The sequence below is a fragment of the Salvelinus alpinus genome, chromosome 8, assembly GCF_045679555.1.
Source record: "Salvelinus alpinus chromosome 8, SLU_Salpinus.1, whole genome shotgun sequence".
NCBI lineage: Eukaryota > Metazoa > Chordata > Actinopteri > Salmoniformes > Salmonidae > Salvelinus > Salvelinus alpinus.
This window is the reverse complement of record NC_092093.1, coordinates 73,756,387-74,017,329: the sequence shown is the minus strand read 5'-3', so window position 1 is coordinate 74,017,329 and position 260,943 is coordinate 73,756,387. Positions and strand designations below refer to the sequence as shown.

Here is a 260,943-nt window from a genome sequence, read left to right as displayed (position 1 = left end):
ACAGGGTCCTTAGCATAGGGATTAGCTTTGTGGGCACTATTGTGTTGAACGCTGAGCTGTAGTGAATTAACAGTATTCTCACATAGGTGTTCCTTTTGTCCAGGTGGAAAAGGGCAGTGGATCTGTTGGGGCGGTATGCAAATTGGAGTGGGTCTAGGGTATCCGGGATGATGCTGTTGATGTGAGATATGACCAGCCTTTCAAAGCACTTCATGGCTACCGACGTGAGTGCTATGGGGAGGTAATCATTTAGCCAGGTTACCTTCTCTTCCTTGGGTACAGGGACTATGGTGGTCTGCTTGAAACATGTGGGTATTACAGACTCGGTCAGGGAGAGTTTGAAAATGTCAATGAAGACACTTGCCAGTTGGCCCGCGCATGCTTGGAGCACACGTCCTGGCAATCCGTCTGGCCCCGTGGCCTTGTGAATGTTGACCTGTTTAAAGGTCTTGCTCACATCGGCTACCGAGAGCGTTATCACACAGTCATCCGGAACAGCTGGTGCTCTCATGCATGCTTCAGTGTTGCTTCCTCAATGTGAGCATAAAAGGCATTTAGCTAATCTGGTACGCTCGCGTCACTGGGTAGCTCGCGGCTGGGTTTCCCTTTGTAGTCCGTAATAGTTTTCAAGCCCTGCTACATTTGACGAGTGTCAGAGCCGGTGTAGTACGATTCAATCTTAATCTTGTATTGACGCTTTGCCTGTTTGATGGTTCGTCTGAGGGGGTGTAGCAGGATTTTTTGTAAGCGTCCAGATTAGTGTCCTGCTTCTTGAAAGTGGCTTCTGGTTGGGATATGTACGTATTGTCACTGTAGGGACGAAGTCGTCGACGCACTTATTGATGAAGCCAATGACTGAGGTGATATACTCCTCAATGCCATTGGATGAATCCTGGGAACATATTCCAGTCTGTGCTAGCAAAACAGTCCTGTAGCGTAGTATCCGCGTCATCTGAACACTTCAGTATTGAGAGAGTCACTGCTACTTCCTGCTTTAGTTTTTGCATGTAAGCAGGAATCATGAGGATATAATTATGGTCAGATTTGCCAAATGGAGGGCGAGGGAGAGCTTTATATGTGTCTCTGTGTGTGGAGTAAAGATGGTCTAGTGTTTTTTTTCCTCTGGTTGCATCTAGAAATGAGGTAAAACGGATTTAAGTTTGCCTGCATTAAATGCCCCGGCCACTAGGAGCGCCACTTCTGGATGAGCATTTTCTTGTTTGCTTATGGTCTTCTACAGCTAGTTGAGTGCGGTCTTACTGCCAGCATTAGTTTGTGGTGGTAAATAGACGGCTATGAATAATATAGATGAGTACATTATCTACTCTCTTAGTAGATAGTGTGGTCTACAGCTTTTCATAAGGTACTCTACCTCAGGCGAGCAATACCTCGAGACTTCTTTAATATTAGACATTATTAATAATAATATTAGACACACACCCACGCCCCTCGTCTTTCTCCGTCTTTTCTTCACGCAAATTACGGGGATTGGGCCGGTTCCTTGAGAAAGCAGTATATCCTTCGCTTCGGACTCATTAAAGAAAATAATCTTTGTCCAGTTTGAGGAGAGTAATCGCTGTTCTGATGTCCAGAAGTTCATTTTGGTATTAAGAGACGGTAGCATTAACATGAAGTACAAAATAAGTTCAAAATAAATTACAAACAATGTGAAAAAACAAACAAAATAGCACAATAGCACAGGCACACATAAAACGTCAGGCATCCCCTCCGGCGCCATTATACAATATTCCCCACAATATTTTAAGGTAAGTGATACGCTGTTTAGCCTTAAAAAAAAGTGTACAAATCTTTAACCAATTTGACGTGAACACTTAGTGCTGAACTTGTACAATATAACTCCCCGTGGGATTTCACCTCACAACCTCTGGATTTGGGATACGCTGATCTTCCTGCTGCATCACAAAGTCAATAGCATTCTCAGAAGTTCTCTCCACATTCAGTACCTATAATACATCTCTGCACTTAGCAAAAGAGTGACATCTGCACTGCTATTTTAGTTCTCAGTTAATCTGACTATTCTCTCATCATTGATTTAATTGACTTATTTCAGCAATTTGAGTGTTTTCTGTATAATTGTCAAATGGTGGAGAATATTATCATGTTTTATCCGAGAATGACTTTGAAGTTCAAAGTGTAGGAATGCATGTGAAATGAGTTATTGACCCAGAAATGGTGGTGTAGCAGGAAGATCGGAATGCTGTCAACCAAGAGGTTGAGAGTTCAAATCCCATTTTAAAAACCTCTTCACATATTGAATAATAAATAATGTAAAAATGAACATACTCAATGTAACCAAATATGTAAGTTGAAAACTGTGTGATGTTTCAAGGACATCCTAATGACTGATTTTTGTTTGCAGGGCATCACCTGTGAAATCTCATGTGAAAAATATACACTTGATATCATCACATTTGAAGTGTTCCAAAACCACATGGTTTCACATGATTTCACATGTCAAATCAAATTAACTCTGTACCGAGTCAGTGTGCGGGGGTACAGGCTAGTTGAGGTCATCTGTACATGTAGGTGGGGCTGATGTGAAAGGTTATGTGATCACAAGTGAAAATCCACATGTGAAACTTCATATAAAATATCATCATGTGAAGTGTTCGAAAACCACATGGTTTCACATGATTTCACGTGAAATTTTGCATGTCAAATACAATTTTACATGTGCAAAACATGTGGTAATTTAACACGTGAAATCATGTGATTTTCCACATGTGAAATTATGTGGGTTTTCCGTAAGGGTAAAATGTTTTTGAATCGGCCAGTAAATGTTGGACACGCCGCCCACAACTACACCTACAGTCATTGTTAACACAAACTGTTAACTGCTAACTGATCTGCTTTCACCAATAATCTTGTTATACCAGTTGAGGAATTTTACATATAAACTCTTGTTCACAGAGTGCAGTACTCAACACCACATCCACACATCGTTCACACTAACTACAGCCCTGGGAGCCTCAGGCAGATATAAAATGTATCCATGGCAACCAGCTGAACCCTCTCCAACTCACTCTTCTAGCTCTAATCTAAAGATAGGTCCTGCACATAGCTAGCTCCTCTCACAAGCTATCACTACAGAGAAGAAATGATCCTAGTAAAAATCCTAGTAGAAATGCTTATTGGATTTACTCTTGATGGTGTGTTACAATAAGTAAGCAATATATTATTATGTAATAGTAAGCATTTTGTGTCCTAAGGTGAGAAACCCAGAAGTGTAGTTTGTATCCAATACAAAATCTTCAATAATTGAACACAAAAGTTTCAACAAGTCAGTGTGTGAGTTCAAGAGATGTTGTTGACTAAGGATGGATGACAGTGTCCGCATACTCTCTGATGATGTCACTCTCTAGGAGGAGGTCGTTGCTGATCTAGCTCTCACCAGAGCCACACATGCCTGAGGGCCTTAGCTAAGAGGGACAGAATGCACTAACAGGTTGCAGGCTGGTCACCACCACCCCCACACACACAGATGAGGGAGAGGACACATTGCTGAGGGCAGACAGGCAGTCAGGGAGAGAGACAGCCAAAGAGACAGCAAGGTAGGGAGAAAGGGCAGACATTCAGGAAGGCAGAGAGACAGGTAGTAAGTGTAACAACAGGGAGAGAGACAGGCAGGCAGATGGAGACCGGCAAGCAGAGAGGGAAGCAGACAGGCAGACAGACAACTAGAAAGGGGGAAAGTGTGGGACATTCCACCACTACATTCGCCTCCGAACACGCCACCCTCGTCAACACGACATATTCCCCATTCACTCTATTATGACTAGAAATACATGCACAATCTGTGGTCGGGATCTGACTAGAGTTCTGTCTTTTCCCTGGACGGATCACCAGCAGCACATTTGGGTCTCCCACACACAGTCTGTCGTGGGGAGCCATGAAATAAACAAATTCACCCTGGATACAACTCAACCAATCAGTTGTGTTCGAAGGAGGAACTGACATTGTTTCCTGTTTGAAGATGGAAAACAAAACACAAATGGAAAAGTCTTGTTAAGGAACGAAATGTAGAAATGTCACGCAGCTGTGTTCTAATACATTGCCAGTGTTTTGTTACGTGGTTGTTTGCCTTCCACCTGTTACAGGCCTTACCCACATCATCCTTTTGCCTTGCTGTGGTTTGGACAGCTTCTCAATGAGATAGCATTTTGCACTGCCTTCAATGACATTGATTGCGAGTAAGCACCAGCTGATATAAATAACTGTCATGTAATGCATTCAGTCTCTGCTAATACCTTCTTGCTATAAAGAGAATAATGAGTTCGCTGCCAAGCCCTTTGGCCTGTCAATGCGCAGGTGCATGTGGCTAGTAAAATGGAAAAATACATAAGACTCTTAGACACTTTCATGGCTGACAAAAAGAGAGAGGGAGGGAGAGAGATCAACAGAGACAGCAATAAACTGAAAGACAGACAGACAAAAAGATAAAGGAGAACAAATGCTAGGCATTGAGAGAGACATACGTAGAGAGAGAGATTGGCGGATGGAGAGCACACTGGTCATCTGTTCTGTTGTCTGCTGCTCCCTCGGGAGAAAGACATCTCACATGGGAGGAGAGCAGGACAGCTGAACACTGACAACCACACCACACACAGCCAAGTCACACTGGAGAGAGAGCCAGGGGAACTAATGTCCCTCTATCCTTCTCTTTCCCTCCTTCCTCTCTACGCCCCTCTCTTTTACAATCAACCACATCATATACAGCCAAGTCTCAGTGGAGAGACAGCCAGGGGACCAGATATAATTAATAATAATAATACGTTATACAATTCCTATAGCGCTTTTCATAGCAATCACAAAGCGCTTCAAAAGCAGAAAACAAACAACCAATACATCATCATGAGTATCCTAGCTATAGTAAAGGTCAACCAAAAGAGGTCAAGTCTTTTGAGTTCATGCGTCCTCCAAAGATGGAGGGAGACAGTTCATGGCTTGATCAGGTGGTCAGGGAGATGGTTGATGAAGAGTCTGGTGGCGATCATTTAGTGGGCTACTCTGGGAAACAGCCCGAGTCATGTAGCTACTGTCACTAGATCTATCACTCTCTCATTTTCTTTATCTCCTTGACCTCTTCATCCCGTGTGGATAAAAACTGATGGCTGAATATTAACAGATATGAATTCACATGTACATCGGTTCTTCTGTATTACGGTTTCTGGTGGATTACCGTATTTTAAAAGCTCAACCGCTTTCTTTGCCATCCCCTAAACACGAAAGCACTCAGCCACTCACACACATTCCCAGTCATGCCCGCCCACATACACCCCCAACTCCACACACTTACAGCGGAATAGTACTTTCTCAGTTGATGTGCAAGAGAGAGGAATGGGGGATGGGCGAGTGCACTCCAGAGCTCTCCAGCCCCTACTGCTGGTTTGTTTTCCAGCATCTCAGAGACAAAGACACGTCAAAGCACCCTGGTGCCACAGAGAGCGAGACCTAGGGGAATAGACAGATCAACAGTGCCCACTATGGGCTGTTGTCAATAGTCATGGATCCAGAGTCACAATAGTCTAGTCAATTATAGTCCTGGATCCTTAGTCACATTAGTCTGGTCAATTATAATCCTGGATCCAGAGTCACAATAGTCTGGTCAATTATAGTCCTGGATCCAGTCACAATAGTCCAGTCAATTACAGTCCTGGATCCTTAGTCACATTAGTCTGGTCAATTATAATCCTGGATCCAGAGTCACAATAGTCTGGTCAAGCAGACTGACCGCTGCGCTCACATCATATGTGCTATCGGGGGATCTGTCTCTGCTAGAGTCAATGCTTGAGTCTCCTTGCAGGCTTGCAAAAGGGTTCTTCTGCATATTCAATACGAGGCAATAACTCAATACATAAAAAATATAACATTTTCACATTATCTTCATTGTCACACTTACCTGGTTTACTAGTGTCCTGTCCAAGGTGAGTACTTGTATATCGAGCTGCGTCACGCTACAGAAACAGGAGTTAGTCTCCTGCCCTACGGGCTGTTCTGGCTTGGAAAAGGATTACTTACCTGGGTGACACAATGTGGTGTTGGTCAGTCAGTGATGTGTTTGACTGGTCAGGCGTTCCTGGACCGCCATTCTCATTATACACTGGCTGTGTAGTTATGAGTGAGCTCACCTGACCTACTTAAAGAAGAATGCAGTACAGCCTCCAGTATCTCTCTAGTGTAGTCTTCCACAGCCCACTGTAGGGGAAGGCAGTGGAAAGGATGAAGATATTATCATTGTGCACATGCGTGCATGCATGTGTGTGGAAGCGTTTGAAGGACTATTGAGCAGCAACGTATTGACAAGGTATGTACAATATGTACAACAATGTATTGTACTTGATATGCTGTCGGACACTCCCTCTCATCCCTCTGAGGTCAGCGACGGAATACAGTGACAGAATCAGGCCATCCATCTCTTTTTTTGAGTACAGAGGCATTCCACATTCTAGTCCTGGGGTATTGTTTGGGGATGCCACTATTATCTAGCCTACTGTTGGTGACCAGTGATATGAGAGAAATGTGAATGGAGCCCCATCTCGCCGACAGACGGACCGAAAGACGGACAGACAGACGGACGGACAGACAAACGGACAGAAGGACAGTTGATGGACGGACAGATTGTCAAATGGACAGACAGACAAACGGACAGAAGGACAGACGGACGGTAGTTAGACAGACGGACGGACGGACGGATGAACGAACGGTTGACGGGCGGACGTTTGATGGACAGCCGGACAGACAGACCGCACTCTCTGTGAGTGATGCATTAGAGGGCCCTGTACTGCGTTTGGATCACAGGGAATAGCCTATTAATCAGAGCAATACACCCAGGAGAGGTTAAATACGTTATACTGCTTTATAAGGCGTTATAATGGCTATTTCAGTGTTTATGTTAACCAATACTAAAGCTGGATCAAGTCATCAGATGTGCTATGCTAAAAGGTACCATGCTGTTGCCATGGCACCCAAGGTAAACCACCATACAATGGGAGAGTGTGAATAGAAGGGGAGGGTTGCCTTTCTCCTTTTCCTCTGTCGGACATTCTTTCCTAGATTTGTCTGATGGGTTTCTGTGGCGCCACTCTGTATCCCAAATAGCACCCTGTTACCTTTAAAGTGCACTACTTTAGTATGGGAATCTGATCAAAAGTAGTGCACTCTGTACGGAATAGGGTACCATTCGATTTCTTTATCTACTCAATTTTTTTCGTGTGCCGAAGCCAAATATTTATAATGTAAAATAATATGTTCTTCTCTGATAATAAGAGTTAAATCTTAATTTATACCCACAATCCTGTCATAAAAAAGAAAAAAAGGGAAGAAGAAAACCTTTTATTACATCTTGGAAATTCAATACACTTGTGGAAAATCTAAACTATCAGACTATTAGGTGACTTAGATATTGTAATGTATCTATATCATCATCATATCATTCAATAAAAATGTAATCTTCTCTTTGAGCCCTCTTTAATCACAGGGGCTTTATTTAACTCTGTGTCTGTCTGCTCTGGGCTTTGGGGAGAGGAGGGAGGGGTGTGTGTGGCACAGGAGGTTGGGGGCATCTTATTTGGGGAGGTCGGGCTCGTGGTAATGACTGGAGTGGAATCAGTGGAATGGTGTTAAAAACATCATAAACATGATTTGATGCCATTCCATTTTCTCCGTTCCAGCCATTATTATGAGCCGTTCTCCCCTCAGCAGCCTGGGAGAGGGGGGGGGGGGGGGGGGCTTTGGAGAGGCATGGAGACAGGATTCCAACGCTAGTTGCATTACAAACTCATTGTGATGTGCGCTGGCAGTGGAGTGAATGAGTGACCACAGGGGGGAAATTACCTGGCAACCCACCCAATCTGGCAATCCCACTAAAGGATTCTTTGGGCCTGATATGTGGTCTGCATTCCTTTACTTTGAAAGAAAGTCTCGCAAATCGTGGCTTCTGTTTGCACTTAAAATTACATAACATTGATTGCGGATATCATCAATGTTAGCATAAAGCTGCTAATGTACATAGGCTCAATACAAGTAATTAAAATAAAAATCTCAAAAACATAATCAACTTCATGTTGACTTGAATATTCCTAGAACCGTTCCAACCAATGATAAGAATTCATGGGGCTTGTTTCTAAAGCATCAGCAGTGCATCATTTCAGGACTGATACAATATAACCAACAGATGGCAGTATATCCAAAAGGATACAGTCAGAGCCTCTGATCTGATGTAAACAGTTTACAGTGAGGGAGGAAAGGAGAGAAGAGGGGAGGAGCGGAGAAGAGGGGAGGGAAGGGGAGGAGAGGAGAGGAGATACGAGCAGAAGAGAGGAGAGGGGACAGGAGGGGAGGGGAGGACAGGAGAGGTAAGGGGAGAAGAGGAGAGGAGAGTAGAGTAGAGGAGAGGAGAGGAGAGGAGAGGAGAGGAGAGGAGAGGAGAGGAGAGGAGAGGAGAGGAGAGGAGAGGAGAGGAGAGGAGAGGTAAGGTAAGGAAAGGAAAGGAGAGGTAAGGAAAGGAAAGGAGAGGAGTGGAGAGGAGAGCTACAGTATGGAGGCTGCAGTTTTTCACACACTGATGAATTCATCTCTCCTCTCATCTCTTCCACCCCTCTCCTGTCCTCTCTCCTCTCCTCTCTCCTCTCCCCTCTCCCACCTCTCTCATCTCCTCTCACCTCTCCTCTCTCCTCTTCTCTCTACCATCTCTCTCATCTCCTCTCTTCCACCTCTCTCCTCTCCTCTTTTCCACCTCTCTCCTCTCATCTCTCCCAACTCTCTCCTCTCCTCTTTTCCACCTCTCTCCTCTCCTCTCTCCCACCTCTCTCCTCTCTCCCACCTTTCTCCTCATCTATCTCCCACCTCTGCTTTCTTGTCTCACGCACCTCTCACAGACTAAACCCCAAATGACAGAGAGTGTCGGAACAACAAGTGAGGTCGAACTCGTGTCAAAGCAATTTTACCCTGAACAGTCTGCTAGATGGGTGTAGTCAGGAGACTTGACAGGCTTTGTCAGTGGCAGCAGAAATGCATTTGTTTCAGCCATCTCACACAAACAAAAGGGCTGTTGTGTTGTGTGCTAATTGGAGAAAGGTTTGCTCTACAGAAGAAATGTCAGGTGCACACTGCTGCAACAGAGTGGGTTTGTTTAGTGCAGAATAAATGTCAGGTGACATACTACTGTGAAGAGGAGAGAGAGAGAGAGAGAGAGAGAGAGAGAGAGAGAGAGAGAGAGAGAGAGAGAGAGAGAGAGAGAGAGAGAGAGAGAGAGAGAGAGAGAGAGAGAGAGAGAGAGAGAGAGAGAGAGAGAGAGAGAGAGAGAGAGAGAGAGAGAGAGTGGAGTGGGAGAACTGGATAGAGAACTGGAAGGATGACATAGAATAATATGAGAAAGAGAGAAAATGGGAGAGCGAGAGGCAGAGAGAAATGGAGAGAGAGAGGCAGAGAGAGAAATGGAGAGAGGAAATGGGAGAGAGAGGCAGAGAGAGAAAGGGAGAGAGGGAATGCGAGAGAGAGAAGCAGAGAGAGAAAGGGAGAGAGGAAATGGGATAGATAGTGGCAGAGAGAGAAAGGGAGAGAGGGAATGGGAGATGGAGGGAGAGACAGAGACAAAGTCAGGGGTGAGAGAGAGAAAGAGAGAGGGTGAATGGGAGATGGAGGGAGAGACAGAGACAAAGTCAGGGGTGAGAGAGAGAAAGAGAGAGGGTGAATGCGGTCAGGCTCACTGAAGTGTGACAGGTCCAGTCAGATTTGGAATCCACTCCCCTCCTCTCCTCCCCCCTTCTGTCCTGTCCTCTCATCCAATCCCATCTCGTGCCATCTCATCTCCGGCCTGTTGGTGCTGAGTCAGATAGAGAGCTCTGGCACAGTCTCCCTGCTACAGCCAACACAATTAATTAGGGACCTGTGTGTCTGTTTGTGTGTGTTAGTTTGTCTGCACGTGCGTGAGTGTTCATATTCAAAACAAATTTGAGGAAAACGTTACCAAAGTTCTATCAACATATTAACTGTAGTACTCGCGCTGCTAAAACACTCGACCACTGCCACGGCCTACAAGGCCCTCCCCCGCCTTCCCTTCCATTTTGCTCCTCCCTTCCTGTAGGCAGAAATTCAAACGGGAAGTACCCGTGCTAAGGACTATTCAATGGTGGTCTGACCAATCAGAATCCACGCTTCAAGATTGTTTTGATCACGCGGACTGGGAAATGTTCCAGGTAGCCTCCGAGAATAACAGTGACGAATATACTGATACAGTGACTGAGTTTATAAGGAAGTGTATAGGAGATGTTGTACCCACTGTGTACCCACGTGGTCCACTACTAAGGGCTGTAGGCTCTCCTTCTCTGTAGGCTCTCCGACATGAGTGAGACATTTAAGTGTGTTAACCCTCACAAGGCTGCCGGCCCAGACGGCATCCCTGCCCGCGTACTCAGAGCATGCTCAGACCAGCTGGCTGGTGTGTTTACGGACATATTCAATCTCTCCCTATCCCAGTCTGCTGTCCCCACATGCTTCAAGATGACCACCATTGTTCCTGTACCCAAGAAAGCTAAGGTAACTGAACTAAATGACTATCGCACCATAGCACTCACTTCTGTCATCATGAAATGCTTTGAGAGACTAGTCAATGATCATATCACCTCTATCTTACCTGACACCCTAGACCCAGTTCAATTTACTTACCGCCCCAATAGAACCACAGACGATGCCGTCGCCATCGCACTGCACACTGCCTTATCCCATCTGGACAAGAGGAATACCTATGTACGAATGCTGTTCATTGACTACAGCTCAGCTGTAACGCTCGTCGTTGGAATGAGAAGAGGAGGACCAATGCGCAGCGTGGTAAGTATCCATTTTAATAAGAATACTTGAACAATGAACAAAAACAATAAACTGACAAACGGCCCGAGACAGTTCCGTATGGTGAAACACAGACACAGAAAATAACCACCCACAAAACACAAAGAAAAACAGGCTACCTAAATATGGCTCCCAATCAGAGACAACGACTGACACCTGCCTCTGATTGGGAACCATACTAGGCCAAACACAGAAACAGACAACCTAGACATACAACATAGAATGCCCCCCCACATCACACCCTGACCAAACAAAACATAGAAACATACAAAGTAATCTATGGTCAGGGCGTGACAGTACCCCCCCCCCCAAAAGGTGCGGACTCCGGCCGCAAAACCTGAACCTATAGGGGAGGGTCTGGGTGGGCATCTGTCCGCGGTGGCGGCTCTGACGCGGGACATGGACCCCACTCCACCATTGTCTTAGCCCGCTTAAGTGGCGTCATTGGCGCGGCGACCCTTGCCACCGACCTTGGACTGGGGACCCTAATAAAGGGCACCACTGGACTGAGGGGCGCCTCTGGACTGAGGGGCGCCTCTGGACTGAGGGGCGCCTCTGGACTGAGGGGCAGCTCCGGACTGAGGGGCAGCTCCGGACTGAGGGGCAGCTCCGGACTGAGGGGCAGCTCCGGACTGAGGGGCAGCCCCGGACTGAAGGGCGGCTCAGGCGCCTCTGGACTGAAGGGCGACTCAGGCGCCTCTGGACTGAAGGGCGGCTCAGGCGCCTCTGGACTGACGGGCGGTTCAGGCGCCTCTGGACTGAAGGGCGGCTCAGGCGGCCCCTGACTGACGGGCGGCTCAGGCGGCTCAGGACAGACGGGTGGCTCAGGCGGCTCAGGACAGACGGGCGGCTCAGGCGGCTCAGGACAGACGGGCGGCTTAGGCGGCTCAGGACAGACGGGCGGCTCAGGCGGCGCTTGACAGGAGGGCGGCTCAGGCGGCGCTGGACAGGAGGGCGGCTCAGGCGGCGCTGGACAGGAGGGCGGCTCAGGCGGCGCTGGACAGGAGGGCGGCTCAGGTGGCGCTGGACAGGAGGGCGGCTCAGGCGGCGCTGGACAGGAGGGCGGCTCAGGTGGCGCTGGACAGGAGGGAGACTCTGACAGCGCTGGACAGACGGGAGCACCTGGAGGAAAGAGACGGAGAGACAGCCTGGTGCGTGGGGCTGCCACCGGAGGCCTGGTACGTGGAGGAGGCACCGGATAGACCGGAACGTGGAGGCGCACTGGAGGTCTCGAGCACCGAGCCTGCACAATCCTACCTGGCTGGATACTCCCCGTAGCCAGGCCAGTGCGGCGAGGTGGAATAGACCGCACTGGAGACCAGATGCGCTGAGCCGGCTTCATGGCACCTGGCTCGATGCCCACTCTAGCCCGGCCGATATGAGGCGCTGCGATGTAACGCACCGGGCTAAGCCTGCGCACCGGGGACACCGTGCGCCTCACGGCATAACACGGTGCCTGCCCGGTCCACCTCTCTCCACGGTAAGCACGGGGAGTTGGCGCAGGTCTCCTACCTGGCTTAGCCACACTCCCCGTGTGCCCACCCCCCAAGACATTTTTGGGGCTGCCTCTCGTCCCGGCCGCGCTGCCGTGCTAGCTCCTCATAATGCCGCCTCTCGGCTTTCGCTGCCTCCAGCTCTGCCTTGGGGCGGCGATATTCTCCCGGCTGTACCCAGGGTCCCTTGCCATCCAAGATCTCCTCCCAAGTCCAGGAGTCTTGAACCCTCTGCTCCTGGGTACCACGCTGCTTGGTCCGGTTGTGGTGGATGGTTCTGTAACGCTCGTCGTTGGAATGAGAAGAGGAGGACCAATGCGCAGCGTGGTAAGTATCCATTTTAATAAGAATACTTGAACAATGAACAAAAACAATAAACTGACAAACGACCGAGACAGTTCCGTATGGTGAAACACAGACACAGAAAATAACCACCCACAAAACACAAAGAAAAACAGGCTACCTAAATATGGCTCCCAATCAGAGACAACTACTGACACCTGCCTCTGATTGGGAACCATACTAGGCCAAACACAGAAACAGACAACGTAGACATACAACATAGAATGCCCACCTACATCACACCCTGACCAAACAAAACATAGAAACATACAAAGCAATCTATGGTCAGGGCGTGACATCAGCATTCAACACCATAGTACCCTCCAAGCTCATCATTAAGCTCAAGACCCTGGGTCTCAACCCCGCCCTGTGCAACTGGGTCCTGGACTTCCTGACGGGCCGCCCCCAGGGGGTGAAGGTAGGAAACAACACCTCCACTTCGCTGATCCACAACTATAAGGGTGCGTGCTCAGCCCCCTTCTGTACTCCCTGTTCACTCATGACTGCGTGGCCACGCATGCCTCCAACTCAATCATCAAGTTGGTTGAGAGAATGCCAAGCGTGTGCAAAGCTGTCATCAAGGCAAAGGGTGGCTACTTTGAAGAATCTAAAATCTAAAATCTATTTTGATTTGTTCAACACTTTTATGCTTACTACATGATTCCACATGTGTTATTTCGTAGTTTTGATGTCTTCACTATTATTCTACAATGTAGAAAATAGTAAAAATAAAGAAAACCCCTTGATTAAGTAGGTGTGTCCAAACGTTTTGGTACTGTATGTGTGTGTGTATGGTGTGTGTGGCGTGTGTGTGTGCATGTGTGTGTTTGGTTGTGAGGGTGTGTGTGTATGTATGTGTGTGTGCGGTGTGTGTGTGTGTACACATGTGTGTGCGTGTGTGTGGTTGTGTGCATGTGTATGTGTGTGTTGTGTGTGTGCATGTCTGTGTGCACGTGTGTGCGCGTGTGTGTGTGGTTGTGTGTCTGCGTGCTTGTGTGTGTGTTTGGCTGTAGGAGGAGCAGGTTGTAGGTAAAGCAGAGCTGACAGTTGCACTTAGCATATCTTATGGCGTTTTTTTCTCTCTCTCTCTCTCTCTCTCTAATAAACAAAATTGAAATAAGCAATAAACATTACTCGCTCTATCACTCCTCTCTCTCAATTCACACGGTCGCATACACGCACACACACACACACACACACGCACGCACACACGCACGCACGCACGCACGCACGCACACACACACACACACACACACACACACACACACACACACACACACACACACACACACACACACCTATTGTACTAAAAGTTTACATGTTCAATGAATAGGAATATATATAACAGAAAAAAATGTAAGCTGTTATCCTGTTTATCTCACTCTTAACAACTTAATAGTTAGTAGTTACTGTTTTTCTGACTGCTATTCTTTCTTTTGCAACATGAAATCACTATCAGTTAGCATGTGGAACATTCAGGGCCTAAACTCATCAACCTTTGGACTGAAGAGTTTAGCACTGGAGTTCAACAAAAACCTTAAAGATGTTGACGTCATCATTCTGCAGGAGACATGGTATAAGGCTGACATTGTCACTCACTGTCCCACAGGCTACAGAGAGGTAATTGTGCCATCACAGAAACACAGCTCTGTCAATAGAGGCAGATACTCTGGAGGCCTGAACATTTGGTACAAATCCGAACTACAAAATCTAATTGATCCCCTCAAAATTGGTAAATATCACATTTGGTTAAAACTGAAAAAAACTTGAAAGAAAAAAAACTTGTACTGCCAGAAAAAGATGTGTTCCTTTGCCCAATATATATCCCTCCCTCAGAATCCCCATATTACTCAGGAGATCTTCCCCACCCTTGAGGAAGAGACGTGCCATTTCCAGGCCCAGGGAAATGTGCTCATCTGTGGGGACACAAATGCGGCACAGGAACACTACCTGATCTAACGAGCACACGAGGGGACAGCTTTATTACAGGCCATACTGTTTCTAACCGTCTTAATCTCCCCCATAGAAACAACAGTGACAGCACCATCAACAAAAACGGAAGGGATCTGTTGCAGCTCTGTAGAAGTCTGGGTCTGTACTTTGTCAATGATATGTTACGGGGGGACTCTTTGGGGAGATTCACCTATTGCTCACCTCTTGGCCACAAGAGTAAGCAGGGAGCTGTGGGTTGGCAGCGCACTACATTGCTGCCTGCCATAAGATGAGGGACAGTGTCTGACAGACCAATCAACCTGCACATATCCTCTATTGTATGCCTATTGTTATTGTTCAATGTATGGTTATTTTGACCCTTGGTTATTGTTGTTACTGTGGTCCCATTGACAATTTTGATTCTTATTATCTTAATATTGTAAATATCCAAAGTAAGTAAATATCCAAAGTAAGTAATCCAAAGTAAGCTTTGGCAATATGTACATTGTTACGTGATGACCTCTCTCTCTCTGTCGCTGTCTCTCGCTCGCTCGCTCTCTCTGTCTCTCTCTCTGTCTCTCTCTCTCTCTCTCTCTCTCTCTCTCTCTCTCTCTCTCTCTCTCTCTCTCTCTCTCTCTCTCTCTCTCTCTCTCTCTCTCTCTCTCTCTCTCTCTCTCTCTCTCTCTCCGTCTGTCTGTCTGTCTGTCTGTCTGTCTGTCTGTCTGTCTGTCTGTCTGTCTGTCTGTCTGTCTGTCTGTCTGTCTGTCTGTCTGTCTGTCTGTCTGTCTGTCTGTCTGTCTGTCTGTCTGTCTGTCTGTCTGTCTGTATGTATGTATGTCTCTCTCTCTCTTTCCTTTTCCTTCTGGGTTGATTTAAATGTCACTCCATGCTAATTTATTGACAGGAAGACCATAAACGCCTCTATCGACTGTTATAAATGTCATTGTGACTGTGTCCCAAATGACACCCTATTCCTGAATAGTGCACTACTTTTGACTAGAGCCCTATAATGCAGGTCTGGGCAAAAGTAATGCACTTTAGAGGGAATAGGGTGCCATTTAGGACACGTCCAGTGCCTCCCTGCATGACTAGAGTGACCATCACAGCAGTGATGAGATGTTGTGTGTCCTGGCTGATCTTCCTTGGTTATGGCCAGAGTAAAACATGAAGTGAGACCAGGCAGGAAAGGTCACCATGGATCACCTGTCATAGAGGATAGAACAACATACCTCTTCCACCACATAGTGTGTGTGTGTGAGTATAGTTTGTCTGTATGTACAGTGTGTGTGTGCGTGTGTGTGTGTATCCGTGTTTGTTCCTGCGTGTGTGCTCACAGTGTGAGTAAGGTAACTAGCAATTGTTTGTGAGAACTCATCTCTGAGATTGTGTGTGCATGATACCCGCAGTACTCAAGTGAGATAGCGTGTCTGTGCCTGCATGTCTATTCTGTTGCCTGCCTGTGTGGTTTCATTGGCATTGACTGTGATTTCCACGATCCCTAATGTGGAAACATCTAGAGCCATGATGTGATCTGACAGGTCTGGAAGTTCACTCAACTGTGACTTCAACGACGAGGAATCTCTCTGGTCTATTCAGCCAATCAAATTTCTCTGTAGATGCGGTTCAATCCACCCCTCTTCTCTATCCAATAAAACATTTATTTGATACAACCGATCTTAGATAACATATAGCACAATTGTGGGGAGGGGTCAAACCACCACTACAGTAAATATGCATATGTCCTCCTCTTGGCCCTCTCTCCATAAAACCCTCTTCCATCGCTCTCCTTCCACCTATAAACATTGATTCTGGGTGTGATTCTCCAAAATGCTTAGACATCATTCCTGCAAGGCTGTCCCTAGGGAAAAGAAGTTAGCTGAGGCATCTGTTTCTGAAGGCCTGATTTGTGTTCCAAATGGTACCCTATTTCATATATAGTGCACTACTTTTAACCAGATCCCTATGGGCCCTGGTCAAAAGTAGTGCACCAAATGTGGAATAGGGTGCCATTTGAGACGTAGCTCTTGTTCCGAGGCATCTGTTACTGAGGGACTGGTTCTATTTTTTGGGCCAACAGCAGGTATGCTAACGTTCCATATATTAGCTATGGTGACAGAGGATCCACAATAATATTACGTTTATGAGTAGAAGTTCCGATTTAGGATCAGTTTAACCTTTTAGATCATGAAGAATAAAATCACATGGACAGATGGCCCTGAGCCGAGATCAGTAAACCTACTTTAAGATGCTTTAAGAATACGGGCCCTGATGTTTTAAGCTATCAGGATTTAGAATCATGTGGAAACTTGTCCTGTGGCATCAACAACTGTGGCCTATGGTGACCTGGAGGTCCTTCCCATGATAAAAGCACATCCTCATCTTCATAAAGCCTGTGGTTACAGACTATTTTAGGTGGCTGTGATGTGTGTGGGATCTAATCTAACATGACGTCACGCATACCCTAACCTTGAACAAACCCACTGATTCATGACATATTCATGCATGTCTAGAAATCGGGATTAGTCATTAGAATACATGAGTTATGCAATGGGAAACCATACTTTACATGTGAATACAGAAGTCAGGTGCTGAATATATAAAATACACTATGACATTTGTACACTATTGTGTATGTTGAGAAACTGGTTATTTTGGTTGCAATGCTGGTTGCCAGTGAAAATGGGATTGAGACGCAACCTGAGGCGCTAGTGGTCCCTGGGGTGACGTGTGTATATTCCACTCATTCATAATAAACTCATCCTCATACTGCTCTCCCATTGGCTGACCTAGTTTTTAGGGAACTGATTGACTTGCGTTGGCAGTGGATTTGGATTTCTTTCAGCCACATGAACATGGCCCAGTTTTCATGAACAAAAGTCCACGACCTTTACGGCTTTCTGAAGCTTAACAGGCCACACAAGAATCATTCTTGAACAATTCAGCTCAGGTTGGACTGCCAGATATGTGGCATGGGAATTCTGGACACTGATGTTTTTGTAGTTCCTTTGTGTTAAAACATGTTAGCTTTAACCCTAAGTCAAGGAGAGCGTGGCATGAGGGTCATTCCACCAATTCAGTGCCTTTTGAGAAGGGTAACTTTGTAATAAAAAATATGATTTCACCTGATTTTAGCATTCTGTCATGAATTGAACATGTTTATATAAATTTTAAAAAACATGTTTTCCTATCTCAAGCGGTTTAAAAAAATAATAATAGTAAGTGCCTATTTAATAACAAATAAACTAACAGGGTTGACTGTAACATGGTTGAATGTAACAGGGTTGACGATTTCATCTTAAAACAACCATATATCTGGACGCTTGTTGTGTGCAACAGAGAGTGGCAAGGTTCACAAAAAAAAGTTTAATTGTAAAAAAATGTCTAACCTGTCTATTTATGGGTAACAGGGTTGACGTGTTATGCTCAAGTTTCCCACCCCAAAACACCAGAATTTGACAAATGTTTTGAAAGGAATAGTTTCACCATATTAAATCGAGAGTTCAGTTCACATAACAGGGTTGACCTTGATGTTTTAAATGAATTGCTCATGATTACCATAGTTTGCTCTCACCCACAGAAAGAATTTAAATAGGCAATTGCATGATTCTTCTATAGTTTTAATGATGTTTAGATTATTTTATTGTATTGTCCTGTTGTTCCCCAGAAGAGCATGGGAGAATGTGTTTGTATGGTGGCATGTATTCTAGTGGTTATAGTGTTGGACCAGTAACCGAAAGGTTGCTAGATTAAATTGACAAGGTAAAAATCTGACAAGGTAAAAATCTGTCATTCTGCCCCTGAACAAGGCAGTTAACTCACTGTTCCTTGGCCGTCATTGTAAATAAGAATTTGTTCTTAACTGACTTGCCTAGTTAAATTTAAAAAATGGTGGATTGTCAGCATGTAGCCATGCAGTACAGCCTTCAGTACAGTAGCTGAGGGGGTGTTGGGGGGTAGTTAACTGAAAGAGATATCCTCCAGCATGACTGACGGTTTGCAATTAGCACAATCTCTCCCTCTCTTCTCTTCTAAGTGGGCTTATCCTCTAGCAGCGTTTATTTGCCTTTGAAGGTGTTGGTCACAAAAGTAAGACACATTTAGCTACTGTATCGCCCAGAGGAGTGAGGAAGAAAGAGATTCTGCAGTTGCTTTGGTTCATTAAACTAAATCACATTTTTGGGTTCATGTCTATTATAAGGACAGCTCTAAATAGGCCTATCCTCAAGGTTAGATGCCTATTCAGTATAAGCTACAGTGCATTCGGAAAGTATTCAGACCCCTTGACTTTTTCAAAAAAAAAATACTTTAAAACCTTATTCTAAAATTGATTAAATCCCCCCCCCCCCCCCCCCCCCCCATCAATCTACACACAATACCCCATAATGACAAAGCAAAAACAGGTTTTTAGACATTTTTGCTAATTTATAAAAAATATAAAACTGAAATATTACATTTACATAAGTATTCAGACCATTTACTCTGTACTTTATTGAAGCACCTTTGGCAGCGATTACAGCCTTGAGTATTCTTGGGTATGACGCTACAAGCTTGGCACACCTGTATTTGGGAGTTTCTCCCATTCTTCTCAGCAGATCCTCTCAAGCTCTGTCAGGTTGGATGGGGAGCTTTGCTGCACAGCTATTTCCAGGTCTCTCCAGAAATGCTCGATCGGGTTCAAGTCCTGGCTCTGGCTGGCCACTCAGAGACTTGTACCAAAGCCACTCCTGCATTGTCTTGGCTGTGTGCTTAGGGTCTTTGTCCTGTTGGAAGGTGAACCTACGACCCAGTCTGAGGTCCTGAGCGCTCTGGAGCAGATTTTCATCAAGGATCACTCTGTACTTTGCTCCGTTCATCTTTGCCTCGATCCTGACTTGTCTCCCAGTCCCTGTCACTGAAAAACATCCCCACATCATGATGCTGCCACCTCCATGCTTCCCCATAGGGATGGTGCCAGGGTTCCTCCAGACTTGACGCTTGGCATTCAGGCCAAAGAGTTCAATCTTGGTTTCATCAGACCAGAGAATCTTTGTGGTCTGAGAGTCCTTTGGGTGTCTGTTGGCAAACTCCAAGGGGGCTGTCATATGCCTTTTACTGAGGAGTGGCTTCTGTCTGGCCACTCTACCATAAAAGGCCTGATTGATGGAGTGCTGCAGAGATGCTTGTCCTTCTGGAAGGTTCTTCCATTTCCACAGAGGGACTCTGGAGCTCTATCAGAGTGACCATCGGTTTCTTGGTCACCTCCCTGCTCAGTTTGGCCAGGTGGCCAGCTCTAGGAAGAGTCTTGGTGGTTCCAAACTTCTTCTATTTCAGAATGGTGGAGGCCACTGTGTTCTTGGGGACCTTCAATGCTGCAGACATTTTTTGGTACCCTTCCCCTGTGCCTCGACACAGTCCTGTCTCAGTGCTCTACGGACAATTCCTTTGACCTGATGGCTTATTTTTTGCACTGACATTTTTTTAAATTTTTTTTAATTTTATTTTTTAATTTTATTTAACCTTTATTTAACCAGGTAGGCAAATTGAGAACACGTTCTCATTTACAATTGCGACCTGGCCAAGATAAAGCAAAGCAGTTCGACACATACAACAACACATAGTTACACATGGAGTAAGACAAACATATAGTCAATAATACAGTGAAAAAAATAAGTCTATATACAATGAGAGCAAGTGAGGTGAGATAAGGGAGGTGAAGGCAAACAAATATATGTATAAATAAATAAAAATATAAAAAGGCCATGGAGGCGAAGTGAATACAACACAGCAAGTAAAATAAAAACTAAAAAACACTGGAATGGTTGGTTTGCAGTGGAAGAAAGTGCAAAGTAGAGACAGAGATGATGGGGTGCAAAGGAGCAAAATAAATTAATAAATAAATACAGTAGGTAAAGAGGTAGTTGTTTGGGCTAAATTGTAGATGGGTTATGTACAGGTGCAGTAATCTATGAGCTTCTCTGACAGCTGGTGCTTAAAGCTAGTGAGGGAGATAAGTGTTTCCAGTTTCAGAGATTTTTGTAGTTCGTTCCAGTCATTGGCAGCAGAGAACTGGAAGGAGAGGCGTCCAAAGGAAGAATTGGTTTTGGGGGTGACTAGAGAGATATACCTGCTGGAGCGCGTGCTACAGGTAGGTGCTGCTATGGTGACCAGCGAGCTGAGATAAGGGGGGATTTTACCTAGCAGGGTCTTGTAGATGACCTGGAACCAGTGGGTTTGGCGACGAGTATGAAGCGAGGGCCAGCCAACGAGAGTGTACAGGTCGCAGTGGTGGGTAGTATATGGGGCTTTGGTGACAAAACGGATGGCACTGTGATAGACTGCATCCAATTTATTGAGTAGGGTTTTGGAGGCTATTTTGTAAATGACATCACCGAAGTCGAGGATTGGTAGGATGGTCAGTTTTACAAGGGTATGTTTGGCAGCATGAGTAAAGGATGCTTTGTTGCGGAATAGGAAGCCAATTCTAGATTTGACTTTGGATTGGAGATGTTTGATGTGAGTCTGGAAGGAGAGTTTACAGTCTAACCAGACACCTAGGTATTTGTAGTTGTCCACATATTCTAAGTCAGAGCCGTCCAAAGTAGTGATGTTGGACAGGCGGGCAGGAGCAGGCAGCGATCGGTTGAAGAGCATGCATTTAGTTTTACTTGTATTTAAGAGCAGTTGGAGGCCACGGAAGGAGAGTTGTATGGCATTGAAGCTCGCCTGGAGGGTTGTTAACACAGTGTCAAAAGAAGGGCCAGAAGTATACAGAATAGTGTCGTCTGCGTAGAGGTGGATCAGAGAATCACCAGCAGCAAGAGCGACATCATTGATGTATACAGAGAAGAGAGTCGGTCCAAGAATTGAACCCTGTGGCACCCCCATAGAGACTGCCAGAGGCCCGGACAACAGACCCTCCGATTTGACACACTGAACTCGATCAGAGAAGTAGTTGGTGAACCAGGCGAGGCAATCATTAGAGAAACCAAGGCTGTCGAGTCTGCCGATGAGGATGTGGTGATTGACAGAGTCAAAAGCCTTGGCCAGGTCAATGAATACGGCTGCACAGTATTGTTTCCTATCGATGGCGGTTACGATATCGTTTATGACCTTGAGCGTGGCTGAGGTGCACCCATGACCAGCTCTGAAACCAGATTGCATAGCGGAGAAGGTGTGGTGGGATTCGAAATGGTCGGTAATCTGTTTGTTGACTTGGCTTTCGAAGACCTTAGAAAGGCAGGGTAGGATAGATATAGGTCTGTAGCAGTTAGGGTCAAGAGTGTCCCCCCCTTTGAAGAGGGGGATAACCGCAGCTGCTTTCCAATCTTTGGGGATCTCAGACGACACGAAAGAGAGGTTGAAGAGGCTAGTAATAGGGGTGGCAACAATTTCAGCAGATAGTTTTAGAAAGAAAGGGTCCAGATTATCTAGCCCGGCTGATTTGTAAGGGTCCAGATTTTGCAGCTCATTTAGAACATCAGCTGACTGTATTTGGGAGAAAGAGAAATGGGGAAGGCTTGGGCGAGTAGCAGAGGGGAGGGCAGTGCTGTTGTCCGGGGTAGGGGTAGCCAGGTGGAAAGCATGGCCAGCCGTAGAAAAATGCTTATTGAAATTCTCAATTATAGTGGATTTGTCGGTGGTGACAGTGTTTCCTATCTTCAGAGCGGTTGGAAGCTGGGAGGAGGTGTTCTTATTCTCCATGGACTTTACGGTGTCCCAGAACTTTTTTGAATTTGTGTTGCAGGAAGCAAATTTCTGCTTGAAAAAGCTAGCCTTGGCTGTTCTAACTGCCTGTGTATAATGGTTTCTGGCTTCCCTGAAAAGTTGCATATCACGGGGGCTGTTCGATGCTAATGCAGAACGCCATAGGATGTTTTTCTGTTGGTTAAGGGCAGTCAGGTCAGGAGAGAACCAAGGGCTATATCTGTTCCTGGTTCTAAATTTCTTGAATGGGGCATGCTTATTCAAGATGGTGAGGAAGGCATTTAAAAAAAATGACCAGGCATCCTCTACTGACGGGATGAGATCAATATCCTTCCAGGATACCCCGGCCAGGTCGATTAGAAAGGCCTGCTCGCTGAAGTGTTTCAGGGAGCGTTTGACAGTGATGAGTGGAGGTCGTTTGACCGCTGACCCATTACGGATGCAGGCAATGAGGCAGTGATCGCTGAGATCTTGGTTGAAAACAGCAGAGGTGTATTTGGAGGGCAAGTTTGTTAGGATGATATCTATGAGGGTACCCGTGTTTACGGAATTGGGGTGGTACCTGGTAGGTTCATTGATAATTTGTGTGAGATTGAGGGCATCAAGCTTAGATTGTAGGGTGGCTGGGGTGTTGAGCATGTTCAAATTTAGGTCGCCTAGCAGCACGAGCTCTGAAGATAGATGGGGGGCAATCAGTTCACATATAGTGTCCAGAGCACAGCTGGGGGCAGAGGGTGGTCTATAGCAGGCGGCAACGGTGAGAGACTTGTTTTTAGAGAGGTGGATTTTTAAAAGTAGAAGTTCAAATTGTTTGGGAACAGACCTGGATAGTAAAACAGAACTCTGCAGGCAGTCTTTGCAGTAGATTGCAACACCGCCCCCTTTGGCCGTTCTATCTTGTCTGAAAATCTTGTAATTGGGGATGAAAATGTCTGAATTTTTGGTGGTCTTTCTAAGCCAGGATTCAGACACGGCTAAAACATCCGGGTTGGCAGAGTGTGCTAAAGCAGTGAACAAAACAAACTTAGGGAGGAGGCTTCTAATGTTAACATGCATGAAGCCAAGGCTATTACGGTTACAGAAGTCATCAAAAGAGAGCGCCTGGGGAATAGGAGTGGAGCTAGGTACTGCAGGGCCTGGATTCACCTCTACATCACCAGAGGAACAGAGGAGGAGTAGGATAAGGGTACGGCTAAAAGCTATGAGAATTGGTCGCCTAGAGCTACTAGAGCAGAGAGTAAAAGGAAGTTTCTGGGGGCGATAAAATAGTTTAAAGGAATAATGTACAGACAAAGGTATGGTAGGATGTGAATACAGTGGAGGTAAACCTAGGTATTGAGTGATGATGAGAGAGATATTGTCTCTAGAAGCATCATTGAAACCAGGTGATGTCATCGCATATGTGGGTGGTGGAACTGAGAGGTTGGATATGGTATAGTGAGCAGGGCTAGAATCTCTACAGTGAAATAAGCCAATAAACACTAACCAGAACAGCAATGGACAAGGCATATTTACATTAAGGAGAGGCATGCTTAATCGAGTGATCAATAAGGGTCCAGTGAGTAGAGGTTGGTTGGGGTCGTGGCGATCCAGACAGCTGGCCGGGTATATGGCTATCGGTAGCAGCATAGGATGGAGGTCTGTTTGTAGATACCTCGTGCGTTTCCGTCGGTAGGTTAGTGGGGTTCCGTGTGGTAGAGGGGATCAATCCAAATTGGCAAAATAGATATAGTGACCCAAGGAAAAAAATAAAATAAATAAATAATAATAATAATAATAGTTGTCCGATATACTTATTCAGATAGCAGCCGATAAGACAGCTAACGATTAGCGGGCCCCAGATGAGCGTTCAGGTAACGTCGGGACGGAGGTGCCAGCTGGATAAATCCCTCGGGCAGATAACGTCGGCAGTCAGTCGCGGCAGTCAGTCGTGAAGGCCCGGAGGGGCTCCGTATCTGCAGCAACAACAAAAGAAACGGGTCCGGATAGGTGACTGTACCCAGGAATGGCTGATGGAACTCCTCAGCTGGCTAGCTCCAGAATGATTTGAGTTTGCTCCGGGGTCGACGTAAGCCAATAGTCACACGGTTTGCAGCTAGCTAGCTGCGAGATCAAGGTGCAAGTGTCCAGAGCCTGCGGCTGGAATCCGGGGAAACTGAGAGAAAAAAAAAAGTCCCGGAATGCTCCGGTCCGAGTCGCGTTGCACAAAAGTGCCGGTAGATTATCGAGCTAAAGGAATAGCTGATGACCACAAAACGTGGGCAGCTGAAACACCAACGCTAGCCAGCAAACCGGCTAATTTCGGGGCAGCTACAGATTAGCTTCTGGCTAGCTATCGGAGTAGCTTCTGGTTAGCTTTCAGGCTAGCTTCTGAATTAGCCCCTGGCTAGCTTCCACGATGGATTTTCAGATTGAGGTAAATAATACTTTTTTGTAATTGGTGGAGCGGGTTGCAGGAAAGCTTTTGCAGGAAAGCTTTTGTAGTTGAGTTCTTGGATAATAAAATAAATAAAAGATATGCGAAGAAAGGTGTAAATATATATATATACAGGACACGACAATACGGAACAGAAAAAGACGTCTGAACTGCTAAGCCACCTTGGGACCAAGATGTACTGTCAACTGTGGGGCCTTATATAGACAGGTGTGTATCTTTCCAAATCAACTCAAATCAAGTTGTATAAACATTTAAAGGATGATCAATGGAAACAGGATGCACCTGAGCTCAATTTCGAGTGTCATTTCTTTAAACTTTTATTTATCTAGGCAAGTCAGAACACATTCTTATTTTCAATGACAGCCTAGGAACAGTGGGTTAACTGCCTTGTTCAGGGGCAGAACGACAGATTTTTACTTTGTCAGCTCGGGGAATCGATCTTGCAACCTTTTGGTTACGCTCTAACCGCTAGGCTAACCTGCCACCCCCATAGCAAACGGTCTGAATTTCTGGGTTGTTTTTTATAAATGAATGTGCAACATTTTCAAAAAAAACTGTTTGCTTTCTCATTATGGGGTATTGTGTGTAAATTGATGAGGAAAAATGTATTTAATCCATTTTAGAATAAGGTTGTAATGTAACAAAATGTGGAAAAGGGAAGCGGTCTGAATACTTTCCAAAAGCACTGTATATGAATTGGGATACAATAAAAGCCTTAACTAAAAAAAAATCTACGCTGTAGTAATTGCAATATTGAGGTCAGCTTCATATTAAAACTCTGAAGATAATTTCTTCAAATGTTCCGTGTCATTGTCACATTTCCCAAGGTCAGGGAGCTGAATATAATCTGTAATCCAGCCCCAAAAAAGGTAAATTCAGTCAGGGAGCTGAATATAATCTGCGATTCAGCCTAGCGATCCTCAAGGTTGTTCAGGGAGCTGAATATAATCTGCGATTCAGCCTAGCGATCCTCAAGGTTGTTCAGGGAGCTGAATATAATCTACGATCCAGCCTAGCGATCCTCAAGGTTGTTCAGGGAGCTGAATATAATCTGCGATTCAGGCTAGCGATCCTCAAGGTTGTTCAGGGAGCTGAATATAATCTGCGATCCAGCCTAGCGATCCTCAAGGTTGTTCAGGGAGCTGAATATAATCTACGATCCAGCCCAGCGATCCATAAAGTTGGTCAGGGAGCTGAATATAACCTGCGATCCAGCCTAGCGATCCTCAAGGTTGTTCAGGGAGCTGAATATAATCTGCGATCCAGCCTAGCGATCCTCAAGGTTGTTCAGGGAGCTGAATATAATCTGCGATCCAGCCCAGCGATCCTCAAGGTTGTTCAGGGAGCTGAATATAATCTGCGATCCAGCCCAGCGATCCATAAAGTTGGTCAGGGAGCTGAATATAATCTGCGATCCAGCCCAGCGATCCATAAAGTTGGTCAGGGAGCTGAATATAATCTGCGATCCAGCCCAGCGATCCATAAAGTTGGTCAGGGAGCTGAATATAATGTGCGATCCAGCCCAGCGATCCATAAAGTTGGTCAGGGAGATAAATATAATCTGCGATCCAGCCCAGCGATCCATAAAGTTGGTCAGGGAGATGAATATAATCTGTGATCCATCCCAGAAATCATCAAAGCTTCTGTAGACAGTTTCTTCACACAGTTGTGGCAGCTCCCCAGTTTCTATAGTTACAGTGCATCACTGGACTTTTAAAACGTTTTTGTGAGAAGATAATGGTGATGATTAAAAAAGAACACAATGATTTTCATTGTGTTCTAGATTAGAACACTTGTGTTTCCACTATCCTATTTGAATCAAAGAGAGGCTCTGTCTTATAAAGCTTTTCAGTGTCTTATAAAAACAACATTGACAATTTGCCTGAAGATTTGAATCTGTAGAACAAACACCCATAAGCATATATGTTGACCAGAAAACACAAAGCTACTATAATAAAACAGTAGGTAATCTACCTGGGCCCCCATGCTTTGCTCTCTGTCCATTCTAATCAGGCTGATCCTAGCCACCCCAGTGGGCCTGCAGGAACCCTCCATGATTATCTATGTCTATTATATAATCACTGTCCCTCAAGGCCAAACATTGTGGCATGTCTGTGCTTGTGCTTCTCTTCTACGTCATCCTTTGCATCTGTTTAGCCTTGGAGAAATCTCTTTTAGATTCAGAGCATGTAAGCAGACAATTCTAACGATGGGGGAAATTGTTAAATAGGCTAAGTCCACAGAGTATCATTGCAACAAACATACAGTTCACTGGACACACTCAAAGACTCTTCAAATGCCTCAGTACTGCTGCTTCTGTGCCACAAAGCCTCTCAATACAATGGCCAGAAGTGTGATGATATAAATTATGTGTAGAGCATATCCTCTCTGAAAACATTTGCGCTTTTGTGAAATTAGCCTGCACTGATGTGTACATAAAGCAGGCTAGGCTACAGTCAGTGCCTAGGACTCCAGAGAGAGACCTTCAAGTCCAACACACTGTGAAGAAGCCATCTGTGACTGCAGCACTGTGGGACTGACCTGGTACCCTTGGAGCATGACAAATTGGCTTCACTGGTGGAGCATAGGACAACCAATTACATTCCACCATCATTGGCACACCATTTTCCTTGACTCCTCCACTGTTGACCGGTCCATTTAGCGCAGAGACTCTAGATGTTCTTGGGATGCAAATTGTGCTTTAACCTTTAACCGCTGACAGCAGCCATAGGCAGTTTTGTGGTAAAATAATTAGTCCAAAATAAGATGAGTTGTAAGTAGTATGACATTATACAGAGATGGCGACACAGTGTAATCAGATGCATCCATTTAATGGCTCAATAAGGTCATTTGATAAGGTTGATGTAAATCCCGTCAGCAAATGTTGCACTTGTGTTGCGTTGTTATGGAAGTAAATTAGGAGGTCTATTAAATAATTCGGTTCCAAAGAGATTCTATCATTCCTAGTACCTTCAGAAGAGGTTGCGTGAAGCATATTCTTTATGTCTGCATAAATCTGTAATCAAATCAAAACACATTTTATTTGTCACACATACACATGGTTAGCAGATGTTAATGCGAGTGTAGCGAAATTCTTTGCTTCTAGTTCCGACAATGCAGTAATAACCAACGAGTAATCTAACCTAACAATTTCACAACAGCTACCTTATACACACAAGTGTAAAGGGATGAAGAATATGTACATAAAGATATATGAATGAGTGATGGTACAGAACAGCATAGGCAAGATGCAGTAGATGGTATCGAGTACAGTATATACATATGAGATGAGTAATGTAGGTGATGTAAACATTATATTAAGTGGCATTGTTTAAAGTGGCTAGTGATACATGTATTACATAAAGATGGAAAGATGCAGTAGGTGGTATAGAGTACAGTATATACATATGAGATGAGTAATGTAGGGTATGTAACATTATATTAAGTGGCATTGTTATAAGTGGCTAGTGATACATGTATTACAAGTATGGCAGCAGCCACTCAATGTTAGTGGTGGCTGTTTAACAGTCTGATGGCCTTGAGATAGAAGCTGTTTTTCAGTCTCTCGGTCCCTGCTTTGATGCACCTGTACTGACCTCACCATCTGAACGATAGCGGGGTGAACAGGCAGTGGCTCGGGTGGTTGTTGTCCTTGATGATCTTTATGGCCTTCCTGTGACATTGGGTGGTGTAGGTGTCCTGGAGGGCAGGTAGTTTGCCCCCGGTGATGCGTTGTGCAGACCTCACTACCCTCTGGAGAGCCTTACGGTTGTGGGCGGAGCAGTTGCCGTACCAGGCGGTGATACAGCCCGACAGGATGCTCTCGATTGTGCATCTGTAAAAGTTTGTGAGTGCTTTTGGTGACAAGCCGAATTTCTTCAGCCTCCTGAGGTTGAAGAGGCGCTGTTGCGCCTTCTTCACCACGCTGTCTGTGTGGGTGGACCAATTCAGTTTGTCCGTGATGTGTACGCCAAGGAACTTAAACCTTTCTACCCTCTCCACTACTGTCCCGTCGATGTGGATAGGGGGGTGCTCCCTCTGCTGTTTCCTGAAGTCCAGGATCATCTCCTTTGTTTTGTTGACGTTGAGTGTGAGGTTATTTTCCTGACACCACACTCCGAGGGCCCTCACCTCCTCCCTGTAGGCCGTCTCATCGTTGTTGGTAATCAAGCCTACCACTGTAGTGTCGTCTGCAAACTTGATGATTGAGTTGGAGGCGTCGTAGGTGAACAGTCGTGGGTGAACAGGGAGTCCAGGAGAGGGCTCAGAACGCACCCTTGTGGGGCCCCAGTGTTGAGGATCAGCGGGGTGGAGATGTTGTTACCTACCCTCACCACCTGGGGGCGGCCCGTCAGGAAGTCCAGTACCCAGTTGCACAGGGCGGGGTCGAGACCCAGGGTCTCGAGCTTGATGACGAGTTTGGAGGCAACTATGGTGTTAAATGCTGAGCTGTAGTCGATGAACTACTGTAAGATGGTTCAGCAGAGCCAAAACCTGCCGTCCAAGTTTAGTCTGATAAGAGCAATGTCCTAATACTTAATTCTATCAAAGTAGTTAAAATATATTTTATTGAATAGTTCCTCAGAAATATACATATTTGAATAAGACATCAAACAGCTTCCCAAACTAGACTTATCTTGATGGCAAGTGAACAGTAAATTATTCAAAGAGCTACGATTCATAATTTAAAAGTACACATTCTAAATATCAACTATCTCATTCATAAAGATGCAGGGTTTGCCAAATTATTTAAGAGTGCATTACTTCCTGGCCTATATTGCGTCCAGAGAGTGGGTGGGTGAACTTGGCTGTGTGGCGCTTTGTAAGAAGCTGCCATACTGGGTACTATCAGACCATTAACCAAAACCAAAATAATAGCTTATTTCTAAGGCTTTGTGTCTTTGTAAAGCGGACTGTGAAACGGCACAAATACAGTACATTGGATTACTGACCAAAGAACTACCACAAACACATCTACGCAGCACTTGCATGGTCAAGGGTTAGGGTTGTCTTTCAGAGGAAACCCTGCTCCTGTTTCATTCTAACCCAACACACAGGGATCCTCTTTCCACTTACCATGAATGACCATGACAGCATGCCCAAGGTATAGAGGACATTGCATGGCAGGCTGTTTTTACATAATCAACTAGTGACACAATCCTCAGCATTGGATAACACATTTACGACCGTCTGTGTGTGTGTGTGTGTGTGTGTGTGTGTGTGTGTGTGTGTGTGTGTGTGTGTGTGTGTGCGTGCGTGCGTGCGTGCGTGCGTGCGTGCGTGCGTGCGTGCGTGTGTGTGTATATATGTGTATGTGTTTAACTATACTTGTGGGGACCAGATATCCCCACAAGAACAGTAAACAAACAAAAATATTTTTGTCAGTCGCAACAAGTTAAAATGCTTCTTCTAGGCAGTTTAGGGTTACGGTAGAATAGTGTTAGAATTAGGTTGAAGGTTAGGGTTAGTTTTAGGGTTAGGAGTTAGGTTTAGGGTTAAGGTTAGGTTTTGGGGTTAGGGTAAGGATTAGGGTTGGGGGATAGGGAAATTAGTGTTTTGAATTGTTAGAAATTAAGGTTACATAAATAATATGGTGTGTGTGTGTCCCTTACATAAAAACAACATGATTTTCATGTGAAATCATGTGGTTTTGGAGCACTTCACATGTGATCATATTTCACATTTAGTTTCACATGTGGATTTTCACATGTAAAACAATGTGGTTTTAGAATTTTCAAATTTAACACATGATGCCTGGCAAACAAAAATCTGTCATCCGGATGTCCCCAGAAGAGCCTCTGTGTTTTCAACTTACATATTTGATTACATTGTGTATGTCCATTTATACAGTAACTATTATTCAACATGTCTTCACCTGGTATTTGAACTAACAACCTCTTGGTTCATGGCAATCAGATGTTCCTGCTATGCCACCATGTTTGCAGCAATGACTGATTTCACCTGTATTCCTACACTTTGGACTGAAGTAAAGTAAATATTGTTAAAAAATACACTCACGAAAAACTATTATATTTATCATAATGATTAATGAGTAACATTAAAACTAAATAATATGTCCCTCCAACATTAGACAACTATCCTGAAATCCCTCAAATTGCTTAACTAGGTAAATTAAATTACATTAAATTGTATTTGTCACATGCTTCGTAAACAACAGGTGTAGACTAACAGTGAAACGCTTTTTTACGGGCTCTTCAACCACAATGCAGAGAGAAAAATAGAAAAATCATAGAAAAAATGATAACAAATATACAATGAGTAATGATAACTTGGCTATATACCATTTTGACACATGTAATCACTTTAACTTCACATAAACTCACATGTGATCACATAAGATCATGTAAGGGTTGTGTGTGTGTGTGTGCCTGTGCGTGTGTCCAAACCCAGTTCACATGTGCGTGGTTGTATTGCAGCCATACAGGTTTTTACACGAAGCCTCTCTTCTTCTTGAGATCATTCCATTTCTTTCTCCAAGATAAGATTTCCCTGAGAGCGTTCTCCTTTAATGTAGGTCAATTCAGTGACCTACATTGGACTCAATAATGATAATTACACATGGCAATGCTAACCAGGCCTGCTTCTCCTATACACTCTGTGAGATTCCCGTGTGTATGAGAGACAAAGAGAGAGATGAGGAGAGAGAGAAAGAGATGGACAGAGAGAAATAAAGAGCATGTGACAGAGAGATAGTGTGCCGTGAGCGCGAGTGAGAGTAGCTAAGATAATATTTTTCTTCTTTGCCGATCTGCCTTCAAATAAGTGGGAAATGAATGCTAGTTTACTGAAGTTTAATAAAACGTTTTGTGGGTATGAATGGCTTTGGTGTTTGTCTCCCCTGCTATCCAATACAGGAGCAGAAAGGAGAGGAGATCTATGTCTCAAATGACACTCTATTCCCTACACTACTTTTGGCCGGGGCCCATACGGTTCTGGTCAAAAGTGGCACACTACATAGGGAATAGAGTGTGCCATTTGGCACACAACCGAGATCTGTCTGTTATCTGACCTAGGTAATCCTGAGTCTTTCAGGAAGAGGCACAAAGCAGGTCTTTGATAACACTGAATGCTCTGATAAAACATCACCACCACTAACTCCTCCAGGCAGTGAAGAAGCCAGAGGTTTGTCATCAAGAGCTGCCACCTAAAGAATCTGACATGTTTAGCAGTAGAAGCTCCATGCTCTACAATGAGACAACATAACTGCAGGAAAGCACTAGACCAGTGATATGCAACTCACAAGATGTACTTTGGGTTATAACTTGCATCAATATTGCACTTCAAAACAGAGGAGCAGGAATGCTGGGTTCTCTATAGCAAACATTTATTCCAATATTGAGACATCACACTATTGCCATCTACCCTGATACATGTGCACTGAATGTTCAGAAGGATTTGTGGAGATAAACCAGCCAAGGACATCCCAGAAAGCATGCAGAAATCATTCATTCTCAATTTGCACCAGTTTTATCTAAATATCTTCTCTTTGACCACAGTGTAATAATAACAGCACACTTTTTAGATACCAAACATTGCCTACAATTTCATACATTGATTGAGAACCAGTTCTCATTTTCAGTTACAACCTATCAAATTAAAAAACAACCTGAAAAATAGGGACCTGATATGATAATATGCTGTATATTTCGTTAAAAAGATTGTCAATCAACTTATTTTTTTTTTTATACGAACAATTGGATAAAGGCATTATTTACAATAATACTCTATGTTCTACAGCATCTCAAAATGACCATGCAGAGGGATACAGAGCTTAAATGAGTCATGTAGAATAGGCTTGATATATAAATACGTTCCGTTAAAGATAGCCTTTGGCACAAATAGTTCATTATTCAAAAGTAATAAAAGGAAAGAAAAGCAGTCTAAAAATACCTCATAGATCACAGTCTCATAACATTAGGTCAAATCCTTCTCATTGTAACTATGAATAAAACCTCAATTAGATATTACTGATATGCACAGTTTAATAATTCATACAGTATTAAGGTTCTTGCAATGGAAAATTCTCTGAAATATAAAATGGAATTGTAACCCAAGATAAAGCTTAAGTCAAAAGCAGAAGAAAAAGCCTGGAGTAAAAGTACACTCTTGTCATCAATAGATAACATGTACAAGTATCACCCCTTTACCTTTACTGTGTCTACTCAACTGTAAAATATACAAGGAGTGAACAGAATACCTCTGTCCTCTGCTACAGTGTAACTTATATCACAGAGAAGCACAGTGCTTTACAGAGACAGTTTCAGTCATGATACCCAAAGCCTACGAGTCAAATGCTACTAAGAAAGATGTGTAAAGAAATTAGAAAGAGCATTTTAAACCGGACAAAAAACTGCATGACAGTTTACACACACACACACACACACACACACACACACACACACACACACACACACACACACACACAGAGATTTTTGAGTCCCATATGGCACCCTATTCCCTACATAGTGCACTAAGTAGTGCACTAATCAGGAATAGGGTGCCATTTCAGCCTAGCCTCAAAGACTAGACGTAACATACTGTAGTAAACATAAACCTGTGACAGTCAAATTAGTATGACATGTTACGTTTGGTATGGTTACATAAGAGATAAGGTTCCTTAAGCCAAAAACCAATGGACAGAGGTTGGTTCGGGTGGATGGCTCGGCATGTAGGGCAAACGCCTAGCAACTCAAAGGTTGCATGTTTGAGTCACATATTGACCATTTTAGCATTTTCGCTAATTAGCAACTTTGCAAATACTTCATTTTTTTGAGCTACTTTGCAACTACTTAGCATGTTAGCTAACCCTTCCACCTAACACTAACTCCTAACCTTAACCCTAACATTAACCCCTAACTCCTAGCCTAGCTAACGTTAGCCACCTAGCCAGCTAACTAGCTAATGTTAGCCACAACAAATTGCAATTCGTAACATATCATACGAAATGGATGACGGACATACACAAATGAATACATACCATACAAAATGTAAAGCATCATACCAAATGGAGGGAGACAGATTTGAATGTACTATGTCTACCCCTGAGTCTAAGTTGGCCATTTGGGATGTAGACACCATGAAAAATCATGTACAGTATGTTGGTAGAATAAATCCAAACAGTGTTATTGTGATAGAATAAACACAACCTGGTCATTGAATATAAAGGTGTAGGAAACACAGTTTTTGTGCAGTTCACAGCATATTTAATTTAGCTACAGTAGGAATGCTAAGCACTTATGGTCATCAACACAGTTTTCTCTAGGGAACGTGGCATCTATACAGCAAATAATACAAAAAGTAGTTCTCTAACTATATCAAGTTCCAAATTTTCTCTCTATTTATTTGTACTCTATGCACAGTATTTCATCTAAATCCGGGGTGTCAAACATACGGCCCCACGAGGGGGTCCAATCCGGCCTGCGGGTGGTCTGAGTAAGAACTCAATATACTTTAAATTACTAAAACTAAATCAAAACTGTGTAGAAATGATAAAGGACCTACATTCATACCGTTTCTTGACTGTGTCCAGCTTGCTAATAATCCCCAAAATGAAAGCCAGACAGTCAGGGAGCATGGAAAATTCCAAAATTGATGGATATGTCTTGCAAATTTTGATGGCGTGGAAATATAACACATTTTTGAAGACCGAATGTGGCCCCTGGGGCAAAATCCTTTTGACACCACTGATCTAAATAGTGTGGGTGGTTTAGCACACAGTTCAAAACGATTTACGATGCAGACAATTAAAGGATTATCGTTTCCACCGTTATGGTACATAACTTTGCAATATCCCACTAAAGCATTACACAGGGGGTAGTATTGAACTTTGTGGGAAAAAAGGAAAACAAAAACTTTGATAACCCACTTTTGAAAATATTTCAAATTGGACACAATTCCAGTGCTATTATATGTCTATTAGAGTACATAAGAACATAGTAAACCGCTCTACAACACCAAAAAGGTTGTGCTTTTGTGGGAACAATTACAAATATCATGCTGAATAAAGCCTGCTTTGTGACTAATAAAATGTATCTGGATAAAACGTTTGGCGATGGATTGGCTCTTATCACAGATGCAGTGGAAGAGGTCAACATCCCCAAGAGTGCAACAATCCCTCCCACTGACTGTTCCTTTCTTGAAAATTCTGTGAACATCCAAGTGAACAAGGGCAGTATCCCAAATGGCATCCTCTTTCCTATATAGTGTACAACTTTTGACCAGAGCCCTATGGGTCCTGGTCAAAAGCAGGTACTATATAAGGAATACAGTTCCATTTGGGACACAGCCAAGTGACAACGATCTTCCTCTACAAACCAGGTGTTGACGAAGTCCCCTTGTAGAAAACGTTCCTGGTGTTATCCGGGCTGTTTCCTCGCTCTGGGATCAGGATGATGTTCCCTTTCCCTTTCCTCCGGAGTGTGGAGTCCCGGCTGGAGGCCACAGAGTGGGGCTCTGAGGGGACCTCACCCCCCTCTACTGGGGTCACTCTGATGGTGGTGAGCCCCTGCTGCTGTTGGAGGGAGTGCTCCCCGCCACCTGCGTTTTGTGTATTGGAGGCAGCAGTGGGATTTGCATGTCTCCTCCTGTCTATGGAGCCAATGGAGCCGTCCCTCATGGACAGGGACTCGCAGCTCTCTGAATCTCTATTCAGGTCATTCAGCTCGAATGACTGGCCCTGGCTGCATCCACCGATACCACCACCCCCACACTGGTCCTGGGACCTCCAGGTCTTCCAGGAACCCCCACTGCTAATATCCGTCGAAGGGGCGTGAACCATGGGGCGGTTGTTGTTGTTCTCAGGATGGGCGTCCACCCTCACGATGGCTCCAGTGCTGCCTGAGATGCTGCCCACGGAGCTGCCCAACGTGCTGCAAGTCGTGCCCATGGGATTTGGTTCATTCAGGGCTCTGTAGCGGAGGGACCCTCCGGTGTAGCCGTCCATGCAGCCCTCGTCCATGCTCTTGGAGTGAGTCTGGAGCAGACCCTGCTGTTTGGACATGGCAATCACCTGCATGATCCGTGGCTGCTGGCTGCCATTCATAGTCCTACATGGGGCAGTTGCCTTCTCAGCAGCCTTCACCCAGTTTACATGAGCTCCACTATTGCATATATCACCGCCGTCTACATCTCCCGCAACCATCTTGGGCGAGGGGTTGTTGAAGTTCTCATGGGTCTCCTCTGGGATATGGACCAGCTGTGAGGAACCAGGTCGAGACTGCATAGAGACTCTGGCCCCTCCTGTTATGCCGCTGCAGTCTCTGGGTAGTGTGGTGCTGGCCCCGGTAGCTAGCTTCACATACTGCGTTGGCAGATCGACCCCGTTGATCCCCACGGCTGAGGGCTCAGAGCTGTACCTCATGGAGTCCATGCTCCCCCGGTGGTGGGGTGACTGGGCCGCCGCCTCACCCTCCATCACCTAATAATAATAAGAAAAATAAGAAGACAAAAACATATTTATTTACTTTCATTGCTTTTTTAATTTCAGAAATACGCGTTTCAATGTGTTTAAACATTAGAAGAAACAAGCATTATAAAAGCATATCATTAGTAGGCTACAACAATTGTAAATTGTATAAATTGTTTAACCTGCAGGGAGTGCTTTCGGCTCTCTTGATTCTTGCTCTTCCACTGAGAGAGGAGCTGTTTGGAGCGGGAGGAGTCCATGGAGGCATGGTGACTGTGGTGGATGGTGGCGTTGCGGCGTGTGCCATCATCCATCGCTGGCGTGTGGACACGCGGGAGGGTGTGGCTGAACGTCACCTAAGGACAGCAATTTCTAACTTTATTGATTCAAAATCATTTTTTAAATGATGTCACGGCAAAATGTTTTTAATAACTATTTTTAGGAACCTGTAAAAATACTGAAAGACCAATAGAGTAAAGTAAAGTATGTTGAATATCTGCATACTAATTAAATAAAATCAACAAAGTCACCATGCTCTCCTTTCCCATGGGGCTGCGGGGCGAGGTGATGACCTCCACGTCAGCGCTGGACCTCTTCAGGTTGGTGAGGGAGCCAGAGGAGGGATCTCGGTGGTGGGGGTTATGGTGGAGGATGCCCTCGGAGTGGGAGGTAGAGAGCCCGTCCATATTGCCGCTGCAGCTCTTCACCTGTAAATGGCGCATTGCCTCCTGGCTGATGTGGGGTAAAGGACAGGGATCGCGGGGCTGGGGAGGACGGCAGCTGCAGCTATCCTCACTGGGCTGGAAGTTCCCCACTGCGTAAAGACCCTGGAGATAGAAGAGACACGGAGCTTTACAATATTATCTCTCATACACACAATCTCTTTAGTCCAAATCCTTTTAAACAAACAAGTACCGTAGCAACTGTACATCAAATGATGATTATTCATCAGTAAAAGTGTTATCTGTAACAGTCTTTCTACCGAAAAACACTAATAATAAGTAGTATCTCTAAGAAAGTATCAGCAGAACATACTAAGTAGACAGCGATTCCCCCGCCCAGCAGAAAGCCCAGGTAGACATCAATAGCATGGTTCTTGTACTGGATGATCCGGGTCAGCCCACAAATGATGGCACAGATGACGAAGGAGAAGACCAGCAGAGGCTTCAGTAGTTTAGAAGACTCAGTAAGCGTGCTGTTGAAGTACATCTACAGACAGACCAAGGACACAAAGGCATTGTCATCATCAATAGCATCATTATCATTATCGTCGTTCATGTCCTTATCATCATCATCAGCAACCTCGTTGTCGTCGTTGAGGTCGTCATCATCATCCTCATCATCATCATCATCAACAATTGCAATTGACTCAGCCACATTAGCTTGTGGCTGAAATCCTTATGGAACAATCCACATTTGTCTGCAAGATTCCAAACCACAACTAGGCCTACATGAATGAATAACATTGCCACGTCTTTCCATTTAAACATTTCAACTAAGCACATTAAATAACACAGCTCCATACAAATACATTCATTTAGCTCTAGATGTTGCTGCATGTCTTCTCCCCCTATGAGAAGGAACTGTGTGCGTCCCAAATGGGATCCTATTTCCTATAATTGTGCACTACGTTTGACCATGGCCCATAGAGCTCTGATCAAAAGTAGTGCACTACGTAGGGAATATGGTGCCATTTGGGACATATTCTGTAAATTTGTATAGTATGGTCGTGTTCCAGAGCTGTGAGTCAGCATCCAGCATCCTCCCCCTCAGAGCGACTTTATTACAGCAGATTTATTACTGCCAGACCCTACTGTGGACACAGCCAGCGCTCGATACTGTTCAGACCTGGGTTCAAATAGTATTTTTGTTCAAATATTTTCAGCGTTTGATATAGTCTTCCTGGAGTGTCAGATGTTATTTATATATTTTTTGCACTTTTGGGACTATTCCTTTGGTTTCGAATGCACCAGGTAAGCTTGATCAAGTGTAGCTAAAGTTGTCGAAACACAACAAATACTATTTGAACCCAGGTATGCTACTGTCTCTCCTGTGAGTCGTGGCTAATGCAGCCTAGCGGCATGCATCATCTACCCTCAGGCACCTGAGGCTTTGAGTTCTTTAGTGCCTGTCAGCGTTTACAGACTCATCTACTATAGTGGTGCAGGAAAAAAAAAATGTTAGTCTAACCTTGAGGATTATGGGAGACTTTTATAGTTATTTGGTCTGACAGTGTGATGTATTGGATGTGCTGTATGTGAAAACTAAAATACTATATAGACTACATAGCGAACCTAGAGTGCCTTCAGAAAGTATTCACACCACCTGACTTTTTCCACATTTTGTTGTGTTACAGCCTGAATTTAAAATTGATTCAATTGAGATTTTGTGTCATTGATTTTCACACAATATCCCATAATGTCAAAGTGGAATTATGTTTTAGAAATGTTTACAAATGAATTGTGACTTGTTTCAGGAAACTAGGCATATGTCGCACGTCAATACCTCATAGGAGAGCCATTTTAATGTAAACTTTTATTTATTTATCATAAAGCGTTTTTTTTTGCAGAAATGCCTTCTGGAACATGTGAACTTTCATGTGCCTTAATATCAAATTATGCCATCTGTAAATATGAAAACAATTGTTAAATTATTAGCCTAGTTAGCCTAGCCTAGTAGCCACGGAAAAAGAGGGGGACCTTCCCGTTAGCCATGATTGGCTGAGATAATGAGGGGGCTGGACATGCCACGCTTCTGTCTATAACATGAGCTGGTCAGAATGTGTAGGTAATCCTTTCTAATGCGGCTTTTTTGAAAGATTTCATGTAGTAGAACTGCATAAGTGTTGCTCTCCACACTCTGGAGGACCGGATTACATCTTCAAACTAAGGGCAACCATTGCATCCGTGACAGAGGGGGTGAAGCGTCCCTCCATGTATATGGACGAGTAAGAGAGTCTAGCTAGCTAGTTTTTCAGTGTAGTAATATTATTCGTCTCTCAGAGCCATTTGTAATGCTATTGACAGTCTAATGTTAGCTAGCTAACATTGAATCTGGTTTGTTAGCTACCTGCAGATTAATGCAGAGTAGTAACGTTATGAGTTAGGATTATGGTTCATTGTTTAACTAGCTAACTACATTTCTAAATAAAAGACTCCACTATGCAAGTAACCATTTCAATAGAATGTTCATGATGTCACTGCGACAACTGTCGATAGACGTAGCTGGTAAATTCGCTCTGGCTATCTACTCTGATTTCAGAGCACTCTCGTCTGAGTGCTCTGAATAATTTGTCAGAATAACTGACAAATTTACAAATGCTCAACACCCGTTGAATATAGCCGGTGTCAGTAAACGTTGGCAAAAAATCAGAATTAAATTGTTGCCAGCAGCACAGTTGCAGTCACCAACGCTCTGGATAACATAAAAACTGCCTAACCAGCTCTGCTAGGGTGAGTAAAATGATCAGAGTGAACTGTTCTCTCATTTGTGTCTGGAAGTAGCTAGCAAGTTAGCCAACATTAGCCAGTTAGCTTGGGTGCCTGACAGCTGTTGTTAGGTCAGAACGCTCGAATCAACTCTACTCCTGGGCCAGAGCGTCCAGTGTGCGCTCTGAACGCTCCGAGAGTGAAACACTCTGAATTTATGAATGGACAATCTGACAACGCTATGAGTTTACAAACGCCCAGAAAACACTCTTGCACTCCAGATAAAATTTACAAACACACCCGTAGTATAAACCAGCCTTTAGTCTTGAAATCTTTGGTTGTTTAGTACATGGCCCACATGTGAATCCTTAAAGAGATGGGTGGGGCTAAAGCTTAAGAGGGTGTAAACGATGCTGAATGGGTGTACACAAAGAATAGCTCTCCAGCATGTGTACCAAAACATTTAAGGGCCATTTTCTCAAAAGTGATTTTACAAGTTTATCAACTTTGAAAGCAGAATGACTTTCCCATTGTTCCTCAACTCTAGTGTATGATATACTATTTTCTAGCTCTGAGTCTCTACTTTTATCCAAAGTAAAAAACACATTTTCAAATGTTGCTACATAAGGCCAAATCTAGCCGGTCGTTCACATTTTAAAAATCAAAAGCTGAAATGTCTTGAGTCAATAATTATTCAACCCTTTTGTTATGGCAAGCCTAAATAAGTTCAGGAGTAAGAATGTGCTTAACACGTCACATAATAAGTTGCATGGACTCACTCTGTGTGCAATAATAGTGTTAATGGCTGTCATAGGAGATAACTGAGGATGGATTAACAACATTGTAGTAACTCCACAATACTAACATAAATGAAGGAAGCTTGCACAGGATAAAGTAATAATGCAAAAAATGTGGCAAAACATTTTACTTTTTGTCCTGAAAACAAAGTGTTATGTTTGGGACAAATCAAACACATCACTGAGTACTACTCTTCATATTTTCAAGCATGGGGGTGGCTGCATCATTTTATGCGTATGCTTGTCATCTGCAAGGACTAGGTAGTTTTTTAAGATAAAAATAAACGGAATAGAGCTAAGCACAGGTAAACTCCTAGAGGAAATCTTGGTTCAGTCTGCTTTCCAGCAGACACTGGGAGATAAATTCACCTTTCAGCAGAACAATTACCAAATATTCACTGCTTTCCAAGATTTTGTTGCTTACCAAGATGACATATAATTTTTTTGAGTGACCTAGATACAGTCAAATTAAATCGGGCTTGAAAATCTATGGCAAGACTTTAAAATGGCTGTCTAGCAATGATCAACAACGAACTTGACAGAGATTGAAGAATTTTTAAAAGGATAATGGGCAAATAATTAACAATCCAGGTGAGCAAAGCTTTTCGAGACTTACCCAGAAAGACAAAGTTGTAATTGCTGCCAAAAGTGATTCTAACATGTATTGACTCAGGGGGTTGAAAACTTATCTAATCAAGATACACCAAACAAAAATATAAACGCAACATGCAACAATTTGAAAGATTTTACTGAGTTAACAGTTCATTTAAGGAAATCAGTCAATTGAAATAAATTCATTAGGCCCCAATATATGGATTTAACATGACCGAAAATACAGATATGCATCTGTTGGTCTCAAACATGCTCAATGGGTGACATATCTAGTGAGTTTGCAAGCCATGGAAGAACTGGTACATTTTCAGCATCCAAGAATTGCATTATCATGTTGAAACATGAGGTGATGGCAGAGGATAAATGGCATGACATTGGGCCTCAGGATCTCGTCATCTCGTCGTCTCTGTGCATTCAAATTCAAATCAAAATTATTTGTCAAATCAAATCAAATTTTATTTGTCACATACACATGGTTAGCAGATGTTAATGCGAGTGTAGCGAAATGCTTGTTGCCATCGGTAAAATGCTATTGTGTTTGTTGTCTGTAGCTTATGCCTGCCCATACCATAACCTCACCGCCAACATGGGGCACTCTGTTCACAACATTGACATAAGACAATCGCTCGTCACACAATGCCATACATGATGTCTGCCATCTGCTCGGTACCGTTGAAACCGGGATTCATCCGTGAAGAGCACACTTCTCCAGTGTGCCTGTGGCCATCGAAGGTGAGCATTTGCACACTGAAGTCGGTTACAACGCCAAACTGCAGTCAGGTCAAGACCCTGGTGAGGACAATGAGCACGCAGATGAGCTTCCCTGAGACGGTTTCTGACAGTTTGTGCAGAAATTCTTCGGTTGTGCAAACCCATCAGCTGTCCGGGTGACTGAACTTAGACAATCCTGCAAGTGAAGAAGCCAAATGTGGAGGTCCTGGGCTGGCATGGCTACATGTGGTCTGCGGTTGTGAGGCAGGTTGGACGTACTGCAAAATTCTCAAAAACAATGTTGGAGGCGGCTTATGGTAGAGAAATGAACATTAAATTCTCTGGCAAGAGTTTTGGTGGACATTCCTGCAGTCAGCATGCCAATTGCATAATCCCTCAAAACTTGAGACATCTGTGGCATTGTGTTGTGTGACAAAACTGTATATTTTAGAGTGGCCTTTTATTGTCCCCAATATAAGGTGCATCTGTGTGATCATCATGCTGTTTATTCAGCTCCTTGATATGCCACATTTGTCAGATGGATGGATTATCTTGGCAAAGGAGAAATGCTCACTAACAGGGATGTAAACAAATTTGTGCATAAAATTTGAGAGAAATATGCTTTGTGTATGCATGGAAAATGTCTGGAAGCCTAAATCATATGTAGGTTCTTCACCACGACCCCAACCCACCCCTCTCAAATATATATAACAGTGCATTCGGAAAGTATTCAGACCCCTTGACTTTTTCTACATTTTGTTAAGTTACAGCCTTATTCTAAAATGTATTAAAAAGTGTTTTCCCTCATCAATCTACACACAATATCTGATAATGGCAAAGGAAAAACAGATTTTTAGAAATTTTTGCAAATGTATTCAGAATAAAAAACAGAAATACCTAATTTATTGAAAATGTAATTATTGACAATGAAAAAGTGGGACTGTTGTTCCCTTGTCATATAATTGGTACATTGACTATCAATATAGCATTAAACATAGTTTTCCAGATTGTATTTGGACAACAAATACAAAATTGCGATATGAATATTGGATCAAGGACTGAGACAACCTGGTTAAATTTGGGTCCTGAGGCAATACCAGTTGAGAACCACTGCTGTAGAGTGTTTGTGTGAGTGTGATGGTTACTCACAGAGATGTAGACGGCGGCAAAGGAAGCCAGTGTGGCATGCTGAGACGGAAAAGACTTTCTGGAAAGGAACAAGGAAAGAGGGGAAGAGGAGAGGATGGACAGAAATAGATAGTTTAGTGTTTGAGCCAACATGGACTGTACAAATCAGTGGAGGACACAGTTTTATGCCACGACCATCAAACAAACTCACAAAATAGGTACGTACAATCTGTGTTCTCTACAAATGTTGTTCATGATTGATTTTTTTTTAACCTACACACTGAAGAAGGCTGTTACACCGAAACGTCTGTGTATGCTATCCTGATGCAGTAAAAAATAAAAAATAAATGGAAAATGAATGAAGCTTTGTGTGACATAACTTTGAGTGCAGACCCATCAAACTTCATTAGTTATCTGAATTCACGGGTTTTACACACCAACCGAACATCTGGGAGAGCGCAATGGTACTTTCTTTATTTACAATCTCAAAAATATATTATATCTTATGGCATGTTTGTACAGTAGGTTAGAGAATTCTATTGAGCTGAAACATTCCTAAATGCTGCAGTACATCATATACAGTACCAGTCAAAGGTTTGGACACACCTACTCATTCAAGGGTTTTTCTTTATTTTTACTATTTTCTACATTGTAGAATAATAGTAAAGACATCATAAACTATGAAATAACACATATGGAATCATGTAGTAACCAAAAAAGTTTGCCTTGATGACAGCCTTGCACACTCCGTTAACCATTTGGAAAACACAATCCAGTAACATAACTACAAAACATATACTTTCATAGGTGCACATGAGCTTCTTTCAACATAAAAAACCCACTTTTTGACTGGTGTAACTCATTGAAAAGCACAGGTTAATCCATTGTATACAGTCCCTTCAGAAAGTATTCACACCCCTTGACTCTTTCCACATTTTGTGTTACAGACTAAATTGAAAATGTATTAAATTGAGATTCATTGTCATTGGCCTACACACAATACCCCATCATGTCAAAGTGGACTTATGACTTAAGACATTTTTACAAATTAATTACAAATAAAAATATGAGATGTCATGAGTCAATAACTATTCAACCCTTTTGTTATGGCAAGCCTAAATAAGGTCAATTTTTTAACAATGACTACCTCATCTCTGTACCTCATTATGTATTGTGTGTAGATGGGTGAGAAAAATAAATATTTTTGATCCATTTTTAATTCAGGCTGTAACAGAACAAAATGTGGAATATTTCAAGGGGTATCAAATCAAATCAATACTTATTGTTCGCCTACACATATTTAGCAGATGTTATTGCGGGTGAAGCGAAATGCTTATATTCCTAGCTCCAACAGTGCAGTAATATCTAACAATTCACAACAATACACACAAATCTAAATGAGAAATAATTGACTTAAGAAATACATAAATATTAGGAGTACGGATAATATATATACATATATATATATGTGTGTGTGTGTGTGTGTGTGTGTGTGTGTGTGTGTGTGTGTGTGTGTGTGTGTGTGTGTGTGTGTGTGTGTGTGTGTGTGTGTGTGTGTGTGTGTGTGTGATGGGATGTATAGACATTATGGACAGTATGTGGATAGAATATTTAGTATATCTGTAGCACAGGAGGTTGGTGCCACCTTAATTGGGAAGACGCGCTCGGGATAATGGCTGGGGGGGGAATACGTAGTATGGTATCAAATACATCAAACACATGGCCATTCCATTTACTCCGTTCCAGACATTATTATGAGCCTTCCTCCCATCAGCAGCCTCCACTGATCTGTAGAATACTTAGGATAGAATAGTATATGTACAGCAATACCTGAATAGGATGGCAGTAACTAGAATACAGTACATAGGGTATATGTCTATGTGCATAGGGTAGCATCCTTTAAGGTGCAGGTTTGAGTGATCGGGTGGTAGCCAGCTATTGACAGTGACTAAGTTCAGGGCAGGGTAGTGGGTGATGGCCGGTTAATGATGGCTATTTAACAGTCTGATGGCCTTGAGATAGAAGCTGTTTTTCAGTCACTTGGTCCCAGCTTTGATGCACCTGTACTGACCTCATCTTCTGAATGATAGCGGAGTGAACAGGCCGTGGCTCGGGTGGCTGAGGTCCTTGATGATCTTCTTGGCTTTCCTGTGACATCGGGTGCTGTAGATGTCCTGGAAGGCAGGCAGTGTGCCCCCAGTGATGCATTGGGCAGACCGCACCATCATCTAGAAAGCCCTGCGGTTGCGGGCAGTGCAGTTGCCATACCAGGCGGTGATACAGCCCGACAGGATGCTCTCAATTGTGCATCTGTATAAGTTTGTGTGGGTTTTACAGGCCGAGCCAAATTTCTTCAGCTTCAGCTTTTGCACCCTCTTCACCACCCTGTCTGTGTTGGTGGATCATTTCAAATTGTCAGTGATGCTTTCGCCGAGGAACTTTAAGCTTTTTACCTTCTCCACTGAGGCCCCATCGATGGGGGCGTGCTCCCTTTGCTGTCTCCTGAAGTCCATGATAAGTTCCTTAATTTTGTTGACGTTGAGGGAGAGGTTATTTTTGGGGCCCTCACATCCTCTCTGTAGGCTGTCCCATCACTGTTGGTAATCAGGCCTACTACTGTTGTGTCGTCTGCAAACTTGATGATTGAGTTGGAGGCGTGCGTGGCCACACAGTCATAGGCGAACAGAGACTACAGGAGGGGGCTGAGCAGGCACCCTTGTGGGGACCCTTGTGTTGTTTCCTACATTCACGACATGGGGGGCGGCCCGTCAGGATGTCCACGAACTAGTTGTGCAGGGAGGGGTTCAGGGCCCCGAGTTTATTGATGAGCTTGGAGGGTACTTTGCTGTTGAAGGAGGACGTGTAGTCAATAAACAGCATTCTTACATAGCTATTCCTCTTGTCCAGATAGGATTGGGCAGTGTGCAGTGCGATGGCAATTGCATCGTCTGTGGATCTATTGGGGAAGTATGCAAATTGAAGTGGGTCGAGGGTGTCAGGTAGGGTGGAGGTGATATGATCCTTAACTAGCCTCTCAAAGCACTTCATGATGACAGAAGTGAGTGCTACGGGCCGATAGTCATTTAGTTCAGTTGCCTTTACTTTCTTGGGTACATCATCAATGGTGGACATCTTGAAGCAAGTGGGGACAGCAGACTGGAATAGGCAGAGATTGAATATGTCCGTAAACAGCTGGTCTGCACATGCTGTGAGGACGCGGCTAGGGATGCCGTCTGGGCCAGCAGCCTTTCGAGGGTTAACATGATTAATTAAATGTCTTACTCACATCGGCCATAGAGAATGAAAGCCCACAGTCCCCGGGAGCGGCCTGCGTTGTTGGCACTGTGTTATCCTCAAAACGGGTGAAGAAGGTGTTTAGCTTGTTTGGGAACAAGACGTCGGTGTCTGCGAAGTGGCTGTTTTCCCCTTTGTAATTCGGGATTGTCTGGAGTCCCTGCCACATATGTCTTGTGTCTGAGCCATTGAGTTGCAACTCCACTTTGTCTCTGTACTGACGTTTTGCCTATTTGATTGCCTTACGGAGGGCATAACTGCACTGTTTGTATTCGATAAGTTCAATTACCTTGGGGGGTACGAACAAAGGATCCAATTCAGGAAGTCTTATTTCTGGTTGGAGCTACCGCTGCTTTGATATCCAAAAGTTATTTCCGGCTGTATGTAATAACACGTAAAACGTTCTAGGCTAATAATATAAGAAATAACACAATTTTTTTTTTAAATACTGCAAAATTGCTTAGGAGCTAGAAGCAGAGCTGCCATGTCTATCGGCGCCATCTTCAGATCTTCAGATGAATACTAAAGAGGAGAAAAACATTGAACTGTTGTACCAATCTCTTCTAGGGGTCTTTATATAGTTCATTAGAGTTAGACTGTTAGACAGTGGGCTAGGATGTCACAGAGAGGAACAGAGACTGTTTATGCCCTGAGCTACTGTCAGTTTTGAGCTTTTAATGGTGCAGGCTGAATTTAATGGTCCGTTTCATCTGTCTGTTCACAGGATGAATAAGACCATAAAGGCTATACATTAGTCTTAGAATGACTAAGAGGGGCACGACAATATTAGACACAGATACACAGATTAATCTTTCATGGGTAATGGCACTGTCTGTCTTCAGCTCTACAGGAGAATGGGATTACTTTTTAGATAAACCTCGATAATTCAATTCAGGGGAGACAGTAGCGAGAAACAATTGAACACAACACATCCCTTTTGAATGATAGTATCTCAAATGTTATGGTTTTACGTCTGCCGCTCTGGATGGAAAGCTATCTATCCAGGAAAAGGCTAAAGGTTTTCATTAATTTATTTTTGGACAGTAATTATTTACACTGTGGTGTTCCTCAAGACACCTGCCTAGGGCCACTCCTCTACTCTATCTTGACTAATGATTTACCCTCAGTAATGAATAAAGCAAGAGTGGTTATGTATGCTGATGACTCCATAATGTAAAGCGCTGCATGAACACACTGTATAATGAGCTAACAGTACTGAGCAAAGAACTAAGAACTGTGTTTGAGTGGGTTAACATGAATACATTTCTTAAACAAAATGCATTGTATTTGGTCGAAGATATATGCTTGCCTCATGACCTTCAATTACACTTGTAAATGGATGTGTTCCCTGTAGAACAAGTAAAAAATACCAAATTACTTGGTGTCACATTGGACACAGCTCTATCCTGGTCTGAACATATGTGACCCCTTTCAAGAAGTTAGGCGTATGTCACACGTCACTACTTTACAGGAGAGGCATTTGAACATCATTTAATTTTTTTTTAATCAAAATGTGTTTTTGGCCAGAAATGGAACATGTGAACTTTCATGTGCCATAATAACAAACTTGTATTCCATTTGTAAATACAAATAAAACATTTACATTACAAGCCTAGTTGGTTTAGCCACAGAAAAAGACAGGAACCTGGCTGAGATAATGGATAGGCTGGACTTGATGAGAGATGGGTTCGGATTGGTCTGCCATGTAGCATGCTTCTGTCTATAACATGAGCTGCTCAGTATGTGTAGATAATCCTTACTACTGCAGCTTTTTTGAAAGACATAACTTTAACCCTGGAGAACTGCAAAAGTGTTGCTACTACTCTCAAAAACATTGCTGGCCATAATTTAGCAGACACTATTGACAAAGATCAGTGAGACAGACCAAACAAGCTGTATCTAACTACAAACCAAATGGAAAAGATACGCTGCCATGAAGCATTCATCCATGTATACGGGTAACAGTCTAGCTACATTTTCTGATATTATACGTTTCTAATTTTGCCAAAGTCATTTTCATTGCAAGTTAAAGTGTACTGTTAGCTAGCTAGCGAGCATTAACTTGATGGCTTGCTAGTTAACATTATGTGTATGATCTGTGTAGTAATATAATTTATATCTCAGAAAGTCATTTGTATTGCTAGTTATAGCCTACTGTTAGCTAGCTAGCTAACACCTAGTTGGTTAGCTTTAGCTCCATGCAGATTCATACTCCAGCATTTCATGCATGTTTGCTAGCTATGACAATACGTTTGTATTGTAGCTATGGGTTGGGATTATGGTTTATTGTTAAACTAGCTAGCTACGTGTCTAAACAAAAGACTCCACTTCGCCAGATGATTACACGATCCAACAAGTTAGCCAGGTGTGTCTGGGGGTGATTACGGCCATATATTGTATTTCATGAACATGTGTACATGTCTAGTACACAAGTGTGACACATCCACTTACTTTAGCTAGATGTGGCTGGAGGGTGGTTATAGAATTTATTTCACATGGCCCATCAATTTAGACAAGTGTCTCTGGGTAAGGATCCTCTTAATCATTTTACCACTTTTAGTATTGAAATCTTTGGTTGTTTACAACACTACTTTTTCACTCTGTTTAGGACATGGCCTTTCATGTGAATCCTTAAAGAGATGGGTGGGGCTTAAGAGGGTGTGAATGATGCTGAATAGGTGTAGACAAAGAAGAGCTCTCCAGTAAGTGTACCAAAATATTCAAGGGCCATTTTCTCAAAAGTGGGGTTACAAGTGTATCAACTTTTAAAGCAGAATTACTTTCCTATTGTTCCTGCAATGATATACGATTTTGTAGCTCCGAGTCTCTACTTGTATCCAATATAAAAAACACAATTTCACATTTTGCTACATGAGACCAAATAGAGGCATATAGATATATAAATATAGATCACATTGTAATTATAACGGATAAGAGCATTGCTATAACACGAAAATGTTCTGAGTATGTAACATCCAGCACTCTGAATCAGGTGATTCAATCTTTGATTCTATCACACCTAGATTACTGTCCTGTCATGTGGTCATCTGCAGCAAAAAAGAAACAAAAAAGCTCCAACTTGCTCAAAACAGGGCTGCCATTGTTTTAACTGTATGAATGTCAACTGAATGCATCAGAATCTCTCATGCCGCCAAATTGAAAGCAAATTACTATACAGTCTTCTGATTTTCATTAGGAATGTAACATTTTCAACAAACCACAGTCTTTTTCAGACCAATTAGTGTATACTAGCAACAAACATAACCACCAAACCAGACAGGAAGTTCAGATGATCTGATACCCCCGAGGACAAACAGTTATATTTATGATTTTTTATTTATTTCACCTTTATTTAACCAGGTAAGCTAGTTGAGAACAAGTTCTCATTTACAACTGCGACCTGGCCAAGATAAAGCAAAGCAGTGCGACACAAACAACAACACAGAGTTACACATGGAACATAAACAAGCGTACAGTCAATAACACAATAGAAAAAAAGAAAGTCTATATACAGTGTGTGCAAATGGCGTGAGGAGGTAGGCAATAAATAGGCCATAGTAGCAAAGTAATTACAATTTAGCAGATTAACACTGGAGTGATACATGAGCAGATGATGATGTGCAAGTAGAGATACTGGTGTGCAAAAGAGCAGAAAGTAAATAAAAACAATATGGGGATGAGGTAGGTAGATTGGGTGGGCTATTTACAGATGGACTATGTACAGCTGCAGTGATCGGTTAGCTGCTCATATACAGAGCCATCACTGAATAGAATTATTTACCAATTTCTCAGGCAAAAGGTAAATCCACCTTCAAGAAAGCAATAAAAGAACATCTAATGCGATCGACCATATGACTGCACAGATACTAATGCAGCATCTCCTGAATGTTAAATGTATTACCTGTCAGGTATTTTAATTGTCTGTAATGTCTACTTGTTAAAAGTTTGTAACGTCTTAATGTAAATTGTAATTGTTTGTAATGTCTTTTTAGTTTTGTGTTGGACCCCAGGAAGATTAGCTGACATTAAGGCGTCAGCTAATGGGGATCCTAATAATACTTTTAATTCAAATCTCACCATGTGCTTTGCCTTAACCACTCACTCCAGATGAAAACTCCATACATCTATTTTTCCTGAATCCACACAAGCTATTTGCTGATGTGCAAAAGAGTCCCTTTCCCAACCTCATTAGCGAGAACATCAAAAGGTTCTCTTTACTCTACAGCCATGATAACCATAATTAGAAACCAAAATAGCTTTGCTGCTACTTGTCTTGTCTGGGTCCTTGTGTTTATACATCCAAACAGAACTGAACAACTCAAACTCTGCGTAATCCCCGGAAAAATAACCCATTGAACTGTGCTAATGACTCAAGTCTGCTGCTACTGAATAATTGGAGGTATTAGATTAACTCACACATCAATACAACTTGCAGACAAAATGTGCTTTGATTGACAGTGTAGATATTTGAATAATATAACTCTAGGATCATAATATCGTCAGAAAAATGCAGAAACCTCTGAATGAGCTTTAGCTCTGTTTTGCATAGATTACAATGAAGCACTAACCCTAACATTTCAGTCGACGCTCTTATCGAGAGCGACTTAAAGTAGTTAGTACGTACATTTTCATACTGGTACCCCATGGTAATCAAACCCACAACCCTGGCATTACAAGCACCATGCTCTACCAAGTGAACCACTCTACCAAGTAACCCACTCATGCTTAATGCTTCTATAGCCCGGTTCAATGCTAACCCTAGCCTCAACCCTATCTCTAACCTAAGAATAATGTACACACCCTGGCTCAACCCTAACCCTCAACCCTAACCCAAGCTGCATGTCCACATCCCGGTTCAACTCTAACCCTAGCCTCAACCACAACTCTATCCTTAACCGTAACCCTAGCTTTATGTCCTCATCCTGGATCAACCCTAACCATAGCCATAATCCTGACCCCTTTGCATCAGGTTGGTGGAGCAGAAACACATTGAGAGCTCTTTAGAGGTTAAAGGTGAAAGGTGAATGTGACAAACCTGCCCTGGTTGATGGCTGCGGTTTCGGACCCGGAGCAGATATCCTGCAGGATGTAGGTGTTCTCGTCGCAGGTTGTGTTGAGCGTGGTGTAGTTGGGTTTACACACAGTCAGAAAGTAAGGTGCATGGTAGCCCGTCGCTAGCTGGAGGATGTCCGTGATGAGAGCTGTGGCACACAGGCCAAACACATGGACGCCTGGTTGGCAGAGACACACACATGCACGCATGACACATGGGCACACACACACACACAAACACACACACACACACACACACACACACACACACACACACACACACACACACACACACACACACACACACACACACACACACACACACACACACACACACACACACACACACACACACACACACACACACACACACATACACACACACACATACACACACACACATGCACACACACCCAGTTAGCATATATTTATTTTTATACTTGGGCCTTGTCATGTCATTTTTTCATTATTCATAAAAATACATACTTAAGGGGCTGAGACAAAAAATTACCAATAAATCTGACAGCTCTGCGGATGAAGGAGTTAAAGCTACAGCCTGCTGCATTGATGTCTGCCTCTGCCCTGACACCCTTCCTTTTTCTGGACAGACAGCAGAACAGGATCCCCTCTCCGATCATTATCTGTGGACAGAGACACGGTCATCACTGTGGACACATACACTTACAGCACACACACACACACACACACACACACACACACACACACACACACACACACACACACACACACACACACACACACACACACACACACACACACACACACACACACACACACACACACACACACAGTAGGATTAAGAGATCACCTTTCCCATGAACTCTGTCTACCTCTGTTTCAAATGACTGCCTTTCCTCTCAGCGCTCTGTTTTCGGGATAAAGTAAAGCTCTCTGTCTTTGGCCCCAGACGAAAGGTTAGGGAAAGGCCAAGGCACACTTTCCCTGTAGTATGGAGTGCAGTATGGCCTACCATTCCAATGTACAACTCTCAGCACTAACCAGCTGTGGTAATAATGATTTTATAACCCACAAACACCTGACTGACCAATATCACAATACCTTCCAACTAGGCTTGGAGCGACATACCGTTTACAGGGGTATTTCGAAATACCAACGGTATGATTTTCAATACCGTAAAAAAATATATTATAATAATAATTAGCCCTTGCGTAGGCTGAGGAGGTGAGCGCTACACCACTGCTTACCATAAGTTAAGTATAACTATAAGAAATCTAAGATGTGTCAAATAAATGATATCCAGCTTGGAGCTCCAGCGATGCATTTGGTTTGCTAACTTGCTAGCTAAGTGGGTAGATGTCAAGATCAAGCTTCTCGTTTACAGCAGAGACATTCATTTTTTTTTTTTTAAATAGCGCCCCTTGTGTGCACATTCGGTAATACCATATACCCTGATATGGTACAGAAACGGTATGACGCCCAACCCTACTTCCAATATAGAACATGAATAACTTCAGCCCCCTAGGTGTACAGTAAGTCTCTCCCTTGTCTCTGGAACTTTGACAAACAGGACCACAGGACACCTGGCTGTCATCTGTGTCTGAATAAACCCCTCACACTGACCTTCAAAACACAATCCAATCCCCTCTGCTCTGTTCAGAGGAGCTGAAACAATAAACACACACACACATCACCACACCTGTCAATCAATCAGAATCTTTCTCTGTTACCCGATCCATAATCTCAGAACTCAGAACCAAATATTGTGGGCCAGCCAGCTACCACAAGAGACTACCCACGCCATGACAACTTGAATAAAGCATGAATCCCAATGGTACATCCTCTCCCACAGCTCTGATACAGTCATTACTAGTCTATAATAACCCCTCTTCTGTTTGTCAGTGTAAATGCATGAGGAGTGTATATCTCAGTGGGGCTGTGTGTTTGATGTCAGCAGTGATCCACACCCTGTCCTGTCTGGCACAGGCAGGGTGTTGTGAGAAGTAAGGGCTAAACCCCAGGGTGTTGTGGGTACTGGAGTATGGTCTAACTAAGCCTTTGGCGTCGGGTCTGCTGTCACACTGTGACGTGAATGAGGGGCCAGGTATCATGCAGCTATCACCATGGCAGCACACTCTGCCCATCTGACAGGTTGAGAGTGTGAGTGTGTCTCTATGCGTGTATGTGTGTGTGTGTGTGTGTGTGTGTGTGTGTGTGTGTGTGTGTGTGTGTGTGTGTGTGTGTGTGTGTGTGTGTGTGTGTGTGTGCGTGCGTGCGTGCGTGCGTGCGTGCGTGCGTGCGTGCGTGCGTGCGTGTGCATCCGCGCGTGTGTGTGCGTGAGAGAGAGAGAGAGAGAGAGAGAGCAACAGAACACTGAGCTATGACAACTGGCCGAACCACAGGACCCTGCACTACCTGCCGGTACTTCCTTTCTAATGATACATGTGCTCTATAATAAACCAATACACAGCGCTCCGATAGAGATGGTGAAAACGGCTAGGTCATCTGAACTAATAGAATGTTGTAGCATTATCGTACTTACAGTAGACAAGTGTATTGTTGTTTGATGAGGTATTGAACTGTTCTATCATTTCACATGTTGTTATTGTGGCACGCTAGACTAGGACTATACCTATACGTACACATATTTCACAGCATTAGCTGATGTTTGGGAACTGCATCTGAATGGATTGCAGACGGAATATAGACGGATTTACAATGTTAGCATTCTGAACATTAAACATACTGTACACTCCCATATGCCCTGAGATATATTTCTGTCTCAGTGCCGTGATGTTTATTATTTATTAATCCCAATCAGTATTTATTATCAGCTAGTACATCTCACTAAATGTAACTGATTTGAACAGTGCTGCTAATGAACTGGAATTTTATTTGGTACTGTATGTACATGTCCGAAAGCACCAGACCAGTAGTAAACATGGACAGGAGAAATTGAGTCATCTTTACCTTTCAGAAAAGGGTGAGGGGTACAGTAGTTAAGTATGTGCTCTGACATGCAGTCACAGTCAAACATGGTCCAAACCTCATGTCTTTATCATAATCCGTTCCGAACTTATTTCAGTTTTTACCATTGTAGGATGGTCAAAATTAGGGTGACTAAATCAATGGAGGCCAGAGAAAAAAGTGGTAAAGAATCTGAAAAATTTAAAAAGGTTACCTGACAGGCTTACCATTGAACTCGTCATCTTTCTTCTCAAATCCAGAGGACATAAAACAATATGGAGGTAAGATAGATATTGATTTTGAGACATGACATGTAGTATTTTCATATTTTAGTATATGCTTTTCATATTAATGTGAAATTCCTGTTCTTTTTTAAAAGACTTCTCACAAAAACAAGCGTATCTCTGTGAAATGTCAAGGGAGCACTGAGCATACCGCAAGATTTTTTATTTTCAAAGCCTTTTACATTTAATTCAACTTGTGTCACGCTGATTTTGCTATTTGCGACCCACAACTTGGAAGACGACAACCACAAAATGTAAAAACCTCAACAGTTTTGGTGAGAAAGCTGTCCCGCTCTGTCAACATACCTCGGTGCTTATTATTGGATGTATTAGGTTAAGAAATCTCACTTTTTGGATATCATGTTCATGTGTTAATGATGTGTTAAAGAAAGACCCCACTGAACAATTCAGAACATGAACAATCATTTTTTGACTTGGTAAAAAAAAAAGTATAACATAAGGAAGTGAAATGTCATCACCAAAGTGCTTTTTCACCTACTCTGGGCAGAGTGGGTAGACACCTTACAGTCAGTCTGAGAAGATGCTTAGAAAAGCACCTTAGTCAACACCATTGTGAGGGGACGTTCTAAAGAAGAGAGAGAATAGTTCACACTTCAGAACAGTTTAGTCTTCTTGTCATTTTTCAAACACAGCAACATGCCTCCAGGACTCCCAGGAAGTCGAGTGTGAACTAATCAACGCGTTTCTGCATGAGCAGCCTGCTTGAAAACACAACAAAACACTGCAAGACCCACTCATTCATAACACCCACTTAAACCACAGAACAAAAAAAGAGGACCCCAAACTGTAGTTTCAAACTGTCAGTTCACCTGGGGACCTTTAGATAGCGATAACTCCATAGCCAGTGACAAAAACACATTGACTGAGTCAGGAGAAGTCTGGAAGAGAGTGCTAGCTACAGAGACTACTCTGGGGTGGCTGGCAGTCAAATGGTGGCTGACAGTAGCAGCCACAGTGTACGCACCTGTGAGAACAGTCAGCCACACTGTATTCACCTGAGAGAGAGTCTGACAGAGGACTGGAAAAAGATCTGCTTGCTACAGTACCGAGCGTTGCTAGGAGATCTCTCTGAAGTAATGCGTCATCAGACAACTAAAGTCAGTAGAATTCCACTGATGCCAGATACAATACATTACCAAATGTATGTGGACACCTGCTCGTCAAAAATCTCCATTAATATGGAGTTGGTCCCCCCTTTGCTGCTGTAATATCCTCCGCTCTTCTGGGAAGGCTTTCCACTAGTTGTTGGAACATTGCTGCAAGGACTTACTTTCATTCAGCTACAAGAGTATTAGTGAGGTCTAGCACTGATGTTGGGCGATTAGGCCTGGCTCGCAGTCGGTGTTCCAATTCATCCCAAAGGTGTTCGAGGGGTTTGAGGTCGGGGCTCTGTGCAGGCCAGTCAAGATCTTCCACACTGATCTCAACAAACCATTTATATATGGACCTTGCTTTGTGCACGTGGGCATTTCTATGCTGAAACAGGAAAGGGCCTTCCCCAAACTGTTGCCACAAAGTTGGAACCACAGAATCATATAGAATGTCATTGTATGCTGTAGCGTTAACCTTTTGTCAATAGGGGGAGCTGTTAGCACTATTTATTTTTTTACATTTCCAAATTAAACTGCCTCGTACTCAATTCTTGCTCGTACAATATGCATATTATTATTACTATTGGATAGAAAACAATCTCTAGTTTCTAAAACCGTTTGAATTATGTCTGTGGGTGAACCAGAACTCTTTCTACAGCGAAAGTCATGACAGGACATGCGAAGGTCTGAAAAATAGTCTCTGATCTCGGATCAGTTTAAAACTCTGTGTGTGCCCTATGGATCGAAATGAACTGCACCCGCCTTCCCCTGGATGTCAGTAACCAATGAGAAGTGGAATGGTGTCTCTACGTGTTTCTCAGAGTTTATAAAAGGCAATGGAGTGAGATGTCCCTTCTTTTCGACGCTCGCCTAGGCGCAAGAGAGGACATCAGAATGGCATGCTCAAAAGCTCTCGTTATTGACCAAAGATATATCCGTCTGTGATTTAATTCGATATAGGTGTTAGAAACATCATAACGAAGTTATTTGAAACCGATTTATATCAGTTTATGCGAGTATATTGCTATTCTTCGGAATTTCCTTAGTATTGCGTTTGAGGATTTGGACATGTGTGTGCCGTGTAGCTATCGTTAGCTGCTAGTTCCGAAGTTGAAGAGGTCGTTTTACAACAAAGCAACGATTCTTTTGGACAAAGGACACATTGCCCAAGATACTGATGGAAGCTCGTCCAAAAGTAAGAGCTATTTATGATTTTATTCCGTATTTATGTGGAAAAATGTAAACGCAGTTGTCGGCCATTTTTTGAAGCACTAGTCTGGCTGTAACTCACAATGTATGTCTAGTAACGTAAATTTAAAAAATCTAAATCAGCGGTTGCATTAATAACCAATGCATCTTTCATTAGCTGTCCAACCTGTATTTTTTTAGTCAATCTAATCGATAAATAATCGTAAACTTAGGTGCCTTTCCAAGATGGCGCCGGCCAGAATGCATGCCATGTTTTGACAGATTACATTGCATAACCACGATTTGTGATGCTAAATATGCACATTTTCGAACAAACTCTATATGCATTGTGTAATATGATGTTACAGGACTGTCATCTGAAGAATTCTGAGAAGGTTAGTGAAAAAATTAATATATTTTGGTGGCGATAACGTTATCGCCCCTTTTGCCTTGATTCAATGCTGGGGTGATGTTAGCTCATGTGGTATGCTAATATAACGATATATTGTGTTTTCGCTGTAAAACACTAAGAAAATCTGAAATATTGTCTGGATTCACAAGATCTGTGTCTTTCAATTGCTGTAGGCTGTGTATTTTTCAGAAATGTTTTAGGATGAGTATTTTGGTAATTGACGTCGGTCTCTGTAATTATTCCGGCTGCTTCCAACGCTATTTCAGATTGCAGCTGCAATGTAGAACTGTGATTTATACCTGAAAAATGCACATTTTTCGAAAAAAACATATGCTATACCATAAATATGTTATCAGACTGTCATCTTATGAAGTTGTTTCTTGGTTAGTGGCTATATATATCTTTATTTAGTCGAATTAGTGATAGCTACTGATGGAGTAAAAAACTGGTGGAGTAAAAAAAGTGGTGTCTTTTGCTAACGTGGTTAGCTAATAGATTTACATATTGTGTCTTCCCTGTAAAACATTTAAAAAATCAGAAATTATGGCTGGATTCACAAGATCTGTATCTTTCATCTGGTGTCTTGGACTTGTGATTTAATGATATTTAGATGCTAGTATTTACTTGTGACACTATGCTAGGCTATGCTAGTCAGCTTTTTTTACTGTGGGGGGTGCTCCCGGATCCGGGATGAGTACCAAGTAAAAGTTAAGAATTCCCTTCACCGCTGGGAGACCCATGAGGCGGTGCACAACTGGCTCAGCATCGTCCGAGTTAGGGGAGGTTTTGGCCGGCCGGGATGTCCTTGTCCCATCGCGCTCTAGCGGCTCCTGTTGTCCTTGTCAAAATGCTCGCTGACACGGTCGCCAGGTGTACGGTGTTTCCTCCGACACTTTGGTGCCGCTGGCTTCTGGGTTAAGCGAGCATTGTGTCAAGAAGCAGTGCGGCTTGGCGGGTCGTGTTTCGGAGGACGCACGGCTCTCGACCTTCGCCTCTCCCGAGTCCGTACGGGAGTTGCAGCGATGGGACAAGACTGTAACTACCAATTGGATATCATGAAATTGGGGAGAAAAATGGGTAAAAAAAGTTTTATTAATTAAAAAGAAGAGGCCTAGCCTGAACCATGAAAAACAGCCCGAGACCATTATTCCTCCTCCACCAAAATGTTAAGTTGGCACTATGCATTCGGGCAGGTAGCGTTCTCCTGGCATCCGCCAAACCCAGATTCGTCCGTCGGACTGTCAGATCGTGAAGTGTGATTCATCACTCCAGAGAAGGCGTTTCCAGTGCTCCAGACTCCAATGGGGGTGAGCTTTACACCATTCCAGCCGATGCTTGGCATTGTGCATGGCGATCTTAGACTTGTGTACGGCTGCTTGTGCTGACATTGCTTCCAGAAGTAGTTTGGAACTCGGTAGTGAGTGTTGCAACCGAGGACAGATGATTTTTACGAGCTACGCGCTTCAGCACTCGGTTGTCCCGTTCTGTGAGCTTGTGTGGCCTACCACTTTGGGGCTAAGCTGTTGTTGTTTCTAGAAGTTACCACTTCACAATAATAGGGGGCAGCTCTAGCAGGGCAGAAATTTGACGAACTGACTTGTTGGAAAGGTGGCATCCTATGACGGTGCCACGTTGAAAGTCACTGAGCTCTTCAGTAAGACCATTCTACTGCCAATGTTTTTGTCTATGGAGATTGCATGGCTGTGTGCTCGGTTTTATACACCTGTCAGCAATGGGTGTGGCTGAAATAAAATCCACTAATTTTAAGGTAGTTTTGTAATTACAGTGCCTTCGGAAAGTACTCAGACCTCTTGACTTTTTCCTCAATTTGTTATGTTACAGCCTTATTCTAAAATGGATTAAAGAAATCAAATATCTCAGCAATCTACACACAATACCTCATAATGACAAACCAAAAACAGGTTTTTAGAATTTTTTGCTAATTTATATTTATAAAAAAACAGAAATACCTTATTTACATAAGTAATCAGACCCATTGCTATAAGACTTGATAATCAGCTCAGGTGCATCCTGTTTCCATTGATCATCCTTGAGATGTATCTACAAATTGATTGGAGTCCACCTGTGGAAAATTCAATTGATTGGACATTAATTGGAAAGACCCACAATGCATGTCAGAGCAAAAGCCATGAGGTTGAAGGAATTGTCCGTTGAGCTCCGAGACAGGATTGCGTCGAGGCACAGATCGGTGAAAGGGTACAAAAAAATGTCTGCAGCATTGACGGTCCACAATCCACAGTTGCCTCCATCTTCCTAGAGCTGGCCGCCCGGCCAAACTGAACAATTGGGGGAGAAGGGCCTTACTCAGGGAGTTGACCAAGAACCCGATGGTCTCTCTAATAGAGCTCTAGAGTTCCTCTGTGGAGATGGGAGAACCTTCCAAATGGACAACCATCTCTGCAGCACTCTACCAAAGGCCTTTTATGGTAGAGTTGCCAGACGGAAGCCACTCCTCAGTAAAAGGTACATGACAGCCTGCTTGGTGTTCACCAAAAGGCACCTAAAGACTCTCAGACCATGAGAAACAAGATTCTCTGGTCTGATGAAACCAAGATTGAACTATTTGGCCTGAATGCCAAGCGTCACGTCTGGAGGAAATCTGGCATCATCCCTACTTCAAAGCATGGTGGTTGCAGCATCATGCTGTGTGGATATTTTTCAGCGGCAGGGACTGGGAGACTAGTCAGGATCGAAGGAAAGATGAACGGAGCAAAGTACAGAGCGATCCTCGATGAAAACCTGCTCCAGAGCACTCAGGACCTCAGACTGGAGCGAAGGTTCACCTTCCAACAGGACAACGACCTTAAGCACACAGCCAAGACAATGCAGTAGTGGCTTCAGGACAAGTCTCTGAGTGTCCTTGAGTGGCCCAGCCAGAGCCCGGACTTGAACCCGATCGAACATCTCTGGAGAGACCTGAAAATACCTGTGCAGCAACACTCCCCATCCAACCTGACAGAGCTTGAGAGGATATATAGAGAGGAATGGGAGAAACTCCCCAAATACAGGTGTGTCAAGCTTGTAGCGTCATACCCAAAAATAATCGAGGCTGTTATCGCTGCCAAAGGTGCGACAACAAAGTACTGAGTAAAGGGTCTTAATACTTATGTAAATGTAACATTTCAGTATATTTTTTTATACATTTGCAAAAATGTCCAAAAACCTGTTTTTGCTTTGTCATTATGGGGTATTGTGTGTAGATCATTGAGGGAAAAAAATATTTAATCCATTTTAGAATAAGGCTGTAATGTAACAAAATGTTCAAAAAGTCAAGGGGTCTGAAAACTTTCCGATTGCACTGTATAGTGCAGTTGAAGATGCTATTTGTGATAAGTGCCTTTTCTTTTTATAAGTGTCTCAGATCAATACAGGAGGATTCTGGTGGATAGAGAAAATATTTTGATGAGAGTTAGAGTTTTGTTTCGACAAGTCAAACTTCTCAAACACATCATTAGTCATACTTCGGACAACATCTTCAAAATCCTTAGCAGACGGTAATCTCAGTCTTTTAGCTAGTGGGGAAGAGGCATCAACAGTGATACCAGATGAAATTGAATGTCAGATCACTGTACCCTTCATCTTAGCATGTAAAGACCTCCAGCTTTGGGTCAACTTAGTGTTATACTGACCTAAACTCTCTTCCTCCTAAGAGGCCAATCTTACACTAGGATCTTCAGACATAACACCATATCTAAAAACATGGCCTGCCTATTTCTGCTGGAAGAATAACCAAGTAGGCCTACAGGCAGCCCTCAAATAAAATGCAGAGTGTGACAAGTCAGGATGACATAATGTCACTGGCATGTGTGACTATGTGTGCACATGAGCGAATGTGTGCATGTGTGTGTGCGCGTGTGGGCGTGCGAGCATGCCTGTGTGTGTGTTTGTGCACATGCATGCGTGCCTGCCTGCGTTTGTGTGTGTGTGTGTGTGTGTGTTACTGACCGTGATGGCGGGTCCAGCAAAGGCCAGGCTGAGCAGCATGAGCAGGGGGATAATCTCATGAGTGGACTCTATGTAGGGCAGGCTGAGGCTGCGGTCGTGGCAGCTGTACCCCGAGCGGACCGGCTTGAACACGTCTGTCAGCTCCAGAAAGTACAGACTCACCACCGACGACACCAGGATGGGGAGCTGCCCACGGGTAAACAAACAAACAAACAAACAGATAAACAGAGGCAAAACAACAAACATGATATGTCAGAATCATTGCGTGGTTCGATTCACTCATTACTCTGATTCCACTGGAGACGATGTATTCTGAGTCAATATCTCAGTTTTAGTGACCTGATGAAGGGGAAGTTGTCAAATCGTAACTATGGTATGTCCACCACCTTTCATCACAATGAAAGTGCAAAAAACACTACATTCATGTTAACGAATCCTAGTTAGAAAGCTAATAATCTGGGATTATCTGGGAAATCTGGGATTTCAGAGACTAGTTGGTTCTAGGAACTACTGGAGCAAAATTGGCACCAGTAGAACATGCATTAAAAGAGCTAGCTCTTCTATGTGATGTAGTCTTGTAAGCTAAGATAGGAATCATCACTGAACTGATTTCACATCGACCTGTCACAGTTCAGTTCTGTCCCTTGTCTTCATCCAAGTAATTATGTCTTAAGTGCTCAGGGAGGATGGGTTCCCAAAGAGGAAAGACACGTTTTTTTTTTTACAGGATATTACATTCCACACCATCTCCTAAAGCAGAAAGGAAAGAGGTTTGCCACACACTAGGAGAAAATCTCATTAGGAAAAGGGGTCACCTGATAAAGCCAAATAAATGATGATGATAAATCCAATTGGGATTTAATAGTGTACCCACAGAGATTTTGATATTGATATTAGCCTCGTACAAACCATCCTGATCTCCCAAGCTTACATTCTGCTTTGCTAACAAGAATGCAGCAGTCAGGATGGTCTTGGAACAGGCTAGGTTGCTATACCTAGTTGGTAGTACTGCAGTGTAATGTTGGGTAAACACTGGGGATCCAACACAATTAATATACAGAGTGAGACATGAATGACTGAAAAAACAAATGTAATTTTAGCATGCAAATGTCAATGTTTTGTAGCTTACTGAACATGTCAATGTGTACCATTGAAAGTCTGTACGACTTACAGTCCAGTAAATAAGTCACACGTGAAGCCAAATACATGTGTAATTAAATGTAAAATCGGTAGCTCTCTGGGATGCAGTGCTGTACAGCATGTGGTCTGTGTTTGGCCTTGGGCATCCATCCTGATGCAGTAATTACACATTCAGCTCTTAAAAAGCCAGCTAGCATTAAAAGGAGGCTGTGACAGAGTACTCCACTGCTAGAGGAACAGAAGGACATCTTATTGATGCCAGAGTGTTAAAGTGACTCCACTCTTTCTTTCTTTCTATCTATCTATCTTGATCTATCTACCTATTGATGCCCTCTTATACAATTCCTTTGGAAGATTCAGACCCCTTTACTTTTTTTTAATTGTGTTTTTTTCCCCTCATCAACTACACACAGTACACTATAATAATCATTTTTGCTAATTTATTACAAATAAAAAACTGAAATACACTTTTACATAAATATTCAGACCCTTTACTCAGTATTTTACTGAAGCACCTTTGGCAGCGATTACAGACTTGACTCTTCTTGTGTATGACGCTACAAGCTTGGCACACCTGTATTTGGGGAGTTTCTCCCATTCTTCTCTGCAGATCCTCTCAAGCACTGTCAGGTTGGATGGGGAGCGTTGCTGCACAGCTATTTTCAGGTCTCTCCAGAGATGCTCGATCAGGCTTTGGCTACGCCACTCAAGGACATTCAGAGAATTGTCCTGAAGCCACTCCTGCGTTGTCTTGCCTGTGTGATTAGGGTCGTTGTCCTGTTGGAAGGTGAACTTTCGCCCCAGTCTGAGGTCCTGAGTGCTCTTGAGCAGGTTTTCATCCAGGATCTCTCTGTACTTTGCTCCGTTCATCTTTCCCTCGATCCTGACTAGTCATAGTCCATGTCGCTGAAAAACATCCCCACAGCATGATGCTGCCACCACCATGCGTTACCGTAGGGATGATGCCAGGTTTCCTCCAGACGTGACGTTTGGCATTCAGGCAAAAGAGTTCAATCTTGGTTTCATCACACCAGAGAATCTTGTTTCTCATGGTCTGAGAGTCCTTTAGGTGCCTTTTAGCAAACTCCAAGTGGGCTGTCATGTGACTTTTACTGAGAAGTGGCTTCCGTCTGGCCACTCTACCATAAAGGCCTGATTGGTGGAGCGCTGCAGAGATGGTTGTCCTTTTGAAAGGTTCTCCCATCTCCACAGAGGAACTCTAGAGCTCTGTCAGAGTGACCATCATGTTCTTGGTCACCTCCCCGAGTAAGGCCCTTCTCCCCCAATTGCTCAGTTTGGCCGGGTAACCAGCTCTAGGAAGAGTCTTGGTGGTTCCAAACTTCTTCCATTTAACAATGATGGAGGCCACTGTGTTCTTGGGGACTTTCAATGCTGCATAAATGTTTTGGTACCCTTCCCCAGATCTGTGTCTCGACACAATCCTGTCACAGAGCGCTACGGACAATTCCTTTGACCCCATGGCTTGGTTTTTGGTCAACTGTGGGACCTTATACAGACCGGTGTGTGCCTTTCCAAATCATGTCCAATCAATTGAATTTACCACAGGTGGACTCCAATCAAGTTGCAGAATATCTCAAGGATAATCAATGGAAACAGGATGCACCTGAGCTCTATTTTGAGTCTCATAGCAAAGGGTCTGAATACTTATGTAAATAAGGTATGTCTGTTTTTTATATTTAATAAATGTGCAAACATTTCTAAAAACCTGTTTTTGCTTCGTCATTATTGGTTATTGTGTGTAGATTGCTGAGGAAATGGTTTTATTTAATCCAGTTTAGAATAAGGCTGTATCGTAACAAAATGTGGAAAAAAGTCAAGGGGTCTGAATACTTTCCGAAGGCACTGTATATCACATCTGCAGTGCTTTCCATACATCAAAAACTGTCCAGCCAGCATTTTTCACTCGACCAGCAATCTTTAAATATTTATGTTAGGGATATGTAATGACTGAGCTTGTTAGCCCATTACAAAACATTGATAGGGACGGAAATATTTGAACCATTTTAATTGGAAAACATGAGTTTGAATAAGGGAACTGGAGGTATGATGACCTCAGCATAGTCAACCCTGGCCAAACACACATTCATGCACGTATGCACACACACACACACACACACACACACACACACACACACACACACACACACACACACACACACACACACACACACACACACACACACACACACACACACACACACACACACACACACACACACACACACACACACACACACACTGCCATGTTCAGCTAGGATAAATATAGGTCAGTGGTACTGTGCCACCTTTCTCTCTAGAAGATAAACCACGCAGAATCTGTCAGGAGGCGGAAGCTCACTTCAATTCATCTCTATCCATTGCCAGGTTGATACTTACTGTACTAAGGTGAATCCCGGAAGGCACTGTATTCCCTATAACGTGCACTACTTTTGACCAGGGCCCATAGGGCAATTTACACAGAGGACATACAGTTGAAGTCGGAAGTTTACATACACTTAGGTTGGAGTCATTAAAACTCGTTTTTCAACCACTCCACAAATTTCTTGTTAACAAACTATAGTTTTGGCAAGTCGGTTAGGACATCTACTTTGTGCATGACACAAGTATTTTTTCCAATAATTGTTTACAGACAGGTTATTTCACTTATAATTAACTGTATCACAATTCCAGTAGGTCAGAAGTTTACATACACTAAGTGCCTTTAAACAGCTTGGAAAATTCCAGAAAATTATGTCATGGCTTTAGAAGCTTCTGATAGGCTAATTGACATAATTTTAGTCAATTAGAGGTGTACCTGTGGATGTATTTCAAGGCCTACCTTCAAACTCAGTGCCTCTTTGCTTGACATCATGGGAAAATCAAAATAAATCAGCCAAGACCTCAGAAAACAAGTCTGGCTCATCCTTGGGAGCAATTTCCAAACGCCTGAAGGTACCACGTTCATCTGTACCAAAAATAGTACGCAAGTACAAACACCATAGGACGACACAGCCGTCATACCGCTCAGGAAGGAAACGCGTTCTGTCTCCTAGAGATGAACATACTTTGGTGCGAAAAGTGCAAATCAATCCCAGAACAACAGCAAAGGACCGTGTGAAGATGCTGGAGGAAACAGGTACAAAAGTATCTATATACACAGTAAAACGAGTCCTATATCGACATAACTTGAAAGGCACCTCAGCAAGGAAGAAGCCACTGCTCCAAAACCGCCATTAAAAAGCCAGACTACGGTCTGGAGGCTTGCAAGCCGAAGAACACCATCCCAACCGTGAAGCACGGGGGTGGCAGCATCATGTTGTGGGGGTGCTTTGCTGCAGGAGGGACTGGTGCACTTCGCAAAATAGATGGCATCATGAGGCAGGAAAATTATGTGGATATATTGAAGCAACATCTTAAGACATCAGTCAGGAAGTTAAAGCTTGGTCGCAAATGGGTCTTCCAAATGGACAATGACCCCAAGAATACTTACAAAGTTGTACTTACAAAGGACAACAAAGTCAAGGTATTGGAGTGGCCATCACAAAGCCCTGACCTCAATCCTATAGAAAATTTGTGGGCAGAACTGAAAAACGTGTGCGAGCAAGGAGGCCTACAAACCTGACTCAGTTACACCAGCTCTGTCAGGAGGAATGGGCCAAAATTCCCCCAACTTATTGTGGGAAGCTTGTGGAAGGGTACCCAAAACGTTTGACCCAAGTTAAACAATTTAAAAGCAATGCTACCAAATACTAATTGAGTGTATGTAAACTTCTGACCCACTGGGAATGTGATGAAGGAAATAAAAGCTGAAATAAATCATTCTCTCTACTATTATTCTGACATTTTACATTTTTTAAATCAAGTGGTGATGCTAACTGACCTAAGACAGGGAATTTTTACTCTGATTAAATGTCAGGAATTGTGAAAAACTGAGTTTAACCTTGGCTAAGGTGTATGTACACTTCCGACATCAACTGTAAGTAAATTGTAAGAAAAGTGTGTAATATAAATTTACCAATTTACAATTTCACAAGCTTTATCATCTAGCTAATCATCTAGCTAGCTACATTAGCCAGAATCTTTGCATTGGTTCCCAGGTTTGCATCGGTTCCCATTTTACTAGATCTAGCTGACTATCATGTAGAGTGTATGCCTACACTTCCTCTACCAATTATAATCTGGGGAGGTCAAAATAATGAAAAACGATCTAACAAATATTTTCATTTTAAAATGTTGATTACTTCTCCTTTCCATTATCATATCACCTGATGATGAGACAAGATGTGAATCATAATTATTTTGCTAACATACTTTGGGTTGCCGGTTTGCCTGGGAGGGGGTCCCTGGTGTAGAAGCGTATGCTATCTAGCGTTGCTGACTAGCGTCGCTAGCATGACTAGCATGCTTTAATGACGATACCAGTTAGTCGTGGATGCGCAAAATCAAGCTAATGCTACTGAACTCATGACAAAATCATGTTTTTACATTGTAGTGGCTATTGATGTTTTGGTTGTTTGTTTTTTGCTTAATGACCTTGCAAATATCATCTGTTTGCATTTCACTATGTGGCTAATCTGGTTTTAGCATGACAAAAATGACTGAAGTCCCAAATTCCTGTGAGATACTGCGAGAATGCAGACTCAGATCCTTAGAACTAAAAGATCTGGTCCTGGATTAGGAGCCTCTCCCTAATCTAAACCAGCAACGTAGTACACCTTTAGTAGGAAGCCCTAAAGGAGAACCCTCGAAAACTCTCACATGGGATGTATTCATGTACATTAGTCTTTCTAAAAACATACATAATTAGACTGCAACATTTACAATTTCTAAACCCCAGGTGCATGCAGTCTAATGAACATGAATATGCTGGTAACACAAACAGTCCTATTTCTGTCCCCTATCTTGCCACTGCCAGACAAGACTGTACCTCTAATCTCACTCTGCTTTAACTCAGATCCAGTGATTACAGAAATGAAAGGCAGGGAAGTGACAGATGAAGTTAAATAATGGATGGCTAGAAATGGAAAGTGGACTGGTTGGTCGGTGTGGGCTATTTATAGCATGTAACAGCAGGGGTTGGAACCAAAATTGTTTCGTTCTGAACAGAACCATTGATTCTATTGTTCCACTGTTCCGACCTGAAAAATATAGTTCTGAACCGGTTCGAACCAAAAAGAGTACTGATTTATATCGTTCCTTTCTGTTCCTTTTAAACCTCTGAAATCAATTCATATTTTGTACATTTATCTTGACATTAAATTACTTCACCAGTCAGTGGGGCTAGAGCCGCTCTAGACCGGGCAAGCTATAGTTGTTTACATGCGTGATGGACAGAAGTGTAGGGAGCGAGATGCAACTGAAATTTTGTGGGTGGGGAAAGAGCGAGAGAGGATGGAGGAGGAGGCTTGGCTTAAAGTGCTGGGTATATTGTTATGACATGCATTATACTGAATTAGGCCCACATAATTATACCTATGGAGGAGTTGCTTCTATGGAGGAATTTTGAATGTCTTTGAACTTCCGAGAGTTGGCTTAACGTCGGACCACAGCTAGCTAGCTAAAAAGCTTGTATGTGCAGAACGGCACTTCAGTAGGCTACAGTAGCCTATGCTTTGGAGGGGGAGACGCAGCACACACACGCACTGGAAAAATATTTTCATTTGGCAGGCTGACACAGGAATAATTTTCTGAGTGACTGAGTCAGGGTTTTTCATAGGCGCTTTGTTGGATTTTTTGAGGACTGAAAAAAAATCCTGGAAAAGAAAATAACATTATTAACTGGTTCCCATGCTTTTAAAATAACGGTTCTGTTCCGGAACAGTACAGATCACGTTCATTCCTGGTTCTGATTCTGTTCCTTCAAGAATTTCGCTATTTTCCGGTTTTTGGTTCTGTTCCCTGAACCGGTTCCAAACCCTGTGTTGCAGCACTGACTAAAGGTATCATCTCACAAGGCAGCAAAGGTGTCCTTCTGAGGATGATGGAGGTTTGATGAGTGTCTTACTGTACACAACAGTACGTACAGACCTATAAGACTGTAATTAAACCAAGCATGGGTGTCTTGCACACACACATTTAAGTCTTACAGCCCTATACGCATGTCATTACAGCCCTATAAGACTGTCATTATAAAAATAATAATAATAATCAAACCATAGGAACCAGTTGAGAGGAAACAAGTGTTCTGTTCCAAAAAAACAAATAAGCATAGCACTCATAATGTATATCCAATCCATGACTTCATACTGAGTGGTATGGTGTGTATGTTCATGTGGACATTGGAAACAGCCAGTGGATCAGAGACATGATGTGGTCAATATTGCCTGCAGTTGAGATGTGTGTTGTGGAGCAGCCATGTGGTTTCTCCTTCTCCAGCAGTGCTGTAAAGGTAGCTGTCAGGAGCAGTGGGATGGTTTTCCACATGCTCTTTAAGGTGAGAGGGGCATTTACCAAAAATAAGATCTTATGAATTGATGAATTAACAAACAGATGAACAAATGAATAAGATAATGAATAAATATGACACTTCTTTGCAACTCCTTCTGTGTATACATTGCAACATCTACATGTAGCCTAGGTATGCCTAATGCTCTGCTTATGCTCTATATTTCAAGAGCTATGTATTCCCCAGCATAAGCCCCACTGGCTCCATTCTGCACTGTATGGGGTGATGCCCTTGTTTCCTGCTAGACCAAAGGGGAGAACTAAACTGGCTTTCCAGTCAGAGAACAGGTTCCAAAAGATGGCAGATTTGTACTACAGTACATACAGTACAAAACATAACAGTGCAGTACAAAACAGAACATTGCAATACAGTACAGTGCAGAACAGTGCAGTACAGTGCAGTACAGTACACTCCATGTGTTTGATCCATTCTTTGAACATAAAGTTTCCCCCTGTTTAATCTAAAACCGGTTTTCACTACACTGTGTGCTAAATTGGTTCCACTAGAGACACAAGCCTCAGGCAAGACAAACTCTACAAGGCCACTATAACTCAGAATCTTAATAGAATCAATAAGCAAGGTTCTTTAAAAGTGAAGCCATGGTTAAGATACTAGACGCTCCTCAAAATAACTACTCCCTTAAAATGGACTATTCGCCGTTCTGGCTCGGACAAGGGTTACTTGCTGCACCTGACATGGTGATATAGGTTGTGTAGTTTAAATATCCAGAGACATCACAGGAAATGTGCATGTCCCATTGGTGTGGAGAAGGGATGCTGAACTGCGATGAAAGGCTGTGTTAAAAAATCCTAGATCTACAGTAATATATGGTATTTGGCAGCCACGCTTCATAGGAGACATGAATCGGTTAAATAGAGCTGAGCTGACTTCTGAGTCCTGAATGTTCAGTGTCTGATAGAGTCATATATGCTACTTACTGCCTACCACAGAGGTCCAGATTTCCACACACATAAATGCACACACACACACACAAACACACGCACACACTAGAGTGCACACGCACACACACACAAACACACATGCACACAGTAAATGTGCATGCTTGTGAGTGATATCTCTGTTTGATCATCTTGTGCATAGTGAATCGTTTGATGCATAGTGAATCGTTTGATGTATAGTGAATCGTTTGGTGCATAGTGAATCGCTTGATGCATAGTGAATCGTTTGATGCATAGTGAATCGTTTGATGCATAGTGAATCGTTTGGTGCTTGCATCCAGAGAACATCAACAACATGTGTTCGATCATGTGTATTGAAACCAAACATCAATACCAATCAATATATGTAATTCATACACATCATGTACATAATTTGAAATTGAACTGCTGGCATTTATTGTTCCATGACTGCAATAGCCTATTATCATTATTCATCTCATTTACCTATTTCTTTGTTTCTTGTTTTTTGATATTTCGTTGCAGCCCTCCTATTCATGCAACATTATTGTTTTTGTTTTTTCGAATGAAATGAGGTGTATTTTTTTATTATGTTTTCATAGTCATGATTAATGTAACTATCCTGTTATTCTCCGAGTCAGCCCAGACAGTCTTCAAAAAGAGAGAATCAACCTACCTCAACGAAATAGAAGCAGGGCAGCAAGCTGACGCTGTCTTTCGTCATATTTCCTTTTTGTCTTTCTCTTGAAGACATGATTGGTCCCCCGATACTCGATAAAATGATGAAATAATAGCGGTAACCTGCTGTAAGATGGTAAAATGTCCAATACTACTGTCACACCTGGGTGCCAATATCATACGCGCACGACTGCCCCTCGCTTCATTCCGAAGTATACCGTGGATGAAGAGTGCGGGTTGCAACCACAGTCGGCATGCACCTCACAAGACTCTCTTAAAAAGACACAGAATCTCCTAACCTGATTTTGAGAAAGTATCCTCGTTGCTAATATCAAAAGCAGATCATTTGCATCTCTTGATAAAGACTTGGCATACACTTGGGCCGCACGAGCAGTCACCGAGTAAAGTCCTTGGAAAGCTGCTATGACATCAGCAGTGCTCTCCTGTTTTACACTCTGGCGCTTGAGGGAAAGGCGCAGGCGCACTCCGGAACGCATGCACTCCGGAACGCATGCATTCATAAACATGAACTGACAGCATTTTAATTAGCTCAGCAGTAAAACAGTCACAGTATACAGTAGATTTCGACCTGTCTGTTTATTAGGCTTATGTGTCCAGTAGCTTCCAAATGACAACATGAATCAATCAATTTCTACTGCAAATGTCTTCTAGCAATACCTATCAACAGGGCCATTGCTAGCCTTTTGGGGGCCCTAAGCGAGATTTGGTTGCCCCCCATTTTAAATTCAGAGAGAATAAATTACGTTTTAAAGTGACATTTCTGCAATTCTATACATTATGCTATGGGGCGGGGAGACATTTAGCAATTTTATGGCAAATTCCATGTAATTCAATTTTTTTTGCAATGCAAGAAATGTGCAGAGACACATTTCTTGCAGTTTTACAGCTAACTTCCAGCAATTCTGCATATTTTGCTATGTCTATGCCATGATATGTGAGCGTGAGAGTGACTAACACAATCAAAGGAGCCAAGTTCAGGGCCTCTGGGCACATGCTCTGCGTGCCTGGTTGGTATTTGGCCATGATAACTATACGTTCAGATAGCTGGCTAGACTAATTTATCAATCTAAAAAAAAAAAATGACAAGGCTAATTGAGTGACTGTCACTAACTAGGTTTCCATCCAATTGGCGCTAGATTTCCATGTGACTATAAAAAATTCTGCATAAAGAAAATATGCTTTTCATCGCATTTTCAACTCTACCGATAGTTTTGTCACAAAAACTGTTGCATAAAATAACAAATGTTCCTACTCTGGTCATGGCACGTGCGCTCTAGCCAACAGCTCACAGATACAGTGCAGATAGGCTAGTGTACACGATGAGACTATTATGGATAAGAGTGAGAATATTTTTTATTTGTCAAATGGCACCCAAGCATCGATCATCATGTCACCAGAATCAGACCCTCAATATTTATTGGAAAGGAGCATCAAGATCACCGTGCACTTTTTTTCTAAATTCCCCCCTCAAAGACAGCATGTGAAGACCCTGTGAAGTTTACCATAAGTTTTCATCTATAGCCTAATAAACTGAATGGTTTCCCGAGTCGTAGTGGGAGGATCACACACCATATTATCGTGTGACTGCAAGTTTACTTCGATATGATGGTTATTATATCAATATTTGCGCATAAAGTCGTTTACACCGCTATTTCTCACATAATGAATTTTACGGACAGAAAATAATCCCACCATGTCGAACAGACAAATTATTTGTCGGCATTTATACAATTGTACCGAAACGTCCTGATTCCATCACAGCAGTCGTCTTTGGTTTTTCATACGTAATGACTTTACTCACATAAAAACTGTGGATGGAAACATGGTTAGTGACTAACATAACAAGAAACAAATAATAGCTGAAGCACAACCAAATTTCAAACTTGTACCTACTGAATTCCACTATTCTAATTCTCAACAGTAAATTGAGACCCCGACTGAGTTCCAAAAGATAAAAATGGGGTTTAGGGCCCCTAAGCAGTCACTTATGTTGCTTATGCCTGGAGCTGGCCCTGCCTATTGATCTTGGCTGGATAGATGGCTGATTGATGTGACTGTGGTTCAAGTGTAGCAATATTGTGCAGCACAAATGGTGTAAAAACTTGATAGTCTCATTAAAGATATAGGCTATCTATTACTGGCATTGATACAGAGTGGGTGTAATTAATGGACTCCCATAATGATTGTTCTCTCCTCAGGGAGGAGAGGACAATCATAATTAATTAACTCAATCTTCCTCTTTTCAACTATCTTCAGACCATTTTCACATCCTCTGATTTCTTTTTTCATTTTTCAAATATCTATTAATTGGGCCCACGGTCAGAAGATAAGAATGATCCAAATCTGTTAAATATGCCTACATTTAGAAAACAAGACACTTGCGGTAATTCAGCACCATTAATGTTAATTCAGAACCACAATACAGTTGACAGCGACCGTCTAAGGTGCAGAGACTCCCCATTATTACAGCATATGTTTAAATATTAGCCACTCTAAATGTAGGCTACCTGGAAGTTTATGTCACTATAGTATCTGACTAGCAAACGGACACCATGCCTAGTGTGTGACCTATATTCCTGAATACAGTGGCAAGAAAAAGTATGTGAACCCTTTGGAATTACCGATTTCTGCATAAATTATCAATTTCTACATAAATTTGTCCTAAAATTTGATCAGATCTTCATCTAAGCCACAACAATAGACAAACACAGTCTGCCTAAATTAACAACACACAAACAATTATAATTGTTCATGTCTTTACTGAACACACCGTGTAAACATTCACAGTGCAGAGCAGAAAAAGTATGTGAACCCGTATTTGTTGATCAGTCCTGCACAACAGTCAGGAGGAATTTTGGACCATTCCTCTGTACAAAACTATATCAGTTCAGCAATATTCTTGGGATGTCTGGTGTCAACCGCTCTCTTGAGCTCATGCCACAGCTGTCACGCCCTGGCCTTAGTATTCTTTGTTTTCTTTATTATTTTAGTTAGGTCAGGGTGTGACATGGGTATTTATGTGGGTTTTGTAGTGTCCAGGGTGATTGTAAGGTTTAGGGGGTTTATTTAGAGTAGTTGGCTTTATGTTTAGTATAGTTGTCTAGCTGTGTCTATGTTGTGTGTAGTTGTCTAGGAAAGTCTATGGTTGCCTGAATGGGTTCCCAATTAGAGACAGCTGGTTTCTGTTGTCTCTGATTGGGAGCCATATTTAAGGTAGCCATAGGCTTTAGTTTGTTGTGGGGAATTGTCTATGTACAACGTTTGTAGCCTGTGTGTGTGTGCACTACGTTATTTAGCTTCACGATCGTTTGTTGTTTTGGTAGTTTGTAAGTGTTTTTGTTTCGTTTTGCCTTCTTCAATAATAAAAAGAAGATGGCTTATTTTCCTCATGCTGCGTTTTGGTCCGTCTCTCCTCCACACGATCGTGACAACAGCATCTCAATCGGGTTGAGGTCAGGACTCTGACTGGGCCACTCCAGAAGGCGTATTTTCTTCTGTTCAAGCCATTCTGTTGTTGATTTACTTCTGTGTTTTTGTTAGCATGTTCCAGAGATTTCTGTAAGTCTTTAGTTGACACTCTAGGATTCTTCTTAACCTCGTTGAGCATTCTGCACTGTGCTCTTGCAGTCATCTTTGCGGGACGGCCACACCTAGGGAGAGTAGCAACAGTGCTGAACTTTCTTCATTTGTAGACAATTTATCTTACCACGGACTGATGAACATCAAGGATTTTAGAGATACTTAAGTAACCATTTTCAGCTTTATGCAAGTCAGCAATTCTTAATCTTAGGTCTTTTGAGATCTATTTTGTTCAAGGCATGGTTCACATCAGGCAATGCTTCTTGTGAATAGCAAACTCAAATTTTGTGTGTTTTTTATAGTGCAGGGCAGCTCTAACCAACATCTCCAATCTCGTCTCATTGATTGGACTCAGGGTTAGCTGACTCCTGACGCCAATTAGCTTTTGGAGAAGTCATTAGACTAGGGGTTCACATACTTTTCCCAACCTATACTGTGAAAGTTTAAATGATGTATCCAATATAGACAAGAAAAATACAATAACTTGTGTGTTTTTAGTTTAAGCACAGTGTATTTGTCTATGGTTGTGTCTTAGATGAAGATCAATTTATGCAGAAATCCAGGTAATTCCAAATGGTTCACATACTTTTTCTTGCCACTGTAGGACACCTTTTACTAGGAGAAAGAGTTAGAGGTGAAGGGGGATGGGACGATAGCAACAGTGGTGTAAACTAGCCTTCACTTCCATGACATTACAGCAAAAAGACTGACCCGGGTTGCGCATGCGCACTAGCCCATCAGCTGCATCCACCAAGGTAATTGACAACATACCGGAGACACTGAAAGTATTGAAATTAATGAGTTATTTTCACCAGAAGGGACCTCGGAAATTCGTAGAACACTAAATGTACATCCAAGAAGCAAACGTCCGTAGAGATACAAACATATGAATCACGTCTGGTTGTTTATTTATCACGTTCAGACTTCTGAAGCTGTTGAGTCGCTAAAACTCCTTGAGCAGTCCAAGGTAGGACTTTTTCCCGTTATCCCGTCAGCACTGCAGAGACTGTCGCAATTGTCGCAGGGTAGATGTTCAGTGCACAGTCGTAACTGCTCTGCATTTTGTTAGGTAGGCTACGGTTCGTGCAGAGAATGAGAAAATACAGCAATGCACCACATATGATAGCCTATGGCTCTATGCTTTCTAAGGACGTGTGGTGGTGTGCATCGAGGAGGGAAGCTAAGAAAACGTTAAAACATTCATATCGGTAGAGTTTCAGAGTATTGCCATTTTGAAATGAGGCTCAATGTACTACATTCGTTGTTATAGTCTTATTACGATCTGTCTTGTTACAGTTTCAGGTGCTCTGATCATTATTGTGTTGTAGGCTAGGCTACTGTACCCATGGATCCCTGATACAATCTTCAACCTACACTGTACTACAGTGCACAGTAAAACATTGATGATGCAATTCATCTGTAGCAGTTTATAGACGTATTTGAATATACCCTTAAAGAGGTAATCAGCTGTTGATACATCCATTAATTAAATGTAATCCTTAAATTAAATATGTACCGATTGATTATTGAAGAATATAACTTACATATGGCATGAGCTTAGTTTCAACTGTCATACCCCATCAGAACCCAGTATATAAGCTTGTATTTACTCCAATGTTTGCAAACCAATATAAAACCTTAAACATGATTAAAACTATCATTTTGATATAACGGATGGTCAGTCCTTGCATCCATAGCTCTGTCTATGAATTTGAGAGTGTTTACATTTGAAGAGTTTTGTTCCAAATCACTATATCCATTTTAAAAAATGTTAGAAAATTAGCTTTTATTTTTTAAATAAATTATTAAAGAGATTGGTGTGTTTTTTCACAATCTGATCATGGCATAGGGTTGTTCAACGACAGACATGTATTTGTTTAAAATGTATCAGTTTAGGGTTTAAATACAGAGAGTCAAATAATCATGTTTTTGCTAAATGCTATATAATCGTCAAACTCTCAGATAAATAAGTTGTACTGCTAGGTTTTACACAGCCAAATGTAACAAATAACTACATTTTAAAGAAATAAATGTACAAATTATACATTTGTGACATCAAAACAGTATTCATACCCCTTGACTTATTCCACATGTTGTTGTGTTACTGCCTAAATTCAACATTGATTAAATATATTTTTTTCTCACCCATCTACACACAATAACCAATAATGACATAGTGAAAACATATTTTTTGAAATATTTGTACATTTATCGAAAATGAAATACAGAAATATTTCATTTATATTAAGTATTCACACCCCTGAGTCAATACTTTGCAGAAGCACCTTTGGCAGTGATTACAGCTGTCTTTCTGGTAAGAGTCTTTCTGGTAAGTCTCTAAGAGCTTTCCACACCTGGATTGTGCAACATTTGCCCATTATTCTTTTAAAAATTCTTCAAGCTCTGTCAAATTGGTTGTTTATCATTGGTAGACAACCATTTTCAGGTCTTGCCCTAGATTTTCAAGTATATTTAAGTCAAAACTGTGACTCAGCCACTCAGGAACATTCACTGTCTTCTTGGTAAGCAACTCCAGTGTAGATTTGGTCTTGTGTTTTAGGTTATTGTTCTGCTGAAAGGTGAATTCATCTCCCAGTGTCTGGTAGAAAGCAGACTGAACCAGGTTTTCCTCTAGGATTCTGCCTCAGTTTTGCTCTATTCCGTTTCTTTTTTATCCAGAAAAACTCCTAATCCTTAACAACTACAAGCATACCCATAAAACATGATGCAGCCTCCACCATTCTTAAAAATATGGAGAGTGGTACTTAGTAATGTGTTGTATTGGATTTGCCAATTTTTTCGCAGTATTACTTTAGTGCCGCTTAAACAGGATGCAAGTTTTGGAATATTTTTATTCTGTACAGGCTTCCTTCTTTTCACTCTGTCAATTAGGGAAAGTGAAAGGGGGATACCTAGTCAGTTGTCCAACTGAATGTATTCAACTGAAATGTGTCTTCCGCATTTAACCCAACCCCTCTGAATTAGGTTAGTATTATGGAGTAACTACGATGTTGTTGATCCATCCTCCATTTTCTCCTATAACAGCCATTAAACACTGTAACTGTTTTAAAGTCACCATTGGACTCATGGTGAAATCCCAGAGCGGTTTCCTTCTTCTCCAGCAACTGAGTTAGGAAGGACGCCTGTATCTTTGTAGTGACCATGTTCAAATGTCAGCTTTTTTTTTTACCCATCTACCATTAGGTGCCCTTCTTTGCGAGGAATTGGAAAACCTCCCTGGTCTTTGTGGTTGAATCTGTGTTTGAAATTCACTACTCGACTGAGGGGCCTTACATATAATTGTATGTATGAGGTACAGAAATTAGGTAGTCATTAAAAAATCATGTTAAACCATTATTGCACACAGAGTGAGTCCATGCAACTTGTTATGCGACTTGTTAAGCACATGTTTACTCCTGAACTTATTTAGGATTGCCATAACAAAGGGGTTGAATACTTATTGACTCAAGACATTTCAGTTTTTCATCTATAATTAATAATAAAAAAACGTAAATAAGAAAAACATAATTCCACTTGAACATTACGGGGTATTATGTGTAGGCCAGTGACCAAAAAATCTCATCCATTTTATATTCAGGTTGTAACACAAAAAAGTTAAGAGGTGTGAATACTATATACAGTACCAGTCAAAAGTTTGGACACACCTACTCATTCAAGGGTTTTTCTTTATTTTTTACAATTTTCTACATTGTAGAATAATAGTGAAGACATCAAAACTATGCAATAACAAATATGGAATCATGTAGTAACCAAAAAATAGTCAAATCAAAATATATTTTAGATTTTAGATTCTTCAAAGTAGCTACCCTTTGCCTTGATGATAGCTTTGCACACTCTTGGCATTCTCTCAACCAGCTTCACCTGGAATGCTTTTCCAACAGTCTTGAAGGAGTTCCCACATATGCTGAGCACTTGTTGGCTGCTTTTCCTTCCCTCTGCGGTCTAACTCATTCCAAACCATCTCAGTTGGGTTGAGGTCAGGTGATTGTGGAGATCAGGTACAGCACTCCATCACTCTCCTTCTTGGTCAAATAGCCCTTACACAGCTCAGAGGTGTGTTGGGTCATTGTCCTGTTGAAAAACTAATGATAGTCCCACTAAGCGCAAACCAGATGGGATGGTGTATCGCTGCAGAATGCTGTGGTAGCCATGCTCGTTAAGTGTGCCCTGAATTCTAAATTAATCACAGACAGTGTCACCAGCAAAGCACCCCCACACCATCACACCTCTTCCTCCATGCTTAATGGTGGGAACCACACATGCAGAGATCATCCGTTCACCTACTCTGCGTCTCACAAAGACACAGTGGTTGTAACCAAAAATCTCAAATTTGGACTCATCAGACCAAAGGACAGATTTCCACCGGTCTAATGTCCATTGCTCGTGTTTCTTGGCTCAAGCAAGTCTTTTCTTATTATTTGTGTCCTTTAGTAGTGGTTTCTTTGCAGCAATTCGACCATGAATGCCTGATTCACACAGTCTCCTCTGAACAGTTGATGTTGAGATGTGTCTGTTACTTGAACTCTGTGAAGCATTTATTTGGGCTGAAATTTCTGAGGCTGGTAACTCTAATGAACTTATCCTCTGCAGCAGAGGTAACTCTGGGTCTTCCTTTCCTGTGGTGGTCCTCATGAGAGCCAGTTTCATCATAGTGCTTGATGGTTTTGTGACTGCACTTGAAGAAACTTTAAAAGTTCTTGACATTTTCCGGATTGACTGACCTTCATGTCTTAAGGTAATGATGGACTGTCATTTCTGTTTGCTTATTTGAGCTGTTCTTGCCATAATATGGACTTGGTATTTTCCCAAATAGGTCTATCTTCTGAATAACACCCCTACCTTGTCACAACACAACTGATTGGCTCAAACGCATTAAGAAGGATAGAAATTCCACATATTAACTTTTAACAAGGCACTCCTATTAATTGAAATGCATTCCAGGTGACTACCTCATGAAGCTGGTTGAGAAAATGCCAATAGTGTGCAAAGCTGTCATCAAGACAAAGGGTGGCTACTTTGAAGAATCTAAAAGAATCTAAAAAAAGAATCTACTTTTTTGGTTACTACATGATTCCATATGTGTTATTTCATAGTTGTGATGTTTTCACTACTGTTCTACAACTTAGAAAATAGTAAAAATAAAGAAAAACCCTGAGTAGGTGTGTCCAAACTTTTGACTGGTACTGTATATTTTAAAATCAATAATTAAATACAGTACTGTGAGATCTGTATGTAAAAATGTCAATTTTATATTTTAGTCATTTAGCAGATGCTCATATCCAGAGCGACTTACATTCATCATAAGATAGCTAGGTGAGACAATCACATATCACAGTCAAATATACATAATACAAACAATGGATATAGCATTTTGCAAAAGAAAACACATTTTAATACACACCTAAAATCTATTTAAAATCTGAGAACAGTCATATTTTACACATATATAAAGGTACCCATAAGCAGTGGTGCAAATTTTGTTTTAGAAGTGGGGGGGGGGGCATCATAATAATATATATATTTTTGTTTATCCAGTTGGATTAACACTCCAAATAGTTTACCTGACCACTCGGAGGCGTCCGCATGGTCCTAAAGCACACCGTTGCCTCGTTTTGTATCACATTCCAATGATAAAACTGGGGACAAAAATGCAATTTCAGAATGTGGGAGGGACATGTCCCCCCTGTCCCCAGTGAAAGTTGTGCCCCTGCCCATAAGCAATAATTTCAGATGAAAATGTTTCATGCCTAATCCCTTATTTATCTTTTTACCTGATGATTGCTATTTTACGGTTTAGACTGTTAACATATCTTCATATTTGACACACAATACTTTTTCCTGACAGCAAGGTGAACATAACAAATATGCCTAAGAATAATCAGTTCTGCCTAGAAGGCACTGTGTGTTTAGAGATATCTACTAATAATGTGCTTTTATGACACAATGGAATAAGACCCTTATACTGTATCTCAAACACGATGGGAAAAAAATACACTAGATCTAGGAGTTGTTGAATCTCTAGAGATTGAGATAACTTTCTACCTAAAGCTAGGTGATAAAACACGAGAAGATCAATGATCAGGGTGCCGTGGAAATGGATTAAAGACGGCCACAAACTGAGATACAGAAGCTCGAGGTAGATGGAAACACCATAATAACTCAAGGCTAAAACGTACAGCTCTCCCTGCTGAGGTGAGAGAGATTGTTTTGTGTCCCAAATTGAACCCTTTTCCCAGGCTTCTCATGACAAAAACTCCAATGATCGAATACAATACAATAGAATAATAATCTTGCTCAAAATGGAATTCTTCCTTCAGCATAAGTGGCCTTTCAGAACTAGACAAAAGTTGTGTCTGAGGAGAACACTCTTTCCCACCTTGACTGTTTCTATAGTACATAGCATTTGAAACCGGGGTACACCACACACCCACTCTGTCTGCATTAGCAGTGCAGTGCACTGCAAAACAAAACGATCTGCTCACACATTGTTTCTGGGCTGGTCAGGGCCCGATTTATTTTGGGAAACCTGGTCTGGTCTGATCTCTTCTGGTATGATCTGGTCTGATGTACTTAGCTTTTGCCTTCTGACATAAAAGACAAGTAAACAAAAGCTCCTCTTTAAAGAGCAAGGTTTGCCCCACCATACAGTAGAAGCAGAAAATGTTTAAACAATGAGGAGACAGTTGTTAAGAATAGTATAGTTATGGAAGGGTCCTGGAATAGACTGAATCACAATGATTCCCCATCTCATTCTGAGCTGGTAGTTACTGGAGAATGTATTCCTTCTCATCTGCTGTGGAATTAGAATCAGGTCTCTGCTTTTAGATGTACCGTGCTTGTCTGCTCGGTTAATATGCATAACTTCATAGAGGGTATCGAGATGCATGCTGCACACTCAAGCACAGGGCCAAGGTTAAAAATGTAATGCCCAGAGGCAAAGCACAGTGATTCACTCTAAGTTTGTTGGACTTAAATCCATCCTTAATTGGTCGAAAATGGTCAGTGTTATGTTGTTAAGTTTAATTTAACATTTGCTCATTCAATTCACATCACTCATATGAAGGTGCTTTATACCTGTAACAATTGTAGCCTGATTGTGTAGACAGTGTTTCTAGACAGTGTTTCTTCTAGACAGTGTTTCTTTGAGCTACTAAACCAAACAAATACATTTCTCTCTCTCTCATGAGAAGTTGAACACAAGGTTATTCACTGAAATATGTTGTACATCATAAACATGTCCCTGTATATGACAGATACTTTTCAGCTATCTCCCCAATGCCCCCTTGTGGTAATGAATATGATAGCAATGTATAGCCTGCTAAGGACCAGAATAATGTGTAATCCTGTCAAAAGTTGATATAGAGAATCAACATAACATCATATCAACTCATGCCAAACATTTAGAATGAGTACATTGAAAAAAATAAAAAGATCTGTGATCTGCAAACTTAAAGTATCTCAGAGTAGGAGTGCTGATCGAGGATAAATTGTAACTTTTTGATCATAATTAATACGGGACTTCTATTCTTAGTTGTTTTTAGAATACGGCCCCAGGTTTCTAAAGGAGGAAACCCTTTTGTTTTCTATGATAGTAGTGATAACGTGTCAAAGATTGTTTACAGGCGCCATCTAGTGGTTGACTGTAGTAGTTGTAAATAAAGGTTTAGGCACCATACATTCAGTTTTCGAATGGAACTCTAATTAGCGTCCCTTTGCATACAATTTTACAGTTAATGCCACATTTTGGTGTACGGAAACATGCCTGCAGTCGCAGAAAGATGGGAGCCAAGAGATAAGAGGAAATTCTTCACTTACCTGCTTGTGGAGGTAAGATTGTATTATTATGGAGAATTGTTCCCATACCGAGAAAAAATCACATGAATTCCACATGTTAACACATGATCTCATGTTAAATAAATGTGACAACATGGGGATGTAAAATGTCAACATGTTATACCATGAAACTACACATGTGACATTTCACATGTAAAATCATGTGAAAACATGTTTTTGGAACATTTCACGCGACGTTTAACATGTTAAAATGTATTTTGGGAATCATGTGAAACCATGTGTGTTTAGAATACTTCACACGTGTGAAATTTCACATGTGAAATTATCCGCAAACGTGTTTTTGGAACACTTCACATGAGATATTGAGGCGATTCGATTATCTGGCACAGGTTTCCCCGGTGGGAGGAGGGAGGAGTTGGCACCGGGTGAAAAGTGATTGATTTTGGAACCAGGCTGCCTCTCTGGAAATGTTTTTCTCAATTTGTATTTATTTTAGCCAGGATATTCCACTCAGAAACAACTCTGTTGTTTTCCAGGGAGTCTTGGGTTCCATAAAATCATTAAAAACATACACATCACATAAAGTTGACTCTAAAAACACACCACACACAGATGTATACACACAGCATATCCATTAGCACACATTCAAAAGCACAGCTAAAATCACAGTAAGAGCCAGGTGAGCCAGGTTCCCCGTTCAAAGCCAACGCCGAAGTTGGCTCAAAACAAAAGTGATGTAGGTTAAGCACATGGAGTATCGAGTCGAATTCTGTGTTTTTACATGCAAAAGTGATTGCTTTTGATAAATACGCTTTATCTTCCTTCTCAATGAAAACTTGTTTGAAATTTCAATATTTGATGGAAAAGAGACGTTGTATGTTTCTGAATGATGCATCATGCTGCCTTGTTCACAACATGACCGAGCAGCGCAGATTGCTGTTCAATATGAGAAGGGTGTACCTCCCTCACATATTTAGTTTTATGTTGCTTTACATGTTGTCGCATTAACTTCACATAAGATCTCATTAGTTCACACGTGAAATTCATGTTGTTTTTCCATAAGGGCAAGGACCATGTTAGCATTTTTGTAAGATGTTCTCAAGACATTTGTTTTACCAGTCGTCAGGACCTCACGTGATGGCCTCAGATGGTCCCAAAACATTATAAGTAATGAAATGGTATTGAGTTTTAAAGTAAGTAGTATGCTGTTCATCTAAATTTGAACACACAACCTCTGGATTCAAGGTGTGCTGATCTTTCTGCTGTTCTGCAAAGTCTGTAGAGTTCCTCTACACATTCATTACCTATAATACATCTCTGCACATAGCTAAAGAGTGCCATCTGCACTGCTATTTCAGTTAGCACTTAATCTGACTGTTCTCTCATCATTGATTTCCTTGACCTATTTCAGAAATTTCACCGTTCTCTGTATAGTTTAATGTTGGCAGGCATATTATTCTGTTTCAATGTTACTCCTGAATCGCAATGACAAATATAATAGTTTTTCTTGAGTGTATTTTTAACCAAGCTGATATTTACTTAGAAGTCAAAAGTGTAGGAATACAGGTGAAACCAGGCATTGACACAGACATGGTAGCAGAAATATCAGAATGCTGTGAACCAAGAGGTTGTGAGTTCAAAGCCCAGGTGAGTACGCATTGAATAATAATTACTGTATGAATAAACATGTCATGTATGTCAAATATGTAGGTAACTCATCTCTACACATATTTATGAGGGAGAACGAGGAGACGGGATATGTGAAAATGTCCCAGCAAATTAACTGAGCTGGCTCTGCGGGTTATTAACGCTGTGATTTTCACCTGCAGAATACGGACGGCTGTTTAATCACGACTCTATTAGCATCACATGTTCTCTGAAAGAACATCATCCCCACCATCATCATAATTGAACTCCACCAAAATCATCGGCCTAATCGTTTCACATTAGGTGTGAAATGAGCCTGCTCCTTCTCTCTTCTCCTCCTCTCAATTTGTCAGAAGTGTGAACAATTATAGCCCACTTTGGCATCCTCACAAATGATTGAGACCCAACACAAACAGTTATTTGCTAACAAAACCCACTTAAATATCATCATGTTTACTGAGAGGAAAGTCCTATTGTGTACATTGATGACTAACCACCACAGTTTCTCCGTAAATTGAAATGAAAGATATCATCGTTATTCACCAGTATCTACCAATCCAGTGGATATTCATCTGTGCATCTTTGCCATGCATCAACTGTGCTTGGCATCTATACATATATCTGTGTACGTGGTTCAGTTACTCCCCACTCAGAATATATAACATCCCAATACATATGAATTATGTGCATGTCATGCAAGGTTCCTGTCCGTAATTTGCCTATACTATGTAATGGCACACATGTATAATGTCATTTTAATGAAATAAGGAGACAAAGAAAGCATTAATGGTAAATGTCCCCGCCATCTGAGGAGATGTGAGTGTACTTTAGACCGGTGGGTAAAGACTGCCCACGTACATATGCTGGGAGTAGGAGACTGACGTGCTGCAATACCTACTGGGCCAACCAGGCTGGTGCTAGGAGGGAGTGGATTTAGGGGCTGTTGAAGGCGTTGAGTTGTTCCTGTGTTCCTCTGAGGGGTTAGGCTGGGGTTGTGTGGGAGAGAAGTGAACTGAAGGTCATTGTCAACTCATAGATAGACCCACTCTTCCAGTAGCACAAGCCTTGTTGGTGCAGTAAATGCTGCACATCATTCTACCCCTGAGGCTTCAGTCCTGTGGTCCTCTGAGGGGTTAGGGGGGCTAGGGATGTGGGAGTGGGAGCAAAAGAGAGCCTAAGAGGTTGAAGCAGAGGCTGACTGGTCCCACCGCTCCTCTCCTCTCTCCCTCAGCCCAGACGAAAGAACAGAAACAACACATAACAGTCCTGGCTCTGGAGAGAGAGAAAGAGAGTGGGGAGCAGTCTGCCCCCTCAACACATGGTTGAGGGGGCAGAAGTCTGACAGTCACATATTTTCTATTTTCTTTAGAGCAACTGCCTTTAAAAGAAACGAATCCCTTTGAAAATGGCCTATGTGACATCAATATGAGTCATAAACAGTTATTCTAGTGTCAAAATCGACTAACAAGTGTAAATACAATAATTTGGTCATAAAGTCTCGTCTAAAACGGAGTTGGGAACATCTGTGCGTCACAACGGGTAAATGATGGTTGGGTTTTGATTTGATGATGTACATTTGCCCACTAACATGGGGTGAACAGCTGCAGTGATTGCTCTCTATCCAATAGCATAATGATACAGACCTGCACAGCAGCCCGACTTAGTTTACATAAGACAACACATTGCACATTTTTTTACTTGAGAAATACTGCACCAAACACCTTAGTTAGATGTAAAATTGTGCAACTAAATCATCTTCGGCAAAAACGTCAAAATAATTTACAGATTTCTTGAGTTATCTGAGATTCATTCTGGGGATTTTGATGCATTGAAATAGGCTACTGCCTCTGCAGTGTCTCATGGGGGACAAACATCATTAACCAAACGTGGAATCGGTTAGAATACACACCTCCAAGCCTGAATGTCGTTTTTCTAATGAGCAACACAAAAACCCACGTGCCAAAGCTGCTTGGATGTTGGAGATGAGCATATTGCTTTCTCTGCTTTTCCTTGCGTTTATTGTAGGTTATTGTTATCACCTAAACTGTGGACACCATGCCTGGTTATTATCTCAGAAACATTCCATTAACTATTTGTATATATTCAGAAATGCTGACCCCTGACGAGCTTGCATACAGTACATTCAGGGCATTCACACCCAATGTACTTCAGCAGCCTACATTTGAAGTGTTGAATCTGCCAGTACAGAAGAACACAGGGGCCCTCTCCCAGACAACGTAGTACCAAGTCTCTCTGGGCTCCCAGTAGCACAGCTTGGCCTATTTAATACACTAGATCATCACAGTCCTCCATCAACTTAAGGGCTCCCTGAAAGCTCCACACAGCTCTCCTCCTCGCTTCCTTTGTAAAAGACACCATAGAGACCAATCCTCTTCCACTAGCTCCCAACTCACTCCGTCAGCAGCCTAACTCCACTCGGGCAGAAAGCACTTCAAAAGAAAAGAAGGATACAAGAGATGGCCCAGGAGGTCCACGCCAGTGACAGTCTTTCTATCTTTATATCTCTCTCTCTCTCAAATTTTATTTGTCACATATGCCGAATACTAAAGGTGAAATGCTTACTTACAAGATCTTAACAAACAATGCAGTTTTAAGAAAATAGAATTAAGAAAATATTTACTAAATAAACTAAAGTATTTTTTTTTTTTTAAGTAACACAATAAAATAACAATAACGAGGCTATATACAGGGGGTACCAGTACCGAGTCAATGTGCGGGGGTACAGGTTAGTCGAGGTAATTTGTACATGTAGGTAGGGGTAAAGTGGCTATGTATAGAGAATAAACAGCGAGTAGCAGCAGTTTAAAAACAAAGAGGGGGATTAATTATTCAGCAGTCGTATGGCTTGGGGGTAGAAGCTGTTGGGGGGCCTTTTGGACCTAGACTGGAGTCTTTGACAATTTTTTGGGCCTTTCTCTGACACTGCCTAGTATATACTGTAGGCCCCAGTGATGTACTGGGTTGCACGCACTAGCGTCTGTAGAGCGTTACGGTTGGATGCTCTCGATGGTGCAGCTGTAGGTCTTTTTACGGATCTGCGGACCCATGCCACATCTTTTCAGTCTCCCGAGGGGGGAAAGGGCGTTGTTGTGCCCTCTTCACGACTCTCTTGGTGGGTTTGGACCATGATAGTTTGTTGGTGATGTGGACACCAAGAAACTTGAAAGTCTCGACCTGCTCCACTACAGCCCCATCGATGTGAATGGAGGCGTGATCGGCCCTCCTTTTCCTGTAGTCCACGATCAGCTTCTTTGTCTTGCTCACGTTGATGGAGAGGTTGGTGTCCTGGCACGACACTGCTAGGACTCTGACCTCCTCCCTATAGGCTGTCTCATCGTTGTCGGTGATCAGGCCTAACACTGTTGGGTCGTCAGCAAACTTAATTGTGGCGGAGGAATCGTGCTTGGCCACACAGTCGTGGGTGAACAGGGAGTACGGGAGGGGAATGAGCATGCACGCCTGAGGGGCCCCCGTGTTGAGGATCAGCGTGGCGGATGTGTTTTTACCTACCCTTACCACCTAGGTGCGGCAGGTCAGGAAGTCCAGGATCCAGTTGCAGAGGGAGGTGTTTAGTCCCAGGGTCCTTAGCTTAGTGATGAGCTTTGTGGGCACTATGGTGTTGAACGCTGAGCTGTAAATGAACAGCATTCTCACATACGTGTTCCTTTTGTCCAGGTGGGAAAGGGCAGGGTTGAGTGTGATTGAGATTGCGTCATCGTTGGGTCTGTCTTGCTCACATTCGGCTATCACATGTCCGGAACAGCTGGTGCTCTCATGCAGCTTTAGTGTTGCTTTCCTCGAAGCGAGCATAAAAGGCATTTAGCCCGTCTGGTAGGCTCGTGTCACTAGGCAGCTCGTGGCTGGGTTTCCCTTTGTAGTCCGTAATAGTTTGCAAGCCCTGCCACATCCGATAAGTATCAGAGCCAGTGTAGTAGGTTTCAATCTTAGTCCTGTATTGACACTTTACCTGTTTGATGGTTAGTCTGAGGGCATAGTGGGGTTAGTGTCCCGCTCATTGAAAGCAGAAGCTCTAGCCTTTAGCTCAGTGCGGATGTTGCCTGTAATATATGGCTTCTGGTTGGGATATGTACGTACGGTCAACGTGGGGATGACGTCGTCGATGCACTTATTGATGAAGCTGGTGACAGAGGTGGTGAGTTGAGTTTGGTCTCTGAGGTGGTGAGTTGAGTTGAGTTTGGTTTCTACACACAAAACAATGAGGGTTCCTTAAGGGGGATGGTTCTATGTGGAACCATAATGACTCAAAGAACCGTTTGAGCTCTTCAATGTTTCTTTGCTATTTTAGTGATAATTAAAATATAGGGGCAGCGGCGCATTCAGGTGGCCTAGTGGTTAGAGCGTTGGGCCAGGAACCAAAAGGTTGCTAGATCAAATCCCCAAACTGACAAGGTAAAAATCTGTAGTTCTGCTCCTGAACAAGACAGTTAACCCACTGTTCCTAGGCAGTCATTTTAAATAAGATTTTGTTCTTAACTGACTTGCCTAGTTAAATAAAGGTAACATTATAATTATAATTTTTTATTCAAATATTTTGGGGTTCGGTACAACCGTGAGTGAGTGTGTAATTTCAGTTTATCGAATGTGTTGTTTTATGCCGTTACATATTATACATGACTATGGCCAGTGATGGTGTCTTGTGGAAGATTTACATATGGCCTTGTGTCAAATGAGAACTGACTAAATCAGTCAGTGGTTCTCAATTCTTCCCTCAGGGACCCCCAGCTGTTCCAGAGTTAGTGCACTAGATTCAACTTCAATTTAACACAATAATAACACCTATGGAATTATAACAATATAATACGGCTGACCAGAATAAAAAACATGTATGGTTATTCAAAAGGACCTACAAAGAACCTTTCAGATTGATAAAGATTATTTATTGAACCATTCTCCATAAAGGTTCTATAAAGAACCATAAAAAAGGGTTTTATATAGCCCCAAAAAGGATTCTAACCTCAGCAGAACCCTTTTTTTGGTGCTATAATATAAAAGAATGTAAGGGTTCTTATAGAACATTAGGAAAGGGTTCTTTATAGCACCATAAATGTTCCATTTAGAACCTTATGAGCATGGTTCTTTATAGAACCTTTAAAAAATGGTTCTATATAGCCACAAAAAGGGTTGTAACCATAACATAACTCTTTTTTTTGTTGCTTTAATGGAACCATTATAGAATCTTAAGAAAGGGTTCTTTATAGCACCATACAGGTTCCATTTAGAACCTTATGAGCATGGTTCTTTATAGAACCTTAAAAAATGGGTTCTATGTAGCACCAAAAAGGATTATGCTATGGTTACTAGCCAAACAACCCCTATCTGGTACCATTTTCTAAATTTGATTGTGTGTATACTCCAATTCTCTCTCTCAGGCTCTCTCTATGGTACTTGGGATCGCCATACGAAATGCTGTGGTTGTCAGTTTCTAATGATATGCCTTGTCATCTCTCTCTCTTGTTCTCTCTCTCTCTCTTTCTCTATGTATTTACAGTATATCCATCTCTCTCTCGCTCTCTCTCCCTCTCATTAATCTGGGTGTCGCAGTGGCCTACTGGAATATACAATGGTGGTTTGCGATCCCAGAACAAGCAGGGAAACAATAGCTAGTAGATATTTGTAAACCGTCATGGCTATCAATTTCAAGTGGTGATCATCATTATGGAGGCCAGATTGTGCTACATCAGAGTACTGGGGCATTATGAACTCATAGAATCGTCCCCTGGAATGTGTGATTAGTGTGATGAATTATGTGTTCAATGGGAATTATTTTTGCCAGGCTCTATCAACTCAGTTCAAATCATTTCAGACGGTGATTACTTTGATCATGATGAACTTCATATTATGCCAATGGGTGTGATTCCCAGTGATTCCCTTCTATACTCAACGTACACGTATGCTTAACGAATTAAGAAAATATGCTGAATATTTAATTGCATATTTTATTGTGATTCCTTAAAACATGATCTTGCTTTATTTTAGTGTCTACGTGACAAGTAAATGTGTCCTCCTTTTTCATGTCAGGCATCAATGTGCCTTCAGAAAGTATTCCATCCCTTGACTTTTTACGAAGTTGACTAAATTACGAAGTGGGATTAAAATGTATTTAATTGTCATTTTTTGTCAACGGGTTACATAAAATACTCTGTAATGTCAAAGTGGAAGACATTTTTTAACATAAATCAAACACTAATATATCTTGATTACATAAGTATTCAACCCATTGAGTCAATACATGGCAGCGATTACAGCTGTCAGTCTTTCTGGGTATGTCTCTAGGAACTTTCCACCACCTGGATTGTGCAACATTTGCCCATTATTCTTTTCAAAAATCTTCAAGCTCTGTCAAATTGGTTGTTGATCATTGCTAGACAATGATTTTCGGGCCTTGCCAGAAATTTTCAAGCAGATTTAAGTCAAAACTGTAACTCGGCCACTCAGGAACATTCACTGTCTTCTTGGTAAGCAACTCCAGTGTAGAGCCACCACTATGCTTGAAAACATGGAGAGTGGTACTCAGTAATGCATTATTTGTCACATGCACTGAATACTTACAGGGAAATACTTACTTACAAGCCCTTAACCAACAATGCAGTTTTAAGAAAAATACCTACAAAAAATAAGAAATGAAAGTAACAAATAATTAAAAAGCAGCAGTAAAATAACAATAGCGAGGCTATATACAGGGGGTACTTACAGGGGGTACCGGTACAGAGTCAATGTGGGGGGGGGCACCGGTTAGTCGAGGTAATTGACAAAATATGTACATGTAGGTAGAGTTATTAAACTATGCATAGATAATAAACAGAGATTAGCAGCAGAGTAAAAGGGGGGTTTGATGCAATGCAAATAGTCTGGGTAGCCATTTGATTAGATGCTCAGGAGACTTATGGCTTGGGGGTAGAAGCTGTTTTGAAGCCTCTTGGATCTGGACATGGCGCTCCGTTACCACTTACCGTGCGGTAGCAGAGAGAATAGTCTATGAATAGTCTATGACTAGGGTGGCTGGAGTTTTTGACAATTTTTAGGGCCTTCCTCTGACACCACCTGGTATAGAGGTCCTCGATGGCAGGAAGCTTGGCACCAGTGATGTACTGGGCCGTATACACTACCCTCTGTAGTGCCTTGCAGTCGGAGGCCGAGCAGTTGCCATGCCAGGTAGTGATGCAACCAGTCAGGATGCCCTCGATGGTGCAGCTGTAGAACCTTTTGAGGATCTGAGGACCCATGCCAAATCTTTTCAGTCTCCTGAATAGGTTTTGTCGTCCCCTCTTCACGACTGTCTTGGTGTGCTTGGATGATGTTAGTTTGTTGGTGATGTGGACACCAAGGAACTTGAAGCTCTCAACCTGCTCCACTACAGCCCTGTTGATGAGAATGGGTGTGTGCTCGGTCCTCCTTTTCCTCCCTATAGGCTGTCTCGTTGTTGTCAGTGATCAGGCCTACCACTGTTGTGTCATCGGCAAACTTAATGATGGTGTTGGAGTCGTGCCTGGCTATGCAGTCATGAGTGAACAGGGAGTACAGGAGGGGACTGAGCATGCACCCCTGAGGGGCTCCGTGTTGAGGATCAGGGTGGCAGATGTGTTGTTACCTACCCTTACCATTTGGGGCGGCCCGTCAGGAAGCCCAGGATGCAGTTGCAGAGGGAGGTGTTTAGTCCCAGGGTCCTTAGCTTAGTGATGAGATTTGAGGGCACTATGGTGTTGAACGTTGAGCTGTAGTCAATAAATAGCATTCTCACATAGGTGTTCTTTTTGTCCAGGTGTGAAAGGGCAGTGTGGAGTGCAATAGAGATTGCATCATCTGTGGATCTGTTGTGGCGGTATGCAAATTTGAGTGGGGTTTCTGGGATAATGGATTTGATGTGAGCCATGACCAGCCTTTAAAAGCACTTCATGGCTACAGACGTGAGTGCTACGGGTCGGTAGTCATACAGGCAGGTTACCTTAGTGTTCTTGGACACAGGGACTTTAGTGCCTTGTTGCAAACAATATGTTTATTCTGTACAGGCTTCCTTCTTTTCACTCTGTCAGTTGGGTTAGTATTGTGGAGTAACCACAATGTTGTTGATCCATCCTCAGTTTTGTCCTATCACAACCATTAAACTCTGTAACTGTTTTAAAGTTACCATTGGCCTCATGGTGAAATCCCAGAGTGGTTTCCTTCCTCTCTGGCAACTGAGTTAGGAAGGACACCTGTATCTTTGTAGTGATTCTGTGTATTGATACACCATCCAAAGTGTAATGAATAACTTCACCATGCTCAAAGGGATATTCAATGTCTGCTTTTTTTACCCATCTACCAATAGGTGGTTGAATCTGTGTTTGAAATTCACTGCTCGACTGAGGAACCTTACATATAATTGTACAGTAGGTGTGGGGTACAGTAGTCATTCAAAAATCATGTTAAACACTATCATTGCACACTGAGTGAGTCCATGCAACTTATTATGTGAGATAACTCCTTAACGTATTTAGGCTTGCCATAACAAAGGGGTTGACTCAAGATATTTCAGCATTTAATTTTGTATTATTTTGTAAACATTTCCACAAACACAATTCCACTTTGACATTATGGGATATTGTGTGTAGGCCGGTGACAGAAAATCTCTATTTAATCCATTTTAAATAGAGATTGGAAAAAGTAAAGGGGTGTGAATACTTTCTGAAGGCACTGTATCTGCATTTCAGTCTTAATCCACTAGAGGTTGCACTGCTGTTCTGTATTTCTCTCATTTGCCTCTGAAATATTACAGCAATATTGAACCAGGGTGTGTTTCATTGCTATTAATATAGTTATACTGTATATATGCATAATATACAGTATATGTAACATTATAGACTGGAATTAATTTTCCTTCAATATAATCCAGCATTCCACCGTGGCGACCTCTTTAAAGAGAATAAGATATAACAAATGCATTTGTTACTCTCCTTTAAGCTATACGCATAGTCACCAAGACCTTCCCTCATACATCGCACTGTGACCATATCACATGGCCAGCACAATGAACTCTTCATTTAATCTATCAAACATAGTCTAGTTGTGACTAAAAGTAAAATACTGTGGCGTTGATCTTGCGCTTTCATAGACTCGATTCATGAGGTTGTGGAATTTCACACTTGTCTCATGCACTTCAAAACTGATTATCCACTCGACTTTGTAAGACTTTAGTACTTTCTCATTCACCTCATTAATCTGCGTGCTTCACACTAAGTGATTTCAAGCTTGTTAGGCAAAGGTCCCAAATGTACTGTAATCGCTATATTAGACAATTCAAAACAAAACACGAAGTTTTAAGTGAGAAGAGGCATTGGTCTGAAACAGAAAAGAAAGGAAATTCACGAGCACCACAATGCCTATTCCACCCATGCTCTACCAAGGTTTTCCAGAGCATAGCTTTGACCTACTAAAGTAGCTATGTTGGTATTGTACTTCAAACTATTGTTAGGCAGGTTGCTTAGGATTCAAACCTTCTCAAACAGCTTAATTCATACTCTTAGTGGAGGTGCTTCCACAATAATGTGACTTGTACCACATACAAGGGAAAGTATTGGATTCTTCACAAACCTCAGTAAGATATTATCCCATTACGTTACCTTTTCATGCTTTTTGTATGAAATGAAAACAACTTTGTTTTTGTACATACAAGACCATCAGGCTTGATTGAGCTGTTTTGTTTTGTAATAATGTGGTGCATGCATGTATTTCCTTCAACCTTTATTTTAGTAATACATGTCACAACAACAAAAAATCATAATAAAATACCAATCAATAGACATTTCATTACCCCTGTCAAGATAATGTCACTGTTTGTACTTGAATTCATTTTTTGCAATAAAGATAGCGATGCAACAATAATAAATATTTACAATAGGCCTATATCTAAAACTACATACAGCCAAATTATATACACTGAGTGTACAAAACATTAAGGACACCTGCTCTTTCCATGACATAGACTGACCAGGTGAATCCAGGTGAAAGCAATGATCCCTTATTGATGTCCTTTGCTAAATCCACTCCAATCAGCGTAGATGAAGGTGGGGAGACAGGTTAAAGTATTTAAGTCTTGAGACAATTGAGACATGGAGTGTGCACTGTATGTGTGCCATTCAGACGGTGAATGGGCAAGCAAAGTATTTAAGTGCCTTTGAACGGGGTATGGTAGTAGGTGCCAGGCACACCGTTTTGTGTCAAGAACTACAACGCTGCTGGGTTTTTTCATGCTCCACAGTTTCCTGTGTGTATCAAGAATGATCCACAACCCAAAGGACATCCAACCATCTTGACACAACTGTGGGAAGCATTGGAGTCAATATGGGCCAGCATCCCTGTGGAATGCTTTCAACACTTTGTAGAGTCCATATCCTGAAGAATTGAGGCTGTTCTGAGGGCAAAGGGACTCAGTATTAGGAAGGTGTTCCTAATTTTTGTTTTTAATTTCCATGTTTTTTACACCGAGGGGTGATTATGCAGCATTTTTATAAAACATTATAATTAAGCAATAAGGCACAAGTGGGTGTGGTATATTGCCAATGTACCACTGCTAAGGGCTGTTCTCGGCACGACACAACGCAGAGTGCCTGGATACAGCCCTTAGCCGTGGTATATTGGCCATACCACAAACCCTCAATGTGCCTTATTGCTATTATAAACTGGTTACCAATGAAATTAGAGCAGTAAAAATACATATTTTGTCATACCTGTGGTATACAGTCTGATATGCCACCGCTTTCAGCTGATCAGCATTCAGGTCTCAAACCACCCCGTTTATAATACAGCATAACAAATATGAACCATGTTCTCAATTAATACCGTCAATAGAATATCAAAATCCTATGCTAAAAAGGAGGTTCAATGAAAAGACCTTGTAACCTAGGCTCAATGAATGAGCCAATTAGCCAAATAGCTATTGAATCTGACACAGAACTGATTCATGAATAGACAAAAACCCGCCCACACATATTTCAAACATAATCTCCGTACCTGGATCACAGGGGAAAAGGAAAGGGGACATCAGGGCTGGATGTCGTACAGGCTATATATTTGCTGTGCCTCGCCTGTCAGAAGATGAAAACGAAGCTGAACCAACGGTAGCTCAACCACTGACACTGAACTAGCACTATCGAGGTGCTAACATTAGCCTGCCAGCAAGCTGGCAAGCTAGCTTCATCTTATTACCTCAGGAAGACAAACTTATAACATGAAATAATGACACCACACAAAGACATTGTTTACACAGTACAATATGTGACCAATACTGTTACGAGTAAAGTACAACGTTTTCGGAGGTTACAATGTCCATTTAGTGAGTATTGTACTTAAAAAGGGGAGGCGGGAGAGAACACAGCCTACCTCATTCAGATTGAAACAGCTCTGAACGAGCTAGCACGCACAGTGCTGATGTCACTCATAGAGCCCAAAAAAATAGCAGTAGGAGATTCAACCCCCAAAAATTATGAAAAATGTGTGATTTAGTGAATATTCAATGCAGTACTAACTCCTGTTACAGTAGCACTGGGCTTATACAAGAAAAGCCTGCATAACCCTGTGGATCGTCAAGAGCAATTTTGATAACTCCTGATACAAACACTGTAACAAATGACAAACTGCTGAGAAAAACCTACAAAACACAAAGTCATTAGACGAGTACAAAACTCTGAAGAGAAATGTGGTGAAAAGTACTTGCCCCCTTTCTGATTTTCTCTATTTTTGCATATTTTTTATACTGAATGTTATCAGATCTTCAACCGAAACCGAATATTGGATAAAGGGAACCTGAGTTTACAAATAGCAACAAAAAAAAAAATGCAACCAAATGCTTCCTGTAGTTGTTGATCAGTCTCTCACATCATGTGGAGGAATTTTGGCCCACTCTTCCATGCAGAACTACTTTAACTCAGCAACATTTGTGGGTTTTCAAGCATGAACTGCTCGCTTCAAGTCCTGCCACAACATATCAATTGGGATTAGGTCTGGACTTTGACTACGCCATTCCAAAACTTCAAATGTGTTGCTTTTTAACCATTTTCATGTAGACTTGACTATGTGGTTTGGATCACTGTCTTCCTGCATGACCCAGCTGTGCTTCAGCTTCAGCTCACAGACAGATGGTCTGAAATTCTCCTGTAGAATTGTCTAATACAGAGAAGAATTCATGGTTCCTTCTATTAAGGCAAGTCGTCCAGGTCCTGAGGCAGCAAAGTATCCCCAAACCATCACACTACTACCACCATGATTGACCGTTGGTATGAGGTTCTTACTTTGGAATGCAGTGTTTGGTTTTTGCCAGACATAATGGGACCCATCTCATACAAAAAGATAACTCAAGTTTGCCAAAAAGCACCTGGAAGCACCTGGATGCTCATCAAGACTCTTGTAAGAATGTTCTATGGACAGATGAAAGGTCCTACACCACAATGGTGGTCACAACTAGTTTTCGCTTTGCAAAATCCCCATCATTTTGGGTAAGATATTGCATCTCCAAGATAAAGGCAATACATAATCTTATCATGTACGATAATAGTTTATTCTTGGAGATTCTGCAGAACAAATTTGAACTGCTTCCGAAACACAATTGTGTCCAATAAAGGACATGTTTATTGCAATACCTATTATGGATGTGATTGTCGAAGGAAGGTTGTTTGATCTTGGTAATAATGGCTTAAGGCAGACAGAATCAAGATCCGCAGTGGTAGAGATTGTACTCATGATTGGAATCTGTAACAATCTGAAACCCTTTCCTGTTGAGACAACAAGTAGAATGTCTGGTATAATTTCTACATTCTTAGAACTGTAGATGTTCCATGTGAGTTCTCCCATGTTCTAAGTTTTCACAGAATTAAGCTTTGCACAAGGGAAGGAGACGCCAAAGTGTACGTAAACAGGCAGAGAGAAAATAAGTTGGCTTGGAGCGTTCAACATATTTGCATGTATTATTAATTACACAGTTAATGACCCCAGGGATGAGTCTTGATGAGCTTGATCTACTTAGTAATTATCTTCTTACAGTATCTATCAGTCACTAGAAAAAATCCCTGCTACAACAGTGATGTCTACACCAAGATAGAGATAGCAATATAAATACAGTAGACTACAGAAGAGAGATACAGTGGCTACACCAAGACAGAGATAGCAATATAAATACAGTAGACTACAGAAGAGAGATACAGTGGCTACACCAAGACAGAGATAGCAATATAAATACAGTAGACTACAGAAGAGAGATACAGTGTCTACACCAAGACAGAGATAGCAATATAAATACAGTAGACTACAGAAGAGAGATACAGTGTCTACACCAAGACAGAAATAGCAATATAAATACAGTAGACTACAGAAGAGAGATACAGTGTCTACACCAAGACAGAGATAGCAATATAAATACAGTAGACTACAGAAGAGAGATACAGTGTCTACACCAAGATAGAGATAGCTATATAAATACAGTAGACTACAGAAGAGAGATACAGTGTCTACACCAAGACAGAGATAGCAATATAAATACAGTAGACTACAGAAGAGAGATACAGTGTCTATACCAAGACAGATATAGAGATAGAAATAGCAATAGAGACCAGGGGAGAGATACCTATGTTTACAATCTAAACCAAGACACTTGACCTTCTTCTCCTTTACCATGTCACAGAAGTAATATATTGTGTAAAGAATGAATGGCCGTTTATTCAATTAAATAACACAGTATGTGCTGTATAGGTGGTAGTTTTGCTAACACAACCAGATTGAATCAGTACTGTATTGGTATAAACCACTATACTGTACATATACATTTCTATATTGCATGATCACACAAAATAGACTGTGAAAACTGTAAATGCAACAAACAGACATGTTGGTTATTTGCCATAAAGGAAGCAGTTGTTATAAACTAATGACAGAGTACTTCTAATAAAATATATGTGCCAAATTTCACAGTATATAAATGATTTACCCTAGTTTAGCTCATTAAGATTCACAGGCAACGTTAATGATAACAGTCATCACAGAAAGAGGCACCACCACATGTTTATTCATTCACAGCAGTCACATTATTCACAGCAGTCACATTATCATTCACAGCAGTCACGTTACAGATTCAGGTGTCAAACTGCCTCTGACTCCCATTAAAGTGACAACAGGAGAGCATGGATCTTTTCCATTTCTCCCAATGCTTCTTGGTTTCACTATTCCTCAGCCTGGCTGCCACTAATATTTACATGAAATAAAATAGCTAACAGGATCCCTTCATATCTTCTAGGTTGTGTTAAAGACAGTGTTATGCATTTCTTTTGAAGTGTGGCACGCAGATAAGCCTCAACTGCTTGAAGCGTGCAACTTTGAAGTTGTCCTCCGTTGCTTCGCCTTCTTATAAGTGGTGTTTATTCAGATGCGGTGATGAAATCAAATATATGCTGAACAGTAAACGGCATGGTGGATAGACTGTCTGCCTCGGGATATCTGAAGTTATAGATGTGTTTAGCTGCAGTCTATTTTGAACCTTCCTGATTTACTTACATGAGGTATATAGTTGGCTATGTTGTTGAAGAAGTCAACGTGCATTTGAAAGAAAAGATTGCACCCTGTAGTTTAGACGTTCTTGAATTCTAAGTTCTGTATAATACAGGAATAATGTCGTGGTAATTGTACAGCTTTGGGCATAGTACTTCAGAGGAGAGATGGGAAGTATCTCTGTTACATGTATTTAAGATACGTATTTTAATTACTTCTGAGTATTTTCTATACCATTTCTTTATAGCGGGCCCGTTCACCCTGTATGGTGGCACTATGGTGTGAACCAACAGGACCCTGAACAGCTTATACCCCCAAGCCATAAGACTGCTAAATAGTTCATTCAATAGTTAACCAACCAGGACCATCTGCATTGACCCTTTTTCCACTAGCTCTTTTTCTGCTACTTTTTATTATCTATCCTGTTTCCCAGTTATCCCTAACTATACTGTATGTACATATAGTATCTACCTCCATTACCTCGTACCCCAGCACATCAACTAGGTACTGGTACCCTGTGTATATAACCAAGTTATTGTTACCCATTGTGTATTCATTCCTTGTGTTATTATTTATATATTTTTTGTCTCTGCATTGTTAGGAATGCAGTAAGCTTTTCACTGTTAGCCTACAGTCGTGGCCAAAAGTTTTGAGAATGACAGAAATATACATTTTCACAAAGTCTGCTGCCTCAGTTTGTATGATGGCAATTTGCATATACTCCAGAATGTTGTGAAGAGTGATCGGATGAATTGCAATTAATTGGAAAGTCCCTCTTTGCCATGCAAATGAACTGAATCACCCAAAAAACATTTCCACTGCATTTCAGCCCTGCCACAAGAGGATCAGCTGACATCATGTCAGTGATTCTCTCGTTAACACAGGTGTGAATGTTGACGAGGACAAGGCTGGAGATCACTCTGTCATGCTGATTGAGTTCGAATAACAGACTGGAAGCTTCAAAAGGAGGGTGGTTCTTGGAATCATTGTTCGTCCTCTGTCAACCATGGTTACCTGGAAGGAAACACGTGCCGTCATCATTGCTTTGCACAAAATGGGCTCCACAGGCAAGGATATTGCTGCCAGTAAGATTTCACCTAATTCAACCATTTATCGGATTATCAAGAACTTCAAGGAGAGCGGTTCAATTGTTGTGAAGAAGGCTTCAGGGCACCCAAGAAAGTCCGGCAAGCGCCAGGACCGTCTCCTAAAGTTGATTCAGCTGCGGGATCGGGGCACCACCAGTACAAGGCTTGCTCAGGAATGGCAGCAGTCAGGTGTGAGTGCATCTTCACGCACAGTGAGGCGAAGACTTTTGGAGGATGGCCTGGTGTCAAGAAGGGCAGCAAAGAAGCCACTTCTCTCCAGGAAAAACATCAGGGGCAGACTGAAATTCTGCAAAGGGTACAGGGATTGGACTGCTGAGGACTGGGGTAAAGTCATTTTCTCTGATGAATCCCCTTTCCGATTGTTTGGGGCATCCGGAAAAAAGCTTGTCCGGAGAAGACAAGGTGAGCGCTACCATCAGTCCTGTGTCATGCCAACAGTAAAGCATCCTGAGACATTTCATGTGTGGGGTTGCTTCTCAGCCAAGGGAGAGGGCTCACTCACAATTTTGCCTAAGAACACAGCCATGAATAAAGAATGGTACCAACACATCCTTCGAGAGCAACTTCTCCCAACCGTCCAGGAACAGTTTGGTGATGAACAATGCCTTTTCCAGCATGATGGAGCACCATGCCATAAGGCAAAAGTGATAACTAAGTGGCTCGGGGAACAAAACATCGATATTTTGGGTCCATGGCCAGGAAACTCCCCAGACCTTAATCCCATTGAGAACTTGTGGTCAATCCTCAAGAGGCGGGTGGACAAACACAAACCCACAAATTCTGACAAACTCCAAGCATTGATTATGCGAGAATGGGCTGCCATCAGTCAGGATGTGGCCCAGAAATTCATTGACAGCATGCCAGGGTGGATTGCAGAGGTCTTGGAAAAGAAGGGTCAACACTGCAAATATTGACTCTTTGCATCAACTTCATGTAATTGTCAATAAAAGCCTTTGACACTTATGAAATGCTTAAAAATATTCTTCAGTATTCCACAGTAACATCTGACGAAAATATCTAAAGACACTTTGTGAAAATTTATATTTGTGTCATTCTCAAAACGTTTGGCCACGACTGTACACCTCTTGTTTACGAAGCATGTGACAAATATTTTATTTGCATATTTAATGTAACGACTCTCATGGGTTGAAGAATGAGACCAAGGTGCAGCGTGGTAGGCGTTCATGATTTTTTATAAAACTGAACACCGCAACAAAATAACAAAGTAGAAAAAACGAAAGCGAACAGTTTTGTCAGGTAAACAGATACTAAACAGAAAATAACTACCCACAAAACACAGGTGGGAAAAAGGCTGCCTAAGTATGATTCCCAATCAGAGACAACGATAGACAGCTGCCTCTGATTGGGAACCACACTCGGCCAAAAACAAAGAAATAGAAAACATAGAATGCCCACCCAAATCAAACCCTGACCTAACCAAATAGAGAAATAAAATGGCTCTCTAAGGTCAGGGCGTGACATTTAAAGACATGGTATATGGGGGTGTAGTGAGATATCCAATGGGCTGGACGATTCTCTTCTCATCACTCATCTTGAAAACATATACTAAAAACGTGGAAATCAATCAAGCCGCCATCATTAACACAATGGAAAAATCTAATGATTTATTGTTGAAATATTGAAAGTGCGTGGGCTACGAAGAGAAACAAAATGGTTCAGTTTCAGGCCATGTGGCGGAAAGTGAAGCGGGTGCTAGAGATGGGGTTGTGTACTAGTGGGTCTGGGCAGCTGTGATGTTTGTATGATGTTGTTATTTGTATTTGTTGTATTCTTTATAAAATATCAAATCAAATGTATTAAGACCGTCTACTAAATGAACAAAACAAACTAAACAATTGCAAAGCATGCTGAGTTTTACTTAAATGAGCTCCACCCCAAAACAAGGCCAATGGCAGTACCCAGTGTGCTTTGCAGTTGTTCACTTTCACATATACTGAGTGTACAAAAGATTAGGAACACGTTCCTAATATTGAGATGCACCCCCTTTTCCCTCAAAACAGCCTCAATTTGTTGGGACATGGACTACAAGGTGTCGAAAGCGTTCCACAGGGATGCTGGCCCATGTTGACTCCAATGCTTCCCACAGTTGTGTCAAGTTGGCTGGATGTCCTTTGGGAGGTGGACCATTCTTGATACACACGGGAAACTGTTAAGTGTGAAAAATCCAGCAGCATTGCAGTTCTTGACACACTCAAACCGATGCGCCTGGCACCTACAGTACTACCATACCCTGTTCAAAAGCACCTACATTCTTTGTCTTGCCCATTGACCCTCTCAATGGCACACATACACAATCCATGTCTCAATTGTCTCAAGGCTTAAAAATCTAACCTGTCTCATCTACACTGATTGAAGTGGATTTAAGGTGTTTATACTGTTGTACGCTCAGTGTTTGCATTAACATTTTGGTCATTTAGCAGACACTCTTATCCAGAGTGACAGTGCATTCAACTAAGGTAGTTATAGCAAGTAAGATGTTTCTGTAACCGTTACTGAGAATGTTGTTGCTGTTCGGCCGGCTACTTGCAAATGTATTTTTGTATTTTAAAATACAAAATACATGTATTTTAGTTAAATACAATACTTTGCAAAATTATGTTTTATTTTACTTAGATACATTGGTCTTTAGTGTATTTTGTAGTTGTATTTTTGTAATAGTAATTTGTAATTGATGCCCATCCCTGCTTCAGAGAAACATAATGTAAGTATTTTGCCTGTGTCATGGACAAAACATTATCCATATTTATGAAATATGTTTAGGTACCAGAATCTCAGAGTCATTTTCAGTAGTTCTTATTTATGGTGAATGATTTGCAGATAGAATGATGGTGTCGTGTCGTAAGATTAAAAGTTGAACGTGTTTTGATGAGCTTTCTTTTCATCCTCTTTTTTGTTGAGAAGAAACCTCGAGAGGAACCAGAGAGACTCAGAGGGGAGTCTCATCCTGGATACAGCCAGATGTTGTCAATCACGATCTCAACCCTTTCATGTTTTAATTTAGTCCCGTTTCAATTGGACCATTGGGGAAGTTTCTGTAGCACACAAACACGCACACACACACACGCACGCACGCACACGCAAGCACGCACACACACACACACACACACACACACACACACACACACACACACACACACACACACACACACACACACACACACACACACACACACACACACACACACACACACACACACACACACACACAGCTCATTAACTGGCCCTGGCGTATATAAGTTGATACCCAGTTAGCCCCCACGTAGGGGAGATGGGACAGAATGGAGCCCACAACAGAGAGCCATTTCCTTTGATATCCAATTCTGCATCATGTTGTATGCAGTGACAGTCCATCAGATTCTTCAGACAAAATAATAGTAACCATTTTTTGCAAAGGCAGTCGTTACACAGTTACAGCTACACAGCATTCAGAGGTTTATAAATCATTGTGATAAGGAACTTATCTGAGTCGTGGGGTTTCTTTCAATACGCGCACAGTGTTTGAGTCCCAAATGGCACCCTATTCCCAATATAGTGCACTACTTTTGACTAGAGCCCTGTGGAGAGCAGTCAGTGATGTCAATTGACTAACCCAGGTTATGGAATCAGATACCTTTCTCTCCAGGTGTCTACTTGGAATCACAGTATGAGTAACAGACAGAGACCCAAACTTACTGTATAGCATGACAGGCCCAATAATGCAAACGACAGACAGACAGTTGCGTGGTACTTATCATTAGTTCTGCCACAGCCTTAACGGATGCTGACAGGTGCCATGGCTGTGGAAGCCAAATGAGTCAGATCAACACACACACAGACACAAACACACAAACGCACACACACACACACACTGTAATGAATTGTTGTTTTACAGGGTTAATGTAATTCCAACAGCTGGATGTCTGTGAGAGATGAACACTATCGATTTAGTTCCTCCTTATGAACAGTGGAATATATTAGAATACATTACAACAAATAAACAAACAAACTAACAAATAATAATAATAATACAGTAATATGTAATCTGTAATCTGAAAATAGTGTTAAAATCATATGAGGCTTAAAACCTCAAAAAGTCTTAGCCATTGAATTTGTATTGAATTTGGCTTTTACTACTATAGCCCAGAGAAATGCATTGAATAACACATTCATAAATGGCAAAGAATCATAAGGAATAAGTTTTTGAAGTGTCTGTCCTATATCTAGGAGATATAAGAAAGCTCAGGAAATATTGTAGTTTTTTCAGACATATATTTAACCCATTATTTTTCTTGTCACAAAACTGTTGTCACGCCCTGAACATAGAAAGCCTTTTTATTCTCTATTTTGGTTAGGTCGGGGTGTGACTAGGGTGGGTAATCTAGGTTGTTTTATTTCTATGTTGGCCTGGTATGGTTCCCAATCAGAGGCAGCTTTTTATCGTTGTCTCTGATTGGGGATCATATTTAGGCAGCCATTTCCCCACTGTGTTTTGTGGGATCTTATTTTTGTGTTGTTGCCTGTGAGCACTCCAGAACGTCACGTTTCGTTTGTTCTTTATTGTTTTTGTGCGTTTCATTGAATAAACATGTGGAACCCATATCACGCTGCGCGTTGGTCCGAGTATGCTTACGACGATCGTGACAACTGTGATGAGAAGTGAAGGGGGAAAAAATGTAACAGCAATGGGTTGTGGTACTTGGAATATTATTTTTTGCAGGATAGCACTTCAAAAAAAGTGGCAATATTTGGAGAATAAAGTGGCAGTTATATTTCTAGATTAAAATAGGGGATTTGGTTAACTGTTGCTATACGCACCATCGTTGAAATGTCTGCAGTTAGATGATTTGGTTAACTGTCACTGTGTGCGCCACAGTTGAAATGCCTGCAGTTAGATGACCTGGTGAAATTATACTTTAGAATTGGCTTTAGTAACCAGGAAATCCTTTCTCTTTTGGCACATAATAATTGGGGACCTGACCGCCACAAGGAGTCACTAGAGCGCGATGAGCCAAGGAAATCCCCCTGGCCAAACCCTCCCCTAACCCGGACGACGCTGGGCCAATTGCGTGCCGCCCTATGGGGCTCCCGGTCACGGGATCGAACCCCAGATTGCAGTGGCGCCTCAGTGCCTTAGACTGCTGAGCCATTCGGGAGTCAAACTTCCATTACTATAATCTAACAACCAACCGGTCTAGCCTCTAGACTCTATAAGGTGAGTAAGTGGTAGCCTATGTTAGCGGTGTAGCTGAGACAAATTGCCTATGACGAAGACGATGCCCCTGTTGTGGGATAACCTATGCATCCTTCATTCCTCCTATCCTTGAAGACATCACCGATAGATGGATTGTGAAAGGAGATACAGTACTAGGCTATCAACCAAGTCATGCCAGATCAGTGATTATTTATTTATAGCCTACAGTTGAAGTCGGAAGTTTACATACACCGTAGCCAAATACATTTAAACTCAGTTTTTCACAATTCCTGACATTTAATCCTAGTAAAAAATCCCTGGTTTAGGTCAGTTAGGATCACCACTTTATTTTAAGAATGTGAAATGTCAGAATAATAGTAGAGAGAAGGATTTATTTAAGCTTTTATTTATTTCATCACATTCCCAGTGGGTCAGAAGTTTACATACACTCAATTAGTATTTGGTAGCATTGCCTTTAAATTATTTAACTTGGGTCAAATGTTTCGGGTTGCCTTCCACAAGCTTCCCATAATAAGTTGGGTGAATTTTGGCCCATTCCTCCTGACAGAGCTGGTGTAACTGAGTCAAGTTTGTAGGCCTCCTTGCTCGCACACCCTTTTTCAGTTCTGCCCACACATTTTCTATGGGATTGAGGTCAGGGCTTTGGGATGGCCACTCCAATACCTTGACTCTGTTGTCCTTAAGCCATTTTGTCACAACTTTGTAAGTATGCTTGGGGTCATTGTCCATTTGGAAGATCCATTTGCGACCAAGCTTTAACTTCCTGACTGATGTCTTGAGATGTTGCTTCAATATATCCACATAATTTTCCTGCCTCATGATGCCATTTATTTTGTGAAGTGCACCAGTCCCTCCTGCAGCAAAGCACCCCCACAACATGATGCTGCCACCCCTGTGCTTCACGGTTGGGATGGTGTTTTTCGGCTTGCAAGCCTCCCCCTTTTTCCTCCAAACATAACGATGGTCATTATGACCAAACAGTTCTATTTTTGTTTCATCAGACCAGAGGACATTTCTCCAGAAAGTACGATCTTTGTTCCAATGTGCAGTTGTAAACCGTAGTCTGGCTTTTTTATGGCTGTTTTGGAGCAGTGACTTCCTCCTTGCTGAGCGGCCTTTCAGGTTATGTTGACATAGGACTCATTTTACTGTGGATATAGATACTTTTGTACCTGTTTCCTCCAGCATCTTCACAAGGTCCTTTGCTGTTGTTCTGGGATTGATTTGCACTTTTCCAAAGTCTTTTGGAGACAGAACGCGTCTCTTTCCTGAGCAGTATGACGGCTGTGTGGTCCTATGGTGTTTGTACTTGCATACTATTGCTTGTACAGATGAACGTGGTACCTTCAGGCGTTTGGAAATTGCTCCCAAGGATGAACCAGACTTGTGGAGGTCTACAATTTATTTTTCTGAGGTCTTGGCTGATTTATTTTTATTTTCCCATGATGTCAAGAAAAGAGGCACTGAGTTTGAAGGTAGGCTTTGAAATACATCCACAGGTACACCTCCAATTGACTCAAATGATGTCAGTTAGCCTATCAGAAGCTTCTAAAGCCATGACATCCTTTTCTGGAATTTTCCAAGCTGTTTAAAGGCACAGTCAACTTAGTGTATGTAAACATCTGACCCACTGGAATTGTGATACAGTGAATTATAAATTAAATAATTTGTCTGTAAACAATTGTTGGAAAAATTACTTGTGTCTTGCACAAAGTAGATGTCCTAACTGACTTGCCAAAACTATAGTTTTGTTAACAAGAAATTTGTGGAGTGGTTGAAAAACAAGTTTTAATGACTCCAACCTAAGTGTATGTAAACTTCAGACTTCAACTGTATATAGACTATCATCATTTATCTAATAGTTATCTAATAATATCTCACCTATATTTCCATAAAGAAAGAGAGAATCCATCCATTAATATATTCGGTAACACTTTACTTGACACCCAGCGCCATATTAGCGCCATACACATTATGACACGGTCATAACCATGTCGTAGTATGTCATTACAGCTGACATAAACTGTCATAATATGGTCATAACACTGTCAAGACCTATATATTTACACCTCTTGTGACATATATTGCGTTATTTTATGGCTGGTTATGACACCTGCATAAGAGTGTCAAAACCCACATTTATTTAAATGTGTTTTTTCCCTGCCAAGTAGTTTCCTTTCATTTGAAAGTTTGTTTCTTAAGTCCTTTGTTGCTGTTGTAATTCACTCTTTAAAGTCCTGTTTGTTTTTCATCATGTTTGAAATAACTTGTAGAAAATACACTTCATGACACTGTCATAAAGCATTATGATCATCCTGTGTCACTTTACTTGGACTAAGAAAATACACTTAATGACACTGTGAAGAAGCATTATGACCATCATAATCATATAAGCCAGATAGGCCTATCAGTCAAAAAGAGGGTGTCTTGTCCTGCTCCTGAAATCTGCTCCATTCATCCCAGTCATCAGAAATAGAGCATTGAGGTAGGTGCATACACATTGATGTGTATGCATACACACATCAATGTGTATGCAATTACAATGATAATTTAACATGGTCAATTTCAGAAATGTTTTAAAAACATTAACATACTGTTGACAAGTACGCTATGGTGTAATGGAATTTTTTGCCTTGTGTGGTAGGTTTTGTGGGTTTCGACACTCTTATGTAGGCGTCATAACCAGCCATAAAATAACGCAGTATATGTTACAACAGGTCTAAATATATGTGTCATGACAGTGTTATGACCATATTATGACAGGTTATGACATGTTATGTCAGCTGTTATGACATATTATTATTATATTATGACATGGTTATGACTGTGTAATAACGTGTTATGGCGCTGGGTGTCAAGTAAAGTGTTACCATATATTCAAACAGTGCCTCAGATTAGCTAGTTTGCGCATGCAGGAGTGGCCCTTGAGTTGCCTCTCCTCCCACAGACACCTGCGTAAAACCCCTGCTTCATTGTTCATTCCTCCCACAGCCATTGAATAAGCCATTGAATAGGCCTATAATTTACTTTCACTATAACGTACGATTAGCCTACAGGTTACTGTTCTCAGTTTAGTGGGCCTCTATAGGTTTATAATGTGTTGCAAAATAGAAGTGTTGTAGTGAATTTGGAGAGCAGCTTGACATGGGACACATACACACGCATAGCCCCCGGTCTCCAGGATCCCAAGATCATTTGTTTTATTGGGTGTGCTCACGTAACCTACAGTACGTGGCCTTTGTTTGTGCTCATAACACACCATGGCTGTTAAAATAGTGTATGCCTATAGTTTGAAATTGCCAGGGGGGAAACTTGGTGTGTGTTGTTGTTGTGTGTGCGTGCGAGTTATTAGATCATTAGATTGATAAGCGTGAGTGAATAGTGAAGCTTGTTTGAATGAGTGTTTTAGATCATTGGATTGATGGCCATCTGTTTGTTTTGTCCCTACTTTTTACTGCCCACACACACACACCTGCAATCACATACACACACAACCCGGCCGTCTCTACCTATGTATGTAACCATGGTTCCTCCTTCTGAAAATATTATTATGTGCTAAAAGAGAAATCATTTCCTTGTTACTAAAGCCAATTCTGAAGCATAGTTTCACCAGGTCATCTAACTGCAGGCATTTCAACGGTGGCGGGTGTGCACAGCAGAAGGGAGCCAGGGAGACATGCACTTCCCTTACGTTTATCTTGAAATATAACTGAGACTTTATTCTCTAAATAAAATGTTGACTATTCTATAAATAAAATGTTGACTTTTTTCTCTAAATATTACGTTTTTTCTAGAAATGTTGCCACTTAATTCTCAAAATGTAATTTAGACTTTATTTTCAAAATATTGTCACTTTTTTAAAGTACTATCGTGCAAAAAATAATAAGCCAAGTACCACCACCCGTCGCTCACTACTTGGCCCTAATACTCTTCCGTACAAAACTACCTCTATACTTCCATTCGATTGTATGGGTTACCTTCAGATGAGTCCAGTGACACTTGTGGGGGACATAGTGTTGTTTTTGTTATTTAGTGTTCTGAGTTAAATAAATTTAACATGGACACTTACCACGCTGCGTTTTGGTCCGATCTTGACTACTCTTCATCAGACGAAGAGGAATATCGTTACACATAGAGCAAAACGGAGAACACCATCGTGTTCGTGAGAGTCTCCCCTTTCCATAGAGTGGTTCCTAATAGTTAGGAATCTACAGATGTTTTCGTGAGAAGACCCATTTTCGGGATGTCTCATGGTCTGACAAACATCGCTGTAGCTCGGTCACTTTCCAACGCAGATGCGGAAGGCCGCCATGGGCGGATGCGGTGGATACCACGCTGCGTCTTGGTCCGATCTTGACTACTCTTCATCAGACGAAGAGGAATATCGTTACAGAACAACCCACCACCAAAGGACCAAGCAGCGTGTTAGGAAGGAGCAGAAATTGATGGACTCCTGGACATGGGAGGACATTTTGGACGGCAAGGGACCCTGGGCACAGACGGGAGAGTATCGCCGTCCTAAAGAGGAGCTGGAGGCAGCTAAAGCGGAGCGGCGACGCTACGAGGAGTTAGCTCGAGGAGAGGTGCATGAGAGGCAGTCCCAGATTTTTTTTTGGGGGGTGCACACGGGGAGATTGGCGGAGTCAGGTAGGAGACCTGAGCCAATACCCCGTGCTTACCGGGTGGAGCGTCGTACTGGTCAGGCACCGTGCTATGCAGTGGAGCGCACGGTGTCTCCAGTACATGTTCATAGCACGGTGCGCTACATCGCAGCTCCTCGCATCGGCCGGGCTAGAGTGGGCATCGAGCCAGGACGGGTTGTGCAGGCTCGTTGCTCGAGACCTCCAGTGCGCCTCCACGGCCCAGTGCATCCGGTGCCTCGGCCAAGGATAAGGCCTCCTGCATGTCTCCCCAGCCTGGTGAGTCCTGTGCCTGTGCTAAGCCCTAACCCTCCTGCATGTCTCCCCTGCCTGGTGAGTCCTGTGCCTGCTCCCAGAGCCAGGCCTCCTGTGTGCCTCTCCACTCCAGTGATGATCCATGGCAAGAAGCCTCCAGTGATGATCCATGGCAAGAAGCCTCCAGTGATGATCCATGGCATGAAGCCTCCAGTGATGATCCATGGCACGAAGCCTCCAGTGATGATCCATGGCAAGAAGCCTCCAGTGATGATCCATGGCACGAAGCCTTCAGTGATGATCCATGGCACGAAGCCTTCAGTGATGATCCATGGCAAGAAGCCTCCAGTGATGATCCATGGCACGAAGCCTCCAGTGGTGATCCATGGCAAGAAGCCTCCAGTGATGATCCATGGCACGAAGCTTCCAGTGATGATCCATGGCACGAAGCCTCCAGTGATGATCCATGGCACGAAGCCTCCAGTGATGATCCATGGCACGAAGCCTCCAGTGATGATCCATGGCACGAAGCCTCCAGTGAGGATCCATGGCACGAAGCCTCCAGTGAGGATCCATGGCACGAAGCCTCCAGTGAGGAGTTATGGCACGAGGCCTCCAACGAGGGCCGTCAGTCCGGAGCCTCCAGCGTCGCCCTCTAGTCCGGAGCCTCCAGAGACGCCCTCTAGTCCGGAGCCTCCAGCGACGGGTTTCAGTCCGGAGCTGCCAGAGTCTCCCTCCTGTCCGGAGCAGCCAGAGTCTCCCTCCTGTCCGGAGCAGCCAGAGTCTCCCTCCTGTCCGGAGCAGCCAGAGTCTCCCTCCTGTCCGGAGCTGCCAGAGTCTCCCTCCTGTCCGGAGCTGCCAGAGTCTCCCTCCTGTCCGGAGCTGCCAGAGTCTCCCACCTGTCCGGAGCTGCCAGAGTCTCCCTCCTGTCCGGAGCAGCCAGAGTCTCCCTCCTGTCCGGAGCAGCCAGAGTCTCCCTCCTGTCCGGAGCAGCCAGAGTCACCCTCCTGTCCGGGGCCCGCTGCGAGGGTCCCCAGTCCGGGGTCGGCGGTAAAGGTCCCCGCTCCAGAGGCGCCACCTAAGTGGGCCAAGACTAAGGTGGAGCGGGGTCCACGTCCCGCACCAGAGCCGCTACCGCGGTGAAATGTCCACCCAGACCCTCCCCTACAGGTTCAGGTTTTGCGGCCGGAGTCCGCACCTTTGGGGGGGGGGGGGGGGGAAGTACTGTCACGCCCTGACCTTAGAGATCCTTTTTATGTATCTATTTTGGTTGGTCAGGGCGTGAGTTTGGGTGGGCATTCTATGTCTGGTGTTCTATGTTGTTCTATGTTTTGTATTTCTGTGTTTGGCCTGGTATGGTTCCCAATCAGAGGCAGCTGTCTATCGTTGTCTCTGATTGAGAACCATACTTAGGTAGCCTCATCCCACCTGTGTTTTGTGGGTTGTTGTTTTCTGTCTTTGTGTCTGACCCAGACAGAACTGTTTCGGTTTCGTTTGTCTTTTTGTTGTTTTTGTTATTTAGTGTTCTGAGTTAAATAAATTTAACATGGACACTTACCACGCTGCGTTTTGGTCCGATCTTGACTACTCTTCATCAGGCGAAGAGGAATATCGTTACACATAGAGCAAAACGGAGAACACCATCGTGTTCGTGAGTCTCCCCTTTCCATAGAGTGGTTCCTAATAGTTAGGAATCTACAGATGTTTTCGTGAGAAGACCCATTTTCGGGATGTCTCATGGTCTGACAAACATCGCTGTAGCTCGGTCACTTTCCAACGCAGATATGGAAGGCCGCCATGGGCGGATGCGGTGGATTGAGATGCAGGTCATGCAAAAAGCCTGATATCTAGCTTACATTGATGGATTTTTAATGGGGATTTTTTTATTTTGTCACTTAGATTGACTCACGGGTGCATCAATAGACTCTTAAGGATTTTTAATAACTAAACGTCCTACTCTATCTTTACCCCATTTTATACAGGATTTATTGTGACCTTAGACCTCCCAACTTAGGAGGAAATCAACATTGGAACAAAAACACTTCACTCACATCTCTGGAGTGACAGATGGACTGTGGCCCTCAGATGGTGCTTTTCGTAAACACGACACCTCAGTGCCTCAGAGCTAACATGTGCTGTCCCGATCAGTAATTGGACAGATTTGTAGATCCTTCCGCATGATTGGATCCGTGGTAGCGGTGCGATGATGCGGCTCAAGTAATGGGCCACTGTGAATCGCCTGGCACATATTGTCTGGCCTCCCGTGGAGAGTTTGATTCGGACAAAAAAAAACTGATCTGTAATGCACATTGGTACATCTGGAATAATGGGTGGATATTGGGAAGGCTAAACCCTTTAAAAATGGTAAATAAAAATGAAAGATTGGCCCCACATTTTTTGCCCATGAGGCTTAGCCATAAGATAGCCTCAAAGTTTGAGCACATTCAGAAATGTCTGTTTCTTTGAGACTGTAAAATCTGCGTTAGGCTGGCATTAATGGTAAAGGATATAAATTAGCCTTGATGGCACTATAATCACCATGACACACAGCCTTTCCCTCCCCTGATCGAGACAATACAGACAGCTAGAGAACAGATCTGTCATAGTCCTGCTTTAAACTGGATCTTTTGACATCTCTCCATCTCCTCTGTGTACCTTTGATAGTTAGATCTTGCTGTAATTACACCCAAACTGAATGATACCATTAGAACCATGGATGGAGTGTCTAAGTGTTTGGTGTGTTTGTCCTCATTGACTCATATGCCATGACTGTAGATTAGAATAGAATAGACAGAAGAGATACATTTCTCGGCATCCCACGGCATTACGATACTGGTCAAAATGTTGTCTTGACTACACAGGAAAATCGGAAGTGTTAAACTAACTCGCTGTTAATGTAACGCTTGTCGTGGTTGGAAGAAGAGGAGGACCAATGCGCAGCGTGGCAAGTGTCCATATTGTTTTAATACTAATAATGAACACTGAACAAAAACAACAAACGAACACTCCTGTACGGTGAAACACAACACAGAACAGAAAATAATCACCCACAAAACACAATGAAAAACAGGCTACCTAAATATGGCTCCCAATCAGAGACAACGACTGACACCTGCCTCTGATTGAGAACCATACTAGGCCAAACACATAGAAATAGAACAATAGAACAAAACATAGACAAAACAACATAGAATACCCACCCCAACTCACACCCTGACCAAACTAAAATAAAGACATAACAAAGGAACTAAGGTCAGAACGTGACAGTTAAACTAACTCGCTGTAGTGTTAATTTTAACACTTTTGCAGTGCGTATATGCATCTACTCTCAACAGAGTGAATTTCACGCTTTCAAAAATGTTAACATTTAGACAGTGTTTCTGTAACCCTATACAGAATAGAAACCGTACACTGGCTGTGTGAAGTTCACAATACACTGGAGTGAATTAATTAGTATTTCACTCTACTCTGGAGTGAAATAAAATGGAATGGCGTATGGAGTAAAGCCAAATTTGCATATTTCCCAGGATGCCTGTTTTGTGGAGTTACCACCCATGGTTGTATTTGTTAGTGGCACAGACATGGTTGTTAAAAACTTTCCTTTAAAAGGTCCTAGGTAAATGTTATAAGTAAAATTAAACTATGAAAATACACTATACATTACATACTGTATATCATAAGGACTTTGTTGCCTAGTTTATCCTAGCTTAGTGGTGTTAGGATAAACTATAAACTATCCAGATAGTGTTAGGGTATCCAAAATTTGGAATGACTATCAAGATTGGTAAAGGAGACTACCTAAACCCATTTAAACTGGAACAACCATTTCAGTAATGGGTATAATAAATCGAACTAACTGATTGGATTAGTTTACAACATTTTTGCTATTTATCTTTGTGTAGCATAAGATTAATTGATTGACTAATGTACATTCAAAAACAGATATGAAAATAAATCCTAAAAAATAAACCCGCAGTAGAGCATGCTGGGAAATATGATAATGACGGGCTTGGATTTGATGGGACTGTTTTATGATCCACAATGTAAAGGAATAACTGGTTATAACTGGTTATTAACACCAACACTGGGGGTTCTTTTACACCACTGAGTCTTAATTTCAATCTTACAGAGTGAATTTAACTCCTGAATCAACACTAGAAATGTAACAATAAAAAATCAACACTGGCCAATTCCTATTCATTTTCATTATGTGAACCTAAAGACTCCAACAACAGAACAGTCGTTGACATCAGCTTTGATTAATCATTTGGTGGAGTCTTTGGAAAACACGTGCATAAAATTGAATTGAATATGAATGTTGCATGCATATCTCTCCAAATACTTCCAACAAAATTACAATAATATAGATATCTGGACTGCATGGACAAGAGTGTAGAGTAGACTGATGTGGTTGACGTCAGCTTTGATTACTGTGTTCTGTTGTAGGAGTCTTTAGGACACATGCAGGCGTTCGCATAATGAAAATGAATAGGAATGGTGCGTATCTCTCCAAAGGGCACTAAATAAAGCTGACGCACGACTCTGACTGCGTTGAAGATGACTTGGAGGCGAATCTAAAGCTCTAACAAGTTGCTCAGAGTCATTCACTGCGGGTGCTGAAAGGAGAGATGAAAAGCAGCAACGTGCGTGCGTTGTCACTCCTCTTTCCATCATTTGCTGCCCACGGTGAAAAGCGGCGCGGCTGCTGCTGCGCACAAACACACAGACCGCCGCGTGCGCTCCCTCCAAACCACACGTTTTCATCTCTATCTCGTTCATTCCGGTTCCAGTGACCAACCGGGGGTGACAGAACACGGCTCTGTGAACATCACCATTCAGCAATGCCTTATAACGAGCATTAGTGGCAGTAGGAGAAATGTGGGGCTGACAGGAGCTATGGTCAAGCTGCTGCGCTAGGCTAGGGGCGAAGAAGGCGGAATGAAAACAGGTTGCGGGGCTTTCTCTTAGTGAAGTGGATTGTTAAATGTTCCTTTCTCTTCCTTTGACGAACATGCTTTATTTTCAGTTGGTGATCATGGCGGGGACGGTCATGCTGGCATACTACTTCGAGTACACGGACACGTTTAACGTGCACGTCCAAGGGTTCTTCTGCTATGACAATGCCTACGCGAAGCCGTACCTCGGACCGGAGGAGTCCAGCGCGATCCCTCCCGCTCTACTGTATGCGCTCGTGGCAGGGGTCCCAACACTTGTGGTGAGTTTGTCTATATTCACTATTTCTATGATGTGGGTATATTTGAATCGGCTCCTGATTTATACTGTTAACATTTTTCTGAAAAAAATCTACCAGAGTTTAACGTTCATTGGCTAATTTCAGTTACAATTGTTTAATTTGCTTGTCAATTGGAAATTAACTTGCATAATGCAATCGATGAAAATAGACTGTGCTTAGAATATAAATCACAACACTTGCAGACAGCAATTGATTCCTGTCTCGAGTTGCCATAGCAAGCAATTACTGTAGCTTATACAAGTTGCTTTAGACTGGTATTTCATGTTACTGGCCCTCAATAAACTGTACTCTGTATCTTTAAATCAGGATCGATTCATTCATAGATACATAAAGGCCTAGATCAAATATGCAAATGAGTTATAACGTCAGCACAATGCTAGAAGTCTTACATCAGTGGTGGCACAACACACATGTATAGGGGCAATAATACTCAAACATATTTAGGTGCCTACATATGATTAAACTTTCCCTAGGCTCAATTATACCACCTTGGGGGCCATGCCGTCTTTGATGCCAGACAGGCTTTATTAGAATGTCCTGCTCTATTTTATGGTTTCATTAACTAGATTATGTCCTCATTCCATTCAAGCTGTCAACATGGAGCTTCTGCACTTTTGCAGACAGTATTGTGCGCCCCAGATGTCACCCTATTCCCTATATAGTGCACTGCTTTTGTTTTGACCAGAGGGCTCAAGTGTAAAGTAGTGCACAGGAATAGGGTGCCATTTTAGACCCTGCATAGGTCTGTGGTCTATGGCAAGGGTGTTCTAGTCCAGGAGAACTCTTACGAAGGCCGGAGCCTGTGGGTTTTCTGTTCTACCTGATAATTAATTGCCACCATCTGGTGTCCCTAAAGCAGTCCCTGATTAGAGGGGAACAATGAAAAAACACAGTGGAACAGTCTTCTAGGTCCAGAGTTGAGTTTGAGTGTTCTAGTCAATAGGTGATGTAGTTCTAGTGATACTTTCTTCTTAAAAAACACCACTGACTGTATATTTTCCAGTAATAAGTCAGGCTATGGCTATAGTCCAGTTATTTTTATACAGTATATGCATGCTTGGTACTGACTGTACACAGAGTTCTTCCTTTTTTGACACCTATACCTGACTTTTCTTGCATAGACAAATAACAACACCCACATGCTGCGTCCCACACACTTCCAGAACAGTCAGGAACCTAATATAGAAACCATAGATAATATAGCAGGCTCTATGACAGAAACCCTCTCCTTCAAAGCACTGCAGAATGCAGACTAATACATCAGGTATAACCATGATAATTCTGTAGGCTATACTTAATTTGAATTATAATGTAACCTTTATTTAACTAGGCAAGTCAGTTAAGAACAAATTCTTATTTACAATTACGGCCTAGGAACAGTGGGTGCCTTGTTCACGGGCGGAACGGCAGATTCTTGCCTTGTCAGCTCGGGGATTCGATCTAGCAACCTTTCGGTTACTGGCCCGACACTCTAACCACTAGGCTACCTGCCACCCCAAGTATGGCACCCTATGCTTGACTCGTACCACCCCAGATATTTGATGAAGGATTGTGTCTCAGTCTAATGATCACAATTTGTGATCTATTTAATAACAAGGTTTAATAATGCTTTAGAGCAGCGCCTCAAGTCTTGATTATAAGGTGTTGGGTGTCAAGTTTCTGTATTTGAAAAGTGTTGAAAATGAAGAAGGATGGTTCTTTCTGCAAGCCAAACCCAATATGGTTTCTGGCCACTGTTCTCCATGCACGATGACATTCATGCCTCTGCAGATGACAAGTATTTGATTGACAGGATGCTCATAGGGGACATTCCCTCTAGCCTACAATGCTGTGGTTGTTCCCTATTCCTGAAAGAGGTTATCACTTTGGAGACTCACTGGCATATTTTAGAGGTTGCTGCTTGTCAGGATTCCCTGTTGGACTGAGTGTGGTTGTAAGTGACTCTTCTTTCATGTTATGTTTTGACTTGGGGCGTCTCCAGTCTCCAATGCATTCAGATGCATTGTGCTTTCATTTAAATATTTCAGATCCCATCTGCCATTTTTCCATTTGTCTGACATTTTTTGCTCTTTGTTATGTGGAGGATGGTGTTGAGACATATGATTATGTCAGTGTTGTAGTGTAACTGTGATTCTCATGAACAACCTTATGTGCTTACAGCTCACTTATGTTGAGGTTATCTAAAATATACAATTGTATTATACTAAAAACGTTTTGTTGATATATTCTATGTTGAAAATCTAGTCGTTATTTGAGATAGCACTGACCGAATATGGGATTTTGTGGTAACAGGTACACACACGTACTCATGATGCACACACACACACTAAGCCAACTGACTGAAAGTGTCTGTAAGACGGATGATGACCTAAGCAGATTCACACATTCAGTTCCAGCCCAGGCTGGATGAAAACCTCTCTTGCTGCCACATACTGTGTGTGTGTGTGTGTGTGTGTGTGTGTGCGTGCGTGCGTGCGTGCGGGGGATCTATTACAAAGTAGTGTTGGCAGAGAAGATACTGCCTCCTTAAAATGTGCTGCTCAGAAATGTCTTATTGGATTTACAGTGGAAGTAAAACCAGAGGATTCTGATTGGTCGGCAGAAGGTGTACTGAAGTTTAATAGACGTGGGGTTGCCTATATATTGTAATTGGTATGTACAGCAGGTAGACACTGAAACTGTATATGCTGCAGACTTTCTTGCCACCTTATTCCCTATGCAGTGCACTAGTTTTGACCAGGGACCATTTGGGATAAAAAGCAGTGCACTACAACGGGATTAGGTTGCCTTTTGGGACACAGCATAGATTGAGCAGGGCAGTTGCAGTGCGCTATAGTTGTTACGTCTACCATGCATAATCCCACATACAATATCCCTTTAAATTGATCTTTTGAATTAAGAAATTGGTCCACTGCCATTTGACATAATCAAAACCACCCAGAAATATTAATGTTTTAAAATGATCAATTTGTTTGATAATCGCCAGACATGTAAACCACATTAAGATGTAAATACTCTTATCGTTTAGATTAGAAGTATCAGGTTATAAGTATTTATAAGTATGGTGTGTGTGGATCATATATTGGAATGTGACTATTAAGAGTTTATAATCAATGTTTGATTAATATCTTTACATGGGATTAGAGAATGTTTGCGCTTTTGAATTAGACAAAAAAAAACATGACCACGAACATTGTGGTCGATTCTAAACAAAAGAAAACAACACATGCATGTGCACACACACACACACACACACACACACACACACACACACACACACACACACACACACACACACACACACACACACACACACACACACACACACACACACACACACACACTGCCATTGTTAGTGTCTAATTTAATGACATTCAGCGGATAAACTGATGAGAAATTTGATTGATTGTAGTTTAGCCAACACTGCATATTGGCTCTTGAAGTCTGGGGTAAGTTTAAATCCAGTCGTGCTTTGGCCTGGAACACTACATCATGGTACATAGTGCACATGGTATTCAACAAATGTCTGCAGCACTAGACCTGTTGCAGTTAAGTTTTAATTAAACTTGTACTTGTTATTCTACTTATCCAGAGGTGCAACACAGTTGCAAAAGTTTGATCTCAGATGCAGTTTACTCAGAACTTCTCACTGAATAGAAGTGGTGAAATTTGTAGTGAGGTTTTTTAGCAGAGCATAGCTGAGTGGTGGTGAATGTCTTTAAAACAGTGCTCGCTTCTTGACACACCACTTAACGAGACAGCATGAGTAATGTAAGGTAGAGATACAGTGCTTATTCCTACCGCCTGATTGAAACATTCTGCAATTTCTGCTAAATGGGTTTGAACTTTTTGGGTGAAAAATACAAGTTTTCTCAAACTCTCACCGATTTCTTTATGATGTCATTCATTCAAAGAGAGTACTACTGTTCTAGTTGTTGATTTAGGCCGCATTGAATGCTTTGAATTCCGCGTATTTAGTATGTAGGGCAATGTTATCTCCTTCTTCATAGCTCATAATTTCAGTTTGATGGTGGATTGATGAGTATCATGGTATGTAGGTTGGCTGTTGGCTACTGAAAATAAATAAATCATTCTCATTTTTCTTCCAAGCCGATCAGTGATTCTGTTCTGCTGCAAGTCCTATTAACCCCTGGGGTTTGGTTGTAGTTAAAAAAAAACTTACGCTCAATCTCAACCGCCATCTTTTATTTATGACCAATATGCAAATCTCCATCTTCGTTGAAGAACATGTGATTAGCATTTCAGGGCACACAATGGTTTAGCTTAGGGCTATGAGATATCATTGTGTGGTGGTGATGTGCTTAAAAAGTAATGAGAGCGAGAGAGAGATGGGGGGAGGGGACTTAGCCCAAGAGCAAGGAGCAACAACACCCACAGCTAGCTAGCTAACTTTCAAAGGATTAATATTCAGAGTATATATATCCTTCCTCATATGAAACACTTCAATAACCCTCAATAATAACCTCCAATGTGATGGATCTGGCTCATCAATATGGAATACAGTTGGACTGATGGCTGCCTCGAAGCCTGCCTGCATGACTGTCTGACTGCCTGACTGACTGCATGGACAACTTCAAATATCCTTCGTCCAGCCAGTGACTTAGCCTCTCAGTGCCAAACGTATTAGCATACAATGGACAAATTGGTCACACCGGGTGTACTACTTCAGGTCTACATGAAGACATATTGAGTCATACTGGCCTCTTAAGCCATCAGAGAGAGGGCTGGTTAAAACACCATTTTGCTCTCCTCTCACCCTGGACCTGACAGGCTTTAGAAGTCACAGGGAAACTGGGACAAATGGCCTAAGTCGCTAAGGGAACAGTAGTTGGCATTTAGCGGCTCCTCTATGTGTATGTGTGTGTGTTTGTTTGTGTGTGTGTTAGTGCTGAGAAGGACGTCTAGATGGAGACGTGGGTGGCCTGTTAGGCCATGGCGGTAATGCTCCCATGTCAAGGTGATGTGATGCTAAGTGATGTTACTGGGACGGGGTAGCAAAGTGACCGTTACCCATCTGCATCTCAGCTCACAGCTGTGTGTGTGTTTGTGTGTGTGTGTTAAACTACATACCTCTGCATCAGCATGGGGCAATGTTAGTATTGGAATCCACATCAATGGTGGCGCACGCACACACACACACACACACAGCACAAGGGTCAGTTTGATAGTGTTAAAGACAGTATCGATTCAGGGCCAGGCCGAACACCAACCAGGAAATAAATACATTCACATCACATCAGCAAAACGTAGAACGCCAGCTGAGCAAAACGCCATAAAACAGCCTAGTAATGTCAGTCTAAGCAGACACAGACAGCCACACTAACTCGTTTAACTGCTGTCCTCATAATACTTAGAGACTGTAATATACTGGAATTGCTTTTGATTGTAATTTAAGCTTTAGGCACTGTGGTTATGGAATAAGAAGTGGTATTGTGATTGTGACAGGGTGAGCAATGCCGTTTGTGTCATATCTTAGCATGAAGCCAATTTAACTCAGAGAATTATCAGTAAATGAAGATAAGCTGCTCTACAACATAATGTCTGGTTTCAGTTCTATCAGCCAGGTATATGTACTACATACTAAGTCCCCTATAAGTTATAAGTGCTATGTGCAGTGCCTTCAGAAACTATTCACACCCCTTGACTTTTTCCACATTCATTTTATAATGACTTCTTGATCTCTGTACCCCACACATACAATTATCTGTAAGGTCCCTCGGTCGAGCAGTGAATTTCAAGCACAGATTCACCCACAAAGACCAGGGATGTTTTCAGGCCAGGCCAGGCTTCCAATGCTTAGCAAAGAAATCAAATCAAATAACATTTTATTTGTCACATGCGCCGAATACATCAGGTGTAGACTTTACTGTGAAATGCTTACTTACAAGCCCTTTCACAAGAATGCAGAGTTAAAAAATAAGAAACATTTGCAATTTTTTTTACGGAAATAGTAACACAATAAAATAACAATAATGAGATTATATGCAAGGAGTACCAGTTCCGAGTCAATGTGCAGGGGTATGAGGTAGTTGACGTAATATATACATGTAGGTAGGGGTAAAAGTGACTAGGCAATCAGAATAGAAAATAAACAGAGTAGCAGCAGTGTATGTGAAGAGTGTGAAAGAGTGTGAAGGTGTGTCTATGTGTGAGTGTGTGTGTGGCGTCAATATGCATGTGTGTTTTGTGTGTGTGTGTGTGTTGGAGTGTCAGTGTAGTATATGTTATAGTGTGAGTCCAGTGAGTGTTCATAGAGCCAGTGAAAGACAGCCAGTGCAAGTAAAAAGGGGGTCAATGCAAATAGTCAGGCTAGCCACTTGATTAACTGTTAAGCAGTATTATGGCTTGGGGGTTGAAGCTGTTCGGGAGTCTTTTGGTCCCAGACTTGGCCCTCTGGTACCACTTTCCATTTCGGTAGCAGAGAGAACAGTCTATGACTTGGGTGGCTGGAGTCTTTGACAATGGGCCTTCCTCTGACCTTGCCTGGTATAGAGGTTCTGGATGGCAGGGGGCTCATCCCTAGTGATGTGCAGGGCCGTACACATTACCCTCTGCAGTGCCTTACGGTCGAGTGCCAAACAGTTGCCATACCAAGCGGTGATGCAGCCAGTCAAGATGCTCTCAATGGTGCAGTTGTAAAACTTTTTGAGGATCTGAGGGCCCATGCCAAATCTTTCAGCTTCCTGAGGAGGAAGAGGTGTTGTCGTGCCCCCTTCATGACTGTGTGGTGTGTTTGGACCATGATAGGTCCTTAGTGATGTGGACATCGGGGAACTGATGTGGACACCGGGAAGCTCTCGACCCACTCCACTACAGCCCTGTTGATGTGAATGGGGGTGTGCTCGGCCCTCAGTTTCCTGTAGTCCACAATTAGCTCCTTTGTCTTGCTGACGTTGAGGGAGAAGTTGTTGTCATCGCACCACACTGCCAGATCTCTGACCTCCTCCCTATAGGCTGTCTCATTGTCGTTTGTGATCAGGCCTACCACTGTCGTGTCGTCTGCAAACTTAATGATGGTGCTAGAGTCGTGCGCAGCCGTGCAGTCAGGAAATCCAGGATCCAGTTGCAGAGGGAGGTGTTCAGTCTCAGGGTTCTTAGCTTAGTGATGAGCTTGGTGGGAACTATAGTGTTGAACGCAGAGCTGTAGTCAATGAACAGCATTCTTACTTAGGTGTTCCATTTGTCCAGGTGGGAAAGGGCAGTATGGAGTGCAATATAGATTACGTCATCTGTGGATCTGTTGAGGCGGTGTGTGAATTGGAGTTGTTCCAGGATGTCTGGGATAATGGAGTTGATGTGAGCCATAACCAGCCTTTCAAAGCATACATATGTGAATGCTATGGGGAGATTTAGACATGTTTTTAGACAGGTTACCTTTGCGTTGTAGGGCACAGGGACTATGGTGGTCTACTTGAAACATGTAGGTATTACAGACTGGGTCAGGGAGAGGATGAAAATATCAGTGGAGACACTTGCCAGCTGGTCAGCTCATGCACTGAGGATGCGTCCTGGTTATCTGTTTGGCCCTGCGGCCTTGTGAATGTTAACCTGTTTAAAGGTCTTACTCACATCGGCTACGGAGAGCGTGATCAAACAGTCGTCCAGAACAGCTGGTTCTCTTATGCATGGTTCTGTGTTGCTAGCATCAAAGCGTGCATAGAAGGCATTTAGCTTGACTCGTAGGATCGATTGAGCAGCTGAGAGCTGGGTTTTCCTCTGTAATCCATGATAGTTTGCAAGCCCTGCCACATCAGATGAGCATCAGAGCTGGTGTAGTAGAATTCGATCTTAGTCCTGAATTGACGCTTTGCCTGTTTGATGTTCCATCGGAGGGCGTAGCAGGGTTTATTATAAGCTTCTGGATTAGTGTCCCACTACTTGAAAGTGGCAGATCTAGCCTTTAGCTCAGTGCGGATGTTGCCTGTAATCCATGGCTTCTGGTTGGGATATGTACGTACGGTCACTGTGGGGATGACGTCGTCAATGCACTTATTAATGATGCCGGTGACTAATGTGGTAAACTCCTCAATGGAACATATTCCAGTCTGTGCCAGCAAAACAGTCCTGTAGCTTTGCATTCGCTTCATCGAACCACTTCTGTATTGAGCGCGTCACTGCTACTTCCTGTTTGAGTTTTGTATGCGTCTCTGTGTGTGGAGTAAAGGTGATCTAGAGTTTTTTCGCATCTAGTTGCACTGGTGACATGCTGGTAGAAATGACTTAAGACAGATTTCAGTTTTCCTGCATTAAAATCCCTGGCCACTAGGAGCACCGCCTCTGGATGAGCATTGTCTTGTTTGCTTATGGCCCAATACAGCTCGTTGAGTGCGGTCTTAGTGCCAGCATCGGTTTGTGGGGGTAAGTAAACAGCTACAGCATTATTTTATAGTATGAAGAATGCAATTGAACATATATTAATAAAATAGAAAGGATATGTAATGAGAATTTTTTATGTTTGTGCTTTTCGTATAACTAATTTCTGTGTTCTATTTATGTGCTGTTCTAATAACCAATTTCTGTGTTCATGCAAGTGGCTGACTGAAAGAATCCTCACTATCAGTAGCTGAAATTTGGCAGTACGCCCAGACCTTGTTTTGAGAACGAGAACAAAAGATATCTCAGTTTCAAGGTCTCAGCTTAGAGAGAAGAAGCCTCGTGAGGTATTGGTCTGTCACATGTTATGAACCAGTATTGGTTGGTCACATGAATGAAACAAAACGTTAATGATGAATTAATTATGCTAAATCATGCAAATATAACGTTTCTGTGTATAGCCATATATAAGACAACTGCTGGGACTGCCCAGGCAGAGCTTCTGATTGACATGTGTACTATGGTGCATTGAGTTGTTTGGAACCTCTCCAGCGCGCTGACAAATAAACAATGATTCATTTAAGATTGACTTTGATTGTCCCTGTGTAAGAATTTCCACGACAGATATTCTCTCCAAACGATTTGAGTGAGTTCACACATGAGGCTATTCTGTGTTTAACGGTTAACAAACAAATAGGTACTCCTGTATGCTTAATTTAGAGTTATTTATGTAACTTTAGTTGTGATACAAATGTTGGGCTATATGTTTCGATTTTTTATACATTCTAAGGCTGCATGATGCAACTAATGATTTGAAAAAAGTCGCATGAAAGGCATGAGCTCTGCTTTGTTTTTTGCCTAGGTTGTACACACTTCATCAGTCTCTCATTCACAACTTGACAAGGACTTGATAATGACTCGAATTTCCCGGCTGCATCCCCTTCGTGTGGCCGTAATGCCTCCTAAAAAACTATATGCCTTTTGTGGACAGTGGCCGTTGTGCCCTTGGCTGAATATAATAATTATAATTCCCTTCTCCCGGTTGCGTGCCGAAACACCTCTCACTCACATGGTTAACTGTCACGTGAGCGGGTCTTTTTTACAGGCTACAAGTGAAGACGGACACATCGGGGACGAAACTGCACGTGTCCTTATCAAATTCCGAGGTGCATATTGAAGAACTGTCCACATTTACTTTTCGTGAGCCAACAAGATGAGTAGGCCTACCGAACAGCAAAAGCCTATGTCAATCTACTATCCCCCATAGTACAAAAGTTGACCTATTCTATTCTGTGTGAGATTGTCTCAGACAGTTGTGGGATGCGATAGATCCCAAATTAATTCAACCACTAGCATCAAAAAAACTGTTTTAAGCAATAAGCCTGACACAACAGATTAGAAGGTTTAGCTTAAAATGTTGATAAACTATTTCTTCCCATTATAAGCGCAGCAATGCACACACAGCAGTAGGCTATAAGCAACAATATTCCATTAGCAGGAAAACACCATTCTCAAAAGTGACCACAAATGCGATTATGTATGTATTGCTATAATTATAAAGGTGCATTTTTATGGTGAAAAATATCTTCCCCAAACTTGAAACTCACGAGCTGTGTATGTATGCCACTTAGGCTCTACACCCGTTGTAAAGCAGATTAATGTGCTTGATTTTAACCTCTACAGTGTCGATGGGTGCACAGTTATGAACTTGAAAATGTATTAATAAACCAATTAGGCACATTTGGGCAGTCTTGATACAAACAATTTTACAGAAATGCAATGGTTCATTGGATCAGTCTAAAACTTTACACATACACTACTGCCATCTAGTGGCCAAAATCTAAATTGCGCCTGGTCTGTAATAATACGTTATGGCCTTTCTCTTGCATTTCAAAGATGATGGTACAATTATTATTTTTTTAAACGCATGTTTTTTTCTTTGTATTATCTTTTACAAGATTTAATGTATTATATTCTCCTACATTCATTTAAAATTTTCACGAACTTCAAAGTGTTTCCTTTCAATTGGTATCAATAATATGCATATCCTTGCTTCAGTTCCTGAGCTACAGGCAGTTAGATTTGGGTATGTCATTTTAGGCAAAAATTGAAAAAAGCATATAGGTCTATGGGCTAGGCTACATGATGTGTGCGACTATGATTTGGGTATCATTCACAAGTGATAATATATAATTCACAAGTGATAGGCTAATATTGTTCATCTTGTATTTACATACAAATAAATAATATATGTGTGAGATTTGTTTTGATTTAGAATTGACCGTTATCATGCACCTGTCTGGAAACAGGGGCCACGGAAAAAAACAACATGTCTTCTATGCCCTTAAATAGTGAACAGAGGACGCTTTTCACGTGGTTCATTTTCATGCCAACCAGATAGGCTATACTCCTGTTGTAAAGAGAAGCAATGTGCTTAATATTAGGAAAGTTGAGAAATAAATATAGTAGGCCTAGCCCATAGAAAGCTTATAGGATCCTGCTCTTTTTAATAGAGGCCATCACTCTGTTTTCTCACGCAATTGCATATCCTATAGAAATGTTGCGCAACATGAGCTCATAGTCTCTCATGAAGTGTTTGATTAGAGTTTCGATTACATTTGCAGTGATGTCATGCAGTTAGCAAGTAGCAAGTTTGGTAGGCTACCAATGACCATATAGCAGCATCAGAGCTTGGAAAAGCCTAATTACCGTGACTAAACGATCACGTGGAATCGCTTGCCATCAAGACTCGTGACCGCCCGCGTGGCGGTAATACAGTCACCGTAACAGCCATAAACAGGACAGTAAGTACAGTCATGGCCCAAAATATTTTTTCAAGTAGCTCACCATTTTCCTCAAAATTAAGTTGAAATTGACCAAAGTACTTAGTCTCCACAATTCTTTATTTCACTGTTAATATTACAGAACCTTTTTTTTTTATTCAGAACTTAATATATCCATTTAATCAGAAAATAAACAGAAATGGCATTCACAAAATTATTGACACGCTAGACTTAATATTTGGTAGGACAGCCTTTTGTCAAAATAACTGTAATCGCTTCCTATAGCCACCGATGAGCTTCCTGCACCTCTGTACTGGCAGTTTGGCCCACACTTCTTATGCGAACTGCTCCAGTTCTCCCAGATTTTAAGGGTGCCTTCTCCCAACTGCTGTTTTCAGATCTCCACAAGTTTTCAATGGGATTTAAATCTAGACTCATAGGCTGGCCACTTCAGAACAGTCCAGCGTTTTATCTTGAATCATTCCTGGGTGCTTTTTGAAGTGTGTTTGTGGTCATTGTCCTGCTGGAATACCCATGACCTTCAACGGAGACCCAGATTTCTGACACTGGGTCCGACATTGCGCTCCAAAATGCCTTGGTATTCTCCTGATTTCATGATGCCATGCACACGTTCAGGTCACCCAGTGTCAGAGGCAGCAAAGTAACCCCAAAACATCACTGAACCTCCTCCATGTTTGACTGTAGGGAAGGTGTCATTTTCTTTGAAAGCTTCATTTTGTTTTCTGTAAACATAGAGATGGTGTGCTTTACCAAAAAGCTCTGATTTGGTCTCATCTGTCCACAGGACATTCTCCCAGAAGGATTTTCTCATGTTCCGGTGTGTTTTTGCAAATTGCAGTCTGCTTTTATTATGTCTCTCTCTCTCAGCAGTGGGGTCCCCCAAGTGTCTCCTACCGTATAACCCCCTTTCATTGAGTTGACGACGGATGGTGCGAGTTGAAACTGTCGTACTTTGCGTCTGAAGGTCAACTTGAATCTATGTGGCAGTTGATGAAAGTGCTTTCTCCACCATTCGAACAAGGATTAAGCTAACATTTAGTAAATTATTCAGATTTGTTTGTCGTGTTCAACTGCAAACCAAAGACATACATACATGGATACCAAAATATGTTTTAATTTCAACAGTTTTCTGGAAGAAATGTTGCATTATTTTAAAATTATTTTGCCATGACTGAATAAATAGAATAAATGCTAGGATCAAACCAAACTCTACATTATTTCAAAGATGTGACAATTTTTTACTTCATGTATGCTTTTTAATGCCTGTTGTAGGCAGTGGATGTTATTGCCTTGATGATGACAGATTGTAAAGTAGATAACAGATAGCAATGATTCAATACCATTGGATAAAACTATCCCACTGTCCAATGGTGGTTAATATCAGACCAGGGTTCAAATACTATTTCAGGTATTTCAATTACTTTTCAATACATTTCAAAACAAGTATTCAGACAACCTTTATTTAAAAAAACAAGTAGTTAAATAGTAAAATGCATTTGGAAATAAAATTGGAAAGTATTTGAAAATACTCAAATACACTGACTCAAATACACTCCAATGCATTTAACCCATGTATTTGAAAATAGTATTTGAAATAAGTATTTTAAAATACTTTCAAATACAATTGTGGTCGACAATTTTTTATTTTTTTTTTACAAAACAAACATTCAAATACTCAAGTTAAAGTACTTGTTTTGGGCCTTGAATTTGAAAAGACTCAAATACACAGAAAAAAGTATTTAAATAACAAATACATGTATTTGAACCCAGGTCTGGTTCATACCAGTTCAGGTCACAAGGATCACAGTGTAGTAATAATACTGTGTAGTATAGTCAATGAAATAGCTATGCTGCTGTAGCATAGTATTTTATATCCTCATTAATCAGATTCTTTACTATACACCCTTAAAGAGATATTTTGAATGTTTGAACATAAAGAATGTTGATGAAGTGGCGTAGTTGGCCTCGAGAGCAGTACAATGTGTGTAACCTAGATGTAACCGATTCTGGTAGTGCTAGGCCTCAGTAATGCCCTGGGCTGTTTTGTTCCCCTGAGAGGAGGAGGAGGAGCAGGAAGAGGAGGATGAAGGCTCTTTATCACTGTATTCTTAACTGGGACCTGATACAGCAGACCTTAGCTTTTTCCTCCTCTCTCTTTCTTTCTTTCTTTCTCTCTTTTTCTCTCCCTCTCTTCCTCACTCCCTCCCTCCACCAGAGTAGTGTTAAATAAATCACTCATGGCAGCAGCACCTGTGCTAGGGGGGAAACAGTACAACCCTAAGCTCCGGTGTTGAACCCTTTCACTCCCTGGCGGCCCGGCGGCCATTCAGTACTGGACTCCCTGACAGGTCCTGCTGCATCTGTGTGGCCAGTGAAGCGGAAACAGCAACCTGGGAACCTGTGTGTGTGTGTGTGTGTCTGCGTGCATACGTGTGTGTATGGTCTTTGGAGCCACAAGGTTGCAGGTTTAAAGGGACAGTGTGAGATTTCTGAAATCAAGCACTTTTTCTACTTACCTAGAGTCAGATAAATTCATGGATACCATTTTTATGTCTCTGTGTGCAGTTTGAAGGTAGTGTAGCTTTGCGGTCCATTGCTAATTAGCAGTAGCGCAATGGCTGGAAGTCTACCGAAACAGACTGGAAATGTATTTATAGCTATTTAAAAAGTGATGTGCCCAATTGATACATTTTAAATAGGACTACAATGATAGCAAACCAAACACTGCAAACCCATATACTAGGGATCTAACAATTCACTGATATGCATTATCCCCTGTTCAAATGTTTAAGATATGTGTGTCTGCGGAACCCAACATATATCCAAATGTAGCATGCATATGTCAGAAAATTGATTCAAATGTTACAAATCTCCAGTTCACTAAAATGTTTTGCTCATATTACTTTCTGACTTCGTTTGTGAAAATACTTCTCATCTTGCGTCCTCTCCTTCAGTGTCAAACTAAGCATGTAACTGTGTTGACAATCTTTGATCTACAAGTCATTTTGCATGCTGAGCTTATTCAAACTGCACGCTGTGCACAACTTTGTGCGCTGACCAACGAGAGGTAGGCCTATACCTGATCTTGCACATCTGCGAGTCACCTACAGGATTCAGATCTTTGTTAAATGGCTTGCGCGATAGTAGGCTTTATTAGTTGATTGACAACCAATGTAATTTGCTAGGTTATCAATATCAGATGTACTGTTGAAAATTGTGCTTTAAGTAGCCAAAGATACCTGCAAGACACAAATATAATCTGACTATACCTGCTGATTGGGGTTTACTGTCGTTAGATTTTAGATATACAGAGTAAAGGTGATCATTTCATAACAAGAAGAGTCATCTCTTTTGCTACCCACACTGCATGGCCGAAGTGGAGGAGAAGAGAAGCTCACTCCTAAAGACTTCCAAACATCTACAGTCGTGGCCTAAAGTTTTGAGAATGACACAAATATAAATTTTGTCTGCTGCCTCAGTGTCTTTAGATATTTTTGTCAGATGTTACTGTGGAATACTGAAGTATAATTACAAGCATTTCATAAGTGTCAAAGGCTTTTATTGACAATTACATGAAGTTGATGCAAAGAGTCAATATTTGCAGTGTTGACCCTTCTTTTTCAAGACCTCTGCAATCCACCCTGGCATGCTGTCAATTAACTTCTGGGCCACATCCTGACTGATGGCAGCCCATTCTTGCATAATCAATGCTTGGAGTTTGTCAGAATTTGTGGGTTTTTGTTTGTCCACCCGCCTTTTGAGGATTGACCACAAGTTCTCAGTGGGATTAAGGTCTGGGGAGTTTCCTGGCCATGGACCCAAAATATCGATGTTTTGTTCCCCGAGCCACTTAGTTATCACTTTTGCCTTATGGCAAGGTGCTCCATCATGCTGGAAAAGGCATTGTTCGTCACCAAACTGTTCCTGGACGGTTGGGAGAAGTTGCTCTCGAAGGATGCGTTGGTACCATTCTTTATTCATGGCTGTGTTCTTAGGCAAAATTGTGAGTGAGCCCTCTCCCTTGGCTGAGAAGCAACCCCACACATGAAATGTCTCAGGATGCTTTACTGTTGGCATGACACAGGACTGATGGTAGCGCTCACCTTGTCTTCCCCGGACAAGCTTTTTTCCGGATGCCCCAAACAATCGAAAAGGGGATTCATCAGAGAAAATGACTTTACCCCAGTCCTCAGAAGTCCAATCCCTGTACCTTTTGCAGAATTTCAGTCTGCCCCTGATGTTTTTCCTGGAGAGAAGTGGCTTCTTTGCTGCCCTTCTTGACACCAGGCCATCCTCCAAACGTCTTTGCCTCACTGTGCGTGCAGATGCACTCACACCTGACTGCTGCCATTCCTGAGCAAGCTTTGTACTGGTGGTGCCCCGATCCCGCAGCTGAATCAACTTTAGGAGACGGTCCTGGCGCTTGCCGGACTTTCTTGTGCGCCCTGAAGCCTTCTTCACAACAATTTAACCACTCTCCTTGAAGTTCTTGATGATCCGATAAATGGTTGATTTAGGTGCAATCTTACTGGCAGCAATATCCTTGCCTGTGAAGCCCATTTTGTGCAAAGCAATGATGACGGCACGTGTTTCCTTGCAGGTAACCATGGTTGACAGAAGAAGAACAATGATTCCAAGCACCACCCTCCTTTTGAAGCTTCCAGTCTGTTATTCGAACTCAATCATCATGACAGAGTGATCTCCAGCCTTGTCCTCGTCAACACTCACACCTGTGTTAACGGGAGAATCACTGACATGATGTCAGCTGGTCCTTTTGTGGCAGGGCTGAAATGCAGTGGAAATGTTTTGGGGGGATTCAGTTCATTTGCATGGCAAAGAGGGACTTTGCAATTAATTGCAATTCATCTGATCACTCTTCATAACATTCTGGAGTATATGCAAATTGCCATCATACAAACTGAGGCAGCAGACTTTGTGAAAATTAATATTTGTGTCATTCTCAAAACTTTTGGCCACGACTGTACTCTAAATTTTTAGGTGGGGGTGAAATCCAATGTTGTGCTAGATATTCATTAGCAATGTCATTGACAAATATTGGTAGTACTAGCTCAAACAGTTTTAATCTGCAAAAATGTGAAATGTATTAGTGGGTGATTTCAGATCAAAATTGGGTGGACAAAAAGCAAACATTGCACCCCCCCCCAAATCAGATAATGGGGTGGTAGATGCCCATTTTCCCTTATGGCTCAGCTTAGGTGCCTAATTATACCATAGACATACATCATACATCAGATCCAGCTCAGAGAGGCCCAGCTCATGAGCTCCATCAGTAGTAGATTTTAATTTAGAATGAAAAATGTATGTGTTTATGCAACAAATGTTAATGCCTCAAATAGTATCGTATCGCATTGAACCAAATCGCATCGATTTGCTCTCTAATCAAACCGAATTGCACCAAATCGTTTCAAACTAAAACGTATCTTTCCTGTATCCTATTGGAGCCCATGCACCTAGATACGTATCAAATCATCTTGAAAGGAAAGATGCATATCCCTACCATCTACAGTATTTAATGAGTTTAGAACTCTATATCTCTCTCTCTCTTCCTCCTCTCTCTCTCTCTCTCTCTCTCTCTACCTCTCTCTCTCTCTCTCTCTCTCTAGCTTCCTCTTCGCTCTCTCTCTCTCTTCCTCTTCTCTCTTTCTCTATCTGTTCCTCTTCTCTCTCTCTCTAGCTTCCTCTTCTCTCTCTCTCTTCCTCTTCTCTCTCTCTCTGGCTTCCTCTACTCTCTCTCTCTAGCTTCCTCTTCGCTCTCTCTCTCTCTTCCTCTTCTCTCCTTCTCTCTCTCTTTCTTCCTCTTCTCTCTCTCTCTTCCTATTCTCTCTTTCTCTCTCTGTTCCTCTTCTCTCTCTCTCTCTCTTCCTCTTCTCTCTCTCTCTCTCTCTCTTCCTATTCTCTCTCTCTCTCTCTGGCTTCCTCTTCTCTCTCTCTCTCTCTCTCTCTCTCTCTCTCTCTCTCTCTCTCTCTCTCTCTCTCTCTTTTCTTCTGCTCTCTCTCGCTCCTCACCGTCTGTCACCAATGGCAACTGCAAATGTGATTATAATTATACAGTTTTACTCCTCTGTAAATGTTAACAGCTCAAGGATATCACCTTTTTAGAATAACCTCTCATCCCAACCCATGGATTGAAGAACCAGGCATCGACAGGAATGATCTTTATGCCTTTAAGCTATACTGTAAATTCCACCAATGAAACATACATGCTATCATTAGTTTTTGTTTTTAACAGTGTTGGAATCATATTATTACACCCACTCTAGATCATCAGTGTTGAATTAGGGGTATTTTGTATAACTGACAACACCCACTGGGTTGTAATTCTGTTGATAATCAAGTGTACTGTGTCAAGCTCTGGCTTTAAATAGGAATTCACCTTCTGCCCACCTTTTAACCCCAATGACCACACACACAAACACACTCACATGCACGCACGCACGCACGAACACACAACAGACACACCAAGACACGTGCGCGCACGCACGCCCACGCACATACACAGACGCACACAAACAAGTGTGTTCTCATCTCTCAGTAACTAGAAGTGCCTTAAGTAGAGCCCTCCTCTCCTTCAATATGTTTTCCGTTAATACCGCGGGTGCTTTGCAGATGTCAGCCATTGAGAAGTGTACATAGTCTCTCAGAGAGATTATGGTGCTGTTTTGTTGTGTTTGTGTGTTTGTATGTGCGTCTGTGCGTGTGTGTGTTGGGAGTTACAGTATGTATGGATTTACCGACTAAACCATATTTGATTCATGATTCAACACTTATAAGAATATACTCATTTGTTTATCATCCATTTGTCTTCTCTGTTCCCCTTTCTTTTCTAGATCATGATCTCAGAGACCGTCCTGTTCTTGATACAATACTCGTCCAAAGAGCTGGACAGTCAGGAGAAGACCATGCTGACAGGAGACTGCTGCTACCTCAACCCTCTGGTGCGCAGGACCTTTCGCTTTCTGGGTACGTCATACAGACTAAATATTATCGAAACATTAGTCAACTTTGTGGCTCAGTTGGCAATTGTGCAATGGCAAGGTTGTACTTCGGATAAAAGCCTCTGTGTCACGCCCTGACCGTAGAGAGCTTTTTATGTCTCTATTTTGGTTTGGTCAGGGTGTGATTTGGGTGGGCATTCTATGTTCCTTTTTCTATGATTTGTATTTCTGTGTGTTTGGCCGGGTGTGGTTCTCAATCAGAGGCAGCTGTCTATCATTGTCTCTGATTGAGAACCATACTTAGGTTGCCTTTTCCCACCTGTATTGGTGGGTAGTTGTCTATGTGTAGTTGCATGTCAACACTAGTTGTTTATAGCTTCACGTTTGTTTTGTTATTTTGTTAGTTTGTTTAAGTATTCTTTGTTTAATAAAGAAGAATGTATTCCAATCACGCTGCGCCTTGGTCTCATCGTTACGACGAACGTGACACTCTGCTTATTGAACACATATTGCATATATTAAATTCTCCTTATGTCCAGTGTCTCCTCGTACAGAAACGCACACTGTCACATGCCCTGAGGGGAAAGAGTGGGATCCTTAGGAAAGGAATGGTACAGTACTGTATGTAGTCTCCTCGCCTATGCTCTCACGCAAACGTTCCTGTTTTAGATAAGACTACAGAAACCAAGAGGATTATCACGCTGATCCCCGAGGGAATACTCCACCCTCTCTCACTATTTCCTGTTAAATCTTCAATTTACACCACAATTCCTCTCACTGTAACAATTCCTTAATGTTATGAGCTTTCAGTCGCAGCTAAACCTCCCTTTACTCACTATACAAAATATGTATGAATTAATGTTGCTCTAAATTACATCTACAGTTGAAGTCGGAAGTTTACATACACTTAGGTTGGAGTCATTAAATCTCTTTTCAACCACTCCACAAATTTCTTATTAACAAACTATAGCTTTGGCAAGTCGGTTAGGACTTCTACTTTGTACATGACACAAGTCATTTTTCCAACAATTGTTTACAGACAGATTATTTCACTTATAATTCACTGTATCACAATTCCAGTGGGTCAGAAGTTTACATACACTAAGTTGACTGTGCCTTTAAACAGCTTGGAAAATTCCAGAAAATGATGTCATGGGTTTAGAAGCTTCTGACAGGCTAATTGACATAATTTGAGTCAATTGGAGGTGTACCTGTGGATGTATTTCAAGGCCTACCGTCAAACTCATTGCCTCTTTGCTTGACATCATGGGAAAGTCAAAAATAAATCAGCCAAGACCTCAGAAAAAAATTGTAGACCTCCACAAGTCTGATTCATCCTTGGGAGCAATTTCCAAACGCCTGAAGGTACCATGTTCATCTGTACAAGCAATAGTATGCAAGTATAAACACCATGAGACCACGCAGCCGTCATACCGCTCAGGAAGGAGACGAGTTCTGTCTCCTAGAGATGAATGTACTTTGGTGCGAAAAGTGCAAATCAATCCCAGAACAGCAGCAAAGGACCTTGTGAAGATGCTGGAGGAAACAGGTACAAAAGTATCTATATCCACAGTAAAACGATTCCTATATCGACATAACCTGAAAGTCCGCTCAGCAGGGAAGAAACCACTGCTCCAAAACCGCCATAAAAAAAGCCAGACTACGGTTTGCAACTGCACATGGGGACAAAGATCGGACTTTTTGGAGAAATGTCCTCTGGTCTGATGAAACAAAAATAGAACTGTTTGGCCATGGTGACCATCGTTATGTTTGGAAGAAAAAGGGGGAGGCTTGCAAGCTGAAGAACACCATCCCAACCGTGAAGCACGGGGGTGGAAGCATCATGTTGTGGAGGTGCTTTTCTGCAGGAGGGATTGGTGCACTTCACAAAATAGATGGCATCACGAGGGAGGAAAATTATATGGATATATTGAAGCAACATCTCAAGACATCAGTCAGGAAGTTAAAGCTTGGTTGCAAATGGGTCTTCCAAATGCACAATGACCCCAAGCATATTTCCAAAGTTGTAGTAAAATGGCTTAAGGACAACAGAGTCAAGGTATTGGAGTGGCCATCACAAAGCCCTGACCTCAATCCTATAGAACATTTGTGGGCAGAACTGAAAAAGGGTGTGCGAGCAAGGAGGCCTACAAAACCTGACTCAGTTACACCAGCTTTGTCAAGAGGAATGGGCCAAAATTCACCCAACTTATTGTGGGAAGCTTGTGGAAGGCTACTCGAAATGTTTGACCCAAGTTAAACAATTTATAGGCAAAGCTATCAAATACTAATTGAGTGTATGTAAACTTCTGACCCACTGGGAATGTGATGAAATAAATAAAAGATGAAATAAATCATTCTCTCTACTATTATTATGAAATATCACATTCTTAAAATAAAGTGGTGATCCTAACTGACCTAAAACAGGGTATTTACTAGGATTAAATGTCAGGAATTATGAAACACTGAGTTTGAATGTATTTGGCTAAGGTGTATGTAAACTTCCGACTTCAACTGTAAATATCACATAGGATGTTAAATGGATAACTCAGTCTAACAGGACAACTTTGCTTTTGTTAGACTGTCCGACAGTAACCCATTGGTGTTATGTTGGTGTTACAATTAGTTCTGCAGATTATGTCTGCTCCAGTAGGCAGCAGTAGCTACCACAGCCACCTGCTGTAGAGGTATGGATGACTGAGGTACCTAGAGCAAGGGATTCGTGTCAGATGTTTTAAAGACATTATCATTTGGGATCAGATAGGGATACTACTTTCATCTACGCCTCCCTGGCAGACTGCAGTGGGAAGGTGATAATTTCAACACAGGTCAAAGACACCTGTCTGCAGAGCATGGTGGTGCACTTCTCCAGCCCAGTGCATGTTTTACAAAGAGATTGCATGTACTTACAAATGTATGATAGAGGTACTGTATCACAGAAATATGACATTGTTTTATCTCATGTACTATAGCTATCGTGCTGTGGAAGATTACTTTCTGATTGACAGCTCTTAGATTCTGTCTCTTTTCTCATCTCTACCCTGTCCATGATTTGTTTAGTCAGTTCATATTATAGAGATGCGAGAAACACAGGTGTGTGTGTGGGTGCGTGTGTGTGTGTATGTGTGCGTGCGAGTCATCTCACTAGTCATCTCACGACCTGCCGTCTTCCATCCCATCTCTCTGTTTTATTTAGAGTTCCAATGATAATGACTCACTTTGCAATGCTCTGTGGGAAAATCCATTTTGAACATGCCCGAAGGTCATGACAACAAGCTCGCTCTTAACTCTTAATCTTACTTTTCCACCTGATTTGAAGTCTTTGCATTTCTCCACCCTCTCATGAACCTTGATTGTGAAAGGATAAGCTATTTAGAGTGCTCCCCTCTATTGAAAGCTAGATGGAGGGGTGTTAGGAGTATAAATGCCCAGCGAGATGAAAGGCACCCTGGAGAGACACTGCTGTTGTTGTCTCACCAGGTATTTAAGGTTCAAAGCAGAGCGTTGATGTGCACTTGTTAGAGAACTCCTTAAGACATACTGTTACACAAAGGAAGACTTTGTAGTGCATATAATAACTTCACAAATAAGCCACTTCTGTTTGGAGAAATCCAACGTATTATTTCTCACTGCATCACTATTGGTCTTTGTGCGAGGTGTTGATGTTCAAGCAGTTGGCACACAGTTCAGACACTCATCGGTACCACACAAGACATGCAGCCAGTGGTCTCTTCACAGGCCCCAGGTCCAGAACACAGGCTGGGAGTCGCACAGTTTTAAATAGAGCCATGAATATATGGAACTCTCTGCCACCCCAGGTAACCCAAGCTAAAAACCTGATTCAAAAAACACCTAACAACACAAAGGGGCTGTGAAGAGACAGCTATTTTGATATATTTTGTATTGTAATTTACACTCTATTATGTGTTGTATCATGTAGGTGGGTGGCCTTGCACGAGCCTTGGCTTGCAGCAGGAACAGCTCATAGGGTAGGAGCCATCTCCTCTTTCAAAAGCGTGAGGCAGAGGCAGGAGATGATGTAGTATTATTTAGTGTTACACTATGTATATTATGTATTTTACAGTTGTTGTTTTTTTCTTTGGTGCTATTTGCACAAGTATGTGGTACATTTTCACAACTCTTAGTACAGAACTCCAAACTGGTCACACTTTCCTTCAAAACCAGTCATTGTGCATTCATTTGGATCGTAAACATCTCTCACCACACAACTTTTGATAAAAAATATACGTATATTGTGAAATGTAATGAGAACATTGGTTTAATCACCAAACAATATAATTATATATTTTCAATTTAGTCATTTTAACTACCAGTTAATCCAATAGCAAACAATGCAAGAAGAAGCAAATAATGTTTGGGGGAAAAAAGATGGCGGACTGAACACAGCAGTGTAGATCACCTCAAGATAAAAACGTAATATTCAATATTGGTAAGTTAGACTAAATATTAGTACTTCACAAACTGATGGGTTATAACCTTCAATCTGGATAACAAAACAAAACAAATCATAAGGCTAGAGAAGTGTATCGACAAATATTACGAAAACAAGCAACACCCAAACATGACGGAGACTAAAAACAGAACCAATCCCGAAAAGAAAACCCAACTCTTCGACAGACACAGACGGTTTAATCTTTTCACCACCGGGAATGGTAAGGGTGGAAACCGATCTGTTAAAATCGATAAATGACAAACTGGGCATACTTGAATTAGTCAGTAAGGATATAAAGGAGTTGAAGGCAAGCCTCGAGATGAGTGATGAAAAAGCTGTGACATTGGAGAAAGATACAAACAAGCTACAGTAAAAGGGACAGTCAATAAGATTGAATCCGATGTTAATGAACTTAAAAAGGAGAACATCTTTCTGAGAGAAGCCTTACTTGATATACAGACTAGATCCATGAGAGAAAAACTGGTACTTGTATCCAAGAGAAAGAAGGAGAAGTTTCTGAGGGTGTAGTTAGGGAGTTCCTCCTTACAGCGCTTCAGATCCCACGCGAAGCTGTTGACAAAATCAAACTCGAACGTGTACACCATTTCAGGCAGAGAGGGCAGAGATGTGAATGCCCAATCGTTGGCAAATTTGCTTTCTTTAAAGATAAAATAATGGTTAAAAACCTGGGTAAAAGACTTGCACGAAAATAGGCATGAATGATCAGTTCCTGAAGGAAATTGCAGAACTGCGCAAAGTTCTGTATCCAATCTTCAAGGAAAATAGATTAAAAGGGAAACGTGTAGCTCTCGTAGTCGATAAACTGTATATTGATAACCAAATGTTCCGAGACACAAAGACTACTCCTTGGCTATTCTAAATATTACAAAGTTCACATAGAGGAGTCAAATAATGGAACACCCAATACTATCCATGGTAGGGATTGTAATAAAAATATATAGAAAAGCAATAAAATAAAACAATTGTTAAGGAAATAAACTACAACTACACTATACCATTCTAGATAGGGAATGTTGGTTAATAATTTGTTTTAGACTTTCCATTTATAGTATTTTATAAATTGATAAGACAGCATTAGAAGAAAGGGTAATTAACTAAATAATACATCTTCAAATATAAGGAACTGGAACACAAAAGTACTCAATCAACATGGAAGAGATAAAACACAGAGGACATAGAAGGCACAGTATGTGGGTATGTGCGCATGTATTGTGATGGAAGGTGGGGTGTTTTTTTTGTGTGTTTGGAAAAGTGTGGAGTTAAGTGAGTGAAAAATGATAGGGGTTGCAAATCCCAGAGCCCATGTGTGTTTGTGAGCAGGGGTTATGAGAGAGAGCTTTCAGTTTTGTGCAGATATGGGATATACATTTTGAAATAAATTACTAATATCTATTTATTTACTGTCCTATCATGATGGAATGGTCCCCAACCTTATACAGTACCCTGGACACCTACCTGAGAGACCCATACACTAAGGATAAATCATTATCTGTTGTATGGGTCTACTGTAAGTAGCCTATACGCAGCCAAATGAGAAAGATGAATGTGGTCAGAGACCAACTAAAGCAGCACTGCCCCATCAAGAGCCTGCCTGGCAGGGTTGGTCCTGCGAAGCCAAAGCCCCCTGATGGGAGAGCATAATATACAAGGAAATTCTCAAAACTGCCAATGAGAACCTTGACGACCTTGTATCTAGCCGGTGGGGATTCTGGTGGGGTGCCCCCACCTAGGCAGTGCTGGCAACACTAGCTGCAGTAACCCATGGGGAGGGGGTCACACTCTGACATTCTGAGAGGGGGCATGTTATTGTGGCCCTCGTGGCACAAAATCATCAAAGGTCTGACTGCACAGAGATGCTTGGGAATATGGTCACAATGGGGGACCACGTATGGGTGTTTCAGGGGACCTGACAATTTTAATAAAATCTCCCCATTTTTGCTCAATTTTGCAGGCCTTCTCATACAGCTGCAACTGTATATGCATTCGTAAATCAAGGCCTTTCTTGATTTGGGCTCTGGGATACTGTTGAGCATCTGAGTTTATGGTTGTTTGTGGGGGAAAGGGATTGAGTGTGTGTGTGTGTGTGTGTGTGTGTGTGTGTGTGTGTGTGTGTGTGTGTGTGTGTGTGTGTGTGTGTGTGTGTGTGTGTGTGTGTGTGTGTGTGTGTGTGTGTGTGTGTGTGTGTGTGTGTGTGTTTGTGTGTTGTGTGTGTGTTTGTGTGTTGTGTGTGTGTGTATCCCATAACTGTTGCTAGGGAGTAAAGATGTTAGTGATAATATAGGATGAATCACAATAATTGTTTGCTAAAATAATAATTGCTTGCCAAAATGTAATTTTTATAATGGCAATACTGGTAAGAGGTAACAAAACTACCTACACTATTACAAATATTTGTTGTTACTTATGGAAGTTAAGATAAGCAGTTGTTATATATATATACTGTATATATATAATTTTTAATAGCTTTATAAAATACAAGTCGAGGTGAGGGCGATGGAAAAGCTGATCTGCTTCTGTTCTGTGGGTGGCACTGTGTGCTCTTTTCAAAAGGATGGTTCCCGGTCTCTCGGGGGCCATGGGATCCAGGGGGTCGGGGGTGGTCTGTCGGTCACTGGGATGACAACCCAACTCGGGATGGGGAGGAGTTTTAGCGGGTAGAATAGTGGGGACAAATTGGAGGTTTACTTAGTAGCAATGCAAATATCATGTTATAGCTATATGGACACTCAATCACTATGGTACTTTCTAATGGTGAGTTTACAAACATATATTATGATAAATAGATTTGAAACTTGTATTTCATAATGGTAAATGGTGAAATAAGTATAGCCAGTTATAATTGTAATGGCTTAGTAGATAATAAGAAAAGACGGTCAGTATTTAAATGGCTAAAAGAGAAGAAATATAATATCTATTGTTTCCAGGAAACTCGTTTTAGTTGTGTAGGAAACTGGGGGGCGAAATATGTTTCTCCCATGGGAACAGAAATTCAAAAGGGGTGATGCTATTAATTAACAGTAATTTTGATCCAAATGTGCAAATTGTCCAAACAGATCCTCAAGGTAAATGGATGATTTTAAATATATTATTGGACCATAAACAGATATGGCTTATTAACCTTTACGGTCCAAATAATGATGATCCATGATAATATATATAATAATTTAAGCAATACAAGACCATATTATGGTGGGAGAATATAATATGGTTTTAAATACCGCTATGGACCATAAAGGCAATCACACAACAAACTATCACCCTCATGCACTTAAGGAAATCATGAATGTCATGGATATATTGGAATTAGTGAATATATGGAGGCTTAAATACCCTGCCCTAGTGAGATATACATGGTGGAGGCTCAATCAAGCTTGATTACTTTCTTATGTCATTCTCTCTGGCACCAAAAGTTTTTTAAAAAGAGTGTTGATAGGGGACAGAATGCGGTCGGACCGTCACATAATTGGCATACATATTACTCTTACAGAATTTCCACATGGGCAAGGATATTGGAAATTTAATCAAAGCCTACTAGATGATACGTTGTTTTTAACTAGGACAGAATCATTTATAACTGACTTTTTCCGACATGACATAGGTACAGCAGATCCCATTATTGTATGGCACACTTTTAAATGTGCCTTTAGAGGCCATGCACTCAGTACTCATCTATAAAACAAAATCAATTTAGGTCAAAAGAGTCCATATTAACAAAGGAAATGCAAGGACTAACAGTACAGATAGATAGCAATAAAAACTGTACCACAGAGGCTCAGAGTAAGTTAGAGAAAAAAAACTAAAAGAAATGGAGGAACTTATTCAAGAAAGATCCAGTGTAATATATTATAAAAAAATTACGCGAACTGGATGGAATATGGGGAAAAATGCACCACATTCTTTTTTAATCTTCAACATAGAAATGCTACCAAAAATAATTTACTGAAACTTGTTACAAATGATGAAGTCACCCATGATTCACCAAACGATATGTTGAAAGAGGATGTAAAGCACTTTAAGCATATGTTTTCGTTTCAGTCTCCTCTATCTCCACTAACCGTAGCTGATTGTATGAATTTTTTCCTTATTAATAATGTAAAATGAACATCTGTATAGAAAAACTAATGTGAAGGCCAAATTACACTTCTTGATGCAATTAAAGCCTTTAAGTCAGGGAAAACTCCAGGGCTGGATAGCATACCAGTGGAGGTATACCAAACTTTTTTATATACTCAGAGGACTGTTATTAGCATGTTTTAACCACTCCTATATAAATGGTAGATTATCGGACACTCAACAAGAAGATCTGATTTCATTATTACTGAAACAGGATCCAAGTGGTAAATATAAAGATCCAATCCATAAAATAAATTGGAGGCGTCTTACACTTCAGTGTTGTGATGCAAAAAGTCTAGCTAAATGCTTAGCGCATAGAATAACATTTTTATTGTCTGATATTATTCATCCTAATCAGGCAGGTTTTTTACATGGACATCATGTACATTGGACATAATATAAGACAAGTGTAAACAATAGAACACAATGAAATTTCTGGGAAACCAGGCCTGGTATTCAAATCTGACTTTGAAAAGGCCTTTGATAAAGTACGACGAGTTTATAAATAAATGCCTGGAATATTTCAATTTTGGAGAATCTCTTATAAAACTGGTTAAAGTTATGTATAATAACCCTAGGTGTAAAATAGTAAATAATGGCTACATCTCAGAAAGTTTTAAACTGTCAAGAGGAGTAAAACAAGGTTGTCCACTATCGGCATATATATTTATTATTGCCATCGAAATGTTAGCTGATCAAAATCAGATCCAATAATAATATTAAGGGATTAGAAATCCAAGGCTTAAAAACAAAGGTGTCATTGTGCGATTGATGTTTAGAGGATCTAGATACTTTTTCTAACCTCTCTGTATTAAAAACTAAATTATGATAAGTGTACTATATTACGTATTGGATTCAGATGTCCACATGTCCCTGAATGTCCTTGAGTGGCCCAGTCAGAGCCCGTACTTGAACCCAATCTAACATCTCTGGAGAGACCTGAAAATAACTGTACAGCGACGCTCCCCATCCAACCTGACAGCTTGAAAGGATCTGCAGCGAAGAATGGTAGAAACTCCCCAAATACACGTGTGCCAAGCTTGTAGCATCATACCCAAGAAAAATTGAGGCTGTAATCGCTGCCAAATGTGCTTCAACAAAGTACTGCGAAAAATGGTCTGAATACTTATGTAAATCTTATATTAAAGTTTTACATTTTTTATAATATTTGTGTAGATTGATGAGTGAAAAAAACAATTTAATACATTTTGGAATAAGGCTGTAACGTAACAAAATGCGGAAAAAGTCAAGGGGTCTGAATACTTTACGCCCACGGCCTGAGTTTTGGCCAGGTTGAAGCCTGCTTCATCAACACATATATACTTGTGATAGTACAAAAGTAGCATGTGCATCAAATAGTAACAGTAATACAGTATAAAGTGCTGTACCTGAACGTACTCGGCCCGCAGTTGTTTCACCTGGTCGCTGTTTCTCTCAAAAGGCACCAGGTGTCTCTTCAAAAGGCGGGCGATTGTTAGTAGGCTGATGGATGCCACATTGGCAAAGATGTCATTGTTCTCCTCAATGGCCTGCTTTGTTTTGGACAGCCATATGTCATTCCTGGCCCTTACCATTGCAACTCTGCCCACTCCTGCTGGTCGGTCAGCACACACCACGGCCATAACCATGTGGTCTTCTGTCAATTCTGAGGGTAGAACAGGGTATACTGTCAATAGATAATTTCTTTGCGAAATTTTCTCATGATCGAATTGACAGTTGATCTTTTCAGATTGGGGTGATCTGGCAGCCTCTGCCATGGTAAGGCCTCTGTTTGCCACATGGTCAACGACGATGGCCCGGACTTCATTAGACACAAGTTCCCTGCCATCTGCCTCCCTCTCTCTGATGTCCACCTGTTTGACGGGACCCAAGCCCACCTCTTTGACGGGGCCCATGCCCACCTCTTTGACCTCTTTGACGGGGCCCATGCCCACCTCTTTGACCTCTTTGACGGGGCCCATGCCCACCTCTTTGACCTCTTTGACGGGGCCCATGCCCACCTCTTTGACCTCTTTGACGGGGCCCATGCCCACCTCTTTGACCTCTTTGACAAGGCCCATGCCCACCTCTTTGACAAGGCCCATGCCCACCTCTTTGACCTCTTTGACAAGGCCCATGCCCACCTCTTTGACAAGGCCCATGCCCACCTCTTTGACAAGGCCCATGCCCACCTCTTTGACCTCTTTGACAAGGCCCATGCCCACCTCTTTGACCTCTTTGACAAGGCCCATGCCCACCTCTGTGACAGGCCCCTTGTCCACGAGTTCTTTGATTTCTTCCTCTCCCTTGCTGTCTATCCTTCTCTGTGTTGAAAGAAATGGCAGGTGTTCACACACCCCCTTTTATATGGTGACCAATTGTGGTTACCACTATGTGAAATCAGTTAGCAAAAATGAGTATTCATTATGTATGGTTATCATGTATCATACATTTAATTCAGATGTTTATACTTTACAAACACACCTTTTATTTCTTTAGTTCTCAAAATCATCCATATATAGTAGACAAACCAGTTTAATATCTATAGGTTTACCAAACGGTTAAGTGATTAACCATGAAGCGCAGTTGGATTAAGTGATGGTCAAATGTATTTAATGAGAAGAGAATCAGTGAAAGGCAACTACTTTATATGAAAGTTATTTCTAGATGAAATGCTGATTAGGTTTAGTGAAAAAGTGTGATTTTGTGTGTTGTACTTATTAGTCAATTGAAAGTATGCAAAAACTGTTGAAAAACAGCCTTTTTGATGATCTGTTTTGAGTTTTGTATTAAGAGTTGTGACATTTTACCACATACTTGTGAAAATAGTACCAAAGTGATAAAAAAAACGGTATATTATGTGTTTTATTTGTTGTTTTGTTTCCTATTTGGACCCCAGGAAGAGTAGCCGCTGCCTTGTGGATCCCAATAAATATCACTATACTACTAACGGTCTCCAGGGGTAGGCAATAGTGGTCTTTAGAGCCTGTGCAGGTTTATATCACAGCCGAGCTCTATATAATAATCTTTAAACAGTCAGTCTCTGAATAATTCCTAACAAGTCCTCAACTGGCAGCTTCATTAAATAGTACCCACAAAACACCAGTCTCAACGTCAACAGTGAAGAGGCAACTCCGGGATGCTGGCCTTCTAGGCAGAGTTCCTCTGTCCAGTATCTGTGTTCTTTTGCCCATCTTAATCTTTTATTTTTATTGGCCAGTCTGAGATATGGCTTATTCTTTGCAACTCATTCTAGAAGGCCAGCATCCTGGAGTCGCCTCTTCACTGTTGACATTGAGACTGGTGTTTTGCGTGTACTATTTAATGAAGCTGCCAGTTGAGTTCTTGTGAGGTGTCTGTTTCTCAAACTAGACACTCAAAAAAAATGTAATTTGTTTGTTATTTTACTAGGCAAGTCAGTTAAGAACAAATTCTTATTTTCAATGACGTCCTTGGAACAGTGGGTTAACTGCCTTGTTCTGGGTCAGAACAACAGATTTTTACCTTGTCGGCTCAGAGATTCGATCTTGCAACCTTGCGGTTACTAGTCCAACGCTCTAACCACTAGGCTACCTGCCGCAGGTATGTTTGGCACACAGGGTTGTTGCTAGCGTGCTAGGAATTTGCATCTGTGAGAAGAGACTAGTAATTTCTACTCCTACTTTCAGACATAATGTGATATTTACAGCATTTGGAATCATGCAGGGGGTGTCTCAAAATATAAGAAAGGTCACTTTCATTACAGCATGTTATTTAACCATCTCTCTGTCTCCTTTTATTTAAATATCTCTCTCCACAGGTAAAACAGTGTTTCATTACCCATTGTTATATATATATATATATATATATACACTACCGTTCAAAAGTTTGGGGTCACTTAGAAATGTCCTTGTTTTTGAAAGAAAAGCAACAAAAAAAATGTCCATTAAAATAACATAAAATGTATCTGAAATACAGTGTAGACATTGTTAATGTTGTAAATGACTTTTGTAGCTGGAAACGGCAGATTTTTTATGGAATATCTACATAGGCGTATATAAGCAACCATTATAAGCAACCATCACTCCTGTGTTCCAATGGCATGTTGTGTTAGCTAATCCAAGTTTATCATTTTAAAAGGCTAATTGATCATTAGAAAACCCTTTTGCAATTATGTTAGCACAGCTGAAAACTGTTGTGCTGATTAAAGAAGCAATAAAACTGACCTTCTTTAGACTAGTTGAGTATCTGGAGCGTCAGCATTTGTGGGTTCGATTACAGGCTCAAAATGGCCAGAAACAAAGGACTTTCTTCTGAAACTCGTCAGTCTATTCTTGTTCTAAGAAATTAAGGCTATTCCATGCGAGAAATTGCCAAGAAACTGAAGATCTCGTACAATGCTGTGTACTACTCCCTTCACAGAACAGCGCAAACTGTCTCTAACCAGAATAGAAAGAGGAGTGGGAGGCCCCGGTGCACAACTGAGCAAGAGGACAAGTACATTAGGTGCGGCAGGTAGCCTAGTGTTTAGAGCGTTGGAGTACATTAGTACATTAGAGTATCTAGTTTGAGAAACAGACGGCTCACAAGTCCTCAACTGGCAGCTTCATTAAATAGTACCCGCAAAACACCAGTCTCAACGTCACAGTGAAGAGGCGACTCCATTAAAAGTCCACAAAAAATGTGTTTTTCTTTCAAAAACAAGGACATTTCTAAGTGACCCCAAACTTTTGAACGGTAGTGTATATCTTTCTGCCTTTCAGTGTGCCTTCAATAATGTGTGATGAGTGTCCTTTTAGACCTCCTTTCCGTTGCAGACTTCATCAATCTATCCACACAGTATGACAACTGATAACCAGAATCTAGGCCAAATCCATCGCCCCCTCTCTCTAGGAGTGTACACGTTAAGCATCTAACAGGTGTCTCTCTCTCTCCAGGAGTGTACATTTTCAGCCTCTAACAGGTATTTCTCTCTCTCCAGGCGTGTACACGTTCAGCCTCTAACAGGTATATCTCGCTCTCTCTCCAGGAGTGTACACGTTCGGGCTGTTCACTGTGGACATCTTTGTAAACGCGGGCCAGGTGGTGACGGGCAACCTGTCCCCCCACTTCCTGACGGTGTGTAAGCCCAACTTCACGGCCCTGGGCTGCCAGCACGCCCTGCGCTACATCAGCCACCAAGAGGCCTGCACCGGGAACCAGGAGGATATCCTGCGTGCACGTAAAACCTTCCCCTCCAAAGAGGCTGCCCTCAGCATCTACGCAGCTCTCTATCTCGCGGTGAGTAGGAACCTATGTACCAAAGATACATGTTGAGAGAGTGAGTGAGTCCCTGTTACAACTGCTCACTAATTACATGTAATAACTATGGAATACATATTAGGATTATATAGTAGTAATAGGAATACAAAATAGGCTTTCGGAACTGTATAGACATCGCTGGGATATCTAGGCGTGAAAGGGTAATTCCAAGATTCTGTGAGGGACAAGCTTTTGAACATCTTAATGATTGAAGTGGATTTAGTGAGTAGGCCCAATAGATGCCGGTCTTGGATGGGCTGGTGTTCTTTGATGGCTATGAGTCAGACTAGATGCGAAGAACACTGCAAAATATATCCTGGTAGTCTCTAAACCTGTATAATCTGTTCATCAATTCTTGTCAGATTGGCCTAGGCTGTCATGTCTCAAAATGTTGTTTTCGTTTTGGACGCTGGTTTCGAGTCGCAGCCTTTCATTGGTCGAAGAGTGTCTGAGGGTAAGATGCAATTTTTTGAAGATTTCACATTTGATATTTCACTTTTTTCAATCAAATTTGTTCCATCACCCACACAGTATGTAGATCAACTTTCTCTATATTGTTTTGGTCTGAAGCTTTGCTTTTTATCTGGCTGGTAGATTTGCATAAAAATGGACATCTCCAAGTCTCTGAACAGTTCTGTCTTTTTGTCTGGCTGCTGATATGCGTATAGATGGATTTCTTCTAGTCTCTGAGTTGTTCTGCTAGAGGAGTATGTACAGTCACCTCCAAAATGATTGCCACCCTTGATAAAGATGAGCAAAAAGACTATATAAAATAAATAATACTAATACCGAGCTATATTATATGCTCATTTACAACTGCGACCTGGCCAAGATAAAGCAAAGCAGTGCGACACAAACAACAACACAGAGTTACACATGGAACATAAACAAACGTACAGTCAATAACACAATAGAAAAAAATAGTCTATATAGAGTGTGTTCAAATGGAGTGAGGAGGTAGGCAATAAATAGGCCACAGTAGCGAAGTAATTACAATTTAGCAGATTTAACACTGAAGTGGTAAATGAGCAGATGATGATGTGCAAGTAGAGATGCTGGTGTGCAAAAGAGCAGCAAAGTAAATAAAAACAATATTGGGATGAGGTAGGTAGATTGGGTGGGCTGTTTACAGATGGACTATGTACAGCTGCAGCGATCGGTAACCTGCTCAGATAGCTGATGTTTAAAGTTAGTGAGGGAAATATAAGTCTCCAGCTTCAGCGATTTTTGCAATTCGTTCCAGTCACTGGCAGCAGAGAACTAGAAGGAAATGCGGCCAAAGGAGGTGTTGGCTTTGGGGATGACAAGTGAGATATACCTGCTGGAGAGCGTGCTACGGGTGGGTGTTGTTATGGTGACCAGTGAGCTGAGATAAGGCAGAGCTTTACCTAGCAAAGACTTATAGATGACCTGGAGCCAGTAGGTCTGGTGACGAATATGTAGCGAGGGCCAGCCGACTAGAGCATACAGGTCGCAGTGGTGGGTGGTATAAGGGGCTTTTGTAACAAAACGGATGGCACTGTGATAGACTGCATCCAGTTTGCTGAGTAGAGTATTGGAAGCTATATTGTGTTGATGACATCGCGGAAGCCAAGGAACGGTAGGATGGGCAGTTTTACTAGGGTAAATTTGGCGGCGTGAGTGAGGGAGGCTTTGTTGCGAAATAGAAAGCCGATTCTAGATTTGATTTTGGATTGGTGTGATCCGATTTACAAAAATGAAGTAACTGTAATCAGCCTGGATTACAATTTTTTAAATTAGGATTACAGTGACATTCTTAAAAACAGCTGATTACATTTGGGATTACTTTATCAACTAAAAAGAGGACATTTGATAAAACTTTGTCAGCACTGCTGTCATTTAGCACACCATCATGACTTCTCACATGCTCTCAGAGATTCTATTGTCCTGCTGATGGCCCATTAACCCATAGCCTACAATGGTCACACCCCCACATAGATCTAGTTAACATAATACAAAGATCCTTATCAAAATCTGTCTGTTTACACTAGTGATATGTTTTTTAGCATGGGCTGCATCTCAATCCACCGCATCCACTGAAAATGCCCTTCGCATTTGTGGTGAATGGTGACAGAGCTAGAGTGGTGCTTGTCAGACCACGAGACATCCCAAAAATCGGTCTTCTCACATAAATGTCTGTAGCGTCCAAAACTGTTACGACGACTCAGCTCATGACCCTGGGACTGAACACCTCCCATGCAACTGGATCCTGGGCTTCCTGACGGGCCGCCGCCATGCGGTGAAGGCAGGCAACAACACATCCACCACGCTGACCATCAACACGGGTACCCCTCAGGGGTTTGTGCTTAGCCCCCTTCTGTACTGGCCACGCACAACTCTAACATCATCATCAACTTTGCTGATGACATGATGGTGGTAGGCCTGATCACCGACAACTGACAACGAGACAGCCTATATGGAGGAGTTCAGTGACCTGGCAGTTATCTTTCTCTCTGCATTGCTGAAAAAGGACCCGTAAGTAAGCATTTCTCTGTTAGTCTATACCTGTTGTTTACGAAGCGTGTGACAAATACAATTTGATTGTATTTATTTTCCTCCTGTATTGTAAAAAAGCTCTTGGAAGCTATAGAAATGCATTTATTAATGTCTATATTCGTTTTTGACACATTTATTCTATTACACACACATTAATACATAAATAAAATGATATTACGTGAGCTAAACATAAAAAGAAAAAAAGAACAAATACATAAAAACATTTTCTCCGTATATTGTTTTTAGAGAGTACATATATTATTGTCCACACTACAATAACAAAATACTTAAATACATGTCATTTTGTCCTTGAAACATTTAGTTGAAATACTGTAGAATTGACCTTACAATAAAGCTAGTTATTTGTATTATTTATTTTAAACCGTCTTTTTTGTTCATCTTTATCAAGGGTGCCAATCATTTTGGAGGTGACTGTATACTCACCTGACTAGCCTGCAGTAGTAGCGACATCATCACCCTTGACTACCTGCATTTGGAATGCAGATGTGCAGGAAGGCAGACACAGCATGCTGCAGAGAATCAGATTCTGTTCATCAGCTCCAATAAGCCTACACACAGAAGCCAGAAAGCAGAAAGCACTCGTCCACACGCATACACGTGCACCCACACACTCACTAACATGCACAAACACACTGGAACAGTGTTGACTGATTCTTGGATTTCTTAAAAAAAATCTTTGCTACGAATATCAGATTTGGACACAATGTTTTGGCTGGTTGATCAAATTCCGCTTAAAAGAATATCCTTCACTGAATGCTAGCAGACAAAGCCTGTTAATTTATTTAAAGATGATCCTGCTGTCACGTTCCTGACCTTATTTCCTTTGTTTAGTATTTGTTTAGTTGGTCAGGACGTGAGCTGGGGGGCATTCTATGTTATGTGTTTCTATGTTTGGTTTAGGGTTGTCTAACTAGCCTGATATGGTTCTCAATCAGAGGCAGGTGTTTTACGTTGTCTCTGATTGGGAACCATATTTAGGTAGGCTGTTCTCACTGTTTGTTTGTGGGTGATTGTTCCTGTTCGTGCGTTTATTGTTTTTCATTATTCTCTTGTTCAGGACTGTAGCGTCGTTGGTTTCGTTTTGTTTATTGTTTTGTTCGTCTAGAAAAGTATTCGAATAAATATGGATACATACCACGCTGCATATTGGTCTGATCCTTGCTCCTCCTCAGACGAGGAGGATTACGACGGCCGTTACAGAATCACCCACCAACCAAGGACCAAGCAGCGTGGTAAGCGGCAGCAGCAGCAGGAGCAGCGATGTCAGGAGAAATGGACTTGGGAAGAAATACTGGACGGTAAGGGACCTTGGGTTCAAGCTGGAGAGTATCGCCGCCCTCGCGAAGAGCTGGAGGCAGCTAAAGCCGAAAGGCGGTGGTATGAGGAGGCAGCACGGAGGCGAGGCTGGAAGCCATGAGAGTCAGCCCCAAAAATTTATTGGGGGTGGCTAAAAGGGAGTGTGGCGAAGTCAGGTAGGAGACCTGCGCCAAGCCTCCTGTGCGTCTCCAGAGCCCTGTGCGCCCTGTTGCTGCTCCCCGCACTAGCCTTGAGGTGCGTGTCCTTAGCCCGGTACCACCAGTTCCGGCACCACGCACCAGGCCTATTGTGCGCCTCAGCCGGCCAGAGTCTGCCGTCTGCCCAGCACCCCCTGCGCTGCCCGTCTGCCCAGTGCCGCCTGCACTGCCCGTCTGCCCAGCGCCGCCTGCACTGCCCGTCTGCCCAGCGCCGTCTGAGCTGTCCGTCTGCCCTGCGCTGCCCAGCGCCGTCTGAGCCGCCCGTCTGTCCTGAGCCTTCAAAGCCGCCCGTCTGTCCTGAGCCTTCAGAGCCGTCCGTCAGTCAGGAGCCGCTAGAGCCGTCCGTCAGTCAGGAGCCGCCAGAGCCGCCCGCTAGACAGGAGCCGCCTGACCCGCCTGCCAGACAGGAGCCGCCCGCCAGACAGGAGCCGACAGAGCCGCCCGCCAGACAGGAGCCGCCCGCCAGACAGGAGCCGTCAGAGCCGCCCGCCAGACAGGAGCTGCCAGAGCCGTCAGCCAGACAGCCGCCAGCCAGCCAGGAGCTGCCAGAGCCGTCAGTCAGCCAGGATCTGCCAGAGCCGTCAGTCAGCCAGGATCTGCCAGAGCCGTCAGTCAGCCAGGATCTGCCAGAGCCGTCAGTCAGCCAGGAGCTGACAGAGCCGTCAGTCAGCCAGGAGCTGACAGAGCCGTCAGTCAGCCAGGAGCTGCCAGAGTCGTCAGTCAGCCAGGAGCTGCCAGAGCTACCTGTCACGCCGGCGATGCCGGAATTCCCCCTCAGTCCGGAGCTGCCCCTCAGTCCGGAGCTGCCCCTCAGTCCGGAGCTGCCCCTCAGTCCGGAGCTGCCCCTCAGTCCGGAGCTGCCCCTCAGTCCGGAGCTGCCCCTCCGTCCAGAGGCGCCCATCAGTCCAGTGGGGTTAATTTGGAGGGTTGCAGTTAAAAGGAGGCCACGAAAGCGGGTAGTGACTATGGTGGGGTGGGGGCCACGTCCAGCGCCAGAGCCGCCACCGTGGACAGATGCCCACCCAGACCCTCCCCTATAGGTTCAGGTTTTGCGGCCAGAGTCCGCACCTTGGGGGGGGGGGGGACTGTCACGTTCCTGACCTTATTTCCTTTGTTTAGTATTTGTTTAGTTGGTCAGGACGTGAGCTGGGGGGCATTCTATGTTATGTGTTTCTATGTTTGGTTTAGGGTTGTCTAACTAGCCTGATATGGTTCTCAATCAGAGGCAGGTGTTTTACGTTGTCTCTGATTGGGAACCATATTTAGGTAGGCTGTTCTCACTGTTTGTTTGTGGGTGATTGTTCCTGTTCGTGCGTTCATTGTTTTTCATTATTCTCTTGTTCAGGACTGTAGCGTCGTTGGTTTCGTTTTGTTTATTGTTTTGTTCGTCTAGAAAGGTATTCTAATAAATATGGATACATACCACGCTGCATATTGGTCTGATCCTTGCTCCTCCTCAGACGAGGAGGATTACGATGGCAGTTACACCTGCTGATTCCCCCTACTCGGGAAAGTGCTGCTAGTTGAATGATTTGAGGGTGAATTACAGTAATAAGCACAGGAATGCCCTGGTAAAAAGTAGTGTACTATATTGGGAATAAGGTGCCTTTTCAGAAACAGCTTCAGTCTGCAAATCTATAACCTGTAGGGAACACAAGATATGGTCTATACATGGAATATAAGTTCCTCACTTATAGGTGGCACAAATTGGGATATGGGATAGGGGAATGGACAAGGTATATGCACATTAAATACTGTAGTATTTACTATAGCTAAAAAAGTGTAATGTTTTTGCAGACTGTAGTGTTTTTGTTGACATTACTGTAATATTTACTTCAGAGTTTTTGCAGATAATACTGTAGTATTTACTATAGTATTCTACAGTATACTACAACATTCTATAGTAACAACTACACATGATCAAGGAATACTTCAGTGTGTAGTATAGTATTCTTCAGTATATTAAAGTTTACTACAGAATACTATAGTACGTACTCTAGTATTCTATAGTAAACTGTAGTATTTCATGTGGGATGGTTAATATATATATAACATGACAGAAGATCATGACAAACATATTGATATATTTAAAATATATAATTTGAATTATTTGGCTATGAGAAAGACTGGAGTAGGACATTAAATGGAAAACTGATCCTAGATCAGCACTCATACACTGAGACAACATGTACATATGAGTCCTGTTCAGAGGACCACAGTCTGATGGCGGTCTTTCATAGGGAATCCTAACCTCACTGCAGACTACAGCTACAGGGGAATACACTTCCCAGATCAAACTCTGTCAGATTTTCTTATCTGTGATGGGTTAGATCATCTTAAGGCATACAGTACCTTCAGAACGTTACAAAATGGGATTAAAATTGATTTAATTTTCATTTATTTGTCATTGACAAAAAAAATGAAAATTAAATCCATTACACAAAATACTGTGTGATGTCAAAGTGGAATAAAAAGTCAAACATTTTTTTTTTTATACAAAATAAAACACACATATATCGTTATCTTTTTTTTTATTCTTCAAGATGTGTGAAGTTGGTTGTTGATCATTGCTAGACAGCCATTTTTGAGTCTTGCCATAGATTTTCAAGATGATTTATGTCAAAACTGTAACTAGGCCACTGAGGAACATTCAATGGCGTGCGTCTTGGTAAGAAACTCCAGTGTGAATTTGTCTCCCAGTGTCTGTCGGAAAGCATACTGAATCAAGTTTTCCTCTAGGATTTTGCCTGTGCTTAGCTCTATTCCATTTATTTTTATCCTAAAAAACTCCTTAGTCCTTGTCAATGACAATCTTACCCATAACATGATGCAGCCACCACCATGCTTGAAAATATGAAAAGTGGTACTCAGTGATGTGTTGTGTTGGATTTGCCCCAAACATAACGCTTTGTATTTTCTGCAGTATTACTTTAGTGCCTTATTGGAAACAGGATGCATGTTTTGGAATATTTGTATTCTGTACAGGTTTCCTTCTTTTCACTCTGTCATTTACAGTGGTTCCTCAAGCTGAACCTCGGCAAGACGGAGCTGCTCTTCCTCCCGGGGAAGGACTGCCCGTTCCATGATCTCGCCATCACGGTTGACAACTCCATTGTGTCCTCCTCCCAGAGTGCTAAGAACCTTGGCGTGATCCTGGACAACACCCTGTCGTTCTCAACTAACATCAATGCGGTGACCCGTTCCTGTAGGTTCATGCTCTACAACATTCGCAGAGTACGACCCTGCCTCACGCAGGAAGCGGCGCAGGTCCTAATCCAGGCACTTGTCATCTCCCGTCTGGATTACTGCAACTCGCTGTTGGCTGGGCTCCCTGCCTGTGCCATTAAACCCCTACAACTCATCCAGAACGCCGCAGCCCGTCTGGTGTTCAACTTTCCCAAGTTCTCTCACGTCACCCCGCTCCTCCGCTCTCTCCACTGGCTTCCAGTTGAAGCTCGCATCCGCTACAAGACCATGGTGCTTGCCTACGGAGCTGTGAGGGGAACGGCACCTCCGTACCTTCAGGCTCTGATCAGGCCCTACACCCAAACAAGGGCACTGCGTTCATCCACCTCTGGCCTGCTCGCCTCCCTACCTCTGAGGAAGTACAGTTCCCGCTCAGCCCAGTCAAAACTGTTCGCTGCTCTGGCACCCCAATGGTGGAACAAACTCCCTCACGACGCCAGGTCAGCGGAGTCAATCACCACCTTACGGAGACACCTGAAACCCCACCTCTTTAAGGAATACCTAGGATAGGATAAAGTAATCCTTCTAACCCCCCCCCCCCCTTAAAAGAGTTAGATGCACTATTGTAAAGTGGTTGTTCCACTGGATATCATAAGGTGAATGCACCAATTTGTAAGTCGCTCTGGATAAGAGCGTCTGCTAAATGACTTAAATGTAAATGTAAATGTTCCTCCTTTAAAAATTGTGAATTTACACTGTGGGACTTAGAGGTAATTTGTGGTTCAGTACGGTACCCTGCGTCACCACTTCATTGCTCCAGACCAGCACAAGGGGGAGTTAGAACACTGATTATGCTTTTGGGTCCTGCAGTGTCTCTAACTGACAATGAATGGGCGACATAAACCTAAATAGAAACTGATAATTGTGCACGACTTCAGTATTACTTACTAAAACTGTTATTACACTAAGGTTTTTATTATTTTATTTTGTTAGGATTATTTTGGTCTTACTGTAGTAGTGTAGGCCACTCCCGACCGTTCACGTTATACGGCGCCTGAGTGGCGCAATGGTCTAAGATGCTGTGTTGCTACAGATGCTGGTTCAATACCCGTGCCCCCCTCAACTGGGAGACCTATGAGATGATTGTAGGTTTTTGGTTTCTCTCCCTCTAAAAACAGAAATAATTCTAAATAACATACTGGCTTTATTTTCAAATTAGTAACAATGTCTCACCCCATGTTCAAGAATGGTCATTTTCTCGCTCATTTTACGTTATTTGAAAACAAAATCATCTCCAAATATTGTTCTTTTTTAAACAAAGTGATTATTATTATTAATTTAGAATGATATAAAAGCCTGTTGGATATTCTCACAGATATATTATTAACCCTGTTATTAGCAGGACAATATATATTGGTCATATTATTCATGGCTCCCGAGTGGCGCACAATGGGATTGCCTTGCAGTTCTCCAGCTGTATCCACTGAAAGAGCGCGAGGTTCAAGGCACGAGGGCAGGGGGCACGGGATGGGCCGCAGAGCCGCGCACAGAAGACCGACCATGCCACACTGGCAACACTTTAAGGGGCATTGCACTAATAATGGCGCTGACAAGGGAAACGTTCCCGCTGTTCTGTTATTAGTGCCAGTCTGCACGTTCAAACTAAACAAAGTAACTAATAATGGCATCTTTATGTTTTCGTTAATAAAATGATGATAAAAATACTCTTTCAAAATGCCGATGTTTATTTAGTTATGGATCCATAACGAATTACTATGGGAATAAATGTCACTGAATTACAGAAATATCCTCCAATCCTCTATATGTAATTATTGGCGGAGAGTCACATCATATTTTTCGATATACTGTAGGCCTACCGTAGGCGGCATGAGTCTCACTAGTGTTGAGTAATGTGCTGTTAAAAGTGGTGTAGGTCTTATTTATTTAAAGAGCATATTGAAGTTAGAAGCAATAGCCTACAACTATTTTAGCACCGTTTTGTGCTGCTCTGAGACAAGCATGGGGACTGGTCTTGATAAATCAATGAGATTTTTATTTTCAATGAATTTCTGTTTGGGTATTGGTTAGATTAGAATTAGAACATTAGGGTGTAGAAATGCTATACTCTTAGTGTAACCTTTATTTAAACTAGGCAAGTCAGTTAAGAACAAATTCTTATTTACAAGGACTGCCTACTCCTTCCTCCCTGTCGGGGAATTGAACCCCGGTCTCCCACATGCCCGCACGACACAGGGATTCTTTAGCTAAATAGCCCAGTACTGTACTCCCGACCGCCACGTTGTACAGCGCCAATATTTTCCGTACCATCCTGACGGAAATCCAGAAGGTTTTTCGTTTTTCTTGGAATAGAAACACCATAATATTAATCAAATTAATTAAGCAAGTACCAATAAAAGTTTGGACAGCTACTCATTCCAGGGTTTTTCTTTATTTTTACTATTTTCTACATTGTAGAATAATAGTGAAGACATCACAACTATGAAATAACACATATGAAATCAGTTAAGAAAAAAATCTTATTTAAAGGGACAGCCTACTGCTCCCCCCCCCCGTCGGGGAATTGAATCCCAGTCTCCTGCATATCCGCATTCTCTAGTAAAGCCATTATTGAAGGCTATCAAATGCTTCTCAAAGATGCCCTCTGGTGGTCAAACTAGCACTAACAAGCATTAATGGTACCAGTGGTTCACATTTAAATAACGTGCCATAGAATTCTGCGGCACCATGCAAGCTGCGCCGCAGTACGATGCAACTTTTAAAGGAGGAACCACTGTATGTTAGTATTGTGGACTAACTACAATGTTGTTAATCCATCCTCAGTGTTCTCCTATCACAGCCATTAAACTCGTTAACTGTTTTAAAATCACCATTGGCATCATTGGGGAAATCCCTGAGCGGTTTCCTTCCTCTCCGGAAACTGACTTAGGAAGGGCACCTATATATTTGTAGTGATTGGGCGTATTGATACACCATCCACCATGATACACCATCCAATTAATAACTGTACCATGCTCAAAGGAATATTCATTGTCTGCTTCTTTTTTTAGCCATCTACCAATAGGTGCCCTTCTTTGCAAACCATTTGAAAACCTCCCTGGTCTTTGTGGTTGAATCTGTGCTTGGATTTCACTGTTCGACTGAGGGACATGCATTTTTTTGCAGAAATGCCTTCTGGAACATTTCAACTTTCATAGGCCTTAATAACAAACGTGTATGCCATTTGTAAATACGAATACAATTGTTAAATTACAAGCCTAGTTGGTTTAGCCATGGAAAAAGACAGGAACTTTCCAACTAGCCATGATTGGCTAAGATAATGAATGGGCTGGACATGCCAAGAGATGAGTTCGGATTGGTCTGCCATGTAGCGCGCTTCTGTATCTAACATGTGCTGCTCAGTATGTGTAGGTAATCCTTACTAACATGGTTATTTTGAAAGATATTTAGAAGAATTGCATAAGTGTTGCTAATGCTCTCCACTTTCTGGAGGACCCGATTTTGAAATCAGTGGACTGCCCGGTGGATGAAGAGTATCATAGCAAAGGAAATTGAGAAAATTCTGACGTTTGATTGCAAATAATGCAGAGGGAGTCTAAAAAATAACACACAGAAAAAGGCTGTTGTATAAAACACCTGTCTCCGGATTACATCTTCAAACTAAGGGCAGCCATTTGCATTGCTAGTTATAGCATAATGTTAGCTAGCTAGCTAACATTGAACCTAGCTAGTTGGTTAGCTTTAGCTACCAGCAGATTCATGCAGGGTAGTAACATTATGAGTTGGGAATATGTCAGGCCTAACAACACCCGTGACAATATATCCTCCAAACACCAGCTTCGAGGGCAATTTCACTTTAGTATAATGGGTTACCAACATATTCAAATACTGATTGTCATATTTTTATAAAAATATTATTTTGATGAATTTATTAATACTATTTCATCCTTCCACAAAATATAGTCCCGACACAAATCAAAGGATGCTACCCAAGCCGGCTGGTCGTTCGTTCTATCGGTTCCATTGCCAGAGATGCAACACAGTCATTAGTTTTTTTTGTTCTGTATCTATGGACGCGACCCAGTCGTTCGTTCTAAATGTTCCATTGCCATACTGACTGGCAACGATCTTATCCCTTGCTAGCTAGCCAACTACGGCTAACTTACAGTCACAATGCAGCCAGAATAACAGCAAAGTAGCTGCATTTGTGTTTGTTTAAGCTATTTTATTTGGATACATCCTTAACAATGAGCTAATGATGTGCAATTATGCTCTCTCGTCAGGACACTGTTGTTCGGAGGAGCTAGCCAACAACACAGCTAACACAATCACTTAAAACTGAAGCTGGAAAGTATGCGAACTAACTGCAATTCGTTTCGTTTTACCTGTTCGCTATTGACATTTCTTTGTATAGATCCATAAAAAGGATGCCAGCTGATTCATGATTTCGACTGGCTGAGAAAAGCTGTCTACCTGTCTCTCTCATCCCGACTCCCGACATGTTCATTACTATGGAACAGCTGGAGATCGAATTTCAATATTGAAACAATGTTGCAAATGTCGAAGAGACAGACAGCAAGGTTTATACAAATCTCCGCTATTGAAAACCAAATGCTAGTCTAAAAGAAATGGAAGATAATGTATAGATGCTTTTTATAGTGGTGATCAAGTTAATAAATTGCCTGGCTGGGCTGATGAGGCAGTGGATTGCGCAGTGAGATGGAAACGAGTAAATATGCTTTTCAACATCATAGCGTTAGCCAGTGGTAACTTGTGGAATAGACACAGGCTGGAATGCGGTTTTAACCAATCAGCATCCAGGATTAGACCCACCCATTGTATAATGTTTAGCTACATGTCTAAACAAAAGACTATGCAAGTAACCATTTCACTGTACTGTTTACATCTTCTGTATCCTGTGCATGTGACAAATAAATGTTAATTTTATTTGATATAGTGTGTGCTTAGCAGAGACGGTAATGTGAAGAACAACATGACCTGCTCTAAAGTCAAATTAGGATATAACGTCAGGCCAATGAGACAGTGTTCAAGTTACAACATTCTCAGTTAGAATGCCCTGCTTTTATTTTGTCACACTCGCAACCATAAGCTATTTTCTGTAATTAACTTGCCATTAACTTGTAAATAATGATCTTGTTGTGAGTTTATTTTTCTGTAACAACGAAGACAAATTAGCTTAATTTCAGCTATATGATATGGTCATTATTTGAACTGGCTATCTAGCTAACAAGATAGAAATTAACCAAAACATTGTTTAGTTGCTTTTAGTTGCCTGGTTCGCTAGATTGAAGAAAAAGTATGTGAACCCTTTAGAATTACCTGGATTTCTGCATAAGTTGGTCATAACATTTTATCTGATCTTCATCTACATGTAGACAAACACAGTCTGCTTAAACTAATAACACACAAACAATTATAATTTTCCATGTCTTTATTGAACACACCGTATAAACATTCACAGTGCAGGTTGGAAAAAGTATGTGAACCCTTGAATTTAATAACAGGTTGACCCTCCATTGGCAGCAATAACCTCAACCAAATGTTTTCTGTAGTTGTGGATCAGACCTGCACAACGCTCAGGAGGAACTTTGGACCATTCCTCTTTACGAAACTGTTTCAGTTCAACAATATTCTTGGGATGTCTGGTGTGAACTGTTCTCTTGAGGTCATGCCACAGCATCTCAATAGGGTTGAGGTCAGGACTCTGACTGGGACACTCCAGAAGGTGTATTTTCTTCTGTTCAAGCCATTCTGTTCTTTTGGGTGGTTGTTCTGTTGCATCACCTAACTTAAGTTGAGCTTCAATTCGCGGACAGATAGCCTTACATTCTCCTGCAAAATGTCTTGATAAACTTGTCGATGATAGCAAGCTGTCCAGGCCCTGAGGCAGCAAAGCAGCCCCAAACCATGATGCTCCCTCCACCATACTTTACAGTTTGGATGAGGTTGTGATGTTGGTGTGCTATGCCTTTTTTTCTCCACATATAGTGTTGTGTGTTCTTTCCAAACAACACAACTTTAGTTTCATCTGGCCACAGAATATTTTGCCAGTAGCGCTGTGGAACATCCAGATGCTCTTTTGCGAACTTCAGAAGTGCAGCAATGTTTTTTTTGGACAGCAGTGGCTTCTTCCATGCTGTCCTCCCATGAACACAATTCTTGTTTAGTGTTTTATGTATTGTAGTCTCGTTAACAGAGATGTTAGCAGAGGTTTCTGTAAGTCTTTAGCTGACACTCTAGGATTCTTCTTAACCTCATTGAGCATTCTGCGCTGTGCTCTTGCAGTCATCATTGCAGGACGGCCACTCCTAGGGAGAGTAGCAACAGTGCTGAACTTTCTCCATTTATTGACTATTTGTCTTACCATGGACTGACGTTTAGAGGTACTTTTGTAACCCTTTCCAGCTTTATGCAAGTCAACAATTCTTAATCTTATGTCTTTTGTTCGAAGCATGGTTCACATTTATTTTTTATTTTTTATTTCACCTTTATTTAACCAGGTAGGCCAGTTGAGAACAAGTTCTCATTTACAATTGCGACCTGGCCAAGATAAAGCAAAGCAGAGCGACACAAACAACAACACAGAGTTACACATGGAATTAACAAACGTACAGTCAATAACACAATAGAAAAAGTCTATATACATTGTGTAACGAGGTAAGGCAATAAATAGGCTATAGTAGCAAAGCTGGAAAGGGTTACTTTTGTAACCAGCTAACCCTTTCCAGCTTTATGCAAGTCAACAATTCTTAATCTTATGTCTTTTGTTCGAAGCATGGTTCACATTTATTTTTTATTTTTTATTTCACCTTTATTTAACCAGGTAGGCCAGTTGAGAACAAGTTCTCATTTACAATTGCGACCTGGCCAAGATAAAGCAAAGCAGAGCGACACAAACAACAACACAGAGTTACACATGGAATTAACAAACGTACAGTCAATAACACAATAGAAAAAGTCTATATACAATGGTGTAACGAGGTAAGGCAATAAATAGGCTATAGTAGCAAAGTAATGACAATTCAGCAAATTAACACTGGAGTGATGGATGTGCAGATGATGATGTGCAAGTAGAAATACTGGTGTGCAAAAGAGCAAAGAAATTAATTTTTTAAAATATGGGGATGAGGTAGGTAGATTGGATGGGCTATTTACAGATGGGCTGTGTACAGCTGCAGCGATCGGTAAGCTGCTCAGATAGCTGATGCTTAAAGTTTGTGAGGGAGATATAAGTCTCCAACTTCAGTGTTTTTTGCAATTCGTTCCAGTCATTAGCCGCAGAGAACTGGAAGGAAAGGCGGCCAAAGCAGGTGTTGGCTTTGGGGATGACCAGTGAGATATACCTGCTGGAGCGCGTGCTACGGGTGGGTGTTGTTATGGTGACCAGTGAGCTGAGATAAGGCGGAGCTTTACCTAGCAAAGACTTATAGATGACCTGGAGCCAGTGGGTCTGGCGACGAATATGTAACGATGCTTCTTGTGAATAGCAAACTCAAATTTTGTGAGTGTTTTTTTTTATGGGACAGGGCAGCTCTAACCAAAATCTCCAATCTTGTCTCATTGATTCGACTCCAGGTTAGTTGACCCCTGACTCCAATTAACTTTTGGAGAACTTATTAGCCTAGGGGTTCACATACTTTGTCCAGCCTACACTGTGAAAGTTTAAATTATGTATTCAAGAAAAATACAATAATTTGAGGGTTATTAGTTTAATCACAGTTTGTTTGTCTATTGTTGTGACTTAGACGATCAGATCAAATTTAATGTTCAATTTATGCAGAAATCCAGGTAATTCCGAAGGGTTCACATACATTTTCTTGCCACTGTATACTAAATACATTTTTAAACGGATGGGTTTATTGGTGTTAAAATAAGGCTGCTGATGTCATGCAGCCTGTCGTTTTTGTGTTTATACTTTTTCATAACAACAACGAAATTTCAGACGACAATAGAATGTTCATGATGTCACTGTGACAACTGTCTACAGACATGTTGATATACATAGTATAAACCAGCCTTATTCTTGAAATCTTCGGTTGTTTAGTACACTACTCACTCTGTGTAGCACATGGCCTCACATGTGAATCATTGAAGAGAGGGGTGGGGCTAAGGCTTAAGAGTGTGTGAACGATGCTGAATGGAGGTAGACAGAGAGAAGCTCTCCAGTTGGTGTACCAAATCATTCAAGGGCCATTTTCTCAAAAGCGGGAATATCAACATTCAATATCAACTTTCCCATTCTTCCTCAAATGTAGTGTATGATATACCATTTTCTAGCTCTAAGTCTCTACTTTTATCCAATGTAAAAAACACAATTTCAAATTTTGCTACATAAGACCGAATCGAGCCGGTCAATCACAAATGTGGAAAAAGTCAAGCGGTGTGAATACTTTCTGAAGGCACTGTATATCCCACGTAGCAAATATCCCTTTTACTGGTTCCAGTGTCTGACTAGTTGCCTAAAGGTACAGTTGAAGTCTGAAGTTTACATACACCTTAGCCAAATACATTTAAACTCAGTTTTTCACAATTCCTGACATTTAATCCGAGTAAAAATTCCCTGTTTTAGGTCAGTTAGTATCACCACTTTATTTTAAGAATGTGAAATGTCAGAATAATAGTAGAGAGAATGATTTATTTCAGCTTTTATTTCTTTCATCACATTTCCACTGGGTCAGAAGTTTACATACACTCAATTAGTATTTGGTAGCATTTCCTTTAAATTGTTTAACTTGGGTCAAACGTTTCGGGTAGCCTTCATCAAGCTTCATCAAGCACCCAATAAGTTGGGTGAACTTTGGCCCATTCCTCCTGACAGAGCTGGTGTAACTGAGTCAGGTTTGTAGGCCTCCTTGCTCGCACACACTTTTTCAGTTCTTCCCACAAATTTTCTATAGGATTGAGGTCAGGACTTTGTGATGGCCACTCCAATGCCTTGACTTTGTTGTCCTTAAGCCATTTTTCCACAACTTTGTAAGTATGCTTGGGGTCACTGTCCATTTGGAAGACCCATTTGCGACCAAGCTTTAACTTCCTGACTGATGTCTTAAGATGCTGCTTCAATATATCCACATAATTTTCCTGCCTCATGATGCCATCTATTTTGTGAAGTGCACCAGTCCCTCCTGCAGCAGAGCACCCCTACAACATGATGCTGCCACCCCCATGCTTCACGGTTGGGGTGGTGTTCTTCGGCTTGCAAGCCTCCCCCTTTTTCCTCCAAACATAATGATGGTCATTGTGGCCAAACAGTTCTATTTTTGTTTCATCAGACCAGAGAACATTTCTCCAAAAAGTATGATCTTTGTCCCCATGTGCAGTTGCAAACCGTGTCTGGCTTTTTATGGCGGTTTTGGAGCAGTGGCTTCTTCCTTGCTGAGCGGCTTTTCAAGTTATGTCGATATAGGACACGTTTTACTGTGGATATAGATACTTTTGTACCTGTTTCCTCCAGCATCTTCACAAGGTCCTTTGCTGTTGTTCTGGGATTGATTTGTACTTTTTGCACCAAAGTACGTTCATCTTTAGGAGACAGAACGCATCTCTTTCCTGAGCGGTATGACGGCTGCATGGTGTTTATACTTGCGTACTATTGTTTGTACAGAGGAATGTGATACCTTCAGGTGTTTGGAAATTGCTCCCAAGGATGAATCAGACTTGTGGAGGTCTTGGCTGATTTCTTTTGATTTTCCCATGATGTCAAGCAAAGAGGCACTGAGTTTGAAGGTAGGCCTTGAAAAACATCCACAGGTACACCTCCAATTGACTCAAATTATGTCAGTTAGCCTATCCGAAGCTTCTAAAGCCATGACATCATTTTCTGGAATTTTCCAAGCTGATTAAAGGCACAGTCAACTTCATGTATGTAAACTTCTGACCCACTGGAAATGTGATACAGTGAATTATAAGTGAAATAATCTGTCTGTAAACAGTTGTTGGAAAAATTACTTTTGTCATGCACAAAGTAGATGTCCTAACCGACTTGACAAAACTATAGTTTGTTAACAAGAAATGTGTGAAGTGGTTGAAAATGAGTTTAAATTACTCCAACCTAAGTGTATGTAAACTTCCGACTTCAACTGTATGTTTGAATGGACTGTTTTTCCCCCCTTGATCCATTTAGAGATTTAGGTCCGTTAGCAGTGCTATTGTTTTGTAGCTGTTAGCATTGTTTAGCATGATACTGTAAAGCACATTGTTTATTAGCAGATAGCGCCTTTAAGCTAGCTACATAAACCCATTGTATTTAATGGTTAGCATGCTACTGTAAAGCACATGTTAGAAGTGTTGGGGTTCGTTCCTTGTTCCTTATCAAGCATTCTGACAATATCTTTAATTGAATCATTTAAAAACCTTTATTAATGCAATTGCAGACAGAAGTTGACAACAGGAACATAGCACGCATGTTTCCGAGTAAGTTCTGCAAAATAGAAAAGGTCCCAAGTTGCTTTTATCATGTTTGTAGTCAACCCCCTGTGATGTAACTGCCTACGTCATTACCTTCTACTCATGAGGCCAAAACCATGCCTACACAGCTATATAAACAAGACTTTTAGTGTTATCTAAAAGCTTAGCAGTAAAGGTCCAAGTTGATTTATAGTGGAATGTCTGACTAATCTCTTACACTCCCCTGCAGAGGTCTGTCTTCACAGTCACACATTTCTCAGACAGTTTCTTATAAGAGGCAGAGATTAGAAAAGACTGGAACAATATTAAACCTATATAATGAATATATATATATTGTTAATCGGTAGTCTAGGACACTATAAATGTAAGGAGGGAGGGGTCTTATAACCCCTCCCCTTCTATTAATACAACATAAGCAAAATCAATTATTATAATACATCAAACATTTGGTACAGCCCCTATCATGACCCCAAGGTGAACCCCTGACAGAAGTTAGCTTGCTGCATGCTACTGTAAAGCAGCACTATGGAGATTGGTGATTACTCCTGTTATTCCCTCATTGTCTGTAGCATTATTACAGGCTGCTGGTAATGAGCCCATAGCAGGATCAAATGCTTGGCTTGTGGACATCATCTAGAATCTGTTGTATTGTAACGGCTTTCTTCCTGGGATGAAGGAGAGGACCAAAATGCAGCGCAGTTAGTGTTCAACATGTTTAATTTAACGAACTGTGAACACTTACAACAATACAAAACAACAAACGTGAAAACCGAGACAGTCCTATCTGGTGCAGAACACAAACACAGAGACAGGAAACAACCACCCACAATCCCCAACACAAAACAAGCCACCTATATATGATTCTCAATCAGGGACAACGATTGACAGCTGCCTCTGATTGAGAACCATATTAGGCTGAACACAGAAACAGACAAACTAGACACACAACATAGAATGCCCACCCCAACTCACGCCCTGACCATACTAAACAAATACAAAAACAAGGGAAAACAGGTCAGGAACGTGACATGTATGGGATAATCTGAATGAGACAATGTGATTGTTGTATACTGTACTGTATTATAGGCTTACATAGTTTCTTATGGCTGAGAATGGTATGTTCCCATTGAAAGGCAGTCCAAAGACATTCAATGGCAGTCCACTCTTTGATGGTATGCACAACCAAATATAATGAATTAAGTAATTTCACTTGAACTTTATGTGCAAAACGTACAGATTGTGGTTTTAAAACCTTAAGACCTCTGTACAGGATGGGTTTGACAGTATATCCAGTCAGTCAGTAGAGTATGACAGCATGCTAACTCTGTGGGAGAGATTGATCTTTGAAAGGTTGTCACTAAAGGACATTGTCACTCTTCTTCATCTCTTCAGAATATATTTATAGTGTCACACTCCCATTTAACTGACAAGCCTTGATTAGTGACAGTACAAATGTCACTTAATATGTGACATTAAATTGAAAATGTAGGTCGGAGCTTCAATCCCTGTGTAAAGCATTCTGTAAGGCTATTAGATGGTTGAAATTAAGTTGACCTCACCCATTGGGTAGATTGGATTACTGTCTCGGAGGACATTTTTGGAGGGACATAGTAAGAGTGTGGTCATGTGTGAAATGTATACGTTTTTAACAACTTACAACCCGTGGCCCCTGGGAAGGACTGTGAGCCATGCCCTTGACCTGAGTGGGAGAAAGTTTCCCTTCACACACACACCACCACTACCCTGACCACAGTACAGTCACTGTTTTAATGAAAGCTCTGGGGATACAGTGAATCACCACATAATGGGCCGGACCATTCCAAATGTTAAGGTCAATCAGCAGTAAGACTGAACCACTATCGCCTTTTGGGGGATTTACTGGGATTTCATTTTACACACAGAAGAGGTTATCATTGGGTTTAACTGTTTTTAATCAGGTTCTTTCTGCATGGGGAGATATGGTGAAGGAGGTGGTGATGGTATTCATCATAGTTTGTTATCCTGCAGGAAGGAACGACTGTCTCGTAAAACAGTGGTTCATCAACCATGACGATGATCATCATGCTATATCACTTCTATCATTAACCCAGCGGAAATCAATACAAAATCTCTGATTTAAAATGGCAAACTTTCATAGTGCATTTTCTGCCTTTGGAACAGTGCATATTTTTTACTTGGCGTCAACTCATGTCATGTAGAGATGTTATAAACTAACGCAGAGCGAGATAGAGAAAGAGAAAAAAATCTAATGTTGTGTATCTCTTTTTATCCCCCAGAGAAGAGAAGGAATGAAACTGGGTCAGGGTGCATGCAACCTTTGAGTCCATAGGGAGAGAGAGAGAGAGAGAGAGAGAGAGAGAGTGAGAGAGAGAGAGAGAGAGAGAGAGAGAGAGAGAGAGAGAGAGAGAGAGAGAGGAGAGAGGGAGAGTGAGTGAGAGTGGGGGGAGAGAGAGAGAGAGAGAGAGAGAGAGAGAGAGAGAGAGAGAGAGAGAGAGAGAGAGAGAGAGAGAGAGAGAGAGAGAGAGAGAGAGAGAGAGAGAGAGAGAGAGAGAGAGAGAGAGAGTGAGTGAGTGAGTGAGTGAGTGAGTGAGTGAGTGAGTGAGTGAGTGAGTGAGTGAGTGAGTGAGTGTGTGAGAGAAAGAGAGAGAGAGAAGAGGAAGAGAGAGAGGAAGAGAGAGAGAAGAGGAAGAGAGAGAGAGAAGAGGAAGCTAGAGAGAGAGAAGAGGAACAGAGAGAGAAAGAGAGAAGAGGAAGAGAGAGAGAGAAGAGGAACAGAGAGAGAAGAGGAAGAGAGAGAGAGAGAAAGAGAGAAGAGGAAGAGAGAGAGAAGAGGAACAGAGAGAGAAAGAGAGAGAGAAGAGGAAGCTAGAGAGAGAGAAGAGGAAGCTAGAGAGAGAGAGAAGAGGAAGCTAGAGAGAGAGAGAGAAGAGGAAGCTAGAGAGAGGGAGAGAGAGAGAGAACAATGGGTAATGTGCCCTCAGAGCATAGAGTTTGCACTAATGAAAAATACAATTACTCATCTGCCGCTCTGACATGAGGGATTCGTTATAAAGCGTGTGGCTTCACTTCAGAGGACTACAACAAGGGAAAACAAAACTCTTAATCATGTTTCCTCTCCTCTACTTCTCCAGCCATGTAACGACAATGGGCATTTGTTTTCTCTCCGTTCGTTTAGTTACGTTTTAATGGCCATTCAATTGCCTTTTAAGTTAATTTGCAACATGTTTAAATTAATGTTGCAGTCACTTTTAAGTTACTTTCGACAATTTTGAGTCCCACTGTCACCATGCCATGTCATATCAGAATGATTAAAACAATTAAGAGGAGTGACAGGGCCTGTTTAGTCCCCCTCTATCATCTGTGTCCCAGCTGGGTTAGGGGAGGCACCGCTCCGGGCACTTTCTCTCTGCTTGACTCACAGGCTTCCTAATTTAGCACTGAGACAGGGGCAGCTGTGTACTCTGTGTGTCTCACTCTCTGTCTGTCTGTCTGTCTGTCTGTCTGTCTGTCTGTCTGTCTGTCTGTCTGTCTGTCTGTCTGTCTCTCCCACACCCCACCACCCTCTTTTTTTAAATTTTCTGTCTGTCTCTCTCTTTTCCACCGCTACACTACGCTCTCTCAATCTGTGTCTATCTGTCTCTCCCTCTCAGGTACAGCAGGGGGGCAAAGAGGTGACAGTTAGTTAGAAACAACACATCCACCAACAGCCCTATACCCACCTCGGATATACTGTACTTTAGATGAGAAACCATCTACTTGAATAGAGACCCAGCTCAATACAGCCCTATTCACACTGAGGACACATATATATATACTGTAGCATGCAGTGATGCACTCTGTTGTTGCTGAATTAATATAGTATTGACATTCTCAAGATGTCTATGGTTCCTATATGTTGTATGCGGTCCCATTTTCTCTGTTTGAGATATGACACCATGCCATTACTTCTGAGTACAAGGAAGATTCAGCACTGATTTGGCTATGTGCAGTCTATCGGTATGCAGGTGAGGGGGGGAGGATGTCTAATTCTTTGGAAAGAAATGTAAATATATGTACATTCCCTAGTAGAAAGCATCTAGTTGTCTATAAAATGTGAGGGAATAACAGTGAAGTTCATTGAACCATTCCCACCTTCTTCTTCCCTCTCACCAGAGTTACATCACGTGCACGGTGAAAGCCAAAGGGACGCGGCTAGCCAAGCCTGTGCTGTCCCTGGGTCTGATGTGTCTGGCCTTCCTCACAGGACTCAACAGAGTGGCTGAGTATCGGAACCACTGGTCTGATGTCATCGCTGGCTTCATCATAGGAGTGGCCATTGCTACCTTCCTGGTAAGAACCTGTCCTGCAGCAGCATCAAAATTGTCACAATGTCTGGTGTGCGTATTAGGACAGCATCAACACCAACTTCTTGGGACTGTGAGGCTGTCCTAAATTCGACACCATACCACTGGGTTGTAGAACCTGGATCAGCATCAGTATGGTTGTGTCCCACATGGTACCCTATTCCCTATCTAGTGCACTACTTTATACCATGGTGGGCTCTGGTCAAAAGTAGTGCACTATAACGGGAATAGGGTTGTTAACCCATACCCTACCTGTCACAGCACACACTTACACTACCAGTCAAAAGTTTGGACACACCTACTCATTCAAGGGTTTTTCTTTATTTTTTTATATTTTCTACATTGTAGAATAATAGTGAAGACTTCAACACTATGCAATAACACATATGGAATCATGTAGTAACCAAAAAAAGTGTTAAATAAATTAAAATATATTTTATATTTGAGATTCTTCAAAGTATTCACCCTTTGCCTTGATGACAGCTTTGCCCACTATTGGCATTCTCTCAACCAGCTTCATGAGGTTGTCACCTGGAATACATTTCAATTAACAGTTAAAAGTTAATTTGTGGAATTTCTTTCCTTCTTAATGCGTTTGAGCCAATCAGTTGTGTTGTGACAAGGGAGGGGTGGTATACAGAAGATATTAAAGGACACCAATAATAAGAAGGAACTTGCTTGGGCCAAGAAACACGAGCAATGGACATTAGACAGGTGGAAATCTGCCCTTTGGTCTGATGAGTCAAAAAAATAGATTTTTGTGAGACGCAGAGTAGGTGAACGGATGATCTCCGCATGTGTGGTTCCCACAAACTTTTGACTGGTACTGTATGTAAATATATATATCTACAGACAGGTAAACATGCTAATGCATGCTACTACTACTTAATAATAATAATAATAATAATAATGATAATAATGCAGAGGCTAAATGTAGCTACGCAGTTGGTCTGTAGAATTACGTTTTCTTCTGTTTGTTTTGTGTGAGTTATTTGCTACATTGTCACTGTTTTCACGATTATGCACAAACACTCACAAAGGATTTTACAGTGAACAGTAATGACAGTGGTTGTGTGTTTGTACTTCTGCTGTCACTGAACATTTGTCGCAATCTTCCCTTCACCTAGTTCTCCTGGTCCACTCTGGAGGTGACTGGGCCATGGGTCTGTTTCTGGCTCGGTAGTCCAGTGGAGGCCCATGAGGCTGGGGTTGGAGTGTGAACACATCTCCCTAGGGGTCCCAGATGTCTGGACCAGTCATTGTCCTTACTATCTATATCCGTACTGTACCCAGAACAGGAGAAAAATAATGTGGATATTAGCAGCCACACCATTCCCATATCACTCCCATTCCTTTAAGTTAAACTCTATAAGATCCTGCCATGTTCATAACATTCCTCTATTATTCTGCTTCAGTTCAGATCTTCTTTGTATGCTTTTATATGTACATGTCGTTTTATATTTGCTTTTATGCTTTTCCTGTTGGAAAGTGAACCTTTGCCCCAGTCTGAAGACCTTAGTGGTCTGGAGCAGGTTTTATTCAAGGATCTCTCTGTGCTTTGCTCTGTTCATCTTTGCCTCGATCCTGACTAGTCTCCCAGTCCCTGCCACTGAAAAACATCCCCACAGCATGATGCTGCCACCACCATGCTTCACCGTAGGGATGGTGCCAGGTTTCCTCTAGACATGACACTTCGCATTCAGGCCAAAGACTTCAATCTTGATTTCATCACACCAGAGAATCTTGTTTCTCATGGTCTGAGAGTCTTTAGGTGCCTTTTGGCTGTCATGTGCCTTTTACTGAGGAGTGGCTTCCGTCTGGCCACTCTACAATAAAAGCCTGATTGGTGGAATGCATCAGAGATGGTTGTCCTTCTGGAAGGTTCTCCTATCTCCACAGAGGAACTCTAGAGCTCTGTCAGAGTGACCATCGGGTTCTTGGTCACCTCCCTGACCAAGGTTCTTCTCCCCTAATTGCTCAGTTTGGCCGGGCGGCCAGCTCTAGAAAGATTCTTAGTGGTTCCAAACTTCTTCCATTTAAGAACGATGGAGGCCACTGTGTTCTTGGGGACCTTCAATGCTGCAGACTTTTTTTGGTACCCTTCCCCTGATCTGTGCCTCAACACAATGCTGTCTCAGAGCTCTACAGACAATTCCTTCGACCTCATGGCTTGGTTTTTGCTCTGACATGCACTGTCAACTGTGGGACCTTATATAGACAAGTATGTGCCTTTCCAAATCATGTCCAATCAATTGAATTTACCACAGGTGGACTGTTGTAGAAACATCTCAAGGATGATCAATGGAAACAGAATGCACCTGAGCTCAATTTCGAATCTCATAGCAAATGGTCTGAATACTTATATAAAAAAGGTATTTCTGTTTTCGCTTTGTCATTGCGGGGTATTGTATGTTGAATGTTGAGATGGTTTAAAAAAAAAAATAAATATTTAGAATAAGGCTGTAACGTAAGAAAATGAGGGAAAAGTCCAGGGGTCGGAATACTTTCCGAATGCACTGTATGTGCAGGTGTGTTGTTTCTAACACTCTCTGTGCACGGTCTGTGCTGCATGCATGTTAGACTGTGAGACACGCGTTTGAGAGTTCCAGTAATCAGCGCTCCGCTCAGATAAGGCATGTCAGCGGATGAAAGAGATAGGGGATCCAGAGAAATAAGATCAAACCGCCTCTCCTCCTCTTCTCTCCTCCTCTCTCGCTCTCTCTCTTTCTGCCTCTCTCGCTCTCTCTCTCTCTTTCTATCTCTCTCTCTCTCTCTAGCACTAGGAAGCGAGATGAATAGGGAAGTGGGCTGGGCTAGGCTAGGAGAGTATGCTGTTTACTCTAAAGAAAGACCTCTTCATTAAAGCTGAACCTACCAGACTGTTGAGCGATATTAGTGCTCACTGTTCAACGCTATAAAGTACCACCTTTCCTAAATGATTCTAATTGATCAAACTTGGTGCGAGCCGAACACATTAGATCCCTCCTTTTATATCTTATCCTTCTACTTCTAAGGTTTCCATTGGTTATCGTCTAAGGAGAGTTAACCTCGTGTGATTTGAATAATATTGAATGTTTTCTATTCTTAAAATCCATATACATCTATATACATCCATATAGACAGAGCATCCTTGCTGCCTCTCAGGATTGCATTGAAATGAAAGAAGTGTAGATCGATTTAACTCTTATTGTGGAATGATGCTATTGTTTACCGTTCTAAGGTTGGTGCTCAAGCATATGATTGATCATCAGACGCTACTTTAATGAGGTGTCTCAAATTCACATTGATTGATGATCTGATTGAGTAAAGTCATTAATCAGTCGGAAGTCGGTTCATATCGCGGCGGATCAAATTGAGAATCGAGGGCAGACAGGCTTATATTAGAAGTGTTTCACTTAGGGGTCTCCCAAGTGTCGCAGCATCTCTGTGCTAGAGGCATCACTACAGACACCCTGGTTCGAATCCAGGCTGTATCACAACCAGCTGTGATTGGGAGTCCCATAGGGTGGCGCACAATTGGCCCAGCATCGTCCGGGTTTGGCAGGTGTAGGCTGTCATTGTAAATAAGAATTTGTTCTTAACTGACTTGCCTAGTTAAATACAGGTAAAATAAATAGTGACTGACTGTAAGTCACCTCATTAACGAATCATTAAAGTCTTCCTTAAACAAGAAGTGCAAGAGGAGATATGAAAATGTGAGAAGTAATACAGATATATTTTTTCCACTACAACACTATGGCATCGCTGTGTCACAGCCCCCGGTCCCTTATGTTGTAATAGCTGAGTACCATACTGTAACAACCCCCAGCTTTAGGGAGTGCTGGAGTTAGCTCATTTGGGACTGTAGATATCTTTCTCCTTGCCCGATGATAAGGCGCCCGGAGTTCCAATACGACCAGTGCTCATAGCTACACCCACCGTTGGGAAGAACTACCCTCTCTGTCTTCCTCTCCTCTCACTCTAATACCACTACTATCACAGTCAACGCCATCCAACAAAAACAATGTTGAAAAACAATTATTATTGTTGTTGATGAGTAAATGGTCAAAAAAAATAAATGGTATACATTACCCGACTCTTTGCTTTGTGCTTTTTATTGTACCAATTATCAACACCTTCCTGCTCAGTAGGAGCTAGATAATTTATTGGGAGCAATAAGCTTTAGGCTTTTGAAAGGCTTTGGAATGGTGTGTTGCATAAAGGAATGGATTGGCTTGGGGAAACGAAAGAGGAGAAAGGAAAGAAAGCAACTAATTTAGAGCAACAAAGGGCTCAGATATGTATTCTATTCTCCCCCTATCACCGCAGGGCGAAACGCATCCAGTATAGAAGAATGAGAACGGGAGGGAATGGCACGCACGCACACACACACACACGCACGCACGCACGCACGCACGCACGCACACACACACACACACACACACACTGTTTCGTTAACGGCAACTGTAAGATTGATCACCTCATTTTGAAGCTTAAAGCCTGGTTTTGGCCTTTACTGGAGTGTGTCATATACCATCCATTGTGAGAGCTAACTGGCTTCAGGATAGGCATGCATATCAAGCTTAAAGAGGCCAACTCTCACACATCAGACACGCATACACACATATTGGGCATGAGTGCACGTGCATGTGCGCACACAAATTTTTACAGCAATTTCTTCTGGCTTCAAGCCATTGCAGATTGAAACGTCTCATTAAGGAATCATGGAGGGCAGAATCCTATATGATTCTATATGTAGGTCTCCTTCTCTCTGTGTGAGGATGGTTATGTTGATAGAGACTATTGTACCTCCCTTCCACCCTGTGTGTGTGTGTGTGTGTGTGTGTGTGTGTGTGTGTGTGTGTGTGTGTGTGTGTGTGTGTGTGTGTGTGTGTGTGTGTGTGTGTGTGTGTGTGTGTGTGTGTGTGTGTGTGTGTGTGTGTGTGTGTGTGTGTGTGTGTGTGACTCCTGTCTCCCCCTGCTGTGTGTGTTCTAGGTGGTGTGTGTGGTGCATAACTTCAAAGGCAAGCTGTTGCTCAGTGAAGACCCCCCGCAGGACAACATGCCTAATGCTCCCATGATGAACATGTCCAGAGTGGAGAGCCCACTGGAGAAGTACATCGCCTCGCAGGTACTCAACCCCATGGCCTATACACTATTCCCTACTACACCCTACACCAGGGATGGGCAACTCCAGTCCTCGGTGGGCTGATTGGCGTCACACTTTTCCCCATTGAAGCCAGTTCCACTACGTTTGTTCACTCTCTAATCAGGGACTGATTTAGACCTGGGACAATAGGTGGGTGTTATCAGGTAGAACAGACAACCAGCAGGCTTGTAGGGTAAGAGTTGAGTACCTCTACCCTTCACCCTATGTACGCTATGAATATATTCTAGGATTGCTATACTCTTAACAAGGTAGATAACATTTTGAAATCAGTAATATGGGTCATACTAGCTGTCCATTTGAATTATTAACAGACTGGTTTATGTGAACATGTCATTGATTAGGCTACTGACAACTAAGCTGTGTGGAGTGGATTTTAAGAATACTCTACGACCATACCCCGTTCAAAGCTACTTAAATATTTTGTCTTGTCCATGGCACACATGCACAATCCATGTCTCAATTGTCTCAAGGCTTACAAATCCTTCTTTAACCTGTCTCCTCCCCTTCATCTACACTGATTGAAGTGGATTTCATAAGGAATCATAGCTTTCACCTGATCAGTCTGTCATGGAAAAAGCGGTGTTCCTAATGTTTTGTACACTCAGTGTAACTTAAACATTCTATGCATATCCATACCACTAAACTCCTGTAGGAGACAGACGATGAGGATGAGCCTCCTCAATCGTTCAAAGAGCGCATTCTGGGGTTCTTTCGCTGGATCAGAGGCCGCTTTGGGCACTTCGAGCACCTGCAGAACACAAGGCAATAAACGTATGCACCCGTTTGTGTGAGGGCTCCGAGCCTGCCTGCCAACTCTCTGGAACACATTGGCTACTTCCCAAATGGCACCCTATTCTCTGTCTAGTGCACCACTTGGTCAAAAGTATGTTCAAAAGTAGTGCTCTATGTAGAAAATAGGGGGGCATTTGGGACGCAGACACTACACAGACAGACTGGCTGACCATCTGACCAACTGGGCCTGTTAGACAGGCAGCCAATGGGCCAAAGGAGATTCCAATCAGGCCAAGATGAATTTGACTATTCAGTGTCCATAGTATTTGGCAACTCCTGGTTGAAGTGCTTTATTTTCCTTCTTTCTCTTTTCTCTTTTTGATGAGTTTCTGTTGATATAAACTACATGGCCAAAAGTATGTGGACACCTGCTCATTTAACATCTCATTCCAATATAATGCTGCAATAACAGCCTCCACTCTTCTGGGAAGGATTTCCACTAGATGTTGGAACATTGCTGCGGGGACTTGCTTCCATTCAGCCACAAGAGCATTAGTGAGGTCGGGCACTATTGTTGGTTGATTAGGCCTGGCTCGCAGTCGGCTTTCCAATTCATCTCAAAGTTGTTCGATGGGGTTGAGGTCAGGGCTCTGTATAGGCCAGTCAAGTTCTTCCACACCGATCTCGACAAATTATTTATTTAAAATTATTTATGTATGGCCTTGCTTTGTGCCTTCCCCAATCTGTTGCCACAAAGTTGGAAGCACAGAATAGTCTAGAATTACATTGTTGTAGCTTTGTTATTGTATGCTGTTACGATTTCCCTGCACTGGAACTAAGGATCCTAGGCGGAACCATTGAAAACAGACCCAGATTTCTCCTCCACAAAACTTTACAGTTGGCACTATTCATTCGGGCAAGTTGCGTTCTCCTGGCTTCCGCCAAACCCAGATTCGTCCATCGGAGCCGTTGTTCTCATAGATGTTTCCACTTCACAATAACAGCACTTACAGTTGACCAAGGCAGCTCTAGCAGGGCAGAAATTTTACAAACTGACTTGTTGGAAAGGTGGCATCCTATGACGTTGCCATGTTGAAAGTATGGGCCATTCTACTGCCAATGTTTTTCTATGGACATTGCATGGCTGTGTGCTCAATTTTAAACACCTGTTAGCAACGGGTGTGACTGAAATAGTTGAATCCACTAATTTGAAGTTTTGTCCACATACTTTTGGCCATGTAGTGTATATTCAATCAGCTGCTATGACAGGTTATTGTACTTGAATAATTAACACACAGAAGTCAACATTAACACTGTTTATGGGTGTTGATAGAATCCACATCTTCAATTTGTTATGTCATAAAAAAAGGCTAGCAATGTTTCATCATTGCCAATGACACCCTCAGCAGGAAAATTACCTGTTCTAAACCCCAAGACATCTGACAACAAACTCAGCATGCACAAATGTATGCTAAAGAAACCTATTTGGAAGAAAATAACATCTGCAAATTCTAGTGACTAGCTAGTGAGTAGCGCTATGGATAATGTGATGTGACGTATTAGCAGCCTGTTCAACTACAGCAGTCACACTGTGGTGGGGTAACTCTTCCACCATCTCTTTACCCAGCAACACTGACAAATAACTGCATCAGTCCCATTTTAAACAAACCACAACTTTTAAGGCTTAACGAAGCCTTCATAAAACCTCTATAAGGTGCTTATGAAGACTTTATGAATACCATATGAAGCCTTTACCAGTTGTAGTTTGCTTAAAATGAGACCACTGCATCTGACACGGGCTCGTTTGGTTGGTTTCAGATCTGGGCAGGAGCGGACAGGGGTTATATGGCAGTTGAACCACATTATCAAGGTAGCACATAGCTACAGTACATCCCTGCACCCCCCCTATTCACCCACAGCTGCCCCCCCTCCTGTTGCTGCATGCCCACTCCCCGCCATCCCACCCTCTTGCGTTAGTATGGGTCGTTCTAAGGCTCTCACATTAATCTTGAAGTGCCACTTTTGGCTACTTTTGAAAGCGTACTGTATGACCCCTAAAATACACTCGGGTTCCCCCTCTCCCTTGCTTTACTGCCAGAGCTGTTTTGAGAAAAGCTGCCTGAAGATGACTCCCTCCCTGCTCATAGGCATACAGTACAGCATCCCTAGTCTTCATTGATGAAAGCAGCAGACGCAGTATCTATCATAATGCATTAAAGTTTTATGAAAGAACCAGAAAATAAACTGACATGTTGTTTCCCATATCCGCATGGGGGAAAACATGGGCTTGATAGTACTAGAATAGAGCAACTAGAATCTAGAGCAACTAGAATCTAGCAACTAGAATCTAGCAACTAGAATCTAGCGCAACTAGAATAGAGCAACTAGAATCTAGAGCAACTAGAATAGAGCAAGTAGAATCTAGAGCAACTAGAATAGAGCAACTAGAATCTAGAGCAACTCGAATCTAGAACAACTAGAATAGAGCAACTAGAATCTAGAGCAAGTAGAATCTAGAGCATTTAGAATCTAGAGCAACTAGAATAGAGCAAGTAGAATCTAGAGCAACTAGAATAGAGCAACTAGAATCTAGAGCAACTAGAATCTAGAGCAACTTTTAGAGCAACTAGAATAGAGCAACTAGAATAGAGCAACTAGAATCTAGAGCAACTTTTAGAGCAACTAGAATAGAGCAACTAGAATCTAGAGCAACTTTTAGAGCAACTAGAATAGAGCAACTAGAATCTAGAGCAACTAGAATAGAGCAACTAGAATCTAGAGCAACTTTTAGAGCAACTAGAATCTAGAGCAACTAGAATAGAGCAACTAGAATCTAGAGCAACTAGAATAGAGCAACTAGAATCTAGAGCAACTTTTAGAGCAACTAGAATAGAGCAACTAGAATCTAGAGCAACTTTTAGAGCAACTAGAATAGAGCAACTAGAATCTAGAGCAAATGTCGTTCAGCTTCTTAACGACTTACTTAACCCTGCCTCATTTCAAAAGCTTTAATTTCTTCTGAGATAAAAAAATAAATACTTTTTGTGTAACTTGTCTCACGTAATTGTTTTCTTTCTTTCCTCCTTTTAGAATCACATCACCTTCGCTGAAGTCACATGACGTTGAATCGGCCGTTTTGCAAACCCATTGGACATCAACGCTCTTCACCGTCCAATCAAAAATGTAATAGTCGGGGTGCAACGCTAACTCATTATGTACGGCTACTGTATAAGGTCTGTCTGTGTTGTTGTCTTGTCGGTCCCTGTATCCTATCCTATGCCGCAGTCATGTAAAAACTCCTCAATAGCTTGATGGGAAGCTCTTTGCTGTGTTTCTCCATGTGTTTGCTGCATTTATTTAATCTGTTTTTGGACTTAATCCCTAAATGAGGAAAATTGACCTGATTCAACTTGAATTAACTCGACTTGTCATTATAAGCAGAAATGCTGACACGCTGTGACCCAGATGCCACTTTATACTGTAGAAGAGAGGACTTCATCATGGAAGTGACTGATCCATTTTTCCACAATGTTGGTCGGATACGTTCTTATTCATTCTGCCATCGCTCCATGTAAATTATATTTCATCATTGGACTCTATTTTGTGTACAATAAGCATTGTTACATTATCAGTATCCTAAATAATGGGAAGATAGGGAGCATTCTTTTTCTCAAAGGTAGCCTACTGTATGTTGTGTTGAATTTGTAGATGTGTAGATTCAAAAATGGCCCTGTTGCCACATACAGGGACATATATTTCAACACCAGATTATGATAAATGTAAACCAATGATGTTGGTTAGACTTTGATTCATGTTGCTTCATTTTTATTCATGTTGCTTCACTTTTATTCATGTTGCTTCATGTGGCAGTTCCTAAAGCTGATACGCCATCACTTGGAGCTCGAAGAGGGGTTGGTTATCATCTGTGTGTCAGCGTGTGTGTGTGTCTCCTCTCTCTCTCACTCTTTATTCAACTCTCTCTCTGGTGTGGAAGGGATACAGTGAAAGGAGCACAATGTCGCTAATCGTTTAGTAATTACTTTAAGTCTATTGTTGATACATATGAACGCATGTGACAGGGAACTGTGTCACTGTCTCACAGGCCAATATTGAGATTTGTTGTGTTATGGTGAAACGTCATTGTCTTACTATGATTCCTTCAGATATAAATGTATGTAACTGAGGTGCACCAATACCACATCTGTCACTGGTGAAATTTGAAAAGGGTCTTTCGACCTAAGACACCTCAGAGTATGCAGAAAAAATACTGCACTTTGGGATGCAAGCTGCAATTCGATCGACCAACCCCTGTCAATGCGAAAATAGTTTTAAGAGGAGCAATAACATTCATTTTGTGACGGTTTTGCCCATGAGTAGAGAAGAGCAGAGCATAATATTGATGTCCCCATTATGTTGCCCCTGAAATCTATATTTTTGTAATGATCACTAAAGCACTTAACTATCATAAAGGACACAACAACACAGGAACATGATAACAGCACCACTTTAAAATCAAGCTTGACTCAAAAACGCAGGCAAGATGGCCGCCCATACCGCTGCTGCTTGGAAAATATACATAATTATGTCTAGAACATTCAGGATTTGTAAAATCTGCTAACATGTGCATTGCAAGACCTAACGGTTAGTGTTATTATATTCAAATGATGGAAAAAGTGAACTGTATAAAATGTACACATACTGTAGGTCAATATCCTTCTGTCAGACATTATGGCTGTCTATTTTCTTATGCTTGTGCACTTTATGTATGTGTGTGTTTGTTCACAAAAAGTACAGTACATGTGTTAATGGACTAGTATTACTTTAACATAGCTATACCATGTTATACAAGTACACATGACTATGTTCCGATTTTTTTGTACTCTGACTTTAATATTTCCTCTATGTTGTATTACAACCTCTACTACATACTCATACATTTGGTTACACTGCATACTCATACATTTGGTTACACTACATACTCATACATTTGGTTACACTACATACTCATACATTTGGTTACACTACATACTCATACATTTGGTTACACTGCATACTCATACATTTGGTTACACTACATACTCATACATTTGGTTACACTGCATACTCATACATTTGGTTACACTACATACTCATACATTTGGTTACACTACATACTCATACATTTGGTTACACTACATACTCATACATTTGGTTACACTACATACTCATACATTTGGTTACACTACATACTCATACATTTGGTTACACTACATACTCGTACATTTAGTTACACTACATACTCATACATTTGGTTACACTACATACTCATACATTTGGTTACACTACATACTCATACATTTGGTTACACTACATACCTTTTTGTTAAACTACACATTCATACCTTTTGGTTAAACTACACATTCATACCTTTTTGTTAAACTACACATTCATACCTTTTGGTTAAACTACACATTCATACCTTTTTGTTAAACTACACATTCATACCTTTTTGTTAAACTACACATCCATACCTTTTTGTTAAACTACACATTCATACCTTTTGGTTAAACTACACATTCATACCTTTTGGTTAAACTACACATTCATACCTTTTTGTTAAACTACATATTCATACCTTTTTGTTAAACTACACATTCATACCTTTTTGTTAAACTACATATTCATACCTTTTTGTTAATCTACACATTCATACCTTTTTGTTAATCTACATATTCATACCTTTTTGTTAAACTACACATTCATACCTTTTGGTTAAACTACACATTCATACCTTTTGGTTAAACTACATATTCATACCTTTTTGTTAAACTACACATTCATACCTTTTTGTTAAACTACACATTCATACCTTTTTGTTAAACTACACATTCATACCTTTTTGTTAAACTACACATTCATACCTTTTTGTTAAACTACACATTCATACCTTTTGGTTAAACTACACATTCATACCTTTTGGTTAAACTACACATTCATACCTTTTTGTTAAACTACACATTCATACCTTTTGGTTAAACTACACATCCATACCTTTTTGTTAAACTACACATTCATACCTTTTGGTTAAACTACACATTCATACCTTTTGGTTAAACTACACATTCATACCTTTTGGTTAAACTACACATTCATACCTTTTGGTTAAACTACACATTCATACCTTTTGGTTAAACTACACATTCATACCTTTTGGTTAAACTACACATTCATACCTTTTGGTTAAACTACACATCCATACCTTTTGGTTAAACTACACATTCATACCTTTTTGTTAAACTACACATTCATACCTTTTGGTTAAACTACACATTCATACCTTTTGGTTAAACTACACATTCATACCTTTTGGTTAAACTACACATCCATACCTTTTGGTTAATCTACACATTCATACCTTTTGGTTAAACTTTTGGTCCATAGACAAGACTTTCATGCAACCTAGCTACTGATCTTTTTTTTAAATGACCGTTTTTTCTTCTTGTTCTTCCCTGGTTTGAAGTCAGACTGTTACATTGTCATTATTTAGCATAGTGAATCATTTTGTATGGATGTTGTTGATATTCTGGTCACCCAGTTGTTTTACCAAACTTCTATTTCATTCCTTTGTCTTTTTATCATGACCTTTTACACTGTAGACAAAATTCAATTTACAGTCTTGGAATAAAAAAGAATTATATCAAGATTGCTCGCTCCTCCTATCCATTCACTAACCTACTCTGAATACTAAATATCTTGTTATTTGCTTGAGTCAAGTTTGTCTGTTGTGAAGGATATGTTGAAAATCATCTCCAAATTGTCCTTCTTCCCTGACATGAGACAGATTGACTGACCTACACTGTAAAAGATGCACAATGTGCAGTAGGGTGACATCACACTCGTTCTGCCGCTGGTTCCTTGACTGACTCTCGGAGTCCTACGGAAGACAGACAAGAAAACAAACAAACAAACCATCCATCACAAGAGAGAACAAGCGGCAGAGAGCCATTTACAACAGTCAGTCACCAGAGTAGAGATACATGCTGTAGAACAGAGCATTGCTGAAGCTGTTGTCTGCCTCCCAAACGGCACCAAAACCCTTAGGGGATTTGGTCAAAAGTAGTGCACTATATAGGATATAGGGTGCCATTTGTGACACAGCTTTCCCTCATTCTATAGAATCTCCTGGAACACTGATCTGTCTTATCTGTCCCCTGTGGGACGTATCAAGTGTCTCGGAGGAGTGCTGATTAATGATCAGTTTAGCCTGTTAGATCATCTTTTAATAACACTACATAGACGTGGGGATCTGATCCTAGATCAGCACTCCTATTCTGAGACATTTGATACATACAGCCCGACATCTACAGGTGCACAAAGGCCACTTCTGAGGGGGTTTCTCTCTCTGTGACTTACAACAGCATTCCCACCTCTGGTAAAAAAATAAAAAAAAACACATGGGAAAGGAATTGGTTTGTTAACTTAGTCTGTCGGAAATACTTAAAGTGCTATAGTAGCGCTTATTCGAAGGAACATACCAGAAAAAAATATATATGATGTGATGATGTGACAAATACAGTCCATTTCATAGAGAAGAGAAAACAGAGTCTCTCAGACTTACTATTACTGTCACCATACAATATCCACTCTGAATGAGGAATGATGAGTTTGAAGGACTTCTCTGCATGACTTTGAAGTGCCTCTGTCGTTCTGAATACAATGTCTTCAATTGACAAAATCGCACCCATTCAATCTATGCGAACATTCATCCATATGTGAACTTCAAATCTTCAAAGACTTTCCAAGCATATGTGCCGTTTGATCCACTTGATCCACTTTGTGTTGCCATGGAAATTAATGATGTATTGGACCAAATGGATCCTGGGGTTTCTAAAGAACCTATAGAGTTATTACAAACCTATTAGAATGTACTACATAAAGAAAGACATTCATATTCTGGTCTTGAATCGTGTTCACTTGAAGCAATTCTAAATATAACAATGTCCTTGTGATCTTTGTTGCGAGCTGAAAGCACCTGTTTCAATTGAGACTGAAATGTTTTGTAAAGGGTGCTGCTGAGAATACTTCATGTTTTGTAAAGGGTGCTGCTGAGAATACTTCATGTTTTGTAAAGGGTGCTGCTGAGAATACTTAATGTTTTGTAAAGGGTGCTGCTGAGAATACTTCATGTTTTGTAAAGGGTGCTGCTGAGAATACTTCATGTTTTGTAAAGGGTGCTGCTGAGAATACTTAATGTTTTGTAAAGGGTGCTGCTGAGAATACTTAATGTTTGACGAGAAAGCCGGAAGAATAGTAGTATTATTACAGTAAAGCAGGATGTCATTATGTTTCCATTCACAGCCATTTACATAGACCAGAGAAATTAAAAAGATATCAATGTGGTCTTCATTTAGAATTTAGATTTTCCAATGATAATTACGTTCCAATTTTATTTGGAGGTGAAGAATACAGGAGTGGTTGACAGATGGGCAGCTTCTGTTATGCACATGCAACTAGTAAATGATGGTGGCAGCACTTAACTGGCAGTACTGAGCTGACCTGCCAGTCTGGCAGGATGTGTACACTCTGAGTGGAGTGACAGAGAGAGTCGCCATGGAGCTGTGGAAATACTCACCCAAGGCCATGTCGATCCTTCACCCCACCGCAAGGATTCTTCTCTGGGCATCTGTCTCCCTTTTCCAACCCCACCTCCACTTCTCTGGTCCCTCCTGGAGCCGCTGACCTCCCGTCCATCCTGTTGGCTGGCTCCTTGGCTGTCTTTAGCACAGCCAGAGAGCCCAGTATCTGGAAGATGTGTCTGGGTTTGGCTGCCCCTGGATACACCAGAACCACAATCACTATTATGCAGAATGCTGGTGAGACTGTGGCTGTCAACTGATGCCCCAGAGAACTTTCTCACTTTCCAGGAGTGGTGTTCTGGTTGACCGACCCGCACCTGTGCTCCGCCGTCCCCGACGGGCTCCCCAAGCAACCTCCAACCCACCGGTCTGGTTCCAGTTCCAGATGTGCTCGGGCTCACATGGTTCACACAGTTCATCCTAGAGGGCATACGTCGGCACAGCTCCAGTATCTCACAGCTAGATGCTCTAATTGGGTTTTGGAGGTCTGGCAGGATTCTGGAAGGGAGCCGAGATGGTTCAGGGTTCTGTGCCACCATCGCCCTACACCGCCATGGCACTGCTAGTTCCTCTGCAGACTGCTCTACACACGAAACACATGAAGAGGCTGGGCCCCAATGGGACCTGGTCAGTGGCAGCAGTCGCTGCTTCAGTCTCTGTTGTTTGATGTTTGTTTGTTCAGATTGTGGTGAGGAACATTTTTTGCTTTCAGCAACTTTTCTATTCTTCTGAGGCGGAGGATCGTCGACGCCCGTTTGGGAATGCGTCTGAGCACAGTTGGAATTGGACGTGTTAAATCTCTCCCAGCGGGGGTTAGTTTGGAGCTGTCTGGGAGATTTCACTGGGAGAGGAACGAGATTGGCAGTGAGCTTCTCCTCTATCTCCATCCCATCCCCCACTTCTTCTACTGCATAGGACCATGGCCCAGTTATCAAATGGGACGACACTACGATATTCCTCACATCCAAACATCTGCAGTTCAGATTTAACTCTCTTCTAACCCTCTGGCGTCCGTGAAATTCATTCTCATCTGGGGGAGAAAAAAATTACGGGAGAATGTTCATGTTTACAGCTCTAATCTTGTCACACTACTCAGCTGTGGGAGTGTGTTAGACTACAGCACGAGCCCTCGAACCAACGCATTGAAATCAGTTCATTACAAATGCAAAAGTGATAGAAGACAAAGTGAATAATTTACATGGAGAAAATGCCATCGTTAGGGATTTAATGATTAAACAGGATAGGTATGTTTGTTCTCAGCCATACTACAAAGCCTTGACACCAATGTCAGTGATGTTCACCCTCAGCCTTTTCGTTGTGTTTAGATCACACACATTCTTTAGAAAAGAAATAGCATAGGAAAAAAATTCCTTCAAGCAAACAGACCCAAAAGCCAAAAGAGTGTTACCACCCTTACGGAAAAACCACATGAATTGCACGTGATCTCATGTGAAGTTAATGTGATAACATTAAGCTACATGTGAAAACAAGATCTCATGTGAAATAAATGTGACAACATGGGGATGCAAAATTTCACCAACCTTTGAACATTTTGAAAGTTTTTCAAATGTGAAACTGCAATGTCACATGTAAATCTGCTATTCACATGTGAGATTCATGAAAATATATTCATGAAAATATAAAATGGTATGGATGTTTTAAGGTAAGTGGTACGCTGTTCAGCTAAAATAGTGTAAACATCTTGAATCAATATGAATACACTTGACATGATCACTTAGTGCTGACTTTTCAAAAGGACCCCACCTGGGATTTAAACTCAAAACCTCTGGATTCGGAGTATGCTGATCTTTTTCCTGCACCACAAACTCCACCACATTCTCAGGAGTCACCTACACATTCACTACCTATACTACATTTCTAAGCAAAAGAGTGCCATCTCCACTGCTATTTTACTAATCAGTTAATCTGACTATTCTCTCATCATTGATTTCATGTACTTATTTCAGCAATTTGAGCGTTTTCTGTATAGTTGTCTATCACTATGATAAAAAACAGCATGGAGTCTTCTTGGGTATGTCGCTACAAGCTTGGCACACCTGTATTTGGGGAGTTTCTCCTATTCTTCTCTGCAGATCCTCTCAAGCTCTGTCAGGTTGGATGGGGAGCGTTGCTGCACAGATTTTTCAGGTCTCCTGAGATGTTTGATCGGGTTCAAGTCCGGGCTCTGGCTGGGCCACTCAAGGACATTCAGAGACTTGTCCCAAAGCCTCTCATGTGTTGTCTTGGCTGTGTGCTCAGTGTCGTTGTCCTGTTGGAAGGTAAACCTTCTCCACAGTCTGAGGTCCTGAGCGCTCTGGAGCAGGTTTTCATCAAGGATCTCTGTACATTGCTCCGTTCATACAGTATTTGCCTCGATCCTGACTAGTCTCCCAGTCCCTGCCGCTGAAATACATCCCCACAGCATGATGCTGCCACCATCATGCTTCACCGTAGGGATGGTGCCAGGTTTCCTCCAGACGTGACGCTGGCATTCAGGCCAAAGAGAATCTTGTTTCTCATGGTCTGAGAGTCTTTAGGTGCCTTTTGGCAAACTCCAAGCGGGCTGTCATGTGCCTTTTACTGAGGAGTGGCTTCCTTCTGGCCACTCTACCATAAAGGCCTGATTGGTGGAGTGCTGCAGAGATGGTTGTCCTTCTGGAAGTTTCTCCCATCTCCACAGAGGAACTCTAGAGCTCTGTCAGAGTGACCATCGGGTTCTTGGTCACTTCCCTGACGAAGGCCCCTCTCCCCCGATTGCTCAGGTTGGCCGGGCAGCCAGCTCTAGGAAGAGTCTTGGTGGTCCCAAGCTTCTTCCATTTAAGAATGATGGAGGCCACTGTGTTCTTGGGGGAACTTCAGAAATGTTTTGGTACCCTTCCCCAGATCTGTGCCTCGGCACAATCTTGTCTCAGAGCTCTACGGACAATTCCTTCGAACTCATGGCTTTGTTTTTGCTCTGACATGCACTGTCAACTGTGGGACTTTATATAGACAGGTGTTCCAAATCATGTCCAATCAATTGAATTTACCACAGGTGGACTCCAATCAAGTTGTAGAAACATCTCAAGGAAGATCAATGGAAACATTTAATACATTTGCTAAAATTTCAAAAAAACATTTTTCACTTTGTCATTATGGGGTATTGTGTGTAGATCGCTGAGGATTTTTTTTATTTAATCAATTTTAGAAGAAGGCTGTAACGTAACAAAATGTGGAAAAAGTCAAGGGGTTTGAATACTTTCCAAAGGCACTGTATCTTATTTGGAATGAGTTTAATATGCAGATACATTACACTGTATAGTGTATGCGTGATGTTCCAGGGACATCTTAACAACTAATTTTTGTTTGCTGGGAAATCTCGTGAAAACATTCACATGTGAAACTTCATGTGAAATATCATCGCATGTGAAGTGTTCCAAAACCACATGGTTTCACTTGATTTCACATGTGAAAGGTTATTTGATCACAAGAAAATCTCAAAACATGAACATTTCACACGTGAAATCATGTGTTTTTTCCATAATGGCTTGCAACCTTGATCAGTGGGTCTTTTTCCATAACCATATTTCCCCCCCCACTGACTGGATCCAGTTACAGATTGAGAGAGCCCCATTTGAATGGCTGACACAACCTGGTCCTGTTGCAGTCATGATGAATCACTGAGCCTGACTATAATTACAGTGCTCTGTCCACACAGGCCCAAACACTGATCGATGACTTACTCAAGCCAAAGGCTGTCTTCCGGAACAGTAGCTTGGTTGGTCCACCACAGAAGGCTCTGGACAAGACATCTCTTAAAGCTCCCATCCCACCACAGGATAATAAATTAGGAGTGTTTTATAGACAAGGGCGCACTCCATTTAACCCCTCACCTGCTGCAGTGCAGGTGAGTGTTACTGTTAGGATACTATAGGGACAGTACTTTTTGGTACAACGGTGTAATATGGGGACAGTACTTTTAGGTACAAAGGTGTAATATTGGGACAGTAATTTAAGGTACAAAGGTGTAATATTGGGACAGTAATTTATGGTACAGAGGTGTAATATTGGGACAGTAATTTAAGGTACGGTGTTTCTGAACGTAGCTACATGTACAGCCCCGGTAATATACAGTGGGGAGAACAAGTATTTGATACACTGCCGATTTTGCAGGTTTTCCTACTTACAAAGCATGTAGAGGTCTGTAATTTTTATCAAAGGTACACTTCAACTATGAGAGACGGAATCTAAAACAAAAATCCAGAAAATCACATTGTATGATTTTTAAGTAATTCATTTGCATTTTATTGCATGACATAAGTATTTGATACATCAGAAAAGCAGAACTTAATATTTGGTACAGAAACCTTTGTTTGCAATTACAGAGATCATACGTTTCCTGTAGTTCTTGACTAGGTTTGCACACACTGCAGCAGGGATTTTGGCCCACTCCTCCCTACAGATCTTCTCCAGATCCTTCAGGTTTCGGGGCTGTCGCTGGGCAATACGGACTTTCAGCTCCCTCCAAAGATTTTCTATTGGGTTCAGGTCTGGAGACTGGCTAGGCCACTCCAGGACCTTGAGATGCTTCTTACGGAGCCACTCCTTAGTTGCCATGGCTGTGTGCTTCGTGTCGTTGTCATGCTGGAAGACCCAGCCACGACCCATCTTCAATGCTCTTACTGAGGGAAGGAGGTTGTTGGCCAAGATCTCGCGATACATGGCCCCATCCATCCTCCCCTCAATACGGTGCAGTCGTCCTGTCCCCTTTGCAGAAAAGCATCCCCAAAGAATGATGTTTCCACCTCCATGCTTCACGGTTGGGATGGTGTTCTTGGGGTTGTACTCATACTTCTTCTTCCTCCAAACACGGCGAGTGGAGTTAGACCAAAAAGCTCTATTTTTGTCTCATCAGACCACATGACCTTCTCCCATTCCTCCTCTGGATCATCCAGATGGTCATTGGCAAACTTCAGACGGGCCTGGACATGCACTGGCTTAAGCAGGGGGACCTTGCGTGCGCTGCAGGATTTTAATCCATGACGGCGTAGTGTGTTACTAATGGTTTTCTTTGAGACTGTGGTCCCAGCTCTCTTCAGGTCATTGACCAGGTCCTGCCGTGTAGTTCTGGGCTGATCCCTCACCTTCCTCATGATCATTGATGCCCCACGAGGTGAAATCTTGCATGGAGCCCCAGACCGAGGGTGATTGACCGTCATCTTGAACTTCTTCCATTTTCTAATAATTGCGCCAACAGTTGTTTCCTTCTCACCAAGCTGCTTGCCTATTGTCCTGTAGCCCATCCCAGCCTTGTGCAGGTCTACAATTTTATCCCTGATGTCCTTACACAGCTCTCTGGTCTTGGCCATTGTGGAGAGGTTGGAATCTGTTTGATTGAGTGTGTGGACAGGTGTCTTTTATACAGGTAACGAGTTCAAACAGGTGCAGTTAATACAGGTAATGAGTGGAGAACAGGAGGGCTTCTTAAAGAAAAACTAACAGGTCTGTGAGAGACGGAATTCTTACTGGTTGGTAGGTGATCAAATACTTATGTCATGCAATAAAATGCAAATTAATTATTTAAAAATCATACAAGGTGATTTTCTGGATTTTTGTTTTAGATTCCGTCTCTCATAGTTGAAGTGTACCTATGATAAAAATGACAGACCTCTACATGCTTTGTAAGTAGGAAAACCTGCAAAATCGGCAGTGTATCAAATACTTGTTCTCCCCACTGTATATATATTTTTTTCCCTCCCCAATTTCGTGGTATCCAATTGGTAGTAGTTACAGTCTTGTCTCATCGCTGCAACTCCCGTACGGACTCAGGAGAGGTGAAGGTCGAGAGCCATGCGTCCTCCGAAACACAACCCAACCAAGCCGCACTGCTTCTTGACACAATGCACATCCAACCCGGAAGCCAGCCGCACCAATGTGTCAGAGGAAACACCGTACACCTAGCGACTTGGTCAGCATGCACTGCGCCTGGCCCGACACAGGAGTCGCTAGTGCACGATGAGACAAGGATATCCCTGCCCGGCCAAACCCTCCCTAACCCGGACGACGCTGGGCCAATTGTGCGCCGCCCCATGGGCCTCCCCGTCGCGGCCGGCTGCAACAGACCCTGGGCTCGAACCCAGAATCTCTTGTGGCACAGCTAGCACTGCGATACAGTGCCTTAGACCACTGCGCCACCCGGGAGGCCCAGCCCCAGTAATATTGGTGTATCTTTTTTTTGTGACCTTTTTATTCAGTTTAGTCATTTTTCGTTTTTAGAGGGAGGTTACATGTACAGAACCAATCAAATAAATACATTCAAGTTAACCCAAACCCATTCCCCCCCTCAGTCCCCATCCACCCACCCGCATCCTCCCTCCCCACCCGGAAACCATGCTATTTATCGCAGCAGTGCTGCCTGCCAGCAGTAATCTTCTCTGATTGATTAAGAGATTCAAAGGGCTATCATTGTTAAGTAAAAAATAGATGGAAAGCATTGAATATTTAAAGTGGAACTGACAGTGTTTCAGCAACGTGAAATCTTATAAAAATCTGTTCATATACATCCCCAGGAAGAATATGACATCTTTTTTTACAAGTGAGCACTTAGATATGGCCATTTTCTGGCACTCATAAATTCATAGAATTTTTGGGAATCACGTAGAGTAAGGCATTTGTGAAAATTCTATAGCAATATAGAGTGGGAAAGCGGCCGTGCGATCATACAATTGATAGACACTGTAGTAAATAAAACCTAATATAAACATCTGTCTTGTCCAGGACCAGAGTTTATGCAGACCGGTGCGCCATAGCCAATCAGAGCTATAGTAGGCCTTTATGCAAATAAACCATTTGCCACACGGGCCTGCCATCATTCACTTTGAACTGGACTGTGTGTTTACAGGCGGTAGGACCTGCCATCATTCACTTTGAACTGGACTGTGTGTTTACAGGCGGTAGGACCTGCCATCATTCACTTTGAACTGGACGGTGTGTTTACAGGCGATGGCAACAGCGCAACTTTAGATCATCAGAACACATTCACCAAAAGCCACAAAATACACCTGAATGGATTTCTGCAAATATGTAAATACTACAGGAGTCCTCTTAGATTTGGGAATTTTACAGCTTGTCTAAAACCACATTTTGACAACTGAATGGGAACTTGCCTGCCTGCCCACTCATTTGATCGATGCCAAATACATTTGATTGAAAACTAAGTTGTTCAAGTGTGTCAGAGTGCGCAATAGGTCATTACTAATTCAGAGAATTGTCAGATGTCTGTTCTTAAATTCAGAGCGTTCCGCTCTCCGAGCGTTCAGGTGCACACTGCACTATTGACACTGGACTCTCTGGCCGAGGAGTAGGGTTGATCCAAGCGTTCCTCACAATGTTGGCAGTCAAGCACACAAGTTAACTGGCTAAAGTTGGCTAGCTTGCTAGCTATTTCCAGTGAGAGAACACCTCACTCTCAAATGAGAGAACACCTCACTCTGACCATTTTACTCGGCATAGCAGAACTGGTTAGGCTGTTTTCATGTTATCTAGAGCGTGAGTGACTAACTGTGCTGCTGGCAACAATTGAATAACTTTTTTTTGACAGTCATATTCAGCGGGTGTTGCGTGTTTGTAAATGCATCAGTTATATTGCACCCTGGCACACTCAGATGTGTGCTCTGAAATCGGAGTAAGTCAGAGTGAATTTATGAACGCAAGAGATATGCTAACTGGATAACAGTCATTTAAGTTCAGCATAGCTAGAAAAGCGATTCACATTTCTTGCTAGCTAAACAAAGGACACCTGCATCTCTAGCTGTAGCCACCAAAATATTATATGAGGGGAAAGGTAACATGACATCTTCTCAGCAGCTAGCTAGCTAACGTCAGGCTCCGTGATTTTAGCTTGCTAAATAAATAGCTAGATAAATAGATACACTAGCCTATTAGCCACATTATGATTGACCTAGGATCATTGCCCGTGTTAGTTTGATTGTATTGACATTCCCAGCATTAGTTACATTTGTCCATTTATGTCCAAAATATCGAGTCATTGACACTGAAACAGTGCATTCCAAATGGGTGGCGGCAGCAAACAATGTACCAGGCCAGCTGTGATTTACAATCTGATAGGAATATTTTTTGAACTAATGTACCAAGAAATATATTGGTGAATTATATTAATCGTGCATTGAACTGCATCCATATATTCTGCCAACAATTCTGCCTTACTGTACGTCATGGAATTTTGTGCTGAAAATAACCTATTTATAAAACCTCTTATAAAGTTGGTTTTTGTTTTGCCTCTGCTATTCTTATTATCCATGGAACCCCTGGCCCATGCAATTCGTCAATCGATAAAAATAACACCAATTTCTCAAAAATATACTGATGACTTCATCTCATTATACGCAGAGTGATATTTTTATATATCTAGACAATGTATCTCAATCGCTCCCAAACACATTGAAGCTCAGAGATATATTTAGCTTCATCTCAAGTTATAAAATGAATCTAACCAAATCAGCCCTACTGCCTCTCAATACCCCGATGGAGGACTCCATCTCTACTTATGGAATCCCAATCGTTTCCCATTTTAAATATTTGTAAGTAGATATAATTCCCTTTTGAGATAAAACCATTGCCAGCAATTTTCACAGAACACTCAATTCAATCCGACCTCAGTAGATGGAATAATATCCCAGTTGCTTTAACCGGCAGAATATCTATTGTCAAAATGAATATACTGCCATGGCTGAATTTCATATAGTTCAATGTTTCCCATGACTCCCCCTTCTGGCTATTGAGATACAATTCATAGTGCGGCTTAAAAATGTATATGCCAAGGTAAACGATCCCGGATAAAATGTAGAAAGTGGGAAAGATGTAGGAGGACAATTCCTACCAAACTTTACATTGTATTTCCAGACACTAGCATTTCGCTCCATCATAAATTGGTTTACGTCCAACCGGCCTCACAACCGCAAACAACGTATAACCACGGCAACCCAGGACCTCCACATCCGGCTTCTTCACCTGTGGAGTCGTCTGACACCAACCACTCAGACAGCTGATGAAACTGTGGGTTTGCACAACCAAAGAATTTCTGCAAAACTGTCAGAAACCGTCTCAGGGAAGCTCATCTGTGTGCTTGTCATCCTCACCATGGTCTTGACCTAACTGCAGTTTGGCATCGTAACTGATTTCAGTGGGCACTGGCACACTGGAGAAGTGTGCTCTTCACGGATGAATCCCGGATTCAACTGTAGCGGGCAGATGGCAGAATGATGCTGATGTCATTTTGTGAACAGAGTGCCCCATGGTGGCGGTGGGGTTATGGTATGGGCAGGCATAAGCTACCGACAACAAACATAATTGCATTTTATCGATTGCAATTTGAATGCACAGAGATACCGTGACGAGATCCTGAGGCCCATTGTCGTGCCATTCATCATCGCCATCACCTCATGTTTCAGCATGCAAGGATCTGTACATAATTCCTTTAAGCTGAAAATCTCCCAGTTCTTCCATGGCCTGCATACTCACCAGACATGTCACCGATTGAGCATGTTTGGGATGCTCTGGATCGACGTGTGCGACAGCATGTTCCAGTTTCAGCCAATATCCAGCAACTTCGCACAGCCATTGAAGAGGATTGGGACAACATTACACAGGTCAAAATCAACAGCCTGATCAACTCTATCTTAAGGAGATGTGTCGCACTGCATGAGGCAAATCGTGGTCAGACCACATACTGACTGGTTTTCTGATCCACACCCCTACTTTTTTTAAGGTATCTGTGACTAAAGAATAGGGCCTAAGGAATTTATTTAAATTGACTGATTTCTTTATACGAACTGTATTTTCTCAAAAGTGGGGTTACAAGTTTTATCAACTTTCAAAGCAGAATAACTTTCCCATTGTTTCTCAACTGCAGTGTATGATATACCATCTTCTAGCTCTGTGTCTCTTCTTTTATCCAATGTAAAAAAAATACAATTTCAAATTTTGCTTCATAGGACTGAATCCAGGTGGTAGATATCCTCATTGTTATTAGCAATATGGTCTAAATTAAGTCAAACATAAAAATGTAATAAAGGAATTGTGCGGAAGCCCATTGGGGACTGGCAATCTATCCTAAACAGTTTAGCCCATAGGGATGCAATGTGCTGTAGCCCCACAAGGAAGCAACCCCAGTCTGTATGGCACTTCAATATGTTGTCCATTGTTCATTAATTTGCCGTGGAGTCATCATTGTCTAAATACCCTGGAACATAGGAAATATAATAATAACGAAGTCCAATCTTCAGCAACAACAATAATAATAGTGTTCCTTTTACCCCATTGAGGTGGTGTCCTCATCATTGTCTTATGCTGAGGGCTGCATCACAGCCATAAGCTAGGCTGCGTGATTGTGCGTGGATAGCATACCTGAATATTGAGCCAGCCAAATTGGGGTTAGCCTAAATCTGTCGGCTCATCCCTTTGTCTGTTGGGCTTGATGTGCTTATAGAAGAAGTCTTGAACCTCCTTGGCAGTAGAAAACGTGTTTGTTGTATTCTGGAAGGTCAAGATGAGTTTTGCAGGGTGGCTGAAGCAGCATCTCTAATATTGGTATTTCTGAATGTTGCTACATGTACAGGCACAGCAATATGGGTGTTTCTGTTCATAATAGCTGCTTCCTGGTTCCACAGTATCATTTATCCCAGCAGGTGAACCAACCCACACAGTGTCACTCTGCAGTTGGGCCTAGCCCCACACACACACACCCAACCACCCACCCACCCACCCACCACCCACCCACCCACCCACCCACCCACCCACCCACCCACCCACCCACACACACACACACACACACACACACACACACACAGTACTGGCTATTGCACTCTCTCCTGCTGTTCATACACAGAGCCACATTAAATAAGAGTGCCATAGGGACGTCAATCAGTCAAAAAACATGCACGCAAACACGCACGAGCATGCACACACATGCACACACATCCGCGGGCACACATTTACATTACATTTACATTTAAGTCATTTAGCAGACGCTCTTATCCAGAGCGACTTACAAGTTGGTGCATTCACCTTATGATATCCAGTGGGATATCACAAACAAGATACAAAAAAAACATGGGGACATCTGTCGGCATCTGTTGACTACCTTTATGAGCCATTCATGTTACATTTACTGAACACGATGATGTGTTTTCCTTTTATTCTGGTTTTATGGAGCTTTGCCATTACCCAATGTTCAGCTTCGCTTCCAGGAAAGGCAAAGGCTGGAATCAGGATTTTGAGGTTTGTTATGATCTGAGACTGAATGATGGTGACTGAGTGAAAAACTCTGATTACTTACCGCCTGGTCCATTATCTGGCTCGGAACCCTCCCAAGCGCTGCACAGAGGATTCTTCTTCTCTCTTTTCATCTTTTCTGAGAAGAGGGATATGGAGAAAGATAAGGAGGCGCCACAATCAAAATGCATTCTGAAAACCCCTGTCAATTAGGTTTCAAAACATCCCAGCAGTTAAGTCTTTAAGTATGTCACGTGAACAACATAGGGTTTTAAACAAGATGATGCTGTTGTAAATAGTGCTATGAAAACATTGTAATGCCTATCAGGAAACACCTCAAGAACAGAACACTCAGAAGCTTATTTTCAGAATGTGAGAAAATACTATCTTTATCCCTTGTAAGTCCTTGCTCATTCATTGTATACAGCTCCTCAACATTTAATTTAAACTTGAATGTGAACAGTAGATGTTTAGCAGATATGCCAAACTTTCTCCATTGTCCTCACAATGGCTACCACGGGTGTAGGGTTGTATTGTTGTGTTGGTAACCGCTTCTCTGGTCTAAACCTCGTCTAACTGGCTGACTGCCATTCTAAGGAAGTTTGTTACAAACAGCAAAAAGCTGTTTATAATGCTAAACAGCCTACCAATAGTTTTCTCCTGGCGTTGGTATTTGTACTAAATGGTTAGAGAAGACGGGCAATCTGCGATGATATCAGATTGTAGAAGGCAGGGTTACCCAGACTCAGTGGGCTTGTCCCAAATGGCACTATAGAGAATAGGGCTCCATTTGGGACGGACACGCTGTCTAATAGAAGCTCATTGAAGAAGATCAGAGCGACACCAATCACAGTGGAAATACAGCAGGACTTCATCATGTGCCTAGCGGGTCCAGTTGATTATGTCCGATTACGTCAGACGGAGTCTGGTCTTCTGCCTTTAGGACAAACTCTGTACACTGACTGATTTAATATTCTGATCACATTAGAACATCTGCTATACTTTTCCACGTCAGCACTGAATGAAAAGCACACAAAATGTATTTTATGATTTATTGCGATAGCATGACTAGATGAGATAAATGACTAACTGTTTAGTTCCTAGAAGTGAAATGTTCCATTGCTTCATCATGTTCTATACAGGCATATTTTGACATATTGAAAAAATTACATCCAGAGACCAAAATAGACAAATAAATAATAAGAAAATATAAGGTTCTACCTTTCCCCCCCTTTAGGCTGTCCTTTGCCAGAGCCCATCTCTGTCTCTCTGTCATAACATTCTCCTGCTGTCTGCACATTGGAGCGTTCCAGGGATTTGACATGACCACGATGCCTGCCAGCGACTGCCATGCATCAATTTCACACCCACCACTCTAATTACCGCAACACACAACAGAAACCAGGAAGTTAGCCACAGTTACAGTTGGCTTGACGCTCCGAGCCAGAGGGATCAGAGAGAGAGAGGAGAGGAGCTGGTGCAGGTATTTTAATAAGACAAAAAATGAAATGGAACAATACAAGTTCCTTCTGTCTGTTTTTTCTCTGTTTTCTCTCTTTTCCTCCCACCGCCTTCCCCACTCCCCAAAGACTATTTTTTCATGAACACCGCAATAGAGAGCTTCAAAATCCATTCAGTAGTGTATGGTAAGCTATACCTCCCTCTATCTTTTCACCTCACCACCAGTGAAAGCTCTAAGCTATTTGAAGTGCTAGATGTAGAGGCAAGTGCACGTTCTAATGACTGTGTGAGTGACACTGCGCCAACTGGGCTGTATCACTCTATATGTGTTAACTATCCATCTCTGGAACTGTACACACCACAGGTTGGTGGCACCTTAATTTGGGAGAACGGGCTTGTGGTAATGGCTGGAGCGGAATAGGTGGAATGGTATAAAGTACATCAAACACATGATTTGATGCAATTCCATTCTCTCCATTGCAGGCATTATTACTGTATGAGCCATCCTGCCCTCAGCAGCCTACACTGTAGCACACCTGATGCTGGTGATGATAGGCACTCCTGTTGCCATTATAGCCCTCTTGTTTAAATCAAATGCAAATGTTTTCACTAGAAGTAACTACGTGACTGTTTTGGGCACCAACTGTCTAAAACAGTGTGTTCGTGTGCCCATCTCTGTTCTCCCCAAAGCAAAAATGTCAATGTTTGTATTGCGTAAACACAGATGATGTCTTCTGAGAGGCGTATATGTCAAAAAGATAAAGTATTGTTTATTGAACACCGTCTCTGTGAGAAAGCCCTCCAGTCAATGCATTGTTTGATTTATATCAGCTTTATTCTTTTGCTAGTTGGTTTTATTACTGATTTCATTGCTGGTTGTTGCACTGGTATATTTATAGCCTATTTTTCGTATGGTTGTTATGTGATCATTGAATGATTAAGATTTTCAATGCATCCATTAAACATGGCACAGAAACTTGAACACATCCATCCCTCAGTCATTAGCAGTCTACATTTGTGTCCCAAATGGCAGCCGATTCCCTTTATAGTTCCCTACATTAAACCAGATCCCTACGGGCCCTGGTAAAAAGTAGGGCACTATAAAAGGAATAGGTTGCCATTACGGACACATACTAAAATAGCTAAACCTCTCCATTCATTCATCAGCTTCCTGTGTCTCCATCTCGATTAATGTTGAATCAGATAGCGAATGGAGGAAGACTCCCCCTGCACCCCTCTGTTTGACCCGGCAGTGGGGCAGGCAGGCGGGAATCTTGGAAAGCCCTGCCATACTACCATGCTTGCTCACAGCCTCGCATCGCATGGAAGTTCTTCTGAGCTACTGGAATATTCATACCCACATGGCAGGGCCAGCGTTCACTACAGCATAGCCAGAGAAAGAAATCTGGTTAAGTGTATCCTAAATAGCACCCTATCCCCTATGTAGCACACTACTTTTTGACCAGAGCCCTATGGGTCCTGGTGAAAAGTAGTACACGAAATACAGAATAGGTTGCCATTTCAGGTGCAGGTTGTCTGTTGAGGTGGTAAATGATGTGTCCTCCTCACCTCAGGGGTAAACTATTAGTTATTCAGAACGGCTTGATCAAAGGAACCAGTTGGAACTGTGGAGGTAAAGGAGTCCATGAGAAATCGCCAAACATGGTCCATAGTTTAAACTTGATTAACACACACACGCAATCTAATATTATTTTCTAATGGGATGCTTTGTAACACTGTATTGACGCCAGTTCTGATGTGTCCCAAACGGCACCACATTCCCTTTATAGTTCACAACTTTTGACCAGAGCCCTGTCAGAAGTAGTGCACTATATAGGGAATAGAGTGCCATTTGGGAAGTACCTCTGGTTATAGCTCAGCTCTTGGTTTAACAAGCATGTGCTTTTCTTTCCTCTCGTTGCTCGTTCTATATTCAATAAAGTGCAGATAAAGGGCCTAATTTCAGGGCACTGTTATTTTGATGGTTCTTTAATGTTTAATGTGATTAGGCCTTTAGAGTGGGTAACCTAGTTAAGCAGGGAACATGCATCTCTACTCAACTGTCCGTTCTCACACACGTACAGCATGAAAATCCCCCCAATTGACAAAGCAAAACAAAATGTATGCCACAAAAAAACTATTTTCGATTACAATTTGCACTATGACGTTTATAGTAGAGAGATTTTGGTTTGATGTAACGAGACACTGCTGTGAAAATGTATTATGCATTATATTTCATGATCAATGGAAAAGATTGCATTTTTCTGAAGTTTAGCATGGTTTTCTTTTCAGACGGTAGTGTTCGTCATAAGCGTCGCAGATCGTAATATCTTGAAAAGCACCTACATGAAAATAACATTGATGTCGCTGTTAAGACTAACTACAAGCCAATAGCTTAGGCTCCATAAAACACCATGCACTGAGAAAACACAATGTAGCAATCCATTTTATTATGCCAACATCTTAAAAACCCAATTTAAAGCTTTACAAAGAGAAAAATGTGTATAGTAAAAAACAAAAATGTGGCACTCTAGTTTATTTTCTGTTATCAAAAATACCATAGTGAGTCATTGTAAAACAGGTAAACAAGTAAAGTATGTCATCGTATTGCTGTGAAAATCATGGTGGATCCATCAGTGTATTCAGTATATCTACCCCTCAGATCCAGGGCTGTACAGAAGCCCTAAGGCAGCGGCTGGCTGATCATGCATATTTAAAGATCTCTCAGATTTATCACAGTCTGTGCTAAAGTGACTTTAAAGTGAAGCTTCATTGGAATGATTAGGGTTAAATTCCAGGAGTCCTCCGGGTTGTGCTGGAAGATGTCTTTGGCTGTGCCCTCTGGATAGGGGGTGGTGGGCAGAGGGTTGTGTAATAGAGAAGAAGTGCATCGTGGGGGTTAGGGGGTGTTGTCTCTGTCAGTCTCCTCGCTGGGTTCTGTTCTCTGGGAGAGAAGGAAGGTCTCCCACACTGCCAGACACTGGAGGAGAGAACACCCACATCATCAGGTTATGACAGACCGGTAAGACTCACACACACACAATCATTCAGTTGAAACGGCAGGTCTGTGAACTTTTGAGCCAGTCAGTATGTTTCCACACATCAATAAAACCTTCCGCTCTGTCATCTAAACTTCCAAAGTAATAGCTGTCTGTTTAATGGCCGCCGTAAGTCAGACACACATGGCATGCCTCAATTCAGCAGCCAATTTCGTTCACAGGCTCCGGCTGCTCCCTGGACTTCTGTCTCATCTATTTGTCACTTGACAAGGTTGTGATTAATGTTCTGACCAAAACAGAGCCAAGCACCCACCCAAACAGCCCTATTTCCTCTGTCTCCATCCTCCCCCCTCCAGCCAACATCTAAACATCCCCTTCCCCTCTCACCCTGCCTCCTCTCACCCCAATCTTCCACACCCACCCAACCCTTCACTCCACTCTCCATCCTTCTCTCCTCTTCCAAACTTAGCCAACATGACAGTGGCAAGAGGCTCTCGTGTGTAGCCAGCTGACTGCCATGTCACTAGTGCTTAATCATGATGACACCTTCACCACGGGACACAGACTCAGTCTGACCTTTACCTATCAGCCTCACTGACGGGGCCCAGAAGGCAGAGCTAACCAGAGTTTGGACATAGCTGCTTTACACAATAGGTTATACAGGGACAGAGCGCAGGGCTAACCAGAGTATGGACAAAGCTGGTTTACACAATAGGTTATACAGAGACAGAGCTAACTAGAGAGCCGGAACAGAGTTGCTGTACACTAGAGACCATGGGTTATACAAGGACAGGGACAGAGAGCAGAGCAGTGCTAAGTACAGCACAAGGGGGGGGCGAAAAGCGAGGGGGCGGAAAAAGTTACCATAGACTAGACCAGGGGCCACAAGCTTTACAGAGCACAGGGACAGAGCTGCTGTGAGCTACACGGGGTACACGAGCAGAGGGAAAACATTGCGAATAGCAGATTTGTCTGTCTGACTCAGCAGCTGGCTAGAATACTAGATGGGAGCAGATGCAGAGCTGATCACAGAAAAGACCAAGACACAGAGGAAAGAGGTGAAACATTGGCTGACAAAATAAAAAATACATGTTTTTTACTTCCACAACTAACTCCTTGGAGTTGAGTTCATTCTAACTTGAACGTTTGTACGTAATGATAGAGTATGTTGTGGGATCAATCAACAGGTTTGAATAGTACTTATCAAGATAAGACTGTGTTGTTTAAGGATTATTGTGGTTGAAGAAAGCGATACATAGTTAGTGCAACTTATCCTTCCTTCCAGACGGAGTGTTTGAGCCCTCAAATACAGATAAGACAACAACAGACTGTTGAATAAAACATTCAGGGGAAATCAGGCGACAGCTAAATCCATTTAAAGACACGACTGGGAGAGAACTACAACCCTGCCGCCAACGCAGCATTCTTCCCGGAGATCCAAAGCCCTTTAAGTTCATACCTTGCAGAGGAGCTGTGAGGATGACTGTCTGATTGAAGCAATACTAAAAAGCCTATGGGAGCACAGTGGGAGGCAGAGAGAGGAACTTCACACCTGAGCACTGTAAAGGACAAGACACCATAATGAGCGGTTGGCCATCCCATCGCCTCTGACCACAGAACATCGGCCATCATGTTGAATCGCCAACTGTTCGTCGACACCCAGCAGGTGATCCTCCTGTGCACGACCGATGTTCATTATGGTGTCTCATTTCATAACTTCTGCCTTCACACATAATGCCCAGTGCATCTTTAGTATGACATGACCAACATGTACAGGTACCCGAACTATAACGAAGTGAATAATTGGACCCAAAATTGAAGGGTATAATCTGTCCTTGGTCCCAGCACGTCTGGACTGACGTGTGCACTGACGCAGAGCTCCACGGGGGTGATAAGTCGCCATCCAATCAGGGGTGGCTATCGGTGCATTACCAAAGAGGCAAATGTCAATACACACTCTACCGCCGACAGGGGAGTGCCTGTGTGTGTGTGTGTGTTTATCTGGTAGAGGAGCTCCATCAGTGCTGGTCCTGACACAGCCTGTGACAGCTCCAGCTGAGGTAATGGGTCCGGTGTAGCAGTGTGACTAGCACGCTAATTAAGGAGATTGTTAAGGGGGGGAAGAGACCGCTAGCCTCGTTAACATCATTAGCTATCCTCCTTTTCTCCCTCTAGGCTCCAGTGGTTTAGCCGGAAGACAGGTAAACGGAGATAATCAGGCTGCATTACATATGAACACCAGTGGCTGCAAACACATATAGGGCACACACACACACACACACCTTTATGCACAAGAGCGGCCGCACTAATACAGAAGAAAGTTATGGACTTGAGCTCAGCACAGACTTCCTTCACGTCAATATTCAGATACTCAGAAGAGTTGAATTGACTGTCAATGCCATGGTAGAGGTGACAAGAACAAGGTAGATAATTGCTGCAAATCTGGAACACCACCTTGTTAGTAAAACCATGTCTAGTTGAAGAAACAATATCATTGAAGAAACAGTAGTTGCTATGGAGTAACCATGGCGTTCCTCTGATGTTGCAACCTGACAGAACGATGCACAGTTGCTGTGCTGTATGCAGAGAGGGTACAGTGATGAACAGGCAGATTCTAAATCTAATGCAAATAGAATTCATAGTACACCAACAAAGGACAATTAAGATTAGAATAGATAGATATCTAAAATATTCCTATATTCCTCTCCGTCAGCGTTTATGCAGAGACACGATATCTGTAGGAAATAATAAATCCTGTTTACAACCAATTTGAGAGGGCATTGGTGTGGAAATAAAAAAAGGTACAAGGTGGTTACAGTCATAGAAATATAATCTCTGGTCTGAGGGGCTTTTCACATTCTAGTAATAATATGTCTATATTACAGTACAGTAATTGTCAGAGAACTGAACTACGACCTCTGTGTGACCTAGCTCTGCGGCTCTGGGTATCTCAGTATGGTTACAGTCATGAGAAGATTGAATGTGACAGGTATGGAATAAAGTATGGAAAATGGGTCTATAACCCTCAGGCAAACTGATGATTCAGACAAGCATGCACCCTGAGATTTATCCAAGCCCATAATTGATGTTAATATTCCATCTCAGGAAGAGCAAACACCTCACTGTGTCCTCCGAGAACAGCCCTTTCCTCCGTCTCTCCCCCTTTCCCAGTCCGAACCTCCATTCATCTTACTCCTTTCATCCCCTCTTCCTTCCCCCAGTTCCTCCATCTAACTCCTCCCTTTATCTACCCCTCTCTGTGTCACACATCCATCCCTGCTCTCCTTTTCCGTCTCGCCAGTAGGGCCAGGTTATTGCATTGGCGGTACCACAGGGTGAAGAATGCAGTAGGGTGATGGTGCGAGGTAGATGAGGGGCACAGAGCATTCCCTCCCAGGCTTACTGCTGCCACCTCTCATACCTCTCACCCTGGATTCTCAGTGTCGAGTGCGGACCTCCTAGACTCTCCTCTTATTAAAGGTCTTACATGAATCATTCACAAAGCCCACGGCACACATCATCCAGCCGCCTTCAACACCTGAATAAAATTAACTAAAAAGTTTATTGGTCGCACACACAGTTTAGCAGATGTTATAGCGGGTGCAGCGAAATGCTTATGTTCCTAGCTCCTAAGTATGCAGGAAAAAGTCTAACAAGTACACAAATAATGAACAAGTAAAAACAAGTACAAAAAGAAAGTGAAATCAAGAAAGTTGGGTTGTTAAATTGGATTCATCCCAAATGGCACTAACGGTAATCAAAATGCAACTTATACATAGTGCCTTCGGAAAGTATTCATACCCCTTGAATTTACACATTTTATGTTTTTGCCTAAACTCAAAATTTAATTGATCTACACACAACAACCCATAATGACAGAGAAAATGTTTCTACAAATGTTAGCAAATGTATTGAAAATTAAATACAGAAACCTAATTTACATAAGTATTCACACCCTTGAGTCAATAGATTTTAGAATCACCTTGATGTGGCAGTGATTACAGCTGTGAATCTTTCTGGGTAAGTCTTTAAGAGCTTTGCACACCTAGATTGTACAATATTTGCAGTTTATTCTTCTAAAAACTATTCAAGCTCTGTCAATTTGGTTGCTGATTATTACTAGAAAGCCAATTTCAAGTCTTGCCATAGATTCTCAAGCAGATTTAATTCAAAACTAACTAGGCCACTCAGGAACAATCAATGTCCTCTTGGTAAGCATCTCATGTATATTTGGCCTTGTGTTTTAGGTTATTGTCCTGCTGAAAGGTGAATATCTCCCAGTGTCTGTTAGAAAGCAGACAACCAGGTTTTCCTCTAGGATATTGCCTGTGCTTAGCTCCATTCTGTTTCTTTTTATCCCCCAAAAACTCCCTAGTCCTAGCCGATGAAAAGCATACCCATTACGATGCAGCCACCACCATGCTTGAAAATATGAAGTGGTACCCAATAATGTGTTGTGTTAGATTTACCCCCAAACATATCACTTTGTATTCAGGACATCAAGTTAATTTCTTTGTTACATGTTTTGCAGTTTAACTTTAGTGCCTTGTTTGTATGTCTTATGGATCCCCATACTCTTCCTGGGTCCAGCAAAATTAAAGCAGTTTATACAATTTTAAAAACATTACAATACATTCACAGACTGTGTGCCCTCAGGCCCCTACTCCACAACTACCACATATACACAGTACAAAATCCATGTATATGCGTGTATAGTGCATATGCTATTGTGTGTGTGCATGCATGTGTCTGTGCCTATGTTTGTGTTGCTTCACAGTCCCCACTGTTCCATAATGTTTTTTTAAATCTTTAAAAATTTAATTTTTCTAATTTTACTGTTTGCATGAGTTACTTGATGTGGAATAGAGTTCCATGTAGTCATGGCTCTATTTAGTACTGTGTGCCTTCCATAGTCTGTTCTGGACTTGGGGACTGTGAAGAGACCTCTGGTGGCATGTCTTGTGGGGTATGCATGGGTGTCCGAGCTGTGTGCCAGTAGTTCAAAACAGACAGCTCGGTGCATTCAGCATGTCAATACCTCTCACAAATACAAGTAGTAGTGAATTAATCTCTCCTCCACTTTGAGCCAGGAGAGATTGACATGCATATTATTAGCTCTCTGTATACATCCAAGGGCTACCTGTGCTGCCCCAATTAAAAAAAATCCTAAGTCCTTTTTGTGGCACTTGACCACATGACTGAACAATAGTCCAGCTGAAACCAAACTAGGGCCTGTAGGACCTGCCTTGTTGAAAGTGCTGTCAAGAAGGTAGAGCAGCACCTTATGGACATACTTCTCCCCATCTTAGCTACTGTTGTATCAATATGCTTTGACCATGACAGTTTACAATACAGCATAACCCCAAGCAGTTTAGTCACCTCAACTTGCACAATTTCCACATTATTTATTACAAGATTTAGTTCAGATTTAGGGTTTAGTGAATGATTTGTCCCAAATACAATGCTTTTAGTTTTAGAAATATTTAGGACTACCTTATTCCTTGCCACCCACTAAAACTAACTGCAACCATGTGTTAACTTTTGCAGTCATTTCAGTCACTGTAGTAGCTGACATGTGTTGAGTCATCCGCATACATAGGCACTCTGGTTTTCTTCAAAGCCAGTGGCAATTCATTAGTAAAGATTGAAAAAGTAATGGGCCTAGACAGCTGCCTTGGGGAATTCCTATTTCTATCTGGATTATGTTGGAGAGGCTTCCATTAAAGAACATCCTCTGTGTTCTGTTAAAGAGTTACCTGTCTATCCACAATATGGCAGGGGGTGTAAAGCCATAACACATACGTTTTGCCAGCAGCAGACTATGATCGATAATGTCAAAGGCCGCACTGAAGTCTAACAAAACAGTCCCTCCCAATCTTGATATCATCAATTTCTCTCAGCCATCCAGTCATTTGTGTAAGTGCTGTGCTTGTTGAATGTCCTTCTCTATAAGCATGCTGAAAGTTTGTCGTCAATTTGTTTACTGTAAAATGGCATTGTATCTGGTCAAACAATTTTCCCCAAAAGTTTACTAAGAGTTGGTAACAGGCTGATTGGTTGGCTATTTGAGCCAGTAAAAGGGGGCTTTACTAAGCTTAGGTAGTGGAATGACTTGCATCACTCCAAGCCTGAGCGCACACACTTTCTAGTAGGCTTAAATTGAAGAGGTGGCAAATAGGAGTGCCAATATTTTCCGCTATTATCTGCAGTAATTTTCCATCCAAGTTGTCAGACCCTTGTGGCTTGTCATTGTTGATATACAATATTTTTGTTCACCTCTTCCACACTAAGTTTTCGGAATTTAAAATGACAATGCTCGTCTTTCATCATTTGGTCAGATATACTTGGATGTGTAGTGTCAGCATTTGTTGCTGGCATGTTATGCCTACATTTGCTAATCTTGCCAATGAAAAAAATCATTAAAGTAGTTGGCAATATCAGTTGTTTTTGTAATGAATGAGCCATCTGTTTCAATTAATGATATAGCTGAGTTTGCCTTATTTCCCAGAATTTAATTTAAGGTGCTCCAAAGCTTTTCATAGTGTAGTTTCTGCTTATTTTTATTCAGTTTAGTCAAATGATTTCTAAATTTACAATAAGTTTGCCAATCAGCTGTGCAGCCAGACTTATTTGCCATTATTTTTGTCTCATCCCTCTCAACCACACACTTTTTCAATTCCTCATCAATCCACTGGGATTTAACAGTTTTTATAATAATTTTCTTAATGGGTGCATGCTTATTAGCAACTGGAATAAGCAATTTCATAAATGTGTCAAGTGCAGTGTCTGTTTGCTCCTCATTGCACACCACGGACCAACAGATATTCTTTACATCAATAACATAGGAATCACTACAAAACTTATTGAATGACCTCATACACTATATTAGGTCCAGCATTTGGAACTTTGGTTTTCCTAGCTACTATATTGTGATCACTACATCTGATGGATCTGGATACTGCCTTCAAGCGCATTTCTGCAGCATTAGTAAAGATGTGATCAATACATGTTGATTTAAATTCCTGTGCTGTTTGTAACTACCCTGATAGGTTGACTGATAAAAAATAAATGGTTCAGGTAATTTTTTAATTTAATTAGGCAAGTCAGTTAAGAACAAATTCTTATTTACAATGACGGCCTAGCCCGGCCAAACCCGGACGATGTTGGGGCAATTGTGCACCGCCCTATGGGACTCCAAATCATATACCTCTCAGGCTTCATTCTGTTCACTGTCATTTAGGTTAGTATTCTGGAGAAACTACAATTGTTGATCCATCCTCAGTTCTCATACCACAGACAAACTCTGTTTTAAAGCCACCATTGGCCTCATGGTGAAATCCCTGAGCGGTTAGGAAGGACTCCTGTATCTTTGTAGTGACTAGGTGTAATAAAGCTTCCCCCCCCCCACCCATCTACCAATAGGTGCCCTTCTTTGCGAGGAATTGGAAAACCTGCCTGGTCTGTGTTGTTGAATCTGTGCTTGAAAATCATTGTTAAACACAGTTATTGCACACAGAGTGAGTCCATGCAACCGATGCGAATTGTTAAGCACATTTCTACTCCTGAACTTATTTAAGCATGTCATCACATGCTTGACTCAAGAATATTCAGCTTTATTTTTAAATATGGAAACATTTCCATAAACATTATGGCGTAGTGTGTGTAAGCCATTGACAAAATCTCAACTTAATCCATTTGCAATTCAGGCAGTAAGAAAAAGTCAAGGGGTGGGAATACTTTCTGAAACCACTATGTACACCGAAAATAATTTCCACAAGACATACTAAGACTGATACGTACAGCAGTAGATATATTAGTGAGCTATGTCAAGAATCAAGTACCGGTAGATAAATATGTGGTGTATAGAAACAGTGTAATTAAATACAAAGTACAGTAGTAGAAATATTACTATGAGCCACATCGGGAATACAGTATTTGTGAGTGTGTGTGTGCACGTGTTTGTGACTTTGAGGTGTTAAATCAAATTTAATTGTATTGGTCGCATTGGTCGAAAAAAACATGCTGGGTTATTAATCTAAGAAAAAACAAAAAAAATACTGCAAAATTGTTTAGGAGCTAGAAGCAGAGCTGCAACGTCTATCGGTGCCATAGCAAGGATGTGGGTGTGTGTGTGTAAGATAGCGTGTACGTGTGTTTTGTGTGAGTGTGCGTCACCTGGTAGACTGCTGGTGATAGGGTAAGTCCAGGAAAGTTTACAAGCCGAACAAGCCACATTGGATTGATGAGTTAAGAAAAACAGCATGTGTTTGATAAAAGACTTGGCCTATTCAAACAGATATCAGAGAGTGTAGTTATTACATCTTGAGTAGATACAGACAAGAAACCTTCAGTTCTGGAACCAAAATAAATAAGTTAGAACCAAAACGACATAAGAAAATCAGGGAAGTCAGGGAAGAGCAGGGGGGGCTGAACTCTGATATTACACAGGTAGTTCATGAGTGGGAGAAAATGATTGCTAGTTTGTTCTCAGATAACAAACGTGGAATATTTTGAGGAATCATTTTATAAAAAAAGACATGTTGCCTGAAAACGCAGCCGGCCGCGACCGGGAGACCCATGAGGCGGCGCACAATTTTCCCAGCGTCATGAATATGCTACCGATTGGTTTCCCACAATCAGGTGTAAAACAAGGAGACGCCTTAACACCGCCTCTGTTTGCTATGTTAATGAATGATTTAGATAAATAAATTAGTTAAATATTGGAGTAAGATATGATGAAATGCTAAGTATCCTCTTACATGCTAATTACATTATTTTGATGGCAGAAACTGAACATGACCTGCAGAAATACTGCATTATGTACAGTCAACTGGTTGAAAAGATAGAGACTAATGATCAACCAGAAAACCCACACAGACATTGCATTTTACAAACCCAGGTACTAAGATAAGTGCTTTTCGGTTTGGTTTGGTTTTGGTGAAGAAATTCTTGAGTTTACTAGCAATTATAAATATTTAGGTCTTTATTTTGTTGAACATATGACCTTTCTATATGTGCCCTGGCCGACTCAGCAAGTAGAGCTCTTGGAGTAGTAGGAACAACAAAAACACACTCATTGATTATGCCACGTATTCCAAACTGTATCAGACATACATGTCCTGTTCTGGACTTTTCAGCAGGAATGTGGGGTGCTAAGAGGCATCTAAAAAAACAAACATCTATAAACAGAGCAGTACGTTATTTTTTAGGTATCGACAAGTTTGCACCTTTACTGGTAATGACTGGGAGCATGGGCCGGGAACCCTGTGAGCTGTGATGGAAGGTATTTGGTGAGACTTTGGAATAGACTGTTGGATATACCAATTGCCAGAATAGCCAGCTAAGTTTTTAATGGGATCTATCGATAGGGGGAGGCCTAGGCCACTGAAATGTCCGACCTTTCCCAACAGTGACTGAACAGTTGTACAAAAACCAAATTAAGGGAGTCATAGGTGCTATTAAAAAACTGATGCTGCAATATGAAAAGAAATGGGTGTTGAGATGAATCATCAACCCAAATTGAGAACCTTTTGTTTGATTAAGGGTGAATGTGTGCAAGAGATATACTACATGGCCAAAAGCTGAAACATTTCATTCCAAAATCATGGGCATTAATATGGAGTTGGTCCCTTCTTTGCTGCTATAACAGCCTCCACTCTTCTGGGAAGGCTTTCCACTAGATGTTGGAACTAGAGGTTGACTGATTATGATTCTCCAACGCCGATACTGATTATTGGTGGTCCAAAAAAAGCCGATACCGATTAAAATCGGACAATTACAACAATACTGAATGAACAGTGAACCCTTTTATTTTAACTTCATATAATACATAAATCAAATCTATTTAGTCTCAAATAAATAATGAAACATGTTGAGTTTGGTTTAAATAACACAAAAACACTGTTGGAGAAGTAAAAGTGCAATATGTGCCATGTAAAAAAGCTAACGTTTAAGTTCCTTGCTCAGAACATGGGAACATATGAAAGCTGGTGGTTCAATATTCCCAGTTAAGTTTTAGGTTGTAGTTATTAGAGGAATTATGACATGTAGACTATTTCTCTCTATACCATTTGTATTTCATATACCTTTGACTATTGGATGTTCTTACATGCACTTCAGTATTGCCAGCCTAATCTCGGGAGTTGATAGGTTTAAACAGCGCTGTGCTTCAAGCATTGCTAAGAGCTGTTCACAAACGCAGTAAAGTGCCGTTTAAATGAATGCTTACGAGCCTGCAGCTGCCTACCACCGCTCAATCAGACTGCTCTATCAAATCATAGACTTAATTACAATAAACACACAGAAATACGAGCCTTTGGTCATTAATATGGTCAATTCCGGAAACTATTATTTCGGAAAAACAAAACGTTCATTCTTTCAGTGAAATACGGAATCATTCCGTATTCTGTTGAACGGGTGGCAACCTAAGTCTAAATATTGCTGTTACATTGCACAACCTTCAATGTTACGTCATAATTATGTAAAATTCTGGCAAATTAATTACGTTCTTTGTTAGGAAGAAACAGTCCGCAACGAGCCAGGCGGCCCAAACTGTTGCATATACCCTGACTCTACTTGCACTGAATGCAAGAGAAGTGACAATTTCCCTAGTTAACATTGCCTGCTAACATGCATTTATTTTAACTAAATATGCAGGTTTAAAAAATATATACTTGTGTATTGATTTTAAGAAAGGCATTGATGTTTATGGTTAGGTACATTCGTGCAACGAATGTGCTTTTTTCGCAAATGCGCTTTTGTTAAATCACCCGTTTGGCGAAGTAGGCTGTGATTCAATGATAAATTAACAGGCACTGCATTGATTATATGCAATGCAGGACAAGCTAGTTAACCTAGTAATATCATTGACCATGTGTAGTTAACTAGTGATTATGTGAAGACTGATTGTGTTTTTTATAAGATAAGTTTAATGCTAGTTAGCAACTTACCTTGACTCATTGCAGCCACAAGGTCCTTTTGACACTGCACTCGCGTAACAGGTGGTCAGCCTGCCATGCAGTTTCCTCATGGATTGCAATGTAATCGGCCATAATTAGTGTCCAAAAAGGCCAATTACTGATTGTTATGAAAACTTGAAATCGGCCATGCTGATTAATCGGTCGACCTCTAGTTGGAACATTGCTGCGGGACTTGTTTCCATTCAGCTACAAGAGCATTAGTGAGGTCAGGCACGGATGTTGGGAGTTTAGGCTCCAAAACAGGTTGGTATAATGGTGAAGACTATGTAAATATTGTGACCTCGAAGAAATAGAAAATGAAATAAATGTTATCCTCTATTGCCTTTTCTACCACGATATACACTTGCTCTTATTCCAGAAAGCCCAACAGATGTACCCTGGCATCATGTGGCTGAGCCATGATGAGAAACTGAAATCGTTTGTCCATTGTGTATTTCCATTTGCGGAATTTTATGATAAATCCTGGAATAAAGGAAAATGGGAGACCTATAATTAAATTATAAAAATATGCAAATGGGAAGCATGTACAGTTTATAGATTGTGTGTAGGCCTGTCTCACACTTGATCCATCTCTTTGTGTCAGACTTGTTTTTGTATTTATCTATGTATTTTTACTGCTCTAGGGTTAGAATTATTGCTTGGATAACCTTATTTACGATTATGCATTGATTTATGCGGTGTGCAATGCACAGAACACCGGAATAATTATTACTAAATTATCACAGAGAATTATTGTAATGTTTGTTAATGTGTCAATTAATCCCATAAGGGATGGGGTTGCCAACTGGCACTTTGACACGGAAATAACATGTCATTCATACATTCAGCAAAACAAATAGATGGACACCACCATTCAAAAACTGCAACTCGTTTTTTAAACACATTACCCTACTTCAATCAACCAGTTCATTTTGTATCTGTCTCAGAATGCAGAATAACAATGGCCCAATGTAATTCTCCCATGAGTTGGACAAGAGATGTGTTGGTGGAATTTCGGGAGAATTCTCCTTACATTTCCTTTGTTAAAATCCCCAGCTACAACGAATGCAGCCTCGGGATATGCTGTTTCCAATTTATTCAAAGTCCCACCACTTCAATCCCTGACAAAGGACGTGTCCCAACTGGCATTACTTTTAATCAGAGTCCTATTGATCTTCGTCAAAAGTAGTGCACTATAAGTATAATAGAGGACAATTTGGGATGCAGAGAGTCTTTAGTTGGTGCACCAATTCGCCAGCAAGAACCAATCAAGACAAATTACCTCTGTTTCTGCTACACAACAAACCCATTGCAGCTGAGGACTCGGTCTCAAAATATCCCACGACGGAAGAGGTTTTTCCCACACTATATTGCATTAAACAAATGATGCTACCTTCAGGCCATACAAGAAAACATATGAGCGATGGGCTTATCGGATATGGATCTTGCCTAGACAAGACTCCATTCTTGCAGGGTAATAATCAGGGGTGCAACTTTCACTGGGGACGTGTACCCTACACATTTTGAAATTGCATTTTTGTCCACCCCAGTTTTATAATTGGAATTTGATACAAAACAAGGCAACGGACCTTGCGAACATCTCCGAGCGGCCGGGTAGGCTGTTTGGAGTGTTTATCCGACTGGATAATTATATATTTTTTATAATAATCCCCCCACTTCTAAAACCAAAGTTGCACCCCTGGTATTAAAGGATGAGTTACTTGAAGCCATGTTCATATTCAGTCTAGAGGATCTAGATCAATTAGCATGCTGCCTTGTATTCCTACAAGTACACAAAACTAAATACAACACCAGCCTCCAGCAAACTTCTGATGTGCCGCCAAGAAAAAACTACTTTCAAATCGTCATCTCAGTAAGACTATTTGAATAGTCCCAAGTAGATGGTTTGTAGGTGTTCAGTAGACGTTAAATACATGTCATCTGTAGATCATTTATAATCGGACCAGCTAAATAAAGTGTGACCGTCGTCTCTTCAATTCATTTGCGCCTCAATATATGCACCTTGTTAGAGAGCAAGGTAATGGCTGTATTCGTTTCCCAAATTTTGTCGCATCAACAACAAAAATACTTGCAGAATTGTCCTTCATAAATGATGCTACATTGTGAATCACATGATACAGTACACTCCTCCCCCATAACTTTTTCTTTCATGGGATTGAGGTGTATTAGAACATGTGTTCTCTACCGATCAGAATTACCTGGAACAGATAGTCTGACTGTACACTCAGGGCTGACCTCACAGGCCTGATTAAGACCGAACACACTTATGTCCTCCACCTGTCCCTCGCTCACTTTCTCTCAATCTCTCTGCCCTCTCTCCCACCTCCCTCTCTCTATGCTTAAGTGGGTTGTGTTTGTTGAGCCCAGCCTTGGGGCGACTCAAACAGTATGATGAGTGTGTCACGTTCTGATTTTCAGAAGCCCCCAGGGAGGTGAAAAAAAACCATTGAAAATAACCACGGACATACTAAAACACAAGGTCTTCCCCGAAACCTTCCTTTTCTTTTATTAAAATGGATAGCTCAGTTATGGTACAAAACGTGCAGTAAAATGTTTGTTTTTTTGCCTGTTATGTATAGCCATTTTACCCCAAAATAAAAACTCCACGGCCTTAAGATGATCGTAGAGGAACCGGCCTAAGAAAGTCATCTCTAATACACTAAGGTGAGTTGTCGGCTTGTTCACTTGGAGTCAAGTTCTCCGTTTATAGCTGGCGTCAGACAAGAGTGCATAATTGTAATGTATTTAAGGTTAAATTGTAGGCTACATAGTGCTACATAGTTAACATGATGAATATGAGCATCAAACATTGTAACATGGGCTGCTGCGGTACTTCTTTCAATACCAAACCATTTCACCTAAAAAGTGTCCGTATCCATCTAAAGCATGTCACGCCAGCATTTACAACAAAAAATCTCCTTAAGTTCCCCTTTAAACAAAGTTGCCAGATGGTTTCACACGGTGTGAAGAACCCCTGAGAAAAAAGCAGACATACATTACCAGTCAAACGTTTGGACACCTACTTCAAGAGTGTGCAAAGCTGTCATCAAGGGAAAGCTACTTTGAAAAACAAATCAAAATATATTTAACACTTTTTTTGATTACTACATGATTCCATGAGTTATTTCAGTGTTGATGTCTTCACTATTATTCTATAATGTAAAAAATAAAGAAAAACACTTAAATGAGTAGGTTGTCCAAACTTTTGACTGGTATTGTACATTACCACACACTTGTACATAACTCTTTGAAGAGTTATACCCCTTATTGGCCATCAGCAGCATGTCAGAAAGGGGAAGTTGAAATGTGAATCCTGTTTGAAGGCTGAGGGTGTCAAAACATGCCAACAGTGTCAACCACAGTGGATGAGAAAGTGTCAATCCATTAGGACTCTAGCCATCACGCAACTCCCATCAACCTTAGCTTCTAAACTTCAATATGACGCATGTACAAATTCACTGGGTCCCATTTTGTTCTATCTGCTAAAATATAACTTCAATGCTTAAAGCTGCAATCAGAAGTTTAAACAAAAAAAAAAGTGTTCTCCCTGACGCTTTTTCGGTAAAAAGCTGAGGGATGGTCTGGAGAAATGTAACCACTCAAATTCAGAGCGCTAGGGGTGGTGAGGGGTATTTTTCTCTGCTCTGCTGATGTGTAAATAAAAAATATACTATTCTTTTGGGATTTATCGGCCAATATGCTGAGATGGTATTGAAGAAATTAGTTGTTTCATCATCTTTATGTTGTGATTCAAAATACATACTGTATATATTTATTCAATAAAAGGTTCATTTGCCTGCCAATTTATTTGGGGCTAATTCAGCACCTGAGTAAGGGGAAACTCAAAACGCATTAGCTAGATCACCAACTTTAAATATAATACCCACTGCTAGTAGCCATGTATTAATCTAACAGTAATGTCCAAACAAATGTTGTAACCTACCACCCAATGAGGCCTATGCACTCGCAATGGCCAATGCGCATTTTGCTCGCTCTAGCTGCCATTGAGCTCAAAATTGAGAGTTGTACTTTACTGTTTGACCAAATCATGGTTTTAGCCTCCTAATAAATAGAACGTTTTGAGTGAGGTGAATGAACGTGCATCTCGCACCGATGAGACCAATAACTTTTTTTTTTAATCGCACAGCCAAGTCAAAGGGCCGCAAATTGCAACTAAATGGTCGCAGTCTGGAGCCCTGCCACTGAAGCGCAAGGCTAAACGTCTCGGTCCCGTAGCTATCCCACAGATCATTTGTGCGACTATGTGAGAGAAAAGTTTTGCATTGCGCTCATCTCAATGTCTGAGGCGCTGCTTGTGGCAACATCATATCGCTGAGTCTCAGTTTCGTCATAATAGTTTAAAATAAATGTGCACTATGGGAAACAAACATGTTTCTATTAGAAGCTAAGGCCAATGGGAGTCACGTGGTAGCCACAGTCCTGTGGTTGACAGTTAAAACAGTGTCACTTCCAATAAGTCACAGAAGCATGGCAGGGAGATGACATGCATGTAGACCTACAGTAGAGCTGAAGTAACAGTACACGTTTCTGTAGTTGAGCACAAGTTTGTAAAGATGTCAGACGGAATCATTGAAAAGACTATGAACCTACTGCAATAAAGAATACAGACATTGACGGCCAAATGTATGACAATGTAAGAGCCTTCATGCCCATTCCAAGAAAATTAGTTGTTGCTCAACATTCAGAACAATTTCAGTGGTGGAAGAGACCCTTTGGAGATGCTGCAGTGTGCTTGGGGCTGCTGTGTGCTCTTCTGCTGGCTGGGATCACAGGCCAGTGTCTACTATGGCGTCATTGGTCATTACTCTACAGAGAGACCAGCTACAGACCAGTTACAACAACCTGACTAAAGACAAAGACCAGCTACAGAATAGTTTTAAAATGATGACCACCGAGAAAGATCAGTTCAGGAATAGTCTAAATGCCACGACTACGGAGAGAGACCAGCTACAGATCAGGCTTAGGTTCTGCGAGAATCCCTGTCTGGACAGATGGTGGAAGATTGGCACCAGCTGTTATGTCTCCTCCAAGAAGAACACAGGTGGGGTTGGTCAAGCGGAATGCATAGCAATGGGTGCTAACTTTGTAATCATAAACAGCGGAGAAGACGGATATTCATCCATGATGGAATGAAGAAGGTCTGGATTAGTATCATTGAAACAAGGGAACCTGGGTGTGTGTGTTGACAACACACCATTTAGAACTGCAAATTGGATTGAAGGGGAACAAAATAACATGAATGACAAGTGTGTTGAGATCTCACAGGCAGCATCAGACCCATTAAAGAGATAGTTAGTCAATGTAGTCAAAATAACTGTCTGAGAAAGTGTTCACACAGTTATTATAATAGCTACTGTAAGCCCTTATCTTATGGAGTTGCATTGGTTATCCATGAGAGGTTTAAGCTGTATTTGTTTCCATTTGATTTCTTTAAAGAGGCCAGGGCTATGTGGAGTTTGTCCATTGTTCATCAGGCCCAGAGGAGTGGAGTGGTGGTTGAATAGGCTCCAACTGTGGTCTAACTAGATATGTTACATTATTGTACGCATGTAACAATCCAATGATATATTTAAATTACCCTTCAAATGACAGAACATTCTTTTTTGCTTCCATTCTGTTGTATATGTACCCTGTGTACAGTCTGCTTTATTAAATACATATCTAAAATGGGAAGAAAAAAAAACGATAGTTCAAAAGGATAGTTACACATTTTACTTGTCTGTTTGTTTTTTTATCACAATGGTGCCGTAACGGCAGCCAGGAGTTGATCATTCGTGTAAATATTGAACATTGTGTGAACATTGTTTTAGGATTGTACTTTTCCCCCCCTCATCCACTGTTTAACACCATATTTAGATTACAATCCGATCATCTTGATGGCGAAACCAGTTTGTTTTAGCTGTGAATGGGACTGTTTGGGACATTGCCATGAAAACGGCTCGAGGTTGAGGAGATGAGGACTCCGTACTGAATACCCATCGGAGGTATTGGAGGATAAGCTACATATCAACTGAGCCAAGTGGCTATACATGGAAAGGCATTACGTCGCTGACTGCGAGATTCATAGCCGAGGCTCCTGGACTTGTCCGTGTCTGACTGATCATCTGAATCCCCTGCCTGCTACCGTGACGCTCCCTCCACTGATAATATTGACGTCCCTCCCTCCACTCCATCCCGAACTGCTTCAATCAACTCTTCATCCATCAGTCTTGATTTTCCTCTAAATAAATATTTATTATTGTCTGTATACGGCAATTCAGCTTTTAGCTAGATCAAATAAACAAACATTACTAAACCTTACCATCATTGACATTTAGCTTTGTTTTAGATAGTTCAAATCTTGGGTTGCCAACTAACCAATGTCCACCAGTGGAGGCTCCTCAGAGGAGGACCATCCTCCCCCGTGAATTTCATAAAACATATTTTATAGTGAAACATTAAAAAAGTGATACTTTTCAGATAAAACTACACTAAATATATTCACATCACCAAACAATTGATTAAACCACACTGTTGCAATGACAATAGCACTCTGTAGGGTAGCACCATGGTGTAGTTGGATGACAGCTAATTTCCGTCCTCCTCTGAGTACATCGACTTCAATACAAAACCTAGTGGGCTCGTGGTTCTCACCCGTTTCCATAGACTTACACAGTAATTATGACAACTTCCGGAGGATGTCCTCCAACCTATCAGAGCTCATGCAGCATGAACTGACATGTCCACCCAATCAAAGGATCAGTAAATTAATCTAGTACTGAAAGCATAAGCTACAGCTAGTTAGCACTGCAGTGTATAACATGTGGTGAGTAGTTGACTCAAAGAGAAAGACAATAGTTGAACAAATTCATTCCTGAAAAATTAAGGAGATGCAAGAGAAAGAGAGCTAGCTATATTATTATATATTTTTTGTTCACTTAGCTAGCCAATGCAGCTAGCTAGTTTAACCTACTCAAACACCTGGCTCAAACAGAGGGGGATGTTAGCCAGCTGGTAATGGCTATCCAACACTAGAGCTCTTCCATGCCAAGGTAAGCTTCTGGTTTTATAAATGTATTGCCACCGAGGCCCGCCATTGTGTAACTGTTAAACTGCTTGTCAACTGTACTGCATGATTGTAGCCGTTTTACTAACGCGTTAGCTACTACAACTATGTTGACTTGACGTTAGCTAATATGGTGACAACGATGTAGGCTGTGTGTAGTGGTTAGCGGTGATGATATGTTTGGAAAGGTTTTTTCGCCTTGTCACAGACAGCGGTTGTAATGTGTACTGAAGTTCACAACCGAAGGGAACCGGTGAGAGGAGAGCGCATAGATGTGAGAAGGAATTATCCAACGATCAAAGGGATCATGCTGTTCGCATGTGGCTGCTATGAAAGTGACCTGGTTTCTTTTGTGTGTGATCAGGGGTGTATTCATTCTGCCGATTCTGTTTAAAAACGTTTTTTTAAACGGAAGCAAATGGGGATAAACGTTTGCAACTGTAGGACTAATGATTACACCTTAGATCAGCCAGATGCAGGCAAGATTGTGCAAGGTGGTATTGAATGTGTCACCTTGATTACTCAAATTTCTCTACATCGTAAACTTTCATTCATAGGCTAGGTTGTAGCAGCCTCATGATGGGTATAAGGAAAATTTGAGTATCACATAGTAGCCTAAACCTATCAATGTTACAGAGCTGGGTGAATGAAATATGAATATCAGTCATCCAATATGCTAATAGAAATAAGGCCATGCTCATTAAATAAAACGATCGTCCTCCCTCATTTTAAAAGCCACCGACCGCAACTGATGTCCACATACTATTTACAATATCCATAAGATGAAGCATCAATTTATTCTGGAATTATCTGCATTGACAACCTCTATAAACTGACAGTAATATGTGAGTGTGAATAAAAATGAAGTACTACTTCCCTCTACTGGCAGTTGTCCAGACAGTGACTAGAAATACACAGCACAGAGAACCATATTTCTGCTGAAACTGCATTGAATGATTTAGTTAAAATCCATCCCAAAAATATCTATAAAAGATACATTGTAAATTACCACTAACAACTTTAGTTGTGTAGATTTGTCTCTCATTTCCCCAAAATGAATCAGTCAGGGGAGTTCTCTCCCTGACACACAATTGTTTTAGTCTTTCTCACATTCTCTCCAAGTGCTTTTCCATTTCTCTAATTTACCTTTTTCTTATTCTCTTCCATCGCCCCCAACTCCCACTCTGCTTATACCAGTCACACCCCCAACCCTGCTTCTCTTTCTTATTCGACTCATCTATCCAACTCTTTCTCCCATATCAAGTGGCTCAATCCAACTTTCCCTCCCTCCATCTATCCATCCCGCTAACCAGTCAGAGTATCTTGTATCTCACCTTCTCGTAGTAGTCTACGTTCTTCTCTGCGGTGGAGAAGAAGGCTGATTTGAGGTCTCCTCTCATGCTCCTCTGCCATCGGCCCCAGTCCCCCTTCAGAGCGTTGTTGGCCCATTCCACACGGTCCTCCAGTTTATCAATCTCCTCCTTCAGCTAACACACACAAACATCATCATCATCCTCCTCCTACCAACATGACATATTACAGTGCAATATCCCTTCACATCAACCACATCTTCACATCAACAACCTGGACATACAGAACACTTGAAGCAAGAAGACCTTCACCCAAAGACCTCACGTGACAGGGACAGTTATATTTAAAGACAGTGGCCATGTCCGAATACCCATACTTACATTCAAAATATAATGAACAAAATAAAAACGCAACAATGTCAAAGATTTTTACTGAGTAACAGTTCATATAAGGACATCAGTCAATTGAAATAAATTCATTAGGCACTAAACTTTGGATTTCACATGAATGCGCAGGGGTGCAGCCATGTGTGGGCCTTGGAGGGCATAGGCCCACCCTCGGGGAAGCCAGGCCCAGCCAATCGGAATAAGTTTTCCCCCACAAAATGGCTTTATTACCGACAGAAGTACTCAACACCCCCATTGAGACCATCCCACTTCTTGATATGCCACACCTGTCAGGTGGATGGATTATCTTGGCAAAGGAGAAATGCTCACTACAAATTTGTGCAACAAATGAGAAATAAGCTTTTTGTGCGTATGCAAATTATTATTATTATTTTTTTTAAATTTCAGCTCATGAAACATGGGACCATCACTTTAAATGTTGTGTTTATATTTTTGAACAGTATAGTTTAAAATAACAAAGGTTATTTTTCTCAAATTTGTTTACATCCCTGTTAATGAGCATTTCTCCTTTGCCAGATAATCCATCCACCTGCTAGGTGTGGCATATCAAGGAGCTGAATAAACAGCATGATCATTACACAGGTGCACGTTTGGGATGCTCTGGATTGACGTGTACGACAGCGTGTTCCAGTTCCCACCAATATCCAGCAACTTCACACAGCCACTGAAGAGGAGCAGGAGAACATTCCACAGGAGAAAAAACCACCACCTGATCAACTCTATGCCGAAGGAGTTGTGTTGCGCTGCATGAGTTAATTGGTCACACCAGATACTGACTGGTTTTCTGATCCACACCCCTACCTTTCTTTAAGGTATCTGTGACCAAGGGATGCATATCTGTATTCCCAATCATGTGAAATCCATAGATTAGGGCCTAATTTATTTATTTCAATTAACCGATTTCCTTACATGAACTGTAACTCAGTAAAATCTTTGAAATTGTTCCATGTTGCGTTTATATTTTTCAGTGTAGTATGCAGTTTAAGTATGTAGTACGCTAGTATGGGTATTCGGACACAGCCACCGTGCCCCTGAAAACTGCTGATGAATAGCTTCTGGTCTGATGGAAGCAGTGAATAGTCTCACCACGCAGAGGCAGTAGTAGTAAATGTAACATAGTGTTATAATCGGATTCATAGGCAAGGCTAATTGAGATTATTTCCTCCTTGGATAGCTCCCAAATCAGGCTTTCCAATGATAATACATTTGTCTTGTCATTTCATTGACATAATAAACGAAAACCTTTAAGCTAGTGGTTTATTATTTGGCATATCTACACTATCTACACTATCTACGTGTGATATAGCCTAATGATCAAAACTTGTGAATGTTTATCAAAGTTAGCTGCTAACGTACTAATCCAGTTTGGACAGTTGACATTTAAAACATATCAAAAGGTAGACTATACATCAATGTTTATCCACGTTAGCTAATAATGCTTTGTGATCAAGTAAATGTTTATCAAAGTTAGCTGGCCAACTTTGCTGCTCCTGCTACTTTGTGATACATACACCCCTCTGGAGAGCCATCTCTCTCAATGGTCCTGTTTACTGCAGTGTTATTGATTCATCAGTTCTCTCATGGTCCTACCTAACCAGCCCAATGCCTCAGTCTCTCCTCTAAACAAGCACTTCCTCTAGAGTACAACAGTCTCAGTCCGTAGCCCTGAAACACACGACTGTCTATCAGAAAACACACACAGAGGAAATGATTGAATAATTAATCAGATACACAGGGAGAAGACACAGGGTCCTGAGGGAGACCTCGCTGTCAAATTAGCAGTGCTCAGATATGCATGGCTCCATTTGAGACCAGGTGGATATTGACAGGTGGAGCTGATAAGGGTTGTGCTGCGTTGGCACTCCTGCTCTGGTCCTGTTAAGAGGGGATCGATGCGAGACTTTACGGGGTGTGTGTGTGTGTTGATTAGGAGAGCTTGTCAGGTGTAACGAGGGAGGTTGGGGAGATAGCAGCTAAGCCTGTAACCCCGGTCTCAGTCTATGTCTGGACCAGCATTTATCTCCCAGGTGGCAATGTGGACACATCATTAGGAACAGGGTCACACACAGGGTCATGCGCGCACACACAGGGTCACACACAGGGTCGCACGCACGCGCACACACACACAGGGTCGCACGCACACAGGGTCACACGCACGCGCACACAGGGTCACACGCACGCGCACACAGGGTCACACGCACGCGCACACAGGGTCGCGCACACACACGCTTATGTTAACCTTTTCCATAATTACAACCCAACAGATTACCCTTCTCAAATCATTATAAGTTGGGTGGAAAGTGAACAATTGACAGAAGACGTTTCATTTTTTTTCTGTGTTTTGTTTCTTGACTGAAGCATCACTGCCATCTATTGGTTCAAATAGATTACAATTTTATGTCCAGCCGTTTCCCCGTTTCATGCACCTTGGCAAGGCTTTGAGAAGAGCACGATACATCCTCTCTCCAGACCTGTTGTGCTGGGAAATGGAAATATGGCATCCTGCTTCAAACCACAGCCAGTCCGTGTTAAATGCACTATCTATGAGTTAGGCCAGAAACAGCATCCAACGAACTCAGCCAACGTGTTAGAGGTTAGGGTCAGGATAACCTAGAACTACTGTCCAGGGAACTATGTACAGCACAAACAAGCTGTTAGAAAAAGGTGAGACTTGCTCAACCACTGCTTGCTTGAATGGACAAGTCGATAGTTGGTAGCATTTTAAGTTGTGTTAACAATTAAATTGTGTTAATAATTAGCTTATTTGACTTTCTAGTGTCATATTTTTGCTCATTTTGAAATAGCTAACATCTCAACCATATCCATTCAGCAAAGGGAAAGCTAAAAGCTCCACACAAAGCCAAGTTAAGCAGAAGCTGGTGAGCCCATAATGTGTAGTACAGTTGCATGTTGGCATGCCCTACAGTCCGCTGTACCTCTTCAATCTCCCCATCAAGTCTCTCCTGCCTCTGATGTCTGGCTTCTTCAGGGTTTTTACCCAGCAGGCTCCCCCACACAAAACCTAGATCACTAGACTCCTCCAGTCACATCACAGGAAGGTCAGGATGTCACAGAGGTCAGAGGGCAAAAGCCACAACAACAGGAACAGGAATGAATGCTCATGTCCGCATGGTGAAGTTGCCCTTAGATGCTGATCTTGCTTCAGTTTTGTCATTTTCTCAGCTAAAATGTTAAGGTTAGGATTGGGGAAGCTGATCCCAGATCTGCTAATAAGCAGTGGCATAAGAACAGTAAAGTACAAGATGATGACCGCACTAATAGACCCCGTCTCATTTCGACTATCTTATACATAATGACATAAAAAGTTCAAGTTGTCAACATATGTTGTATATGCCTAGTTGTTTATATGACATACTATGGGTGGCATACTACGTCAGACTGTCACATGAATGTAGCCTAATCTTATTTTGCATATAGCCTTTTCAGGTGAAACTACATGATAGAGCTCCAACTCAGTTATTGTGTTTATTAGGTAAAACACTGGGACCTGCAACAAAAGCATATAGTAAGTTTGACATTCTGACTCATTCACAAAGTACTGTAAACCTTATCCTCACAGTCCTTCATTGTTCTAGAACTCTAGATCCCATTGTTTCACACACACTATTACAGTGCTTTGTTGGAAATCCATAGGTGATTTCTTAGCCAGCTCTCTAATTAAAATCTCAGGGTAAAAAGGTCACTGCTAAGCTAGGAGGGAACCAGGGACACCCACAGGACTGGAACAGCAATAATCCTTAACAGTTCTGTCCACACCCTTTCTGTTCTTTATTCTCCATCCATCTCAGATCTTACCACCAGTCAGTGGCATTTCGATGTAAGACGTCAATAGATGTGGGAGTTTTCATTACGCAACGATTATCAAGGCTTTATTAGACAATATTTACCACCCAGTTTCCTGAAGTGTGCCAGGAGCTCAAGAGGGACATCCTGAACTATCCGGAGATATTTAGATAATCCTCAGAGGAGGCCTTTTCCAATATCGCCAAAGCTCCTCCTCTGGCTTAAGACAGCTTGATTTAAAATGAGAGGTGACGAGGAGGCAGTTCACGCAGCACAGCTTTATTGCTCCTAATCTCTGGGAAATTGCACTGAAGCATCAGGTAGGCCGCCTGATGGCTTATAGAAGGTACATATAAGATATTATAGAATAAAAACGTACCTTTCCTAAACTAACACTCGAATCCCCCCCAGCACTGATTTTGCTAATAGCTACTGTGAGGAAAAACAGACTTACTATGACTGAGATGTGGTTGTCCCACTTAGAGTATACATCTTAAGATAACTAACAAAGTTGTTCTGGATAAGAGCGTCTGCTAAATTACTTACATTTATAAAAAGTCAATATTGCACTTACTGTATCTCGGTCAACTTTCTTGGTGGCCAGAGTTTCATTCTTGGCCTCAAATTCAGCCTGAATGTTATCCCTCCGTCTCAATACTGCCTAGAAAAAAATTAAATAAAATGATCTAGGGGTGATCATGGCTTATTCCTGAAAATCCAACAAAAAAATGCATTAGGCTTGATATTATGTACACAGTAGGTATGTTTGTGTACGTAGACTACGTAAATATGTGTGGGTGATGGGGGCAAGTTAAGTCAAAGCCTTTCATGTTTCATCAACATTACAGGTTTAGCAAGTACTGCACAGTGCTGGGCTGTCATTTGGCCTCTTAATGACATCTAAACGCCACTTCACAGCTGGTTAAACGACTTCCATTAATTAGTCTCTTACGCCAGAGGAGCTGACTTACCTTGAGTGTCTCAGCACACAGGACATACTCGTGTAAAACAGGCACCAGGGTGTCTGAGAGATGGCCGACCTGTTCCTCTGTCTCTTTACAGCACCTCTCTATGCAGCCGGCTACACCTTTTAACTGCTCTGCTAGCTCCTCCTCCGAGCCCGACCACAGGGTGTAGGTGGGCCCGTACTCCTTTAGCTCCTCCAGGTACTCTGAGACATGAACAGGGATATGTACTGTCAACTACCCTACCCACAATGCCCTACCCTTCAGCTCCTCCAGGTCCTTTGAGACCCTAGAGATAGAGGACTCTGTTTTAGCATGGGCAGTGGCATTGATGACTTTCACCATTTTGAAGTAGTCAACTGGGTGGAACTTCCTATGGGTTAATGAAGGATGACAATGAGCAAATATTCCATAACTGGAGGTGGCTGTAAATAGCCACGCTTGGCTTTATACCTGTTCATACACACTCCAGGTGGCAGTATGCACCATTTCAGTTTTTTACCAACTCACAGAAGTAGAAGAAAATGTACAACTTCAAAATAGAGATTGCCTCAATGTCACTGCCCGTGCGGTCACAGACACCATAATGGGACAGATACAAAGATCAAGAGTCCTCTATCATTCTCTGTTTGAAATGGAGCGATTTACAAGTCTGATTGAAAACACTACATTCACATGTAATTCAGTGTGCGTACCCATAATAGTATAAACTAGTTAGTTGGTAAGTTTATAGTTGGTATGTTTATATGTGGTCTTACCTTTCTGTTCTTTGACAATCCTCTGGGTGACTTTGTCCAGGGAGCTGATCTTGTTGCTGAAATCCTCTACGTACTCCTGGATGGCGGTGAACTCCTCTGGCCGGTTCTTCACCCCTCTGACTGAGTTAGCCACCGCTCGCACCGTTTCCCCCATCCTGCTCAGGAACCCCGGTCCTTGCTTCTTATAGGTTGTCAGCTCCTACAGGGACAGACGGACAGACAAGCATGCACACGCCAACACAAACAAGTGTCAAATAAAGGCTTAAGAAAAAACAATGATCAGTGACAAAGTCCCATCCTGTAGTATGGCAGATTTCAGCTAATTATATTCCTTGATCTTACTTATGCTTTACATTGGAAGGAGTGAGATGTACATAATATTGATAGATATAATATTGATAGACAAATGATGTATGTCAGAGACAGATACTGTATCCTGTCCTTTCATTGTAACAATAACATGTGCTCTAGACTAGAACATTCCACTGTCATCAAGCTACAGAAATGGCTTCCATGTCACATTGACCTTGGATTAAATGTTATGTTCCACAAACTCAAACAGCACACCAAATGCCTGATCAGATGAGAAAAAACCCCTTCAACCTAAACTACAATCCAGTGGTGGTATCCCTGTTCTCATTGAGGCCAAGGCCTAATGTTATGTCCTGACATAAGAGTATAATATGTGTTGGCTAAACTTGATTGTCTTAAGAACAGCGCCCAGACATCTAACTGATTACTTTCCCCGTGTTAGGGATACACACAATCACAGCACCAGATCAGGTGTGCTTGGAAAGCTACTTTCTTGTATACTGGAGCCTTAGAGTGGAATGAGTTGCCTCTGCCCATAAAAACATCCTCTCTGGGCAGCTTTGAAAATAAAGTTTAAAAAACTGTTTGATGTCTTCTGTGCCCATATGAATACAATCCAGTGGTGGTATCCCTGTTCTATGATGTAACTGCAATGAGATAGATATTTTTGTTTTATTATCTCGCTGTCACTGTGTTCAACCGTGTTGGATCTTGCCTAGCCATCTTGTTACAAGAAGACCACAATGGGAGTAAGTCCCAGACTGTATTGTGTGTTATCCTCCATGATTTTACTCATGTGTGTGTATGTCTTTTTCAAGTTGGGTGCTTTTTTTTTTTTTTTTTTTAATGGTACAACAAAATGTATAAACTAACCCGTAAACTGATAACATGCTAAAGACACTGGGACACAAGGGAGGCATTCATTCAGAGTTAAAGTCTAGGCATTAAACTAGTATGCTAATCAGGTTTAGTGGTAGGGCAGCGTGACTATACCATGTGCACGTTAGACTAGCTTGACGTAGCAGGTGTGTAGTCGGACTGCGTAACATCTGTCTTTCTGAAAGCTTTTATGGATGATGTGTTTGGTGCACGTTTATGTATGCGGTTGGTATATGCTTGCTTACCCAGGCCTGAGCACTAAGGAAGACTTTGAAGTCTTCGCTGCAGGACAGAATGGGGTGATCAGCAATACGATTAAGGAACTTGTGGAGAGCTTTCCTCCGTGTCGCGATGAAATCACCATTGAACCTCTCCACCATCCCCTTCACCACAAACTTCTCTGGCAGAGGCTGAGGACAGGAAGGAAGATTAAAACGGAGCTCAGAAATATGTACAGTGCATCGATAGTATGGAGTTTAACCAAATTCTCAATTCCTTCACAGGTCAGACACTACATACATGAACAATGAGAGTTGAGTGGGCCTCCTCCAGTTTCCCTTTGAGCCAGAGGAAGTCTTGGTAGCGCCTGCGGACTTCGTACTCAGAGTTGTCAAACTCACTCCGTGTGGTCTGAGGCAGGCAGAGAGAGAGAAACACAGTGAAGACCAGATTAACTCAATTCTATTGGCAAATACACAGTCTAGTAAATACTGTACAATCGATGCAATTCCATTTCTAGAAGACATACAGTACATTACACACACCCCTCACCTTGGTCAGAACTCTGTAGGTGATGAAGGTCTCAATGGCAGTCACATGACTCTCTGGGTTGTCCACAGTAATGAAGATGTCTTTAGAGTCACCCTCCTCATCCTCCTCAAACTTACACTGGTTGACCATGGAGCCTGGGGATGTCTGCATTGAGGCGTTGAACATATTCCCGTCTGCAAGAGTCGAATCCTAGAAAAGCAAATCATGAAGGGCAGAAGTGATTTAGATAATCTGGAGGAGAAACCCAGAACCAAAACGCAGTACATCGTGTAAGAGACTGTTACACAACACCATCTTGTGATGTGACGACCACATGTACCTTCACAGCTAAAAAGCCCTTTCCTTTGCACTTTAACATTAACTTGCACCAAACATTTAGTGTCCAATCAAATAATGACCCAACATGTGGTTTCCATTTCAAATATCAAAGACACACCTTTATTGAATTGCTGCATATATTAATTCTAACAATTACTTCTAAGTTTTACCATTTGAGTGTTTGCAGCTCTTTTCTGGTGCCTTGTCTGCAGCACAGAGGCCAGGTGCACTTGTTAGAGAGCGTGCCGCTAATTGGCAAGTCCTATTATCCTGAAATGGAGGGGCGTGTTAGGTGATACCACCTCCGTCCAGCATAGGGGAAATGGAGTTCCCCAGTTTAAAACATTATGCTCGAATTTTCTATTCAAAATGCATATATTTAAAACATATCATAATAATAAATATGCTTAAAATCTGGTTTATGCTAAAACATTTAAGAACAGATCCTTGATCGTTTATTTGCATCTTTGTAGCCTACCTGCCTCAGATATTTGGAACTGGCCCTCCCTGTATATTCTGTGCTCTAACATTATGGCTCGAGTTAAACCTGTGAGTTGAGCCTGTTCTGCCATGCAGACCTCACACATTTATCTATGTTTGAGATAAAATGGCGGGGGAAGAAATGGCAGCAGTTTTACGGGCGCCCAACCAATTGTGCTACTATGTGTTTTTCTTTCCGTGTTATTTGTAACTTATTTTGTACATAATGTTTCTGCAACCGTATCTTACGGCAAAAAAGAGCTTCTGGATATCAGGACAGCGATCACTCACCTCGGATTAGACAAAGATTTCTTTCTTCAACAAGCAAGACACACAGGACATTCTCCAAACACCCGACAGGGCCAACATCCCCGTTATTTGCAAGAGGAAGAAACGCAGGTACAGAGGACACAGAACGGGATGCCTCGTGAGGATCCGCAGAAGGCGAGTGGGAAAGCTGCCGTTACCGTCAATATTACTCGCCAACGTGCAATCATTGGACAAAAAATTAGACGAGGTACGATCACGAATATCCTGCCAACGGGACATCAACTGTAATATCCTATGTTTCATGGAATCGTGGCTGAATGACGACATGGATATTCAGCTCGCGGGATATACGCTGCACCGGCAAGATAGAACAGCACACTCCGGTAAGACGAGGGGGGGGTGGTCTGTGCATATTTGTAAACAACAGCTGACGCACGAAATCTAAGGAAGTCTCTAGATTTTGCTCGCCTGTTGTAGAGTATATTGTGATAAATTGCAGGCCACACTACTTGCCTAGAGAGTTTTCAGCTATACTTTTCGTGGCTGTTTATTTACCACCACAGACAGATGCTGGCACTAATACAGCTGACTGAGTGTGGTCTAAGGAAATAAGCAAACAACTCACCAAGAGGCGGCCCTCCTAGTGGCCAGAGACTTTAATGCAGGGAAACTTAAATCAGTTCTACCAAATTTCAATCAACATGTTAAATGTGCAACTAGAGGGAAAAAAATTATAGATCACCTGTACTCCACACACAGAGATGCGTACAAGCTCTCCCTCGCCCTCCATTTGGTAAATCCGACCACAACTCTATCCTCCTGATTCCTGCTTACAAGCTAAAATTAAAGCAGGAACCACCAGTGACTCGGTCTATAAAAAGTGGTCAGATGAAGCAGATGCTAAATTACAGCACTGTTTTGCTATCACAGACTGGAACATGTTCCGGGATTCTTCCAATGGAATTGAGGAGTACACCACATCAGACTGGCTTTATCAATAAGTGCATCGAGGACATCGTCCCCACAGTGACTGTACGTACATACCCAACCAGAAACCATGGATTACAGGCAACATTCGCACTGAGCTAAAGGGTAGAGCTGCCGCATTCAAGGTGCAGGACTCTAACCCGGAAGCTTACAAGAAATCCTGCTACGCCCTGTGATGAACCATCAAACAGGCAAAGCATCAATACAGGGCTAACATTGAATCATACTACACCGGCTCCGACGCTCATCTTATGTGGTAGGGCTTGAAATCTATTACAGACTACAAAGGGACGCACAGCCGTGACCTGCCCAGTGACACGAGCCTATCAGACGAGCTAAATCACTTCTATGCTCGCTTCGAGGAAAGCAACACTGAGGCATGCATGAGAGCATCAGCTGTTCGGACGACTGTGTGATCACACTCTCCATAGCCGACGTAAGTAAGACGTTTAACTTCTTATGGCTGCAGGAGCAGTATTGAGTAGCTTGGATGAAAGGTACACAGAGGTGCCCAGAGTAAACAGCCTACTCCTCAGTCATAGTTGCTAATATATGCATAGTATTATTAGTATTGGATAGAAAACACTGAAGTTTCTAAAACTGTTTGAATTATGTCTGTGAGTATAACAGAACTCATATGGCAGGCAAAAACCTGAGAAAATCCAAACAGGAAGTGGAAATTCTGAGGCTGGTCGATTTTCAACCAAGATCCCATTGAAATCACAGCGAGATATGGATGAGTTTGCACTTCCTACGGCTTCCACTAGATGTCAACAGTCTGTAGAACCTTGTCTGATGCCTCTACTGTGAAGGGGGGGGCCGAATGAGAGGGGAATTAGTCAGGTCTGCCATGACCTGACCATTCTTTGACCATGCGCGTTCACATGAGAGGGAGCTCTGTTCCTTCGCTCATCTGAAGTCAATGTAATTCTCCGGTTGGAACGTTATTCAAGATTTATGTTAAAAACATTCTAAAGATTGATTCAAGACATCGTTTGACATGTTTCTACGGACTGTTACGGAACTTTTTGACATTTTGTCAGGTTTTAGTGAACGCGCTTCCCTGACGTTGGATTGGTTTACCAAACACATTACAAAAATAGCTATTTGGACATAAATGATGGACATTACCGAAAAAAACGAACATTTCTTGTGGAAGTGGGAGTCCTGGGAGTGCATTCCGACGAAGATCAGCAAAGGTAAGTGAAGATTTATAATGCTTTTTATGAGTTTTGTTGAATGCACAATTTGGCGAGTAACTGTATGGCTGCTTTTGTGGCTGAACGCTGTTCTCAGATTATTGAATATTGTGTTTTGCCGTAAAGCTTTTTGAAATCTGACACAGCGGTTGCATTAAGAACAAGTGTATCTTTAATTCTATGTAAAACATGTATCTTTCATCAAAGTTTATGATGAGTATTTCTGTTATTTGACGGGGCTCTCTGCAATTTCTCCGGATATTTTGGAGGCATTTCTGAACATGGCGCCAATGTAAACTGAGGTTTTTGGATATAGATATGAACTTAATCGAACAAGACATATGTATTGTGTAACATGAAGTCCTATGAGTGTCATCTGATGAAGATCATCAAAGGTTAGTGATTAATTTTATCTCTGTGCTTTTTGTGACTCCTCTCTTTGGCTGGAAAAATGGCTGAATCTTTCTGTGAGTTGGTGGTGACCTAACATAATCGTTTGTGGTGCTTTTGCTGAAAAGCCTATTTGAAAATCGGACACTTTGGTGGGATTAACAACAAGATTACCTTTAAAATGGTATAAGATACATGTATGTTTGAGGAATTTTAATTATGAGATTTCTGTTGTTTGAATTTGGCGCCCTGCACTTTCACTGGCTGTTGTCATGTCGATCCCGTTAACAGGATTGCAGCCATAAGAAGTTAAACAGGTCAACATACACAAGGCTGCGGGGCCAGACGGATTACCAGGACGTGTGCGCCGGGCATGTGCTGACCAACTGGCAGGTGTCTTCACTGACATTTTCAACATGTCCCTGATTGGGTCTGTAATGCCAACTGTAATACCAACAAGGCAACCTGCCTAAATGACTACAGACCCGTAGCACTCACGTCCGTAGCCATGAAGTGCTTTGAAAGGCTGGTCATGGCTCACATCAACACCATTATCCCAGAAACACTAGACCCACTCCAATTTGCATACCACCCAAACAGATCCACAGATGATGCAATCTCTATTGCACTCCACACTGCCCTTTCCCACCTGGACAAAAGGAACACTTATGTGAGAACGCTATTCATTGACTACACCTCAGCGTTCAACACCATAGTACCCTCAAAGCTCATCACTAAGCTAAGGATCCTGGGACTAAACACCTCCCTCTGCAACTGGATCCTGGACTTCCTGACAGGCCGCCCTCAGGTGGTGAGGGTAGGTAGCAACACATCTGCTGCGTTGATCCTCAACACTGGAGCCCCCCAGGGGTGGTTGCTCAGTCCCCTCCTGTACTCCCTGTTCACCCACAACTGCATGGCCAGGCACGACTCCAACACCATCATTAAGTTTGCAGAAGACACAACAGTGGTAGGCCGACGACGACGAGACAGCCTATAGGGAGGAGGTCAGAGACCTGGCCGGGTGGTGCCAGAATAACAACCTATCCCTCAACGTAACCAAGACTAAGGAGATGATTGTGGACTACAGGAAAAGGAGGACCGAGCACGCCCCCATTCTCATCGACAGGGCTGTAGTGGAGCAGTATGAGAGCTTCAAGTTCCTTGGTGTCCACATCACCAACAAACTAGAATGGTCCAAAGAGGGCACGACAAAGCCTATTCCATCTCAGGAAACTAAAGATTTGGCATGGGTCCTGAGATCCTCAAAAGGTTCTACAGCTGCAACATCGAGAGCATCCTGACTGGTTGCATCACTGCGTGGTACGGCAATTGCTCGCCCTCCGACCGCAAGGCACTACAGAGGGTAGTGCGCACAGCCCAGTACATCACTGGGGCTAAGCTGCCTGCCATCCAGGACCTGCTGCCTGCCATCTTTAGTTTCCTGAGAGGGAATAGGCTTTGTCGTGCCCTCTTTGGACCATTCTAGTTTGTTTTAAACCTACACCAGGCGGTGTCAGAGGAAGGCCATAAAACTTGTCAAAGACCCCAGCCACCCCAGTCAGACTGTTCTCTCTACTACCGCACAGCAAGCAGTACCGGAGTGCCAAGTCTAGGACAAAGGCTTCTCAACAGTTTTTACCCCCAAGCCATAAGACTCCTGAACAGGTAATCAAATGGCTACCCGGACCATTTGCGTTGTGTGCCCCCCCCCAACCCCTCTTATGCAGCTGCTACTCTGTTTATCATATATGCATAGTCACTTTAACTACACATTCATGTACATATGTACAGACTACCTCAATTGGGCCGACCAACCAGTGCTCCCACACATTGGCTAACCGGGCTATCTGCATTGTGTCCCGCCACCCGCCAACCCCTCTTTACCCTACTGCTACCCTCTGTTCATCTTATATGTATAGTCACTTTAACCATATCTACATGTACATACTACCTCAATCAGCCTGACTAACCGGTGTCTGTATGTAGCCTCGCTACTTTTATAGCCTCGCTACTGTATATAGCCTTGCTACTGTTTTTCACTGTTTTTTTTTACTTATTGTTCACCTAATACCTTTTTTGCACTATTGGTTAGAGCCTGTAAGTAAGCATTTCACTGTAAGTTCTACACCTGTTGTATATTCGGCGCACGTGACAAACTTTGATTTGAGGTGTTCGAACAGTTTTACTTTAATTCATTTATAGACCTTTAAGTACCCTCTTTATGCACTGTTTTTTTTATTTATCTTACTCAGTAGAAAATAAAACCCTTATCACCCTACTCAGTTCTCTCATTGCCTGCTTGGTCAACCATTCTCAATGTATTTTATAAAGCCCTTTTCATGTCAATAGTTGTCACAAAGTGCTTATACAGAAACCCTAAAACCCCTAAGAGTAAGCAATGCAGAGGTAGAAGCACAGTGGCTGGGAAAAACTACAGAGAAAGGCAGGAACCTAGAGAGAAACCCAGACAGGAGCTAGGCTGAGGGGTGGCCAGTCCTCTTCTGGCAGTGGCGGGTGGAGATTAGAGTACATGGCCATTTAGGCCAGATTGTTCCTCAAGATGTTCAAACGTTCATAGATGACCAGCAGGGTCAAATAATATTCATGGTGTTTATACAGGGTGCAACAGGTCAGCACCTCAGGAGTAAATGTCAGTTGGCTTTTCATAGCCGACAATTCACAGGTCGAGACAGCAGGTCAGAGAGCGGAAGAGAAAGAGGGGTCAAAACATCAGGTCCGGGACAAGTAAACATATAATTTGTTACAATTTGTGCATTCATCACATTTGATGGGTCAGGTAAGTTTAATGCATTTATCATCGGATGTCCTCAGATCCTATAAAATGGCTAACAGTCCTACCTACCTGTAGACTATCCTACCTACCTGTAGACTATCCTACCGAGTTTGTTTGTGATGTCTGATATGGAACTTTCAACTGTCAGTTTTATTTAATGGTCCTTGAACTTTGTCAAGAAATATGGCATCATTTGCAAATGATTTGTCTTTCCACAATCCGAGGTCAACAACCAGTGGTAATGTCGCTGTCATATTCAAATCATAGACAGGCCATGTACAACATGCAAACGTTTCAGCGGACTTGAACTGATGTGCCATTGTTCACAGGCAGCAGCACGACACGCTTTTATCATTGTCCTTTCATGACGCTTCCTGTAATAACACTGAACTGAGAGGCTACTGTGGTCAGCAGAATGCATAGCCTGCTGCCTAGGCTACTCCCCTGGCTGCGATGCGCACTGCAAAACAATGGGGACAGCACAAGCTGAAACAACAACGATGTAATTCTTAACTGCTTTCTCTGTGATGTTCCAAAAAGAATAAGCTATAAATAAACATTAAATTCGATTTAGATCAAATATGCACTTGATTTGATTCCCTGTCGCCTCATGGAATTTCTTAGTTGGCACCATGAGTGGCTTTCTTGCTGCAAGGCAGAAAGTTCATTGCAAAATGTGTCTGATTATTCTGCTAGTCTGACAGATGAACTTCAAAAACCCTGTTAACTTAGTTGTGTGATCTTGGCGGCCACAACTTTCATCCAGCAATGATCATGCAACAGTCAGATTTGGCAACAAAATGTGACAAGAGTATCAAAAATATTGCTACATTAGACAACAGGGGCATCATGCAGCCCAACAATCTGAGGGGGCACAAAAGTGAGGATAACTGGGGGGGTGATCCGGAGGGAGTCTAGGCTAGAGGTCGACCAATTAATTGGAATGGCCAATTAGGGCCGGTAATCAGCATTTTTGGACACCGATTATGGCCGATTACATTGCGCTCCACGAGGAGACTGCATGGCAGGCTGACTACCTGTTATGCGAGTGCAGCAAGGAGCCATGGTAAGGTGCTAGCTAGCATTAAACTTATCTTATAAAAAACAATCAATGTTCACATAATCACTAGTTAACTACACATGGTTGATGATATTACTAGTTTATCTAGCTTGTCCTGCGTTGCATATAATCAATGTGGTGCCTGTTAATTTGTCATTGAATCACAGCCTACTTCGCCAAACGGGTGATTTAACAAACATTAGTGAAAAAAGCACTGTGTACCTAACCATAAACATCAATGCCTTTCTTAAAATCAATACACAAGTATATATTTTTAAACCTGCATATTTAGTTAATATTGCCTGCTAACATGAATTTCTTTTAACTAGGGAAATTGTCACTTTTCTTGCGTTCTGTGCAAGCAGAGTCAGGGTATATGCAGCAGCTTGGGCCGCCTGGCTCGTTGCGAACTGTGTGAAGACCATTTCTTCCTAACAAAGACCGTAATTCATTTGCCAGAATTTTACATAATTATGACATAACATTGAAGGTTGTGCAATGTAACAGCAATAGTTAGATTTATGGATGCCACCCGTTAGATAAAATATGGAACGGTTCCGTATTTCACTGAAAGAATAAACATTTTGTTTTCAAACTGATTGTTTCCGGATTTGACCATATTACGACCTAAGGCTCGTATTTCTGTGTGTTATTATAATTAAGTCTATGATTTGATAGAGCAGTCTGACTGAGTGGTGGTAGGCAGCAGCAGGCTCGTAAGCATTCATTCAAACAGCACTTTCGTGCATTTGCCAGCAGCTCTTCGCTGTGCTTCAAGCATTGCGCTGTTTATGACTTCAAGCCTATCAACTCCCGAGATTAGGCTGGCACCTATTTGACTATTGGATGTTCTAAGATATATGAAATACAAATGGTAGAGAGAGAAATAGTCCTATAATAACTACAACCTAAAACTTCTTACCTGGGAATATTGAATACTCATGTTAAAAAGGAACCACCAGCTTTCATACGTTCTCATGTTCTGAGCAAGTAACTTAAACGTTAGCTTTTTAACATGGCACATATTGCACTTTTACTTTCTTCTCCAACACTTTGTTTTTGCATTATTAAAACCAAATTGAACATGTTTCATTATTTATTTTAGACAAAATGTATTTTATTGATGTATTATTTTAAGTTAAAATAAGTGTTAATTCAGTGTTGTTGTAATTGTCATTATTACAAATATATATATTTTTTTTAATTGGCCGATTTAATCTATCAGTTTTTTTGGTCCTCCAATAATCGGTATCGGCGTTGAAAAATCATAATCGGTCGACCTCTATTCTAGGCCCACGTCTGTAAATTGGAGAATTTTGCTTTTTTCAAACACCTGAAACACCCTTTTCCTGCAATATAGAGTCATAATCATTATGCTTAATTCGATATTTTTTTTTTACTTTTCTGCACATCTAAGCATACCTCTTGAGCTCTCTGACCGGTGGTTCTTTTTTTAAGAAACAAAATATGCTTCTCTGCATTTTTGCTAAAATCTGGGTAATCGCTGAGAGGTAAAAAAAAAAAAGTTACCTTTATTTAACTAGGCAAGTCAGTTAAGAACATTCTTATTTACAATGACAGCCTACCGGGGAACAGTGGGTTAACTGCCTTGTTCCGGGGCAGAATCACAGATTTTTACCTTGTCAGCTCAGGGATTCGATCCAGCAACCTTTCGGTTACTGGCCCAACGCTCTTACCACTAGGCTACCTGCCGCCCCAAATGAGTGTTCCCTTATCAATTTGTTCTGCCAAATCCAAACCACTTAAGAACAAATTGATGACTGCCTACACCAGCCAAACCCTAACACGGAGAACACTGTGCCAATTGTGCGCTGCCCTATGGGACTCCCAATTACGACAGGTTATGATACAGCCTGGAATCGAACCATGGTCTGTAGTGACACCTCTAGCAAAGAGATGCAGTGCATTAGACTGCTGCGCCACATGGGAGTTCAAAAAGTTGGTTCGGTTTCAGTTCTATTACAAAATAATAACTTTTTTAACATTAAATGCACTATGCATTATGAAGGTTGAATGCTGTAACACAGAATAAAACTATTCATAAAAGTCCCATGATGGTAGTGACTGCCCATTACTGTGTATTACTTATAAACCATAATTTATTCACATTACTTTAATAAAATATTTCAGGTTGTTGTGTATATTACAATTTTTTTTAATGACTTATTTAATTCCAAGTCATCATCTCATCGCTATAGAGCTGCTGCCTATTCTGTCTGATAAAAATCACTATTTTATTAGTTCTTCAAAGTAAATAAGGCATACTTTTAGGACTGCTGAATACGATTTATCAATCACTTCGATCATGTATGTTCAGGTAGAGATACATCGCGAAGCAACCACTTTCTATATTTCTTGATCACGCATTCTTCAGTCTTTTACATAGGTGTAAAATAAATAGACCAGACAAATAGGCACACATGGATTATGGTCTTTGTAGTTAATTACCAGATTTTCTGCACTAAACTATATAGAACTTCGGCCAGTTGGAAACTACAACACCCTTCAAGTTCGGACAGTTTGGGCTTGATCTGATTTAGCTTTGGAGAAACTGCAGCGCAATGTGCAAATTGAGTTCACAAAAAAATTAAAGTAAATGAAATTCCAAATAATTGAACTTTGGTCAATTAGTTGTTTAAAAAAAGAACCAACATTCAGTTAATCGTTCAGCACTAACATTTAGTAATTGGCATGCCATCTAAGATAGAAAAGTGAGCTACTCTAACTTCAATGATTGCCTGAAATGGTAGCTAGTTACAACTTTGGGAGATTGTGAACCTTACTGGGCTAGCTAAAGACAACTTCATAAAATTGCTAGGTGGCTAGTAGTATCAGAGAAACAACAAAATGTGGGTTTTTTTAAGTGCAGGACTAATCTAAGGGGGCACGTTCCCCTTATGTGCATGACGCCTCTGTGTGTGGCAACAAGATAAAGTATGCAGTGTTCAAAACAACTGAGAACTTGGAAATCTCTGACTTCCGACTTCATTGCGTTGAAAACAACTGGGAACTGGAGGAGGGAAAAAAGTTCCGCCTGGGAAAAATGTATTTCAACGGTGATCCAACTCGGGAACTCGGGCCTCTTTTAGAGTTCCGACTTTCCGAGCTAAAGATCACACGTCATGATTTGACCTCGTATTATTACGAGTTCATAGTTTTTTGAACGCGGCATTAGTCCTAATGATATTTGCATGACAGCGCCTGATCGAGTGACCTTTGAAACTGACAAAAACATAACTAACATCAGCAGAGAATTCAAAAGGGTAATACTGTTTCGAGCCAATGTCTGATATAAAATATACTTTTAAGATGCAGTCGGGGTGCATTGATGTAGACTACGTAAAATACAGTGATTTAAACTGGTAAGAGATACATTTTAGACTATCCGAGTGGAAAGCACCCTAACAATGCACTTTCCTGCCTAAACTTCATTGGATTTACAAAAGCAATACAACCTTCCCTGAACGATTAACTCACCACTGAGTGTCAAATGTAGGCTATCCACGTAGCACAGAAATATCGCATTCAACCCCCTGCGCCAACTCAGTTTCTAAACTTCCCTGTACGTTCCACATTAGTAGGCTAGTGTTGTTTTTACCTTGCTGAAAACTTCTAAATCGTCGTCCTCGTCTAGATCTAACATCTGTCCGGAGATGTCGGCAGGTATTGTATTTGTTTGGGTGGGGGACACAATAGCGTCGATAGTTCTACTCATAGCTGCCCAGATTTACACCGACAATGTAGGCTACGGGGACATCATCAGCAGTCGCTGCTGCTGAAACTCAGTATAATTTCAGAATTTGAGTGAATTCAATTTACTGCGCAGAAACGGAAGTACCACTGGAAAGGAGAGGGTTGGCCACGGATGAGTTGAATTGGATAGGTCAGGATATGGATATCTGACATCTCAGATAATATCTGTAAAAGTATCTGACATCAATGTTATATGACATAGCTACGTGTCACTGTTATGAACAGAAGAAGCAACAAAATGTAGCCTTTGATGTCCATGGTAGGAGAGTATGACTACATGTGATGACTGTGACCTGTGTGAAGGATGAAGGACTAGCATTCATTTGAATAGCCATGGATTTACTTCTATAGTCTTTTATTACAGTTTTTTTCGTGGGCAGAGACTAGTTACCACAGCCACAAAGTCATGAACCCCGCCTATTTCTATAATGTATTTTCTTAAAATGTGACTTTAACCCTAACCCCACTGCTAACCTTATACCTAACCCTAACTTTAAATTATAACCCCAAAACTCATTTTTGTTTTCATACATTTTTACGATATAGGCAATTTTGACTTTGTGGCTGTGGTAGCTCGCGGAAACCCTGGGCAGAATACCTAAACATAAAAAGCAGTTGAACAATCACGCGACATTTGAGTCCTGCGTTACCCGAGATGAGGCTGGAATAGATATTACAATATTACAATATTGCTACTATAGAAAGTATATTGCAATTATTATACAGGTAGCATTTTTATTTTAAAGTCTTAGGCTACTGGATGCGTTGGTGTTTATTGTTTCTCTAAGATAAGTTATTTATCTTTAAATCAGAGATTTGGTTTTTCAATAAAAGCGTACAGTAGTAGCCTAATACAGAATATGTTGCTGATTTGTTGACCTGGACCTCACACATCCTCTACAACTCCAAGCAGGGATATTTTTAACCAAAAGATGTCACTGTTGCACAAAGGATATTCTTTATTTTTCTCCGGGGTAGGCTATGTGTCAAAACTGAAAGCGATACAGAGAGAGAGGGGCATTGGCTATCTGATTCCAAGGTGTCAGGACGTTATTATAATTACGAAATTGGATCTGGCTCCTGAAATGTTGTCCGTTTCACGGGGATAACATATTTTAAGGAATGTGTCAATGATCGTTTTCAATGGCCACAAGATGTAGGCTACGTTTCTATCCCCAAATACTTGTGTTGATCAATACAAATTAATGGATAATTTGAAAGTTAATAATTCATAGTAGGTTTATGCAGCAAAACATATCACAGCTTCTCCCCCTTTTTCTTAACAACACACTATTTATTTAATTGTATTTATTTGACCTTTATTTTTCCAGGCAGGTTAATTAAGAACAAATTCTTACTTACAATGATGGCTTGGAGTATAGCCATGACTGTAGTCACTACATACAACAGCCTCTTTAGCTTTAAAACATAATGTTTGCATGCTGAACGCATGATGACACCAACACACTACTATTGGTCTAGTGAGAAAAAAGGCATATTCAAATGCTCTCTCTTATCTGTACATTTTGAAATGTACATGATAATGATGCTGGGTGACACTCAAATATTGTGTCAATTTCATTCCCGACGGGCATAAATTCCCACATGCAGGCAGAGAGAGAGGCAGGAAGCCCTTGAAATGGTTCCATTATCGTCCTGCGTACCCTTTCCACCAAGCAGGAAAAGGAAGGCCATATCCACAGCAACTATTCAGATTAGAAGGTATTATAATGATTCTACAAAGGTCAGGGTTTTGTTGGGTGGAATCTAGAGCACATACAGGCAGCACATTCATATTATCTGACTGGCGGCTGCCATTTTATATTTCATATCATTTGTCTGTTTATCGCTGATTGATTTCCAGATGCATGTGAAGAATGTGTATTTTTGAGGCATGATGACAAAAAGTGTAGGAGCTTTTGAAGTTGCTAAAATCGATTAATATAATGCTGTGTTGATTCAATAACTTTGCAAAATATGGTGACGTTTTAGTAAAATATAACATTGAATGCTTGGGCTCTTATCTAATGCAGATACATAATAAGCACCCTAATAAAATTACACGGTGAAAGTGCACCATTTTCATCCATCACCATTTAAGAGTGCTTAATACTAGAGATGCCATCATGCCAGTGGCATTCCATGGCACTGTGACTGTACAGTACGAGACGGTCAAACAAACACATCCTGGCTGCACCCCAAATGACAACCTATTCCAAATCTAGTTTTATTTGTTACATACTTTGTAACAACAGGTAAAATGCTTACTTACGAGAGAGGAAAATATAGAAAAATAATATCATGAGGAATACATACACAATGAGTAAAGATCACATGGCTATATACACGGCGTACCAGTACCGATGTGCAGGGGTACGAGGTAATTGAGGTAGATACAGTTGAAGTTGGAAGTTTACATACACTTAGGTTGGAGTCATTAAAACTTGTTTTTCAACCACTCCACAAATTTCTTGTTAACAAACTATAGTTTTGGCAAGGCGGTTAGGACATCTACTTTATGCATGACACAAGTCATTTTTCCAACAATTGTTCACAGACAGATTATTTCACTTATAATTCACTGTATCACAATTACAGTGGGTCAGAAGTTTACATACACTAAATTGACTGTGCCTTTAAACAGTTTGGAAAATTCCAGAAAATGATGTCATGGCTTTAGAAGCTTCTGATAGGCTAATTGACATAATTTGAGTCAATTGGAGGTGTACCTGTGGATGTATTTCAAGGCCTACCTTCAAACTCAGTGCCTCTTTTCTTGACATCATGTGAAAATAAAAAGAAATAAGCCAAGAACTCAGACAAAGAATTGTACACCTACACAAGTCTGGTTCATCCTTGGGAACAATTTCAAAATGCCTGAAGGTACCATGTTTATCTATACAAACAATAGTACACAAGTATAAACACCATGGGACCACGAAGTCGTCATACCGCTCAAGAAGGAGACACGTTCTGTCTCCTAGAGATGAACGTACTTTGGTGTGAAAAGTGCAAATCAATCCCAGAACAGCAGCAAAGGACCTTGTGAAGATGCTGGAGGAACAGGTACAAAAGTATCTATTTCCACAGTAAAACGAGTCCTATATTGACATAATCTGAAAGGCCGCTCAGCAAGGAAGAAGCCACTGCTCAAAAACCGCCATCAAAAAGCCAGACTACGGCCTGCAAGTGCACATGGGGACAAAGATTGTACTTTTTGGAGAAATGTACTCTGGTCTGATGAAACAAAAATAGAACTGTTTGACCATAATGACCATCATTATGTTTAGAGGAAAAAGGGGGAGGCTTGCAAGCCGAAGAACACCATCCCAACCGTGAAGCACGGGGGTGGCAGCATCATGTTGTGGGGTGCTTTGCTGCAGGAGGGATTGGTGCACTTCACAAAATAGATGGCATCATGAGGCAGGACAATTATGTGGATATATTGAAGCAACATCTCAAGACATCAGTCAGGAAGTTAAAACTTTGTAGCAAATGGGTCTTCCAAATGGACAATGACACCAAGCATACTTCCTAAGTTGTGGCAAAATGGCTTAAGCACAACAAAGTCAAGGCATTGGAGTGGCCATCACAAAGCCCTGACCTCAAACCTATAGAAAATTTGTGGGCAGAATTGAAAAAGCATGTGCGAGCAAGAGGCCTACAAACCTGACTCAGTTACACCAGCTCTGTCAGGAGGAATAGGCCAAAATTCACACAACTTATTGTGGGAAGCTTGTGGAAGGCTACCTGAAACGTTTGACCCAAGTTAAACAATTTAAAGGCAATGCTACCAAATACTAATTGAGTGTATGTAAACTTCTGACCCACTTGGATTGTGATGAAAGAAATAAGCTGAAATAAATCATTCTCTCTACTATTATTCTGATATTTCACATTCTTAAAATAAAGTGGTGATCATATTTTTACTAGGAATAAATGTCAGCAATTGTGAAAAACTGAGTTGAAATGTATTTGGCTAAGGTGTATGTCAACTTCCGACTTCAACTGGGGAGGCCCCGGTGCACAACTGAGCAAGAGGTCTAGTTTGAGAAACAGATGCCTCAGAAGTCCTCAACTGGCAGCTTTATTAAATAGTACCCGCAAAACACCATGGATCATCACTGGAGGCTTCGGGCCATGGATCATCACTGGAGGTTTCGGGCCATGGATCATCACTGGAGGCTCCGGGCCATGGATCATCACTGGAGGCTTCGGGCCATGTATCATCACTGGAGGCTCCGGGCCATGGATTACTGGAGGCTTCGGCCCATGGATCATCACTGGAGGCTTCGGCCCATGGATCATCACTGGAGGCTCCGGACTGGGAACAGTCGCTGGAGGCTCCGGATTGGGAACAGTCGCTGGAGGCTCCGGATTGGGAACCGTCGCTGGAGGCTCCGGACTGGAAACCGTCGCTGGAGGCTCCAGACTGCAGACTGTCACTGGAGGCTCTCGACCGCAGACCGTCGCTGGAGGCTCTCGACCGCAGACTGTCGCTGGAGGCTCTGGACAGCAGACCGTCGCTGGAGGCTCTCGACCGCAGACCGTCGCTGGAGGCTCTCGACCGCAGACCGTCGCTGGAGGCTCTGGACAGCAGACTGTCGCTGAAGGCTCTGGACCGCAGACCATCGCTGGAGGCTCTGGACTGCAGACCGTCGCTGGAGGCCCTGGATTGCAGACCGTTGCTGGAGGCCTGGTGCGTGGTGCCGGCACAGGACGTACCGGGCTGGGGAGACGCACAGGAGGCCTTGTGCGTAGAGCTGGCACAGGGCGTACCGGCCTGGGGAGATGCACTGGAGGCCGGGTGCGTGGAGCCGGCACAGGACGTACCGGGCTGGGGAGACGCACAAGAGGCCGGGTGCGTGGAGCTGGCACAGGACGTACCGGGCTGGGGAGACGCACAGCAGGCCTGGAGCATGCAGCCGGCACAGGAAGTACCGGGCTGGGGAGACGCACAGGAGGCCTGGTGCGTGGAGCCGGCACAGGATGTACTGGGCTGTGGATGCGCACTGGAGGTCTGGAGCGTAGAGCTGGCACAACGTGTCCTGGACAGATGACAACCTTCGCATGGCAAGTGCGGGGAGCTGGCACAGGACGTACTGGGCTGTGGAGGCGCACTGGAGACCTGGTGCGTGGAGCCGGCACAAATGGTACCGGACAGATGACACGCTCCTCAGGATGAATACGGGGAGCTGACACAGGTGGCATCGGATTGCTAACACGCTCCTCAGGGCGACTGTCTTGCCTCTCCAGCCAAACCAACAGCTCTTCCGCTTCACTCTCTTCACATTTCGCCAACCACTCCTCGAAGGTCTCTCTCACCCCTCCGTTCACTCTCTCTCAATCTATCCATCGCTTCCTCCATGGTCTCTGACTCACCCCTCAGCGTCGCCGACGCCCCCCCAAAAAATGTTTGAGGCTGCTTCTTGGGCCTACGTTGTGGCCGCGAACCCCGGTGTCATTGCTGTCCCTCCTTCGCTGCTTCCGCCTGCTTCCATGGCAGGCTTTTGTCTCCTGCCATTATTTCGTCCCATGTCCAGGATGTCCTCCACTCCTGGCTTTCCTCCCAGGCCCAGGATCCCTGCTCCTCCTGGGCCCGCTGCTTGGTCCGTGGGTGGTGGGATCTTCTGTCACGATCGTTGGAATAAATGGACCAAGGCTCAGCGTGCGTAGAGTTCCACATGTTTTAATAAATGAAACTCACCAAAACAAATACAGAAACAAACGAAACGTGAAGAAATTGAGTGCTCACAGGCACTACACAAAAACAAGATCCCACAAACAACAGGTGGAAAAAGTTGCCTAAATATGATCCCCAATCAGAGACAACGATAGACAGCTGCCTCTGATTGGGAACCATACCAGGCCAACATAGAAAACGAAAAACTAGAATGCCCACCCTAATCACACCCTGACCTAACCAAATAGAGAAATAAAAGGATCTCTAAGGTCAGGGCGTGACACTGGCCAAGTTAAAGCAAAGCAGTTCGACACATACAACGCAGAGTTACACATGGAATAAACAAACATACAATCAATAATACAGTAGAAAAATCTATATACAGCATGTGCAAATAAGGTAGGATAAGAGAGGTAAGGCAATAAATAGGCCGTGGTGGCGAAGTAATTACAATATAGCAATTAAACACTGGAATGGTAGAATGTGCAGAAGATGAATGTGCAAGTAGAGATACTGGGGTGCAAAGGAGCAAGATAAATAAATAAATACAGTATGGGGATGAGGTAGATTGGATGGGCTATTTACAGATGAGCTATGTACAGGTGCAGTGATATGTGAGCTGCTCTGACAGCTGGTGCTTAAAGCTAGTGAGGGAGGTAAGAGTCTCCAGCTTTAGTGATTTTTGCAGTTCGTTCCAGTCATTGGCAGCAGAGAACAGTAATAATTGGCTTTGGGGGTGACCAGTGAGATATACCTGCTGGAGCGCGTGCTACTATGGTGCTGCTATGGTGACCAGTGAGCTGAGATAAGGCGGGGCTTTACCTAGCAGAGACTTGTAGATGACCTGGAGCTAGTGGGTTTGGCGACGAGTATGAAGCGAGGGCCAGCCAACGAGAGTGTACAGGTCGCAGTGGTGGGTAGTATATGGGGCTTTGGTGACAAAACAGATGGCACTGTGGTAGACTGCATCCAATTTGTTGAGTAGAGTGTTGGAGGCTATTTTGTAAATGACATCGCCGAAGTCAAGGATTCGATGGATAGTCAGTTTTACGAGGGTATGTTTGGCAGCATGAGTGAAGGATGCTTTGTTTTTGCGGAAAAGGAAGCCGATTCTAGATTTTATTTTGGATTGGAGATGTTTAATGTGAGTCTGGAAGGAGAGTTTACAGTCTAACCAGACACCTAGGTATTTGTAGTTGTCCACATATTCTATGTCAGAACGGCGGGCGGGTGCGGGTAGCGATCGGTTGAAGAGCATGCATTTAGTTTTACTTGCATTTAAGAGCAGTTGGAGGCCACGGAAGGAGAGTTGTATGGCATTGAAGCTCATCTGGAGGTTAGTTAACACAGTGTCGAAAGAAGGGCCAGAGGTATACAGAATGGTGTCGTCTGCGTAGAGGTGGATCAAAGAATCACCAGCAGCAAGAGCGACATCATTGATGTATACAGAGAAGAGAGTCGGCCCGAGAATTGAACCCTGCGGCACCCCCATAGAGACTGCCAGAGGTCCGGACAACAGGCCCTCCGATTTGACATACTGAACTCTATCAGATAAGTAGTTGGTGAACCAGGCGATGCAATCATTTAAGAAACCAAGGCTGTTGAGTCTGCAAATAAGAATGTTGTGAATGACAGAGTCGAAAGCCTTAGCCAGGTCGATGAATACGGCTGCACAGTAATGTCTCTTATCGATGGCGGTTATGATATCGTTTAGGACCTTGAGCGTGGCTGAGGTGCACCCATGACCAGCTCTGAAACCAGATTACCAAAATGCTTATTGAAATTCTCAATTATGGTAGATTTATCGGTGGTAACAGTGTTTCCTAGCCTCAGTGCAATGGGCAGTTGGGAGGAGGTGCTCTTTTTCTCCATGGACTTTACAGTGTCCCAGAACTTTTTTGAGTTTGTGCTACAGGATGCAAATTTCTGCTTGAAAAAGCTAGCCTGGTCTGATGAGTCCAAATTTGAGATTTTTGGTTCCAACTGCCATGTCTTTGTGAGACAAAGTATTGACAAACGGATGATCTCCGCATGTGTGGTTCCCACCGTGAAACATGGCGGAGGAGGTGTGTGTGATGGTGTGGGGGTGTTTTAATGGTGACACTTGGTGATTTATTTAGAATTCAAGGCACACTTAACCAGCATGGCTTCCCTAACATTCTATGGCGATACGCATTCCATCTGGTTTGCGCTTAGTGGGACTATCATTTGTTTTTCAACAGGACAATGACACAAAATACACCTCCAGGCTGTGTAAGGGCTATTTGAACAAGGATACTTAATTTTTTAAATATTTATTCATATTTTTACTTAACACTTATTTTTCTTAACTTCTTTAGGCATTGTTGGTTAAGGGCTTGTTAGTAAGCATTTCACCTGTTGTATTTGGCGCATGTGACAAATACAATTTCATTTGATTTGATGGAGTACTGCATCAGATGACCTGGCCTCCACAATCACCCGACCTCAACCCAATTGAGATGGTTTGGGATGAGTTGGGCCACAGAGTGAAGGAAATGCAGCCAACAAGTGCTCAGCATACGTGTGTACTCTTTCAAGACTGTTGGAAAAGTCTCCCTCATTCCAGCAGGTTGAGAAAATGCCAAGAGTGTGCAAAGCTGTCATCGAGACAAAGGGTGGCTACTTTGAGACTCTAAAATCTAAAATACATTTTGATTTGTTTAACACTTTTTTGGTTACTTCATGATTCCATATTTTTTATTTCATAGTTTGAATGTCTTCACAATTATTCTACAATGTAGAAAATAGTAGAAATAAAGAAAAAACATGGAATGAGTAGCTGTCTCTCAACTTTTAACTGGTACTGTATATACAGCGCACTCAGAAAGTAATCAGACCCCTTCACTTTCTCCACATTATGTACGTTACAGCCTTATTCTAAAATGTATTAAACTGTTCTTTTTTTTGCCTCATCAACCTACACACAATACTCCATAGCAACCAAGCAAAAACAGGTTTTTAGAAATGTTTGCAAAAAAACTAAGAAATATCACATTTACATCAGCATTCAGACTCTTTACTCAGTACTTTGTTGAAGCACTTTTGGCAGGGATTACAACATTGAGTCTTCTTGGGTGTGATGCTACAAGCTTGGCACACATGTATTTGGGAGTTTCTCCCATTCTGCTCTGCAGATCCTCTCAAGCTCTGCCAGGTTAGATTGGGAGCTTCGCTTCACAGTTTTTTTCAGGTCTCTTTTTCAGCCGGGCTCTGGCTGGGCCACTCAAGGACATTCAGAGACTTGTCCCAAAGACACTCCTGAATTGTCTTGGCTGTGTGCTTAGGGTCATTGTCCTGTTGGGAGATAAACCTTCGCTCCAGTCTGAGGTCCTGAGCGCTCTGGAGCAGGTTTCCATCAAGGATCTCTCTGTACTTTGCTTCGTTCATCTTTCCCTCAATCCTGACTAGTCTCCCAGTCCCGCTGAAAAACATCCCCACAGCATGATGCTGCCACCATGCTTATCCATAGGGATGGTGTTGGCCAGGTGATGAGCAGTGCCTGGTTTCCTCCAAATGTGACACTTGACATTCAGACCAAAGAGTTATATATTGGTTTCATCAGACCAGAGAATCTTCTTTGTCATGGGCTGAGAGTCCTTTAGGGTCTTTTTGGCAAACTCCAAGCAGGCTGTCATGTGCAGGCTGTCATTTACTGAGGAGTGGCTTCCGTCTGGCCACCCTACCATAAAGGCCTGATTGGTTGAGTGCTGCAGAGATGGTTGTCCTTCTGAAAGGTTCTCCCATCTCCACAGAGGAACTCTGGATCTCTGTCAGAGTGAACATTGGGTTCTTGGTCACCTCCCTGACCAAGGCCCTTCTCCCTGATTCCTCAGTTTGGCTAGGCAGCCAGCTCTAGGAAGAGACTTGGTGGTTCCAAACTTCTTCCATTTAAGAATGATGGAGGCCACTGTTTTCTTGTGGATCTTCAATGCTACAAAAATGTCCCTCGACACAATCCTGTCTCGGAGCTCTACAGACAATTCCTCCAACCTCATGCCTTGGTTTTTGCTCTGACATGCACTGTCAACTGTGGGACCTTATATAGACAGGTGTGTGCCTTTCCAAATCATGTCCAATCAATTGAATTTACCACAGGTGGACTCCAATCAAGTTGTAGAAACCTCTCAAGGATGGAATGGAATGGAATGCACCTGAGCTCAATTTCGAGTCACACAGCAAAGGGTCTGAATACTTATGTAAATAAAGTATTTCTATTTTCAAAAAACCTGTTTTTACTTTGTGTTTATGGGGTATTATGTGTAGATTGTGTATATATATTATTTAAAAAATTTAGTTTTCACATACAAACTTCCCAAAAATAATATGGTGGTGCTGTGGTCGCATGTTTATTTTGATTGCTGATTTTTTCATTTATCAAAGGGCCATCAGGTAGCCTGATTTCAGATGTGTACATGTAAACAGGATTATTAAGGAAATCGTTCTTCTTGTAAAGCATGTAAACGTTTAAATCAAACTATTATATGAATATGAGTATCCACAATAATAGCATTATTGTGTGCATGTAATCGTACTCAGTGGCTCCATCTCTGTTGAGCGAAGTGCGGGAAACAAACTTGGTTCCGTCAGGCAAGCTGCTGCAGGGGTTGGATTGAAGTTTGCTGCCAGAGGATTCAATATGCATGCAATTGTTTTGCAACAGTAGTTGGCTTCAAGTGTGAATCAAGGTTGAGAAGGCACAGCACCACATCAGACAGCGACTAGCTGTCAGTTTGTAGTTCGTCGTTGTGGCAACTTCACAAGCTGCTAAAGCTTGGCCCAGTCACTGGTCAGCAAGTTGGTGGGTGTGTGAATTGCGAACGGCTCCATAGGCCTATTTGAAACATCGGCATGATGGTTTTTATTTTATTTTAACAAAACATTTTCAAGCTTTTTTTGCAGTCAACGATAGTAGTTTCTGTATAATTTTAGTTTTTAAAATGTTTTTTTTGTTTTCATTTTTATTTCAGTTTTCTAAATAGTTTTTTTCAGTTTTAGTTTCCATTTTCGTTTCAGTTTTTGTTTACTATAATAACCTTGGCACACACACACACTGGCAGAAACACGCACACACAACTCCTCCTCCTCCTCAACAATGGTTTACATAGATCAGCTTTTTTAAATTGCATTTACGCCCTGTCAGGGCCATTAGTGTGTCCGACCAGTGTCTTTAGAAAAAATCTGCTCGGCTGTTTTCTCTCTGTTGTCCTAAAATGGGTAACGCAAAAAGCATTACAGACAATTAGGCCCAAACTCTTATTTTTATGCTTCCTCTTCTTTCTTTTCCCCTAACCTCCTGCCAATGTTAAATCTATTACTCTGCTTCTGTCTCAGCTACAAACATGTTGCATTAAATAGAGGGGGAAAAGAAAAAGAAAACAATACAGAGAGAGGGGGGTAGAAGAAGAGAGATATATAAGAAATGGACGAATGCGGGAAGTGAACAATAAAAAATCTATTTCCGGCTAAAAAAGCTTTACTTTCCAATTGAAGCCTCATTGAAGCCATTGGGAATGCTCTGTTTCTGAGGGCACACTGTTGTTCCAAGCATTGTTTCATATCTGTGTTTCTGTTTATTCTGATTATCACATTTTCCACCCGTTGTTTACCTGGTTACATTATTGTATGGTGCACAGAATTCAGGTGAGGACCATTACAGGCGATTGAGGATCTAAATGTGTTTTAAATGGGAAGACATCTAAATTCCTATATTCCTGCCAGGTGTCCAATGCAGTAAGTGTGTCATGACTATCGTTGTCATTATGAACATTTCTATCTTATACTTATGTCATGTAAATGATCAGTCACAGCGCACTACTCTCATTCCACTAGTTTCACTATGATTCTGACTGTGGCTGTATTCCAATAGTCTAAATAAGGCTTCCTATTCTTCTGTTCTTTCCCTCGTGACCTGTGTCAAAGGTGAATAAAATGGTGTCTGCCTTTCTTGGAACTTTTCAAACATTGTTTTGGCCATTCATAGTGCAGGACTAAAACACACACACACATACACCTACCACCTCGGCTCCCTCCATCACACACACAGATAGCAGGGACACACACCAATGAAAGGCTCTGATCTGTTCAGTTTTGAAAATGAAATAAAAACAACGACAGCCCCCCCAATTAAAATAAAAATAATTATCTTGAACTTTCAATACTTAGACCTTTAACCTGTGAAATCTAATTAAGGCTCCCGAAGAAACAAACAAAAACAGCATTACTAATCAGTCAGGCAGAAATAAGATAAATTAAAATAGCAAATGCAATGATTGAGGGCTGAACTGGATAGATAACAGAAAGCCTAACATGCACCAGAGTGCAGCACTCACCATGTGGAATTATTTAGAATTATCCTACACGTGAAGTGCATCAGGTAGACAGTCAAATTGGTTATAGAATGAATTGTTCAGGTTGGAAAAAGCATGTCGAAAAGAAAATAACAGAAAAAGAGATGAACCATAACGGAAATTGCAGCTCACCATTCAAAATCACAACAAAACCAGTGAACTAGTTCTGAAAGACAACGAAAAACCATTGACTGGCATAATAGATATGCAACATGGTAAATAGTTATCCCAACAGACCATTTTCCCCTATGGTTTTATTTTTCTTCTCCAAACTTTAGCGTGTGGCGTATTTGAAGTGGCAGACAGACGGAGGGGTCACAGTGAGTTGACGAGACGAATGCAGGCAACAGAAGGCAGATTGTAGCTACATGTAACCAGACACACAGGGCTGGAGAGATAGAGGGAGAGAAAGATAGGGAGAGAGCGAGAGAGAGAGAGAAAGAGAGTGAGAGAGAAAGGGAGTGAATGAGAAAGAGAAAGTGAGAGCAATGATTTCAATAATTAGGCATATGGCTTCTACACCGCACACCTCTCTTTGTCCTTTCCTATATTTAGTCATGTTCTAGACCGTGAGGCAAATTGTCTTTCCACCTCTCTCTCTCTCACTCTAATTTAACACACACTAGATTCTGCATATTGGGATACGCATGATGGTGGTCATCTATTCCACAGTACCAGTATTTTCATTCTGGGTGTAATGTCTATGCGGTAGTGTGATTTCACGAAATATGATTCCTTCAATATATTGCAGAAGTGAGAAGCATTATCTGTATTTGTAAGTTATGCATTCCTCTTACAGCACACAGAGACATAGAACTGATTGAGAGAATTGACCTAACTCGAACCAACTTGTTTTAAGACATAAAGTAGCTACGCTACAGAAAGCAGTAAAGAATAGCAAATCCAAAAATGTCTGATTATGATAGTTTTCTTTGTTTTCTCTGTTATGAAAGTGACTGTTAAACATATTACCAATTACATTTCTGTGTTCAGTGAAGCAAGACATAGAGGGCTTTTAACACAATAGTAGGATTAAAGACAAGAAAGGCTTCTGTGGTTTGTGGCTTTATGAAGAGGTTTAACTGCACTTTGCATGCGCCCTCTCCCTCATAAAACAACCGTATCTTGTCTCTCTCTTTCCTCCTTCAAAGCTCTCTTATGCATCTCCTCCATAAATTGTATCTATCCCTTCCATCCTTTCTCTTACCACTGTTTTTCTACCGTCTTTTGCTCATCTCTCAACTCTCTCTTTTCCCTGTCTTTAGCCTCCTACATGTACCTCCCTGTCATCCAGCTTACGCTATTCTATTCTCCCTCTTTACCATTTCATTGATCAGCTCCCTCTTTCACTTCATCCTGTTACCCCATGTTACTCCTCTCCTGCCCCCTATTACCCTTCTCTCTCTTACCATTCTTTTGTCCCTATATCCCTTCCCTCCTGCTCCTACCTCCCTCTTCTCTCTCTCTCTTTCCTGCTATCCCTCCTTCCCTACAGTACCTTCTCTTTCTTCTTCCTCCAGATACATTATGTGGATTAAACATTGCCATGCTCACAGCAGAGTGTCTAGGACTGCAGCACTTTGTTTCCCTAAATAATTAACAAGGCCGGTGTTGATTTACCATCTAATGTAATACTTCCACATCCTTCTGGGGGCACTGATGATGGGCATCTGGCTCCTGCTCTCTGCCTTTATGGGGCCCGTCCCAACTCCCCAACCCTCCAGTGTCAACTCCAAAGCATTAAAATTTAAAGCAGCGTATTAGGAAGGAGAGGAGGGCCACGGCTAAGACAACGGGTGAATTGGGTGGGATTAGAAACAGCGGAAAGAGAGAATAAGGAGAGAGAGAGAGAGAGGCACCGATAGTAACAATGATAACACTTCCTCACTCTCCCTAATGAGGCTTTTGGAAGAGAAAAGAGCCGTGTGTAATTTGGGTGGATTTTGTAGTGGCGTAGCAGAGTTCTCTCAGAGGTATTGATCTAAACTGTGTGTGTGCGTGAGCGTGTGTGGATGTGTAATTAGCCTCCCTAGGAACAGGGCCTGAGGTTGGCTTGGTGTCGGCGTGTCATCCCAGTTATGTTAATCTAGTGCAGGGTGCTCTGACACCAACACATCCACTGGGGCCTGCCTTAACTCTCTCCCAGCTTTGAAATGCCACATAACCTGCCTTAACTCTCTCCCAGCTTTGAAATGCTACATAACCTGCCTTAACTCTCTCCCAGCTTTGAAATGCCACATAACCTGCCTTAACTATCTCCCAGTTTTTAAATGCTACATAACCTGCCTCCTAATCTAAAGACATTCGGGGCTTGCAATGAACTGATCACAAAGTCAAGACACTATAGCATTAGGATACAGACAAGACTGGCTCTTGGTCTGAGTCTGGGCTGGACCTAGTGATCAATCAATCAATAAAATGTATTTATAAAGCCCTTATTACATCAGCTGATGTCACAAAGTGCTGTACAGAAACCCAGCCTAAAACCACAAACAGCAAGCACTGCAGGTGTAGAAGCACGGGATGATGAGGTTAGGGCTAGTCCTGGGCGGCTGGGGATGTGCTGGGGGGCTCAGCGCTTTTATACAAATTGTCCCTTTAGCCACAGTTGAACATGAACAACCTCTCCCAAAAGAAAAGCTTGGTATAACTGACGTTGAGGGAGAGGTTGTTGTCCTGGCATCACACTGCTGTGTCACTGACCTCCTCCCTGTTAGCTGTCTCATCGTCGCTGGTGATCAAGACTACCAACGTCGTCAGCAAACTTGATGATGTTGTTGGAGTCATGCGTGGCCACGCAGCCATAGTTGAACAGGGAGTACAGGAGGGGACTAAGTTCACACCCCTGTGGAGCCCACGTGTTGAGGGTCAACGTGCCTACCCTCACCATCTGGGGATCGGCCCGTCAGCAAGTTCAGGATCCATTTGCAGAGGGAGGTGTTCAGTCTCAGGGTCCTAAGCTTGGTAACGAGCTTGGAGGGGACAGTAGTGTTGAACGATGAGCTGTAGTCAATTAACAGCATTCTCACATAGGTATTCCTTTTATCTAGGTGGGTGAGGGCAGTGTGGAGTGCAATTGAGATTGTGTCATTTATGGATCAGTTGTTAAGGTTTTATTTACAATTATAGTTCCTCTCTAAAATCGACCTAAAACACACTGATGATAACTGTTATTGCATCCCACATGCACAATATTGAATTCCAATGAGAAAGAGAGTGTGTTGTAGTCGACCTCGGGCTAGAAGAAAATACAATACCCAAGGCTGTATTCTTCCCTGCCTTATTTGGTACTCTCTTACTTTTATGTGTGTTTCATGGCCCTGGCCTAAATGGGCCCAGAAGTCTTCTCTGTGAGGGTATGATGTTGTGAAGAGGCTCATTGAATCTCCTACATCAAAGACGTGTGTTGCTCCTGAACCACAAAGCCATTACTCAGGCTACAGTACCTGGATGGTCCTAATGCAAATAAGGACCAGCGTAGTGAGACCACATCACAGAAGCTAGCTTTCTGAACAAACCCCTCATCAAAAAGCAATGAGAGTTTATGGAGAGGTCAATATCATTAGTACTTGCACTGGCTTGTGTGTGTGTGTGTACATTGTATTGTGTGTGTGTGTGTATCGTATGAGTGCTTCTCTGTGTGTTGCGGGAGTGACGGAGAGGTCAAAGCACTTTATGACAATGGCGGGCTGCACCTATCTGTCTTGTCCCTGTCGGGTGTTGGGTACGTTACGAGCCGATCAATGGGAAAGAGAAAATGAGAGCCCTTTGAGAGATGCACCCAGTTCTGTCTGTTGGTGAAGAACATTATCAGAGAGGGTACCATGTCTCCCCTCTCTCCACTGACACCCCCTCCTCTGTCACCCCCCTCCTCTGATGATTGGAGTACCCCTCATCCTCCTCACCCCTCCCCACACCCATCGTCCCCCTCTCACCCTCACCCCCTGTCACACCACTAATACTGCCTAATTAGTGTTGTTTTCACTATTAGAGTGCCCGTGCGCATTAAACACCACTCCTGTTTATTGAAATGAGTTCATCCATTAACTTGCACTTCATAACATTGGTGCTGTCTTGGATGGAGATGAGCAGAGCACCCGGTGCATTATTTATGAACGGATAGAGGGAGAGGAAGGTGGGAGGTGGGAGGTGGGAGGGCAGAAAAGTGTTTGGCAGCCCATCTGAGAATAAATATCTTGCTCACACACACCTCATCCAAAACGAACACACACACACACCGTCCAAACTCACTGTCCAAAACTAGCATTTCCAACAGCAGACACATCACAGCTGTTTCTAACTCCCAGTAGAATAATGCTTGCCTTTGTGTGCATGTTGTTATCGTAAAAAAAAAACAGACAGGATTTTCTCCCTATTTTCCTCTGAGTTAAAGGCATAGAACAAGATCACATTTAGCTAGTTTTACCAGGTTCTGTCTGTTTCCAATTTAAGGGCTGAGGTGATGTGGTCAGCTTCTCCTGCCATGTATGAGCTCTGGTACGCTGCAAACCAGAGTCATGGAATGTTGAAGACCTGAAAAACCTGACTTAATCAACACAGAAACATATGCAGTGTTCAGTTCCTTCCCTGGTTTTGAGAACTGTTGCTCCCCAAATTAGATTTGCAATGCAGTACGAATCATTTTATTTTCTCCACATTCCTCCTGTTCCTGTAGTGTACTGGGAGCAAGGGCCTCTAATCATTGGCTGCAATAATGAGCAATTACAGCTTGGACTCAAATGTACACAGGAGTAAAGGAAATATTCTCCCTGCTGACAGTTATTAATGAAATGAGCCCTGTTCAATGTTAAATGTGTCTAATGATTAAAAATACATTGGGGCACCTGCTTAAATAATGCATGCTTAAATGCTGAGTGAGAGAAAAACACGTTTTTTGAAATTACTGCAACCAACACACGTGGGCCAGGATCATAAAGGATGTTAGTTCGTTCACATTGACTTGCCTTGTCCCCGGGGTTGTAGACTGGCATAATTGTAAATAACCTCTCTCTCTCTCACTGTATTGTAGCTTAAGAGAATACAGATCTGGGATGGCGTCCACAGGCAGTGAAGGGCCAAGCTGTTGTTGAGCGTCAGCCCATCCAACTATACGAGGTCTGCTCTGTGTGTTGCTATTCTGCGCCAGAATGGTTTGGGTTGAGAACAGACTGGTTGGAGGCTGGCTGGTGTTCTCCAGCTGTGTTTGACTGATCAGAGGACATTGGTAGTGTGGCTTTAAGAGAAATCGAAGTCTTGTAAGCTGACGTTGTCCTTGCTGGTCGGCGACCACAAAGCACTGTTAACGAGAGCCCACACCTAGTAACATGTCCATCTATATGAATGTGTAACGTAGCGTCGCGCTCCAATGCTGCAAGAGCATTTCAATGAATTCAGACAATGCTGAAAACCTACAATCTCAGGGACGACACACACATGTGAAGGAGGACGTGTGGGTGGTGGACAAGGACATGGCCACATAAATAACCACAATATGAGACCAGGAGGGATGCAACATTAAACCCCTGCAGTGCAAACACACTCCTGAATCCATTTGTTTTGATTGTAATGTAAAGTATGTTTGTACAAGTGTGGAGCTAGCAGTTAGGTTGTGGCCAGCAGCTGGTAGTCAGCCATTGTGTGATTGTCAGATCTCCTGATGAGTTAATGCACACTCCGCTCTGCACAGAGGAAACCGAGGCAGCACAGTGCTACACAGGCCCCCAGCTGTCGAGCACAACAATACCTTCTCAGACCCAATACAGCCCCACTCACCACCAAGACGATACAAGCCCACTCACCACCAATACAATGCAACTCCACTCACAACTAATACAGGGGTAATATATGACTGAGAACACATTGAAAGCCTTTGACAAAATACTATAGCATGGACACATTCTCTCTATATCTGTCTGTTTGTCTGTCTGTCCGTCTGACCCTCATTAAAACTTAATGGAAGAAGGAAGAAGACAAAGGCAGTATGAATCCTCAAATTATAACACCTACAAACAAACAGCAATTCCTCGATTTGGATTTGAACTTTTGAATCATAATACCGCCACCAGACAACAAATGAGAAGTTGAAAGGTCACCTGCTCCTTCCTGTTACTCGTGAATTTACACCTAGATTAATTGCTCAAACACTGGTATCTGCTAACCAGGGTTGGGGAGTAACAGATTACATGCAATCCGTTACATGTAAGGGATTACCCAAAAAACGGAAACTGTAATCCGTTACGTTACCAGCAAAAATATTGTAATCATATTACAGATACTTTTGAAAAAGTAGATGATTACTTTGAGGATTACTTTTAAATTCAGAAAGGATGTTTGTGAAAAAATATATTTGACACTTCTCTCTTTTCTCAATTACATTGAAATCAGCATTGAAAAACGGCGCAAGTTTAAGTTTGTTCCACTTGAGCGAGTCTGACCACAAGTCAGAGACCACTATGTGTTTGATGGATCTGTCACGGCCGTCAACAGAAGTAGACCAAAGCGCAGCGTGGTCAGCGTACATATTCCTTTATTTATATGACGCCGACAAAAACAATAAACAATCCAAAACAACCGTGAAGCTAAAGGGCTATGTGCCACAAACAAAGTCAACCTCCCACAAAGACAGGTGGGAAAAAGGGCTACCTAAGTATGGTTCTCAATCAGAGCCAACGATAGACAGCTGTCCCTGATTGACAACCCTACCCTGCCAAAACATAGAAATACAAATAATAGAAGTAAAGAACATAGAATACCCACCCCAAATCACACCCTGACCAAACCAAATAGAGACATAAAAAGGATCTCTAAGGTCAGGGCGTGACAGGATCACAGGAATAGAGCAGGAATAGGCTTTTGTAGGCTACAAAAGAGGATTTCAATCTTGGTTTCATCAGACCAGAGAATCTTGTTTCTCATGGTCTGAGTCCTTTAGGTGCCTTTTGGCAAACTTCAAACGGGCTGTCATGTGCCTTTTACTGAGAAGTGGCTTCCGTCTGGCCACTCTACCATAAAGGTCTGATTGGTGGAAGGGTCTCCCATCTCCACAGAGTTACGCTGGAGCTCTGCCAGAGTGACCATTGGGTTCTTGGTCACCTCCCTGACCAAAGCCCTTCTCCCCCGATTGCTCAGTGTGGCCGGGCACCCAGCTCTAGGAAGAGTCTTGGTGGTTCCAAACGTCTTCCATTTAAAAATGATGGAGGCCACAGTGTTCTTGGGGACCTTCAATGCCGCAGAAATGTTTTGGTACCCTTCCCCAGATCTGTGCCTCGACACAATCCTGTCTCGGAGCTCTACGAACAAATCCTTCAACCTCATGGCTTGGTTTTTGCTCTGACATGCACTGTCAACTGTGAGACCTTATATAGACAGGTGTGTGCCTTTCCAAATCATGTCCAATCAATTGAATTTACCACAGGTGGACTCCAATCAAGTTGTAGAAACATCTCAAGGATGATCAATTGAAACAGGATGCGCCTGAGCTCAATTTCAAGTCTCATAGCGAAAGGTCTGAAAATGCATTTAAATAAGCTATTTCTGTTTTTTTATTTAATAAATGTGCAAACATATCTACAAACCTGTTTTCACTTTGACATTATGGGGTATTGTTTGTAGATAGATTTTATTTTTTTAATCCATTTTAGAATAAGGCTATAACGTAACAAAATGTGGAAGAAAAAGTCAAGGGGTCTGAATACTTTCCGAATGCACTGTATACATTCTTTATATGTACAGTACCTTTCAAAAGTGTGGACACACCTACTCATTCAAAAAAAACTTTAAAACTATTTTCTACATTGTGTAATAATAGTGAAGACATCAAAACTAAAATAGATTTGAGATTCTTCAAAGCAGCCACCCTTTGCCTTGATGACAGCTTTGCACACTCTTGGCATTCTCTCAACCAGCTTCATGAGGTAGTCACCTGGAATGCATTTAAATGAACAGATGTGCCTTGTTAAAAGTTAATTTGTGGAATTTCTTTCCTTCTTAATGCGTTTCAGCCAATCAGTTGTGCTGTGAGAAGGTAGGGGTGGTATACAGAAGATAGCCCTATTTTGGTAAAAGACCAAGTCCATATTATGGCAAGAACAGCTCAAATAAGCAAAGGGAAATGACAGTCCATCATTACTTTAAGACATGAAGGTCAGCCAATCTGGAAAATTTTGAAGGTTTCATCAAGTGCAGTCGCAAAAACCATCAAGCGCTACGATGAAACTTACTCTCATGACGACCGCTACAGGAAAGGAAGACCCAGAGTTACCTCTGCTGCAGAGGATAAGTTCATTAGAGTTACCAGCCTCAGAAATTGGAGCCCAAATAAATGCTGACAGACACAACTCAACATCAACTATTCAGAAGGGAACTGCGTGAATCAGTTCTTCATTGTCGAATTGCTGCAAAGAAACCACTATTAAAGGATACCAATAAGAAGAAAAGACTTGCTTAGACCAAGAAACACGAACAATGGACATTAGACCGGTGGAAATCTGTCCTTTGGTCTGATGAGTCCAAATTTGAGATTTTTGGTTCCAACCGCTGTGTCTTTGTGAGTAGCAGAGTAGGTGAACGGATGATCTCCGCATGTGTGGTTTCCACCGTGAAACATGGAGGAGGAGGTGTGATGGTGAGGGGCGCTTTGCTGGTGACACTGTCTGTGATTTATTTTTAATTCAAGGCACACTTAACCAGCATGGCTGCCACAGCATTCTGCAACGATACAAAATCCCATCTGGTTAGTGCTTAGTGGGACTATAATTTGATTTTCAACAGGACAATGACCCAAAACACCTCCAGGTTGTGTAAGGGCTATTTGACCAAGAAGGAGAGTGATGGAGTGCTGCATCAGATGACCTGGCCTCCACAATCACCCGACCTCAACCCAATTGAGATTGTTTGGGATGAGTTGGGCCGCAGAGTGAAGGAAAAGCAGCCTACAAGTGCTCAACTTATGTGGGAACTCCTTCAAGACTGTTGGAAAAGTGTTCCAGGTGAAGCTGTTTGAGAGAATGCCAAGAGTTTGCAAAGCTGTCATCAAGGCAAAGGGTTGCTGCTTTGAAGGCTCTAAAATATAAAATATATTTTGATTTGTTTAACACTTTTTTCGTTTCTACGTGATTCCATATGTGTTATTTCATAGTTTTGATGTCTTCACTATTATTCTATAATATAGAAAATAGTAAAAAATAAAGAAAAACCCTTGAATGAGTAGGTGTGTCCAACTTTAGACTGGTACTGTATATTCCCTAATTCTTGATGAATTTAATTTATAAATGCCTCATGAGCTTATTTCAACTGTCAGACTCCATGAGAACCCAAAATATAAGCTTGTTTTTCTCTAATGTTTGTAAACATTGTGAATGTAAACACACACTGTATATTCTCATAACATGTTTAAAACCATAATGTTGATATCATGGATGGTCAGCCCTTGCATCCGTAGGTCTTTCTATTAATCTGAGAGTTGTTACATTTCTCCAGGCCCATCCCTCAGCTTTTTACCAAAACAGAGGCGGGGCGAACGGTTTGTTATTGTTTCATCTGTGGATGTGCCCTTTAAAACCTCTTAGGGATAGCCCCCTTCTTTTCAATTTTCACCTAAAATGACATACCCAAATCTAACTGCCTGTAGCTCAGGCCCTGAAGCAAGGATATGCATATTCTTGGTACCATTTGAAAGGAAACACTTTGAAGTTTGTGGAAATATGAATTGAATGTAGGAGAATATGACACAATAGATCTGGTAGAAGAAAATACAAAGAAAAAAACAACATTTTTTTTTTCTACCACCATCTTTGAAATGCAACAGAAAGGTACCAAATCACTCTGGTTGTAATTCCGATGGTGTACACAAGATGGCAGCAGTGTATGTGCAAAGTTTCAGACAGATAACTTGAAGTATGAGCAAACTACATGACATTTAGTGTGAAGTCACCCAGGTACATTTGGGCAAATCGTGAAGGAGACATTTACATTACATTTTTCTGCAAGAATATCGTCAAATCTGTATACTTGGACTTTGATTTAGCTTTTCCAGTATTAGTAGCCATATTGTAAGTTCAACATTTGCAAAACACCCAGTTTTCATAGCTTCATAACTCTCCATATTCTTGTAATTTTTGTCCAAAAGGAAAAGGCTTGTTGTCACACAAGGTTAGCGACAGATACGGGGTTTCATACTCCCGTACAGCCCAGCTCATTGGCTATCTATCTAGCTTTGTTTAACAGCAATTGGTGCTTATCTGACAAAGTTACAGTCAATCAAGTGAAGACCGCCCGTGTCATCGGCACGCCATGAAGGCGTCGCTCTCTGACCAAATTTGGTGTCCTATAGGATATACTACACTCCTAATGATTTAGTGAAGTCTGGTTACATTCAGGATCTCTGAGGAATAAATATGAACGTGATTTGACTGGTTGAAACAACGTTTAGGGTTAGATTTTCACATATTCCTTTCTTTGCAAATTGAACGACTCGAAATACAAAATCGATCGTGCGTGCTATATAGACCTTTTTAGGATATGAAAAAGGATTTTATCTAACAAAACAACACTTCATGTTTTCTCTGGGACCCTTTGGATGATGAATCAGAGGAAGATTTCAGAATGTAAGTACACATTTCATCCTAAAGAGGTGAATTTATCAAACCTATCGCGGTGAAAAGTGTTTTGTTGTTAGGAGCTCTCCTCAAACAATAGCGTGGGATTTTTTCGCAGCAATAGCTACTGCAAATTGGACAGTGCAGTTATATTAACAAGAATTTAATCTTTCAGCCGATGAGACACATATATGTACCGATATTTGTTGTTTCTCTAAAATCTGCGATTGTGACACACGGCGCTGCATGATTTACAACTGTCCAGTTGACGGGATGCCTATTGTCAAGATATAAAACTATTACCATCAGAAAGGTAAACAATAGGCTTATAGCAAATGCAGCAGATGGCATTCATTTTTCACATGTAAATATACATTTTCAGTAGTGCTCAAAGCATGCCATTCCATAAGGTCAATATTTATTTTTCAACTCAAATCAATGAGCCCAATCAGTCTTCCATGACAAAAAAATCATAAACCACAGAGTAGTAATGAGTCCTTCATTTTTGGTGTTAAGCTCAGGTAAAACAATTTGGCTTATCTGTACTTTCATATTTCCAAGTCCTACTCTTGAAGATCAAGAAGATCATTTATTGGAATGACTGGAATTCTGATCAACTTTGGCTTTTAATGTAAAGATAACATTTAATCGTATTATTATATGGACAGTAGTAGAAAGCGATGGGTTAGAAGAAGCCTACATAAACCAACCCATGAAGTAAAGTTGAACATCCATATATGACCAGCTATGTAAACTTTAACATTGATTTATGCTGCAATAGACGTTGGTCAGTTGGTAACATACATTTTTGCCTTCTAATGCCTCTTAAGGGGAAAGTATTCTAAAAGTAATTTAATGTAATCAGATTACGTTACTGAGTTTGGGTAATCCAAAAGTTACGTTACTGATTACAATTTTGGACAGGTAACTATCAACTGTAACAGATTACATTTAAAAAGTAACCTACTGTACCCAATCCTGCTGCTAACTTGACCGACATGGAGATAGTTACCATTCTGAAGAGAGAGAAAGCAAGCAATCTTATCCTATAAGAAATTACAGTGGCTGTGTCCCAAATGGCAACTTAATCCCTATGTAGTACAGTAATCAAAAGTAATGCTCTATTTATTGAATAGTGTGCAATTTGGGACGCAACCAGTGTTGCCCAGAAGGATAATGATCAATAACAGATCCCAGTAGCGAGCT

At 42.0% G+C, this 260,943-nt stretch overlaps 4 protein-coding genes across 13 annotated transcripts; 1 reads left to right on the top strand and 3 right to left on the bottom strand.

The window, feature by feature from the left end:
- Positions 1-32,081: 32,081 nt before the first annotated feature.
- LOC139583690 (phospholipid phosphatase-related protein type 4) lies at positions 32,082-70,723 on the bottom strand. The gene is made up of 9 exons (XM_071415034.1): positions 70,287-70,723; positions 61,109-61,294; positions 51,712-51,841; positions 51,184-51,379; positions 42,876-42,933; positions 37,214-37,387; positions 36,709-37,005; positions 36,361-36,534; positions 32,082-36,190 (listed from the first exon to the last, which is right to left on the bottom strand). The coding sequence occupies exons 1-9, from the start codon at positions 70,362-70,364 to the stop codon at positions 35,081-35,083; spliced, it is 2,403 nt and encodes an 800-aa protein (XP_071271135.1). The 5' UTR covers positions 70,365-70,723; the 3' UTR covers positions 32,082-35,080.
- A 3,903-nt stretch (positions 70,724-74,626) lies between these two features.
- On the top strand, positions 74,627-180,900 carry plppr5b (phospholipid phosphatase related 5b). Of its 5 annotated transcripts, XM_071415029.1 has the most exons (9): positions 74,627-74,855; positions 81,640-81,736; positions 114,143-114,331; positions 132,357-132,489; positions 146,039-146,289; positions 168,147-168,323; positions 173,313-173,447; positions 176,037-176,088; positions 177,309-180,900. In XM_071415029.1, the coding sequence occupies exons 2-9, from the start codon at positions 81,668-81,670 to the stop codon at positions 177,326-177,328; spliced, it is 1,026 nt and encodes a 341-aa protein (XP_071271130.1). In that variant the 5' UTR covers positions 74,627-74,855; positions 81,640-81,667; the 3' UTR covers positions 177,329-180,900. The 5 variants fall into 5 exon arrangements, with proteins under 5 accessions (XP_071271130.1, XP_071271132.1, XP_071271134.1 ...); XM_071415031.1 differs by lacking the exon at positions 176,037-176,088; XM_071415033.1 differs by lacking the exons at positions 74,627-74,855; positions 81,640-81,736 and adding an exon at positions 113,782-114,064.
- On the bottom strand, positions 178,707-194,239 carry LOC139583686 (uncharacterized). Its single transcript, XM_071415028.1, has 3 exons — positions 194,169-194,239; positions 182,830-183,863; positions 178,707-181,131 (listed from the first exon to the last, which is right to left on the bottom strand). Exons 1-3 carry the CDS (start codon positions 194,236-194,238, stop codon positions 180,967-180,969), a joined length of 1,269 nt encoding a protein of 422 aa, XP_071271129.1. The 5' UTR covers position 194,239; the 3' UTR covers positions 178,707-180,966.
- A 3,756-nt stretch (positions 194,240-197,995) lies between these two features.
- Positions 197,996-237,199, bottom strand: snx7 (sorting nexin 7). 6 transcript variants are annotated; one of them, XM_071415022.1, is made up of 10 exons: positions 236,937-237,139; positions 225,817-226,005; positions 225,565-225,675; positions 225,291-225,455; positions 223,855-224,053; positions 223,103-223,302; positions 222,706-222,792; positions 221,264-221,365; positions 217,944-218,096; positions 197,996-198,545 (listed from the first exon to the last, which is right to left on the bottom strand). In XM_071415022.1, exons 1-10 carry the CDS (start codon positions 237,051-237,053, stop codon positions 198,465-198,467), a joined length of 1,404 nt encoding a protein of 467 aa, XP_071271123.1. In that variant the 5' UTR covers positions 237,054-237,139; the 3' UTR covers positions 197,996-198,464. The 6 variants fall into 6 exon arrangements, with proteins under 6 accessions (XP_071271123.1, XP_071271125.1, XP_071271124.1 ...); XM_071415024.1 differs by lacking the exon at positions 236,937-237,139 and adding an exon at positions 226,305-226,420; XM_071415023.1 differs by lacking the exon at positions 221,264-221,365 and having other exon boundaries at positions 236,937-237,199.
- Between the last annotated feature and the right edge of the window lie 23,744 nt (positions 237,200-260,943).

Excerpts from the sequence above, each read along its gene's own strand:
- LOC139583690 (XM_071415034.1), bottom strand. The coding sequence starts at position 70,364 with ATGTCTTCAAGAGAAAGACAAAAAGGAAATATGACGAAAGACAGCGTC. Across the intron at positions 51,842-61,108 it reads TTGCTGGACCCGCCATCACG|ATAATGATCGGAGAGGGGAT; the intron begins GTCAGTAACACA and ends CTCTGTCCACAG. Across the intron at positions 36,191-36,360 it reads GCCGAAAGCACTCCCTGCAG|GTGATGGAGGGTGAGGCGGC; the intron begins GTTAAACAATTT and ends TATTATTATTAG.
- plppr5b (XM_071415029.1), top strand. The coding sequence starts at position 81,668 with ATGCCTGCAGTCGCAGAAAGATGGGAGCCAAGAGATAAGAGGAAATTC. Across the intron at positions 173,448-176,036 it reads AGAAGTACATCGCCTCGCAG|ATCTGGGCAGGAGCGGACAG; the intron begins GTACTCAACCCC and ends GGTTGGTTTCAG. Across the intron at positions 176,089-177,308 it reads AGTTGAACCACATTATCAAG|AATCACATCACCTTCGCTGA; the intron begins GTAGCACATAGC and ends TCCTCCTTTTAG.
- LOC139583686 (XM_071415028.1), bottom strand. The coding sequence starts at position 194,238 with ATGAAAAGAGAGAAGAAGAATCCTCTGTGCAGCGCTTGGGAGGGTTCC. Across the intron at positions 183,864-194,168 it reads GCCAGATAATGGACCAGGCG|ATGAGAATGAATTTCACGGA; the intron begins GTAAGTAATCAG and ends TTTCTCCCCCAG. Across the intron at positions 181,132-182,829 it reads AAGGATCGACATGGCCTTGG|GACTCCGAGAGTCAGTCAAG; the intron begins GTGAGTATTTCC and ends TGTCTTCCGTAG.
- snx7 (XM_071415022.1), bottom strand. The coding sequence starts at position 237,053 with ATGAGTAGAACTATCGACGCTATTGTGTCCCCCACCCAAACAAATACA. Across the intron at positions 226,006-236,936 it reads ATTTAGAAGTTTTCAGCAAG|GATTCGACTCTTGCAGACGG; the intron begins GTAAAAACAACA and ends TTGCTTTTCTAG. Across the intron at positions 221,366-222,705 it reads AGAAAGTTGACCGAGATACA|GAGTCTAGTGATCTAGGTTT; the intron begins GTAAGTGCAATA and ends ATGTGACTGGAG.